This window comes from Talpa occidentalis, unplaced genomic scaffold (genome assembly GCF_014898055.3).
Source record: "Talpa occidentalis isolate TD23 unplaced genomic scaffold, MPIMG_talOcc4v2.1 talOcc4.17, whole genome shotgun sequence".
Lineage (NCBI taxonomy): Eukaryota > Metazoa > Chordata > Mammalia > Eulipotyphla > Talpidae > Talpa > Talpa occidentalis.
In genome coordinates this window covers 41,419,555-41,693,884 of record NW_023601754.1, presented here as the reverse complement: position 1 = coordinate 41,693,884, position 274,330 = coordinate 41,419,555, and the positions used below count along the sequence as shown (strand labels likewise).

The following is a 274,330-nucleotide window of genomic DNA, read 5'->3' as shown; positions in this document are numbered from 1 at the left end:
CAGGATGAGAGACTGCACAGTGCCAGCCTAGGGGAAAGTCTGTCCACCCTCCCCACGTCCAAATCCCACCATGATCTTGAACTGGCCCTACCACCCACTCCACCTGCCCCATGCTCCTCCTCATCCCTGTCTCTGTCCCAACCACATCATCAAAGTTCCATCTCAATCAAGTGGCCAAATGATCTGACCCCAGCCCTCATGGTCCACTTCAATCCAATCCCCTCAACCAACCTACCGAATTCCTCACTTCAACCTTCACTCCACCTCTATCAGCGACACTGGTTATGCCTCACCCTAACCTCCAGTTCCATTACAAACCCTGCCCCAATATCCACCCCATCCTATCCTTGAGTCAAGCTGAATTCCACAGCCTCATCTTCTATTGCAATCACCTGTTGAAGCTGGTAGCCCCCAATTCCATGTTCAATCCTAACCCCACCACCATCACCAAATCCAAATCTTATCACATATATACCCAAAGCCAAGCTCAATTTAACCCCAACCAACCAATCATTCTACCCAGCTCCACCCCATCACTGACCTCAAATCCAGTTTTCCATCAATCCCTAATCATCCCTAGCCCAACCCAGCCCACCCATCCAGCAGCTCACACCATGAACTCCATATCTCTCCTGACTCAACACCCTGTCCACTGCAGGTTTGGAAATCACCCAGTTTTGTGGATTTTTGTAACATAAATGTCTTACTGAAAGAGGAGGGAGGGAAGGAGAGAGATAGGAAAGAAAGGAAGGAAAGTTCTCTGATTACAAAGGGGGGTCCAAAGATTTGCTTGCTTCCTGGACTATTCTTCCTCAAAAGGATTCCTAGGGTTACCCCCTGGCCTGTACACTAGATGGGTCACAGACTACCCCCAGGATTTGGAATTGGAGAGATCATCTGGTTTTAAAAAAAAAAAAGTATATATTAAGTATAGTTTCTGCCTTCTTGTCCCCTTTCCTGGGCTTAATCTTATGATCACACCTGTCCAAATATAGCAGATGAAGCAAAGAGAAAAGATATAGTAGATGCCAGGAGGCGGAAACAGGGCAGTTGAGAAAGACACCTTGCTACTTTTGCACAGAGCACCACTGTGTGCTACATATATCATCTGTTATTAATACTAATTATTCAGTGCTGTGTATGAGGATAGCAGCACTTACTGGCTGTGTACCTTTGGGCAGCTAACCTCACCCCTCTGATCTTCAGTCTGTTATCATGAGAAGCTTGTTACAAAAAGCCAGTGAGATAATGCATACAATGCAACACATTATAGTTTTTTCATCATTAGCATCTAGTTCTCTGCTAGTTTCACAGGAATCAAAGATGAATACACTCGAGAGGTAATCCTGGTGTAGCTCCCAGTGACAGCCCAGAGTGGTCAGGGCTGGAAAGGGAAGGTCTGGGTTTCTATGGGGACCCAGAAGAAGCACCTGCCTGAGCCAGGAAGGGATGACCAGAAAGGCTTCCTGTAGGAAGGGACCTCTAAGTCAAGACCTAAACAATGAAGATGACCCATTAGGAACTAATATGGGGTGAAGAGTGTTCAGGAAGTAGGACCCCGTGTTCAGGGAGAAAAAAGAATAGGATCTGTCTCGTTCCCAGAGGAGCTCCCAGGGCCTGTTCTCACTTTTCTTGTTTCTCCCCCTTAATGTACATTCATAAACCAATAAGCAATCGCCAACACTTCCTGTGTGATAAGCCCTACAAGGGACAATACCAGGGACACAGTGTGGACCAAGACAAGTCCCCTCCCTGCCTTCGGGGTTTAGTGCTGGAGACAGACGCATGGCAGGAAACAAGGGCCCAAACTGACCAGGAAACAGGCAGAACTATCAGAATTGTGGTGAGAGGGGGCCTCCCTGGTGGCACAAGGGTTAATACAGCACTTTAAAGCTGTCTGCAGCTACTGCAGAACAAGTTCGATCCCCGGCCAGGAAGGTGACCCACATGGTGACCCACATGGCGCAGCAGACCTCTCCTGACTCGCCTGCTGCTCCCCTCAGCAGTGTATTTCAGTAGATCCTCCTGTTCTACTCCTCACTGTCTCTGGTGAGTCCTCTCACCCCGCACACCTCTGGCCTGTACCCCAGTTCTTGTATGCATAAATAAATAAATCTTTAAAAAAAAAAAAAAAGAATTGTGGCGAGGGAAGCCCTAGGCCCTACAAAAGCTGCAAGGAGACACCCATTCGGCCTGGAGAGTCAGGAAGGCTTGCGAGAATCACTGGGAGGGGAGAATGCAAACTCGCAGTCTCTCTCCCAGCAAACATCAGAAAAGGGGACCCAGATGGCAATCGTCTGGGGGACAAGGCACTGACTGAGTGAACCCTCCTCTCCTCCCCAGGCATCGCCTTCTCCAATGGGGAACGCTGGAAGGCCCTGAGAAGATTCTCTGTCCAAATTCTGCGAAATTTCGGAATGGGGAAAAGGACCATTGAGGAGCGGATCCTGGAGGAAGGCAGCTTCCTGCTGGCGGAGTTGCGGAAATTTGACGGTCGGTTCTGAATTCACCTCCATTCCTCTTAGGGGTCAAGACTGCCTGATACCATCGCCAGGGTGTAAACTCAAAATTCCTGGAGGCGCCTGGCTGAGCCCACCATGTGTGTGGCGCCCCCTGGAGGTGAATCCACTGGTGTGAGGCCTTGGCTCCAAGGAGCACAACTAGCGGAGGGGGAGGTGTGGGGGGAGTGAAATGCCAGCTGGTGAAGAAACAAAAGCTAGTAAGTGGAGGGGCCAAGAATTAAGCCCTTGTCTTAGTGACACCAAGGTCCACACTCAACACAGGAATGCCCACTGCATGAGTGCTTACTGGATACCAGCCACCGTATTTGTGTTAACAGATTTACCTTCCCAGAAGTTCTAGGGGGGTTACTACAGGCCATGAAGCTCAGGCCCCAAACGTTTAAGTCTGTGCCCAGTAAGTGGCAGCACTGGAATCTAAACCCATGTCAAAGCTGTCGACTCATGGGGGAAAAGTGAATGAAAAGAACCAACGTTTACACAGTGCTGTACAGAACTTTCTACAGAATATCAATCCTTGAAAAGTCACCCAGACCTAAGGTGTAGATTCCCATATAAGTCCCATTTTACAGAAGAAATTGAGGCAAAGAGAGGCAAACAGTCCTCTAGTCTGATCTCCTAATGTCGCTAGCCTGAGGGAGATAGGAATGAGGCAGGTAGTGCTACAGGGATTTAATGATGTGATATAAGTAAAAGAATAATATCTGCCTTTATGAGGTTCCTAGTGTTGCTGTAACAAATTACCACCATCTTAAGTAACTCAAATTTATTCTCCGACAGTTCTGAAAGTCAAAGGTTATACTGGGTCAGCAGGGCTGATTCCTTCTGGAAGCTCTAGGGGAAAGTCCATTTCCTTGTCTAGAGGCTACCCGCGACCGGCATTCCTTGCCTCGTAGTCCCTTCCTCTATCTCCGAAGCGCATGCTACCGCATCCTCCAATGCCCCTTTCTCTCCCTCCCTTTCTCCTCCCATCAACACCATTTCTTTACTCAGATCCTTCACTTACAAGGACCCCTGTAATTACATTAGGCCCACCCAGCTAATGCAGAATAATTCTTACCTCAAGATCCTTAATTCAGTCACAGATCCACAGGCTCTGGGAGATAGGGACTTAACATTTTGGGGGAGGAGAGGAGGCATTATCCAGCCTACCACACCACCCTGGTTTGCGCAGACTTTACCATGGGCCAGACCCTTAGCTAAGTACTTCCTACTCACACCAGATCCTCATAACAGTCCCATGGAAAGAACCCATTTTACAGAAGAGAAAACAGGCTGAGGAGGGAATTCAGTATCATTCCGGTCACATGGAGTCTAAATGGCCAAGCCAGGATCCAGGCTATGTCTATTAAATTCCAGACCTTGTTTCTGGGGTGTGCTATCATGTGGTGGCTAACCATATGGGGATGTGTGCTGTTTGGGGTATTGTTTTCTGGAGTTTGTTCCATGGTTGGCTCATTCACTGGGTGCTGGGCGTGTGGCCATGGTGGCAGTGTTGTCACGGAACACTGCGTTGATCCATGCTGACCCTATGAGGCCGGCTGATGTGCTGTGGTTATGACTAGCCTGTTCAGTGTTGGGTATTGTTACTGACGGGCTACAGGAAGTGCGGGTTCTGTGCTGCAAGTACTTTGGGGGTGCTGTTCTGCATGTTCTGTCACAGTTCCCTCGGGTGTGGTGCACGTTCATCCTCTATCACTGCATGAGATCTGATGTGTTGCACATGGTGTCCCATGAGCTGCACCCCTGACCCACCCGGCCCTCACCCTCAGGCAAGCCCTTCGACCCTACCTTTGTGCTGAGCCGCTCGGTATCCAACATCATCTGCTCAGTGCTCTTCGGCAGCCGCTTCGACTACGACGACCAGCGTCTGCTCACCATTATCCGCCTCATCAATGACAACTTCCAGATCATGAGCAGCCCCTGGGGAGAGGTCAGGAGGCCTAGTTAGGGGTAAGGGGAGGTCACAGGGTTTGAGGTTTCCACGGAGTCCAGGCACAAAGGAGGAAAGTGGGCTGGGGAAGGGGCTGCCATCCAACTGCCTGATGCTGCCCGGCTGAGTTACAGGGCATCGCCTAGCCACGCCCACTCCCTGCGTCTGCACGAGCACAGACCCTACCACCCCCCACCTCTCCAGAACCCAGATACCCCCTCAAGACCCCTTCCCTGCTATCTTATCCATCCCGACCCCACTGGCAACGCGCGCTTGCACGTACACACGGCGGCGTCTCCAAATTCCTCCAACTCTGCCCATGCCCAGATGTACAACATCTTCCCGGGCATTCTGGATTGGATCCCCGGGCCACACCGGCGCCTTTTCAAGAACTACGGGAAGATGAAGGAACTCATCGCCCGCATAGTCCGCGACCATCAGGCCTCCTTCGACCCCAACTCTCCCCGGGACTTCATCGATTGCTTTCTCACCAAGATAGCAGAGGTAAGCCCTGCCTGGAAGCCCCAGGTCCCACCTGGGACTGACCTGGGCTGTCTCTGGCCTGACCTGCCACCCTGACTCAAGCCAACAAGGATCCTGGTTTGAGCAGGCTGGGTAGGATCTCCCCACATGCAGAAAATGAAGCTGGCACACCTGGCTCCGGGGGACTGGAGCCGGGAGCCATTCCCGGGCCACGGCGAATTAACAGCTCGTTAAGAAATCGTTAAAGCTCTGTGCAAGACACATTACTTGTGGGCCCTGCGGTTGAGATTTTCCCTACCCCGCCCTCCCGCGCTCCCCCAGTTCCCTGGAGGAAAGGAAGTTAAACCAGAGGGACTTAACTGGCACCCAGGTGCAGTTGCGCAGGTTACAGGGAGCAGGTCACACGGGTTCACACAGGGTAATACCTGACTCCCCACTCCTCAAACCCCGCAGGAGAAGCAGGACCCGCTGAGTCACTTCTACCTCGATACCCTGCTGATAACCACACATAACCTGCTCTTTGGCGGCACCGAGACCGTGGGCACCACACTGCGTCACGCTTTCCTCATACTCATGAAGTACCCAAAAGTGCAAGGTGCGCGCACCCCAAGGCAGGTGGGGAGGCCCACTCGCCGCTAAGCCCCGCCCACAGGAGCCCTGGCTCCGCCCAGAGCCGCGCCCTCCAGCCTCCGCTAAGAGTCTGCCCAGCAAGCCCGGCCCTCCCACACAGCCTTGTCTGCTTCCCCCCATCTCCGCAAATCCTACTTCTGAGTCTTTCCGGGAACCCTGGCCTCCGGGACACTGCAGCGTCCGACCAGGATGCATACTGTCTGCTCTCACTGGAACCTGGTCTCCGGGGAGCTCCGTGGGGAGAGGTCAGGAGGGTTTCCACGGAGACCTCTAGAAGCCTCTAGAAGCCCCTGCCTAAATCAAACTTTCACCCCTCATCTACGTGTCAGAGCCCGCCCTCTCCCTCCGAGGCTCCCGCTCACCCTCATATGCACCCCTGCTGCAGCACCCGGGTCGAGTTGACTGGACCGCTCCCACACTTTGGCATGCACCTTGCGCCTTTTCCCTGCCCATCAGGCCACCTGATACCCTCCACTACGTTCCCCCTCCATCTCCAGCTCGCGTGCAGGAGGAGATCGACCGCGTGGTGGGACGAGCGCGGCAGCCAACGGTGGCGGACCGAGTGTCCATGCCTTATACCGATGCGGTGATACACGAGGTGCAGCGCTTCGCAGACGTCATCCCCATGAACTTGCCGCACCGCGTCATTCGGGACACGAACTTCCGCGGTTTCCTGATACCCAAGGTGCCCTGGGCATTGGCAAGCGACATCTGGCACCCTAGGAAGAGGCATCCCTTGCACCTGACATTCTGAAGCTCTAGCCAGGAGAATCCCGGGCCCCTAGCAATCAACACATCAAGCGTAGCTCCCGGCATCCTGAGCCCTAGCAACAGACATTCCAAAGCCCCTACATCCAGAAACACACACCCTTCCCAGACCCCATCCCATGCCACAATGGACTGGATCCATGTGGATGCTTCCCCATGACAGGTTCCCTTCCTAGGACCCCTCTCCGGAATCCCCAGGGTCTAGGACTTCACCCTGCGGATCTTCTGTACCTAAACTCTGTTTTCAGAGACCTCCTCGCCCTCTCTCCAGAAATTCCCAATCTGCTCCCACAAAAGGGTGGAGGTATCCCACATCTAGGCTTCAGACTCCAACAACAGTTTCCAGGGCCCATCACTGAGAACCGAGACACCCACACATGTCTCACCACCCCCACTCCCTCATCAGGTTTCCAGGACCTCCAGTCCTTTAGAGTGGAAACCCTACTTTGAGACCCTCCCAACCTTCTCAACCACTGATTCTGCCTCCCACCTACACAGGGCACAGATATCATCACCCTCCTTAACACAGTCCACAGTGACCCCAGCCAGTTCGTGAAGCCCCAGGAATTCAACCCTGAGCATTTTCTGGATGACAAGCAGTCCTTCAAGAAAAGCCCCGCCTACATGCCCTTCTCAGCAGGTGAGTGCAAAAGTCATATTCCTACCTACATCCTCCCAGTCTTAATTCCACTTTCCAAACCCTCTGGCTTCATCCTCCCTCTCAACTCTGCTCCTACAGGCAAAAGACTAAAATCCTGGCAGACAGGAAGAAAAATTTAATTCCTAACTGGTCACTATCAGTATCACCACTGGGTGGCGCAGTTGAGGCGATTCTAATATTTTGAGTCTTCACCTGACTTGGGAGAGGGGGGATCTATTTAACTAAGTGGGAGGCAGGTGGGCAGAGAAAGAAGAGTAGGTGCTGCCTCTGAGAAGAGCTATAAAAGGGGTGACCAAGAGCTGAGCTTTAGAGCCAGATCCCTATAACCTGTCATCTCCTAGTTCATAGCCTTGAATGTTACTTCACCCCTCTGTGCCTCAATGTCATCATGAAAAGGAGATAGTAGGGTCTCCCTGGTGGTGCAAGGCGTTAAGCGTCAGCACTATGAAGCAATCCGCAGCTACTACAGCACCAGTTTGATCCCCAGCCTGACCCACATGGTACAGCAGACCTCTCCTGATTCGCCCACTGCTCCCCTCAGCAGTGTATTTCAGTGGATCCACCTGTTCTGCTCCCCACTCTGTCTCTGGTGAATGCTCTCACCCCCCCCCCCCGCACCTCTGGCCTACATCCCAGCTCTTGTATGCATAAATTAATAAAATTTTAACAAATGAAAGGAGACAGTAATAAGGCCCACCTCTTGGAGTTGTTATGAGGACTAAATTTTTTTTTAAGATTTTATTTTTTTTTATTTTTGCATACAAGAACTGGAGTGTAGGTCAGAGGTGCGGGAGGTGAGAGGATTCACCAGAGACAGAGTGGGGAGCAGAACAGGCGGATCTAGTGACATACACTGCTGAGGGGAGCAGCGGGTGAGACAGGAGAGGTCTGCTGCCCATATGTGGGTAGGCTAACTGGCCGGGAATCGAACTCAAATCTCAGTGGCTGGCAACAGCTTGATAGTACTGAGACTTTAACCCCCGCGCCACCAGGGAGGCCCATGAGGATTAAATTAACAGTGGTGAAGCACTAGGGTATAACAGGCGGCATAATAAGTCCTGCATAAACATTGTATTGTCTCTGTTGTATCTGCATTTACCACTCACAACAACCTAATGAGGTACTATTAGCATCCCCATTTGAAATGCCCAGAAACGGGCGCCTTGCGCAAGATCACAAACGTACCAATCGAAGAGCTGGGAATCGAACCCACGTCTCGAATCAGCCAGGTTCTTCTGGTCCACAATTTACTTAAAACGTCTTTCCCAGACCTTTAGATGACCCTTAGGTCTGTGAGGCCCCCAACTATTATCTTTATATCTTTTCCTCTGGAAATTTGGGGAGGAAGCCATTTTAGCTCATGGCTCCACACCCCCGCCCCACGCCCTCCGCAGGACGCCGCTTGTGCCTGGGGGAGGCCTTGGCGCGCATGGAGCTCTTCCTCTACCTCACGACCATCCTGCAGAGCTTCACCCTGCATCCGCTGGTGGCGCCCGAGGACATCGACCTGACTCCGCTCAGCTCTGGTCTGGGCAATTTGCCAAGGCCCTTCCAGCTGTGCATGCGCGAGCGCTAACGCCCCGGGCGTCCTGATCCGCCCGGCAGCCCGACTGCACGCACCTCTCGCCGCTCCACTGTCTGCCCCCGTCCCAGTCACCTCGCTGCTCACCGCGCCCCGACCACATGACCGCCCCCTGTCGCTGTTGTCTTTATGGGGTCTGCGCCCCCAAAGACAGAGAAAGACATGGGAGAGGAAAAGTATGTGCTTGGTTTAATCTACAGAACTCCGTCTATTGCACGGTGGGGGGCGGGAGGAGGGCCCTTTTGTATCACGTCTTAATAAATTATCTTTAAAACAGATTCAAACCTGAGTGGGCTGAACTAAAGGGAGCAGGAGACAGAGACTTAGACCCGGGCCTCACAGACTTGGTCTCCTGTCCTTCCCAAGCCTCTCCCGCAACCATAATCGGTCAGATGCTCAGTCATGCCAAGAAGCATCTGAGCTCCATCCCCCTCTTTGCATTAATTGGAGCTGGAGGGGACGGCTATCCTCCATCTCAGAGATCAGAGACACAGAGTAAGGCAGAGAGCTAGAGATTAGGAAAGGGGGAGACGTTATACAGGAGAGAGATAAGGAAAGAAACAGTAATGTCCAGAGAAAGAGAGAGGAAGGGCAATGAATGGGGACACAGGACCCCAGAAGACTGAAACTCCCCATTTCTCACCCCTCTCCTTGGATAGTCCCTTAGTCTTGCGATCCCTCCCTTTGGGATGGGGCTAGCCGGGCCAGGCATTCAGCCTCCCAACCTGGTGCTGTGCTGAAAACCCTGACATTCTGCTGACGGTAACTTTTCTCAATGGCCAGTCATCTCCAGTTTCATTAAGCTAGGATCAGGCCAGAGTGAGGCTGCCCTGTAGGCCTGGGTGGAGGTGGCCTGGGAGCCCTACCCTGAGCAGGACATGCTCCAGAAGCTGGGACATGCTCTGCTGACATGGGGGCAACTGGGTGAGGCTTATAGGCGGTCCCCACTTGGGGCGTCAGCTCCTTAATCCCCACGCCATTCTCACCACAGGCTAACCGCAGTCTGCCCCAGGGCCCAGCCCGGGATGCAGAGATGGAGAGAGAAAGGAGAGACTCAGAAGTCCTAAGAAAGAAAGGGAAACACAAAAATTGGGATGAAGAAAGTCAAGCATGCAGTCAACAAACATTTACTGAGTGTCCATGTGCACCAAGCACTGTTTTAGGTGCTGGGGCTACAGCAGAAATGATCAAGACAAAATGCCTGCTCTTGGAGAGATCCTAATAAAAAGAGAACCTGACAGTGGGATGGGGTTGGGGGTGGGGTTCTCCAACACACACACACACACACACACACACACACACACCACTGTCTGTGGAGTCAACACCTCTAAGCAGGAGCTCTACCCATGACCCCCACCAGTCACCAGGTTGCCAGACAGGGAAAGGCTGACCCACAGGGAGACTGATGACAAAGCCAGAGAAAGATAGAAACAGGGAGAGAGAGAAACACAGGGAGATAGGGTAAAGACAAAGAGGAGAGATTTGGGGAGGAAAAAAACAGACATTGAAAAGAAAAAGGAAGACAGAAAACAATAAGAATAGAGGCAGACACAGAGTAAAACAGAGACAGAGGAGAAAAAATAAAACAAAGAAATGAGAAGAGGGCCTCCCCTGGTGGCGCAGCGGTTGAGTGCTGGGCTGCAAAGCTGCCCCAAGCCTCTGCAGCGCCGGTTCAATCCCCGGCCGCCGGCAAGGGTCCCTCATGGCGCACAGACCTCTCTTGCTGTGCCCGCTGCTCCCCTCAGCAGTGTATTTCGTCATTCTGCCTGTTCTGTTCCCCGCTCTGGCTCTGGTGAATCCTCTCACTCTCCCACACTTCTGACTGTACCCAGTGCTTGTATAAATAAATAAATCTTTAAAAAAAAAAAAAGGAAATGAGAAGAGACACAACAAAATAAACAGTGAAACGGAAGACAGAGAGGAGGTAAAGCTACAGAGAAACAGACACTCCCAGACACAAGCCCCATCCCAGACTCTGCAGAAGCCTCCCATCCTCTCCCCAGCTCAGGGACTTGGCAGAAGACTGGATCTGGCAAGGCAGGGGAGGGGAGGAAGGTGGCTGCATTCCTTAGCCTTCTGTTCCCAGCCCTGACCTACCCAAACCTCCTCCTGGGTCAGCCAGAGTGAGAGATGTTTGTCTGCCATCATGGCCTGGCCTCAGGTGGGGATGCCCTCCAATGGGCTTGAGGGACCGAGGCAAGGGAGCACGGCAGCATGGGCACAGTATATTTAGGGGTACGTGGGAGCAGAACTCTGGGGATAGAAATGGCAGATGTTCAGGCCATGGCAAAAGTTCGAGAAGTCAACATGTGGGGAGACACCCAGGAGTTATAAGAATAGGCATGGAGTGCCAGGAGGCCATTGGGGACACTGGTGACAGCATACAGGGCACCCAAAGCAGTGGCACAGATGTGCCCAGGGCTCGGGTATGAGCCCCAGGAACCACTGGCCTGGAGCATAGGTATACCTGCACGCGCCAGCGATGATTTTACAAGTGTATTTCGGAGTCAGAAGTACAGGGTACAGCATGCAGGAGTCCATGGGTCCAGAAATGTCCAGATCTATTGAAACAAAAATGCTGGTGCATGTAAGTTGCCAAATAGGTCAGGATGCAGCACGTAGAGAAAAGCCAGGGGGAGCCAGGAGGAGCCAGGTACAGCAGAGCTGGGCCTGAGGGGTGGGGTGGAGACCTTGGCTTGGGGAATCAGTGAAATGAGCAGCCACCCGCAGGTGACCACCCCTCCCACTTGGGTCTCCGCCCCTGCCCCACCCAAGACCCCAGGGAATCAAATAGAGGTGCCTGGGAGAGGCCTGGAAAATCCAGGGCATGATGATCACCGGAACCGTGGTGCTGCTGCTGCTGCTACTTCTGCTGCTGGCATTAGCCAAACGGCATTGGGGGATGCCGGGCTTGCCAATGCAGGGGACCCTACCCCCAGGACCCAAGCCACTCCCGCTGCTGGGGAACTTGCTGCAGCTGGTGTCTGGACGCCTGGACTGTGCACTCATGGAGGTAGTCTCCACAGCGGATGGGGGGCAGAATTATGGTTTTATAGAGATGGGTCTGGGGACTGCTACTCCTGGTTGTCCAAACGAAGACAGTGCTGAGGGCTTGGACCGCATGAGTCCTGAGGAAGACTGAGGGGCCAGGACCCCTGAGTTCCAGGAAGGAAGAAGACGGGGACACAGGAAGCCAGGGCTCTGGTGTGAGGAAAGAGGAGACTGGGGTGGGAAATAAGACCTCCAGGGAAGTGGGGCAGTGGGCCAGAGCTCCAGGTTCACCCAGGAATTGCGCCCCCACCCCCTCCCAATTCCTGAGTCCAGGCCGAGGAGGAGCCTGGGGTGGAGGCAGGGGAGGGGAGGGATTGCTCTCCTGGTGGGCAAGGTGAGTACTGAGGGCCCAGAACCCTAGTTCTGAGGGTGCAGGGGTCTGGGGGACCTGGACTTCTAGGTCCTGAGGGAAGAGGACTCCTGGGTCTGAGGGAGGAAAGAGCTGGGGACCTGATTGCTGGGCCTGGAATGAGGGCCCGGGGTCGCCTGGGTTGAAGGAGGGGCGTGAGGGGGTGCGCTGGGACCTCGGGGGCGGGCAGGAGGGGGCGGCAAGGGGCCCAGACCTGGACCCGCTGAGCTCGCCTCGCCCCGCAGCTCTCCGGCCGCTGGGGCCCGGTGTTCACGGTGTGGCTGGGCCCGCGGCCGGCTGTGGTGCTGTGCGGCTACGCGGCGCTGCGGGACGCCTTAGTGCTGCAGGCAGATAGCTTCTCCGGCCGCGGGGCCATGGCAGTCTTCGAACGCTTCACGCGCGGAAACGGTGAGGCTCGGCAGCGAGAGCCCCTGGGCCCGCCCGGTCTGGGCCCCAAGGGGCGGGGCCGGGGAAAAGGGGCGGGACCTATCCGAGAGGCCTCGTGACTGAGGCCCAATTAGGTGGGGAGGGTGGGGCGGAGCTAAGTGGAGGGCCTCGAGCAGCCAATGAAAGCGCAGAGCCTGTGAGTCAAAGCCTGCGGGAGCGCGCGCTGGTCAGAGATGCCGGCCGGGACCGCCGAGCGAGGGGCGGGGCGGCGAGGTGGGCGGCTCCGCCCCCGACGGCCCCGGGACGGGGCGTGGCCAACCCCGCCCCGCCCCCCTCTCTGGCCCGCCCCAGGCATCCTGTTTTCCAATGGACAGCGCTGGCGGACGCTGCGCAACTTTGCGCTTGGGGCGCTCAAGGAGTTCGAGTTGGGCACGCGGACCGTCGAGGAGCGCGTCCAGGAGGAGGCGGCTTGTCTGCTGGGCGAATTTGAAGCCACCTCTGGTGCGGCCTGGGGGGCGAGGAGCGGGACCTAGTGTGGGTGATCAATGGACAGGCAAGAAGGGGCGGGGAAGGCGCTCGGGTGGGAAGACGCCAGGAACGATGGAGCTGGCTGGGGGCCGTTATCATCTCGTCCTGTTTCCGCTGCCAGGAGCCCCGTTCGACCCCAGGCGGCTACTGGACAGCGCGGTCTCGAATGTCATCTGCTCCGTGGTCTTCGGGAAGCGCTATGGCTACGGGGACGCAGAGTTCCTGAGGCTCCTGGACCTCTTTCATGACAACTTCCGCATCATGAGCTCCAGGTGGGGCGAGGTGAGAAGGCAGGCCCAGTCACCCCTGTGCACCCAATGTATGACACCCCAAGTTCACAGGCCTGTCGCCACTGGATCATTGGAGTGATCTTACACTCTGGAATGGACGAGTTCCAGGACATGTAACATCGAAGTCCTGATCCACTCTTCCCTTGAGGAAACTGATGGTCTTATCGAGATCCTGTCCCCCCCCAGATGTACAACATTTTCCCCTCCCTCCTGGACTGGCTCCCCGGCCCGCACCACCGAATCTTCCGAAACTTTGCGGAGCTGCGGGTCTTCATCTCAGAGCAAATCCAGCAGCACCGACAGACCCGAAGGCCTGGGGAGCACAGGGACTTCATCGATTGCTTCCTCGACCAGATGGATAAGGTGCAGACCCTGCTGCTCTGAACTACGCACGCTGCCCATCAGCAGGCGCTCGACTTGCAGCAGCACCCGTGTCCCCTGCCTACAGGAGCAGAAGGACCCAGAGAGCCATTTCCAGGAGGAAACCTTGGTGATGACCACGCACAACCTTTTCTTCGGCGGCACTGAGACGACAAGCACCACCCTGCGCTACGGGCTTCTCATTCTGCTCAAGTATCCAGAGGTGGCAGGTCTGCGAGCTGGAGACCCCAGGGTGAGGTGGCTGGGGGCTGGGCTAGGCTCGGCTCACCCCTTCTGGTGCCCCCAGCCAAAATGCAGGCCGAGCTGGACACTGTGGTAGGGAGGACACATGCCCCAAGCCTGGAGGACCGTGCGCGCCTACCCTACACCAACGCCGTGCTACATGAGATCCAGCGTTTCATTAGCGTCGTGCCCCTGGGGCTGCCACGTGCCCTCACCCGCGACGCCAAGCTGCACTGCCACTTCCTGCCCAAGGTCCTGGCGGGTCCACAGAGCCTGTTTTCTGCATGGGAGGGTGTGGGGAGGGTGCAAGTTACCTTGCCCTTAACTGCTATCAGCAGGCATGAAGGAGTGTAGCAGGGATCAGAGGTTTGTAGTAGAGAAGGGAAAAGGCCCACCTCTGGGGCAGACGGGACAGGAGAGCGGGTGAGGTATTGGTGGCTGAAAGGCAGTCTTCTCAAGTCAGCGGGTAATCCTTGCCCATCTCCCCAGGGCACTGTCGTGATTCCTCTGCTTGTGTCAGCACACCACGACCCCACCCAATTTAAGAGCCCAGATTGCTTCAACCCCACCAACTTCCTGGATGACAAGGGCGAGTTCCAGAGCAATGATGCCTTCATGCCCTTTGCTCCAGGTCTGGGCCAGGGTGGGAAGGCACCAGCCCAGACAGGCCCTGGGGTGCCAGAGCTTCTTACCCTGCACTCTTACCCCCAGGAAAGCGGATGTGCCTGGGTGCAGGCCTGGCCCGATCGGAGATCTTCCTTTTCTTCACTGCCATCCTTCAGCGGTTCTGCCTGCTTCCGGTGGGGAGCCCTGCCCACATCGATCTCACCCCGCAGTGCACCGGCCTGGGCAATATCCCCCCGGCCTTCCAGCTCCGGATGGTGGCCCGTTGAGATCAGGCTTGGTCACTCTCCACCCACTAGTTCTCAGACCACCTTACCCACTTTGGTGAATAAAAGCCCCAGAACAGCAGCTGGAGGGGTCTACTTACCAAGAAGAGGGAGGGGGAGTCAGATGTGTATAGCTCTGAGGTACTTTTATTTCTTTCTTGGCTGACAGGACATCCACACCCATGCTCCTCCCAGCACCTTTTATCCACCCAAGTGCGGCAGCCCAGTCCGAAAGGTGCCGTGGCCAAAGGGTTTGGGGAGTCACTTCACATTCTAGGCTGGAGGAGTGGGAGGAAGACTCCCCACACAAACCTTTGCCAGCAAGAGGCCATGACTCACCCTAACCCCAAATCCTGCATCCTGGTGGGAGGTGGCAATGCCTCCTTCCAGCTCACCCCCCCTGACAGGGGCACGACCAGACAGGGCAGGACATAAGTCCCCAGCTCTGAGAATGACAGGCCCCAACGCTGGGACCTACCCAGGTCACGACCCCAGTCCCCACCACTGGGCAGCAGAGGTCTCTCTGTTCCTCCCTGGTCCTCGGTGATGGACAGCGCCCCCCACACCAGGCAGGACAGAGGCAAAGTCAGAAGCAGCAGTGGCGGTGGGGAAGGAGCAGGCACCGAGGCGGGCGGCTGGCGCGGGCCCAGGCTCTCCCGGTCAGGGCAAGCTGTCTGTCCATGCAGCAACGGGGCTGGCCTCTAGGTGGGCGTGGTGGGCTGTGACACAGGTACTTGGACACCCTTCTGTCCTGATGCTAAGGGGAAAGAGGGACAGAAGACAGTGAGTTATCAGGGAAGGGGCAAAGAGGCCAAGGAGAACCTTGGAGGCTGATGCTGGGGGCTCCAGCATAGTAGCAGGTGGGCAAAGAGAAGGGAAAATGAAGGGAAATTTTTTTTTTTTAATATCCAAAGAACCAGTCCTGTTATGTTAAAAAAGGAAAGAACACGACACCTGCAGACACAGGCAGGCAAGAAAGCTGCCGAGAGCAGGATTGGTGTGGCACTAGCGAGGTGGATGAGGCAGTGGAGAAGAAAGGGCTTGAGGGAGGGGACAGTGGTGGGGAAGTAGGTACCTAGCTGATACTTGTCTTTGGCTGCTGCTCGCTCCTTGGCATCAAAATACCAGACAGTGATGGCATACCTGGGGACCAGAGCAGCCCAGAGGGCAGTCAGAGATCACTCTCCTTCAATCCCATCCTCAGAGACCTAGCATCCACCCTTCAGCTCCCACCAGGGCCCCCCACCCTCCCCATCTTCCCCACCCTCCCCACCCCAGAGCATATCATCACTCCTTAGTGACGCTGGGTGGAGGCCCTGTCAAGACTTTTGTTGGCATCAGGGTAACACCGGGGCATAGGCTCAGAAGTCTGGGTCATACCTGGTGGCATAGGCTGGCTTCACCTCGTGGGGATTCCGCCGGTCAGACCAGAAAATGAGCAGCCGGTCAAAGAGTGGCTCGATATTGGCTACCACAGGCCGGCCCTCCGGGAAGATCTGCAGCAGGCCGCCGTGCACCTGGGCGGGGTGGGGCGGGGCACAGGGTGAGGCAGATGTGGCCCACTCTGGGGAGCCCACCAAGGGGCGTAGGCTGCAAACACCACTCCACCCCCTAACCACACGGGCTCTTAAACTGAATGACAGCCCAGAGTCCACATTACCATGGAGATGTCTTTAGCAGGAAGCTAAAGACAGGACACGGGAGTGTTCATCAGCCTAGGGGCTGGCCAGGCAGCACCAGTCCCCGAAGAGGGGGAGCCACCACGACAGCCAGGAGAGGAGGTGCCATTTCCCAGGAAGAGCCAGCTGGCACACCGTAGCCTCCACCCCCAGTGGGAGGAGAAGAGGACCCTGACAATGCCAGAGCTGAGCTGAGAGTGGGAAATGGAGTAGATGCGCCCCCCTGCCCACCCAACCCTACCTTGACGTCCCAGTTCTGATTCAGGTAATAGATACAGGTGATGCAGCGTCCATCGCCATGGGGATTGTCAACGTGCCTCACGTAGCCCAGCCCGTTGCCTGGGTAACAAGCCACCATGGCCTGGTAGAGAAGGAAGGAGGTTTGCCTTTGCCTAATTTTTCCTCCCCAACATCCCACCCGAATCCTCCAGTGTCCTGGGCTCCACGGGCTCAGTTTCCAGACTCTCCTTTCAACAAGGTCCCATCCACCAGAAACCTCAGCTTCTGTATCTGAAAAGTCCATTCCCCCACACACACACACCCAAAGCCTAGCACCCAGAGCCGGGCACCCAGTGGGGCTCAACGAATAACTGAGAGTTTTACTTTTTATAGGTAGCCCAACCCCGCCTTGGACATTTCAGCAGAATAAAGCCCATGTAAACAATGGCTGGCGTGCAGGGATGTGGCTTCATAGCCCTACACGGGGGTTCTCACCCTCGGCCACAGGGGGGACTCACCCAACGCAGATACCCAATGCCAATACCCCAGCGCACCAAGAGGTGCTGTGTGCTAGGTCTAAGACAAAGCCAGGAATTTTCAAAGGCTCCCCCAGGTGATTCTTCTGAGCAGGAGTGTCGAGAAGCACTGCCCCTGACTACAAAGAATCCCCACTAAATCCCCAACGTGTCTCACACACCCTGGAACAGGTACCAAAACCTACAGGTGGACAGACTTGAGTTCTAGTCCCCACGCCACGGACATGCTGTGAACGTAGCCTTGGGCAGTCCATCAGGTGCCAGTTTCAATGGGGCCAACAGACACCCGTGTTTATCTCAGAGAGGCATGAACCTCTCTGAGAACACAGCTCTGGGGGTTCCCATTAGTGACTCATTCCAGGTCTTGGCTTCTGGGTAGAGGTCTAACGCTAGGGCGCTCGCATCCTGTTCCAACAGCAGCAGTTCCCCAGGTCAGCCCTGACCACCAGGATGGTCGGCCCAGGCAGTCTTGCAGTCCACGCCCCAGGGCCATCTCAGTGCTATAACACAAGCCATGATGCCGGGCAGGTAACTGCTCTTCCCCATCCCAGGCCTCTCATCCATGAAATGGAACCTCACAACAGCTATTTCACAGGTGGCTGAGGGACCTGAACAAAACAGAGCATCTGGGAAGGCACGTGACAGTGTCGACCACATGACAGAGGCCTAAGCACTGGCTGAAATGGTGCCTGTCCTACCTGCTGTTCAAAGCACCTGGGAGTACCGGCATGAAGACCCCCCAGCTTCCCCCCAGCTGGGAACCATCTGTCTTGACCCCTTGACCCACACTGAGGCCAGACCGGACGCTGCTGGCCACCAAAGCCCAGCTGCATCTGCGCACAGCCTGGCAACATCAACATTCCGACCTCACATGAGCCTTTGCTGCCAAAGCAAGAGCCTTGCCGAGCACTCCAGGGCAGGCCAGGCAGACTCCTCACAACACATCATCTCCTGGCCTCACCCCACTGGTAAACTGCTCTGCATTAAACATGTGCACCTTGCACATGTTTTCCTGTGCAAGGTGCACACGCCCTTGTAGCACTGGCCCTGGGCAAGCAGCCAGGAGGGCAGCCACCAGATTAAGGCCGCCCAAAGGAGTCACACTTCTCTGTGGCAGCACAGGGCAAAGCCCTGGTCCTCGAAACTCCAAGAGCCAGAGGGAGAGAAGCTTCTCTGCAGTGCTCACTCCCTGCTGACAGGACAGCCTCTGAAGAAAAAATGTGACTGTGGGCTACTAACTAGGGACAGGGGAGGCCTCCCCAGCTAGGACCCAAGCAGAGACTTCACTGGTTCTGCATGAAGATGGGGGAGGAAGGGAGAAAGGGGTCCAGTGCTGCAAGCTCTTGCAACAGCGGCCAGACACTCATTTCTCCAGCTCTTGCGGCTCGGTTCCCATTGCATCCTGAGGAAATACAAGTGCCTGACTGCAGCCTCCAAGACCACTGACCTCATCCTGTGCCCATTACTCTGCTGCAGCCTCATAGGCTCCTGACTCTCCTAACAGGCCCTGCTCAGCCTCACCTCAAGGCCTTTGCACCTGCGGTGGTCATGCCCCCTGCAGGTCTCCAGTCAAGGGTGACTGTGCCAGCTGAAGCCACCTGAGCTGATTTCCAACTCCCACTTCTTTCAGGGAACTCAGCAAACAGCTGTTTACCAGCACTGGCCGGAGAAGCAGCACCACGGAAGCCCCTGGGGCCATCCTGTCACCCTAGCACCCAGGCAGCTGCTAACTGAAAGCAAGTCTCTGTGTCTCAAGGCCGCCTCTGCTCTGTTCTGTCCTGGGTACCCTCACACAGAGTGCCTCACTGTGCAGGCATGGAAAGGGACTTTGCATAAGGCCATTAAAGTCCCACTCATCCCCCTCCTACAAACACCTGGTTGGGGGTGGAGGAGAGTGTGTGTGGACTTCCTGTCCCAAGGGAGAGCCTCAGTGCTCAAGGACAACAAGCAGAGTGCCACAGAGAGTTGCTCCTCACCCTCCCACCTCAGGGAAGGGTAAGCTGGGATCAGAGCCAGGAGATTAAAGAGTTAAAGGCCATGGGTGACAATGTGCCAAAAACCCCATCAGTTCCCCAACCCCCCCCCCCCCAAGCACTAGCACTCTCCCAAGTCAGAAGCTGGGAACTAAGCCAATGACAGCAGGCCCCACCTCCAAACTGCTCTTAAAGGGGCAAACCAAGTCAGCCAGGCCCTCCCTGGGGTGCCCTGTGGTGGTCCATGATGCCAAGGGGAGAGGGCTCTCCCACCCGCAGGTCAATGAGCAGAGGGCTCAGGCACAGGAGAGAAGGCAGGACAGACGTGCGAGCTCAGGAACTATCAAGGGGCCAGTGTTGCTGGCCCAGGGCACACGGGTGATCCATGCCCCCACCACTGTGGCCACCCATCTCAGTATCCCACTCTTACTCCAGAGCCTTGGAAGGGAGCCCAGATGTCACCCTTTGAAGGCAGGGAAGCCTGGAGTTGCTGTCTCCCAGGAGCAGGGAATGGTCTGAGAGGAACTCCAGTGACTGGGCTGGCTCCTCCCCTCCCTTCTCTGTCCAGCTTGGCTTGTTCTTGCCTCTTAGGGCAACAGAGGTCACCCAGGGCTAGAAGATACCAATTACCCACCCCCCCCAATCCTAGCCAAAGCCCTGTCCCTAACCACATCCAAAGTGGAAGGCAGAGGCACCACAAGGGAAGAGATCTGCTCCTGCTACTTCTCCTCCTACAAGAGCCACAGACTAGCTGGAGACTTAAACCTGCTTTTCCTACTCTATGGCCAAGCAAATGTCCTGCCCCAGGCTACTCACCTGACCTCCACCAGCCTCTCTCCAGAGATGACAGGAGGTCCTGGGAGAAGGTGCTTAGCACCCTGTGGCCCGGGAAACTCCTACTGCTCTCCTGCCTGGGAAGGGACAGGAGGCAAGCCCTGAGGGACCAAGCCCAGGGAGAAGCTGCCTCTGCTCTCACTATCAAGGGAAGCAGGACAAGTTCCAGCTCGGGTGGGGAGGATACTGGCCTGGGCACCGGGGGAGCCCTGGTCCCCGAGCCAGCTCCAGGCTGAGGGAAGTTGCAAGAGGGCGAACCCAAGAAGGATCCAAGGCGGGGAGGAAGGGGATGAGGGAGCACAGCCTCCTGTCCACCGGACAGAACACAGCAGTCAGGCATCACTGGTGTTGAGCAGCGGCCACTCCCCACAGTTGTATCCAAGTGACACCAAGCCCTGGACTACAGATCAGGCCCTCACACCCGCCCTGAAGAGAATCCGTGTGTCAGCAGCTGGAAAGGCCCTGGGGACCATTGTCTTGTGCATGGCTCATGACCCCTGGTTCCTGAGGCCCTGACAACTGCCCATAAATTCCAATCCAGTGAGTGTTTTGCTTAAGAGGTCTATGATTTCTGGTTGATTCTCAAAAAGGCGCAGGTTCCAAGAAAAGATTAACGCCTAGTACTTTAAAACTAGAAAAAAATGACCAAGAGGAAGAAGGCAGCAGGTCAAGGGAGGAGACCAGAGACAGGCAGGGATGAAGTGATGGGACAGGAAGGATGGGGGGACAGGGACAAGGCCCGGAATTCCACCATGGTCAGCCAGACCCAGCATCAAGAAGCTGTCCTTGATGCAGACACCTCAGCTGCAAGCTGGGTACAAAGTGGTGCCGTGCACAACACAGCAGGCAGCAGCACCTCCTCCCTCAGCCTGGCACTGACCTCACTGCTGCCACTCTCCCCACAGCTACCCGGTTCTCCTGCCTGGGAGACAGAATGGAGACCAGAGGCAGATGCGGGACAGGAAGGGCCAGACACACAGGACAGCAGATGAGGATGGGGAAACAGGAAACGCCAAGATGGGGAAAGACAAGTGCCCGTGGACAGGAGGCGGCAAAAAACCTGGGGATGCCCACACGGATGGTTCTTGGTGTAGAGCCCATGAAGACACACTAGGGACCAGAAACCCCACCATGGCCAGTGCACAGGTGTTGGCACCTCTGCTCAGGTCCTTCCAAAGGGCCCCTGGCAAGACCAGAAACCACTGTGACTACAGGTTAAACCACTGATCCAGAGGTATACAAACGAAGGCCCACGGGGAGAAAGCACACTGGCCCCAAAGCCCCACAGGTGAGGGAGGGCCCAAAGTGCACCCCACACTGCCTCTACAGGTGCTGTCTAAACCCTTGGGTGACCCCACAAGTCTGTGTCCAAACTCTCTTATGCTGAGAGCACGAAGCAACCAGAAGTGCTGGCAGCTCTTCCCAGGTGCCCCCCACAAAGCCGTACCTTGGTGCGCCCGTTGATGACGTAGGCGCCCAGCCGGCCGGCGCAGTGCCGGATCACAGCGTCCACATGGGCCATGAGGGCACCGATGCTTCGGCAGCCTGGCTCGTGGCCTTCCACCCAGGCAATCTGGTCCCCGCGGATGCTGCGTGGCGGGATGGCCCTCTGGCTCACGAGCTGCCCATCCCGCAGCCGCCCATCCCGCTTCAGGGCCTCCACCTCGGCCAGCACGCGGCCACCCAGGGTGGCCCCCAGGAAGGTGTCCTTGACGCAGATGCCATAGTACCGCATGCAGGGCACAATATAGTCCAGGGCCAGGCGCTCAGGGGCGGAGGGCGGCATCTCCTCCCTCTGCCCGCTGCTGGCCTCGCCGCTGCAGCAGCCCATGCCACCCTCCCTCTCTGCCTCTGCCTCCTGGTTCTCCTGCCTGGCCCAGGGCCGCTTGCTGGGTGCAGGGGCATCCCCCCCATCCTCTGCCCATTTCCGTTTGGGGGCCTCAGGCCGGGCACCCTGAGCTGCCAGTCGCTGACACCCCTTGGTGACCAGTGCTGCGGCGCCCTCACTCTGCAGTGGCCACAGCTCACCACCATCCTGCCCACCGAAGCCTTCCCGAAGGGGGCTGGCTGTGGTAGAAGTGGCTGTGGCTCTGGGGGTCCCACTCCCAGCCGAGGCCTCACCGGGCACTCCTGGATGGTGGTAGGAGGGTAGCAGGGGACAGGGCAGGTAGCTCTCCACCCCCATCCCGGCCCGGCTAGTCTCCAAAGGCTCTGACACAGAACCCGGCAACTGAGGTTGAGCCTGACTCAGGGGCTGCGGCTGGCACGGGCTGTCCATGGCAGCAGCGTCTTCATCCCCCGGGCATGGAGGGCACGGCCCGGGCCCATGGTGCCACCCTCCTCCGCCTCCTCCTCCTCCACTTGATGCAGCCGGGGGCCGGGGCGGCTGAGCCTGGTGTGAGGCAGGGTGAGGCAGGGCAAGTGGCAGAGGCTCTTCTTGCGCCCTGGGGGTGCTCGCTGGTCCCCAAATCCTCTGCTGTCCCTAGAGGCTTGGACAGGGACACGTCAGGGTGGCTGGAGGAAGAGAGAGAAAAAGGGATGTGAGAGGAGCTTAGAGGCAGGCAGGATGGGTGGAAGGAGGGGAAGGTGCAGGGGCAGTAGAAAGGAACACAAACTAGGCTACAGAGAACTCCCAAAACCTGAGGTCAAGTGGGGGAGAAGACCCTGAGAATTAGGGGAAGAAATCAGTGACAGACAAGAGGTGGTGAAGGGGTCAGTTGGAGGAACAGGGCCAACAGAACGCAGAAGACCGCCATGGGGGCTGGGGAGGGGGTGAGGAGCATCCTCAGACAGAAAAGAAGGGGCCTGAAGCAGGAAAGGAACGGAGGAGGCGTGGGGAGCAGGAAACAAATAGAGGGGCTCTGCCTGGGGGTTCCAGAGACAGAGAAGCAAAGCATGGAGTCCACAGGCAGAGGAAACTGGGGGGGGGGTCCAAAGACAAAGAGAATGGGGGCCCCAGGGACAGGAAAACAGACCGAAGCGAAGCCGAGCGGGAGTGCCGGAGACACGGAACCGGGCGGAGGGGGTCGACCTGAGCAGAACCGGAGGAAGTCGGCTGGGGGCTGACACACACCCAGACGGAAGGGAGGTCCTCAGACAGACCGACAGACGGAAGGGAGCCGCAGGAGGAGGGTCCACAGCCACGGAGGGAAGGGCGGAGGAGGGTTCACGCACTCGGGGACAGGACGGAGGGGAAAAGCGCCTCCCAACTCCCTCCGGTGGGGGCCGGAGGCCCTCGCGGGACGCAGCAGACGACGGAGATAGGGCCTAGGGGCCGCGGGGACCCCGTGCCCCCTCCTTTCCCCGCCGTCCGGCGCGCGCTCCGGCTCCCCCCAGCCCCCCCACAGCCGGTACTCAACGCGCCCTGCGCGCCTTCCCCCCGCTCCCCGCCCCCACTCGCCCCTCCCCAGGGTCACCCCGCTCCGCCACGGCCTGCCCGGCGCGCCCCGGCTCCCAGGCCTCCCCCGCCCCGCGCCCTGCCCTCCCCGCGGCCCCCTCACCGAGCTTTTTCCTCCGACCCCGGCGCCGCCGTGTGTGCCAGCCGCCCAGCGCAGCACAGCGCGCCATACCCCGCCCCCACCGCCCGCGACGCCCCGCCCCCGCCTCGCCCGGGGGGCACGTGACCGCGCCCGGGCGGAGGAGAAGGTGCGCGCGCAGGCGCGAGCCGCGCAGGGCGGGGCGACGAAGTTAGAAGAGCCTGGTCTCGGGAAAGGGGAAGTGGGTCGGTCGCCCGTTGCGACGGTCATTTGCATTCTCCGCCCCGCCCCCTGTGCGCGAGAGGTGGAACGCAGGAGGGGCTGGATCGCAGAGGAGAGCGTTTCTGCGCAAATTATGCCCAGCGACGTGGGAGGGGTATGCAAATAAGTCTATTTCCATGGCGGTCCACCATGGAGGTCCACCCTCTCAGCACCAAGAACGCGGCAGATGGACCCGTCGCCAGACCGGGCCGTGGTATGCAAATTAACTCATTTGCATAGGAAGCCCCGCCCTCCCGCGGACCAAGACTAGGGTGAGATACCGAGAAATGACTGCGCAGTTAGTTGGGAAGTGTGTGCAAATTAGCAGGTCAGTAAGTAATTTACATAAGTTCTCTTTCTAACGGAGGAAAGGCGATCCTTGACGGGAGGGCGGGCTGGAAGGGAGGTGCAAACAATCGTAACCCCCTTCTTCCTGCCCCCTCGGGACATTTGTGGAGTCGGAATAAAGTAACCTAGGAAAGCTACCTAGGGAAGATATTTGCCTGACAGCCAGGTATCTGTATGAACATTTGGAGAAACATCTACCAGGACTGCACAGATGAGGTCATTTAGATGCCCCGCCCCCGCAGGGACTAAGGCTCCGGAGGGAGGTGCGTTAAGGCTGACTTGGGGGGTGGAGCATTGAGTGTCCTGAGAGGGCTGCACCAGTCCCTAGCAGACCTCGTGGGATGTCCGCAATTCACAAGGATTTCAAATATGCACGTGAGTCAGCGTTGCACCAAGGCCCACGGACATCCCCGGGTTCATGGCCATACATACAGGTGTCAAGAGAGCCAAATACACACCAAACACACAGGCCTCAGGGGCACACACCATCAGGCATCACACATGTATAGGTATCACCTACCCCAGGCTCACTTAGAGACCCAAATCCTCCCTATGATAGTCACCCAAGCACCAGCAGCCTCATGACATAGGCGTGGAAGACAGCAGTCATAAGCAAGTGTCACACACACGAGCAGCACACATTCTTACAGATGCCATCATTGAGGACATCTATTATTCATGTAGGTCTCTAGGACAATGTCACAAAATGTGCAGAATGACAAACTCCCTCCACAACAGACCTCACACCACATCCAACACAGAAACATGGCCCCTAATCATCATGACTTGTAATTCTCCCACTCCCTCCCCACCACCCCAGAATAACAGGTCAAGACAGAGGTGTAAACAATGCTTTATATGAGTGGGGTGTGGACAGTACAGGCCTCCAGGTAATAAATAACACGTACTCGCAATGGCAGGGCCAGGCAGGAAGCTGGGGCCAAATGGCCCTGGTCTCAGGCTTTGGAAACTCTTTGAGTATGTAGGGGTTCAGGGGGGACAGGGATTAGCCAAGACAGAGGAAGCAGCAGCAGGTATGGATTCCCCCTTCCCCCATGGCTCAGTCTTGCCCCTCAGCCAGGCCCCACCAGGCCAGGGAAGGGGGACAGATGGCGGGGCAGCTTCTCCGGGGCCAGGTTAGGTGAGGGGCATAGCCTTCCGAGGCCTGGGTCTGGCTCCCAGCTGGAAGGGCAGGGCTGGTCCTGGAGAACAGGTGAGCTGAAAGAGAAGTGTGTGGTGACTGCAGAGATCCTGGGTCTGTCCAGCAGGTATCTGTTTCATTTCTGAGTATCTTCCTCCCTCTGTCCATACCATCATTTTTCTCCCAGAGTTTCTACATGGTCTGTCTGATTTTCTATTTCTCATCTGCAGTTAATACCGGGTTCTCCCTGAGGGTACATACATTTCCCTGTTGGATTGCCCTGGAAAGCTGTCTTCTTGAGTCTGCAGAGAGGACACTCAATGCCTAAACATCCAATATCATGTTCCCACTTTTGCATCTCTGGATCGCTCTGTTCCTACATCACTGCATCTCTGGGTCTCATTCCAGTGTTTCCTTTTTTTTTATTATTATTTCTTTAATTTATTATTTATTTATTTATGTATGTATGTATGTATTTATTTTGTGGGACACTTGCCGGCGGCCGGGGAACGAACCGGCGCTGCAGAGGCTGTGGGCAGCCTCGCAGCCCAGCACTCAACCGCTGTGCCACCAGGGGAGGCCCTCCTTTTTAAAAAAAAGAAAAAATTTATTTATTTATGCATACAAGAACTGGGGTACAGGCCAGAGTTGTGGGGGGGTGGTGGTGAGAGGATTCACCAGAGATAGAGTGGGGAGTAGAACAGGCAGATGGACTGAAATACACTGCTGAGGGGAGCAGAGGGCAAGACAGGAGAGGTCTGCTGCACCATATGGGTAGCTCCCCGGTGGGCCGGGAATGTAGACAGCTTCACAGTGCTGTGCTTAACCCCTTGCGCCACCCGAGAGGTCCTCATTCCAGTTTTTCCAAAGTGAAGAGGCACACTCGGTTAACCGTGCTTGCTTTGGCTGCAGATAGCATTACCTGGTACCTTCTAGAAATCCCACCATCACTTCAAAATCTCTGGGTTCAGGCCCAGGGATCAATACCTTTACTCTGAAGCTCTCAAGGTGATTCCAATGTGCCATGCTGCATGACTGTGCTGGGAAATCATTATGTGGGGGCCTTAAACCATGTCTTATTAAAAATTAAGAAAAAAAATCTTAAAAAAAGTAAATTAAACAGAACAGAAAATATCAGCATGCATCACAGGTAATAAGAATATTGGTTCACAGGGGCCTCCCCGGTGGCGCAGCGGTTGAGCACTGGGTTGCGAAGCTGCCCGAAGCCTCCGTGGCACCGGTTCGATCCCCGGCTGCTCCCCAGCCACCAGAGGAGGGTCCCGCATGGCGCGCAGACCTCTCCTGCCGCCCGCTGCTCCCCTCAGCAGTGTGCTTCGGTCCTTCGGTCCTTCTGCCTGTTCTGCTCCCTGCTCTGGCTCTGGTGAATTCTCTCACCCTCCCGCGCTTCTGACTGTACCCAGTGCTTGTATAAATAAATAAATAAATCTTTAAAAAAAAAAAAAGAATATTGGTTCACAGAGTCAGAAAGCAGATCGGTGGGTATGAGGAGGCTGGGGTGGGTAGGTGGGACTGCTTCATGGATACAGGGTTTCCTTTTAGGATGATGAAAATGTTTTAGAACTAGAGAGAAAGGGTGATGGCATAACCTTCTGAGTATCCTAAATGCCACTGAAACACACTTTAATTCAGCTAGATTTATGTCATGTGACTTTCACCTTAGTTAAGGGGGAAAAAAAAGAATGTCTGTGCTGGGATAACCCGTCATGTTTCAGTTTTCCGTGTATCTGACTGTCAAAGTATAAAACAGGTTGCAGACCCAAAGTTTGAAAAAGCATGGTCTGTGCCTTTATTCACAGAGGGTGATCCTGGGCAAAGGCCTGAGGTAAAGGTGCATGCCCCTCCATCTCCACACAGCTCGGGGTCTTCCCAATGGGTAAGAAAAATGTAAAAAACAGTTTATTGAGTCTTTCCTAAGTGTTGGGCCCTGTCCTAAGCACTTGACGTGAATTAACTTAATCGGTCTGCTCAACACCCACGAGGCAAGTACTATTATTAGTCCCATTTTCCGGGTGAGGAAACTAAGGGGCACAGAGGTTAAATGATTTGCCCAGAGTCACGCAGCTCCAAAGTGACAGTCAGAGTTTAAACACAGGCAGTGTGACTCTGGAATCTGTGATCTTTCACCTCCTTCCCTGCTCAGATGGGGAGACAAACACTATACAAATAACAATGATCAAGTGTACAGAATTGAATGCTTTTAAAAAAGGAGGGGGCCGCCGAGATGAGACCACCCAGCGAGAGGGGGGGACTCCATCTGGGAAGCCAATAAAGGTTTCCTGCAGGAAGAGTCATTTTAGCAGAGACCAGATGATGAGTGGGAGCTGGCGTGAGAAAGGAGGCAGGATAGTGCCCCCAGCCAAGGTACAACAGATGGAAAGGTCTGGAAGGAAGAGAGTGCTGACTGAAGGATTCAGCCTTGACTCCTTCCCGATCTAGTCCACATCCACTCCATCAGGAAATCATGTTGGCTGTGCCTTCAAAGTATATCCAAAGTCTAACCACTTTTACCCCATTTTCCCCTGAAGCCACCAATGTTGGGGAGACGTACATCCCTCTCCCGCCTGAGAAGACGCTATAGAATCTAGCAGGCCTGTCATGGAATCTGACTCGAGCATAAAGAACAAGCAAGGCCTTCTGGGGAAAGGGAGGAGATTACCAGAGGAGAGAGAGAAGGAACCAGGTTCCTGCAGAGGGAATGGCATCAGCAAAGATTAGTATCCCAGCTAATGGAGAAAGAGAAAAAACTTCAGTGTGGCTGCAGGAGGGTAGAAGCTGAGGCAAGAAGGGCTGGCAGGAACCAGCTGAAGAGCTTCAGCTATGTCCCGGGAAACCTGGGAACATGGGTGGTTTTGAACAGGGGAATGACAGGATCAGATCTGTGCCATAGACCGGGTAGGCTCCGTGGTGAAGAAAGACAAGATGAGAGAGAGCAAGGAGGGTGCAGAAACGATTTACTTCTCAGCCCCTTTCTACCTCCCCCTGGTCCTGTCCACCAATATCTCTCGCCTTGACTTTGCAGTAACCTCCTCACTGGTCTCCCAGCAACCACCCCTGCCCACCCCACCCCCCAGTCACTTCCCTATATGTAGCCAGAGGGACCCTGTCAACAACAGATTCAGATCTGTCCTTCCTCTGCCCAGAGTCATCTTATAGCTCCCATCATGTCCAGGGTACAAGCCAGAGCTCTCCACATAGTTCACAACGCCCTAATTGATCTGCTTCCCCACACTGACCCCTCCCCAACACACACACACAAGGCCATTCCACACCAGTCCCTCTGACCTCCTTGGATTTCCTCACACTTGCTAGGCAGGACCCACCTTGGAGCCTTTGTACTGCCTGTTCCTTGCTTAGAACACTCTTCCCTCAGGAATCCAAATGATTGACTCCCTCACCTCCTTCAGGTCTGCTCAAATATTACCTTCTCAATGAAGCCTTCCCTCATCATCCTGTTTATAATTCCACTCCTCCACCTCACCACCCCTCTTTGCCCTGCTTTTTCTCCAGAGCTCTTATCTCCCTAGTTACCATAAAATTTATTATGAATCTTGTTTATTGTCTGTCTCCTCCCAAGAGAACATCAGGTCTACAAGGACAGGGATTTTTGTTTGTTACACATACTGCCGCATCCCCAGTTCCTTGAAGCATCAGGCCCCAGGGCCTGACACTCAGTAGGTACTCAATAAATATTTGAATTAAGAATAGGAGGGTCAGAGATCCAGGGCAGGGAGTTGGCAGTGGAGTGGAAAGGACTTCTGTGTGGCCGGGGTCATGGCTCCTTTAACTCCTTTAACTCTTTGGTTCTATTTCTCTTGTCATCCCTCCTTTTCTGTATCACTGTCTCTGCTGCATGCTCCCTCTTACCAGACCACCCCTGCAGTCCCCGAGGCCCCAGTATCCCACCTGACTCCACAGGTCTCAGCAGCCACAGGGCTGAGGGGCCACAGCCTGGGCACTCCGAGGCTGCCGCAGCTGGCGAAGGGACGCATCTCCGTACTGAATGCCTGAGCCCATCCTCTCGGGGTCTAGCTCACCTGTGTAGAGGGGAGAGGTCAGGACTGGCCCCTGGGAGACCTCTGGGTTCCAGGCTTCCAGTTCCCCCACAGGTGAGGGCCTCACCTGAGTCAATCTTGTTCAGGATGGTGCGGGCACACTTCAGGAAGGCTTCCTCCACATTCTCACCAGTAAGAGCACTCGTTTCCAGGAACATTAGCTCTGGGGGGGGGGGGGGCAGAGGGCAGAGGCTTGCAAGATCCCGCATCCTGCATCCAGGAGTCCCCATCCTGCACTCTGACTCTTCCCTGCTCCCTCTCATCCCTTTGGACATGCTGTTCCCTTCAAGAATTCAAAAAAAAAAAAAAAAAAAAAAAAGAATTCCCTCCCCCCAGGCAACCTCCCACTTCTTCAGAGCTCAGCTCACACATCAGTTCCTCCAGGAAGCCCTCCCTGCTCTCCCAGAATGGATCAGGTGGCTCCTCTGGGCTCCCACTGCTCCCTGGGCCTCTCCCACCCCAGCCCTAACTTCTCCGAGCTGTCACTGTCTGGAAAGGGGCCTGTCCCCTTCCCTCACTCATTAGAGTACAAGCCCATGAGAGCATGCCCAGGGCGATCTTCATCACTGTGGACCCAGCACCATCTGGCACAGGCTCAGGCCACCACAGTCTACCCATCAGCCATGTGCCAAGGCCTCACAGTAGGTAAGAAAGAGCCAGGATTTAAACCCAGCGCTCTCTGATGCTAAAACCTCCTCTGCCCCAGAGGTCACAAGCTGGACGAGCATGTGCAGACCCTAAGCTGGCAGGAGCTTCGTAAACACAGGATTTTCAAATGAGTTTACACTTGCACATCTTCTGGTGTGGCTGCGGGCCTGTCCACTCCCCTGATGCCAGTGCCTCCAGACCTGGGGTCTGACCTATCCCATCTCCCTTATTCATAAAATGTGGCCGTCCCCTGGGGCCAGGGAGTTTGCAGTGTCCACCTCACACCAACAGCCCAGTGCCTCTCCTTGGTGGCGGACACCTCCTTAGCAACCAGTGTTAATTAAGCACCCATGCCCTGCCAGGCAGAGCTGAGGGCTCTCCACAAACCATCTCCCTTAACTATCACCCAGATGTGAGGCAGAAATGTGGATTTCCGCTTTCTAAAAGAGGAAACGGAGGCTCAGGGTGGTCACACAGCCCCCAAGTGGCAAGCAGCACTGGAATCTGAACCCGGTCCTGTAAACCCCCACCATCCAGGGCTGGGCGCTGACAGAGAGCCAGTAGATCCACAGACCCTGTGCACCGCCCCCCAGTGCCTCTGCTGCCCACCAAAGGACCCTTACCATTCTCCTGGGCAAAGCGGGAGGCCTCCAGGAATGTGACCTCACGCTCGGGGTCCAGGTCCTTCTTGTTCCCACAGAGGATGACCACGATGTTAGGGCTGGCCAGCGTGCGGGCGTCCGTCAGCCAGGCAGCCAGTGAGTTGTAGGTCTCCCGGCTGTGGAGAGGAAGGAGGGAGGAAGAAGGGAGGCAGGGGCAGGAGAGGGACCGCCCGGACCCCGCCCACTCCGTGCACCCACCTGGTGATGTCATACACCAGCAGGGCTCCAGCTGCCCCTCGGTAATAACTTCGTGTCACCGACCTGTGGGGCCAGGGGGACCCAGTCACCCCCAAGGCTGGGGTCTGCCCCGAGACTGCCCCCCTCTGCGGAGAGAGACTGGTGGTTCGGAGACCCCCCTTCACTGCGGGCCCATCCCCCAAAGTGTGGTATGGTCTGGTCTCCCCAGTTTCCATCTCATGGTCTCTCTCTTTGTCTCCCGCAAACTCTGCCTCACTTAGCCAGCTGTGTGTGTGTCTGTCTGTCTCTCCCTGCCTGTGACTCTCTGTGTCCCTGTCTTTCTATATTTCTTCATTGATACTGCCCCGCCCCCGCCCCGTTGTCTCTTCAGTCCTCATTTCTATCTTTGTCTTTCTGTCTCTCGCTCTCATCCTCACTCTTGCCCTCCTACTCATTCATTCTGTCATCTCCCCATGGCCAGGCCTGGCCCAGTGCTATGCAAACACGTCTGCTCGTCCCTCTCCAGCTGTGTCTGGATGAGGGCCCCTCCTCAGTGGAGTGACTGTCCACATCTCCCTGTGTCACCAGTCTGGGTCCCTCTGGAACTCACTCAGTCATCCCACAAGCATTCCTTAAGCACCGCCTGCCACTCCAGCCCCTGCTGCCCCCCACCCCCCCATCTCTGTCTCCAGGCTCCATGCACCTCAAGCAGCAAACTAAACACAAGTATTAACTCAGCAGCTACTATGCGTGGGCCAAGGGACCACACTTTTCCATGGCCTGCACGCCCTGTCTCTCTCTATGCTTCTCAGACACAGGGTTTCGTTGTACCTGTCACCTCTTCTGCAGGCACTTCCTGAAGACATACTGTGTCCAGAGCCTGCACACTTGTCTTTCCCCCAGCACACCCAATTCTCCAGCTCTCTGGCTCCACCTGTCCCACACTCCCTGTCTTCTGGTTCTCTCTGGGGCTCTTATTTCCCTTTACTTGGGCTCTCTCTTTTTCTCTCCCTTTCTGAATGGATCTGTCTTTCAAGTTTCCCCTTGTGTCAGCATCTCTCAGCATCTACCCCGTGCCCTCACCCCCAGGCATGTCTTTCTCTTCAAAGCCCTGTGTCTCCCAGGCACAAGTGTCCATTCTTCCAGCCACACGTTTTTGTCCACCACAGTCTCTCTAGGCTCTGTCCATTTCTACCTGGCTCTCTTAACTCTTCCTTTCTTTCTCAGTCTCTTTTTCTCTGTCTGTCGTCCTCACTCCAGGATCTCACCTCTTTGGCTATCTCTACAAGCTGATCAACTCTTTCTAGCTCTTGTCCTCTGCCTTGCTGCCTTCTCAGTGTCTCCTTGCGCCTACCTGGTGTCTCCAAGTGTCTGCATGCCTCTCTCTCTCTCCCCTCTCCCCACTTCCCTTCCAGGGAGCCCAGCCCACCTACCTAAACCGCTCCTGGCCAGCTGTGTCCCAAATCTGTAGCTTCACAGTCTTCCCACCTACGTTGACCACCCGAGATCCAAACTCCACACCGATCGTGTGGTTGGAGTCCTGTTTGACTGGGAGTAGAAGGGGGAAGAGAGGCAGTGCAGAGGCTCAGAGGCGTCCCTGTCCTCCAAGGCCTCCCCAGCCTGCACAAACTCATTCTCACTGCCAGGGCGAGTGGGGGCCCAGAAGGTCCCAGCATAGCGCATAGGTGTAAACAAGGCAAGGCCAGGGACCAAGGCCAAGGCAAGAACCAGGCAGCCAGGGCCTGGGCTGTCCCTGCCCCTTCCCATGCCAAGAGCTGCCCAAGCCACACCCACAGTTCAGTGCTCCCAGGGCCACTCCCAGAAACTCACACTTATTCTCAATGAACTGATGAAGGAGACATGATTTGCCAGTTCCAGCACTGCCAATCACCAGAAATTTGAAGAGGAAGTCTGAGCAGATGGAACCAAAATGCAGGAAACCCATATGGAAAAATACACCGGGGAGCCGGGAGGGTGGGGGAGGCAGGTGGAAACCAAGAGACCATCACAGGTACCAGGAGAGAAAGAGACACAGAAACAGCAATGGGTAACAACCACAGATGCTAATTCTTACAGTGTGCTTACCACATACTGGGTACAGCTCTAAAGTTCTTTATTTACATCAACAGTTCATTTAACCCTCAGGGAAACTCTATGAGGGAGGTAGGTATAATCAGCCCCATTTTCCTCTTGAGGAAATGGAGCCACAAAGGTTAACTAACTTGCCCAAGGTCCCTTGAACCCAAAGTGTGGCTCTGGAGTCTGAGATCTTAAATATTACATGGATTAAAGACTCTTCACAGCCATTTTACCATCTCATCTTTGCCTCTCAACGACTTGCCCTCTACCTCTCTCTGACCCTCTCAGTCCACTCTAGCCTTCTCAGTGTATTCCCTACAAATGACAAACTGGTTCCCACCTCAGGGTCTTTGCATTTGCTCCCTCTCCTTTACTCTCTCTGTTGAGTAACTGATTAGAGCTCTTTCTACCGCACCCCATCCAAAGGCCTGGCGTCCATCCATCCTGATTTGCCAGCTCTCCCTCCTCCAAAGCCCTACCCCTAGTCTCGATCTTAAGTCCCACCCCTTGCCACTAGCCCCACCCCTAATTCAAGGACACCTCATCCCCAACTCTATCCCAGATCTCCAGAAACAGCAGCCCCAGGGTCCTGAGTATCCCTGGAGGGTCTCTGTCGTCCGTCAAGTCCGACCCCAACCTTCACAGAATCAGCCTCACCCCCATCCATCCAGGCTCCGCCCCGACACATGAAGACCCACCCTTTCCACTCAAGGCCTACCCGGATCCCTCCAGACTGGCTCCCTCAAATCCCGCCCCAGCATTATTAAACCCACACGCCGGCCCGTCAGGCTCCGCCCAAATCAATTAAGCTCAGCCCCAGACCCAGTAAGCCCCTCCCAGCACCCGCCAGGCCCGGCCCCATCCCGCCAGACCCCGCCCCCATCCGTGAAGCCCCGCCCCCATCCCCCAGCGGCATCCTCCTCGGCCCGCACCCCAGACCCCCGCCGGGGCCCACCCTCCTCACCGTAGGTCTCGGCCATGGCTCGGTCGCGGCCGTCTTGGGCCGCAATATGGCGCCGCGGCCGCGCCCGCTCCTCGGCTGGCAGCCGCTCCAGTCCGGCCGCAGCCCCGGCGCCTTCCTACTCCCGGGGCCCGGCGCCGCCACTTCCGCCTCCACCCCCTCCGGCGCGACCCGCTCGGCTGCGGGATACCTGGCCACGCCGTCCAAAGGCAGGGATTGGCGGACGGGACGGGCAGGGGGCGGGACAAAAGGCCCCGATTGGCCACAATGGACAAAAGAGGCGGGGCCAAGACGAGTGATTGGCCGAGCAGGTGGGAAGGGGCGGGGCAGAGGTGCTTCGCCGAGCGGAGGAACGGATTGTGCCAGGGGTCTGGGTCGAAGCGAGGCTCTGGATTGGATAGAGGCGGCCTGCGGGGCGGAGGCGCGGCTGCGACGGGGTTACAGAGGCAGCAGGGCAGCCCTGTGGAGAGGCGGATGCTGAGCTGCCGGGGCCAGGGAGGGTGAAAGCTGGGGAGATGCGCGCGGGCTCCCTCCCACCCCCCATTGTAGATCATCTTAAAACCTCTGCCCTGCGATCTGGCTTCCTCATGATCCGACTGGCTTCCTCCCACGAGTTCGGCTCCCTCTCGTTGGTCTAGAGAAGACACTACAATCCCCCCATTGGGCTGTTACGTTATTCCGTCTTCTCATTTGCTGTGTCCGACTTAGGCGCCCGCCTCCGGTACCCGGCTCCGCGCCGAGCCTTTGGTCAGTAAAACCTGCCTAGCAACCTCTGACGTTAGCACAGGCAGAGGTCCGATTGGCTAGATTCAGGAACCTGGGGGACTATTTCCTTTGTATCTTCCCACCCCACCACAGAAACCACCGACAGTTTGCACTTGGCTGGTGTATTTGCATAAAACCGGGGAGGGAAAACGGTTGGAACAGCGGTAGGCTGAGCTCACTGGCAGTAGAAATCCCATTTCTGAAAGAGAAAGGGGAAACAGTGAGGAAAAAAACCAGCAGTACCACCACAGAGAATCTAGTGGTTTTCGCAAAGGCTGTAGTTGCAGGAGCCAGATTTGGCAACACAAGTGCTATGCAAATTAACCTTGAGCCCTGGAATATTAGCAACTCAACGGGACTGGGCGAGACTTATAACTCACTCCCCATTTTACAGATGAGAAAACTGAGTTGGGGTTATTTCGCCACGTGCACACAGCTAGACCGCTGGGAGTCAAGGGATGAGGGACCTTGGCCATCATCAAAACCAAGGGTCCTGGGCACCCCCACCCCCACCCCCGCGGTGGCGCAGCGGGTTGAACGCCACGCTGTGAAGCTGTCCGCAGCCTCTGCAGTGCGGGTTCGATTCCCGGTCGGCCAGGGGCAAACCCACATGACGCAGCAGAGCTCTGCTGCCTCGCCCGCTGCTCACCTCAGCAGTGTCTTCCATCTGTCTGCCTGTTCTGCTCCCTGCTCTGTCTCTGGTGGGTTCACGCACCCTCCCGCGCCTCTGACTGTACCCCAGTGCTGGTATAAATAAATATATTTTTTTAAGATTTATTTATTTATTTATTTATACCAGCACTGGATACAGTCAGAAGCGCGGGAAGGTGAGAGAATTCATCAGAGCCAGAGCGGGGAGCAGAACAGACAGACTGACGAAATACACTGCTGAGGGGAGCAGCAGGCGGCAGGAGAGGTCTGCGCGCCATGTGGGACCCTCCTCTGGTGGCCGGGGAGCAGCCGGGGATCAAACCGGTGCTGCAGAGGCTGCGGGCAGCTTTGCAACCCAGCGCTCAACCGCTGCGCCACCGGGGAGGCCCTAAATAAATAAATCTTTAAAAAAAAAACCACCAAAACAAAACCAAGGGTCCTCCCTCCAGTTTCCTGCCGGCCCCAAGACACTCACATCTGTCTTCACCTGGATTTTTCCAGGTTTCAACGGCTGGTCCTCACGTACAATGCTACTGGGGAAATAGCCCAGGCGAGCAGCCAGGTCTCCATAGTAATCTCCTTGAACCTGAGGAAGAAGAGTTACAAGCCCAGCCCGGAAGAGGGTAACTCGTTCCTGCTAAAGGCAATCCTTGTCATTCAAATCTCAGCTTCCAGATGCCTGCTCAGAGCACTCGCTGGCCAACCCAATCACTCTCTCAAAGGAGCCCATATTTACTGATGTTTTTGATACTTTGTCTCCCCCCATTAGAATAAAAGGGACTATTCACTGTTGCATCTTCAGTGTCTAGATAAAGCTTGGCATCACCATAGGGGCCCTATAATTGCTAGGCAAAGTAAAAATAATCACAACAGCCCCCCAAAACCTCAATTACCATTCACACCCTCAGGTTTCCCCTTAGAATGTAAAATGAAGGTGTACCCCCACCCCAACCCCACACTCTTTCCTCTTCCACTCTCCCAAGACTCACGCTGCCTCCCCAGAAGAGCCGCCCTCGGCCCTTCAACTTGGAAAAGACATAGATGACTTGGCCCCTCTGTATGTTCAGGAAACGACAGTCAGGGGCCACGTAGTCCTGAATGGCCACAGCCATGGAGATGGGGTCTGGGGAAGCAACAGAAGGGAATGATAGCACCCCATGCACACCACAGGCTGGCAACCCCAACTCCCTCCTTCCCACTCTTACAGCTGCATTCCTCATCAGCACACAGCTTCCGATCAGCCAGCTTGGGCATGGGACGGCCTCCGACACTAGGCCCCGGGGAGGCAGACAGCAAGAGGAAGACAACGAGGAACTCCCAGGACTGAGCCATCACAGCCTTGGAGCGAGAGTGAGTGAGCCAAGGTGCGGAGGGGGACAGGGGAATGGGATCTCCAGTTTCTTCCTGCCCTCCCCTCCAGCAACACAAGGTAACCTGTGTTCTTATTCTTATCCCCGCCCTAAACCAGTCCCAAATTTCACCCACACCAGAGGCTGCTACCCAGCCAGAACCATTCCAAGGGCAGGGTGAGGGCAGCTAGGCCAAGAAAATGCCTAGATAGGCCCAAAACAGCTCAGGCCTCTCCAAGTGACAGCCACCCCCTCCCCCATCAACAATCAGAAAGGCCCAGGCAGGATGAGATATTCAATTCTATCTTCTGTGGACTAGTGAGTACCTGGGCCCCTCCCATCCCCTCCAGGGACAGAATCAGAGGAGCCACATGGAAAACCACCTTGGAATTTCCTGTGCTGAGGGGCCAGCAGAACAAGGCAGCCCTTTGATTACCAGGAATAGCCCCAGCTCTCCAGAACTGAGTGATTATATAGTGGGCCTTAAGCCAGGCAGTGCCCTCTCACCACTACACATCCTCACAAGGCACTTCCTGACTGGGTGACCTGGACTAAGCTATTTCTCCCCTCAAAGCTTCCCCTTTCTCATCCGTAAAACAGATTATAAAAGCTAACAGAGCGTTCACCAGGTCTACTTTTACTAACTCAAATAGATACTTTGCACCACCTCAACTGGGGCTGTTAGAACCCAATTTTACATGGAACTGGAAGGAGTGAAGCAACTTCGCGTAGGTGAAAGGCAGGGCAGCAAAAAGGCTAGGTTTGGCTCCAGGCCCACACCCTTTACTACTGAGCTTGGAGTTCTCAGTTGCCCAAGATCAGGCTGAAAAGAGGCAAAGGATCTGAACTAGTCTCAACTCCCCAGTCGTGCTTCAAAGATCCACATGCCAAGATCACTCTCCAGGACATCCTCCTCTCCCCCCAAGGCTCTCTCCCTTCTGGGCCAGCAAGTCCTTTTTCTGGAAAAAGGGTGGTGACACACAGGCTTGGCATGGGGAGAATCCTTCGAAGGCTTGACCTAAGTCATCTCTACATATCCAGTACCAGCTATTACAAGGAGGTAGTCTACTCAGATGCCACCTCAAAAGGAGCCTCCCAGATCACCCCCAAATAGTGTGCTCCAGCCCCACAACCCCAGGGCAGCAGCAGAAGAGGTGGGGACATTTTTCATTTGCCCATCCCATCATGTCTACAAAATGCTCATGTGTCTCCCGCTTCTGGTGAATTGCAATTCCTATTGGGATGAGACTCAAAATGAATTGCCCAACTGTTACTAATAGAAGTGTTCTGAGCACATCTAAGGAGAGTTAGTCTGAGCTATATATAGTCTTTGCTGCACTAACTTAGAATTTTCAACTTTGAATCAGGTTGATTTTATCAGGTGTGACCCCATTGTAAGTCAAGGGGCACCTGTAATTACAATGAGTTTAGCTGTCCCTTCTGTTCACCACTGCATTTCCTATGCCAAGAACAGTATTCATCACTCAAGTACTCAGTGCTTGTGACGTGCCTGGCAGGGGGTGTTGGGGGAAGTGGCAAGTACACATACTACCGCAGTATTAACATAGAAGGGATCGTTTATACACAGGAAAATGAAACTCGGAGTGGGGACTTCAATTGCCTGTGGGGGAACACCCAGGGAATTCCCCACCAGACAGTAGAAAGCAGGATCTGCCAACCACAAAATGTGTGGTTGCCATGTGGTGGGTGAGATGCTTCCGCTGGCTGGCTGCAAGTAGACCATGCCTTTGAGTGAAGACAGCGATCCCTCCTCCTCATCTTTCACATCCAACACAGAAAAAAAAGTCTACATCTGGTGCTACAAGTCTGATGTCCCTCCATTTAACAGGGGAGGCAGAGCAGGTAAAAACCACCCAGGAATTTAAGGTTGTCATGTATATTCTTGTTGTTGATGACTGTGGCACACGCTCTCACTTCCTATTTATATGCTGTGAGGGTCTTAGAAAACCTGTTGGTTTTTTTTTTAATTTTTTTTTTAAAGATTTATTTATTTATACAAGCACTGGGTATAGTCAAAAGCACGGGGGGATTAGAGAATTTACCAGAGCCAGAGCGGGGAACAGAACAGGCAGATAGACCGAAATACACTGCTGAGGGGAGCAGCGGGCGCAACAGGAGAGGTCTGCACGCCATGTGGGATCCTCGCCGGTGGCCAGGAATCAAACTGGCGCTGCAGAGGCTGCGGGCAGCTTTGGAGCCCAGCGCTCAACCGCTGCGACACCAGGGGAGGCCCGAAAACCTGTTTATTTTTGAGTCAGTTGTTAAAAATCTTCCAGCACAGGTGTGTAACAGACATCTAAGTGAGCTGCCACTTGGTCTTCCCTTATCTTTATCTTTAGCTGGGTACATGGTTGCCCAGTCAGAATCATTTCCCAGACTCCCCAGCAGCTCGGGCTCTGGTGGGGAATTTGGTTCAGCCACCTGCCTGAGGTTCCCGGCCGACTACTGGTCAGCAAGGCAGATGAGCTTTTGGAACTGGCCACACTCCTGTTCCAGCGCCTGGTCAGCAGCTGCCCACATATGACTGGGTCTATCTGGGAACTCCTGTGAGCAGCTGTGGCATCTTCCTGAACTTGAGATTGTAGGGGCTGTGTACTTGTTTGTACTCTCAAGTGTCTCAAATCCAGGCCGTCATCCCTATCCTTCCAATGATTTTATGAGCACCCACTCCCCCTCAGTGTGGATTCTGGGTTCTGTGGGACTCCGGCTACCACAGCAGGCACTTCGGTGAAGACTTTTGTGAAGAGAGGTGAAGAAAGCCCTTTAAGGTGGTCTCCTGGTGTAGCAGCGGACCCGTCCTAACTGGACAGCTGCCCCAAGTGCTGCCAAAGTACTAGCTTAGACACAATCACTACACAACATTGTGTTTTCCCAAGACTGCAAGCCCCAACATGAGAAGAGATCCAGAACATTCTGAAGTGCAGGAAAAGAAACACAGGACAAGGGAAAAAAACCAACAACAAATGATTGTGAAAAACCAAACCTCAAAAAACCACTTTAATTTCGGCCTAACAGCGCCAGGTGCAATGTCTGGGGACAGACTCTGGGTACAATGCTGTGTGACCACTCACTCACACACGCAGTTCCAGAAGGCCCCCCAAGGGGGACTTACCTTCAGGGGCTGAGCCAAGGTGGGGAAGGGGAGGCCCCAAAATAGGGGCCGGGAATAAGGGATGGGGCAGGCACGGGGTAAAGTTGCTACTTCTTGGCAAAGGAGATCTTCATGGCGTTGTTCTGGGTGATCTTGAAGCCCTGCAGGGCATCTCGGGCAGCCCCTGCCTGCACCTCATTGTCAAACTCCACGAAAGCGATGTCGTGGCGCCCGGGTACCAGCCGGACCTCCTTGAAGCCAGGGAACCTGAGAAAGTCATGACAGACCTCAGAAATTCAGACTCGGGCATTTCCCCCCAATATTCTGGCACCTGGTGGGATGTTTTTCAACCTCATACAACGCACAACACTGCCCGATAGACTTACCTAGCCACAAATGTGTAGATGCAAAGAAACCCTAACAGAATCCAGGAAGTGCACACACTAGGAACACATCTTAGCATGAACACCCGTGCCATCTTAACCCCCATCAAAAAGCAGGACACCTGTCCGTTGTGTGTCCCCAACCATAACTCACCCATCCAAGCGCCAGAAATAACCTCTTCCCATACCTTTCTTCCCGCCCCAGTAGGCAACACCCCCACATTTACTGAGTATCTTTTGTCCTGTCGGTTTTCTTAAAGGTACCCAGTGTTTCGTAGGTGTGGAAAGTACGTGCTGGTGCTTTTGATTTACCCAGTTTCTCCAAATGTCCTCAGGCACTGTCATGACGTACAGTGTACGCTGCAGTCACAGGTGGGCCATGGTGCGCATCTGCATGCAGCCTCCCAAACCCCCGCCACACAGAGCCCCTTTCCAGGGCCCCTTTGGGACTCAGGCGAAGGTTTTCCTTAAGACGTACAATCAAAAGCATGGCCCCCCCACTTCACTAAAAAGGGAAGTTACCCTACATGATAACGGCCCTGATCTATACCCCATTGGCAGGCACAACAGCCCATATGTCTCAAGCGCCTACGTAGTTTGAGTGTGACCGTGCCTGCCCAGGCAGTGTCCAAAGACACCATGCTGCTGCCTCACACGCGCCTTCCATCTCTCCCATTCAGACTAGAAAGGAGGCCCAGAGCCCGGACTCCCCACCCCTGGAGACCAGCATGGCCAGGCGGTCTTGGCCTTTCCCTTCGCACCTGCAAAGCCTGAGCAGGTTCAGGGGTCCACCCTGGTGTCCCTCTGCTCACCCCACTCAGCCATCACACTGCACTCTCACCCAGTCCCACTTACTGGTTGAAAAGCATGGACAGCATGAGCTCGTTAGTCTCCTCGGGCAGGTTGGTGAGGAACAAGATGTGATTTGGCGGATTTTCTGAAAGCTGCAGGGCATAGAGAGGTGATCCTGAGTCTGGTGGGGACCCCTCTTGTTCTCCTTCCCTCACCCCGCTGGAATTCCTTCTAGTGTACCCCAGCATACCCTACCCCGGCCATGTCACACGTGGCCCCGCCTTTGCCCCCTGAGCTGTGAGCCACAAGAGGGCATTACTATATTCACTGCAGGTGCTTAGCACAAGTTCACTGAATCAGCAGAATAGTCGAGGTGCTGACCACGGACCCAGCTTCACCCTGACCTTGCAAAGCTCCTCCAACCAACCCACCGGCTCCTCTCTGGCCCAGGGCCTGAACCCAGTGTACACCCTCAGCCTTATCACTCAACAGCACTCCCCAGGGAGGCCTGCCTGGACTTCACCCCAACTGAAACTGTACACCCCCACCAGTCCCTTGTTTTACTTTCATATGACCTGGAAGACTAGATACTTACAGGCTGGGCAGGTGGCATCTGCCCTGGCATAAGCTGCTGTGGGGGCATGGCCCCTGGTGGTATTTGACCAGGTGCGAGGCCAGGCGGTGGGATCATGCCTGGGGGCGGCATGTAGGGCGGCTGTCCTGGCATGTGGTGCATGATGCGGGGTGCCTGAGTCATCGGCGGCATGCCCTGCGGAGACAAGATGGCAGGATTGAGCTGGGCAGCAGCAGGTGGAAGATGTGATTTCAGTTTCAGTGGGAAACAGAAGAGCAGGTAAGATTATTAGAGGAAATGTGGGCCATGAGATACAAGGAGAAAGAACCAGACATGGGTAGAGACAGAAGGTGCCCAGAGAAGGGATGGATGAAGCAAAACTGGCTCAGGGTCAAGGGGGCGCATTTAATCAGAGTGAGTTAAAAAATCAACATGACCTACCTTTGTGTATAGAAGAGTAGGAAAAAAAAAAAACTAGGAAAGATCAAAACATAATGGTTGACTAAAGGGTTGGCAATAAATGCTACAATGAGCAAGCTGTATATCTGCTTCTAAAAATAAATGGGAGATGGGGGGGGGGAGAAACAGACCCAGCTGCAGAGAAAAGACAGTGGAGGGCAGAAATGGAGAGGGACTGTACAGAAGGAAAAGGGAGGGGTGGCAGGGAGACAGGCCATACCCCTCAGGGGAAGACTGGGGTGCTCGACCAGATGTGGACAGGCAGCTCAGTACAAACCAGAGGGCGGGAAACCGAGGCCCCACCACTGACAAGTGCTGGCAGGACAGACGTGGGGCGGAGCGCAGCAGCTGACATGGAGACTCGGAGGCCGGGAAAGGAGTGGGTCGAACCCACCCACCTGTTCTATAGTCTTTCGTTACTTTCCTCACTCCAAAAAACAGGATGCTTCCGCTGTTTGTGCCCCCACCACAATCATGAAGACATTTTCCTGTTTTCTTCTAGAACCTGTATTATCTTAGCTGTCACATTCAGGCCCACAATTCATCTCAAGGTAATTTACATGTTAGCTGAGGCAGGGCTAGTTTCATCCCATCGGCCCAGCTTCCTTCACCAGGACAACGGTCCTTTCACACCCGGGCCACGGGAACCTCGTGCGTGGAGCTGCCACACACGCAGACGTATCTGTGGCCCCTACCCTGCCCACTGGTCCATTTCCCTACCTTACGCCAACACCACCCCATCGCCATCACCACAGCCGCTCCCCCAGCTCTGCTCTGCCTTGCTTTTGCCTTTTCACTGACATTTAGAAATAGCCCCTCAGGCTTCCCAAGAACTGCAGCTGGGATTTTGCTCGGAACTGTGCTGAACCTTGAAAGAGAATTGACAGCTTAACAGCTTAACAACATGTCTCCCATCCGCCTGCAGAGACCATGTTTGTCTCAGCTATGTTCTGCACTGCTCACGTGCGTGGTCCGCACACCTCTGGTTGGGTTTCCTCCTTTTAACTGTTCTTCACCTTGACATCTACATGTTTACTGCGAGCGCTAGAAATAAAACCAATCATTCCCACATCGGCTTTCTAGCTAGTGACATTGCTTTATATTAAATTCACCTAGGCCTCCTGTTAGCGAGCAGGTTCTTCTGAACCGTCTATGAGAACAGAGTTAAAAGACTCAGATGATGAAACCAAGGTCAAGGAGAGAGTGAAACCAAGGAAAGATGCTGAGAAGCACCAGGACAGGCATTCTGGCAGAGACCCTATCAGCCTGGTGCTCAGCACCAAAGGAACAGCGCATGATCTATGAAGAAATGGAGGTGGTGGTCTGAATTCCCAGTGGGAGCACCTCCCTGTGCACAAGCCAGGTCAGTGGCAAAAAAAGGCCGGGGAAGGGAGATGGCATCCCCAGGCCCTGCTTACCGGGACAGGCCCTTGGACAGCTCCCACCACCGGGGCGGCTGCACCACCCTGCACGGCCTTCTTAGCAGCTGGGGTCTCCTGGCTCTTCGGCTTCCTCTTCTCCCGCTTGCGGTCCCGCTCCACAAAGGTGCCCTTCATCTTGGCAATGATATCTGAGTCGGTCTTAGCATACTGGATGCGCTGCCAACAGAGACGTAGGGGTTGAGGAGGAACTTCAGAGCCAAAGTAAGTCACAATTTGGACTCACTTGGCCTCAACAACCTCCTCTGTAAACTGGGGGTAGTGCTACTTCAAGGATTTTTTTGAGGAACAAAATGGGTAGGACCTGACATGTATGAAGAGCAATGGGCTGTTTTTGAAGCAAGGAGACCACCGTGAGCAGCTGTGGCCACAGTCCCAAGAAGGGAGGGGAGCGGCTGGGGCTGGTGAGAAGCAGGCCGCCAGTGGATATGTTTGGAAGCCAGAGTTGATGGCACACAACTCACCTGTGTTTGGTATGACCCAAGCAAATTATGTGGGAAGAGAAGAGGGGCAGGAGGACCAACATACAAAGATGATGGTTTTTACATCTCAAAAGCCAATTTCCAGCTATTCCAGAAAGGAAATCGGAGTATGTGGCAGCTCTGGGCTTGCACCCCCAGAGGTGACAACAAACACAGAGGGGAGAGGGTTTCTAGGTAGCCCTGCTGTACCTGGATGTCCACTGTCTCCCGCTTGCTTCCATCCTGTAGGGGTGACCTGCCTGGGGCCTCAGGCACTGAGACTTGCTATCACCTCCCCAAGGGGGTTGGTTCAGAGGCATTTTCAAAGTTTTTCATGCAGGTAAAAAACTTACAAAATGAGGGACAAAGGTAAAGACCCAAAGACGTCTGCCAGGAATTCTCATTCAGGGAAGGGGCTTTAAAGTTACTCTTGGCCTCCCAGGCTGCACCCCCCCTCACCCCACCCCACCATCCACTTGGCCCCCTTCCTTCCATCCCACAGTCAATGGTCATAGCCTGACCCTTGGCCTTGGGAGTCTGACACAGCCTCACCCTGGCCACTGGGCTCTCTAATCTACTCTACCTACTCTACAGCCAGTAGCACTTCCCTAAAGCCTTCTTCCATGGCTCCCGGAATCTGGAATCAAATTCACTTTGAGACAAACTCCAGCCCCTGACCTGACTTTGACAGGCTCTCCAGGCCAGGCCTACCCCCGCTCTCACAATTCCAGCCAAATGAACTTGATTCAATTCCTCCATTACCTGTGTTCTTGGTTATCTCCAGGCCTGATCCATAGGGTCCCTCTAAAGACATAACACTCTTTCTCCCTCTCCTCCCCCAGTCAATTCTCCTTCTTCAAGTCTCACCTGAACCACAAGACTTTCCCTGGTTGGATGAGGTGCCTTCCCCCAGGCTGGATGAGGTGCCCTCCATAAATATCCCCAAACCAGCTCTGACCCTTCTGAGCTGGGTGACAGGCTTGTCACTCCCAGCAGGGTGGGTCTGAGAAGGCAGGGCTGGGGCTCCCTTAATCACGGGGTGCCCACGCACCCCACCACAGTAGGGTATACTACGAATGCAAAGGACCAGCAAAAAAAGTCTCATTCTAAGGGACTAGGCTGTCAGCAACAGGAGAGCCAGGCCCATACCATCTCCCGCACGCCACACATTCGTCACACACCTCCTCCACCCAGTGCTCACCATGGGCTTGTCGTAGAAAGGGAAACCCTGCATGGAGCGCAGAGCATTGGTGGCACTGCTGACCTCCTTGAAGATGACAAAAGCCTGGCCTCTCATCTTCAGGCTCCGTGATACCAGGATGTCCAGGATCTGGCCAAACTGAGAGAAGATGGCGTACAAGGACTTCTTCAGCTCTGCAACAGAGGAGGAATGATCCATCCATCACTAGAGGTCTCATCACCGTCTCCTGAGGCTTCAGCCCCCTTTTCAGAGGCAAGTGCAGCCCAGAGGAAAACCATCAGCCAATGGACAGAAGACCCAGAATGCCTCAGGCCAGCAGTCCCTCAAGAGCCAGCATGTCTGTGCATTCGTGCCTCTGGGAGCTGGAGACACTGAGTCTCTCCCCACAGACTTGCCAGATGAGGAACATGAGTCATACACACGAAGGGCTCACAGTACATGCTCAATAAATGCAAATACTTATCACTAGCACCTTGGCACAGGCCTATGTGAAGTGGCGATGGCTGGCTCTTCCAACCTCGTTTTGCCCCACTCCACCCACTTGCATATCTCCATCCACAAAGGTCCCCCCAGTCTTTATTCAGGCTCAATGCAGTACTATGATTCATAAGATATATTTTAATCATTCAAGTTGGCAAAATACATTTCTCATATGTATTTGCCTTCATCTGGCTCTTGGCTCAGCTCCCAAAAGCCTAGAAATTTCCTCAGTGTTGTGGGTGTTAAAGGTATCTCTTGTTTTGTGATTGAGGGGACTTCTTGGGAAGCTCCTATGGATGAGACTGGTTGCCAGGGAACCCAAACATGAGATGAGAGGGTTGAAACAGGCAGTTCCACCCTGACCTCTGGCAGGGGAAAGGGGCTGGAGGTTGAACTGAATTGTCAACAGGTTAATCAGTCATGCCTCCATAAACACCCCAGAGCAGAAATTTCAGAGAGCTTCCAGGTTGGCGGATATCTGGTGATCTGGGGAGCATGGAGTGCCCAGAAAGGGCATGGGGATCTCCAAGCTTTCCCCCCATACCTGGTATGTCTTCCTCCTGCTGTTCCTAAGCCATTGGAGAAGATCGGTGATCCCGCGAGTAAAATGCGTTTCATTTTAGCAAATTAATGGACCTGAGGAGGGTGTCTTGGGAACTTCTTACCTACAGCCAGTTGGTCAGAAACAGGTAACCACTTGAGTTTGCAGCTGGCGTCTGAAGTGGAGGGCAGTTTGGGGAGACTGAGCTCTTTACCAGTGTAAATCTGATGCTATCTCCAGGTAGTCAGTGTTAGAAATAAGCTGAATTCTGCCCATCTCACTGGTGCCCAAGAATTGCTTATCAGTGTGGGGAATCCCCTCCACACACATCCCCACATAGAAATTGGGTTTAAGAACCCAACACACCTGTCAGAGTCTGCCTCAGGACCTTTGCACTGGGTGCTCCCTCTACCAGGACACCTTTCTTCTGATGTGTACATGGCTGCCTCCTAGCCACCCAGGTCTCAGCAGAAATGTTGCCACCTCCAAAACCTTCCCGGAGACCTAAAGAAATGCTTAGCACCCTCCCCCTCCTCATACCCTTCTTGCTTTTCCTTTCCAGCACTTCCCCCTCCTGACATGCGTACTCTGGAAGATAGGAGCCCATCCAATCTGTTACTACAGTATTCCCATGCTTAGCACTGACTCAGGCATTCATATTTCTCCACATTTGCAGAACAACATACTGTCAAGTGTCTTATAGAAGCAACACCACTAAATTTTCACAACCACCCAGTGAGAAGCAACTACTACCAGTTTTACTAACATAAAAAATGCTCTCAGAGCATTTGCCACTAGCCCAGGAGGAGCATCCTGAGGACACTAGAAGATCCTACAGAGCCAGATGAATCAAATTCATCTGAACCTTGCACCACACCTCACTAGCAAACTGCCTCACCTGAAACCTGGCAAAGGCACCAACCGTATGTTAAGAAAATAGCTGAGCTAAAAATGTTTGGTGAAGGAGAAACCAAGGGGGGAAGGGGGGGAGAGAAAACCAGGAGAAGAGGAGCAAAAGGGAAAAGAGCAAAGGTATTCTGAAGCAACTGGTCAAAAAAATCTCTGGGTGACATTTCTGGTTTGGTTTCCCACCCTCTGAACCCCTATGAACCCTGTAAGCCCTCAGCTATTCTATTGAACTCTGGGCCTCTCAGCTCCCCCTCTAGCCCACTCCAAGTTACCCTTCCACAACTGAAAGATCATTCACCACTGACTTCTGCCTGGTTCCCCGAAGTCCGTAGGATTAAGTCCAAGCCTCACCATGCCCACAAGGCCCCAGGCACCATCAGTGCATCACTCTCTGGAAGCTTCTTGAACCACAAGCCTCCAGAACCCCCAAATTCACTTGTTCTCAGAATGCCCAGGGCTCTTTGACCCCATGACATCTGCACATGAGTACAGGTTGGGACCATTTTTCTCCCTCACATCATAACACTCTTCCCCTACTGGAAAGATTTTCCAAAAATGTCTCCATTTTCAAGAAAACAGAAAGAATCTGCCCTAGGTTCCCATCCCCAGCCCTGCACACTCTGGGGTATCCCCACTGCACAGAGATGTCAGGACCAGGACGGTCCCCGCCATCAGTGTGTCCCAAACATGACATAACTGATTGGGTCTGATGCGCTAATGTCTATGAGAAACTTACATGCCTTTAGTTTTAAACAGCAACTTTACTGGTAACCTGAAACTTAAATCCCAGAAAGCTCCTCTGGGTCTTCTGACACTTTTTTTTTTAAGATTTATTTATACAAGAACCGGGGTACAGGCCAGAAGTGCAGGAGGGTGAGAGGATTCACCAGAGACAGAGCAGGAAGCAAAACAGGCAAATGAACCAAAGACACTGCTAAGGGAGCAGCAGGCAAGGCAGGAGGGGTCTGTCGCGCCATGTGGGTATCTCCCTAGCCGGCCGGGAATCGACCCTGCGCAGCAGAGGCTGTCGACAGCTTCACAGCACTGCGCTCAACCAGCTGTGCCACAGGGGAGGCCCTCTTCTGACACTTTTCCCGGGGCCCTAAGTGTTAACATTTGCTCCGTCGGGTACAATAAAAATTGCACTGCATGGAGGTCCAACTAATTTAAACTTGTTAACACGCCTGCAAAAAAAGATATTAAGCTTGCCCACTTTTTTCCCTCTTTTTAGTTATTTTGCTTTCTATTTCTACATATATACTTTTTCTCTGCCCAGTTTTCAAATACAGAACATCAGGTTTGATAAGAGTGATGACTTCCCGAAGAAAATGGACATCTTATACGGAACTCCAGCCCTGGCGGCCTCAGCTACTTCTCCATGTTGTGTGACCCTGGGCAAGTCACTGACTCCAGGGTCTCAGTTTCCGATCTGCGAATTGGGTGGAAGTCCTTCTTCCCAGGTAGCCACAGAAATTAAATGTCATCAAAATTTATATACCGGCGCCTGGTGTTATGATGGTGGCTGCCACTACTACTCATTTCATTTTCGTTTAGAAATGCAACATTTTCATTACGGATTGATCAATGAGAACATGACAGGGACCAAGGCAGTTTCCGTTCTTACCCTGACGGAAGTTCAAAGGTCAGTGCAGAATAACTTCCGGGCCACGGTATCCCGGAAGAATCTGGGCTTGAGGGGGCAAGTCCAGGGTTTACGGGAAGTCAGAGGCGGGCACTTGAAGGGGGGGGGAGGGAGGGGAGGGCTTCCTGGAGGAGGGGGTCCGGTGACGTGTAATCTTGCAAATAACCACTTTAATGCACAAAGAGTAAGGGCGACCGAGAGACTTCGTGGCACAGGAAGTTGCACGTGCAAAGGCCGAGGGGTTAACGCCAACAGTTCGCCTGGAGATGGCGGAGGAAAAGAGGCGGCTTGTGCGGAGGGGAGAGGGGGGCCAGCTCGTGCAGGAGAGTGTGGAATATGACCCAGCCCGAGAACTCACCATCCTTCTTGATCTTCTCGTTGAGGTTGTTGATATAAATCGTGTGGTTGGGGCGGGTTTCGGGAACCGCCATGGAGTAAGATGCTGAGGTAGGTCTGAAAGAAGGAAAATGCTAACTTCGGTCCCGGGTTTTTCCAACTCTTTTTTTGTCCCAACACGGGCTTCACGGGTTGTTCACCGACGTTCCTTCCAGGGGAAAGGCGGGAGAGGAAAGAGGAAAGAGGAAAGCACACCTTGGAGTAAAAGGCGAGCGCAGGGAACCTCCTCACCTCCCCGCGTGGTGCGGAAACTCGCGAGATGTTGACTACCACTCCCAGGATGCTCTGCGCGACCCGGTGGGCGGAACACTAAGCGGCGATTCCCATTGGCCCATGCGCTTAAAGGCCGGCCCAGGGGAAAAAACCCGGATGTAAGAGCCACTTAAGGAGAGACGATTAAGGGGGACCCCTACTTCAAGTAGAGGGGAGATCGTTTCCCCCACACGAGGCACGAAAAGCCCCGGTAATCAATTGCTCCCCCCCACCCTACATTGCTCACCGGCAGATCAAGGTAGTGGCGCTGGCTCGCTACGAACCACAAAGCTCCCTCTCTTAGCTCCGCCTCTGCCTTTCTGGCAGCCAATCCCCGCGCGGAAAGTGGGTGGTGTGACCAATTGGAGTTAAGTTTCGACCTGAGCACAGATCTTGCCAATCAAAAGAACACTTGGGTTCCCGCCTAAGCAGAAACGCTCTAGTGCACCCCTGCAAGCCCGCCCTCCTTCGGCGGCGCCGGGGCAACGGACCAATCAGGAAAGGCTTCGCCCCTCACGCGCGTCTTGCCAATCGGGACGCGACTCGCGCAGCCGTCCCTTGCGGAGGTGGTCCTTTGGAAGACCCGCCCCCCCACGACGGTAAGATCACGTGATCGATGAGGGGCGGGCCTTGTTGCCCTGCTATCACGTGACGGTAAAGGTTGGGTGCCGCCGCAGCCATTTTGCGGAATGGGAGGCGCGGTTTGCTGACTTCTGCGTCCCGGGGTGTCGCGGCGCCCATCGGCCTGAGATCTCTGCGCCTTCCCCAGCTCAGTCTTTTCCTGTGGCGCTCAGACTCCTGAACTTTCTCCGCAACTAGGCCACTTTCCCTGCGTGTTGTCCTTTTGACCTCCTAACCTCTGACTCAAAGGTCAGCTCAAAGGTTGCGAACTTCGGGCCTGGGATGTGAGGGCTGGACCAAGCCTGAATTTTACCCAGTGTTTAGCCCTGGGCTAAAGACGAAGCCATCTGAGGCTTCGTTTCCCAAATTGGCCCCTAAAATTCCATATGTGGCCCCGGATAATAAATTACTAATCTTTATACTTGAACCTGGTGATGCGATCTTATAGCACAAATCTGGTTCCGCATTGAAGAACCCCGTCTTGCTAACACTCGGATTCCTCCTTGAGTCAACTGCAATCCCGACCCCTGTGTCTATGTGTTAGCCCAGGTTCTTTCAGTCCTGATTACCCCCGTAATTTGGAACTCAGCTCTAAAACTTTCAAGATCTCCATCCCCCCAGACCAACTCATTTTGGAGAATCCTTCCCACTCTATTCGGTACCTTCCTGCCCATGCCCTAGATGCCAAAATGATTTCTCCTTGTTCCTCTCCTCCCCTAGAACCTACTCCAGAAACCCCTGCACCCCAGGGTCTCATGATTCCTCCTCCCGAACACCCAAATTTCCCAGACTTAGCTTTTCCAACCCCTCCCTCCAGTCTCCAGGCCCCTACTCCCCCACCACCCCCTCTGCCACCTCCTGCCCCTGTCCTAGGGGCTGCTCCCCCTCATGTCTTTGGCCTGGAGAAGAGTCGGCTCCTGAAGGAGGCCTTGGAGAAGGCTGGCCGAATCCCCAGTTGCAAAGAGGACGTGAAGAGGCTCCTGAAGCTACAGAAGGACCGGTAGGGTGTCCTGCCCAGGGTCTCACCTAACCACCTGTCCCTAGATCACTTCCACCATTTCCTCTTGAGGTCTCCCATTTCCTCATGGTCAAATAGCCCTACTGCTTAAATTCCCTACATAGATCCTTTCTGTGGCCTTGAACCTTCAGCAATGAAGGTCCTGTGCTCACTGGCACCTAATCCAGTGAGCCAGATCCCCCTTCTTTTAAGAAAGGGTGAAGCCAAAGTGAAATGAAGACATGTTCTTTTCAAGGACCTGCAAATATTTTAATGGGACTGGGGAAGTGGCAAAAATGGGGTTTGACATGTGGCCAGGAGCCAGATCACACAGGGTATGGGAAGCAAAGAACTTTCTCCTGAAGGCACTGGGGAGCTGCAGAAGCAGAGAGGGAGACTAGCTGCAGGGAGACTACCTGCAGGGAATGGAGGTGATTAGACAGGAGGAAGCCAGGGACCCAGGTGGGAGGGGGTGGGGTTAGACCTGCGCTGAAGCTGTGTGCTTAACAATTGCCTGACAGGGCAAGAGGTAGAAACGACTTGTCCAGATTCAGAAGAAACTTACAGCTTTCTAGACAAATATATAATCTGCTCTAAATGCCCCAACCAGAATCAAGGCAAATATAAGCTAAATAACAGCCCCCATCATTGCATGCCCAGCTTACGTCAGGCACTCTGTTCTGAGTGATTTTGAGTGTTGATTTATTGAATCTTAGCCACTCCTTGAGGTAAGAACTGAGATTATCCCATTATCCAGATGAGGAAACTGAAGCTCAGAGAGGTGTATCGGCTGGCACTGGGGTGCGAGCTCCACCCTCTTTCACCAGGGATCTCCCCCCCACATTGCCCTTCCTCTGACCTTGCCATTGCCCTACCCTTCCTGAGCCCTGGGGAGGGTAGGGATTTGGGTTACCAGAACTCTGAGCAGCCTTCCCAAGGGTAGGGCTGGGCAGGCCTGCAGGGACTCATTATCTAGATCATCTCTTGGGCCTTGAGCCTGTCTTCACCTGGTTTTCCTGCAGGCTAAGTTAAGGAATTTTCTTCCTGGTTAACAGCCTGAGAAAAACAGGCTTGGGGGGTAGGAGGGAGAATCCCAGTAGAGACACCCCTTCGAGAAATTTCCTCTAAGAAATAAATCTCTCTGGCTCTTGTGAGTTGCAAAGCTTTTACATATCTGTGCTTTGCCCCTTCTGTCAGGGAGCTGCAGACAGAAGGATGATTCACTCAGCAGATGAGGAAACTGAGGCTTGGGGAGGGGAGGTGCCTCAACAAGGGAGAAGGAGAAGTCAGTGACAGACACTGAGCCAGGAGAGACCTCAGGCCTCAGAGTGACCAGCCAGTGTTCCTCTCATTATCCCTCAAACCCTGCTCTCAGACCTTGAAGGGGGGACTCTAGGCCCCGTACCCTCCTTTGTTACCTCACTGTGGCTCCAATTCAGTTTCAGGAGTGACTTGCGGTGGATCCTCTTCTGTGCCGACCTGCCCTCCCTCATCCAAGAAGGCCCTCAGTATGTGCCTGACCCAGGAGCCCAGCCCTGCCTGCTGTGCTTTCTGAGCCTCTGTCCTTGCCAGAGTTTGTGAGGACCAGCATGGGAGGAGTGGGTTCACCTGTGTGGTCGTGGGAGGAGCTTAGATTGGGGTCCTGGTGCAGTCAACAGAGTTGAAAAGACTGTGCCAGTGAGAAAGTGTGAACCCAGGCCAGCGCCTCCAACTCCAAGTTGGCACCTCCTCCTGGAAGCCCAGGTGACCTCTCTTCCCACTCCCCCACTCCATTCCCTGCCTTGCAACCCAGACTCTGGCCTTTGGCTACCCTCCCTCCCATGAAGGGGAAGCAGGTCTCCCCACCAGGCCTGGGAGAGGGGGAGGAACTCCCCAGGGCATCCCACCTGTTCCCCATGCCAGGGTGCTTCTGGGAAAGACATGATTAGGAAGTAAGGGGCTGGCCCTCTTTCCTCAGATGCGGGCTTGTGGCGCTGTGCATGGCAGGCCCTCTCCTGTTGCCCCCCAATGGCGTCCCCCTGGAGAGAATCGTGCAGGTGGCGTTGGAGCAAGGCTACACGGCCCATGGGGAGATGTTCTCAGGTGAGTTGAGTGTTCGTCGCTGGGAGGAGGCTAGAGAGACTGCATGGGACACAGCTTTTCTCCAGCACCTTCCCCCCATGCAGCAGAACAGTGTTACCAGGAGGATTCTGGTACTCTGCCACCCCTGCTGTGTGGCCTTAGACAAACTGCTTTCCCTCTCTATGCCTCATGAGGTGATGGTTGTAGTGAGGGTTAGAGGCAGCGCCCCTGTGAGCTCGGGGCACCATGCAAACAGTGATCCCTCTCCGGTGTCTGCCATGTCCCTGCAGCAGCCAACATGGGCACGCTGGCCCAGGAGGTGCTGGGCTGCCATGCCGAGCTGCTCTGCGGCGGCCTGGGCAGTCCCAACAGAGACCGTGTCCTATGGCACCTGGTCGCCGGACATCCCCTGCTCATCCCGTATCCTAGACCCAAGAGGGGGCGGGGAGGGGTGGGGGAGGGTGAGTCCTAGGACCACACCATGGCTTTGGCCTTAACCTCAGCACCAGCTACGACGAGGACTTCAACCATGAGCCGTGTCAGAGGAGGGGCCACAAGGCCCACTGGGCAGTGTGTGCAGGTGGGTTCTGCCCCCCTCGCCCCTGAGCCCTTATCCGGCTCTCCCCGTCTCCCCTCCTCAGTGTCACTATGCCCTACACTCTGGAGGCAGGGACACCAGCTGGGCCCTCTCGCGCCCACACTGCACTCAGCAGGCCTGGCAGGCAGCAGGTGCTTTAGAATCTTCCCATCGGGGTTTCCACCAACAAGCTCGGGGCACAGACAATAGGACCAAACAGCCCAGGCTCCAGGCCCAGTCTGGCTACTTCCAGGTTCTGTGACTCTGGACCTTCATTTTCCTGTCTGAAAGTTGGGGTGACAGAACTACCCACCTCATTGGCCAACACACGCAGTACTCAGGAGGAGGGACTGGCATGCCTGGGTCCCTGGAAGTGTACCTGTGCTCAGCGTTGTCACGTCCCGCTGCCGGTGTGTCAGGTGGCCTGGATGGAGGTTCAGCTCTGCTCCCTGTGGCCTGGCAGGCCCCTCTTTTGGCAGGTGTCTCCTGGAGACCACCAAGCAAGGGTGTCTGCTCTGTTTAAAGCTTCCTCTCCACGTCCCCAAGCTGATGGGCTGCAGGTGGGCAGGATTTAAAATGGCCTGAAGCTGCAGCCAGACACCCTGGGCCACGGCCCAGCCAACAGCAGCCCCGGCCCCCGCTCATGTCTCTGTAAAATGGGGGTTGAGGCAGTGCCTGTCCTGAGGGTTGTGGGGGAGTAGTTAGCCCCAGCACCTATCAGAGTACAGCCCCTCCTCCACTCACTGCCACCCCCTCTACTCCCAGGGGTCCTGCTGGGTGTGCCAGATGTGCCAAGCCTTGGCTATGCTGAGGACCCTGAGCTCCCAGGCCTGTTCCACCCAGTGCCCAGCACAGCCCGCCAGCCACCATTGCTGCCAGAGGAGGGGTCCCTGGGAGCCACCTACCTCCTCTCCAAGCAGGGCATGAGCTGGCACTACCAGCTGTGGGACTACGACCAGGTCCGGGATAGCAACCTACAGCTGACAGACTTCTCGCCTTCCAGGGCTGCTGATGGCCGGGAGTATGTGGTGCCCGCCGGCGGGGTGAGGGCTGGCCTCTGCGGCCAGGTCCTGCTCCTCACACCACAGGCCCAGGCCATAGCCTGACTCTCACCATTTGAAAAGTGCTTTTCAGCAGCCTGCAGATTTGGCTGGATCGCAAAGGACCTCCAACCAGAGACTCTTCACAGAGGGCCCCCCACCCCAGCCCAGCCCGTCTCCACCAGGGCATCAGCTCTGTGCCGCCCACGTCCCTGTATTAAGCACCACTGTGTCAGGCTGGGGTTCTAGCAAGGAGACTGCCAGTAGTTCAGACCCCAAGTCGTGTCCATCATGGCCACCACCCTCTTCGAAACCACTGTGTTCTCTGGACATCTGCAAGAGCCCCCTCAGTGCAACCCTGCTGCCTGCCCGCCCCGCCCCCACCCCCGCAACTTCTGTTCACACGGGCAAACCACAAAGTTGTACACCCGAAACTTATGGGTCAAAATTTTTTTTGTATGGGGTTCTTTAAAAATGGAGAGAAGTCACATTCTACAATAGGAGCTATTGTCTGTCCAATTTAAGCAAATTAAAGACAATTTAGAAGACAAGCCTAGGTCTCACTACCCACCAGAGAAGCTTCCAGCAGCTGTCGCTGCTCTAAAATCAGGTCTGAACTCTTGGTCTCTTCCCCCACTTCACCACTCCTTACTCCCCCAGGATAGCCTTCCTCCTGCTTTCTGCCTGCCAGCCATCTGGCCTCCCAGGTCCCCCCTGGAGCCCTCTGCTGAGGAGAGTCCTAACTTTTCTTTTGGGGCATTATAACTTCCTGGAGATTCCCACAACCCCACACCGGGCGCCTCCCACACCTGTATTCTCTCCCTCAAAACAGAAAGTGAATGCACCTGAGAGGTGTGTGTCATGCCTTTCCACTTATTAACTCATCTGCCATATCTTGCATCTCTAAGGGAGGAACCAGATCCCATTTGACAGATGAAGAGACAGGCTGGGGACATGCAGTGACTAAGGTCACATGGTGGGCAAGTGACAGGGTCAGGATTCAAAATAGGCATTTAGTACCTACATGGTGGGGGGGGGTGCGTGTAGAGATGATTAGTGTCATGGACTACTGTTGTCTCCACTGACGGGAGGAGCAGCTGTGTCTGGGTTGTGGCTTTGTTCCCATTGTTCAAAAAGGGACTTATTTAAACAGACTTGTACAATGTAGTACTAATGAGAAGCGGATTGAGTCCCATTCTGGCCCTGACGCTCCACCGGCATCCCCCACCCCCGCCTGGACCCCTAGCCCAGCCCTGGCAATGTCTGGTGCACAATCCTGGAAGGCGCTAAGGGAGGGACTTGGAGTGGTGTTGGTCATTCATGTCCTCTGCACCGTCCAGCACAGAGTCAGGGACCAGAGCAGTAGCCTAGGATGAGGGAGGCAGCTGCCACAAGCCTGCATCTCTGCCCCAGACCCGTCATTATCCTGTCACCCCACCCAGCACTAGTGCTCAGGTGATGAGCTTTGAGCCTACACACCCCAGATGCAAAAGCAAAAACTCCATAAAGTTGACTTTGCTCTGTTTATTGGGGTGTGGTCACGGTGGAAGGCAGGCACTCTTGCTTCCTGTTCCCAGCATGCCCCTATCTGACCCCAACATAGACCTCACATAAATAAGTATAAAGATGGTCAGTAGAAAAGGACTCCTGGGGCCTGGAAGACAGCATTAGAGCTTCAACTTAGGGAAGAGTGAGGTGCCTGTCTCCAAGCCCACCCTGATGGGCCAGGAAGCCAGTTATGGGTACAGATGAAGATGGGGGTGTCGCCCACACCTCAGGGTGCTTAGGGTCTTTGGTTTGTACCTGGGCGAGCCCGGATTCACAGCCAGCAGCCCCCCTGTGCCTCTGACCTAAGCTGGTCGATTTTCACAGCACGGGTCGGGTGGGATGAGGGTGCTGCTGAGGAAGGCAGCCGATCCCCATGAGGACACCAGCTTCCTGGCCTTGGAAAGCCCTTCCTGCCACTAAAGTTAGCTGGGAAGAAAGAGATCAAAAAGTCCCAGGAGTAGGAGGCGGAAGGAGGAAGTTCCGAGGCTGCTGGCTGAGGGACGAGGTTGTCAGATCACAGCATTGCCTCGGATGCTCAGCTGTGGCTGTGGTTTTGGTCTGCAGGTCAGCAGAGTTTCCCCAGGTGCAGGGGGGACCGTGCAGGCCTCGGGGAGGGCAGGACAAAGGAGAGATGTATCCTGCCCAGCCCCAGGGCAGCACCAGCAGGCCACTCCAAGGTGTCACACCTTTCTCAGGGCCCATGTCCTTAGCACTCCAGAGACTCTCAGATGAAGAGATAGGGCAGAACCCTCCTAGGTGGACAAGACACTCCAGCTTGGTTCATGCAGGCTGTGCAGTCCTAGGCAGCAGAGGTGGACAGACCCAGTCACTGGCCTTGGGGGCAGTGACTAAAGTCATTCATACAGTGACAGGCAGCCTCTGAATTGTGACTTCAGGATGAGGTTAAGCTGTGGCCTCCAGGGGGCCATGCAGAATCCTTCCAGATGACCCGGTGACCCCTCTTCAGTCCTTACAACCCCTGTATCATGAAAGGGCCAGGTGCTACCTGGCCCCCAAGGCCCTTCAGATCTTCCACACTGGTCACACTTCTCCCACCTGAGAGGTCAGCTTCCCCCCACTAACCTCAGGCCCCAGCAAACTCGGGGCTTCCCCAGCCAGAAAGGCCCCACCTAATAAATAAGGCTATCGCCGGGCAAGAGGGTCAGCTATGGGCGAGCCCGTGCAGCAGACGGATCATGTTGTCCAGGCCCCAGAGGTAGCCGTCCTCGCGGTTGCCCTCAGCCCAGGGCAGCCGGTGGCTGAGCGTCTGGTGGCCAGGCAGGGCCACGGTCTTGCCAAAGTCGATCATCCAGACCTTGGCCAGGCCGGTGTGGTCGTGCACAAAGAGGAGGGAGCTGCCTACCACCTGCAGGGGGAGAGTAGCATGGTTAGGGAGTCAAGCAGGCCTTGGCCGAGACCTCCTCCCTGGGGGGCAGCTGAGCAGGATGCTTGACTGCAGAACTAGGGATCCAGGCTGCCTGCATTCCAACCAGGGCTCTGCTGCTTATTGGCTGTGTGGCCTTGGGCAGGTGACTTCACCTCTCTGGGCCTCTACTTCTTCTACACAAAGCAGGAATGATGGAGTAATAGCACCATTTACTTCAATAGGATGTTTGGATTAATCCACATAAGGCACTTAGAACAGCTGCTGGAACGTAACAAATGCACCATAAATAGAAACCAAATGTCAACTGTTCCCTCTTTTAAGCCTTAATGTCTGCGGTATCCTGAACAGGTCGAGAGAGCCTAGTAGGACTAATGAAATAGATAATCCCTCTCCGTGGAAAGAACAGTGGCTACTGAGCCCCAGCGGATTCCTGCTTGTGACCCCAGGCAAGAGGCTTCCTTTCTCCGGGCCTCAGTCTCCTCATCCGTGGAATAGGGGTGATGGTAACAGCCCTGAACTCCCGGGGTCTTTGGCACGCACTGCCAAGGCACAGTGCTCCTTCAGCAGACGCTGTGTTGTGTTTCGTTTTGTTTTTGAACTAGAGATAGTAGCTTCCTCCAGTCCAATTCCAGGAATGCGGGCCCCTTTTTCTAGCTGGCGTCAAACCCTACTGCTTCCAGAGAAACCAGATGACGGTGCAGGTGAGCAGGTGCCTGGCAGAAGAGGTGGCCACCGCCCTGCTCTGAACAGCTGTTGGCATATGGCAGGCTGCCCAGGGCTGCCATGTCTCCCCCATTTGCCTAGGGAAACTAGAAGTCCCGATGCTGGTATCGAGTCTTATGGTTGAAATGTTGGCAACTCGGTTTTTAGAATCTCCAGTCACCAGGCAGGTGAAACCAAGCACTAGGCCAGAGGACTGCGGGCCCCAGGCCTCCTCTGTGATTTGAAGGCCCCAAGGCAGTGGGTGTGATGACAGGGACAGCTGCACACACGAAGGGTTGACTATAGGCCGGACTGTCGCTCTGAATCCACATCACCTTTCCCATGCCCAGGAGCAGGTGCCACTCTCCCCCCATCCCACAGGAGAGAGGCCTGCAGAGCTGCCACCAGCCCCAGATTCCTACCCAGAGCTGTGCTCCTTAGAAGTGGGTGATGTCAGGAAAAAGTGGAGGGGGAAGAGCTTGGGGGGAGGAGGGAGAGGACACTGGCTGCCATAGGACTTTCTGGGACTTTCTGAGACAGCCTTAGAGAGAGGAACTTCCCAAGGAGAGTAGGCTATGGAAGGGGTTGCGGGTGGGGCAGTGAGGACATGCAGCTAAGATGAATTGCAAATAATTCTAAAGCAACTGTAAGAGCCCAGAGTTCCATGCTCTGAAGTGCACTCACTCACCAAGGGCACCTCTCCCACCTCAGCAGCCTTAGAAGGAAGGGACTTTGTCCCTTCTCTGACAGGCAGAAACCCAGGTGCCAGAGGGTAAGTCACAAGGTCACAGAGCAGCCAGCCCAGGGCCCAGGCCACCCAGCTCAAATGCTAACTAGCCCACCTCCCTAAAACCCTAAATAAGCAAACCCACAAAGGTGGGGCCTGTATTTTACAGCTTTGGCCTGTAAGTCTGTCAGTGCTTTCTCCTTAGTGCCATTGAGACAGTGTGTATGTGCGTGCGCACGCACACACACGCACACACACACGCACACGCACACACACACACACACACACACACCCCTTTGCTCTCAGGGTAGGTGGGGCTCGCACCTCGTGAGTCTTGAAGAAGGGGGAATTCTCCAGGGTGTCACGGAGTCCTTCCAGCCGGGCCACGTACTTTCTCTGAGGTGGGAGGGAGGTTCTTGGTTAGCACAGGGACCTGGTGGTTCCTCCCCACTCTGACCTCTGCCCTTGCCCAGATCTCTAAAGCTGTGTGCAGGAGGGAATAAGGGGAGGCACAGGGGAAAGAGCAGGGGGGAGGGGGAGCTGGATGCAGCAGGGTCAGGGTGTGCCAGACAAGGGTGTCTGCGGGAGATTACTTGAACACCCGTAATTCCTGGCAGCAATTCCCACCAGAGATGGACTGTTTGTTTCCCTTTAATCTCAGTTAGGCTCTGCGATTTGCTTTGGCCAACGCGCCATGGCAAAATAATGTGACCATTCAAGGGTGGCCATCAAGGGGCTTTGCCTTTTCACTTGTTCTCTTGGCCCCCAGCTTCCAGGGTGAGAACAAGCCCAGGCGAGCCGGCTGGGTCATGGAGACATGTGACCAACTCACAGAGCAAGACCATGAGCCAGCCCCAGCTGACCAGACATGTGAGCAATGCCAGCCTCCCCTATCAGCCAACCTCAGCCCAACGCAGAGGACCACACACCCACACGCTGCGCAATGTCAGCAGTGCTCTGAAGTTGCTACATTTGGGGCCGTGGGTGTCCTGCTCACCAGGATCTCATGGTTCCCGTCCACAAAGTCCTCCAACACCTTTGTCACCTGCTCCAGTTCCTGTGTCTTCTTAAAGTTGGTGTTGCAGGTTCCATCAGCTTTCTGCAGTTTAAAGGGGCAGGGGTTATGGCATGTCTTTTCCCACCCACCCCACGCCAAGGAGCCTTAGGCACCCCCAGAGCCACCTGCCTACCTCCACACCTGTTTGCTGTTCAGAGGAAGCCAGCCCATCTACCCAGCTCCAAGTTACCCTCCTGGGTAACAAATAGGTTCTTCCAAGCCTGACCTTGAACTCCTACCCTTCAAGTCTAGCCAAGTGGGCTTTGGAGGGGAATGGATCTGGTTTTTAATCATGACTCTGCTACTTCCTGGCTGGGCAATCTTAAGCAGGTCACTTCACCTGCCTGAGCCTGTTTCCTCATCTGGAAAATGGGAATTGTGATGGTATCTCCTTCCTAAAGCTGGCACAAGGACTAGAGGGGCCTGGGAGTGAGGATGCATGGCACAGTGCCTCGCATGTAGTAAGCATGCAATAAATGAGACTTACGTTATTTTTTTTGTTTCTGAGAGGAGTACAGAGAAGCCACGTGAGTCATCTGCCATGCTGTGCCTGGTGCCATGTGGGCAGTACGAGCACGAAGGTAACGAACAGTCAGAGGAGGGAGACAGATACAAATAATGAAGGGTATCAGGAGCTTTTGGGAGAGGACCCCACGATAATAGGATGGAAATCAAGGAGGGCTTTCTGGAAGAAGCAAAATTTGAAGAGTCAGGAAAATGACTGGGAGTCAATGAGGGGGACCAGTAGGAGAAAAGCAGTCCCAGCAGAGGGAACAGCATGTGCAGAGGCCCTGTGGCAGAAAAGGGCGGGGCCCTTTCAAGGAGATGAAGGTAGACAAGGAGAGCAGGGTGAGAGGAGAGGCTAGATCCTGGAGGGCCCTCTAGGCCAGGGGACTTTTCTTGAGGGTACTAGGGAACCATGGAAGGATTTTGAACAGGAGAATGACAGATTTGTAACTCAGATGAGGCTGAGGACACAGGCACGCTCAGATGCTGCTGGTGGGGTACACAATCATACACCCCTATGTCAGGAGTGAGGCAATCTCTAGCAAAATTCCCAGTGCATTTAATTTAACCTTTGACCGACAGTCCTGCTACTGGGAATCTAGTCTACAGCTAAACCTTCCTATTCATAAAATGTCTTATGTACAAAATGATTTTGTTTGTAATGCCAAGAAATGGGACACCCGGGTGGCCATCTGTAGGGCACCGTGGTATATCCACAAAGAAATATTATACACCTGGATAGGGACGGAGGGAGAGAGGGGCTCTAAGAAATAATACATGAATACCCTGTTAATTGAAAAAGCAAAATATCAATGATTATGCATACTATGCTACCTTTGTGTAAGAGAGGAAGGAAAACTTAAGATGTGCAATTGCATTTGACTGTATTTGAGGAAGAAATAAGAAACTAGTAAAGTGGTTCCCCATGAACAGGTGGGTGTGAAGGGACGAAATGGGAAGGACAGCAGGGTTGGGAGAGGGAATTTTTTCCCCTATTACACCCTTTTGTGATCATATTTGGCTCCTGAACTGTGTGAATACCTATTCAAACAGCTTTGACTTAGAAGAAAAAAGAAGCAAATGGAAAATCTTTCTTCCATAAGGGGGAGAAGATCCCTGCAGCTGCTGGAGGGTGCCCAAGAAGGGTGAGCCCAGGACACTGAGCCCAGGGAGGCTGGCGCAGAAGATGGGACCAGAAGAGGATGGGGCCTAGATCGGGGGAGGAGATGGACTAGAGAGACACTCAGGCCACCAGATAAACAAAACTTGGTCTCCTCTGGATGTGGGGGCGAGAGAGAAGGGGACCTTCCCTGACCCTGTCCTGTGGTCCTCTGTGGCCTTCAGGTCTCTGAGCACACCTGCTTCTTTCTAGCTTTCCCAGACCCCACGTTCCCTGGGAGCCCTTGCTCAGAACCGGCTCCCAATGCTCTGGAGCCAGCGCCAGGCCAGCAGCCCCTGGCCTCACCTTGATGCCTTCGATCCGGAAGCCCAGGGTGGAAGTCGAGCTCATGGTCTCTCTCCACTGCATGTAGCGGGGCTTGGTGACCGCACCCTGGGCATGCTCCTCGGGGGTGGGGGCCCCCGGGTCCACAGCTACCATCTTCTCATACATGTCTTTCCGGGGCCGGGGCCGTTCTCGTGCCTTCACCAGCTCCTCTTCCAGGTAGGTCCTGGGACCCAGAGAGCACAACAAAGGAAATTATGAAGGATAAAACTGACTTATCCTCCCTGATATTAAGGCAGACATAAAGCCACAGTGTGGCAAAGAATAAGCAAAGTGACTGAGAGCCCAGAACAGAGTCCACAGACAGACACTCGTATGTACATTGACTCAACATGGGACAAAGAAGGCCCGTGGTTCAGTGAGGGAAAGGGAAGTCTTTTCAACACATGGGGCCAGGTCAATAGGAATATCCTTCTGGAAAAAAATGAACTTTGATCCCTAGTTCACACCACAGATAAAAAAATAATTACAGGTGGATCACAGCTGTAAATATGAAAATTAAAACAATGTAGCTCATGGAAAGATCTTCATGACCTCAAAATAGGCAAAGATTTCTTAAACACAAAACAACTCACTGTGGTGAAAAAAAAAAGTCCAACTGGACAAAGTTCAAAGTACTTCTGTTTATCAAAGGACATTATTAAGACCATGAAATGGGAGTTGTGGGGCCTGTGTGTGTGTGTGTGTGTGTGTTAATGTGTGTATCTCCAACAAAGGAGTTGTACCTAGAATATGTAAAGAAATACCAGTCAAAAAGAAAAAGACAGGGCCCTCCCTGGTGGCACAAGGGGTTAAGATGTAGCACTATGAAGCTATCTGCAGCCACTGCAGCACAAGTTCGATCCCCAGCCAGGGAGGTGACCCACATAGCACAGTAGATCTCTCCTGTCTCACCTGCTGCTCCCCTCAGCAGTGTATTTCAATAGATCTACCTGTTCTATTCCCCATTCTGTCTCTGGTGAATCCTCCCTCACACACACACCCCTGCCCCCCGCATCTCTGGCCTGCACCCCAGCTCTTGCATGCATAAATCTTAAAAAAAAAAACAACCCAATAGAAAAGTGGGCAAAATTTCTACACTTTTTGAAAGATGATTTCCATATGGCCAAGCCACATAGAACATGCTCAATTTCTTTGGTCATCAGAGGAACATAAATTAAAATCATGATGAGACATGCACTATAGTAAAAATAGTAACAGGCAAGAGCAAGTGCTGATGAGAATACAGAACACAGGGAATCCACACACCCCAGTGGGAAAACCCGCTGGCATGACTACATTGGAGACTGACTAGACACTATCATCCAGAATGCCCACCCTCATGTCTCTACTCCTGCCCCATGGCTGCCTGACCCTACCTGCTGCCCATCTTGCAATCCATGATAGAGGGGCCCTCGAAGTCTGCCAGGAGATCTTCCATCTGGTTGAAGGCCTGGCCATCCCGCTGCACCACGCCATAGTAGGTTGGCACAAAAGGTCGCAGAATGTCATTCATTAGCTGCTCCAGACTGCGTTGCTCACACTGACAGAAGCGCTTTAGAATCCGACCATCCTCTCCTGCCTGGAAGTTCCCTATGGGCAGCAGAATCAATGAGAGGGGCAGAGATATCAGAGAGAGAATCCTCCCTCTCCCTGTATGCAGCAGATGCCGGCCACCATCATCTCCCTGACCCTCTACACATGATGCTTTCACTCCCTTCCTGCGACTCTTGAAATTTGGCTGGGGTACTGGGGCAAGGGCCTTCTGTTTAAAGTTATATTCACAGTCGATTGGGTCCTCATTTGTTTTGAAACTTTGGATTGTGAGCTCACAATCAGTGGTGGGAATTTTGTGAGATCTGAGAGGAGAGCAAGATGCTCCACAGCAGATTTGCATTTGCTTCTGCCTCGAGTCCCAGAGTGCTAATAATAACCCCAGGAGTGTACTTAAGTTAATTTACAGATCTGGCATTTCCTGGACCATGTAGTTAGTATACATTAAAATCACAAATTCTTATTGAGGCAAATTGTATTTTCAGATTATAGTGTCCAAAGATGGCTGCACCAATAGCTCACATTCCACATGTTCTTCAAGAATTTCGCCAATCCCCATCAAGAAGTGAAATCTTGAATTCATTTTTCTCCCATGAATCTGGAAAAAGCTTATGGCCTAAGTGACACTCTGTGACTTCAGTTTGAGTCATAAAAGGAGATGCACTTTCCACTTTGTTGACAGAGACCCTTGCATTTACGGTCCTGAGTTGTCACATAAGAAATCTAACTACTGTGAAGCCACCATACTATGAGGAAGCCCAAGCAGTTACAGGGAAAACATACAGCAGTATCCCACACTTTTCAAAAAGTTCATAATAGACCACTTCGCGCTTTTCATAAGACCTACATTAGTATCTGTTTACAATCAAAGGCAAAAATGTATTCTGCATTTGTTTTGCAGCAGCCATTATAAAGGCAGCGCAAACCCTCAGCAGCAAGAGGGACCCCACTAAACTCCTTCCCCACACTGCTGTGTATTTATCATAACATTCTTGCTTTTACTATGTGTAATTTTAAATTTTATGTGGTTTTCGGTATGATTTAATAGGTTAGTAAGTTAGTTTTTGTGTGTGGGAACACTCAAGAATTTGCCCAACTTAATGACAAGGGCCTACCTGGCGGCCTAGGGGTGAAGTCTCAGTGCTATAACCACTACAGCCTGAGTTAGATCCCCCATCAGGGAGATGACCCACATGGCACAGCAGACCTCTCCTGTCTCACCCGCTGCTCCCCTCAGCAATGTATTTCAGATCTGGCTATTCTGCTCCCCACTCTGTCTCTAGTGAATCCTCTCAGCCCCTGCACCTCTGGCCTCACTCCCCCACCAAAAAAAAGTCAATGATAATTGCTTCTTTGCTTTACAGCATTTTGAAAGGTTTTATAGGAATGCTGCCTTTTCAGACAGTGGGGAAAACCTGGCTGGGCTTTCCAGGCAGCAGTCCCAGCTGAGCCCCAGTCAATGAGCAGCATCAATCACCATGTGAGTCAATGATTCTCCAAAACTTTCTCTGAAAGCTCCCAGACCTTGAGCTGTCATCGCTGAGTTTCCAGATATGAAGCAGCAACAGGTCATCCCTGCCAGGACCTATGTGAATTCTGACTCAAAACCCATGAGTATGAGTATAATCAAAGGGTTGTTTTACTCCACTATTTGTTTGTTTTTTCTGAAATCACTAAATTTTTAGTTTTCTGGTGTTTGATTTTTTTTTTTTTTAACACTGAGCAATATTAACTAGAACACATAGAGATGGCAGACCTTTGTTTACAGTTTTAGGGGGGCCTTGTCTTTTCCCTGACTCAGATCTAAGGATAAACTGGCAGATAAGTTCCCGTCTTGCTGCAGGCAGTTTTTCTAACCTCCCCACTGCCTGTTTTTGTAAATAAAGTTTTATGAAAGACAGACATGTTCTTATGTTTATGGCTGCCTTCTTGTGGCAACAGCAAAGTTGCAACAGAGACGCTAGGCCCACAAATCCTAAGAGAGTTATCATCTAGCCCTTCACACACACAAAAAATGTTACATAATAGGCACTACACTGTCATGTGCGAGAGACACTCTGCTAAGTCCTGGGGGAAAAACATCCTAGCTGTTGCTTATTGAGGACCTACTACGCTCTGGCTCTGGACAGGGGAAGAGGACAGGAATAATGATTTCCAAACACAGATGAGAAAGTGGAGGCCCAGGGAGGGAAAGTGACTTTCCCAGGGTCACCTACTCATAAAGGGTAGAGCTAGCCCTGGAGCCCAGGATCACCTATCCCCAGGAGTGGCTTTCTCCCCAAACATCAGGATCATAAGGAATAGCCCTGATGTATGAATTGCCCAGCAGAGGCATAAACACTTCCCAGAAAGCCCCATGAGGTGAAGCCTATCCTGGAGTCCATTTTACAGATGGGGAAACTAAACTACACAGAGCAGCCCCGCCCAGCCCTACAAGTCCCTTGCTCTTACCGGCATGTCCAGAGAGCTGGACCCAAGGGTAGTGTTTGCGGAAGGAGACCACAAAGGGTGAGTACTTCAGAACTGTCTTCAGTTTCTTCCATGATTTGTTCTGTGAGGACAAAGCAGGATGCGGTCAGGATTGAGGGCAGGAGGGAGGGGAATGAGGGTACTGCCATGAGAGGGAACCAAGGAGGATGTGGGGCTCTCCAGGACCAGGGAGTTTCCTGGGGTGATTGACCTCTTGTTGGAATGAGCAAAGTCCAAGTACTTCAGCAATTACAAGATCCCCACAAAGGCCTCAGCTAAGGTGGGAAGAGTCTCTTGTCCATTTCTCTTCGTCTCCTTCATCACTTTCTTGCCTGTATCTCTCTGTCCTTCTCAAATGAGTAAGACTAGGTCAGGTTTGGTGGTAGTAACAAGTAACCCCAAATCTCCCTTCAATCCCTAACCTACACACACACCCCAAGAGCTTGAAAGCCTCATCTCTGTCCCTAAACCAAGCCAGACCTCCCAGAGAAAATGGCAGAGGCAGGAGTTGATGGGTGGAGCTGAACCGGACAGAAACAAAGACAGAAGACAAAGCACTGACACAAACAGAGACCAAGGCAATGACAGAGAACCCCGCAGTCATGAGAGCTGCTCACCTAACAGTCCCAATGCTTCCCCCTTCCAGGAACGTCCCAACCTCTTGAACTTGGGTTACTGACTTGCTCTGCCAATGAAATATGAGAGAAGGATCCCTTTTGGGTGAAACCCTTAAAACCTGAGCCTGACTCCCCATGTGGGAGGGTGTGTGTGTGTGTGTTTGTTTGTATTAAGAATTATAATTAAGTGGGCCTCCCTGGTGGCACAAGGGGTTAAGCACCGCACTACTCAGCAATCCACAGCCTCTGCAGCATGAGTTCGATTCCAAGCCTGCCAGGGAGCAACCCAGATGGCGCAGCAGACCTCTCCTGTCTCGCCTGCTGCTCCCCTCAGCAGTGTATTTCAGTCAGTCTGTCTGTTCTGTTCCCCACTCTGTCTCTGGTGAATCCTGTCACCCCCCGCATCTCTGGCCTGTACGCCAGCTCTTGCATGCATAAATAAATAAATCTTTTTTTAAAAAAGAATTATAATTAAGTAGAAAACATATTAAGTGAAATTAAGTGAAAAGAGAAATGGAAGCTTCCTCAGTCTAGGCCTTGAGTTTGGACAGCATGGAGTAGAGACCTTCATCCAACACTGACACAAGGTCAACATGAAGAATGAACAGAACAAGTCTTTGTTGTTCCAAGTCTCCAAGTATGGGGGTTGTGTTACTACAGCAAATCCTGACCTATACTGACTAATAAAGACAGACACAGAGTTACTAAAGGAGAAAGACCCACAGGGAGACACAGATATAAACTAAAGGCAGAGAAAGGAAAAAATAGTCCAGAAAGACCGGAGTGGGTAGGTAGGAAATCGGGGGATGGGGGACAGAACCCAACAGAAAAACAGAAGCAAAGAGAAAACAAGGATTTCATTGTATCATGTTGACTCAACCAAGTGCTTCTTGAGACCTGGTTAGTGTCCAATTTACGTGCCCCCACACATGCACATACACTTGAATACATGAATACATTCTCTGCTCCAAGTATACACAGGCTCTGAGCAAGTACAGGTCATCTCCCAAGAAGGAAGCTGTGTGTCTCAGGCCCGCTGCCTATCCCTAGCCCCAGGATCAAGGTCACGTTCTCTCCTACCCTAGCTATCTGGCAAACATCTAACAGACAGTGAGAAGGTCAAGCAGAGTCAGGGTGGGGGACGACCAGATTCAAAAAGGCCTATTCCCTCCCTGATCCAGCTGTCAGCATGGGGTGGAGGTGATTAATAAAGGTTCCTGTTTACTAAGCACCTGGAACATTCCAGGCACAATAACAAAGACTCAGTGTGCCATAAACTACTTAATTCTAAAAACATAGCCCCAGGAGAATTATTGACTGTGTCACGAGGAGGAAAACAGGCTCAGAGGGGTGAAGCCACTTGCCTAAATCACACAGCACATTGCTGGGGTTCCATCTCTGGTCTGACCCCACTGCCCTGGGCTTATCTGCTACAGCCTTGCTGGATACAAACAAATGAGGGCAGGGACTGTGGGTGTCATGATTATGACCATGTCCCTTGCACCTGGTCTGACTATTAAATAGATGCTCAAAAAAATGTTGCTTAGCTCTGAAGAGGCTAGTTGAAATTGATCTTTTTTAAATCATAAGCAGATTTTGTATCTTCTCTCTTTTTTCTTAGATCTGGGCTTCTTAGATCTTTAATCTGGGCTTTTCAAATGGCTTCATGGTGGTCTCAACGCACCCATGACGCCTCCCGCAGGAAGCCCTCTCTGAATCCCCCAGCCTGGCCAGTCACTTCCTCGGATTCCCACAATCATCTGGGCTTCCTTCCATCAACCCTGAGGGCCTCTGAGTTGTCTCTGCCTGGGGATGGGCCTATCCCCTCCACTGGCCTGGGAGCTCATGAGGTCAGCACCTTGTTCCCTGCCATGCCCCCATCAAAGTCAACTTGGGTTGGACACAGGGACTTGAGGTCCAGGGACTGTCTGCTGTCTGATCAGGAAGACAGGATGGAGATGAGAGGGAGAGCAGAGAGGGCAGGAAGAAAGGAGCCAAGTATCTTACAAGCCCCAGCTGAAGTCAGATGGAAGGCAAAGCGAGAAGGAAGCCAGGGCACCCTGGGCAGTGGCAAAAGCTATGTGTGGAGGCAGCTGTGGTAGCAGCACAGTGGAGGCGGCACCCTCCACAGTGGAGGCGGCTGGGTGTTGGAGAACAGTGTGTACAGGCTTCTCTGCACAGAGCAGGTCAGCAGGGGAGATGGGAGGCTGAACATGGGAGGGTGCCTGAAGACAGGAAGCTCTGAACCTAGGAATGGCCTCCTGATCACTATCAGGCAGACCCTGGGGAGCTATGGAAGGCACTGGAGCAGGAAAAGTGTCTGGTCAGAGCTGGGTCATGGGGGCAGTTCTGGAAGGAGAAGAGAAAAACATAGACAGGGAGTCCTGGGAGGAAAGCAAGCTAGAGTTGGATGCACACCCCAGAGGTTAAATTGACTGGGTTTTGAACTCAGTTGGAACTGAGTTCGAATCCTGATGCTCCCCAGACCTGGACAGCCCTAAGCAAGTGACCTCACCCCTTTATGCCTCAGTGTCCTCATCTGTCAAACGGAGATAATAACAATCCCAATCTCCCAGTGCTGTTATAAAGATTTCAAGAATCCTTTCTGGGTTCATTCTCCACAAAAATGAATGGGATGAAAGGGTGCTCAAGGTTCATGACCCCCAAAGGCAGCCAAAGCCACAGAGAAAGTTCATAGAAAAGTGTTTGGTATTCAGCAAGGGTGTGAATCTCGGCTCAGTGTCTTCCAAGGTGTGTAACCTTGGACTAGTGTCTTGACCCTTCTGTGCCTCCGTGTTCTCACAGAGAAATGGGAACACTACTAGTATCTACTGCATAGGACTGTTGTGAAGATGAAATGAGTTCATATCAGCAAGGAGCTTAGCACACACTGGTCATGAGTGTGTACTAGCTGCCATTATTACTACTATTGCTATTATTATTTTTATTATTTCCATCCACTTGGCAGCTCAGCTGTTCTGTGATGCCCAGGAGGTAAGAAGACAGCAGAGGAATCAGCAGCAATAGAAAGTGCCAGGGGTCAGCTCCTTGACTCAGGCACAGGCAAGTTGAGGCTGGTCTGTATCACATCTGTGGCCACATGTATGAACATGTTCCTAAGGGAGGCAGGTGGAGGTGGGGGGGTGTTCAAGGCAGACTCCCAGCCAGGGGCCCTAGGACAATGGGAGACCCAGCAAACAGACCCACCCATGTGAGGTTCCCCTGTTTCACACCTGCCTCCAAGATGATCTTCCCTCCCTGAACCTGCCCAGCCGGCCTCCTGATTCACCAGGGGAGAACCGCACCCAAGCTGAGGGTGAGGGTGGAAGCTATAAACAAAAGTATGCAGGCCACCCTCCCCTCCTTGCCCCCCCCGCCCCCCCCCTCGCACCTGCCATGAGCTGGGGAACAACAGAGAGACAGGAGAGTCTCTAGCTAGGCTGGAGGCAGGGGTGGGGGTGGGGGTGGTCTCTTGGTGTTTTGGGTTCACGAAACTTTTTGGAAATCTAATAAAACTGGTGGACTCACTCCCTATAAAGTGAATGTGGTGGTGGAGGTTCATGACCCCTGAAGGCAGTCACAGGCCCCAGACTAAGAAATCTGGTATAGAAAGTGCACATTTCTGCCCTACTATACCAGTGTGCTTTGGATTTTGGGGTCACAGACTTTCCCGAGGATCTGACAGAAGACATAGACTCTCGCTGCAAAAAATGTGTGTGTACACACACAGACTCACACGATCACACAATTTCAAGGGTTCCTGGGCACCACCCAGACATCAAGTACTGGCTAGTTTATACCTCAGGACTGGAGGCAGTGGATCAGGAGGAGAGGAGAATTAGGAGAAGTGTACTTAGGGTGGGTTAATAACCCACCTGCCAGAGGGAGAAGGTTGGTGAATAGAAGAAGTGGCTGGAGATGAAATTGCTGGGGGTGCTAGATAACTTCTCAAAGTAAAGGCAGAGGGATTCGGCATCTGGGGGGATATGGCTCAAAAGCAGGATGGGTCCCACTCACCCCAGACCTGTCCTCGGGGTCGCTGGCACCTCCGCCCCCGGCCACCACGTCATCCTCAGACTCGTCGAAAGAGGAGGCAGAGGAGAAGCCGCCACTGCCCCCATCAACCCTGGAATGGGGTACCACTGGCTGAGCCTCAGGCTCAGGGGTTTCAGGAGTGATGATGAGACGGGGCACAGGGGTCAGGGAGCTACTCTGCAGATGAGAGTACAGGTGAGTCACCGCCTCCCCAGGTTCTGGTTCCACTAATGGGCCATCTTGGTTAGGCTCCCCCAAAACGCAGTCTGTCCCAAGCTCCGTCTGGGGTCCATGAATATCTGGTGTCTGGGAACCATCATCGCCAGGCTGTGTCCAAGAATCATCAGAATCTTCTTGTGTTGGGAAACCATCAGCATCAGGCTGTGTCCAGGAGCCATCAGAATCTTGTGTAGTGAAACCATCAGCATCAGGCTGTTTCCAGGCAGTTTCCAAATCCTGTTGTGTCCTGGAGCCATCAGTGCACAGTTCTTCCCAGGAGCCATCGGCGCTTGGCTCTGTTGAGGGACAGGACTCCTCGGGCTGGGTCCGCAGGCTGGACCTGTTCTGGTGGGTCCAGAGGTTATCAGCCCAGGGCTCGCCCGCCTCTGGCTGGGTCTGTGACCCACGTATTTCTAGTCCTGTACAGGGCCCGTCCAGCCCGGGCTGTATCCGGAGACTGTCCGTCTCTGACTGAGCCTGGAGGTCGGACCTGTGGGGATCAGTCCCAAAGCCATCTGTCTCAGCCTCCGTGCAGGGCCCGGCTGCCTCCAGCTCGGGGCAGCGGCCGCTCTCCTCTGGACGTGCCGGGAGGCTGGACCTGCCTGGCTCCGTCTCCCCGCTGGGCCGCTCCGCCTCTGTCCCGAGGCCAGCTGCTTCAGGCTCAGCCTGTCCGTCTGTCCGCGGCTCAGGCCCGGGGCCGGTCCCCTCCGGCTCGGAGGGGAGGCTGGGCTCCTCGGTCCCGGCGCCGGGCCCGCCCCCCTCGGCCGGCCCCGCCGGGCCCCCGGCGCCGGGCCCAGGTCGCTGTTGCCCAGGTTGCCGCCGCCGCCCCCCTCGCGGTGCCTCCAGTCCCATGAGGGCCGCCTCGGGCAGCTCCCCGTCCTCCGCCTCGCTCAAGCTCCCCCGGCACGGGCAGCGCCTCATGCCCGCTCCCGAGGTTAGGGCTTCGGCCGACCCAGCCCCTCCTGCCCCTTTAAATCCTGCGAGGGGTGTGGCTGGGGAGCCCCGGGAGTTCCGGCCGCGGAGCGCCGGCCCGCCTGGCCACGCAGGGGTTAACCGATACTCCCTCCTCCCGGGAAAGCCCCGAAGCCCCGCCCCGCCGGACGTGACGTAAGAAGGCGGACCTAGACCGGCCCGCCCACCTACTGGGGAGGGGGTGGACGCCCAGCGCCTGGAGCGCGCGGGCACTGGGTTTGGGACGCTGGGGACCTTGTCGCCATCCAGTGGGTTCCGCTCCTTAGACCCTCGCTACCAACACAGCCTCCTTACGCCCCCCAGTGACCACTTCAGCCTCCCTGAAATCCCTGGTGATGAGACGAGCAGCGCGCCCACTACTCTGGCGGGATCGGAGCGCACTTTTAAAGACTTGGAAAGAGCGCAGACTTGGGTTCATGGGTTCGAGACCCGTCTCTGTCACCTCCTATGGGTTACCTTGAGCGAGTAACTTAAGTTCCCGTCCTCCTACACCAGCTCCAGGCTCAGTTTTCTCATCTATAAAGTGAGTGTACATAATACGATTTTATTGTTTCAGAAAAATGCGTGTCCAGTGCCACCAGACCCAAGCAGTTTTATAGAGAAATTAAGACCCAGGATTTGTTGAAAGGCCAATGTGAGGTCAGATGTGGGACAAACCCAGGACCTTACCCTTTGGTTTCCAATTCTGCTACAGTGCACTTCTGGGATGATCTCTCCCACCAGCCAACTTGTCATCACTAAGCTTGAGTTTCCTCATCTGTAAAAAGGGTTGCTATGGGGACTTTTATTTATTTACCACAGCATTGGCATGTGTGCACTTGCTTTGCACAGGGGTCAATGTTATATTGACTCCTTCATAACCTAAATCTTGTGAGCTAGGATAATCATCAGCCCCATTGGGCAGTCAAGAGAGTGGAGGCACAAAAGGCAAAGCAGCCAGTCCAAGAGCACATATTTAAGTTTCTCAGGCCTATCCAATCCAAAGTCTGAATGTTTGCCCTCTACTGGGTGATAACTTGCTTGTGAGGCTGGGAGTGTTGAATGAAAAGCCAGAAATAAGAGTATTTTCACTAAGTCAGCTCACGTTCTTCTCTGCTCAGAGCCATCCATGGTTCTCATCCCATTCAACACAAAGCCTGTCTTCACTGTGACTCACCATACCCTATGTGATCTGGCTCTGCCAACCTCCCAGATGTTATGTCCTCCCACTTTTCCCCTCACTCTCTGCCCGTTGGCTTCTTTGCTTATTTCTCTGAGAAATAACATCTGTCTTCACAGATGGAGACACTGAGACTCAGAGGCCTGCTGGTCACTGGCCTTTGTACTGGTTGTTCTCTCTGCCTGGAACGCTCTTTACTTGGTATTCTAAGAGCTCCGTCCCTCACCTCCTTCAGCTCTTGGCTCAAATGTCACCCACTGGGTGAGGCCTTCCCTGACTACCCGATTTAAACTCACAATCTTCTTTGCTTTCCCTGTCCCCCTTCCCTGGTTTTTCTCTTTAATACATGTCACCTCGTTAAATATTTATTATAGCCCTCACCAGAAGCCAATCAAGAAAGCAAAGTTTTTACCTGTGTTGTTCCTAGCTGTGTCCCCAGTGCTTAGAAAAGCACACGGTAAACTGGTGAAATCGTTAAGGAAAGCAACCCAAATATACCTTAAAAACTTAAAAGGGGCCTCCCTGGTGGCACAAGGGGTTAAGCACAGCACTGTGAAGCTATCTGCAGCCTCTGCAGCATGAATTCAATCGGCCGGCCAGGGAGCTACCCACATGGCGCAGCAGGCCTTTCCTGTCTCTCCCTCTGCTCCCCTCAGCAGTGTATTTCAGTCAGTCTGCCTCTTCTGCTCCCCACTCTGTCTCTGGTGAATCCTCTCACTCTCCACACCTCTGGCTTGAACCCCAGTTCTTGTATGCAAAAATAAATAAATCTTTAAAAAAAACACACAGGATATAAAACCATCAACAAACCCCCCATTGCATGTTTTACAATATTCAGAGCAGTATTGTTTACAATAGCTAGGACATGGAAGCAGCCTAAATTTCCTTCAATGGATGAATGGATCAAAAAGATACGGTGTGTGCAAAACATGGGATATTACATAGCCACAAAAAAGGATTGAATTAATATTCAATAAAATTAAAAGAATTTGAAAGACCTCTGTGCAGCAAAGCAAGTCAGAATGATAAGAACAAATACTTGACGTCCATACAACATACTATTTGACAATATAGAACATTTGCAAAAACTACCGGACTTCAAGGCTCTGAGATGAAGAGGGAGGGTGAGGGAAGGGGACACAAAGGATGCTGGGGGGAGTAAAATGTTTTGAAAAAGGTGAAGACTTCCAATTGTGGAATCAAAAAGGGTTAAGATTTGGCTGTCACCATTGTGCTGATGAGTTCATCTGGAACTTGCTTGTAATGTAAAGAAAAAAAATTTAAATAAAACATGGTAAATGCTTGAAAATTTGAAGGAAATAACTTTGCATGGGAGAAATTTCTTCTGGCAGAGTACTTTTTCTGCATCAGACTGTGTGTGAAACTCTTTACAAATATTCCACTGCTCCTCTTCATGTCTCCCCCTTCCGTATCACTGAACCATTTTACAAATGGAAAAACTGAGACACAGACATCTGCCAGCCTCTAGTATTTGCTTGCAGCCAACAGGCTATTTGATATGACCTCACGTATGTGACACATGTGACTGGGCAACCTCAACACAGCTCTGTAGCGATATTGTCGTAGGAACTTTTTATATACTTTGCCCCTAAGGGTAAGCTGTCACCCAGCTCCTGAGTCAGATCCTATGTCTGGAGGGGGACAGGGGTAGTTTCTGTCTTGAAACTGAATCACTTAAGAGAGGGCATTGGGCCAAAGCCCAGGGCTCTGAAATGAGTCATTTTTTCACAGACCAGGGATGCCCTAGCAAACCATACAGGCAGAGAAGCCAAGATCCTGAGAGGGTCAAGGCTCTTCTGAGATCACATAACACAGGGACAGGTTCTGGGAGGTCTGATTCCTGACAAAGGAGGTGGACGAGTTGCGCCAGGGGCAGGGGGGCTGTGTGGGGGAAGCATCTCATGCCTCCTTTCCCAGAGGTGGAGGAGATGCCCCAGCCAGCTGCTTCTATTCCAGACAGTGAGAAGAGGGGTGAGTCAGCCTGTTGTGGGGAGGAGCAGGCTTTAAAATTGCCCCCCTTCCCCCACCACACACACCCAGATGGGCTTGGAAGCTGGTTTTCTGGGATGCCAAGTCTCCTGACTCAGCACTGGGAATCTTGGCTGAGTGAGTTCTGGGAAATGTCAGGCCTACAGGAAACAGAGGGCTCCCACTCACACCATCCCGCAGGTGGGCGGAGCGGAGAGAAAGCAGGGTGCTTGAGGGAACAGGGGCCCAGAGCACAAGGGGCTGAAAGTGAGGGGGAGAGCATGAGACAGTTGGTAAGCAAGGCATGGCTTATACGTGCAAGGAAGGAGGCTGGTGCTAGGATTCTTTTAAGCAGAGAATGGGTGTGCAAAGTGGAGGGGCTTCGTGTGCAAGGGAAATGTTTGCGGTAAGATGTGTATTCAAAACAGAGATGTTGAACCTGCTCGAGTAAAAATAAGGAGAAGGGAAGCTGGCAAGATGTTCCCGCAGAGGAGAAATATGGAGTTTGTAAAGGAGAAGGATGTTGCCAAAAAAAAAAAAAAAAAAAAACCGCGCAGGGAGCAGAGAGGTCCGCGGAGTACGAGGCACTTGAGGTGACCGGAAGGGCATAAACCGGCACGTGTGCGTTCCCGCGGGGCCCAGCACGCTCGCAAGCCCCAACGCCCACCCCTAGGCCCCGCCCCCGGGCCCGCCTCCTCACGCACAGCGGGACGTGCTGCACGTCGGTCAGCGAGCCACTGATTCGCCATTGGCTGTCTGACCGGAGGGGGCGGGCATACGTTAACTGCCGGAAGCGCTTGAGGCCCCCACGCGTAGCGGACCCGGAGCCCAGGAGCTGTGGGTACTTAGCAACGGGGGGAGGGGCTCAGAGATGGGGGGACACAGGAGGAAATGTGGGTACCAAGCAACAGAGGGAAGGAGGTGCCTAGCAACGAGGGGGACTCAGAAGTGGAGAGGTAGTCCTGGAGGATCTGTGGGTGTCTGGCAACGGGGGAGGACCCTAGCAACGGGGGAGGACCCTAGCAACGATGGGAAGTGGGACAGGGAGAAAGTGGGTTTTGGGAGGCGCGCGGGAAGAGCTATGGCTTCCTAGCAACAAGAAAGGGAACCCGGAGAAACAGGGGAAGCTATTAACCGGGGGAGGAAGTCTTTGGTGGGTGAGAGTCTTAGAGTGGACACTGCAGGAATGTGAGGGCCTGGCAAAGCCGAGGTAAAAGCAGGAACGACAGTCCCACAACTACGGGAATAATCACTCCTCTCCCCCTACTAGGCTATGTGGCTGGAGGTGGGGGGCCTATTGCGGGGCGCCTGTGGACACCTTGGTCGGACTGTTCTGCTGTGTGGGGCCCTGGGGCCTGGGCCCCTCTGGTGGGTAAGAGCCTGGGTAGGGGTCTCCCAGGGGAAGAGGCTGAGGGAGGCTTCAGGGTTAAAAGGGCAGGGAGGGAGTCCAAAAGCACCAGCAAAGCCCATATCCTCCACCCTTACCAAAGTCCACCTCTCTTGCAGGGGCCATGTGGGCGTTCTCAGGCCCAAAAGTTTCATCAGGATGGCCCTGGCAGAGGCTTGGGTGAGGAGGACATTCGCAGGGCACGGGAGGCCCGGCTCAGGAAGTCACCCCGACCCCAGGTATCATTACCCACCCACCTAGCAACACCCCATGAACTCTGAGCTCCGGGAAGAGTGTGGCAGTAGTTTGGTGTACTCCCTGTGTCCTGTGCCCACCTTCCCACCCTCAAACTTTCTCCCATTTCCCAGCTGAGTGGACGCTCTCGAGAACGCAAGGTGCCAGCATCCCGTATCAGCCGCTTGGCCAACTTTGGGGGTAGGTGTGACTGGGGGAGATTGTGACCTAGATCAGAGGAGACAACGGTTACAAAATGAAACAAGGGAGAGGGTGAATCAGAGACAGACAGAAAGAGGATCAAGGTAAATACCTGCCAAAGGAAGAGAGAGAAATGGAACATTTGCCGAGAACTCAGAATGTGCGAGGGCCCATACCCTTCTGCTCTCTTTGCACCGAATCCATGAGCGTTTATTTCCATTCTATAGATGAGGAAATGGCAGCTACAGGAGGTGAAGTGACAGGATTGTTCAAACTTCAGGTCACACTTTGCATGAAATAAGTTAGTGGGTTTCATTGCATTAAGAAGACTGGAATGGAAAATTTGAGACTAGAAGGAAAATCTTGTTTATGAAACATTATATATATGTATATGTTGGTCTCTACTGGTTATAGTACAGATGTCTTTTTTCCTGTGGATCATGGTTCAAGGTTTAAAGATACCTATTCATAGCATGAAGAGGGAAACCAATGTACAGGCTCAAACTTTAACACCAGGCTGCCTAGGACTCAAGGGGTGATTCTACCCCGTCCTCACTTTGTGACTGTGGCGGCCACTTGTCTTGATTTTCTTTTCTGTAAAATGGAAGTTCTTCTATAAAACTTTCCTCACAAGGGTGTGAGGACAAAATGATTTCATGCCTGAGAGGCACGAATGGTTCCTGGTGTTTTGAAAATGCTCCAAAAATGCCATTCTGACTACTTACAGCAGTGGTCACAGTGAGAGAGACAGAGAGTAAGGGACACAGAGACAGAAGAGGCAGAGGAAATCAGAGTTAGGGAGATAACATCAAATAGAGTAACAGAAAGAGGCCTAGACAGATGTAGCAGGTAGAGGGAAGGGGAGAGGTAGAGAAAAGTTGCCTTAGAAAAAGGAGAGGTGAGCATGAAGACAAGGAGGTGAGGACAGAGAAAGAGGCATCATAGAGAGACAGAGAGCCCCAGGGGTGATCATTTCAGGGCCTCTTATCCTTAGCTGCATGCATACTAGAGTCATCTGGGGTACTTAAGAAATTCAGGTTTCCGGGCCTCATCTCAGGCCTGGAACCTCTGCATTCGGGCCTGAGCAATAATATATTTATAAAAGCTTCTCAAATGACTGCAGTGTGTAGCAGGAGAGAGGGATGCCTGGTGAGAGGGCTAGAGAAAGGGGGAGATCCCCCCTTTAAAGGAACCCCAAGCAAGGAGAGAACAAGTGAGAGGAGGCTGAGTTGGGAACAGAGAGAGTTGGCCTCAAAGAATTGGGAGACAGGTGTGTTTGGGTGGGGGTGGGGGGGTGCGGAGAGAGCCCAGGGCCGGAGGGTGCTCAGCCTCCTCTCTCACTCCAGGATTGGCCGTGGGCCTGGGGCTAGGAGCGCTGGCTGAGCTGGCCAAGAAGTCTCTGCCAGGAGGACGCCTACAGTCAGGTGAGTGAGCCACTCTGACTGCCTTCAAATCCAGCGTGGTGACCTGGGGCAAGTGGCAACACCTCTCAGAGCCCCAGTTTCTTTTGGTGGAAAATAGAGGTGATGATAATATACCTGCCTCTTAGAATCACTGTGAAAAGTTCAGAACAGGGCTGAGCAGGGATCAGGGTTGTGAGGGATGGAAGCATATCTTGGGAGAAATAAAAAAATTAAACGCTCAGAAGTTGAATTCCTAACTGAAAAGGAGAGGAAAACTGAAAATAGGTCTGTGTATACCAAAGATGGGCGAAAATGTGAGGAGATAAACATGTGGGTAAGATTCCTTACTAAGATAGTGTCTTGAAGCAATACTGGCTCTGAATATTCAGATTAAAGAGATGCAAGAGACATTAACTGACAAATGGGACAGTGTGCACTGTGTTGGATGTCAGTTTAAAAAAAAAGTGCGAAAGACCGGGGGACAATGGGGGGAATCTGAACGTGGGCTGGGTAGTAGATATTAGGGGGTGAGTGTTAATTTTCCTAGGTGTGATTACGATGCTGTGATTGTGTAGGGGAATATCCTTATTGGTAGCAGAGCTTGAGTGCAACTGCCTGCAAGTGGGTCAGCATAAAATAATAATAGTAAGTGTTTGGGTACAGACACAGATGAAGCCGATAAAGCAGAAGGTTACACTGTTGGATTGGGTGCGTGGGTGCTCATGGTATCACGCAGGCAACTTTTCTGTCTGTTTGGATTTTCTTCAAAATAGAAAGTTGGGGTTTGGAGGGTTAGACTTTAGGGTAAGATGAACCTAGATCTGTACCCTGCTCCGCTACTTTTATGCTGTGTGACCCAGGGCCAGGCACTAACCCTCTCTGAATCTCCTGCTTCCTCATTTGAAAGGTTAAAAAAAGCATCTAAGTTAATTGTGGGGATACAGCCAGAGGATCCCCAAAGGTTCCCAGCTCATGGTGAACCTTTAGTAAAGTGCTCAATAGGTTTTAAAGTAAAAGGTATAAAGGCTTTATTGAATATGAATGTAATTTGCATGTGGAACTATGTATGCCTCAGAAGCCAGCAGCTTGGTTCATTTGCACAAAGTAGACACGTCTGTGCACTCTGCTGAAGACCCCCTAGAACAGCAGTTCTTAAGCTTTTGGTGTTAGCATCCCTGGACACTCTTAAAACCAAGGAATGGATGGATGAAACATGTCCTAGCCCTGCAATGGGAGATCACTGGCCATAAACAGGAAGGAAGCGTTGATCCTTTCTGCAGTGCGGGGGAATGTTGAAACACGTTCCCGAGTGAAAGAAGCCAGGCCCAGATGGCCACATACTGTCTGATCTGTTTATTTGGATTGTCCAGCAGAGGGGAATGTATAGAGACAAAAAGTAGGTTAGTAGTGTCCAGACTGGGGGTGTGGGGGCAGAGGGGGGCAGGTTGGGGGGATGGGAGTGGCTGCTGATAGGCACAGAGTTTCTTTTGGGAGTGATGAAAACATTCTAAAGTTGGGGAGAGAGGCACACTCAGAGAGACTAAAGGCATTCAACCATCTACCTCAACAGGGTAAATTATATGGGATGTAAATTATATCTCACTAAAACTTAAAAAACAGGGATACATACATATATATATATATATACACATACATATATATATATATATATATATCCCACACAAACAAGCTCTTTGTCCATATACATATAATATATATATGGATATTTACTGTATTAGAGATGAAAACTGGGACTTTTTAAAACAGAAGAATACAAGTACACACAGGCTATCAGAGAAGTGACATCAACACGGACTAAGGAACTTCTGGAAAACTACTCTGAACATTTGTGGGAGAATGAGAATAAAAAAGAGGCAAATAATATTGATATTAATATGAAAATATTTTTGATCTCGTAGCCCCTCCTGAAAGGTCTCAGGGACCCTCAGGGGTCCCCCTGGCTGCCCTAGGTTTCTGCCTTCTCCAGAAGCTCTTCTCATGCCCTTTTCTGGTCACGCCTCTGTGCCCCCAAGGTGTCTCTGCTTCTGACACCCAAGATTGCTGTTTGTGCTTCACAGCAGTGTGGACAGTTTCTTTTGTATGTGTGGCTTCTTTTGTTCAATGTGATATTTGAGAGCTGCATCCACTTCGCTGTGCGTAGATAAAGGCTGTTTACTGGTGCTGCGGGAGTCACTGTGATGATTCCTTGGTGCCTTTGTTCATTCTCTTGGTGGCCATTTGGGTTGTTTATAGCTCGGGACTGGTATGAACAGGGTTCTGTGAACCTTCTTGGGATAACTGTGCTGGGCATATTTACGTGTTTCTTGTGGTACTTTACTGAGAAGCATTGCATTGAGTACAGGCATGTACTTTAGAGGCTTACTAGCTGCTCTCCAGAGAGCTTGGGGCTGGCATTCCAACTGCTCCATGTCCTTAGTCCTTGCCAACACTTGATATTGTCTTTTCCATCTTAGTCCTCTGGAGGGCATACAGTGGTGTTACAATGGCTATTTTTGTGGCTGCCACACTAATAGTTATTCTCTCCACCCCAGAGGGTGGCTCCCGCCCAGGTGCCAGCCCTTTCCTGTCAGAGGCCAACGCTGAGCGCATCGTGCAGACCTTGTGTACAGTTCGGGGGGCCGCCCTCAAGGTTGGCCAAATGCTCAGCATCCAGGGTATGGCAAAATCCTCGACTCATGACCCCTGACCTCACTTCCACCCCACCCCACACTTTAACCTCCCCCAACTGCAGATACGCCCATGGGGGTCCTTTCTCCCCTCCTCCCTCACTGCCTCCCTCACCCTGCTGTCTCCCAAGACAACAGCTTCATCAGCCCCCAGCTACAGCGCATCTTTGAGCGAGTGCGCCAGAGTGCCGACTTCATGCCCCGCTGGCAGATGCTGGTGAGTGCCCCTGGGTGTGGGCAGCGAGGGGCATGATCATGCCTGATCTGCCTGGCTCTCCTCCCTGCCTAACGCCACGCCTCAGTTCCCCTTCTGTAAAATGAGGAGCACCAGAACTCACCCTAGGTAGGACTGTGATGATTAACCAAATGGTGCAGGGCACTCAGCCCCACTGGCAGCTCAGGGCAGGTATAAATTAGTACATGTTATGCCCAGAGAACGGCCCCTGATATACTGTGAGTGACATGCAAGAGTTAGCTGTTATTATTACAGGTTTTTTTTAATTAACGGAGATCTTGCCTGTAAATAGGTTGGCACAGCGCCTGGCACTGAGTAAGTGCCCAAGACATGAGCTGTTCTTCTAATCAGTGGGTAAGGATATGGGATAGGGATCCAACCACCTGCTTTCCTTCTGGTGCTTCTGCCACGTAACCCTGTGCAGTTACTGCCCCTCTCTCAGTCACTCTGAACAGGACATGGCCCACCGGAAGCCTCTCTCAGTTTTAGCTCTTCTTCATCACATATTACTCACATTAATAATATGAGTATAATAAAGGCTTATTATTTATCTGTATATAATGGCAAACCCCAACAGCAGCCTGCACAGCCTCGGGAGTCCAGGCTTGGCAAGTGCAAGTTGGGAGGAGGGCTCAGAGTCCACCAGGGCCGGCCTGGTCATCATGGCCAAGAGACTTTCCTCTGAGCCTCCGTTTCCTCATCTGTAAAATGGGGTAGCAGCCAAGGGCATGGCCGGGCCTGGCGCTGGGTGAACACTGAGGTTAACATGTAGAACGCTCAGCACAGTAAATAAACTCAAGGCCCATGTCCTTGACAGTGATCATTACTTTCTCCCCAGAAAGTTCTCGAGGAGGAGCTGGGCAAGGACTGGCAGGCCAAGGTGGCCTCTTTGGAGGAGGTTCCCTTTGCTGCTGCCTCCATCGGGCAAGTGCACCAGGGCGTGCTGAGGGACGGGACAGAGGTGGCCGTGAAGATCCAGGTGAGAGGGAAGGAGGGCGGGCTGGGTGGGCACCCTGCTGTCCCGAAGGAGTGACGTCCATCCTTCCGCTGGCCCTCACAGTACCCAGGTGTTGCCCAGAGCATCCAGAGTGACGTGCAGAACCTGCTGGCAGTGCTCAAGATGAGTGTGGCCCTGCCAGAGGGTGAGGCCCCACTCATCCCTAAGGGAGGGAGGGAGGGGTGCCCTGAAGAAAGAAAGTGGGGCCCTTTGGAGGAGTAGGGGCAGAGCATGCCTCTGTGTGTGTATGTGGTGGGGGCGGCGGGGGTATAAGTCTATGTGTTTGAGACAGAGAGAAGGGATGCCTGGCCGGGAGAGCCAGAGAGTGCGAGCATCTGTGGAAAGATGAACTTAGAGGTGATGACAGAGACACTGAGAGATAGAAGCCCAGCTGGAAATCTAGAAACAGACATGGAGGGTATGCTAAAAAGAGCCAAGCAGGAAGGCAGTGGGAGTGGGACTGAGTCTGTTACAGCACATGAGACAGCACCTGAGAAGGGTGGACTGGGTGAGGTGGGTGGGGGGATGCCTGTGTGTGTGAAAGAGCCAGAGAGAGGGGCCTCCCTGGTGGCACAGGGATTAAAAGTCCCAGCACCATGAAGCTATCTGCAGCCAGTGCAGCCTGAGTTCCACCCCCGGCCAGGGAGCTGACCCACATGGCTCAGCAGACCTCTCCTGACTCACCCACTGCTCCTCTCAACAGTGTATTTCAGTAGATCTGCCTGTTCTGTTCCCTACTCTGTCTCTAGTGAATCCTCTCACACACACCCCACACCTCTGGCCTGTCCCCCAGTTCTTCTATGCATAAATAAGTAAAAAGGGCCTCCCCGGTGGCGCAGTGGTTGAGCGCTGGGTTGCGAAGCTGCCCACAACCTCTGCAGCGCCGGTTCGATCCCCGGCTGCTCCCCTGCCACCGAGGAGGGTCCCACATGGCGCGCAGACCTCTCCTGCCGCCCGCTGCTCCCTTCAGCAGTGTACTTCGGTCCTTCTGCCTGCTCTGCTCCCCGTTCTGGGCTCTGGTGAATTCTCTCACCCTCCCGCGCTTCTGACTATACCCAGTGCTTGTATAAATAAACAAATCTTAAAAAAAAAATAAAATAAGTAAAAATAAATCTTAAAAAAAATAAGTGAGAAAGAAAGCAAGGACAAAGGGGCAGTGGAAGGCAGCCCTAGAAGATTCAGAGACAGAAAACAGTGTGAATGAGTGTGGCAGAGCTAGGGTAGGTGGTGTGTGTGCCTGTGAAAGAGACAGACCCCCCAGGAGAGGCTGCAGACAGAGGAAGTGTCTGGACAGAGAGTGACAGACTAACGGGCAGGAGCAGGCATCATGTCTGAGGGGCCGGGGCGGGCAGCTGTGCTCTCCCTGCTGACATGGCTGCCCCCTCAGGCCTGTTTGCTGAGCAGAGCCTGCAGGCCTTGCAGCAGGAGCTGGCCTGGGAGTGTGACTACCTTCGCGAGGCAGCTTGTGCCCAGAACTTCAGGTAAGCTGAGCCCCCTGCAGGCCCCTGGAGAACCCTTTCTCCCCACCTTTTCTCCTTCCTCTCTCCCAGTCTGTGGGAAGTAGATGCCGCCTCAGCCTCTGACAGTTGGAGCCCTGGGCTGGCGCTGGCAACTCTTCTCTTTCTTCAGTTGCTCACCCTCCATTCGCTCATGGCTTCTTTTAGCCCCGTGAGCTTGGACAGATCACGTCCTCTCTTTAGGCATCAGTTATTGCATCTATGAAGTGGGTCCCCGTATGTAACCACAGCAGTGGGACATGTCAACAGGTATTTAATGACAGAAGATACTGTGACACCCACTGACAAAGACTAAGCTGTATGACAGTGTCAAGAGTTGGAGGCCCCGGTGGTCCAGGGCACCCCTTACACACTTTAGGCAGGAGGAGACTGACATAAGCATTTTGGGGAACAGTTTGGCATCACTGAATAAGCCTTGATATTCACGGGCAACCCAACAGTTATCCTCCTTGCTAAATACTCGAGGGACACTCATACCAGTATACACCTTTAGACTTTCCCAGAATGCGCAGAGAAGCAATAGCCCCAAACTGGAAACAACTGAAATCTATCAAATTCATCCAGGAGGGCGGATAACTAAATTCTGGTATATTCACAAGTGGAATATCATACAGCAGTGAAGATGAATGTGCAGCTCCATGGAATGATGTTGCTTCTGAGAAGCATCAAGACAGGAGCACTTACGTACACCCCAGTGAGATTCTTCACAGTGTGGCCCACGTGCTGCTTCTAGTATGCTTTGTAGATACAGAATGAGAGAAAGTGCAACTGATAGCAGTGGTTAGGGATATGGGCCCTGGACTCAGAGTGGGACCTTGCTGCACCTCCCCCTGCAGTGACCTTTAGGGTTAACCGTCCCTAGGTCCGGCTGGGCAACCAGCGCGCAGAGGGAGAACAGCAAAACCCTACATACCTGCTGCACCTCCCCCCGCAGTGACCTTTAGGAATGGCTTTTGCTATGGTCCCTAGGTCCGGCTGGGCAACCAGCGCGCAGGGGGAGAACAGCATAACACCCTGAAGCAGAGGAAGTACAGCGGAAGTTCCCTGAAAAGGCAGAAGCTTATCAAAAGATAACGACCACCAGGAACCACTACAAGAATGCTAAACTTATCCCATCTTTCTAGAACTACAAACTTTAATCCCTTATTGTCTTTCTAAACTTCCTTCTTTCTTCTATAAAAGTCATTGCTTGTTATGTAGATCACCTCCTTGATGGTGATAGACTGAGCCCATGAGCAAGCTGATTTCATTGATATTCATTGTCCCTGTGCTTTTGGAAAACATATATATATTGGTCACAAACTCAAAGAAAATTACACTCAGATTTTCACTCTTGAAGTGTGTCTGTTTGTCATTTCTTTCTCCGATGCCCTGACCACCCTGCACGCTTCTCTCAACCCTGAGGTGGCCTCATCGTCTACTGCTGTGCTGGTCCAAGGCAGGACCTTATCCCTGGTCAGCCCTTAACAGACAGTGTGGCCTCCCCTTCTGTAGGCCAATGAGAATTAAAGGGAACAAGGACAGAAATGCAAGCCCCAAGCTAGACCTTGGGGGACGGTGCAAGGTGGGATTTTCCTTCCTCCAGGATCTACCTTTACACTGAGAATAAAACCCATGTCATTCCCCAGCCCCTTCCCAGGTCCCTGCCCCCCCCTCACTACAGCTGTCCCAGATCCCCACCAAGCGGCCTCACTTAGGTTCTTTGCCTTCCGAATCTTGCATTGACACACTTATCTCTATCTAATACTTGTCTGCTTGTTTGGGGAGTGTGGTCTCTGGGGTGTGGGGGGCAGACCCAGGGCTCATCCACGGCTCTGTCCCCGGCATCATCCAGCAAGGGTACAGATGCTGAACATCTGTCCCTTTATTAGCCAGTGTTTTGAGTAATGCCCCCAGGGAGTGGCCAGTGAGAATTGCTGTGGACTCAGAAATCTTTATATTAGTGACTCTTTTTTGGATGTACTAATGAGTTGATGAAAAAGTTAATGCTCATCCAGCTGAATGTCTCCAGCTCCTCCTGGGGCAACCAGAAGCCACAGCTGTGTTTCAGATAAGGACGTGGTAACTAGGTCTCCAGCAGCAGTCAGTTTAGGAGCAGGCACAGAGTACGCGCTACAGAGATATTTGTTGAATAAATGAGTGAGTGAATGAATGAAATTTCTGAGTGAATGTCAGACCAGACAGGTATTGACCATCACTCAGGGCAGACAGACAAGAGGCTCTAGAGCCTCTCAGAGGAGGTCTGCAGCTGCGCCACAGGGTCCTGAGGCACCTCATCCTGTTCTTTCCCCTTCTGCCCTAGGCAGCTGTTAGCAGATGACCCCTTCTTCCGGGTGCCAGCTGTGATTACAGAGCTTTGCACAACCCGAGTGCTGGGCATGGAGCTGGCCGGAGGGGTCCCCTTGGACCAGTGCCAAGGCCTGAGCCAGGATATTCGGAACCAGGTATGTGGTCTTGTGAGGCAGTAGGAGGGAGCTGTACCGGGGTGGGACTGGCAGGACATGGTCCCTCTCAGACCAGAGAGGGCTTAACAGGGGCAGGTCACGTGGAGATGCCTGTTATTCCTTCTGTCCCCCTCAGATTTGCTTCCAGCTCCTGAGGCTGTGTCTGCGGGAACTGTTTGAGTTCCGATTCATGCAGACAGACCCCAACTGGGCCAACTTCCTGTATGATGCCTCCAGCCACCAGGTTGGTTTCTTGTGGTGCATGTCAGGTACATTAACTGCTGTAACAAATATCTCCCCATATTTCACATGCTCAACCCAACAATAGTTTAATACCCACACAGCAAACTGGTGGTTTTCTTCCAGGCAGTGATTCAGGGACTTGAGTGCTTTCCCCTAGACCCTGCTGTGTTCTGCTTCAAGTGGGAGGGGAGACTGAGATTGGGAGGATAACTCCTTGCCTAACTGCTTTGGCCAGAAGAGATATGTCATATTTACCAGCCCATCAATGAGAACAGGTCATGTGGCCTATCTAGCTGCAAAGGATGCTAGAAAATGGAGTCCTTGTCTAGACAGTGGCTTCCTGGTAGCAGTGTGACAGTATGAAGAGGAAGCACAACTTTTGGGGGGCAGTTAGTGATCACTACCACAGGTGCATTCATTTAAAACACACCCCCTAACAACAACGAAAAGACATCCCTGATCCTCACCTTCTCAGAGTTCCCAGTCCAGGGAGGGTGGGAAGGTTCCACCAGACAATGATGACCTAGAGCAGTTAGTCCAGGGAGTAGCACAGGCCACAGTGTTACTGATGGGGGAGGCACAGGCAGAGCGTCAGGCTGGCACAGGGCAGGAACAGGGGGCTGGAGGAAGCCAGGGGAAGGACTTACTCATTTTGGGGTAGGGCCAAGAAAGTCTCCTTGAAGGAAATACCATTAAAGATGAAACCAGGAAGATGAACCAGCAACTACATAGAAAGCAGCGAAGGGCATCCCAGCAGAGGACCCTCACCCCAAAGGCCTTGTCTAAGAATTTAGACTGAAAGACTAAATTGCCGAATGTCTCTCCAGAGTGGTCTGTGCCCATCTGTCCCTGGAGGATCTTTCTGAAACACAAGCCTGGCTAAGCTATCCCTTCCAAGCTGCCCACACCCTCTGGGTCAAGTGTGAGACCTATTTGGAGTTGGGATGGGTCTCCCCTGCATCTCCAGTTTCAGTCCCTTGCCACCCACAGCTCCCCAAATGTACACATACCCCACATCCCCTCTCAGGCTCACACCCCAGGGAGGTGTTTTTCTAACTCTAGAAGAGGGGGTATTGGTGGTGGTGATAGGGGTCCTGATATCAGTCTTTTGGGTCTCAGTAGCTTTTGTTTGTTTTAATGGCATAAAATACAAAATATCAGCATGTTGCTGATGGGAGGGATTCCTATTTTGGGACATGTTTGCTTGACACTTGACACTCAACATAATGTGTATTTCTCACCGTGGGTTGTGATTGATAGTTCAAGCTCCATGAATCTAGAGAAACTCTTCCTTGTTCATCAGCCCTGTTCTAAATAGCAAAACCTAGAAACAACCCCATGTCCGTCAAGCAGGTAAATGCACTGTGATGTATTTATGTAACCAAGTCCTTCCATCACAGTGAAGAAATGAAGGAATAAGCAAGTGCTTCACAGAGCGAGGGGGTAAACACAAAGCCATGTCAACCCCAAAGAGCCAGTTGGGGGATAATACCATAAATACCATAATACCGATAATACTGCAAATACCATTTATGTGGAATTTTAAAAGAAGCGAAATAGTACTATGTATTGTTTATGGTTGTGCACATATAGAAAGTATAGAAACACAGGGATCTCAGGAAGCAATAATGTAATAATAATTCGAGGGTAGTGGTGACCCTGGAATAGAAGATGGGGCTGCAATCTGGGTTGGCAAGGCTGGGTTGGCAATAGTATTTCATATTTTGTGCCAGTGGTTGGACCTGTGGGTGTTCATTTTACTTTTCCATATACTTTGTTATTGTCTGGAATTTTTTTCTGTGCCTAAAGCATGTTGTTATAAAAACAAGGACCAAAAAAATAAAAGCTCTGCAGTTTCATGTGGAGTGCGTTGGAAGTATGGAGGCTGGAGGCCAGGGAGGTCGCCAGCTGGAGACTCTGCAGGATGGGCAGGGTGTGGGGAGGGAGAGATGGCCCAGGCTGCCCCCACAGACAATGGGCACGTGGGTGAACTCCCAGCATTCCCTTCACCATGCCCCATTCCCAGGTGACCCTGCTGGACTTTGGTGCGAGCCGGGAATTTGGGACTGAATTCACAGATCATTACATTGAGGTGAGTCTCCTCTATTTGGGGGTCTCTGAAGGGCCAAGGCTCAAGCCAGATCCTGAGGCAAGGGTGAGAAGGAAAATACAGTATCTAGAACTAAGAAGCCATAGGCAATAGTAATAGCAACAGCCAGCAAATAGCAAGCACTTAATACAGTAATTCCTCACTTAACCTAAAGCTGCTGCTTGAAGTGAAACAGTGTAAGGGGGTTAACACCTGCTGTTGAACTTGACTGTCATCTGAGGTCCTGCCACACTCTGTTTTAAGAGCTGTACATGGGGTAGCTGATCTCAGCTACATAACTGTAAGGACTGTTTTTTGCCACATTTTACAGATGAAGCGTCTGGAGCTAGAGAAGTTAGGTAATTTGCTCAAGATCACAGCAGACCTGGGACTCAAACCCATAGTCTTGGTCCAGGGCTCACTCATGCTGCTAACCCCTCTTAAGAGAAAGACCCGCAGTGGCCATCGTGTCACATCCCCATGTCCCACCCTATCCAGGGTTTGGTGTCCAGGCTTGCACTCAGGTACTTCCTCGCAGCTTTTACCTTAGGAAGTGCTTCCTCACCAACATGGCCTGGCCATGCCTCCGGCCCCTGCCTCCCACCATCCCTCCTACCCAGCATGGTCAATTCCCCTCAGAGGCCATAGAGAACACTATCTTGTTAACTTGTTGAGATGGGTCCTTTGAGCTGGGGATAATTGTTAGTTCACACGTCAGGCCCCTCTTCTGTTCTGAGCAATTCCGGGACAACAGAGCTCTCAAATGGTGTGGGGGTGGCCAACAGTTGCCCAGAGTGGTCAGGAATGGGGTGGGGGAGGCGAAAGAGACCATGGACCCTCAAAGAGTCTGGCCCAGCCTAGGAGGTCAGGGAAGTCTTCCTGGAAGAGTCATCATCCGAGTTAAGACCGGAAGGATGAGACCAGTCAGAAGCAGCTCGAAGGGCAGTCCAGATAGACATGCGCAAAGTTGCTTCTTAAACTTTAATGTGCATGTGGTACCCACTTCCCCCACCCCATGGTCCTGTTAAAATGCAGATTCTGGTCCCGAGTTAGAGGCTGCATTTCTAACAGTCGCAGGTAAGGCCAGAGCTACTTGAGCAGGGATCACACTTTGGGTAATAAGGTCTTAGCAAGTCAAGAGGAAGTTCATGGGCTGACAGGGCAGGTGGGCGAAGTGGAGCAAGAGCCAGCAAGGAGGCAGAAGCCAAATCAGTCTGGGTCTTAGAAGCCACGTTGTGCAGCTTGGCTTTATTGGGGTACCCTGCGGAGCCACGGAAGGGAGTTGAGCAGGGGAGGGGTGCATTCAGAATTAGAGTTCCCTCTGAATGAGGAGTGGTCTTTAAGACCAGAGGCCTTTAAGACTGGGGGTTGGGAATCCCAGAATGCTGTGGGGTGTCAGCATTCTGATTTGGGGATTAGGGAGTAGTGGGGCTACTCCTAAGATGGAGACAGGAAGGAGGAGCTGGTAATTGCCACATCCCCCCTTCATACACACACAGGCCCCTTCAGGCAGAAAGCCCAAGCCTCTCTGGGTGGTTGGGACATCCGTGCCCCGCACACCCTCAGGCCTATTAAACGTGGTCCTCCTGCCCCCTCCCTAGCCTTTTCCAGTGTAAAAGAGCCCTGTCACATGGCCCCCCAAGGACCACAGGCCTGACAGATGGCCAGACAGGCGCAGGCAGGGGGAGGTGAGACAGAACACAACCGCCAGATTGCTTCTGTATTCCCCCTCCTCCCCAGAAAGGGCACCTCAGTGGCTAAGGGTCTGAGCCAGCTTCCCCGCCTCTCCTGGCTGCTTCCTAGCCTGAACCAGCTTCCTTTTCTGTGAAGCAAGGACCCTGATCTCCACCTCTGAAAGATAAGCTCATAATATTTATGAGCTTTTTCCTACATGCAGCCACCTTTGTCCTTAGGAGGAAGAGTTTCATCATCCCCAATTCACAGATGAGAAGTGGAGGCCAGAGAGGCAAAGCCTCCTGCTGGGTGTTAGCCAGCAAGGGACAGAACTGGGATGGAGCCCAGGCAGGCCAGCTTTGCCTTTGCTTGTCTGTGTGCCTGCAACCCCTGCCCTCCCTGTGCACTCATGTCTGGAGAGGTGCTTAGCTCTGCACGCTAATTTGCTAAACAAAGATTTATACCCAGGGCTTCCTGAGGGCCACATCCTGTGCCACATGGGACTCAGCCCAACCCAACAGGGATCCCAGCTCTCCCAGGGCCCAAGTCCAGAGTAGGAGGCGGACATCAACCAGGCAGTCGCAGAGGGCCCAGTGGCCACCCTAGAGGCAGTTCTGGGCCACGGTCACCTCCTGGTCCAGTGAGTGAGTGGACACAGGCAGCACTTGCCCTCTATTTTCCTCTGTGCTATTGCCCTCTGGTAGTTTCCTACAGGCTGTGCTTTCCCAACCAGGTCGGCAGAACCCCCGGCCCCACCCCCCCACCCCCAGGCTCCAGAGCAGGCTTGAGGGAGACAGGCGCCATAGTGAGAGAAAGGTTTCTAGTTAAGAGGGCTTGGGTAGGTGAGAATGGAAGTGGGTGGCAGCGAGGACAGGCTTGTCTCCAGTTCTCCCAACTGACTCCTCCTTGAACCTCACTTGGCCTTTGACCCTATGCTCCCCCCATCTCCCCAGGTTGTGATGGCTGCAGCCAATGGAGACCGTGACCGGGTCCTGCAGAAATCCCGGGACCTCAAATTCCTTACAGGCTTCGAAACCAAGGTTGGCAGACACTGGGGGAGCAGGGGGCTGGTAGCTGTTGGGGAGGCGTGGGGAGCTGTTTGCTTCTGCCTGGGCTATGTGGAGAAGTAGAGGGAGAGGGGCTGCTTGGCCACTCAGGAGCCCTGGAAGAATGGGCACCACTTATCTGTTCTGGGGGGAGGGAGTAGGGGGCTACTAGTAGGTACCGGGGCTGGGGCTGGAGGCTGCTTACCTGCTCTAGAGAGACTGGGAGCTGTTTGTCTATTGGAGGTTCTGGGAGAAAGCAAAGGGCCATTTGTTTTGGGGAGAGTCGGGGGGCTTGTGTCTCCTAGGGGCTTTGGAAAGCTTAGAGGCTCAGTCTGCTCTGCCAGGCTTTGAGGGCACGTGTTTATACTTGAGACTCTGAGGGAGCTGAGCGCCTCTGGTCTTTTCTGGGTTAAGTGGGGGCTGTGCTTCCATACTGGTGCCTCTGTTCTCCCCACCCCTAGGCCTTCTCTGATGCCCACGTGGAGGCTGTGATGATCCTGGGGGAGCCCTTTGCATCCAGGGGCCCCTATGACTTCGGGGCAGGTGACACTGCCCGCCGAGTGCAGGGCCTCATCCCTGTCCTGCTGCAGCACCGACTCCGCCCGCCCCCTGAGGAGACCTATGCCCTGCACCGCAAGCTGGCAGGGGCTTTCCTGGCCTGTGCCCGCCTCCAAGCCCGCATCGCCTGCCGGGACCTCTTCCAGGACACTTACCACCGCTACTGGGCCAGTCGCCAGGCATAGCCACTGCCCTCAGCCTCCAGATCAGAACGGAGTCCTGTCAGATCCTCGGCCAGCTCCATGGGGGGATTCCAGCAGCACAACGGACCATCCCGATAGGACGACCCTTCCCACCCTGCTCCAACGCTGGGGCACCCTTGGGCCTCCCAGTCTTCCTTTCTTGCCCAAGGGCTGGGGAACTTGGGGCTGGAAAACTCCCCAAAGCACACCCCCATGTCCTGCTCTCCCCATTCCAAAGTGTCGTTGGAACCAGTCACCTGTGACGGCCAACAGGGGAGGGGGCTGCAGGTCCTGATTCATGTGGAGGGGGAGCCCCTCACTTCTGCTCGGGTCTCCCGTGATCTGGCTAGTAAGAGGAGAGGGCGGTGGCTGGTGAAGCAGCCCTCACCTTTGCCTCTTTCACGCCTCCACCAGCTGCCTTCGCCCCTGGTTCCATCCTCGCTATGCGTCGGGGAGGGGTTGGGGGGTGCTCGAGCCTTCGGTCGGAATAAAAGCGGACCTCCCCTTTCCCCAGCTCTTTATTCAGCGAAGAGGGGGAGGGGACTGGCGCTCCGGTGGCCTCCAGGTGCAGATGGCCAGCCCCCTCCCACTCTCTTGTCTGGAAGCCCCAGCCCAGCCTGGGCCATCTGTTGCCGGGAACCCCCTTCTCCCCTCTCCCTGTCAGCGCCCCCATCCCCCGCACGTGCAGACCACCTGCTCTAAAGCCTGTGGCAGCTGAGAAGGCCTCCCCGCCCCCCACGCCACCTCCCCTCGGCTCCCAGCAACCTCGCCTTGCTAATGGGCCTTAATGCCTCCGCCAGCTGCTTTGCCAAAGCCACAGCATAGGGCGGGAGCGGGGGCGCTGCGGCGGCCAGAACCGCGCCCAGGTCCCAGCCCGGCGCTCCCGCCCCCGAGCCGAGCCGACCTCGCCCCGGGCCGCCGGGGTCTGTTCACTCCCCTCCCGTCCTCGGCAAAAGTGCCTCGTCACCGCTCCTGCCCGCCCCCGCTGGGCTAGGAGAACCGTGGGGTTAGTTGGAAGATTTGGGGGTGTGGGGACGCAAGGTGCCTCCGGAAGTAACTTTGGGACAAGGAGCAGAGGGGGAGCCGAGGCCGGGGGTCCGGAGGGCCGGCAGCGCTCGCGGGGCCGCCCCGGGGAGAAGGGCTCCGCGCGGCTCGCGTGCACGCCCGGCCGGCGCGGGCCAAGGGGCGTGGCGGGGCGGCGGCCGCGCCGGGGGGCGGGGCCTCATTTGCGTGTGGGCGGGGCCGCGGGCTGGGGGCGGGCGGCTTTTGCATATCCAGCAGGCGGCGGGCCAATGGGCGGGGCCGGGGCGGGGAGAGCCGCGGCGGGAGGGGCGCTCCCCGCCCCCGGAGCGGAATCCTCCCGAGGACGGAGCAGGCTCGCGCGCGTGCATCCCGCTCCGGCCCCGGCCCCGGCCCCGGCCCGCCTCAGACCGAGCTGCCGCCGCCGCCACAGCAGCAGCAGCAGCGCGCGGGGATCCGGGCCCAGCCGGGGCCGCGGGAGGCGGGGGCGCCCGGGCCCTGGATGTCCCGCAGCGCGGCGGCCAGCGTGAGAAGGGCGGGAGAGGGGGCTCGGGTGGGGGGCGGCGCCGCTGCTGATGTGGCGGAGGGTGGGAGGCGGCCGCGGCGCCCGGATGGAGAGAGGGTGCCCGGCTGGGAGGGTGGTCCTAGGTGGGGGGGTAGGAGCAGTCCCCCACCAAGCCTAAGCTTGGGAGACAGGGGTCTAGGGAACCGGCCCTCTCTTGCCAAGGCCCTGAAGACAGGGATCCCGGACACAGACCTCCCCCTCAAAAAAAAATCAAGGACAGGAGAATAAATTCAAGGTACAACTCCCTAAGCAATATTTTGGGGATGGGGTCCTGGACACAACCCCCATATCAAGCCAAGGCGTCCAGGAGGCAATTCCAGACCAGACGCAACCCCAACCCCTCCCTGTCTGAGGGAGCCTCAAGCCCCAAGCAAGGTCCTGAGGATGTGGGCTTTGAGCACAGCTTCCCCACCAAGGCAAGGCCTGGAGGGATTCCAGGCTCAGTCTGTCCCCAGACCTTAGAGGCTCGCTGGGCACAGACCGTCCCCCACTCATCCTTGGGCGGCGTCCCAGGAGCAGCCCCTTCTCCAAACAAGGTCCCTGTGCCTCGGGCTTCACACACCCCCATCCCCCACCCTGAATAAAATAAGAGAAATTTCAGGCAACCTCCTTCTCCCACAAAGGCTTAGTCAAGGGTCCTAGGGCAGAGGTCCCCAGGGCCACCCCCTTTGTCCCTGGGGTTGCCCAGCTGTCTGGGAGCAGCCCCACCTGCAGACAATGTGCCACCTCCCCCTCTGGTCTTGACCCCCCCCCCCCAGGCTCGGGATTCAGGCTGGGATGGGGGGCGGCTCCCCAGGGACTCAGTGCAGCCTTGTCTGTCTGCAGCATCTGTCTGTGATGACGGGGTGGCTTTGTGTGTGGTACCTGGGGGAAAGGAGGGAAGAAGCGATCGCGATGGCTAAGAGTGTGACCCCCGTGTTTGTGTGACTGTGGCTATGTGTGTGCTGCAGCTAGTGACTACGAGGAATCGCGTCTCTTTCTGTGTTCTGTGCTCGTGATTGTGTCTGGTAGTGTCGGTGATTGTGTCTCTGTGTGACCCCAGCATTTGTGCATCTGTGTATGTGTGTGACAGCCACTCACTATACAGAGCCCTGTACTTTTTTAGTCTGTCCGTGTTTGAGCGTGTACGTAGTTGTATAGCCGTGTCTGTGATTACGTCTTCGGTGACCCTGTGTGTGCCTCGCTAGCGGTAACTGGGTATGTGACAGTATCTGTGCTGAGTCTGGGGTTGGACATGTGTGTGGCTGACTGAGATGTGGGTGGAGTTGTGACTGTGTGTGCGTGGAGTTGTGTCTATGATTCTGTGTCCATGTGCAGTTCCCTCGATGTTTGGGTTGTGTCTATCACTGATTTTTATGTGTCACACATGTGTCTGTGACATACAACTGTCCCTGCAAGCTCTGGGTGGGTGAATGCCATTGTAGATGAAGTCACAGCGTGCCTGTGTGACAGTGTGACAGCACCGTGACTGGAATGTGTGGTGACTTGACGTGTGTATGACATTGGTTGTGTGTTCATACCTGTATCTGTGTGTATGTGACCAGGGCTGTATAAACGACTGTGTCGAGCTTGGGTGTTGATACTGATGGTGTGCATGTACATCAGGGCATGTGTGATTTGGGGTATATATTTGACTTGGGTTGAAAGCCAGGCTGACTATTAATGTTATTTCATTGTGTGGGACTTAAGCTATAGGTGTGTCTATGTGTGGTGGCACCAGGTAACTGTATGTGTTTGTGTGGGGGGGGGGTGTATGTGACTGTGATTTCTATATTTGTCTGACACCTGCATATCTATGACCCTGGGTCATATCTATGTCATGGTCTGTGACAGTCTGTGTGGCTGCTGGGTGTATGTGTGTCTGTCAGCATGCATGCTGCTCTACTTGTGTTTGAACTGGCGATTTGGTGATGGAGTGACTCTCTGGACTGCTGCATGACTCTGTCAGAGACCCGAGCCTTCTAGGTAAACAGCTTATCAGTGCTACGTCTTGCATTTCTCAGCATTCACCTGACTGTGTGCTTCTGATGTGAGATGTTGTGTGTCTGCCACACGGGGCTGTGATTGTATGATCGTATGTGGTCACCTACTTGTCCGGGTGACTTGTGTACTTGCTTGAAGAGAGACTCTCGGTGATCGGATGACATGGTATGGCTGTGCCTGGGACCCTGGGTATGGGTACCGTGACTGATAGATGGCAGGGTGGCGTGGACCCTAATGCTGTGTGACTTTGCATACACGACCACGCTGAAGTGTGTCTGGCAGTATCTGAGCACGGCTACCCGGGGGGACTGTTGTCTCTGGGTGGTTTTGCCTGTTTATTTCTCTGCTGCATGAGCCGAGGCCATCCCTGTCCCTTTGTGCGATTGGGTATGGAGGTCTGTCCAAGGAAGTGACTGAATGCCTGCCCTATGACTGCTTCTGTGCAACTGTGTGACTGACAGACTTGGGGTGGGGTGTCCATGTGCAGCCATGTGCTTGGGCCAGGGTGTGGCTAAGTGTGACCAAATGCGCATGCATCTGCCTGTCTCAGTGACCAGATGTCAGCATGCAGCAGTAGAGCTGTGCGTGACAAGTGTGTGTGGCTATGAGTGTGTCTGGGTGTGATTTGGGTTTAGGGGTGATCAAATAGGTGATCTCTGGCTGGGTGTGGTTCTTCATGGGTGGGTCCATGACAGGGGTCATTGGGTGGGAGTATAACTGTCACCGGGTGCGGTTGAGTATGTGCCACTGTGCTGGGTGCACCTGGGCCCAGCATTTTGTGTGTGGCTGAGAGAATAGGAGTGACCACATAGCAAGAGCTGATGTGATCAGATGTTGTGGCAGTGCCAAGGTAGGTTGGGACTCTGTGCACGAGGACAGATATCTGGAGACATTGTGGGTGAATGTGGCTAGGTGACACCAAGTGTTTATAGTAGCTGTGATTTTGTGTGGACCTGGGCTGTGTCGCTGTGGTTATGTCCGTGTGACAGTAAATGTGCAGAGACCTGTGACTGTGTTGTAGGGACAACGGCAGGCAGGACTTGCATGCACACATGTGACTGTGTGCTGTGTGTAGCTCTGGACGTGTGTTTAGAGGCCAGTCCCTCCTCACACAGTCCCCATCAGTCCAGAGGGCCTCCTGAGGCCAGGACATCCCCAACAGTTGCCCCCTGAGCACACCTACTCATTCCTGGGCCCTTGGAACCAGGTGGCTGAGCTCCCTAGTTACAGTTGCTATGACAACCAGGGCTCTCATCAGGGAGTCTAAAATGGAGGGGGGTTGGCTGATGTCCAAAGAGGGGGTGAGATAGGGGAGTGAACCCCACCCAAGGCAGCTCCTCACCTCTCTTCACTTCCTTGGGCAGGGTGGACCCAGGAGGCCTGAGCAGCATTTGCCCCCAGCCCCCTGTGGGGCCCCGGGGCTCCCTGAAACTTCCAGGACGGAGCCAGGTAAGCGACCAGCTTGGGACAGGGCAGTGGCTGAGTGGTATAGGGGTCTGCTTGGTAGAACCAGAGGGACTGTCCCTGCAGTCACACAAGCTTAATTGTGACACCCTCAAACATCTTTCCTGAATACTCAGTGACCATCAAAACCTGACTCACCCAGACCCACACCCAGACTGTGTTCCCCACCACACACTCAGACACTTGCACCCATAGGTACAGAGTCTCACATACAGGCACAGTGCCAGGCAGCACCCAGACTCCTTCACACAGGCCACTGCAGACACTCACCTCTGCAGACTGTTAGGTACACATTCTCAAGGGACGGAGCCTGCATAGTCTCCCAGACAACACGCACAGACCCAGACTTTTCACTGATAGCAGCCACACTTCCCTAGACAGACAGAGCCCACAGCTTCATGGACCCGGCTCTCACAAAGAGCCACATTTGTGCACGCGTGTTCACACAGATTCACATTTCTCAGCACTCTCGACAACAGCCACATCCTTGCACAGTCACACCCTCACAAATACCCCTGAACACACTCAAGGCCTACAACCCCACATTCTCAGACCCCTCACAGTTAAGTAGAGACACCCTCAGAACAGCCTCAGACTCACACTGTCTACCATAACAGTCACATGCTCTAATACACCCTTACAGACAACAGCTACAGACACACAGCCTCACCACCAACAGCTGCACTCGTGGATACAGACATGATCTTCTGGGTAACTCCCACAGATGCCCATTTTCATGGGCAACAGTCATCTAGACAATAGCCATACCCTCACAGCACAACTTCAAAGACAACAGTTACAAATACAGCTTTCCAAAGACAACAGCTTCCTGCTCCAAGAGACACCTCACAGGCAACACTCACTGACACATACAGCAGCCCTAAGAGACCTAGACTGTCAGACACCACCACTGTCTTGAACACAGACACTCACAGGCAGCATTCACAGACGCACATCCTCAGGCACACAGCCCATCTCAGGCTGTGCCCCAAATGGACCTTCAGAGTCCCCTGACCCACACACCCCACATCTGACTGCAGCTCCCAACCTTGTGCCCTCTGACCTCCTGATCCCGACTTGGCACCCTTAAAACCCCTCGCCTCGTCACCCTTAGCCCCTATGCCCACTCACCCCATGGCCTCCGATGCCTTGACTTCCCATTGCTTTGGATCCTCATTCTTCCTGACCATCATATCCCCAAGTCTTCAAATCCCTAAAAGCTGCCACACCCCCCAGATCTCCGAGCTCCTTAGCCCCATGTCCTCTGAGTCCACACTGCTGACTCTTTCACTCTCCTGCCTTCCGTGACCCCTCTCCGGTGTCGCCTGACCGATGCTGATCCATGCTACCTGAATGTCATGGCCTCGCACCCGGCGACCACCTCAGCCAGCAACCCTACTCCCAAGTCATCGGAGCCCAGGCTCCCCTGGAGCCCCATGCTACTTAGCGCTCTTTTCTCCCAGCCCTTGACCTGTGCCCCTCTTCTGTGTCACCAGACGGGGCGGGCACCATGAATAAGTTACGGCAGAGCCTACGCCGGCGGAAGCCAGCCTACGTGCCCGAGGCCTCGCGCCCGCACCAGTGGCAGGCGGACGAAGACGCTGTGCGCAAGGGCACGTGCAGCTTCCCAGTCAGGGTGAGTGGGCGGGGCGATAGGCGAGGCGATTGTGCGCATGCGCAGGGTACAGAGAGGGGCGGGGCTTCCTGGGACACCGGGGCCAATGAGACCCTGCCCTGTGCAGAAGGCTCTTCACATGCTTGAGAAAGGAGCGCTCACTCTCCTGGCTAGGAAGTTATTACCTGGGCTGTGGTGGTGTGCTATCTGGGGTCATTTTGGGGGAGCTCAAGATGTCCAAAGGGTACTGGAGGGTCACAAAAATCCTGCAGCATTTGCTCAGTCCTCCACAGTTCAGGGCACTAGCTGGCGTAGACAACCACGACCCTCGACAGCACACGCTACACTCTTCAAAGGGAGACAGCAGGACGCAGCACATGATGACGGAGCTCCAGGGCATGGGTTCAAAGCCCAACTCAGTCCCTCCCTGGCTGGTGACCACAAATGATGGTCAAAGGCCCTGCACCTTTGCCCAGAAGGAAACCTGGAGTGTGAAAGGTCCATTTGGGAGGTGGCACTCAGAAAGTGGCACTCAGACAGTGGCAGTCAGAAGGTGGCAGTGATGTGTTAAGGCCCAGGGATGAAGGCAGGATGGGAATGAACGCGGGTACTATGTTTAGGTTTTCTCATCTGGGTATCTGGGCTAGGAATGGGGTAACCCCCTTGAGGCACTGAGGTGCAGAGTAAATTAATTAAGCTGCTCAGTGAACATTAGGCGTTGCTGAGTCCTTACGCCTTGTCCTTCTGCCCTGTGCTCCCAGTACCTGGGCCATGTGGAGGTGGAAGAGTCCCGGGGCATGCATGTGTGTGAAGATGCTGTGAAGAAGCTGAAGGCGGTGAGTGAGGGGCTGCAGCAGGGAGGGGCACCGTCACATCGGAAGAGGTAGCCCTGACCAGTCCCTTCTCCTCCTCCTCCCCCAGATGGGCAGGAAATCCGTAAAGTCAGTCCTGTGGGTGTCAGCCGACGGACTCCGCGTGGTGGATGACAAGACCAAGGTAGGAGGTCCATGGACGCAGGTGGGGCCCAGGACATCTTCCCACCCACCTGTAAGATGTTCCTCCCTCAGGGACCTAGACTACACCAAGTGTAGTCTGCAGTGTCATTCTGCAAGTCACAGTTCAGCACAGGGTCCTGTGGTTATTTGTGATCTAGCATAGATGGTGGGCGAGAAACAGCACAGACTGTGGTGCATCCACCTCGGCTGGGAGCACAGCTCTCCCACTTGCCAGCTGGGTGACCTGGGCCTAGGTTGCCTCATCTGTGAAATGGGGATACATGTGGACCCTGCCATTAAATGAGAAAGTATATGCACATAGTTTCAAGACTGTGCCTAGTACAGTGTGAGCACTCAGATCAATGAGTGCTGGCTGTGGTGTGCTTATTGTCGAACTATTCAGCCAGATGGGAGCCAGGGAGCCAGGAGCTGGGATCTGTTTACTGAGCGCTGCATTCCCAGTCCCCAGCCTCTGCAGAGACGGCCCAAGGAGGCAGCCAGCAGACATGAGAGTTTGGTTACCGACCTGACAGCATTGACACCTTCGCACAGGCTGTTCTCTGGGCCTGAAATACCATTCCTTGCCTTTTTGCTTAGTTAACACCTCTTCCAGGAAGTCTTGCCTGACTGACTGCCCCCAAGCAGATCAGGCACCTCCTCTAGGTTCCTGCCTCCCCCACCTGGGCCCTGATCCCTCTGCGTCCCTCACTGCAACCTGGCTGTGACTCTATTCATGGGTCCAGTTCCACATGTGACTGGGTGCCCCATGCAGGCAGGGCCCCATGACTGTTTCAGCCACTGCTGAGTCCCCACCCTGCTCAGCATGGGCTATCGAGCAGACGCTCAGGCAGTATGGAATGACTACATCAAAGACAGTTCATGTTCCTTTCCTGACTTCCTGGCCCTGCCAGGACCTGCTAGTAGACCAGACCATCGAAAAAGTCTCCTTTTGTGCTCCTGACCGCAACCTGGACAAAGCGTTCTCCTATATCTGCCGGGACGGGACCACCCGCCGCTGGATCTGCCACTGTTTTCTGGCTCTCAAGGACTCTGTGAGTATCACCAAAGGCCGCTGCCTCTGCCTCTTTTCCCTGCCCATCCCCTGGCATCCCAGCTCCACGCCTGCCGGCTGCGTGGAGATGAGCATATCACTCGCCTCTCCTCAGCTGAAAAAGAGGGTGCGTTCCCAACCCTTAACTTAGAGGTTCATTGTGAAGCTTGGGTGGGTTAACGCCAAATGTTTAGGACAGGGTCTGCCACGCACTCAGGGAGACACTCATCCTCTTATTCACTAGCACTAGGTCTTCATGTTTGTTAGCTTCAAGGGTCGTGTACCCACAGCAGTATGTGGGTGCCTGACACAGCTCCGGGAGTGTTTGCTTATGTATAAATCCCACCAAGATCAAGTTGTAGAGGATTTCTTGCCCCCAGCAGGCTCCCTTTGGCCTTTCTCAAGTAACATCCCCCAGGGCAGTACCCACTAATCCTTCAGCCTTGATTTGGTTTGCTGCGGGTCTTTATATTTGTGGGTGGGAGACAAGATTCCCTCTGAGAATCTGACAAATGCAGCAATGGCCCCTCTTCTCAGAAGTGTTCTCATGTTAGGATTCTGCAGCTGTGGCAGAAAACCCCCAGAGAACAGTGATTTCAGTGAGGTAGAAGCTTATTTTGGAAAGTCACCCATAGATGCACCGTGTACACTACTGTGGCTCCTTGCCACTCATCAGGGGTGGCACCCCTTTTATCTAGTTGCTGTGCTTGAATATTCCCCTCCATGATCCAAGGTGGTTGCATATGCTCCAGCCTTCGCATCTTCACTCCACTGGCATAAACGACGAAGGCATGAAGAAGGGCATGCAGCCCTTAGATTTGGGGAGGCTTGTAAGACTGTCTTCCCATTGGCCAGAAACTAGTTACATGAACATTCCAGCAAAAGATGGTGGGAGACATGGCCTTTATGCTACCCTGGACCCTGACTTCAGACCCCACACAGCTCGTTAGGAAGCCTCAGTCTCCACTCCCTGCACTAGGTAGTGTTCCCTGGCGGTTGGCAACAGCACCCAGTCTGGCTAATTTGTGTCCAAAATAAAATTAATAGAAGGATGTACAGTTCTTGTAGAATCAAAGGGCTTTGAGGCATTGAGCATTAGATCAGGGCAGTATGGGGATGCTGTCCCAGGGGACAGCTCCCTCAAGGAACCACTGCAGAGATGAACCCATCTACCAGCACACCAGGTTCAAATTCTGGTGAGAGGACACGGGTGGGCTTGGGAAACTGTCATTGGCCAGAGGCGGTGGAGCACCAGGTTGACTTACAGTGTTGATGAAGAGTTCCCCAAAGGGAATTTGGGTATCTGTCTTCAAAAGCAGGGGAGGGGCCTCCCCAGTGGCGCAAGGGGTTAAGACGCAACCTATGAAGCAGTCCGCAGCCACTGCAGCATGAGTTCAATCCCTAGCCAGGGAGGTGACCCACATGGCGTAGCAGACCTCTCCTGTCTCACCCGCTGCTCCCCTCAACAGTGTATTTCAGTCAGTCTGCCCGTTCTGTTCCCCAATCTGTCTCTGGTGAATCCTCTCACCCCCCACACCTCTGGCCTGTACCCCAGTTCTTATATGCACACATAAATCTTTAAAAAAAAAAAAAAAAAGCAGGGGAAATGGATGCTGGGCAAATAAAATAATACATGTGCCCCACATTCCTAATGGTCTTCACATTCCAGAAATTCCCATTCCAGATGGCTCAGAGCCCCCAAAACTCTTCAATACCCACAGCTTCCTCACACACATTCATAATTTCAGACCTCAAACCAGAGGTTTGGAGAACAAAATTTGAGATTCATCTGTACTGACAAGTGTCTGCCAGGAGCCACGGTGGAGACATTTGACACCCAGTACCCATAGCAATGGCCATTCCCAGAGCCTGGCTTACAAGCTGTCCTAGTTACAACTCTGTCTATTGCTGTGTAACAAATTGCTCCAATGCCCAGGGGGTTAAAATTACAATTGTTAATTAACTCTCACGGCACATAATATTTACACCAGAAAATAAAGTGAATGACAAAGCCCCACACGAGAATCTCCGTGCAGAGAACCCAGCCTCCAGCCATGGCCACCATGTAATTTTTATACCAGAAAAGAAAGGAAATTATGATTACCTCATATGGTTCCTGCAAATTAGGAACTTGGGAAAGGCCCAGCCCGGGGCAGGGGTGGCCTGACTCCAGGGTCTCATGTGTAGCAGTAGGTAGTGTCTGCTGCCGTAACACCCAGACTGTCCAGCTGAACCGCTCTGTCTTCACAGTCTCAGCCCTTTCATGGGGTTCTGCAGCGTGGAGACTTCAGGAGAACTGGACTCCTTACGTGGGGGCAAACAGCTCTAAAGTGAGGCGAGAGAGTGCAAGCCTGTGCCAGGAAGACACTGTTGCCTTTTTGCATTTGGTCTTGGACCCTGCACGGCTCTGCTCCTGTGGTGTCCTACTCATCCAGACATTCACAAGGTCTTCCCAGGCCAAGGGGAGACACCATGAATTCCACGTTTGATGGAGGAGTGGAGCATGTGGAACCAGAAATTTCTTGCAACTGTTTTTGGAAAATAAACTGCTATAGGTCAGTGTAGATCTGCTGTCGAACCACCTGGCTGTGGGGTCTTAGGCATAGGTGGCTTCTCTACAGGACTCCATTTCCACCCCCATGAAACGAGGGTACTAGCAGCAGCTGCTCACAAGTTGGTTGGGGAGGCCTTTGTTATGGTCTCACTGAAAAGGTTCTAAGCAAAATCCTACAGGTGTCCAGTAAACAGGGACTGTTGCTATCATCTGAAAAGTTCTTGGGGGTGAAAATCAAAACAAGAAATGAGCTTGCTGTCTTAGGAAGTCTTCCAGTCCATGAACACAGGATCTATTTCCATTTATTAGAAATAATGGAATAAATTTTTTTCCAACAATTTTTTGTTTGGTTTTTATTTTTAGTTTTTAAATTTTATTTTTGTGTAGAAGAACTGGGGTGTAGGCCAGAGGTGTGGGGGGTGAGAGGACTCACCATAGACAGAGTGGGGCGCAGAACAGGCAGATCCACTGAAATATACTGCTGAGGGGAGCAGCGGGCGAGACAGGAGAGGTCTTCTGTGCCATGTGGGTAGCTCCTTGGCCAGGAATCGAACTCAGGCCATAGGGGTGATAGTGCTGAGACTTCACCCGTAGGCTACCAAGGAGGCGCCTCAACAATATTTTATAGTTTTCAGCATACATGTCCTCATTTCATCTTACTCCATTTTATTCTTTTTTAATTTTTTTATTTTTCCATTTTATTCCTATAGATGCTACCGTAAATGGAGCTGATGTCCTTGTTTCATATTTGGAGCATTCTCTGCTAGTGCATATAAGATACAACTGATTTTTGTATGTTGAGGTTATATCCTGCAACTTAGTAGTTTGTGGATTATTTAGATTTTCTACATGTAAAATCATGTCATCTGCAAATAGAGACCAGTTTACTTCTCCCATCCCAATTGGATGCCATTTTTTTCTTTTTCATGTCTAATTACGCTGGTTTGGACTTCCAATACAGTGTTAGGTAGAAGTGATGACAATGAGCAGCCTTGTCTTCCTCCTGGTCATTCTTTTGTCACTGAGTATGAAGTCAGCTGTGAATTTTTCATGAATGTCTTTCATCAGGTTCAGGAAGTTTCCTTCTATTCCAAGTCTGTTGCATATTCTTATCTAGAAAGGGTGTTGGATCATGTCAAATGCTTTTTCTGCATCAGATGAGATGATCTTGTTTCTTTCCTCCTTCATTCTGTGGTGGTTTGCTTCATGTGGTGTATTACATCAATTGATTTCCATATGTTGAGCCAACCTTCCATGCGTGGGGGTAAATCTCACTCGATCACAGTGCAAATTCTTTAAACATGTTGCAGGGTTCAGGTTGCTGGTATTTTGGGGGGAAAGTTTTGTCCCTCGGTTTAGCTTATTAAGAGGTGGCTGAGACAAGGTACCACGGTGAAGGATCATGGGAGCTGTGATGGTGGGAGAACCACGGGGATTACACCTACAGGAGAAATCAAGAGAGACATATGGAAAGGCATTAAGTCTATCCAACAATTAAAAAAAAAAAAAAAAAAAAAGAGGTGACTGAGCATCTTGGTTCGGAAAACAGAAGTCAGATTTCAGGAAACTCCCCTCTCTGCCCCTGGCTTGTTAGGATGTGTGTGTTGACTTAGCCTCAGTTTCTTCCTCTGTAAAACAGGCTCATAAGAATGTCCCCCAGCTAACACTGTTGTGAGGTTCTGTAAAAGGATGAATAGATTTATACTGCCATCTCGTGATGTTAGCCAGCGCCTGGCTCTGTGCTGCGTGCCTTGCATATTTTAATTCCCCTAAATCCTGCAACAATCCCGTGAAGTAGTTGCCATTAGGGCCCTCACTTTACAGCCTGAGGCTGGGGCACTGAGAGGTAAAATGCCTGTTTTCTTGAGGACACACAGTAAACAAGAGGGGAGCCGGCATCATTCCCAGGCTGTCTGGCCTTGGAGCCTTTCAAGAAATAGAGATAGTTATTATACACCCAGCATTTTATTAGGAAATGTTTGCAGCATGCAGCAGAGTTGAAGTGTGGTGGTGGACCAGCACCCAGATCCTGCCACTACTATTTGTCTGTGCTTACTCCATAGCTTAGCAGTCTGTCTCATTTTTGGACTCATTTCACAGCTGCAGCCATATGAATACCTCCCCTGATCTTCAGCGTGCATGCCATTAAGTAGGATCCATGTTGGTTTCTAGATCATTCTCTTTTGAAATGAAATCATGTGTGAGCCAACCTTAAGTAGACGTTTGCTGAGTTTGGATAACTGCATGTACCTGTCTCATACAAAGCCTCCCCCCGGGCCTGAGCATCACCCCTGCCCTGGAAGGTCCCTCCCCACCCCTTCCCAGACAGTACCTCCCCCCCACCCTATAGGGACCAACTGCTGTTCTGACTTTTCTCACCAGAGATTACTTTTGCACGTTCTGGAACTTATAGAAATGGAGCCATACGGGATTGTACTCTTGTCTGGAGCTTTTTTCACTCGAGGTTGTCATTTGCATCTCTCTTAGTACAGATGTGATGAACACGCCCAGATAGATGAACAGGCTCTTTCGGGGTCCCCCAGCATCTAGCTGCTGGAGCCCCTGGGCTCTGCCATTGCTAAGTCTGCTCCCCTTTCTCCCCCAGGGTGAGAGGCTGAGCCATGCCGTGGGCTGTGCCTTTGCTGCCTGCCTGGAGCGGAAACAGCGGCGGGAGAAGGAATGTGGGGTCACCGCTGCCTTTGACGCCAGCCGCACCAGCTTTGCCCGGGAGGGCTCCTTCCGTGGGCGGCCGGCTGAGCGCGAGGTCCCTGACAAAAAGAAAGGTGGGTGCCCTCTGGGTGGCCAGCGGATCCAGCTGGGGGAAAGAGCTGCACATATGCCAGTACTCTGCAGTTTACAAAGCAGAGCATCAGCCTTGGAGTCTGCTTCTAGTTTCTATCGCTTACTTCCATTTAGGTTCTCTGGACGAAATTCTGCAAGCCACAGATCCCAGCACACCCACCAGGCACTTTATTATCTGCTAACTCAGGGAGTCCCTGACTTCTCATACTCTCCAAGACCTGCTAATGGGCTGTGAAGTCAGCTTGCTGGATAGCGGCTGGCATTTAAAAAAATGAAATAGAAAAAATATCAGACTCATTGAATGTAGAAAGGTAGTGATTATTTCATGTTTTTACAGTTTTTGTAAATACATTTGTATAACAGGCTGCCTCATACAAGGAATTTCTTACACTGGATTACCATCAAGAAAGTTTGAAAATTGGGCCTCTCTGATGGCACAGGGGTTAAAGACACAGCACTTTCAAGCTATCACCAGCCATTGCAGCAGGAGTTTGATCCCTGGCCAAGGAGCTACCCACATGGTGCAGCAGACCTCTCCTGTCTCTCCCGCTGTGTTTCAGTACATCCACCTGTTCTGCTCCCCATTGTCTCTGGTGAATCCTCTCACCCCCTACACCTCTGGCCTACACCCCAGCTCTTGTATGCATAGATAAGTAAATCTTAAAAAAAAAAAAAGAAGTTTGAAAATTACCACTAAATGCTAACATACTACGTAGGTGACACTTTGTGTGTCCTAAAGCAGTGTGTTTTTAAAATGTTGGTGTATTAGACAAAAAATAATGTAATTTTTTTTTTTTTTTTTTTTTTTACTGTGGACTCTAGTTGTAAAATTTTTGGAAAACACTGCTTAGAATTTACAAGGACTTTGCCCTGGGGAACTGATGAAGATTGAAGGAAACGTAACAGACATGAGAAGTCTTAATAAATGCCATGTGTGGTCCTAAATTGGGTGCTGGAAATGTACATCAATGAAAATTTGAAATGTGAAAATTTCATGTATGTGAAAAAAGAACACCAATAAAGCTCATGATTGGGACAAGTTCAGGGAGCTGGAATAGGGACTGTAGATGAGCTAATGGGGTCACACCCATGTTAAATTTCCCAAGTGAGAAATCACACTGTGGTTCTGTAGGAGTCTGTCCTTGTCCTCAGGAGGTATGTGCTGAAGGCCTTGGGGCTGAATAGGTTGCAGACTTCAGTGGTACAGGAAAGACACTGTGGAAGGAGAGAGGTAGATACCGTGTCCCAGGACCCAGGGGTGTAAGAGAACAACATGCTCACTGTTCCGTTAGTACGTCTTTTCTGTAGGTGTTTAAATATTTTTAACTCAAAAGTTAGAGAAACAGCAGTTTTTATCACTCACTAGGCTATCAGTTCACAAAGTATGTTTTTCTTTTTTTTTTTCAAAGATTTTATTTATTTTTGCATAGAAGAACTAAGATGTAGGCCAGAGGTGCGGGGGATAAGAGGATTCACCAGAGACAGAGTGGGGAACAGAACAGGCAGATCTACTGAAATACACTGATGAGGGGAGCAGCAGGCGAGTCAGGAGAGGTCTGCCGCACTATGTGGGTAGCTCCCTGGCCGGGGATCGAACTCAGGCCATAGTGGTGATAGTGCTGAGACTTAATCCCTAGGTCAGGGAGGCCCCACAAAGACATTTTTCTTTTGTAAGTTACACTTAGGAACTTCTTTACACGAGTTATAAAGTATTTTACCGTTCTCATCCTCTGTTAGTACGTGCAAAAGATTTTATCATCAGCTAAATAGATTACAAAAGGACATTAATAGAGAGCCTGAGCGTATAGGATGTTTTTGCTGTTTACAAGAAACACAGTGGGTGCACCGCCCTTTACGGTTTATAAGTATCACTTTATTATACGCGATGAGAATTTTATAAAGAATGTGGTCATATGCTTTTGAGTTTGCAAAGGGTTTCGTTTTTCCCAGAGGACATTATCACTTCCAGGCACTTTGCAGGATGGAAAACCCTTCACCACTTCCCCAGCAAAAGGGACATTTCCAGAGTGCCTTCTGGTTTGCCAAACACCCCACTCCCTGTTTTGCCATTGCAACACTGATTTGCTGTCTGCAGGCGCTGCTGTCTTACAAATCGAGGTGGTAGACAGGGTTACTTTCCAATGCAGGAACTACTGGCTGGCCACAAAGCCCTTACCAAGCTTTTGTCAGATTCCAGACCTTCAACAGTCACCTCCTCCATGCAGCCTCCCAGGAGACCTTGGGAGGCAGCTTTGGGGGGTGTCCACCCCAGGTTTAGAGTCAGGAAACTGCAGCCCTGTGAGGGAGGAGACTTCCTGAAGTCTCCGGAGAGGTGGGAAGAGGGGATTTCCTGGTTCCAGCCTGCTCCTGGCTGTTTCCACTGCCCTGAGCCTGGCCTGGGTGAGAGCCCCCCTGCCTGACCTGGAAACAGGGAGATACAGTGCTGGGTGACCTCCCTGTCCTCTCTGAGCCTGAGTTAATTTCACCAGCATTTGGGCTGCAGCTGGGAGAACACAGCTTGGACAAAGGGCATGTATTTGTGAACTGGCGGGAGTCAGGGGTCCCTGCCATTGAAGACCTGCCTTTTGTGCTGAGTGGGGTGCCCAGGAACCCCCAGGGCACAGAGAGCAGTCCAGAAAAGAGGGAGCCCGGGCTGACAGACTGGAACAGTCAGGAAAACCTCCCAGAGGAAGTTTCCAAGCTGAGTCTAGAAGAGTGGGTAGCAACTGGAGGAAGGGAGGAGGGATTGGAGCTGAAAGAATGGTGGGGGATAGAGACAAAGACAAGAGCAGACAGAATGACAGGAAGACAACTGCCCCTTCCTACACTGCAGCTTGGGCAAGTCACTTACCATGCTGGGCCTCAGTTTGCACATCTGTAAAATGGGCAAAATGGTCATGTCGGCTTCCTAGGGTGGTTGTGAGGATTGAATGGGTTAATGATTGCAGAGCATTTGGAACGATACTTGTTGGCCATGAACCAAGTAAGTGTTCATTAAATTAGATTATTAAATCAGAAAAGGAGACAGAAGGTCTTAGAGGGAAAATTGCAGGAGCAGCAGAGGAAGACAGATCAGGGCAGAAAGCCAGAGGGTGTGTTTGGGGGTGATACCCTCTCTCCCAAGAACCTCCTGGGGTAGGTGGTCTTGTCTCGGGTGGGAGTGAGGCACGTTTTGGGGCTCTGAGCCTGTGTAAGGGGCAGGCTACATTGAGTGGGGATGGCAGCCTTGAACTTGAATGATCAAGAGGGCGGGGTGGGAGAGGCCTGGGTGCCAAGGTGAAGTTTCAACCCATTTCTCCCTTGTCTCCAGCAGAGGCAGCAGCTGCCCCCACTGCAACTCCTGGCCCTGCCCAGCCTGGGCATGTGTCCCCGACACCGGCCACCACATCCCCTGGTGAGAAGGGTGAGGCGGGCACGCCAGTGGCAGCGGGCACCACTGCAGCGGCCATCCCTCGGCGCCACGCCCCCCTGGAGCAGCTGGTTCGCCAGGGCTCCTTTCGTGGGTTCCCAGCGCTGAGCCAGAAGAACTCGCCTTTCAAACGGCAGCTGAGCCTGCGCCTGAATGAGCTGCCATCCACGCTGCAGCGCCGCACTGACTTCCAGGTGAAGGGCACAGGTGAGCCCGGGCTTTGTGGGGAGGAGCTCTGGGATCGCACAGCTGTGAGCAGAGCTATCAATAGGCACAGTGCGCAGATGGGACACATGACGATTGGTAGCCGTGTCCACGTGGGCGAGGGTCGCACAGTCAATCACTAGGATTTGCGGCAGGCAGGGACAGCAGGGAGGGGCTGATCACGACAGATCTGCAGAGTCTGCCTCGGGCAAGGGAGCGGAGGCGAGCTGCCAGATGCCTTGTTTTTTGCTCAGAAGAGTGGGAGGCACCACAGGCTAATGCCAATAGCTGAGATGTGCCCAGGTGAAGGCTGCAGGTATCCTCAAGTACAGGAGGAGGGAGGGTTGCAGCGGGTTAGGTGTCTGCCCAGGGAAGGGAGACTCGAGCAATGGCAGACGTGATCTCCTTACGGTGCCTGCCGAGAGCAAGGAAAGGGAGCGAGGTCGCACCAAGGGATTGATTAGCAGGGTTGGCCATGGGCTCGGGAGGAGAGAGAGGAGGAATGTCCTGTTTTGCTCCAAGGGACACTCCCGGGATTTGACCAGAGGAAACAGGAGGCGGACCGCACCAGGGAGCACAGGGATCCCCAGGTCGGGAGCAGAGTGATGGACTGGAGATGTTGCTTGTGGAAAGGACGGGGCAGAGACAGCACCCTCGTGGGTGATTAGCCATGAGTTCCCAGAACTATGACGAGGGAGGAGGTGGTGTGCCGTCATCTATTAGCGATGTCTGCCGGGGTGGCGGGGAGGCAGTACAGGCACTTATGGCTTAACAGTGTTCTGAAAAATGCTTCGTTCAGATGTCACTGTGAGAATGTGAAAGAGTGTGACCACGCAAGCCCAGACGGCATAGCCAACAACACACCTAGTGTAGCCTGCTGGTACCACTGTCATAGACGTGGTCTGTGAGCGGCCAGAATGCCATTAAGTCATGCTTGAATGCACAGCTGTCCTGTTTTGTGTGGAGGGAAAATAGAATTTCCAGGATAAATTCTTTCTTCCAGCATTTGGCCAGTGAGCTGTGAGATCTGGCCAAGTAAGGGGAATGGAAAGTTCAATGGGAAAAAAGCACCATGTTTGATTACTGATGTCTGCCTTGGGCCAGGAACAGGAGAGAGAAGCCATGTCATGGGCTAAAAGCAACACCTAACACGAGAAAGGCAGGAGAGGAGAGAGAGGCACTGTGTTTGGCCCGAGGGAGACAGGCAGGAGGGCCACCTTCCCTCCTGCTTACCGCCTACACCTGTGGCCTGGGAATGGGGTGGGAGGTGTTGAACTGTGTCCAGGAGGCTGGGCTCCTCCTTGGGTGATGGTTAAGCAGGGGTCAGGGCTTATGGAGAATGACACATACTCACTGAGGAGCCATCTGACCCCCTTCGGCTTGTGCACCCCATAATGCTCCCTGCAGGTGGCCAGCTCCCTAGGCTTTATTTGAAACCTCTTGCCTTGCTGCAGCCAGTGGTACCTTCGCCACACCCAAATCTCCCAGCCTCACACAGATGCCACCTCTCTGCCAGGGTCACCCATACTCAGCGGTCACACACTCTGAACCTTGTGCATTCAAAGATCACATGTGCACGGAAGTCGCACAACCCGCCATGACTGTTACACTACGGAAGCCACAACCCCAGATTTATACATATACACCCCACACCCAGATTCGCACACCATGGAAGTCACATGTGCAGACTGACATACGTTTGCAAACATTCAGACTTGGCACAGGCGGCTTGGCTTGCACCTGGGAATCACAGCCAGGACCCCCCCACACACACATTTCACGCCCCACACACCGTTTGGACACAGTCATTGGAAGTGACTGGGAGCCACTTGCCCGTCACACCTGTGGGTTCCTCAAGCCAGTCTCTGATGCTTGTCGGGGCGCCTCACACATGACCTCAGAGCAGCCGCCCACGGGGCCGTCAGAGGCCCAGTCACACACCACGCTTGGATATTGGTGTTTACGCGCTGCTGTCTCGGCCCAAGCACTCCCGAGGCCACCACACTCAGTGCCTCCCACCCTGCTGGCATGCGCGTGTCTCTGCCTTCACCGTGTGGGTTGCAGGCCCCACGTCACTGCCCAAGCAGGACACCGCCCCCGGCCAGTGAACCACTGTGCTGTTTCTTGTCCTGACCAGCTGACACTCCTGCCAGCTGTGGTCAAACATATGTTTTTTAATTAGTACATGACGATAAACATTTTAAATACTGCTCTTGGTTTGTGGCTTCACACAGACCTTGAAGTCCTTGGTTTTTAGTCCCGGTGACTGTTAGTGTCGCTACTTGGCCATTGTGCCACTTGGTGCCACACACACATGCATAGTCGGCATTTTTGCAGTCACAGTCATTTCGTGACTGCGGAGTGGACCCACACACCTTGTGAGATGGAGGACCCCAGGTCATGAGAGGGTCACCTGGGGGGACAGGGGTTAAGGGCTGGGCCTCTTCACTGACCTCGGCCTTTCCCCGATTTCGCAGTGCCTGAGATGGAGCCTCCCGGTGCCAGTGACAGTGACGGGATCAACGCCCTGTGCACGCAGATCAGCTCGTCTTTTGCCAGCGCCGGAGCCCCCGCACCGGGCCCAGCGCCAGCCTCAGCAGGTGAGCCAGGCCTGTACTGCGCCAGATACCCCGCAGCGCCCTACCGCGTCCTGGCTCTGTCAGGGCTGTCAATAACCAGGACTCTTGGGACCCTGTGACTTAGAACCGTGGACCAACTAAGAGCCATGGGGTCATTGCAAACCCAGACATGTCTAAGAGCTGCGACTCAAAACCTTGGTGTCAGCTTCAAACCTTTCTGTCTTGAAACCATAAACTTTAGAAACCTGCAGTCTTAGAATCTTAGGATTTTAGAACCTAACAGATCTGGAGCTGTGAAACCTTGGAATCTCAAGCTTTCGCAGAGTGCTCTCTGCACGCATGTGCCAGGGGATCCCCTGAGAGCCTCGCCCATCCTAGAATCTGGGAGCACCTTACGTCACAGGCAGTGGCAATTTAGGACCTTACAATCTCAGGAAACACAAACTTAAAACCCTTGACCCTTACTTGCTCCCTTCGAATAGTTCCCTGCAAGAAGATCCACACAGCCTTAGAATTTGAAACTCCTAAAACGAATGCATTCTCAAAATATTAGAACAAGGGTGATGTTCTAGAAATATTGCTTAACAGGTTGGGCCCTGACTGGCTGGAAGCAAAGTCACAGATTGGCAGTGATTGCCTGTACTGTCCCAGCTCAGGGCCCTAGACTCTCAGAACTGTATTTTCTCAGCACTGCGGAACCACCAGGTGGTCCAGAACAGCCAGACCGTCTGACTGAGCCGCTGTGGCTAGAAGGGGCAGAGTTCAAGGCAGGCAGCCTGGACCCAGGGTTTATCCCCAGCCTGGGGGTCTGACCCTCACCTGCCCCTTTCTTCTCTACAGGGACTTCTGCCTGGGGCGAACCCACCGTGCCCCCCGCAGCTGCCTTCCAGCCCGGGCACAAGCGGACCCCTTCAGAGGCCGAGAGATGGCTGGAAGAGGTGTCCCAGGTGGCCAAAGCACAGCAGCAGCAGCAGCAGCAGCAACAGCAGCAAGCGGCCTCAATGCCCACTGTGCCCCCTGTGCCCCCTGTGCCTCCAGCCCTGCAGCCCTTCCCCGCCCCCATGGGGCCCTTCGACGCCACACCTGCCCAGGTGGCTGTGTTCCTGCCACCCCCACACATGCAGCCCCCCTTTGTGCCCGCCTATCCGGGATTGGGCTACCCGCCCATGCCCCGGGTGCCCGTGGTGGGCATCACTCCCTCACAGATGGTAGCCAATGCCTTCTGCTCAGCCGCCCAGCTCCAGCCCCAGCCTGCTACCCTGCTCGGGAAAGCTGGGGCCTTCCCTCCTCCCATGGCACCCAGTGCCCCTGGGACACAGGCCCGCCCACGCCCCAATGGGGCTCCCTGGCCCCCAGAGCCGACACCTGCCCCAGCCCCTGAATTGGACCCCTTTGAGGCCCAGTGGGCAGCGCTAGAAGGCAAACCCGCTGCAGAGAAACCGCCCAACCCCTTCTCGGGGGACCTGCAGAAGACCTTCGAGATTGAACTGTAGCCCAAGCTGCCCCACCCACTCATCATCTCCTGGTGCCCCACGCCTGGGAGTGGAGGCCCAACCTCGTCCCTCATCCTGCTCCCGGGGGCTGTGCCCCCCAAATCCCCTCAGCCCCTGCTCTCAACCACCCCCCACAACCACTACAGAACCGACATGGTGACGCCCAGGCTGTGACAGGATGGAATTCAGGGACGGACTCAGCCTGGCTGAGGGACCCATTTCACCGCCAGACTTAAGCTGGCAGTGCCCCTTGCCACCCACACCCCAAACACAGGAGTGGCCACAACCCCACTCAGTACCCTCCACTCAAGCTTCATTCCCCAGTTTCTGTTGTTGACCTTCCACCTTCCAGTGTTGGGTGGGATGGAGGCGGGATGCCCACTTTGGGGCTCTCCTGGGCCCCACCCGAGTGCCCAAGTCTGGTCGTCCCCCCCATACTCAGCACAAGCAAAGGGCTTCCCTCTGCCCACCCGCTGCGTTCACTGCCAATGCTGTGCTCACCCTCCCCCCAACTTGGGGGCCCACCTCTTTCTCGGGCCTAGTTCTCATGGGGGCGGGGGCAGGAGGCGGGGTAGGGGGACAGAGAAGGAGACTGCTCAGTTACCTCACGTTGGTGCCCGTTTGGGAGATGTCCGGGATGAAGGGGGAGCGGTGCCTGGCGGGTACTTTTCTATCTTTTATTTCCAGATTTTTTTGTATCTAAACTTGCAGATTTGTATTATACAGGACAGCCAATAAAGGAAGACTATAACGGTGCCCCTTGGGAAAGTAGGGTATGTGTTGGGGGTGGAGGGAAGAAGTGTTGGTCACAGTCTTTCCTTGGGAGTCATCTAAGACAGGAGGGAGTAAAAAGGTGTCCCTGCACTTCAATCTCTGAGTCATCGTGGCAGGAAGTGACGCTGACCCAGCCCTTGACAGATGAGGACTAACGGGTATCCCAAATGAATCACCCCATTTCTAATTATAGATTGGGAGCCACGGAATTTATAAAATTATACATTTCTGCTAATAAGTTCAATATTGAAGTTTTAAATGCTCAGGTTTGGAAACCGTGTTGTGTGAGTCAGCAAATTCTGGTTTCATCGCTTGCATCTTCCATAACTTGGGCCCCAAGTGCCCTCTGACATGGCCAGTGTTGTAAGTCTGTCAATTGTTTTTCTGGAGTCCTTGGATAAAATTGATGAGTTGTATATTTTATTTATTTTTTTTTTGATGATTATGCAGGGCCTCCCTGGTGGCGTAAGCTGTTGAGCACACCGCTGTGAAGCTGTCTGCAGCCTCTGCAGTGCGGGTTCGATCCCGGCCAGCCAGGGAGATGCACACATGGCACGGCTGACCTTTCCTGTCTTGCGCACTGCTCCCCTCAGCAGTGTATTTCAGTCAGTCTGCCTGTTCTGTTCCTTGTTTTGTCTGTGGTGAATCCTGTCACCCTCCCACACATCTGGCCTGTACCCCAGTTCTGGTATGCATGAATAAATAAATCTTTAAAAAAAAGATTATGCATACAAGAGCTGGGGTGCAGGCCAGAGATGCGGGGGATTCACCAGAGACAGAGTGGGAGCAAAACAGGCGGATTCACTGAAATACACTGCTGAGGGGAGCAGCAGGGAGACAGGAGAGGTCTGCTGCGCCATGTGGATCACCTCCCTGGCCAGGGATCAAACTTGTGCTGCAGTGGCTATGGACGGCTTCATAGTGCTGAGATAGCCCCTTGTGCCACCAGGGAGGCCCCGAGTTGCATATTTTATTTTATTTTATTTTTTATTTTATTTTTTTTTTATAGAGGCATGCTTTATTTATTTATTTGTTTGTTTGTTTGTTTGTTTTGTTTATACATGCACTGGGTACAGTCAGAAGCGCGGGAGGGTGAGAGAATTCACCAGAGCCAGAGCGGGGAGCAGAGCAGGCAGAAGGACCGAAGTACACTGCTGAAGGGAGCAGCGGGCGGCAGGAGAGGTCTGCGCGCCATGTGGGACCCTCCTCCGGTGGCCAGGGAGCAGCCGGCGATCGAACCGGCGCCGCAGAGGCTGCGGGCAGCTTCGCAACCCAGCGCTCAACCGCTGCGCCACCGGGGAGGCCCCCGAGTTGCATATTTTAAAATATATATATATATAAATTACTCAAGCTAATTATTTGTGGTGCTTTAACGTGAGGGGATTGATTTTGTGAAGCCCAGTGTAATCTTGCTGCAAGGGGAGGTTGAGGCACCTGCCCCGCGTCACATGTAGTATCCATAGGGGAGCTAGGGTTCACATCAGCTTCACGCCCAATTGGGGGCCATCCACAGGCCCAACTTGCAGTGAGGGAACAAGCTAAGGGGCTGCCCTTGAGTGTACAGGTACCAGCTGTGGGTTCTGGACCAGGTGCTCCTCTGGGAGGAAGCAAAGGACTCTGGGGGAATGAATCACATGTTCCCATCTCCAAGATGCTACTCCCTCCACCAAGCACCCATTCTTGGCCCAGAAGAAAGCCCTGACCCATTCTGGGCTGTGACTGGTCCCCCACTGGAATATGAGCTACAGGTGGATGCAGAGTTACTTGGTTCCCATCAGTGACCCAGCCAGGCACAGAAGAGAACATCAGCAAATCATCTCTGCTGAATGCTGGAGAGAAGAGCAGAAAGGGCCTCTGATCGGACAGAGAAGATTCCCACTGCCGGACCCAAGCGGAAACAGGCCACACACACAGCAAATCAGAGACAAAGGCAAGCCCATCTTCCCCTCCAGAGGCTGATCTTTGCAGCAGGCGGCTCTTTCTGTCTTAGAGCAGCCCACCCCGGAGCTTCAACCACAGCAGGCCTGTCGGGGGTGTTCTGGCCCCGAGCAGCTCCCATGGCTTCCTCTTAATCTTCTCCCCCTCACCCCCTCCACCCACCAACTGGATAAGACTGTGGCTCTCATGGTGCTTCTCTCTCCATAGAGGCCCGAGATCTGGGGTTACCCTCCCACCTGCCACTCCCCAAGTTTCAGCCTTCTGAGAAGAGACCCAGCCACTTGGAGTTAACGCCCTCGCCCTAGCCAGCAACCTCGCCCCATGGGACGCCCAGGAGCCGCACCCTATTCCACGCCCACTCAGGTCTTTTGGTGGGGAGGCTGTCCAGATCAAGCTGCCCCCTTTCCAGCTTTTTGGCACCCCAGAAACTCCCCAAGTGGGGATCCAGCCACCCAAGATCACGCCCCCTCCCGCCCCTTTCCGCGCTCTTTGGGAAGTCCGACCTTGCGGAGCCCCCCTGGGGTGGCCTGCGCGGTCAGCCTGGGGGAGCGTGGGCTGTTCCCGAACTTTCCACGCGGGACAGCACTTGGCGCCCGCCCCCTTCCCGTGTGCCCTGGACGCCCCGCCCCCGCGGTCGCCCAGGCGCCCCGCCCCTCCAGACGGCGGTATCCGGGGCAACGGCTCCAGCAGGACCGGGAACCGAACCCTCCCCAACCCTCCCCTCCCTCTCCTCCCCTCCCCTCCCCTCCCCTCCCCTCCCCTCCCCATGGCGTAGTCTGGGGATGGGGCTGCCCCCACCGAGCGCGATGGAGTGCAGCGAGGTGGTTCCCCTCCACCCCGGTCCCCGATGCGTCCACCGCCCTATTCAGGGCCACACGCCGCCCCAGTTGCCACGGTCTTTTTGGAAACGTCCCCGCAGAAACAACCCCCATCCTCAAATCCCCCCAGGCCTCCGTTTCTGCCCAGGCCACGAGAACCGCTAGAGTCGCCCCCAGCGCGATGAAACAGCGCCCCCTTGTGACCAGGCCTCAGACACTCGCGTGGCTCTAAATGACCCCGCCAGACTCAAGTTAAGCAGAAGAGGTGTTTAAAACAGAAGAAAAACAGAAATTCTGCATCGCAGTCATGAATAACATCCTTCGAGCTCTAGCTCAGCGGTTCGGTCCCCGTGGAATCTTCCCTGAATCCCTCAATCTGGATCAGGAGCCTCCATGGGGCTCCTAGCACCCCTAACTTTGGCCTCAGCCCCCTCTGGACTGTCACTGTTGGTCTGTGAGGGCACAGACAAGGGCTGTCTTGTCACCAGCGTATTCCCATGATCGCCTAAGGTTGGCGAACAGAGGTTTTAGGGAGCATTCATTTACTCCCTCAACACGTATTTTGCTTTGTGTTGTTTCACAACACAAAGTTTTATTGAGGTATAACCTGCACATCATAAAATTCACCTGTTTTAAATGATTTAATGTGAGAGCTGCCTAGCTTCCCAAAAGCAGTGGGCCATGAGTGCTTTGGAGGGTGAGGCACCGCCCCAGCACACCGCCATTGTCAGCCCTGTTTCTATACACGGGATGTCCCCTCAAGTCACAGATAAAGGGTCACCAATCCATCCAGAGAGACACTTTCACATTTGAACTGCACTGTCCCCCAGGCTGCAGCACAAACTTTGGTCCAGGTTTCCTTGGGAGTCCCTGAGACCTTTATGCGAGTGCAAACTATATTCATAATAACACCAGGGTGTTTTATGCCCCTTTCATTTCTGTTCTCTCCTGAGGTGAGATGCAGCATGATGTATGGTGCCAGCAAGGCTGGCCAGCTAATGGAACTCTGCTTTCTCCTGAGTTCTTGTATTTAAAAATTATCAGTTTTAAGCAACTCTCTGCCTGCCTGTGACTATGCATGTGTTTCTTTTCACCAACCATTTTCCCTTTGCAAAGCGGCAGCAGCAGCTCTCCTGCCCTCTTGTGACTACATAGACACTTCTCTTTTTCTCCTTTTCCTAAGAAAACTGTCCTTTTAAAATGTAAAAATAGGGCCTCCCTGGTGGCGCAAGGGGTTAAGCACCCCACTATGAAGCAATCCGCAGCCTTTGCAGCATGAGTCCAATATTCAGCCAGCCAGGGAGAAACCCACATGGTGCAGCAGACCTCTCCTGACTCGCCCGCTGCTCCCCTCGACAATGTATTTCACTCAGTCTGCCTATTCTGCTCCCCACTCTGTCTCTGGTGAATCCTCTCACCCCTGCATCTCTGACCTGTACCCCAGCTCTTGTATGCATAAATAAATCAAGCTTAAAATAAAATGTAAAAATAAATAAATGACAATGGTCTATTTTAAGTTCTAAAGCAGTAACAGTAAATATCAATAGCTGGGGCTCATATCAGTGTCTTTGGGGCCCTCAAAAACAAAGAAAACTTTTGGGAATGTAAAAAGTTTCTGAGGTCAAAAAGTTTCAGAAAGGGGGGGCTTCCCTGGTGGCACAGGGGGTTAAGTTGCTGCACTGTGAAGCTATCCACAGCCACTGCAGCGCAAGTTCCATCTCCGGCTGGCCAGGGAGCTACACACATGGCACAGCAGACCTCTCCTGACTTACCTGCTGCTCCCCTCAGTAGTGTATGTCAGTAGATCTGCCTTTATGCTCCCCACTCTGTCTCTGGTGAATCTGCTCACCCCCTGCACCTCTGGCCTGTACCCCAGTTCTTGTATGCATAAAAAAATAAATCTTAAAAAAAAAGTTCCAGAAGGGCTGCCCAGGGCAACCCCTTCACAAGTCACCATGACATTCACAAAACATTTCCAAACATCCCACAGAATCGCAGCCATCAGCTGCTGAGAGTCAAGCAGAGTCTCTGTCTTTCAGATTTCTGTGATAGGATGTCGAACAGGATTTTCCAAAGACCTCTAGAATTTCTACTAAGGACCTGGGGATAAAAGGGGCCACTACCCCAGAGAGCTCACAGAGAGGACACAGGTCTACCCACCTTTCACCACCCTTCCCCAGAGAAAGATGCAGAGGAGAAAGGAAGTGCCAGAGGGGGTAAGGGTGGGGGTGGTGGAATGAGAGGGTAAAGGTCTCAAGAGAAGTTAGGGCTTCCTCACCCCATGAACTTTAAATTGGATTTCAAACAACGCTTTTGTTTTTCCCCTTTAAATATTTGTTCTAAAAAATTCAAACCTATGGAAAAGGTGAGTGATTAGTATCATAAACGATCCCACACCCTCCACCTAGAATCATTGTGACTTCTTGTTGGCTTCCTTTCTCTCACCAGGCTCGCTTGCTTGCTGGCTGTCTCTCTCTCTCTCTCTCTCTCTCTCTCTCTCTCTCTCTCTTTCACACACACACACACACACACACACACACACACGAATGTTTGCTGAACCATTCTAAGTCTTGGCTCTAAATATCCCTATATCCTTTAGGAATAACAGCCTGGTCTTGGCTCCTAAATATCCCTGTATCCTCTAAGAATATCAGCTTTCTCTTACAGCACCACAGTGTCATCACCGCATCTCAAAAACAGGAGCAGTCACAGTGAGTGATATTAGATTGACTTGTCTTAAGCCACTAAATCTTGGCGTGATCTGTTACCCTGCAACTGTAACAAGACAGAGAGGATGGAGTGCTGAAAATAAGGCGTGTGCTGAGAAAGCAGCCTGGAGCTCTGAGACGGATCATACAAAGACAATAACAGCCGCTAACACTTAAGTGCTTCCTGTGCATGAGCACCATTTTAAGTGCTTGGCTTTAATCAACTCATTTAATCCTCACAGGAGGATTAAATCAGATTTCAAAGTTTTTTTTTCCTTTAAATATTTAAGAGGTTAGTGTTACATATGATCTCCATTTAATTTATTTTTAAATAATTTTTATTTATAATTTTATTTATTTATTTTTTAATTTTTAAATAATTTTATTTATTTAGCCTAAAATAACTGGGGTGTAGGCCAGAGGTGTGGGGGCAGGGGTGAAAGGATTCACCAGGGACAGTGTGGAGAGCAGAATAGGCAGACAGGGGAGCAGCAGGTGAGATAGGAGAGGTCTGCTGCACCATGTGGGTAGCTCCCTGGCTGGGGATCAAACTCAGGATGGAACTCAGGCCCAGGGCAGTGATAGCCCTGAGACTTAACCTCTAGGTCACCAGGGAGGCCCTGATCTCCATTTTGTAGAGCAGTAACAGGGCAGAAAGCACAGCAGCAATTGACTAAGAACAGAATTTGAACAGAGTGTGACTTTAGCGCCCTTTGGCCAGTAAGGAACATGTGACTTAGCTCAGGCAATCTGGTCATTCTGGTCCCCAAGGGTCACTGTGATTGGCTCTAGCACGGATCATGTGACTTTAGCTAGCCATTCAGTGTCAGCCTCATTACTTGGTCAGGGGAAAAAATAAGCGGAAGGTAAATCTTTTATGTGGATGAGTGAGTTTTCGTGTGACCAGAGAAGGCTGGAACAGATGGGGCAAGAAGGATGAAAAGAAATGGTGTCCTTGGTGACATTGCGGAGCTGGTTGTGTCAACTTTAGCTGAAGCCCTTGCAAAAGCCCTTTACAGTGGAAGCTATTGTAATCAACTTTGCTGTTACTTGTCTGGAAGACTCATCATCAGAATATTTAACAACTAGTACTTTGGGCACTGAGCAATCAGAAGGGTTCAGTGCTGGCCAGATATTAACACCTTTCTTGCTGCGCTGTGGGGAGACTTGGGAAATCCTGGAGGAGGGACCAGGGGCTTGGAGTTGTCTTGATGGGGCAGGGGGACGCATGTGGATCTCCAGGCAGCATGTTTTACCAACCCCAATCAACAGAAATACTTTAGGATTTCCACAGCCGACATCACCAAGCTAGCCAGTCCAAGCTGAATATTAGCTCTACTTGCAGACTGAAACAATCCCCTTTTGACATGAGCTAGTGTGAATGGATTTCTGTTTCCTGTAACTGAACACATCCAGAAGATTAAGGAAAAAAAGGCATCCTCTCATGAACCTGAGTCATGAATCAAACCTTTAGGAAATAACAAAAGGCCGTGAAATCTCACTCTAACCATATGAGGTCATTGCCGCTTCGGGTCAAGCAGAAACTCGGCAGAGATTTTGACCGAGCTGCCAAAAGGTCCGCACCCTTTGGCCCAGGAATCCCGCCGTGGGCCGCACGAGGATGTGCATCGCCTTATTATTTATAATGGGAGGAAATTGGAAACAGCTTCAATGTCTGGCAACACTGCCCCGTTGAGTAAACACCGTGCAAACATTAGCGATTGTGTTTACACAAAGATGTTTTAACAGGGGAACAGCTTACATTTTAAGAAGGGAAAAAGCAGGACTGTATAAACAATTTGCTCACGCAGCTATGTAAAACACACACACTTCTAAAAGCCTGCATAAAATTGAAAAGACTGAATAGAAATACATCAAAATGTTAACAATGGTGGTGATGTGGGAATGGGGAGGGGAACGCAGAGATATCTTTGTCTCCCCTCCCCCCTTTTGAATATCTTAAAAAAAAAAATACAAGTGATGGACACCATGTTTATTCTTAAATACTGAAAAAATAAAAAGGGGGCAGTGCATTTCCTTACATAATAACAAAGCCTCATCGGAAATGGGGTTCTCCTCTCTCTGAGCCTCAGTTTCCTCATCTCTAAGGTGGGTGCTGTGGGGACCTAGCAGCCAGTTAGGGAAGGTGCTGGGTAGTTCTCAGTGACTGTGGTTATTCTGACCTGTCCTCTTTGCTGTTGTTGTTTTTCACAGCCCCCATCCCAGGCTGAGTCATCCCCTCGACTACACCCCAAGACAGAGTTCCGTGCTCCTCCCCCGACCCCCACAGCCAACTCTACACTAAGTTCAGAGGTTTCCACCGAATTCAGTGTGACTGAATTCCCCCTGTCCCCCAGGCCAGAGACCGCAGGAACTGTCCCACCCAGAGCCCTGCCTGGCCTCCAGCCGCCTCTGTGTCCCCTGGGACCCACGCAACCACCCAAGGAGTTTGCTGACTCTCCCCAGACCCTCCCATACTGCACAGGATGCCCCAGAGGTCTGCCTGGCACCTCCACTCCCTCCACGACACAATTATTTCCAGTAAAAATCAGGAAATGAAACGAACGATATTAATGGCCAGAAAAGAAATGCAAACAGCGAGTACTTTCTTTTCTCGAGCCTCATATGTATAAAAGCATGCCAGTAAAAAGGAATTTTAAAATAAACAGTACGGTACCAAAAGAGAAGGAAAAAAATGCACTAGTATTTATTCAAATTATTGAGAGCTTAAAATTTGAAGTTGGATTCAATCTCTGGTTACAGTCTGATGTAATAAAAGCTTTCTATAAATAATTGTGAATTTTTTTCTTCTTGAGGAGCAAGAGGTGGGGAAGGAAGCATGGGGGGCTGCAAGAGACAGGGACAGAGAACACGTGGAAGCCAGCGGGTGCCTTTCCAAAGACTGCAGGAAGAAGACTCCAAGCTAAGGCCCAACTCAGACACTTGGGGTGGGGGGAGGCAAAACCCCCCAACCCATTAGGATTGAGAGTAAGGGTTGCCCAGAAACATTTCCTCTCTCTGGCATGGTTCCAGGACCCAAAAGCCCTTGTCGGTGCAGGGGTGGGGGGTGCTTTGACCACAAATTTCTCTGCCGACTTCCTAACCTGGGGAAAGGAACTGAGGCAGCCAGCAGGGTGTGCACCTATAAAAGCACCTTGTGATGGGAGAGAGGAGCCTCAGGCCTGGAATGTCCTGTTTCTTAAACTAGAAGTGGGAACACAAAGATTTGTTTTATGTTATTATTTTTTTAACTGTTCACTGAAGTAGGCACACATGCAAAACTGTACAGTTAAGTGTACAGCAAATGAGGTGAATTTTCAGGTGAATTGACCACACCTGTGTCACCAGCACACAGCCAAGACCCATTTCCAGCACCCCCTCAGCCTCCTCCTGACTATTCAGTCTTTCCCTTCTCCCTCCAGGCCCCCAATATTCTGAATTCTGACTGCACAGACTGTTTTTTTCTGTGTTGATTTTATGTAAATGAGTCAGAAAATATATTTTCTTTAGCGTCTGGCTTTTTTCATGCAACACAGCTTACGATTCATTCTTGTTATTTTTGGTGATTATAGGTTATTCTCATGGTGGTGCAGGATTTCACTGTGTGACTGTATCCAGTGTGTTTCTCCATTTGCCCTTAAGAGAGTGAGCCAAATGGAAACAGTCCCCCAGGCAACAGGAGCAGTCGGTGCAAAGGTCCTGAGGTGAGAACATGTCTGGTATTTCTTGGAAACAAGGAGATGCATGTGGCAGAAGCAAGGAGGGGGGCAGATAAGTTCAGACAGAACAGGAAGCAGGTGGTGCTGAGTCTTATGGGTCACAGTGGGACCTTGGCTTTTACCTTATACTCTGAGGGAGGTGGAGCTTCTGGAAGGGGCTCCACAAGGGCGGGACCTGATGGGATTTGGGTATTCACACCCAAAGCATAGAAGCCTGCAGATGAGACTGAGGCAGGAGAAGAGGTGTAAGTGGCTAGAAGTGCTTAGACTGTGTGTGTGTGTGTGTGTGTGAGATTAGTTCTATATTCCTTTTTTTTTTTATATTTAAAGAACAGGATTATTAGAAAAGGGATAGGATAATAAAAGACACTTGCATAGACACAAGTGGGCAGGAAGAGCTGCCCCGAAAGAGACAGATTTGCTAAGAGAGGCCTGCATGGTTGCAGGTGGGCGGCCTTAAGGAGAGCTGCCTCCACTGAAGGAGGTCAGTGAAGAGAAGCCCGGGCATGGACAGGACATGGGCAGGCAGGAGGCTGCTGCCCTGTGGAGGGAGAGAGTTGGTGAAAAGAGACACCTGCATAGTCACAGGTGGGCAGTGGGAGTGCTGCCTAGTTCCATATTCTTTTTTTTTTTTTAAGGATTTTTAAATTTTATTTATGCAAACTGGGGTGCAGGCCAGAGATGCAGGGGAGTGAGGGGATTCGCCAGAGACAGAGTGGGGAACAGAACAGGCAGAGTGACTGAAATACACTGCTGAGGGGAGCAGAGGGCGAGACAGGAGAGGTCTGCTGTGCCAAGTGGGTCAGCTCCCTGGTCCTGGATCGAGCTCCTGCTGCAGTGGCTATTGATGGCGTCACAGTGCTGTGTTTAACCCCTGGAGACACCAGGGAGGCCCCTGATTAGTACTATATTCTATTTACTTCTGCTGTTTTACTTGATGGTTCTTTTGTCCCTATTTGTTCTAAGTATCTCCTCCCCGCCCCCACCTCACTTAGGCTTATTTGAAGTGGCCGCATTTTCTGTTTTGTCTTATATTCTCCTACCCTTTTTTCCCCCCTCTGCTAGTTTGGAATCTCTGCACCACTGCCAGTCTTTTAGTAGTAATCCTTAAAATTTGATCTGAACTTTCATCAAGTTTAATCTTCATCCCAAACACTACCTGGATCATAGTACACTTTCTTTTTAATCCCCCCAGTTCCACTTGTATTGATATAACTGGATTTTAGAGCTCTCATTTCTTAAAAAAAAAAAAATTAACTTTATATTTGAAGATAATTTCAAATTACCCCAAATTTGCAAGACTAAGAATACTACCAAAAAAAAAAATTACTTTCTTTTCATTCGCCAATTGTTAACATTTCCATCTAATTTGCTTTAGAATATGAAGGGAAGTGTCATTCTGAGGACTGGCTGGAGCCAGAGGTGCAGATGACATATGTAGGATACAAGTCTCTGTTCCTCTCCCAGCCCTATTTCTACCTGGTGGGCAATGGGAAGGATTCGCTCAATCCTCAGGCCTGGAGTTTTCCAGCGGGGTCAGCCTGATGGACAGAGCGAAGAAGGCATTTTCCCCAAAGACTGAGAATGCCTGCAGGACACACAGAACATCACACAGTAAGGACTTACATTTTGGAGGGCAGTGGTTCTCAGAGCATGGCCCCCAGACCATCAGCAGCAGCCACCGCAGACACTCCTGGGAACTTGTTTGCAGGCCAAATTTTTCTCCATGGCTACTCCAGACTTACTGAGAGTGAGGCCCAGCAGTTTGTGTTTTAACAAGTCCTCCAGGTGAGTCTAATGCCTTCATTTGGGGATGCAGAGCTAGCCTGCGAAAACAAAGTTCAAAGTACTTAAGTAAAAAAAGAAACATGCTGTCATACTCTGCTAGATAAAACTCCAGAGGAGAATGACCCAGACTTTGACACTCAGCTGTTTTGTAGGATTATTTGGAAGCAATCCCCAACCCTCCTATGATTTCACTTCATGATTATCTTTTGAAAGATTCAGAAAATAAACTCGCGAGCCAGCCTGTCTAGACTTGATTCAGGCTCTGCCACTCAGGAGCTGGTTGATCCTGGGTAAGTTTCCTTACCTCTCTGTGCTTCAAAAGAGAAAAATGCAGACGGTAATAGTATCCATTTCATAGGGTTGATGTGAGGATTAAGTGAGGTGATACAGCAGCACAGTGCCTGGCACATAGGAAGTGCCTTATTGGCTGTGATGATTGATGATGATGATGATGATGACGATGACGATTGTAGGGGCAGGAACACCACAGAGCAGGTTTTCTGATCCAGCAGACCGGGTAAAGGAGGAGTCAGAGTCCTCAGTAGGTTTTGCAGGTCTTGTATTTAGATTTACCAGGCATATGGCAGGCAGGGATGCTGGGGGGTGGGAGGCTGGCAGTCCTCCCAGCCCCCAGCAAATCTTCAGTCTATTTGGGCTCTCTCTGGCATTCTCTCTGCTTCTCCTCTTCTTCTGTCGGCTTCAGTTGGTTCTTGGCTTCTGCTGGCGCCCCGTGATGCCGCCCTTATAAACTCAGTCTCTCAGCCCAGGTGTACCCACTTCAGGTGCCTGCCATCAGGCATGCGTTCAGTCCACAGGGTTCCCTCATCTATCCTAATGGCGGGAGGGCAGAAAGGCCTGATACTTTTACCTTACCCTACAACGATTGCTGATGACAGGGAAGAAAATCCCAGTTTGCTGATCAAAGCCTGGCCCTGGAATCCTGGGCACCTGGTGACTACGAGCACTCGCCACCGGGAGGCTGGGGATGCGCTGACGCGCGGCGGCCGTCAGAGGGCGCCGTGGCGCTTGTCCCGGGAGAGGGTTACTCCCCGACTGCGGTCCTAGTAGACATTCCCGAGCAGAACACGTAGGCCCCTGCGGGTGCCAAGGGTCTCTCAGCGCCGGGTCTAGAGCTTTGTGCGGGGGATATAGACAGGATAAAAGCTGGAATCTTGAGGGTGGGTGTGGTTAAAAAAAAAAAAAGCTAGGATCTGGGTACATCTTCCAGAACCTGTGTGTATAGGGAGAGGGGGGAAGCGAGAGGAATGTGTGGGGTTCTCAAAACCTCACCCCACTTGCCTCTTAGGATGCTGAAATTTGACAGGCAAAGTTTCCTGCACTGTTGGTCACCCCATCCCCACTCCTGAGACGTTAATACAGCAAGGGGGGTGGGGTGGGATGTGTGTGTGTGTGTGTGTGTATGTGTGTGTGTTTGGAGAGGAGTTTCCTCCCACAGGGTTTCCCGAGGACAGGGTTTTGAGGGAATGGGAATACTGGAGAATTGCCTAGGTTTGTGTGCATTTTTTCTTCTGTGAAAGTCCGGAGATTTTACAGGTTTTCAAAGGGACATAGGGCCCCAGAGACTATTTGGGATTCTATCTCTTCTTCCAGGAAGACTTCCCTGATGTTCTCTCAGACTGAGTCAGTTGTCTTTGAGCACCCACAGCTTCTAATCCTTCCCATCCCTAACCTGACCCCCCCTCCCCCCAGCACAGATTGCCATGTGTGGCTATGTGTTTGTGCCTCTATGAGGGCAGGGACAGGGATTTCTTTCACACCAAAATGTGACCAGCATTGTCTAACACAAGGCTGACATACAGCAATAGGTATTTAGGGCCTCCCTGGTGGCGCAAGGGGCAAAGCCCAGCACTGTGAAGCTATCTGCAACCTCTGCAGCACGAGTTTGATCCCTGGCTGGCCAGGAAGCAACCCATGTGGCGCAGCAGACCTCTCCTGTCTCGCCCGCTGCTCCCCTCAGCAGTGTATCACAGTGGATCATCCTGTTCTGCTCCCCACTCTTCTCTGGTGAATCCTCTCACCGCCCCCTCCCACCCCGCACCTCTGGCCTGTACCCCAGTTCTTGTATGCATAAATAAATAAAGCTTAAAAAAAAGATACTCACCTTTCATACTTCCGGGCAGATGCCATGTGCCTGGAGCAATCTCCTCTACCTCCCCACATCATTCAGGTCTCAGCTCACAGGTCTCCAAATGCTCTCCCTAGAGCTGCTAAACCCCTAAGGATGAGTTAAGGTTCTGTTGCTGACACTCACACATGACAAAGTGGGTATTATATGGAAAATATTTGTAGAATAAATGGTCAGTGTTTGGATATATGCTTTCTTGTATCTGATGGGGTTACTTCCTGACCTCCTTTGTAAAGCTTTTTCTCTCTTTTTAACAGCTTCCTTGAGCTAATGCACACACCATATAACTCACCCTTTAAAAGCATACAATTCAATGGTTTTTAGAGCAGATCTGTGCAACCGTACCGTTGCGACACTTTGAGTCCCTTGTCATCTGACACCCTGCTCTGGCCTGGCCCCTGGTGCTAGGTGTTTCTCACTTCTTCTAAATTTTTTCTTTAATGCATACAAGGACTGGTTGTAGGCCAGAGGTGCAGGGGGTAAGAGGATTCACCAGAGACAGAGTGGGGAGCAGAACAGGTGGATCTACTAAAATACATGGCTGAGGGGAGCAGTGGGAGAGACAGGAGAGGTCTGCTGCGCCATGTGGGTAGCTCCCTAGCCGAGGATACAACTCATGCCACAGTGGCTGGCCACAGCTTGACAGTGTTGAGACTTTAACTCCTGCACCACCAGGGAGGCCCCTCACTGTCTTCTAGAAAGATCTGGTCTCCTCCTTCACCCTGGAAAGGAGAATGGGTAAAGAATAAGATAGCGCCATCTGCCTATACCATCTGTCATCCACAGGGCTCAGCATTTCCAGGGAGGCCTGGAGATATAACAGTCACTGAGCCCTTGCTATTGCCAGTTGCAAGTGGAAGCACATGGTGTCCATAACAATTCATTGAAACGCCACTCACACTCCCAGAGGGTGGGTACTATGTGTTTGATCCTCTCCTGCACCAGTGGCTCTTGGGAATTCTGTCCCTCCCGAGGGTCTGGTCAAGAAGGTGTTCCCAGCCCCCCCATCTACACACTTGAGCTGTACCCAAAAGATTAAGACTCGTGGCTCATGGTCCAGATATGAGGTTTTTAAAGTACATTTTTATTTAAAATAGGGAATATTTCCTTCTCTTTCCCACCCGCCCCAATCCTTAAGAATGCCTTGGTGGGCAGCCTCACCTCTGTACTTTGATTCTGTTATCACACTCCTACTTCCTGTTAACATCCTTTGCCTGGTCCCCGAAGCATCCTACTTTGAGACCCTAACACTAACAGTTGCCACAGGGTAGCTTTTGGGGGCCTCCCTGGTGGCGCAAGTGGTTAAGATGCAGCACTATGAAGCTATCGGCAGCCACTGCAGCACGAGCTCGATCCCCAGCCAGGGAGGTAACTCACATGGCACAGCAGACCTCTCCTGTCTTGCCCGATGCTCCCCTCAGCAGTGTATTTCAGTCAGTCTGCCTGTTCTGTTCCCCGCTCTGTCTCTGGTGAATCCTCTCACCCTCCTTGCATGCATAAATAAATAAAGCTTTAAAAAAAAGAATAGCTTTGACTTTTCTGGGGACTAAGGGAAATCCGGGATTCTGAGGACCCTGAGCCGGGCCAGAGACTACCCCCTCCTATCTTTTCCTGGAGCTGACATGGGGAAGAGGCACAGAATGACACAGACAGGGAATTAGGCAGAGAAAAAGAAGCAGAAAGATGGGAGAGGAGAGAAGAGAGAGACAAATTAAGTAAGGGAGGCTCGAACCTAAGAGACAGGGGTGAGTCAGTGAGAACAGGATATAATTTAGTGACTCAAAGAACAAACTGTGGTGCCAGACTTTGAGAAACAAAGGCAGACTGAGGCGAAAGGTACAAAATAGGTGTTTTTTATTGAAAAATTTTATAAAAAGGCACAGGAACGTGAAGGTGGGGGGGGGGCCTGGGCTAGGTCCCAGCCAGCGGCGTGGGTAGGAAGGGTTGGGATGGTGGGAGCAGTTAAGGGGTCCCTCCTTCCATCTAACGGGCCAAGAGGCCCGGCATCCAGATGTGCACTAGCCCCAGCGGGCGGCGCGTGCACAGGTAGAGCCCCATGTGCGCAGGCACGGGGAGGGAGCTGCTGGGGGATTCAGGCTCAGGCCCGGGGCCGGGCGGGCGTGCAGTGGTGGGGCTGGTGCGAGGGTGCGAATCCTGGGCGGCAGATGCAGCGGAAGGAGCCATCTGTGTTGACACAGCGCGCGTTGATGCAGAGCGGAGAGTCCACCTCAGCCTCATCACATTCGTTGATGTCTGGGGAGGTGGATGCAAGGAGTGTTGCTCAGGACTGGGGGATCTGGGGACCGTCCTGCCCTGAGAGTGTAGATGCTGAACCCCTGTTAGCAGGCGAATCCAACGCCACCAGAATCTGGAGCTACTACTAGCCGGCTGTGTGAGTCTGGGCAGGTGGTTCAACCTCTCTGTGCCTCAGCTTGTGCTCTGTAAGATGGAATCCCCTAGTGCCTAGGCTTTTGTTAGGAAAGAATACTGATGACAACATCAACAGCAACAGATGCTTGCTCTATGCCAGACATTGTTTGAAACACATAACTTGTGTAAACTTTCTTATCTTATGACCCTATGAGGCAGGTACTGTGATCCTGTTTCAAAGAGGCCCAGGGTAGGGAAGCCCCTGGCCATTCCATATCAACAGCCAGCCCCGTGGGTCCTCAGACAGTCTGCGTGCCCAGCCCCCTGCTGCTTGGTGGCTGTGAGACTTTGGGCAACTCAATTCTCTTTTCTGAGCCTCGGTTTACATGTAGGCTTCAGTATCATGATAAATCAGCTTTCACGGAGAGCAAAACGACTCTGAAATGGGTTCTATGACTATGCTCGTTTTTCAGACAAGAAAAATGAAGCAAGAGATGTTGACCTGTCTAGGGTCACACAGCAAGTGGCTGGACTGCGCCGAAGTCTCCCCAACTTCCCCAGAGTTCTTGATTCCTGCTTCAATACCGTTTAAACTAGGCAGACAGGATTAATATATCATTTTACAAACAGAAAGACAGAAGCTCTGCAAAGTGGTCAAGTAAAAATGCCCCAGGTGGCACTGGGAGTCCTTAAACTCACACCTGCAGGATTCTGCCTTTCTTTCTGCTTCCAGTCCTGTGGTCAAGCTTCGATTTCCTCACCCATGACCCGGCCTGGCGAGCCCCATCCCAGTGCCAGAATTTCTTCTTTCGCCCTCCTTGCAGGCCCATCCCCTTTAGTGAGCCTCTGCCCCGGGGGGTCGTGGACCCCCACCCCTAGTCAAGACTCCCACCCTCTCTCCCCACGCACGCGGGGCCCGCCCCTCACCAACGCAGGACATGCGGGTCATGTCCAGGCGGTAGCCGTCGAAACAGTCGCAGGTGAAGCCCTCGGGCACGCGCACGCAGCGCCCATGGGCGCAGCCGTCCAGGATCCCGCACTCCTCCGCCTCCAGACCTTCGTAGGGCCCAGCCAGGGCGCCTGGGGGAAATGCATTCCACAGTTAGGGTCTCGGTCTTCCGCGCTTATGGCCCTGAGATGCGGCCCCAAGCCCAGCTGAGCGCGTTCCCGTCCGAACTGTGCATCCCGCTGGGGCCCCAGGGGGCGCTGTGGAGCCCGGAGGCTCCCCGCTGCTCCCCCGGCTTTCCAGCTGGGGCCCAGGGTAAGTCTCTTCGGGGCTCTCGGTTGCTCCCTCGCTCCAAGCCTGCCTCTCCTCGGGCTTCTCCTTTTGTATCCCTCCCCCTGCCTCCCTGTCTCCATCTGCACACCTCTCCCCGCTCGTTTCCTTCACCGGGCCCACAGTGCTCACCAGCGTAGCCTCCACCTTCAGGGGACTCCTCAGGCTCTGGAAAGGAGCCCCGGGTTTCGCGGGGCCGATAGCGCCAGCGGGTGCCCGGGCCGGGTGGTACAGGAGCCTCAGAATCCCCATAGGGGCCTCCGTCATCCTCAAAGTCGGGCATGTCATAGGGGGGTGCTCCGTAAGGCGCCTCCCGGCGGGCGAAAGGCCCAGGGGGCGGTGGGTAGGGGTCGTAGGGTAGCACGGGTGGCGGGTACAGCTCAGGGCCATAGGGAAGGCCCTGGTAAGGCGGACCTAAGTCCGGGCCATACTCATAAGGGAGTCCAAAGCCACCTGGCCGCGGGGGACTGTAGGCAGGGGGGCGCAGCACGTTGCACAGAGCCTCAAAGTCATCTGCGAACAGGAGCCAAACCGGAGTCAGCCCCCACTTGCTTCAGCACCCACCATTCACGGTCTCCAGCCCCACCCCCAACACACAGGAGCGAGCCCCTAGGGACTTTGGCTGAGGCATGGGAGGGGGAGCAAAGGAAGAGGCTGGAATTGGAGGATGAGTCCAGGGGTTTCTGGAGCCATGAGTGAGGGTTTGAGGGCTCAGGCTGGGATTCCAAGGCCCTGGGGTCAAAAATACTAAGGATTACAGTTAGGAATCAGGGTCTAAGTGCTAGAATTGGGGAGGGGCATGGGAACTGGGACTGAGGGCCACAGAAATGGGATGGGGTAACTTTAGGAAGCAAGACTAGGCAATTCCAGGGACTGCTACTAAGAGTCTGAGCCCTCAGGATGCAGAAGAGGATGTGACTCGTCCAACTGGAGGTTGGGGACTGGGACTGTGTTCCCAAAGGCTGCAGATAGGGGAACTCGGGGATTTTAAAGGTCAAGATGTGAGGGCCTCTAGGGCTGTGTGTTGGGGTCTCAGGCACCTGAATGTGGGTGTCCCAGGCACTAGGACTTGTGTATCTGTGGGGCTATGAGTGGGACGTCTGTGAGCTAGGATGACTGGGTCTGAACAACAGGTATCTGAGGTCTGAGGACACAGGATTTGGAGGCCAGGATCTCATGAGTGGTGTCATGGGGTTTTAGAGACCAGGAGTTGAGTGAGGGACTGAGACCAGATCTCAGGGGCTTATGGGACCTGCCCAGTCAGGCTGTGGGGTTACTGTGGTTGAGACTTGGAGGAATTGGGGATGTGACTTGTTGGAGTGTGATCCAAGATCTATAGATGGGCTGGGTGTGGGGGCCTGAGTTCGGGGAGATCTGGGAGGTGAAGTCTGAGATCGGGTGTCTGAGGACCTGCATGCGGAGCCTGAGGGGCAGTACCTGAGTCCTGGGCAGGGCAGAGGGCGCAGTCCATGCCCCAGGCCTCGCCGTAGAGGCAGCAGCATTCTGTGTAGGTGGCCTGGCGGTCCAGCCGGGGACGGCTGCACACAAGGTCAGCCCCTACTTCCTGCCAGCACACTCCCAGATTGTCGTCTGAGGGAGGAGAAAGCATCTATCAGGGTGGGGCCTCCCAGATGCTTGGCCTCCTTCCCTGCTGAAGCAGCCCAACCAGCGGCTCCGCCTGTCACCCACTCCTTCTCAGCTTCTGTGCTCTGACTCCCAGGAGCCCTCGAGATAGCTCCAAGGATCTGGATCGAGTTCTGGATTGAGGACAGGGCTTGGTCTGGTGCGAGGCTATCAGATTCGAGAGAACAGGAGGGGCTGGTGGCTGGGAGAGGGGTCTGAGAGCATCCTGTGGAGCCTGGCCTCTGGAAGGCAGTGTGACCTGGGGCCATGCTCCTCCTCTCTGAGCATTGTTTAAAGGAAGACAGGGAGGGGGAGGATTTGGGTGACTGAGTGAAAAGAGGAAGAAAGGACCCAAAAGACAGGGCAAACATCCCAAGAGTCAGAGACTCTAAAGAAAAACAGGAAAGCAAAGATGCAGGGAGAAATGGAAAGACAAAGCCCTAGAACAAAGACAAATTCGGCATCATACATTCAGAGCAAAAACTTGAAGCCAGAAACTCAAGAGGCGGACAGAGATGGCTATGCAGGGAAATGACAGGAAGCACTCATTTGGCACTTAGTGAGACCAGGATGCATCCTGCCCTTAAAAATGAATTCCTCACAGTCACCCTATAAGGTAGGGGCTGCTGCCATAGCGCAGAAAGGAAGCTGGGCCCGAAGGGGCGATCAGCAACGTGCCCGTTGTTCACACGGGGCCAGTAAATGGCAGGCTTCTCTAAACCTTCTTTTCTGGAACCTTCGCCTTTAACCACCAGGCCAGCTGGTTTTTCAGAGTCTGATCTAGAGACACAGGCTAAATGAAGCTGGAGGGGACCTGGCGGAGTCAAGCGCGAGGGGCGGGGCCTGGAGAGGGAGGCGGGGCCTGGAGAGGGGGCGGGGCCTGGAGAGGGGAGGGGCGGGACCTCTGCGGGGGCGGGGCCTGGAGGGGCGGGGCGGGGTTACCGAGACTCTGGCTGTCGTTGGAGACGCAGCGGCGCCGCGAGCCGTCCAGCACCAGCGGGGGCTCGCACGTGCAGTGGTAAGAGCCCACGGTGTTGACGCAGCGGCCACCCTCGCACGCCGGCTCCTCGTCCGCACACTCGTCGTTATCTAGGGAGGCAGTGGAGGGAGCGCCATTTCCTCAGCGCACTGTGATAGGTGGGGTCTGGACGCCAGGAGGGACTTCCCGCAGGCAGACCGTGGCCACATTCCAGAGAGGAACTGGCAGCCCAGGTTTTGGGGGGAGACTGGGGGGTGGATCTGGAAGACGGAGGCCTCGTACCCACACACTCCAGTCGCTGGGCATGGTAGTAGTAGCCGTTGCTGCAGTAACAGGAGTAGCCCGGGGAGGTGTTCACGCACACGCCGCTCTTGCACACCTGGTCTCGGAAGAGCTGGCACTCGTCCACATCTGTGGGAAGGATAGTCAGAGACGTGCCCCCCAGGGAGGGGTGGGGGCAGGCCAGGGCGCAGGATGGGCTGCATTGGGGTATGACTTCAGGGCATGGCCAAGGAAGAGGAATAGCGATGGCAGCAGGGAGGCGAGGACAGACCGGAGTGAGGTGAGGAAGAAAAACAGAGAAACGGGGTGAGACAGATAAAGAAATCTGACAGACAGGTTGGAATGGGGGTTGTGAGTAGGTGGGGCTTGAAGTGTGGCCTCACCTCTCCGGAGGCTTGGGTCTCCACTGGGCACCAGGTAGCCCCGGCCATGGGGGCACAATGACTGGTACTCGGCTGCACACAGAGATGAGGCTGAATGCAGACACCCTGGACCGGTCCCATGCCCTCCCTTCACCACCCCAGTCTGCAGCCTCTGCCCACTTCTCTACCTCATGTCCACCTGCACCCACCTGGCTGGCAGCTCACTGTTGTTGCAGTACCAGCACTCAGCCTTGTGCCCAAATGTGTCCCCTGTCCCAGTCCCAGTCCCACCAATTCTAACCAAACCCTTGGCCCTGTGTCCATCGACCCCCCCACCATGCCCACCTGTCTCAGTGCTTGGGCACTGCTGGATGCGGCAGCCGCTGCCCCAGCCTTCACCCACAGTGCAGCAGCACTCCTGCCACGTCACGTTCCGCGCCAGGATGTTGTCGCAAGCATCCGGAGCCGCTGTGTCGAAGTAGCACTCCCGGCGCCCACTGCCCACAGGGCCTTGCCTGGAGGTGCTGGGCCGGCGGGGCGGGGGTGGTGGGGGCGGTGGGGGTGGTCTGGCTGGCAGACCAGGGCTGGCAGGTGCCTGGGGCTGCGAGCCTGGGAATGTACCTGGGGAGGCAAAGGACTTTAGCCCGTGTGGCCTGAGCTTCCAGCCCCCATGTTACAGATGGGGAAACTAAGGCCCAGAGGGCATCCAGGCATCGGAGGCCGAATCAGACTCCAAACTTCCAGCCCCTCTGTGTCTCTTCCCCTTCTCACCTGTCATTTCCGCATCTCTTGCCCCAACCTGACACCCTCCCAGCAGACTTCCCATCATCTCAGCTGAGGTCTGGGAGGGAGGGAGGGAGGGAGGGAGGGAGGGAGGGAGCGCGTTCCCCTGGTCTCTTGGGTCTCACATCTCACATGTCACACCCTGGCCTTCATCCCCAAACCGAGGCCTGATGCTGGACACCTTTTCCCTATCCAGGCAGCCTCACAACCTGGTCTTTTGAGTGTTCCTCCTTCTCCCTTCCATGGCCCCTGCCTCTCAGCCAGCAGTACCTGCCCCAGCCCCCTCAGATCCACCTTCACGTGGAAGAGAGAGGATGTTTCAAATTTTGACGCTACCCCTCAAAACCCTCCATGGTGCCAGAGTGCCCTCAGAAAAAGGCCAACCTCCTGACAAAGGTAAGTTGATATGACTTGGCTCGTGCCTCCTGGAAACTCTTCTCTCCCACCCCTTCCACTGCTTTGTAAATCATGCCTCCCTGAACTTAGTTCCGCAAACATGCCAGGCCTCTGCCCAGAATGCCCTCCCTCACCCCCTTTACCTCACTCATTTCTACCCATCCTACTGTTCTCAGTTCAGATATCACCTCCTGCAAGAAGCCCTCCCTAACTCTCCTCTCAGGCTGGGGCAGGATTCCCACCCCCTCCCTCTCTCCACCACAGCTTTGTTCTCTCTGTGTTTCATCTGTGCATCCCTGGTTTCTCTGGGTTGTTACCATCTGGTGATACATCTGTCTGCCCCCACTGGATTGTGAACCCCTTGAAGACTGACTGGTATTTCCTGATTAGTACTGTGTCCCTAGAACTTAGAATAGGGCCTAAACAGAGTAGATTCCTCATGAACATTGGTTGAATGCAGGTAAAGTAAGGGCCAGGATCTACTGTCATTCTCCTGACTCTGAGTCCCACTACCCAGGTTAACCCATGTGTTCTAAAGTTTTTTGCTCTTTCAAACAATAGCATTTAACTGAATATAGCTGTCCACATCAGGACTGGCTGGGCCACAGTATTTTTCTGCAGGGCCAGCAGCCATCAGTTAAATAGACACTGATATCCGTCTCACCAGCAGAAGTGCGTGGGGGAACACAGCGTCCAGTCATGGGGTCAAACTCCTCAGGGCTGGTGGGACAGACACAGAGGAAGGAGCCTTCGACATTCTCACACAGGGCAGCTCCACACACACCCTGTAGTGTTTCACACTCATTCACATCTGTGAGCAGGAGACAACAGGGAAGAGAGAGTCAATGATTGTAAGCTACTATTGATTGCAAAGTTCTAAAGGTCTGAGCTTTCAAATATAAATGGTATTTAAAAGGAAAAGAATATAATGGCTATTTGTAATGGCCCAGATCCCATCCTCCAATCTTCTGGTGACAGACACTCAATTTTCCTTGGAGGCCCTGTGCTCCTCCATTTCAACCTGTTTTGAGTAGGCCTCATCTACCCTACTGGATGGGCACACGCCTTTGTTCGGCCAACAACATTACTGCATTCTCTGGTTCAGAGTCAGGCAGTGCCCAAGCTGGGGCGATCAAAGCCAGTCCTGGGACTTTGCTGGAAGTAACAGGGAAAGCATTGCCAAGCTGAGGATAGACGTGCAGAGGTACTAGGGCCACCTTGGTCACTGGGAAAAGAGAGTCTGCCTGAAAATAACTACCACAGAGGAAAGCAGTGCTGAGGTTACAATTCTGGCATCAAGTCAGTTCAAACATATCCCAGCACTTCAAGTTCTAATTCTCAAAATAAAGCCTGTTGTGTTTGCATTTGTCAAAACTTAGAGAATGTATAATTAAGACCCTTGATTTCACTGTCTATAAATTAAACTTCAAATGAAAGTAACTTGTAAAGACCTGTAGAACTCTGGTTAATGATAAGGATTCTGAAGAATTTAGGGGGAAGTCTTGATGCCTGTAATTCAATTTTTTTTTTTTTAATTTTTTTTTTTATAGAGGCATGCTTTATTTATTTGTTTGCTGGTTTGTTTGTTTGTTTTGTTTATACATGCACTGGGTACAGTCAGAAGCGCGGGAGGGTGAGAGAATTCACCAGAGCCAGAGCGGAGAGCAGAGCAGGCAGAAGGACCGAAGTACACTGCTGAGGGGAGCAGCGGGTGGCAGGAGAGGTCTGCACGCCATGTGGGACCCTCCTCCGGTGGCCGGGGAGCAGCCGGGGATCGAACCGGCGCCGCAGAGGCCGCGGGCAGCTTCGCAACCCAGCGCTCAACCGCTGCGCCACCGGGGAGGCCCTGTAATTCAATTTTAAATCTATCCTTCAAATTAGGTAGAAAATAGATGGGAAAAAACAAGTATAATAAAATGTAAGTCTGGCCCCCTCCCCTGGTGAGGCAAGGGGCTAAGTCTCAGCACTATGAAGCTATCTGCAGCCTCTGCAGCACGAGTTTGATCCCCGGTCAGGAAGCTGACCCACATGGCACAGCAGACCTCTCCTGTCTCTCCCGCTGCTCCCCTCGGCAGTGTATTTCAGTCTCTGCCTGTTCTGCTCCCCACTCTGTCTCTGGCGAATTCTCTCCCCCCACCCCTTCCCTCCTCTGGCCTAAACCCCACCTCTTGTATGCATAAATAAATCTTTAAAAATAAATAAATAAAATATAAGTCTGGGGATGCAGGCATTCATTCTATACGTCTTTCTAAGTGCCGTATGGTTAGAAAGTTTCCTCATAAAATGTGGGGGGAAATGTTCATATATACTTAAGATTAGTGCATATTGCATCCTTTATGCATGTATTATTTAAGCCTTCCTTCTCATTAAATTGGATAGGGTTTCTGTTGCTTGCAACCAGGCAGTCCCGATTGATACGGAGATGAGCTGATATTCCAAGATCTAAACGGCCCAATTCTGAGGTTCACATTTGTTCAGGTCTCTGGAAAGGAGCAGGGCTTGGCCCACCTCTTCCCCACCCTCTGCCCCCCTTGCCCCGGGAGCCCCATACCCACGCAGTGACGCCCGTCCCTCGCCCCCTCGTAGCCCTGGTCACACAGGCACTGGAAGGAGCCAGGTAGGTTCTGGCATACGGCGTGGGCCCCACAGAAGGACCGGTTCCGGCATTCATCCACATCTGCAGGAGAGTCAGATGGTCAGGCTGTTGCTGGACCTTCTGCCCCTCCACATCTCCCACCCCCCTCCTCCCTCCGTGTCCAGTGGACACCCACCTTGGCATCCCCCCCCTGGCGTGGGCTGATAGCCAGGGTCACAGGCCGGTACACAGCGGTAGGAGCCAGGGGTGTTCTCACAGCGCTGAGCTCCACAGATCGCTGAGCCATATTCCTGGCACTCGTCCACATCTGCAGGAGGATGGGGCGGGGTGGAGGGAGGGAGTCACCGACCTGAATTCATCCCTGACACCGCTTCCAGCTCTTTGTGAATCTGGTATTCTAGGAGTCTGAGCGTCTAAAGACTGACAAGCACTGATAACACTGAAGGCCTTATTGCCATTTCTCAAGTAGCCCATGGCCACCCCCTTGGAATCTTTACACTTGCTATTCCCTCCATTTAGGGCACTCTTCCCTCAGCTATGACCAGGGTTCCTCCCTCCCTCCATTCAAGGATTTAGATCAAGCCCTCCTAGTGTCCCTTCCCCCACTACCCTGGCATCTCTGTCCATCTATCCTGCTTCATTTTCCTTCTTACCCTTGACATTGTATTATCCATGTATTCACTGGCATCCACCTCCCTCAGCTCCCCTCCTCCCCCCAGAGTGCAAACTCCACAGCAGCAGGGATATGTATCTTCCTTGGTGCTCATTATATCCCCAGGCTGTGGCCTAGGCCTGACACAAAGTAGGTGCCCAAACCTGTTTGCTGAATGAATCTTGATTTACACCTTCTGGTGTGTCCCCCCGCCTCCCCCCCGCCCCCCGAATCCATGCCCACAGTTCCATGAGGGCAGTTCTTTTTTTTTTTTTTTTAGTCACTATCTGTGGTATTTCAATGTATGGCACGCAACAGGAGCTTAATGAATTCTTGTGGAATTAATGAATAAGATCCCCTAAAACTAGGCTTACACAAAGAACCAGAGGTCTGGCAACCAGAGAGCCAAAGGCAGCCCATTATCATTTCATTTGTTCCACTAAATGCTGATCCACATACAATCCCCCCATCACAACCCAACTTAGCTTAACCCTAACCTCAGGTCTTGGTCAGTACCTGCTGGAGCTCAGTAGAGAAAGAAGTAGAAGGGGTGAGAGGTGAGGGACAGATAGGAGTGCAGAGGATGAAAAATAGGGACAGGCCTTGAAGGTAGAAAAGAGACTGGAAGGGGCAGGGCTCTACCTTCCTGGGGCTGGAGAAGTCTGGGGAACAGGAAAGGACAGAATCTGGAGAGATGGAAGGGAAGGCACTTCCCCAGGAAAGGGACTGAGGAAGGAGAAACTGTTTAATCCACAGGTGGATTAAAGGGGGTGGGGCATTATTCCTACCTTAGAGGGTGGGGAATGGCATGAGCTGCTTCTGGAAACCAGCTTTGGCCTGGCTCCTGACAGGCCTCTTCCTCCCATCCCTGGTGGCTTATTTCCACCACAGAGACAGGGAGCCCCTCCTGGGTCCCCATGGGAGCTGCCTCCAACAACTCGTGGGGGTGGTCTGGGGTGGAACAGGGGTCTTACCATCACAAGTGCCCTCTGGGCCAGCGTGGTAGCCAGGATCGCAGTCCCGGACACAGCGATAGGAACCGGGGGAATTCTCACAACGCTGGGACCCGCACAGGGCCGGGCCCCGCTCGCGACATTCGTCCACATCTGCAGGGTAAGGCAGGGCAGTCAGATGGGGGAAGCAGAAGACGCAGGGGGGCAAGGCAGACTGGGAGGAAGGGCAAGTCAGAAATGGAAGACTGGCCTCCCTGGTGGCCTAAGGGGTTAAGCACAGCACTATGAAGCAATCTGCAGCCTCTACAGCATGAGTTCGATTCCCAGCCCGGCCAGGGAACAACCCACATATAGCACAGCAGACCCCTCCTGTCTCGCCTTCTGCTCCCCTCAGCAGGGTATTTCAGTCAGTCTGCCTGTTCTGCTCCCCACTCTGTCTCTGGTGGATCATCTCACCCCCTGCATCTCTGGCCTGTACCCCAGCGCTTGTATGCATAAATAAATAAATCTAACAATAACAACAAAAAAGAAATGGAAGACGGGGGACTAAGAGAAAGAAAGGAAGGAGGCAGAGGAGGGGAGTCCCCGCAGAAAAGAGGGAGGCAGGAAAGCAAGCACCGGGGAAGAGCAGATGGGGGAGACCAGGAGGTAGAGAAGAACGGGATCAGGCCCGAGAGGGGTCTCTCACCCTGGCAGGAGGCGAGGTCTGGGCTGGCGCGGTGCCCCGGAGGACAGATGCACTCGAAGGACCCGTCGGTGTTGGTACAGAGGCCGCCCTGGCAGAGGTCCTCCTCGCTGCACTCGTCCACGTCTGCGCGACAGCGTTGGACACCCGGCCCACCTCTTCCTCTGCGGGCTATTCCGGGCCACGCCCCTCGGCCGCCCTTTGCCCGCCCCTGGCTCCAAGACCCTTTCCTGCGCCGCTCCCCACCTGCCTTAGGCGCCTCCCTTCTCTGCAAGCCCCACCCCTGTGACCCGCTAAGGTCCATTCTCGGTCCGACTCTCCAGACCCCGCCCCCCCCACCTCCGGACCCTCCAAGTCCTCCCCGCCGCCGACCCCTCCAAATCTCCCCCTCCCTGGTTGACGCCTGGAGGCTCTGCAACCCCCTCTCGCAGGAGATGCTTGAAGACACGGGTCTGAAATTCCGCCTCCCCATTCTGCCTTGTCGCGTCCTGCTTTATCCCGGTAAAAGCCCACCCTTGCCCGGCCCAGGCCCTGGATACCGACCGAGGCAAGAAGCTCCGCGAGGTCCGGGTCGGTAGCCGGGGGCACAAGTGCAGGCAAAGGAGCCGTCGGTGTTGAGGCACTCGCCGTGGGGGAAGCAAAAGTCGCCCTCCAGGCACTCGTTCACGTCTAGGGTATGCGAGAGACAGGCCAGTGGGGTCACAGCCCCGCACCCTGAGGCCTAAGGCAACAACCTGGTCCCGCGCCACAGCCTGGACGGCAGGTTTCTAAGCTCCACCCAGCCACCCACCCACAGCCCTTAGTCCAGCTGCCACCCCAACCCCCACCGCCCCTCAGCGGACTTGGCGCACAAACCCAGGCGCGCTCCCTGCCTCTCCCACCCGTCCCCGCGCTGCCCACCTGCGCAGGGCCCCGGCTGGCCGGCGGGCGCCCGGTAGCCCGGGGAGCAGCTGCAGCGGTAGGAGCCTTCCGTGTTACTGCAGTGGCCATGAGGGCCGCAGGAGGCGCCCGAACTGCATTCGTCCACATCTGTGGGAACCGGGGTTTCAGAAGGGCAAGTTTAGGCTAGGGGCTCAATGGACCATGAAATGGCCTCGGGGCAGAGAGCCTGAAGAAGGTGAGAAGTGTCTTAAGTTGGATCTGAGTTGAAGGCTCCATGGGAGAGGTGGGTAGGAGAGACCAAGATTCCCCCATTCTGGGGCAGTGACTGGGAGTTCTGGGGGTGTGGGTTTCTGGGAGCTGCCCTGTGCGCAGAACCTGGGGTCAGATGCAGTGACTGGGACAGGTCAGAAATGTATTAGGGTGAGGGGTCAGGTATTAGAAACTAGGGTGACATTGTGCTGAATCAGGGGTCAGAGTCAGTGACTAGGTTCTGAGACAAATGAGGGTCAGGGATGGGGATTTGGGATCATGAACTCAGTCAGGCCCTAGGGAAGGGTCTCATAGGTGAATATGAGAAATCACATTCAGGGTCAAGGGTCCTGGTCCAGATCAGGAATTGCACTCAGGGGCCCATATCGAGGCCAAGAGTCACTGTCAGTCTCTGTGGGATTGAGGTCCAGGGGAGGAGTTTATGGGCCAGGTCAGTAGTGTGGTCTAGCACAGGGCTCAGGATCTGGCTCAGGGAACGTGATGCAGGCCCTGGGGCACAGCCAGGGCCAGGTCTCACCAGCACACCGGCCACGCTGCAGGTGGTAGCCAGCAGGGCAGGCTCTGCACTGGAAGGAGCCCGGTGTGTTCATACACTCCTGCCCAGGACACGCCAGGTGGTTCTCACACTCATCCACATCTGGGGGGCAGGGGAGAGGGCGGCCTTGAAGGAGCAGTCCAGTGTCCCCCTCACCTATCTGCAATCCTCCTTCCCTCTCCGCCTCACCCTCGCACTGGGAGCCAGCAGCGTTGGGTTGGAAGCCCGTGGGGCAGACACACTGGAAGCTGCCTTCTGTGTTCTCACACCGGCCGTAGGAGCAAGGCGGGGGACTCCGGGCACACTCATCCACATCTGGGGCAGAGGGACAGAGAGACTGAAGAGGGGCTGGGACAATCCCCACTGCCATCACCACCCACCCGAGGATTCCAGTCTGCCTATTCCAGACACTTGTTCCCTTCCCCGGGGAGGACAAGCTCCTGCCCCATGTCCGCGGTTAATGTTCTCTCCCGTTGCCAGGCTGAGGCCAGGACACTGTCCTGCCTCAGAGTTGTCCCTCCTCAGGTCCCGCGAGCACCCTCCTATCTGAAGGGGAAATGACTCTGGAGTTGGACCGTCCCCAGCCTCTCAGTACCCCACTCCCTGCCCTTGTGCTCGTCAGTGAACCCCATCACCCTGACTCTGACCCGCAGCCATGCCGCTCTCCAGCCCGGGGTGAAGCTGGTTAGAGCTTGGTGCTCTCACCTTGGCAGGGGGCCCCCGGTCCTCGGGAGCGGAAGCCAGCAGGGCAGGCGCAGTGAAAGGAGCCCACCGTGTTGTCACAGCGGCCTGGCCCGCAGGGCGGCGGCTCCTGGGCACACTCATCCACATCCTCCTCACACGCTGAGCCCCGGAAGCCAGCCGGGCAGACACAGCGGAAAGAGCCGGGCAGGTTCTCACAGACGCCTCGGCCGCAGAGGCCTGGGCTCTGGGTGCACTCGTCCACGTCTGCGTGGGCAAGGGGCTGGAGTCACACCACGCTTACACCCCCTCCCCCACTCTGCTCCCCTGACGGTCGCTGTAACCTTCCATCCTCCATCACTTTGCCACCTCGGCATCAAGCTGCTTCCCATCCTCCGTCCCTCTGCCTTTCCAGCCTGCCTGCAGGAGCCCTGCCACCACTGAACCCCTTCCACCTCACTTGACACCTCCACGCCATCCTCTCCGTCTTCCCGACAGACTTTCTGTTTGCCATGGCGGAGCCCCTCTGCCCGTCTCTCAGCCACCACAGCCGTGTGGTTCTCAGCAGCTGGCCTCTCCCACTGCCAGCCTCCCTCCTCTGACTGCTCAGGCTCTCCATACCTCATCATTGCCACTCCACCCTCCACCCCGCGCCCCCATCCCTGTCCTCTCTGCTCCGCCCCTCCCAAGCCCTCACCCTGGCAGCTGCCTCCTTGGGGGGGAGCCTGGTACCCAGCAGGGCACACGCACAGGAAACTGCCCGGCGTGTTCTCGCAGCGGCCGCGGTCACACGGCGGCGGCACGCGGTGACACTCGTTCACGTCTGCGGGCGCAAAGCGGGCGGCTGACACTGGGAGAGACGTTCACCGGCCCCCTCCCACACCCCAGCGTGGAGGACCAGGCTGGGGCAGGTCGGGGGTGGGCAGGCCAGGACCCTGACGGGGTAGAAGCGGGGAGGGGACCTTGATCCAAGGGAACTTCGGAAGGGCAGGGCCTGAGCAGAGCAAGGGCGGGAAGGGACGTTCTGGCAACCCAGCAAAGGAAAAGCAGGAGCGAGGGAAGGGGTGATTTCGGGACAAGGCGCTGCTGCGGCAGGGTAGGAATCAGAGAATTAGGTTGCGGGAGTTGCAGGCCAGAGGAGGGAACTGGGGGGGCTGGGCAGGAATATGGGAGGCTCTGGACGGGGGTGGGGGTGGGGGGAGGGGATTGGTGGGGGAAAAAACGAAGAGCCAGGCCAGGGCATAGCAGAGCCGGGGTGGGGCCTGGGGCCGGAGGGGCCTGGGGCCAGGAGGGGCGATCTCTCACCCAGGCATTCCCCAGCCCTGGGCCCGGCTCTGTAACCCGGGCCACACACGCAGCGGAAACTGCCAGGCGTGTTTTCGCAGCGTCCAGGAACACAGGGCGCCGGCACGCGGCGACATTCGTCCACGTCTGAGGACACAGAGGGGGCTGGTAAGGAGGTGACTGGCAGAGCACCCCCATCCTGCTGCCGCCCACCCTGTCTGCCTGGCTCACCGATACAGTGTGTGCCCTGAGGACTGAGTCGGAAACCGGAGTCGCAGGCGCAGGTGTAGCCACTGGGCCGTGGGATGCACCGTCCTGAGCCGCAGACCTGGGGGTTGCGCTGACAGACACCCACGGAGGGACCTGGGGGGGTCCAGTCAACCAGGGTTCCCCCATCTCTGAATCCTCTGTCCCTTTTATCCCAGTACAATCCCCTCAGATTCTCTGCCTCAAACAGCCTTGTGGATGTCCCTCCCCAAGTCTTCTGCCTCTGACCCTCCTCTCCTTTATCATGGACAGTCTCATCAGATTCTCAGCCAGGATCATCCCATAATGCGACCCCAAAGTTTCCATTGTGGAATATTTTGCTTCCAATCCTCTGCCTGAACTATATTTCCAGTACCCTCTGAAAAACAATTATTTGCCTAACATTAACTGGGCACTTAGTGATCTCCACAGAGCTCACTGAGTCCTCACTATGATACCCACTTTACAGATGAGGAAGCTGAGGCTCATGGAGATTAAATGACTCATTCACTTGACAGGTCTGTCCAACTCCAGCTCCTGATGAAAGCACCAACCAACCCTCCAAGCCTTTATCTCTTTCCATTTCTTAATTCCTCTAGCTGTGATGTACCTATTTGTTCTATCCTGAAATCTTCACCTTGGACCCTCCCCTATGATCCTCACCTTTACTACCTCCCATTAACACCCTCATTTCCCTCTAGCACACCTGATTCGGGGGCCTCAGGACCAGTCCGGTCTGGGATGCTGGGCAGGGGAAGCTCAGGGCCTGGCCGGGTGTCTGGCCAACGATCAGGCCGGGTGTCAGGCCGACGATCAGGCCGTGTCTCTGGCCGACGATCAGGCCATGTCTCTGGCCGATGATCAGGCTGGGCGTCAGGCCGAAGACCAGGCCGTGTCTCTGGCCGATGATCAGGCCGGGCGTCAGGCCGACGATCAGGCCGTGTCTCTGGCCGATGATCAAGCCGGGTGTCGGGCCGACTTTCAGGTCGGGTCTCTGGTCGTCGTTCTGGTGGGATATCTGGCCGGCGTTCGGGTCTAGACTCTGGCCTTCGCTCAGGCCTGGTTTCAGGTCTGGGCTCTGAGAAATGGGTGGGCAGAAAGTCTAGTAAAGAATGGGTATCAGGGGCCTCCCTGGTAGAGCAAGGGGTTAAGCGTCAGCACTATGAAGCTATCTGCAGCTATTGCAGCATGAGTCGACCAGGGAGCTACCCACATGGCATGGCAGACCTCTCCTGTCTTGCCTGCTGTTCCCCTCAGCAGTATTTCAGTCACTCTGCCTGTTCCGTTCCCTGCTCTGTCTCTGGTGAATCCTCTCACCTTTCTGTGCCTCTGGCCTGTACCCCAGTTCTTATACGCATAAATAAATTTTTTTTTTAAAAAAGAGAATGGGTATCAACAGGTAGAGACTTGGATTTGAGCATCCCTACTCCTGGGCAGCCTCTTTTCCCTATGGCCTGGGCAACCCCTTGGAGATGACACCCCCTCCTCCAGAACCTAGTTCACCTGCAGGTGGCCGAGAGGTGGAGGATGGAGCACGGGGCTGGCTGAGGGACACTCGGGGTGGCTCCTGGCTCAGGGGTCTGGTGTTGTAGCGGAGGTCGGAGGCCGAGTAGTGGTAGCCAGGTCCAGCAGGGCAGATCTCCCGAAAACCCTCTGCGAACAGGAAAGGGAAGGAAAGAAAGAGAGAGGTGAGGGTTTTCTATTTGTGATGATGGGGGGAGGCTGAAGGTGGGGTCTGGGCCGAAGACTGGGTTGAAAGCCGGTAAACAGGTTGGTTGAAGGGGAAGGTGGTTTTGGTTTTTGGCATCAACTAAAATTGCCAAGGCTGTTGCCTGCAAGGGCGTGTCTGGGGCCGGCCCGTTGAGTGTAAGCTGTGGCAGAGTCTCAGGAGCTGAGGACTTGGAGAGGGCAGGCATCCTAACTTCAAGAGGGGTGTCTACTGGGTGGGTGTGGCCAGGGATAGCATGGGTTCCAGGATGGAGCGTGTCTCCGAGGATAGCCAGTGTCTGAGGCTGGGGAGAGACCAAGGCTAGGATCCAGCCTCGTCTGAAGACCTGGAGCTTCAACATCGGGGGGCAGAGTCTAGAGTGAGTCCTGTAACTAGATAGCAGGGCTGGAGGTGCTCACCTGAGCCGAAGGGTGGGCAGAGCTGACAGCCGTGCCCCCAGGCTTTGCCCACGCGGCTGCAGCAACAGATCTGTTTGGTGATGTTGCGGAGAATGGGCAGCGAGCAGCCGCCATCGCGGAGCACGCGGAAGCAAGGCCCCTTGGCTTCTGAGATCACGTGTTGGGCTGGGGGACCGGGAGGAAATTCTTCAGAGTAGGGCAGGGAGGGTAGAGGAACCAGGCAGTCCTCCAGGCAGGAGAATGATCCCCAGGAGGGTGTACTGGGTGTGAGAGGGTCCCAAGGAGAGCTGAGGGGTCTGATAAGGGTTTGGAGAATCTGAGGGGTGAATGAGAGAATCTGGGAAGGATCTCAGGATCTGAAGATCTGGTAGTTGAGGAAAGTGAAGGGATTTGAGAGCCTGAGAATTGCTGACGAAAATGGGGATCTGAAAGAATCTGGATCCAAAAGGTTTGAGGGGTTCTTGGTGGGGCTGAAGAAGATCCAGGGAATCTGAGTGTGCATGAGAATCATAGATGTTCTAAGGGCCATCTAAGAGTCAGGGGAGGGACTTGGGAGCCTGGGGGGGATATGATATGAGGGTGTCTAAAGGAATGAAAGGCCCAGGGGTGTTCTGGGATGGAGCCTGGGAAGGGGGGTCATAGCCATGGAATCCCCTCAGCTCCCTCGGGGTGGCTCACAGATGCAGCTGCTGCGGGATGAGTCGAGTAGGAAGCCATCCGGGCACACGCAGGTGTACCCTCCGCGCGTGTTCGCACACTCCCCGTGCTGGCAGCGCCCACCTGTGGCGCACTCGTCCACATCTGCGGGGTCGGGGTTGATAGCGCGGGCGTGGGAAGCTAGCTCCCTGCCATGCCCGCCCCTCAAGTCAAGCCCCTTCTTCATCTCACCTTCGCAGGACCCATTAATTCTTTCAAAACCGGTTGGACAAGGTCCATCAAGGGCGCCCACTCTGTTGGAGTTCCCTGTGAAGTGAGGAGGGTGTGGGCCAGGGGCCAGCGAACCCAAAATTGAATGCTGGGGACCAAATAGGTGGGAAGGATTAAAAGGTGCCGGGAGTGATTTGAATGCAAGGTCAGTCCCGGGCTGATGAGGAGGTTCCAGAAGTGCCCGAGTGGGGCCAGTGCAGGGTGAGGACTGAGCAGCCAAAGTCAGAAAGCGGACGGAGAAGGGGTTCCCAAATCGGAATGGTCTAGCCCGGAGATGATCCACGCACGGGGGGTGGGGGGTTCACCGCTCCCCAGCTCCGAGCTCCTCGGGGGCGTGGGGTGCCCTGGGCTTACCCTGGTACCCCGAACACGGCTGGCAGTCGTGAACGCCCCACGCCAAGCCGGCCCCTCGGCAGCAGACGTCCTGCGTCCGGAGCCCGGGGAGGGGCGACGCGCACTGCGGGGAGAGCTGGGTGAGCGCGCCCCCGCGCGGCCGCCGGCCCCGGCCCCTCCCCACCAGCCGCCTCTCACTTCGGCTCCGCGCAGCTCCCGAAAGCAGTAGCCGAAGCCCGAGGCATCCGAGTAGCCGTCCTCGCGGGGTGCGTTTTGGGCCAGCACCGTGTAGGGGGCTGCGGCCTCCGCCCGCGCGGCCGCCTCCGCGCGCGCCACAGCCTCGGCGGCCGACTCCTCCCAGGGCCCGGACACGCGCTCCACCTGGTGCACCACCACCGACGCCTCCTGCGGGTGCTCCACGTGCACGCTCACCATGGACGCCACGCCTGGCGGGGGGCACGGCGGGCAACAGGGTGTCCACAAAGATTCGTGCAGACGGGGACTAGGCACGGGGCGAAGGGCGAGCTGAGGAAAGGTACTCAGGGGGAGACAGGAAAGGTGGGGTCGGAGCAATGGCGAGGCGGCGGGACAGAGCAGGGGCGGGGCGGGGGGTTCCAGCCGCGCCCTCCTCACCGTGCTCGTCGTCGCGGTGGTTGGCCAGCGGCATGGTGTACACGGAGCGGGTGAGGCCTGGCGAGGCGGGGGCCGGGGGCCGGGCGCCCGAGGAATGCAACTGGCAGAACTTGCCCGCGAAGTCCGGGGGACAGAGGCAGCGGTCAGGCCTCATGCACACACCGCCGTTGTGACAGATCAAGGGACAAAGGACTGGGGGGGAGAACGAGGACGTTCAGGGTGGGCAAACCTCCTGGCAGGCACGCCTGGGGCCCGTACCCCCAAGCTAGCTCAGGCCCCGACGGGGCAACGATACCCTCAAAGGCATCTTGAGCTGTCTCGTGCCGCCCTCACCAACCCTGGCCCTCGGCGTGGACCACGGGGTACACCCCTCCGTCGGGGAGCGCCTCCGCCCGGCCGACTGGCCACGCCCTCTCCATTCATTTTCTCGCCCTGCCCCTCGCCGGCTGCGGGGCCCCCACCCCGCCCGCACCCTCTCCGTCCAGCTCCTTCCCCTCCGGCCGTCTGTCTGGGGCTTCTGCGGTCCCAGCCCCGCGGCTGCAGCGCTAGACCCTTCCACTGACCAAAACCACACAGTAGTCACTCCCGGCACCGCTCCCCCTTTTCCAGCCTGATCGCCCCACAATTCTAGGCACGCCCATACCCCGCCAGGCCGGGTCCGCGACGCCCAGGCCCCGCCCCCGGCCGTGGAGCCCCCACGCCCCGCCCCCGGCCCGGCCCGCGGGGCTCCAGGCCCCCGGCTGCGGGCGAGGGAGCTGCGGGGTCCCGCCCCGCCAGCACCTTTCCTCGCGCCGATTTGCCCAGACGCGCTCGCTCGCCAGCCTCCCGCCACACCCCGCGACGTTCAGGACTCAGCCCGCCGAGCTTTGTCTCCACCCACCTCCCCTCCGGCTCTGGCTCCCGAGTCCCAGCTCTGCCTTCCCGCCTCCGGTAGCCCCGGGGCGGCGCCACGAGCGGGAGCGCGCCTCTGCTCCCCTCCGCGCGCCCTCGCTGGGCCCCAGGCCACCTCGGGGCGGGGAACTGCCAGCTGTGTGGCGGGGTAAACAAAGAGAGGGGTGCGGCGGGGGTAGGGCGGTGGCTCCGCATTCCGGACCCTTGGGGAGCCCCGGACCCGCTGAGCCAAAGGAGGCCGGACGTGTCCTGCGAGGGCAACCCCCCTTTCTCCCCCGGGGCTGGCGAGAACAGCTGGAAACAGCTGTACTGAGGGGAGGACGGGGGCTGGCGGCCGGGGCCGTCCAGGAACGGGTGTGTGGGACCCTGAGCGACAAGTAGAAAGGGGAAAGCATAGAAGAAGCCCCCTCAGTTTAGAAAGGTAAAGAAACTGGGCTGCTGAGAGATCAGCTAGAGGACAGAACTCCGGGGCTCAAAGGTGGTTCACTGTGGAGTGGAAAGGAAGCCTCGCTGGGAGGAAACAGTGCCCTTAGGTCCTTTTGGGGAGAGTTAGCTACAAAATTGCTCTAAGGCCTTCTAGGGGATGGCCAATTTGAGATTGCTGAGAACAGGCTTTAAACAGAGAAGCAAAATTCTGGGGCGTTCCAGCACATGAAAGCCTCAGTTGTCTGGGAAGACCCTAAAATAAGAAATCCCTCTTCCCTCCCAGTGAAAGGATAGATGCCTTGTGTTTTGGTTAATGGCTACGTGGGGGGAGCACAGCACCTAGAGTCCTGCCAGCAGAATCAGCTGATCAAGACCAATGGGGGGGGGGGGCTCCCTGGTGGCACAAGAGGTTAAGACACAACCTATGAAGCTATCCGCAATCACTGCAGCACAAGTTCGATCCCCGGCCAGGGAGCTACCCACATGGTGCAGCAGACCACTCCTGCTCACCTCAGCAGTGCATTTCAGTCATGCTGCCTGTTCTGCTCCCCACTCTGTCTCTGGCGAATCCTCTCACCGCCACCTCTTGCCCCGGGCGCCTCTGGCCTGTACCCCAGTTCTTGTATTGATAAATGAATAAATCTTTTTTTTTTTTAAACACCAACTCAGGGGTTCTCTGAAGTTGATGGATCCAGAAGCTCCTGGTGAATTTGAAGAGCAGGAGTTAGACAGGAACTGGGACTCTCTAATGGGAATCAGTTGGAAACATAAGAAAATGGGAGTCTTGAGGAGAGAGGGCTAGACTTGGGCTCTGTCGCGGTGCTATGGTGATTGTAATCTGGGCTTTCTCCAGGAGATGGAGAGGAGTAGCTAAGGGACATTATTACAGAGTTCTCTGGTGAGGGGTACAGTTTTTTTTTGGGGGGGGAGTACATTAGAAGAATGGCAGGGAAACACAGGAGGGGCTGGTCTCTGAATTACGTTGATGGGGGGGGGGGCCTCAGGGTCTGAGAACAGAGACTCTGAGTTCCTCCAGTTAGGAGAGTCAGGCCAGGACTGCGGCGTGCACTAACAGAGGTTCTTGACTGAGTGGCAAGCCAAGGAGAGCCTTAACTAGGAATCAGGATTCCAAAATAGGAAAGATCTATGGGTGGAGGCAGGGTTGGTAATCCAACCTGGTCTGGGGGCATTTTCCAGCCTTCAAGGGTATTTCCCCTCCTTCTCTTGGCTTCAACGCAAGCCCCAGTCAAGCTCCCCAAGGACCCCGACGCCAGGCCTGGGCCACTGCTAGATAGGGCATGGCCAATTCCACACCCCACGCCCCTGGAGGAATGAGGAGCTGAGGACATCAGGGTCCTGCCGAGGTCAGCACCCCCCTTCACAGGCCCCTCCTGTGCCTCCAGGGGCTTGGCACCCGCCTGGGCACGGCGCCTGGCACGGTCGCTTTGGGGCTGGGCTGGGAGGGAGTGGAGGGCGGAGGGAGGAGGGGGGGAGAGGGAGTGGCAGCAGGCGGGTCTCAGGCGGGAGATGAGCTCACGCCGGCCAGGGCTGGGTTGGCTAGGAGCCAGGCCGGGCGAGTTCTAGGCGCCAGGGGCCCCCAATCCCCACTCCAGAGGGCTCCAGGGTTGGGGGGCAGGTAAGCCTGGACCCCAAGAACCTACCCACTGCTGCACTCGAGGGCCAACAGGTGGCCTGCTCTCTTCGCCTCACCTGAACTCCTCATCTCTGGGGTACCTGGGGTGCACCCTCCTCTGTCTCTCTGCCTCCAGGGGGCGCCCCTGCCCCTAAGCCTCCTGTCTGGATTTCGGTCCCACGTGGGACCCTTGCAACTCGGGGTCCAGCAAAGACCCTCCTTCCATTTCTCCCAACAACTTTCCTCACCCAGCCCTCCTCCTCACAGGCACTCTCATCCCGAACTCCGCTAATCCTTCCCATCCAAAGACGCAGAAACGGGGACACCCCCTCCACCCCCAGTTCTGAAGTGCTTCTTCAGTGTCTGGAAACCCCTCACTCATTGTCTCAAAATTTGGCCCGCTTCCCCAAAGTTCCCAGACCCCTCGGTTCTGGTACCCCCGTCGTTGGTACTCAAAAGCATGAAAGCCGGCCCCAGTCCCCTCACGTGGGACGCCACAGATCCCTGAGAACACTCAGTGCTTGCAAAATAATCTGGATCCTCAGGACCCAACCCCCCCAAACAAGGAGTTTGAGGTTCCCTTCCTCAAACACCTCCAGGGATTCCCCAGCACGACTGCAACCGGAATCTGGACTTCCTCTCCCTGGGGAACTATCTTCCCCCATCCCCGGGGATCCTCCTCCCCTTGGACACCCCTCCCTCGGGACCACCACCCCGCACTCACAGGCGCGGAAGCCGGATCCCCCAGGGGCCGCCCCGCCGGGCGCGCCGCTGTCCACGCTGGTGGCGTTGCGGGGCGCGCAGGTCGGGGTACAGCGGGGGCCGGTGGGCCCGTGGACGCAGCGCAGGCCGCACACGGCCGGGGTGAAGCGCACGCGGAGGCGCTCTCGGGGCCGGCCCAGCCCGGGCTGCGGCCGGAGCAGCGCCAGCAGCACCAATAGCGACACCCAGAGCAGCCGCGCGCCGCCCGCCATGGCTGCAGCGCCGCGCTCCGCCGCGCCGCCGCCCCAGCCCGCCGGAGGGGCCCGGCCGCGCCCGCCCGCCCGCCCGCGGGGGAGGGCGGCCGCGCCCCCGCTCAGGGCCCCCCCTCCCCACTACTCCCTCCCCGGCGGCCGCGCGGGGGCGCGTGGGGCTGGGCGCTCAGCCAGAGGCGCGCGGGCTGGGCGCTAGACTCGCAGGGGGGAGGGGGGCGCCCTCTCTGCCCCCTCCTCGCACGGACAAGTGAATGGGGCCCGCAGGGGAGTGGTGGGGAAGGGAACAGGTGGGGGCGGGAGGGTTTCTCCCCAGATAGGGCTGCGTCCACAAAGAGGAAAGAGCAGCGGGGGCCGTCTTTGGGGAGACGGCTAAAGGCTGATTCCCCGCCCTAGACACAACGAAAGAACTTCATCTGGATAGGGGGCTGTCCTGGCACATCTGGGCAGCCAGGTGATACATTTGGGAAGCAGGGAAGGGTCCGTGCACCTGGGCACAGGAAGGAATTGGGGGTCTGGATCCTGAGGCAGGACGCTGGGAGGGGCCAACTTTGAGGATGCAGCCACATCTGGTCAGGACCCCCCACACCTGGTAGGAGAAGTCAGAATGGATAAAGGGAAGTAGTGGATTAAGGCTGTGGGCGGGGGTCCTCACAGCTGGCCAGAGGCCCACATCTGGAAGACTTTAGGAAGGAGGGGACACATCTGGGCAGAAGGCCACAGCAGGAGGGGGACTTCTGAGGGTGATTTAGACTAGGTGTGCTAGCCCAGGGGGCTGCGCGTTGGGGCGGGAGGACGGCCGCAGGAGGGCTGGGGAAGCAGGGGAGGCCTTTGGACCCTAGCCGCCAAGAAATTTTGGGCATTCGGTGACTGGGCAGGCGCCAACGCGTACAATCGCTTTTGTTGTCTGGGCTAGTTCGACTGAGCTCTGCCGGGACAGCGCCCCCCTCTTTGGCCGCGGGGAGCCGGGACGCCTGGCTTCCCGGCCCCACCCCCGCGGGTCAGCGCCTCTGGCTGGCGTCTGGTTCTGTCCTGGGCTCACCTCTCCCGGCCGGACGCCGGGGTCCCTAGAGGGGGCTGCGTCCTGGTTGGGGTGGGGGGCCGAGCTACAATGAGGGGTGGCGAGGCGGCGGCCTGACCGTGGGAACCAGACGACTTTATCTGGCCCGGAACCCCCGCCCCCGGGGCGGAGGAAGGGCGGATGTTCTTACCCCGGGCCTGGCCGGCAGGGGCGTGCAGTGGGGGCCTCCTTCTCAGCAGTGATCGGCCCCCTGGCCCGCGGGGCCTGCGTCTCCTCAGTAGAGCTCGGGCCTCCTGCAGCCTGGGTGGGAGGTGGCAGAGAAGGAGCTGTCATCGCCATTAGGCTGACCCCCCCCTTCCCTCGAGGGGCCCTCCCACGCTAGGAGGTCACCCAGTAGCGGCTCTGCCCTCCCCACCCCCTATCCCTTTGGGGACCAGGACTTGGGCATTCTCTCGAGCCTGGGAGACAGAGAGGAAGCTGGTGAGAAAAACAGAATTGAAGGGAGTGAAGGAATAGAGGCAGAGACACCAGGAAAGAGACAGGTAGTATCGAGAGAACTGGAAGGAGACAGATGGAAAAGACAGAGAGAGGGGCTTGGAGACAGATAAAGGCTAAAAGCACAGAATATGACAGGCAGGAAAAGAGAAGGTAACAAGTGTGTGTTGGGGGGAGGAGAGAGAAAGGTGAGCCGGAAGCTCAGGGGCACAGTCATGGGGCAGGGATCACACACTCACGTCAGTGGTTGCCAGTTAAGGGACACCTGTCTCTTCTTCACGCTGGGGCTGGGGCTCGGAAGCGATGGGGGCACTGGGGTGGGGCACCGCTGAGAGCCTGCACACTTTTCTGGTGGACAGTTCTGGAGCCTGCAGGAGGCTTTGGAGACAGCCAGGGACTAAGTGGAGGAGGAAGAGGCCGAGTTCCTCTTGCCACCGAGTGCACCCAGCTCTCCAGCTGGCTTGAGGGGTGAAGAAGGGAGGTCTCAGTCCCTTCCCTCCTATGTCCTTTCACCCTTTTCCTGTAGCCCCCCTAGAGAAACCCACCTCTGAAGCAGCGGCTCCTCCTGGGCGGTCGGCCTGGACAACAGCGACAAGCAGTAACACTATAAATAGAGGTGGGGAGGTCACTCGGGCTGCTATGGCTCTAAACACCCCCAAAGAAGGGCAATGGAGGATAGGCGAGCTAAAGCCAAGATAAGGCTTGAGAGTGCTCCAAAGAGATGAGTGACGAATTGGAGGCATGACCCTCCATGCCTCAGTTTCCTGCTCTGTACAGAGGGAGGCAATTTTATTTCATTTCTCCAGGGATGAAGGTCACAGAGCAATCTTACTTTTATTTGCCTGCTGAAGTGTGTTGGCAGTAAGATCATATTGCAAAATACATTTTAAAGTCTTTTAATAATGATTTTTTTTTTTTTAAAGTTCAAAGAGGATTTCTAAGCGCCCTGCAAGCCCGCACTGTCTGGGCATTCTGAACCCCGCCTGCCCCGCACTTCCCAGGCCCGGACTCGGCCGTCATCCCGCACATGACCGGCAGGTGGCGCCACCTCCACGGGCCTCAGCCGCTGGGGTGGGGGCGGTCCTCCTCTGGCCGCGGGTCCCGCAGAGGGCTGAGCTGGAGGGGGCTTCGCAAGGAGCCGCAGTGCCAGACTAGGAAGCCCGCGGCCCAAGTCCTAGCCCCTTCTCGCCCTCGCACGCTGTGCATTCAGGAGTCAGCCTCTCCTGGTCTTAAGGCCTCAGTTTCCCGCCGAGGGGGCGGGGGGGAGGAACGGGGGATGGGGAAGAAGCCGTCCTTGGAGAAATCTCCGCGCCCAGAGGGTCCCCGATTCCGGGTAGCGCTTGGGCGCAAGTGCGTCCCAAGCAAGGGGCCCCCCAGACAAATCCATTATTGCCCAGCTAAGGGGGACGAAGAACGGGGACACGAGCGCAAGCCCCGAGAGAGGGGCATCTGGGGCTACCGTGAAGGGGCATCTGGCCCGTGGGCTCTTTCCAGAGGAGGGGGGCCCAGTGGAGGAAGACGGTGCCTGGGTGGGAGTCTCCGTGACTCCCCGAAATTTCCGTCCTCCCTCCCGCCTTTTCTCCGGGTTAACCCCTTCCCAGCCCCGCCCCCGGAGCAGCTCGGGTTACTAAACGCATTCGCAGAGACCGAGGCGGGAGCGAAGCCCGGGGCCTTTGTAACGCAGCCTGGGCCGCTGGGCCGCTGGGCGGGGGCTGGGGGTGTTGGGCGGGCTGTTTCCTTAGAACTCGTCGCCCTCAGACAGGAAAGGTGGCTGTGACCCCCAAGTCTATAAGAAATTTTGCATCTCTCACCCAGAAATCACTGGTTCTCCATTCAAGCCCCGAGCCCTCTAATTCTAGGACACAAGAGCATCCCCAATCCTACTGAAATATGAGGACACCCCCTCCCCGCACAACTCCCCACAAGCCCCTCCACTTCAACCAAAGCGCCCAGGCCTTCTTAAGCTCAGGAAAATCCAAGGGTCCCTTTTAGTTAATCCAGTCACCCCCAAAACCCCAGAACATCTCACTCGCGAATAAAACCTCTCCACCATCTTCCATACTCCTCCTCCTTAAGCACCCAAGAAACCTGGGAAACTCTAGGTGAGCGAGGGCTCCCCCCTACTTATCACCCTAAGAGAACTCAGAGTCCCATCCTTACATAAACGGGTGACCCTTCTCCAAATAAACCCTAGACTCGCCTGGAGCCCTCTCCAGCACACCCAAGGGGACTCCTGCCCCTCAAAACCTCAGATTCTAACCCACACAGAGCTGAGGGCCTTCACAAGTCAGTGGTTCTGGGCCTTTTCATTCCCCACCCGAGGCAGTGAGTTCTAATTCCCCTAATTCCGAAAGTCCTGGTACTCCCGGGCCACCAGACATCTTGGCTGGAGGCGGCGCGAGGCAGAGGGGTTCGCGCGGGGCTTACCCAGCCGGGCTGCCCGGTACCACCGCAGCCTCGACGGCCTGGCGAGGGCTGGGGCTGGCGGTGGACGCGGCGACGGCTGCGAGCATCGGTAGCAGCAGCACCAGCAGGAGGGGGGAGCCGCCGCTGGGGCCGGGCTGCCGCATCGTGTCAGGCGTGGAGTCCTGCTCGGGCGGACCGTCTGTCCGGCAGGTCCAGCTCCGAGCGGCCCCGCCCCCGCCCCCGCCCCCGCCCCAGACCGACTCAATTTCTCCGCCGTCCCAGCCGCGGGCTGCGAACTTCCCACCAATCCGAGCGCGGTGCCGGCAGGGGGCCCTGCCTGCGCGGCCAATCAGCAGGCGGCAGGGGAGGGGCTCGAGGCACAGGTGCCGGGAGGGGGGCGCTGGGGCCTGGAGTCCTCCGTGCTTTGGTGGGGCGCTCCAGTGAACACTTTCGAGGAGAGGCTCCAAGTGTGGAGGTACTGAGACCCCTCCCATGACTGGGGAGGGATGTGAAGGCGGTGGGCGGGGACCCCTAAACTAGATCCCACTCGCAGGCATCATCTCTGCTCACAGTTGAGCGACAACGCGATTAAAATTTGCTCCCTGACTGGTGCAGATGTCAAAACTCTCACAGGTGCCCATTTCTCACGGGAGAGACTCAGGATTCTGGGGGCAGTGCATAAATTTTACATTAGGGGGCCTCCCTGGTGGCGCAGGGATTAAGACGCAACCTATGAAGCAGTCCTCAGCCACTGCAGCGCGAGTTCGATCCCCCGGCCAGCCAGGGAGAAACCCACATGGCGGGACAGACCTCCCCTGTCTCTCCCGCTGCTCCCCTCAGCAGTGTAATTCGGTCCATCTGCTTGTTCTGTTCCCCACTCTGTCTCTGTCTCTCACCCCCCGTATCTCTGGCCTGTACCCCAGTTCTTGTATAAAAATAAATAAATTTAAAAAATTTACATTAGGTCTCCAGGTCCCGCCTCTCTGAGGGTCCCAGACTCACCCTACACCTTCCCATAGAAATTGCCCCCTCTCGAGGCTCTTTATTTCAGGGGGTCCGGGCTCAACAAGCAAATGTTTGTTCCTCAAAAGGCGGTAGCCTCTGCCCCTTAAGGATGTACATTTTGCTCTCGACCCACAAACTGTGCTTCCATAGGACTCCGGCTCTGCTCTCCTTATCTGTCTCTCCACCGGCTGCCTCTAGAGGACCAGAATGCCTTGCCTCCTCGAATAAAGGTTCTCAAGAGCACACACCCCCCCCCCCACACACACACACACTCTTGGAATTGCAGCTTCTATCCTTAGAGAATTCCAGCCTTCTCCCTTCCTAGGGACCTTTACAATTAAGAGCCCGAAGCCACAGGGGACCTTAGGACCCACCTGCACCCATTTTACTGGCTGGCAGACCCCCAGCCCTGCTCACAGCCTCCCAACTCAAAGGGTTGCAAGTTCAGGCCCTTTCCCTCATTATAAAGCCAAGGCCCCACCTTCTTTCTTTGGAATTAGAAACCCAGCCTCTTTTCCCAAAGGCACCGCCCCCAGAGCTTCAGACCCCGCCCCCTGGTTGTCACATTTTCCTGAATTTCAGACCACCCCCTTTTCCACACAGAATTTGGGCGCTGACCCACACTTAGTCCCACCCCTTCATGTTTGTCTTCAGGGGCTCCAGGCCCCACCTGACAGCAGCTTGATTCTGAAGATCCCCAGTGCGGTAGCGTTGGCCCCGCCCACAGCCGATCCTAAGCCCCGCCCACGCAGCCTGCTCCTCACCCCCGGCCGTCGGGTCCACCGGACTAAAAACAGCAACCGAGTCAGCTTCGACTTTATCTGCCATTCCCGCTCCTTCTTCCCGTGGAAGGTACGCATGGCAGAGGCAGACGGGAACCCCGTCACGCTCCCCCGCTGTTATCCAGGGAGGCACAGGCTGACTCACGCAGTCACGCTCAACCCGTTACTGCCACCTACGGCAATCCACCCCTCCATCCCACACCGACACCCAGAAATCTGGGCCCACCCATTGCCCAGGGACACGCAGCCCTCTGGATCAGTACCGACGGCACTCAGGCCCCACTCACAGGCATTCGAGGGCTGTCCCAGCGCGACGGTGGAGTGCCTGGCTCTGCCCGCTGCACGTGCCCCGCGTCCTTGTCTTGGTGTGGCCCCCAAGATTCCTGCTAACATGGCCCTGCAACCCGTTCCCCCACTACCCACCTCCTTCCCTTTGACAGGAGCATTTGCTGGGGGAGCTGCCGAAATTCCTCCCTTCTGTCTGAGATCCAGGGCATCTTCAATGCTCGTTGCTAGGCAACAGCCTTTGGCTCACCACTGCAACTTCCGGGGATGGCGTTGGCTTCCCCTCCCCCACAGAATTTGTAGTCCCCAGCTCCCAATCGCTCCCCTTCAGCGTTATGATCTCCCAGGATGGTTTCCATGTCACCCCTTGGATCCTGATCCGATCTCAACTCTTCGGAAACCCTCATTTCTAGAACCATGGCATTCCAGAAGCTTCCTCCCACTGTGTGCTCACACTCGGTTTTAAACCTGCTCTTAACAAACAAATTTCTTTCTTGTTCTAGATTTTTCCTGATATTCACTCATTCTTAGTTCGAAAATCACAAGTTTTCCAAAAACACAGTGTTCTGGATTCCCTGGCATGGGAAATTAATCACAATGTTGTAGATTACAAAATAGCTCCATATTCTAGATTCCCTGACATCCCCAATCCCCTTAAGTTCTAGACTTCCTAACGTTGAAACTTCCACCCCACCCCCCAAAAAACAAACTGCTGAATTTGAGAACCACAAGCATTCCAGAACATCCAGGATTTAGAACTACTTACCTTGCAGGTCTCCTATTTATTTTCTAGATTCTCTAACATTCCAGAATCCCTGCCATTATGGATTTCTTGGAATGCAAACAAATCCTCTAGTGATCTAGAAGGACAGACATTCCAGAACACCCCCTATGCTCTAGATAGCCTAGTAATCCAATTCCTTTCCATGCCCTCTAATTCTCAGCATTCTGGAATTTCAGATGTGAAGATATACCAATTGGTGGAGATTCATTGACATTCTAGAACACTCCTATGTTCCAGCACCAGTGACCTTTCAAGTCTTTTTGTGAGAAACTTCTGTCTGGAATCTCTGATATGCTAGAGAATTCATCCAGGAGCATTCTAGAAGATCTGTATTCCATATTCCCCATCATCAAACCCCTCTCCACTTACACCTCTGGCATTGAGAAACTCGGAGTTTCTAGAATTACTATATTCTAAAATCCCTTATTCCTAGTCTGGTCTACTTTGTCTCCTCTTCACTGACCCAAATAAAAGAGGAAGAAAATTTCCCTGAGGAGTTCCCCTAAGAAAAGGTGTTTTTTTTGGGGGGTGGGGTGGGGAAACACACCAACCAATATGCCAGGGTGAGCTGAAATGTCTCACATATCTTCTCTGGTGTGGGAAGGAAAGGGGTGAAAGACTGGCAGCCCAGGATGTGGGCAAGGTGTTTGTGGAGGCAAGTTTTGGGGTAGACATTTAGGACATGGAAATCATACGTTTCTATCAACCTGTACTGTATTCGCCCCTACAGGTGGTAACTCCTTTGATTCAGAGACATCTCTTCAATTCTGTCCACATGGACAGAATTCACCTCCTGACTTGTGGCACATGACCCAGAGTGGAACAACTGAAGCCCTCCACACCAGCCACAGTGACTAGGTCAGGGATGACCATGACTCAATTCAAGCAAAAGAGAATCATTGATTTTTGCTGCTACTAGAGAGGGGGAAAAATGCTAAGAAGCCACCTGGAGTCCTCTTGGCACAGAAAAGGGAAAAATTGAGAATGATGCATCCCAGAGGAAAATTAAGTCAAAGGATGGAAAGACATCTGGATGAGGGGTAGAGTCCTGGATCCAGCCCAACCTGAAGCCTGATGTCAACCCAGACATTCTCCTTTGTTAAAACCAGGAAAGACAGGTGTTCTTGAATCTACAGTCAGGGACCCCACTGGGCCCCCCATCTCTCCCACCCTTTCCTTGGGTGTCTCTGAACCCTCTAAGAACGTAAGCAAAGTGTTGGCAGTGAGAACTTTATTACGGAAGGGTAACTTTGGCTCCAGAAAAGGGAATAGCAAGGACCTAGTAACAATGACCACTCCAAGGACGCCCTGGTCCTGATTCCAGGGCTCAGACAGGAGGCAGGGAGGCACCTGAGTCTCCCAGGACCTCATATCCAAAGGCAGCTGTGTTCAGAAAGAAGTTTCATTGAGCTTCATCTTGGGGGGTACCAGAGGAACCCCAAGACTTGCAGAGGGCCTGGGAGCTGGTGTCGGTGGCCTTCGGGGTTCCGATCCACTCCGTGCTAGTTCCTGGCAGCGTTCCACAAAGCTGCCTCCCCCACGACGCCGGGGCTCAGCCTGCGGGGGGCTGGGGCTCCCACGGCGGCTAGACAGGCCGCTGTTGCTGGAAGCGGAGTAGAGACTGGAGAGAAGGGGTTGATTACTGCAGGTCATTACTGAGAAGCCGGGCCACACCCCCTTCCCCAGGCCACCATGCTGTCCCTTCTGCCCCACTGCACAGAAGGGTGAGTTATGCCTACCTGGTGAAGGAAGTTCGGGGGGACGGGTTGAGGGGGAAGCCCCGAGAGGAGGCCAGTGGGGCTAGCTCACACTGCTCCAGTTGCTCCATCAGCTCTGCTTCTGTCAGGCCGCCTGCTGGGGTCAGGGACGAGGGGTCAGGGGGGCAAGATAAGCATCACAGGGCAAAGGGCAAACGTCGAGGGTGGGGATAGAAGAAAAGTTGCAGAGGTCAAGGGCCAGGCGCATCCAAAGCTGAGAGGGGCTGAAGAGGGAGGGCCGGGAGGGGGCAGGGCAGAGCAGAGGTCAGAGGGCAAGAGTTTGGAGCGGAAGATCACAATGAAGGAGGTGGTGAGGGGGGTTCAGGGTGGATCTGCGGGGCACGTGGGGGTACCAGGGGCCTGGCCGAGGCTGTCCATGGCGGTGGTCAGGTCCCACATGGCCAGGCTGCCGTTGGCCTGGCCGGTGAGCAGGTAGCGCCGGGGCCGCGAGCCGAGGCGCCGGGAGCCCTCGCACTCCAGCACCGTGAAGGCGGTGGTGGGCGAGCCGTCCACGGAGCGCACGGAGCACACCCTGTGAGGGGGCAGGAGAGTCACCAGGCTGCGCCCGGTCACCTCTCATCTCATACCTTTCCTGGGCCACAGTTTCCACCTTTTCGGCTTCAGTTCCCACCTCTCCAGTGAGCACCCCAGCTTATCTTCCCCACTTCACTCAGCTTCCAGCAGTCTCCCAGGGCGCCCCTCGCCTCACCCCTGTGACTCCAGGTCTGCTGCTCCCTGCTGGCCCCGTCTCAGTCTCAGGGAAGGTTTGAGCCCAGTCCTGAGTGCTTCCTCCCCACCGATCAGTCCCCACATGGGCCCACTCAGCTTCCCACAGCCCCCCTCGGCCCTCCCCATCTGACCCTGGTCCAGCCTTCTCCCTGGGGCCCGGCCCCCTCCAACCTCCAGTCCATCCTCACCAGCGGTCTCAGCTCTTCTGTATTTGGACAAGGCCCTGCCCCAACAGCTCCATTTCTGGTTCTGTACTCTAGCCCCCCAAGACCACGTGTACTTTACGGGGACCCCATCTGCCCATTCCTAGCTTTACAACATGCTGCCCCCTCAGCCTGGCACACCCTCGCACTCCCTCCTTTCCACTGTCCTCATGCCTGCCTATTCTCAAGGTCTGTGCTCAGAGCCCCCTCTTCCAGCAAGCCCTCCCAGATGTCTACCTGGGCAGGAACAAGGTCCTCCTCTGGGCTCTTATGGCTCCCTGTGCTTCCAACCCCACCTGACCCTCTGCCTTAGCCCCCCACGCCACCCTGACCCCTCTGCCTGGCCCCCACCCCCCTTGACCCAATGTCCTATGTCCCCATCCCCACTGAGACCCCTCTGCCTAGTCTCCCCACGCCGCCTGGACCCCTTGCCCACGCCCACCCAATTATGTCACATCTTGAAATCTCCAATACCAGAGGTTCAGGCGTATCCTCCCCCAAGCCTTTGCTCCTTCAGGGCCCCTTGGCTGGGAACCCCTTCTGGCCTAAGGGACCCCACTTCCTCTTGCTTCTCCTCTGACTACGTCGCTATTAGATGCGAGGTCCTCACCTATGTCCAGTGGATGACAGTCTCACGAAGAGCTGGCTGGCACTTGGCACCACCTTCTGAATGAACACTTGCTGGTCGTCCCGCTCGCCATAGGGGCCTAAGCAGCGGGGAAGAGGAGTGTCAGGGTCAGATGGGGCCCTGGACCTCTAGTCCCCTAGATTCTGCCCGCCTCGCCCTGAGGAACTCCTGCCCAGGACTAGGTATCCCTCCCCAGGATACTGGAGCTGAGTGGGGTCACAGAGGGTTGGGGAGTCAGGCAATCAGGAATTGGGGGGTTCTGGGTTGAGTGGTAGTTGGCAGGAATCAGTGGGGGGTCCATACAATTCAACAGGGAGTAAAGGAGGTCAAGAGAGTTCAGGGAACAAAGGAGGCCCACGGGGGTCAGGCAGGGTCTGCGGGAAGGGGGCCAGAGGCCACTAGGCACCGATGTCATTGCCAGCGCTGCAGCCACCATGCCCATCAGCCGACTCCAGGGCGAGGATCTTGAAGGAGGCGAGCGGGGTGGAGCCCGGCTGGGTGGATATCATGCCCCGGAAGCGAGTCACTGACCACGTCCGCACGTGGTTGTTGTCGGCACAGACTGAGGAGCACAGGGCGACAGCAGGTCAGGCCCTACCTGGCCTTCCTGAGCCCCTGGATAACGCTTTTCCAAGCGGTCAGGATTCAGACCCCTCGAATCCTTCCCCTTCAGGTAACTCTCTCTTCCCCAGACTCCAATGGGTCAAAACTCCTTTCGTGTTGGCACTGCCTCCAAAATTGTTCCAGAGCCTGCTCTCACCTCCCCTTACACACTGTCCACCCCTCCTGTCCTCCTCTCCCTGGACACCCCACTCCCATCCCCATGGTGTGTCCCCACATGCAGCCAAGGGACTGTGAGCACCTGCATCAGGCCCCACGCCTCCACTCAGATGCTCCTGTGGCGCCATTTCACTCACGGTCAAGGACAAAGTCTGCTCTGGGCAACACTCCACTTTGGGCACAGAGGCTTGAGGCTCTCCCTCAGACACTTCAAACATCCTCCCAACTCCCAAGCATTTGCAAGGCCTGTTCCCTCTGCCTGGAATGCTTGTCCCAGACAATCTGTACTGCTCATGCCCTCATTTCTGCACAAAGCTCCTTCCTCAGGAAGGTCTTCCCGGTACTGCCCCTCACCAATCCTGAAACTCTCCAGCCATTTGCAGTTTTTTTTAAACCCATGGCCACTGCATCGCCTGATACTGAGTGACAGTTTTATTTATTCACTGTGTGCGGTCCCTACATGAAGGCCAACTCCATGAGGGTAGGGCTTTGGCCTGTCTGGTTCATCCTGTACCCCCTGTGCCTGGCACACAGTAAGTGATCAATAAATGCTTGCTGAACTTATGAATTCTCCCCTCTCTCCCACTAATTCACTCTCCCCCCTCACTGGTCTCCTTCATAGTCTAGGCGACTATGGGACCTCCAGATCAAAATCCTCCCCCCATAGAGGGTGCTACCTACACCACTCCCTCCCCAGGGGGACTCTCAGCCACCTGGCTTGGGGTCCCCACTAAGCCACCCCTCCTGCAGGCTGAGCCCACCTGAGATGAGGTGTTTCTCCGACAGCATGATCTTGGTGACGGGGCTGCGGTGCACGGTGAAGGTCTGGAAGAGCTGCGGCCCCGAGCCCACGGTCTCGGGGTGCTGTACGATGACGCGCACCCCCCCTGAGCTGGTGCCATAGGCAATCTCAATCCAGTTCCCACTGTCACCTGGGAGGACCACAGATGAAGAGCGGGGCAGGGTCACAGAGGCAGAAAACGAGGCAGACACAGACAGATGAAGAGCCTAGAGTCAGGACACGCGCGAGAGGGACAGAGACAGCAAGGTCTGGGCAGTGGAGACCAAGGGACAGATTGAGAAAGAGGCAACCAGAGAGAGGCAGAGACACACGGAGACAGAGCTAATAAGGGGAGAGATACAGGAAAATACAGAAACAAAAAGGAAAGGAAAATGGGGCCTCCCTGGTGGCGCAGCGGTTGAGCGCTGGGCTGCGAAGCTGCCTGCAGCCTCTGCAGCGCCAGTTCGATCCCTGGCTGCCAGCGAGGGTCCCACATGGTGCGCAGACCTCTCCTGCCGCCCGCTGCTCCCCTCAGCAGTGTACTTCGGTCCTTCTGCCTGCTCTGCTCCCCGCTCTGGCTCTGGTGAATTCTCTCACCCTCCCGCGCTTCTGACTGTACCCAGTGCTTGTATAAATACATAAATAAATCTTTAAAAAAAAGGAAAATGGAAGAACGGAGAGAGAGAGAGAGAGAGAAAGAGACAAAGAACCCAAGTCAAGGGAGGGATAATGAGCCAGAGGCAGATGGATACACAGAGAAACGGAATTAGAAAGACAGAAAAACACAGGTAGAGACACAGCCAGCAAGACAAGAAAACGCAGCCTAGTATTTCTAAGGGACTCTTCGATGAGGGAGTCAAGTATCCAGAGAAAAGGAAACCTTTTGGGGTGATAAAATCATTCCACAATTAAGTAGGGGTGATGGTTGTGAAAATGTGTTAATCTACCAAAAAAATCACTAAATTGTACACCTTAACATGGTGGAATTGATGGAATGTGAATTAATGAAAATTAATCTATTGCTCTGCATGTGAGGTCAGGGAACACAACAAAAAAGTCACCTTTGCCCACATTAAAGATGTGGCTGTTTGCTGTACTAGCACACAGCATCATGCCCGAGCTCAGACATGGGCGAGGAACACCCCTCAACCCCCACCCCATGGTCTGGAGTCTGAACAATGTTAATACACAAGCAGTGCTTGTTAAAAGTGTTTGTTGAATGACTAAACGAGAGTTGAATCTATGCCCTCTACCAATAAATCCCACTGGTCATGGTGCACATATAATGGGGAAACAGTGGCAGGGTGGGGCTGTGGCTGGCTGCTGATGGCAGAAGGGAGGCCGCGTCATAGCTTACTGGTCTTAGGGGTGAGGTAGACGCTGAGGGCGGTGACCCCGTCCTCTGCCGGGTCTCGGTAGAGCTCGCTGACAAGGAGGTCATTGTCCTTCATGCGTAGGGGGAACTTCTGCACATCTGGGTGGACATGAAGGGCATGATGTGTTTGCCCCAGGTGCCCTAGTCTTTCCCCACTCTCCCACTTCCCAGGGGAGGCTCTTGGCACCGGGGGGGGGGGGCGGGGGTGGTAGGCTACTGCTCACCCACGTAGTAGATGGAGCCGTTGTTGCAACCCAGGAGGAGGAAGGAGCCTGCCGCGTCGTAACTGGTGATGGGCTGCACCTCCTGGACCTGGGCAGGGCAGGACAGGCGGCGCTGCGGTGCCCCTCCCTGCCTTTGCCTCAGCAGTGGCCCTCCCAACCTGCCCTCTCCTCCCAGATCCAGTCTCCACCCCGGCTTGCAGGCCCACTTCTCCTAGGCCATCAGTGTCTCTCTATCTTAGAACGTCTCTTGGTTTGTGTTTCTGTCTCCTGACCTGGATCTTTCTGACATTAGTTACCCCATCCAGTCCACTGACCACCACGAGCCTGCACCGACCAGTCATTCAGTCCCAGTTCGTCTCCATCCACCCTTCTATTTTGGCTTTTTGACTCCTGTTTCCCTTTGTCTGGTTCTCTCCCTGACTCTGTCTCTTTCTCTCCCTTATCTGTCCCTCTCTCCCAAACACTCACACTTTAACAGGAAAGAACAGTACTGTAGATATTCTGTTGGGTTTTGTTTTATACTCTGGACATGCCTTGGGTGGGTGTGAAGAGAATAACACATGTGTACAACGCATCTCTCTGGGTTTCTGCCTTCCATACCACCTTCCCTTTCCTGCTCACCCATCCACTGCCTGGAGAATCCTCTCTGTTCCTTTCTAAAACCCACCCATCCTTCCTATCAGCTTGGCAGTCCTTCTTCCAGGAAGGCCTCCCTGATGCGCCTTATACCTTTAGCACATACATCCCAGTCTCTGAGTCACTGCTCTCTGACCCTCTGGTGCTTTCCAGGTTGGGTGGGGCCTGGAAGCCCGGCCTGAGTCCTTGTTGTCTGGGCCCCAGGTGGGCCAGCTCTCTAACCTGCCAGTGCTTGGTGACGGCATTCCACACCCCAATGCGTCCCGTGTGGCTTGTGGCGATAAGCTGATTTCCAACGAAGAATAAGGCCTCGACAGGCACCCCCAGGTAGAAGACTCCTGCAATGGGTGGGGATCCCTCAGCTGGCACCCGGCTTTGTGGGGATAAGGGGAGGGCAGGAAAAACTCCACATGCCAGAGGATTCAGCTGGGCCATGGAATCCTCACAGGATAGAGTTCAGCAGGAATTTCGGAGGATGACAGTGAGGGCGATGTCTGCGGTGTGTGGGACTCTAGTGGAATGGAGACACGATGAGCATTTTCTTTTTTTCTTTTCTTTTTTTTTTTTTTTTTGTGGGGCCCTTGCCGTTGGCCGGGGATCGAACTGGCGCTGCAGAGGCTGCGGGCAGCCTCGCAACCCAGCGCTCAACCGCTGCATCACCAGGGGAGGCCCACGATGAGAATTTTCAACAAGCAAAACATTTGAAGAACGCCAGAGGGGTCTCACAAGGACTGAGGTTTTAGGGAAGAATGAGTTGAACAAGTCAGAGACTTCTACAGGGACTGTAGATTCTAACTGGCTCAGGGTTTCTACTGGAGAATCCTAACCCAGCCCAGAGGTTAAAAGGGCAGTGAATTCTGATGGAGAAAAGAATTGTATGTGGGTGCATTTTTCTACCAAGCCAAAGAATTGTAGCAGGTTGGAGCATCTTAACAATGCAAACAATTCTTATGGGTTTGAGGATTTTAGAAGGTGGGTTCTTTTAATGGGTCACCGGTTACAGGAGGATTCTCAAGGGCAAGGGGTTCAGGCAAAAGTGTGGTGACATACCTATCTCAGAGCCACCGCCTTCTGCCTGCAGAGCCCACAGCAGGATCTCACTGCCTGTGGCGGCGGCCACCATCTTGTCATGCTCACCCAAAGCACCACCGAGCACACGGGCTGTGAGCGCCAGTCGCTCGATGGGCCAGTCCAGGCGGGGACTGGAGAACACCAGCTGCCAGCCAGAGGCTTCCTTCAACCTGCAGGAGACACCATCAGCCCTCACCCCCAAGCCCACCCCATCAATAGGGCTCAAAGTATCCAGCCCCTGTGTTCCTTGAGCACCTATAGCAGACAAGAAACTGGGTATAGGCCACGGCGATCCAGTTGTGGTGTCCGCATACCAGGCGCACCATCCCCGGCTCCTCCGGCAGCCCTTGGGGGGAAAAGCAGGAATCAGGGCAGGGTCATGGTGGGGGGGGGGGTGGCCTAGGTTCCCCAGCCTCCCAGGAGATGGAAACATACCTGAAGGGGAGGGAGGGGCTTTCTCATCCAGCATTCGGCCCAGCAGCCCCGCATTGCCCAGGTTGGGGGGCATCGTGTTGCTCCGGCGAACAGGGGCTGGGCGTCCCCCTGCTTGCTGGGGGCTCACCAGGCTATGACGGTTTCGCCGCTTCACTGGGAATACTGTGGGAAGGAGAAGGGACAGAGTGACAATTGTAATCATTCTAGTAACTGCCATAAAGCAAGCACTTAAAATATGCCAAGCACAGATTTGCCCAGAAGCTCAGTCTCCTGATAAAAAGACTTCAGGAGGTGTTGGAACCCACATCAAATGACACTGAATCACACTCGGTATGTTTCTCCCTTTTCCATTCCTTTGAGGCCATCACAGAAGAAAACTGCTATAATATCAATATCTCTTCGTATATGCTATTCTTTCCCCCTTTAATATATATATATATACATATATTTAAAAATATTTATTTTGCAAAAGAACTGGGGTAGGCCAGAAACACAGGGGTGAGAGGATTCACCAGAGACAGAGTGGGGACCAGAACAGGCAGATCTACTGAAATAAACTGCTGGGGGGAGCAGCGGGCAAGAGAGGAGAGGTCTGCTGTGCCATGTGGGTAGCTCCCTGGCCGGGGATCAAACTTAGGCTGTAGAGGTGAGAGTGCTGAGACTTAACTCCTTGCGCCACCAGGGAGGCCCTGATCTTTCCCTTTGAAGAAATGGAAGTCTGTGCCCTTGGCAGGCTCAACATCTAGCTAGAGTTTAATAATAGTTACCTCTGGGCTTTATTTTTGCATTTACTTTGTTTTTATGGTATAAAGGCAGTGATATAAAGCTTCTATTTGAAGTAATTTTTTTTAAATGAGATAAAACTTAAGTTAAAAATAACAGTAGTATAGCTCTTCATATTTGACAAATTTCATGAAGGCAGTAAGTACTGACCAGGGTTAAGGATATAAAGCCATTAACTGAATCTCCCCACACACATTTCCTCTACCAACTACAAAACCAAGTGGTCTACAGTCCCCAGTAACCACTGGGGACAACACGCTTGACTGTTCTAAGGTCTCATGGGGATTATAATCAATAAGTACACTTTAACATTTCTCCCCTCCAGCAAAGGACCCCAGTTCTTCACCAGCCTCCCCACAAGGAAACTAAACGTGGACTATACCTCCTATGGGGTTTGGGGGCATGCCTCCTGCCTTCAAGGGGTGTTCGCTGGCCCACTGCCTCATGGGAAATGCTGTTTCCAAGCATCAGGTTAAGCACGGGATATGGAACTACAACTTCCACAGTGTCTCAGGGTTCAAAGCCCTAAGGGATGCAGCCTTATGGGAAATGTCTTTAGCCGACCTTCCCCACACCCATGAGTAGTGCCAACCTGGTGGAGGTAGGTAACCATTGAAGAGGACGTTTCCGCAGGAAGACCGATCCAATTCTTCCCGCAGCTGCAGACGACGGACTGAGGCAGAAGAATAAGGCTGAAGCTTGGCGGGTACTAAGGTAAATTCTTTCCCCCTCTCCCCACCTCCTTCTCCAGGGAATAACACCACTTAGCTTCAGGACCAAATCCAGTGCTCTCAGCTCTAACCCAAGCTTCCTTCGGGAGGAAGAGGGGAGAGGGAGGATCACTAGACCACTTGTTTTCTCTACAGTGAAGATGCTGAGGGGTCCCCACTTACCCAGAGGAGTAAGCCCATAGAACTGGGCTTCGTGGAGGAGGCTGGAACCGTGGACACCCCTGCGTAGAATTGATTAGGGGTCAGGGTCTGGGGAGTGGGCGCGAGCAGAGAATTTTGAGGATAAAGTTTTCAAAACTGCCGTTTTCGATGAGTTAAGATTCTAAGGATGACATGGGGGTGGAAACGTGCGTGTGTGGGATTCTGGGACACGATTAAATATGACCAAGTTTCTCAAAGAGAACTGACAGAACGGAGCGTAAGTGAAGGGGGGAGAGAAGAGACTTCTCAAGGGACCAGCGCCCCTTTATCCTGCATGCCAACCTGGGGTCCAATTCTTTGGTGCGCAGGAAGTTGAGGATGGGGGCGAAGACGGTGGGGTCCCTGTCGATGAAGATCTGCAGGGGGACAGAGGATGGATGGGGCAAAGAGCAAGGCTGAGTGGGCTTCTGGCCCTCCTACCGGCCCCTCCCTTCCAGGTCTTGCCCCACTCACTGCTCCGGTCTCATCTTTCAGCGTGGAGATACGTCCGCTCAGAAGACTGCAGGGAGGGGACACAGAGCAGGTGTCACAGGCTGGGGTGTGGGTGGAGGAGGGGGTTAGGTCCCTCCCCGCCCGCCCCTCCCGCCCCTCCCGCCCCTCCAGCAGACCCCACCAATCACCTGGAGAAGAAGGAGTCTGGGATCCAGGTGAGCGTCTGGCGGGAGGTACTGAACCTGACCGGGGAAAGTGAGCGGGCGCGAGCTGATGAAGGGGAGGAACGCGGGCCCCGACCCCCGGCCGGTGGAAATCCTTTCTCCCGGGGATAGTCCGGGCTCGCGCCTCCGGCAGGGGGCGGAGCAATCTTTGATGGACAGGGATTTCCTCCCGGAGAGGCGGGGACGCCCAGCCCTCTCCCTGCCCCCAAGGGTGGGGTCTCCGGAATCTCATACACTCACCTCTTGCCCCCCACATTCAGATGAATTACTTCCCCGGGAGGTGCCCGTCCTGAGACCCCCTCAGCGGCAGGCACCGCAGCGGCCATGGCCCCCGGGCGAGCCTGCCGGCCCGCACCCGCTTCCGGGTGTGCAACCGGGACCCGCCCCCGCCGCGTGGTCATTGGGCCGGAGACTGCCGGAGCTTCGGACGATTGGGCAGAGTGCTCGTCCGTCGCAGCTAAATGCTCCACCTCTTTAAAGGGGCCCGCCTTTCCTGTCCTGGACGGGGCGGACTTGGTGGCTCCTTTGGGGAAGTTTAGTAAGGAGCAATAGCATTTCGTAAAGAATGACATTCCTCCATTCCTCTGGGGTTCCTGTTTTAGGAATGGCATCTTTGTCGGGGGGAACATGTTGAGGCCCCGAAATTAGGCCACACCGAGGGGCCCAATGTTCTCCGTAGCCACAGGCTCTCCACCTTGAGTCCTCCCAGGTACATCCCATGAAACGCGAACAAAGCAGCGTAGACCGTCAAAGCCAAAGGATTTATTATAGGTACATACAGTGTGCGCCTGCCACACCGCCCCACACCCCCGGGGCCCCAGCGGCTTCTCCAGGCGGCGATGGGGGCTGCCCGCAACCCGGTTCCCCCACTCCTCAGGGAGGTGCTCCAGCCAGAAGCATGCAGGGGGAGGGCTTCCCCTCGCCCCTCCCCTCAAGAAGAGGCTTTTACAACTGGAGGGGGGAGGAGAGAGGAAGACAGTTTTGAGCTTTGACGCCCCTCCCATTAAAAGCCTTCGCGGATGCGGGGCGGGGGAGGAGGAGGTCGACGTTTTGCAAAAATAAACTAAGTCAGGAATTAACCGCATGGCTCTGAGGCGGTGGAGTGCGGGGGGTTAGGGCCCCCTCACTCCCTCTTCCCAGACAGAGATCAAGGCAGCATTGGAAGTGAGGTAAAGGCGGGGAAGGGGCGTCCCCTCCCCACCCCCTAGCACCCTGGATGGTCCAGGGGACCTCACCAGCGCCCCCTTGCCCATCCTTAGGGCGGAGAGGGGGGCAGAATTGTCGCCCCCACCACCCCAGCTTCTTGGGGCGGGATCTGGGGATTGGGGCAGGGGGCTTGGCTCAACTGACCCCTTACCCGCCCCTCCACCAAGCTCAGTTATTGCATAAAAATAATGGAGCCCCAGCACCTGGGGTGGGGGTGGCGAGCGGGAAGGGGCCGAGATATGGCTATAGGGGCAGCAATCTCCCCACCACTTCTTGGGGTGCAGGAGAAGTCCCCTCCTTTCCAGTGCCCGTCATGGCGCATCCGCAGTGTTGCTGGAACAAGGGGCATCCGCCCCTGCGGAAGAGAAAGTGTCTTTGTGCCCACAGTGTGGAGAGGAGGGTCAGGGAGATGGATGTCTCACGCCCTGGGGATGGGAAGTCACTTCCGGCGCCCGCTGGCTCTGCGCTCCCCCGGCTCCCGCTTGGGGTTGCCCTCATCTGTGGACGACGTGGTGGGTAGTGTCTGTCCCCAGCGGGCAATCTCCGCGTGTTCCCCCACCGAGGCAGCCACAGCCTCTAGCCAGCCATTCATCTCCTCCTGGAGAGAGAAATGACACAGTCCATGTTTGCAAGACAGAAGGCTGAGAAACAGATGAGTCTGGGGCCTCAGTTTCCCCTCTGAACTGCCCTCGCTGAACCTCAGTTTCCTCATCTTTTAAGTGGGGCGGTGATGATGATGGTGATAATTCAGACTTACATAGAGCACGGATCAGGTCTATTCTAAGCACTTGGGTGGATTAAATTTTGGTTGATTTCAACCTATGCAACAGAATTAATCCCCACTACAGAAAACAATGATAATATCAGCGGACACTGACATTTAGTAGGCCTTATTTGGTAGGCCTTATTACTCTATGTGTATCCATTTATTAAATTTTCACATTAACCCTGTAATGGAAAACTTTCATTCTCCATTTTAAGGCTAAACAAAGGCAAGCAAGGAGAAAATAACAAGCCTATGTCACAGCCTCTTGTGAGGATGAACGAGATATCAAGCGTTGGGATTTTCAGTATCTTTTCAGTCACCTCCACACCTGCTCCTCCTCCCCTCAACTCTCCCCCTTGCCCCAGGCCCAGCGTCACATTCCCATCTCACCTACCTACCTCTTCCTCCACTCCCCACTGTTCTGCCCTGGTTCAGCCTATTGCTTCCCCATTTGGGTCTCTGCCCTGGCTGCCTCCAGGGTGCCATACTTCAACTCTGCCCTCTCCAATCTACCCTGCCCTGGAAAACAAAGGAATCTTTCTTATGCCTCACTGTTAGCCTGCAGTGGCTCCCCGGTGCCCTAGGACAGCCTCCAGCCTCCTCAGATGGGCCCACAAAGCCTGCTGAGATGCAGCATGCAGCCCCTGGTAACTTTCTCCCCCCCCTCAGTTAACCCTCAGCAATTCTGTGCCTTTGGAGCTTTGCACTGGGGTTCCCTCCTCCCTTTATTTTTTAAAGCGGATTCCCTCCTCTTTCCACTTTCACCTCAGAGGTCAAGGTAAGAAGGTTAGACTGTTCTGGCTTCCAGAGAGTTCTCTCACCCTCCACTCTCCCCTTCACCCCCTCTCCCCCCCACCCCAGAAAGGTTAGGAAGTTCCTCTGAACTCTCACTGCCCGTGGGCTTTCATTACAGCGCAGGAAACTCTGGTTTGTGCTTCCCCTCTCATCCACAGCCCCCCACTCCGGCAGAGGGGAGTCAAGCAGCTGGGTCATTCCAAAGGGCTACATGAAGAAGAGGAAGGACTATATCTCACCTCATCTTTAGCCTGGAGCAAAAATTCGCTGCCATCCTGGGTCCTGTGGGAGGGTGACACAAGACTTGAGGGATCTGGCGCAAGGGCCCAGCCCACCCATCCAATATCTGTCCTCTAGGGGAGCAGGGTATCACTGGGGAGGGGAAGAGGCCCCTTGGATCCCTCCCTCTAGACCATTGGGGGGCTCACTGGAGTTTGAAGACGTGCTTCTTTTTCTTGTAGTCACTAGCCACCTCGCTGGTGGCCTTGTGCAGGCTGAGCAGTGGCTCCCCGCCATGTGTGCCCCCAGATGCCGGGCCCTTGGAGTCCTTGTAGAAACCCAGCTCCCCCTTGCTGAGCACGCAGTAAAGGCTCACCCATGACCTGGGGCGACGAGAGGGGACTCAAGGCAGAGCCACAGAACTCTGCCTGGATATGCTTCATTAATACCCTCAAAGGCTGAACATGTCTGAGCCTTCCTACCTTTGGGCTTTGCCCTAACTGGGATATATGACTGATGTGCTCTTCCTTGTGGCTGTTCCCAAACTGGGGGAAGGCTCTAAGTCTCTCGACCTCAAGGCTGCCCGCTGCTGGGGTTGCCCTTCCCTATCCACTCTCATACAGAGTTTCCTGAAGGCAAGACTTAAGCTGTCTCCTCAGAACCCTTGCTTGTATATTTGTCCATCCCTAGCCCTTGGAAACCTCCTGAAGGAGATCTATTGGTCTACTGCCTACAATGAGGTATTCCCATCACCCCAATCAGCCAAACCCCAATTGAGGAGGAAGTCTCCCATGAGCAAAATACACCCAGGTGCCCCTGTTTATTCCTACCTTGCCCTAACACTTCCAGATCCCACAGGCAAAATCTCAACCTACTCTGCCACTTCACATCTTGGGGCTCGGCCTCAGTGCACGGGTACGCCAGCGTTTCCCCTTTTGGCTCTCTCCCCAGATTCGGCCTCCCCAGATTGGACAAAAAGGGGTTGGGCAACTAGGAGCTGGACTCCCAGAGAAGGCACATCACCACGAGGCCCCCTTTGGGAATGCAGGCGGTGGCCCCCGCCCCCGGCCTCACCCCGTCAGCGCCGGCGCCAAGTTTGGGTTCCCGCCCCCTGTTTGAAACATCAAGGTTGGCCCCACCGCGCGCATAGGCTGGAAGGTCTCTCCAGGCTCCACCTTACAAGCCACGGGAACCCTCTACACCAGCTCTAGTTAACTCCTAGGTGGCTGCTAGGAGACTGGATCGTCATCTCTTCAAGTCTCTAACATTTCCCTCAGGCTCCGCCCCCTTCGAAACGCCATCCGCTCACCCACCGCGCGCTCCGATCTGGGACCCCGCGCCGCCGTCGGTCCCAGAACGTAAGCCCCGCCCCCTCTCCAGGCCCCGCCTTCCCCGCCACCAGTTGGACGCCCTGACGCTTAACCCCGCCCCCTCCCCGCCGCCTCGGGCCCCACCTAGTCTCATTAGACACTGAGCTTGGGACCCGCCTTCCAAAGCCCCGCCCACGCGCTCACCGGTTGGACGACTTGCGGTTAGCGTCGAGCTCGCGCTTGCGCAGCAGGAAGCCCTCGTGCTGCACTGTGTGAGTGGGCGGAGCCGGAGGCGCGGGGGCGGAGCCGCCCTGGGCCGGGGCGGAGCGCGAGCGCCGGCTTCCCCCGCCCTCACCACCCTCTCGCGGCCGCGGCCGCCGTCGCGGCTTGGGCCGGTCCCGTGCCCGCGGCCGGTCCGGCCGAGGTGTCCGCTCGAGCGGCTCAAGCCCGTTGGGCAGGCGGCCGGGGGGAAGCTCGCGAGGCTGAGGCAGCGACGGCTGTGTGAAGGGAGGGGAGAGGGGTGCTGTCCAGAGGGGACGCGGGCCCTCTGCCTGGGGGACTCACGGGTGTGGGGCCCCACCTGTCTGCAGGGCCATCGATTTGGTTTGGGAGGCCTGGAGGCCCAAATCTTAGGGGCCCCACCGGCCTTGGGAGTGAGGCTTCCTAAATTTGGACTCCCTGTCATCTCGGGGAGGAGAGGCCGGACCTCTGGAGGTGGGGGCGCAGGCAGGTGGAGCTGTCTGGAGGAGGAATCCGCACTTCACTCTGTGTATGCGACTAAGAGGCTGTTTGAGACCCCACTGGGCTGGAGAAATAGAGCCCACGACAGATGTGGGGAGTCTAGAGTCTATGTGTGTGGAAGGGGAAGGTTTCTTAGGCCCTGTGGCCTCATATTTGTAAGGGACACATCTCCAGATTGTAGGGGATCAGCTGGTGGCCCTGTCTATCCCCTGAGAATGTCTGTCTGCAGGATTCATAATGGGGGGAGGGCTGAGGATTAGGCACCAGTGTTTCTGGGGTCCTGACTTCTGCTCTTCAGAAAGGGGTCTCCATACCCCCACCCATCCCCATCCCGAGGCTCAACTTACCCCAGCAGGGAGCCCTGGGCCTGCCTCTTTCTCCTGCAGCTGCTCCACAATGTCAGCCAGGGTTGCCTTCCTGGGGTGGGGGGGAAGGACAGAAAGACCAGGTGGAACTGGGGTGCTTTCTCCTGGCACCAGCCTGGCTGGCTGGAGGATCCTCCACTTCTTAGCTTGCGATGCCAGGCTGATATGTCCATCCCTGCAGCTGCCTCACTCAGGACTTTGCCTTACATGCCACAGGTGCTTGTTTCATGTCTGCTGGAGAGAGGACAGATCCTCTCTCCCCTTTGAGTTTGAGGCAGATTGCAAACTGGTGCCTTCAAGTCTCTGAACACAGTGTTGCCTTTTCCCACCCACCTCCTGAGCTCCAAAGCCCCCTGAAATTCCCCCAACCCCACCCTGATCATTCTGGGTTATCACTGTCTGCTGACATGTCTGTTTCCCCCACTAGACTGTAAGCAGGCTAGTCCCATGAAAGCAGGCTAAGGTTGGTTCCATCGCGCCTTGCATTTGTGGGCATTTGGCAAACATTCATGAAATAAATTTAAAACAGGTCAAGAAGTCACTGTCTATGAGGCCTATCTGGGGCCTCACCACACTGCTGAGCACCAAGTCCTGGTGTACCTGTCTCCTAAAGAGGGCTGGGATGGGGCTTCAGGAAGGGGGACTGGGGAAGGATCTGGGGTGCTAACTGTGGTCAGGCACCGCAGTATTTGACCTGGGCCTCCCTTGTGGCGCAAGGGGTTAAGCATCACACTATGAAGTAATCCGCAGCCTCTGCAGCACGAGTTCGATCCCTGGCAGCCAAGGAGCAACCCACATGGCGCAACAGACCTCTCCTGTCTCGTCTGCTGCTCCCCTCAGCAGTGTATTTCAGTAGATTGCTCCTCACCCCGTCTCTGGTGAATCCTCTCACCCCCCACATCTCTGGCCTGTACCCCACTTCTTGTATGCATAAATAAATAAATCCTTAAAAAAAAGAAAAGAAGGGAAAAAGGTATTTGACCAAAGACCTCTTTCTGGGGACACTGCTGACTGGATCCACCTGCCCAAAACACTATTTGTTACCTCTCATTCCGAAAGCCCGAGTTCTAGCCAGCTTCACGCAAACTGAATGACTTCCCCTCTCGCAGCTTCAGTGGCCCCATCCATGAGATGGAGATGACAACAGCCATCAGTTTATAAAGGTGAGACTGTGCTAAAGGGTTTGCTCTCTAATAGGGGAGGTGATGGTTCCAATATTAGCCCAGTGGAGACCTGGTGCCTATGGCCACCCATGGGGTTAATGCCAGGTCAGGACCCAGTGGCTGACACCCTGCCCTTTCTTCAACAGCCGCTCGGGGCGGTGGGCAGTCTCCTACCCTTCTTCAACCTCAGCTTACACCTCTGCAAAATGGGTGCACGGATCTTCCTTCAGCGCCGTGAAGCCCTCTGCACTGGGCCCGTGTGGGCTCTGGAGACCCACGGGCCCGCTTGCTTCCCTCGCTCCCTGGCCCCCAGGGACTCACCCCTTCACCGGGTCTCCTCTGGCGGGCGTCTCCTGCTCGCTGGACTCCTGCCGTTCCAGCCGCCGCTCGCGCCGCTCCCGCCGCCGCTCCATCTGCTCGTAGCGGCCCAGCGTCAGGCTGTGCGCCACGTCGTGCTCCGCCGACTCCTGCCGCTCTGACCTCCGCCTCCGCGCAGTCTCCTCGGGTTGATCAGCAGATTCCTGCCGATCTGGTCGCCGCCTCCTGGGCGGCTCCTCCGCGCGATCCGCTGACTCCTGGCGCTCCGACCGCGGCCGGACTTGCTCCGCCGCCGTGGGGGCCCCGGGGGCTCCGGGGTTATCCGCTGCGTCCTCCGGTGCGGGCGCGGCCGGCGGGGCCGTGGGCTCCACCCTCCCCGGGACCTCCGGCAGCCGATCGATACGCGGCTGGAGGCGCTCGGGCTTGAGCTCCTGGCGCACGTACCCCACCCGGGTCCGCACCTCGGCTGACAGCGTGTCCGAGGCCCGGCGGGCCAAGGGCTCCAGGCCCCTCTCGTAGCCCCCCGGCCGCAGCAGGGGCGCCGCCTTGGCCGCCAGTTCCGCGGGGTCTCCAAAGAACTTGCGCCCCAGCAGTGGGGTGGGCGGCTGCTTGCTCTGCTCCGCTTTGAGTTTCTCGATCTGGGGGTGAAGGGGTCAGGGTGAGAGAGAGGTCATTACGGCTTGGGGGCGTCTGGAAAGGCGGTTCTGGGTTGGTCTGCCTCAGCACCCAGCGTATTTTTAGTGAAAAAGCAAGGCTGGCCAGGCCTGTGTCCAGGGCAACTTTGCCCTCTGCTGGGAACTTAATTCTTTTTTTCTCTTGCCAACACCTAGTTGTTGTTGTTGTTGTTTTTCATGAAGTGTATAAATCGTCGCTTTCCCTTTCCTGATTTCCCTTTCTCCTTCCTCAGTGTCTCCTCCGCCTGGGACCTGAAGACTTTGTATTATGGGCTCTTCACCTCATTCTTCAAGTGTTAGCTCAGACTCCCTCAGGCCCAAGACAAGTACTTTTGGGCTCCTACAGCCACCTGAGCACCCCCCTCCAGTCCCCCATGTCCCTTCCCCACCCCTGGACTGGGAGCTCAATGAGGGCCTATCTGGGTGGGACCTCACCCCACTGCTGAGCACCAAGTCCTGGTGTACCTGTCTCCTACAGAGGGGTGGGATGGGGCTTCAGGAGGGGCTCTGGGGCAGGATCTGGGGTGCTAACCGTGGTCAGGCGCCGCAGAGAACTGAACCTCTCTTCCCAGGCTGCAGCAGCTTTGCGGAAGGCCTCATGTCGCCGGATTAGCTGCTCTACCTCGTCCACACTGCTGCCCAGCTCCCGGCTCTGCAGAAGCGGCTCCTGGGCCGTCAGCCAGGCGTCGGCCACCACTGCCTCTTGGGCAAATTGGTGCACCTCCAGCACTGAGGGGACATGCAGGAGAGGGTGCTGGGGCACCTGGGGCATCACTGTTTTCTCTGACACCACACACATACACATGCACACACACACCCCTGACTTCTCCCATCCCAGCCCTGCCCACTCTGGGCTCAGCTTCTCCCCTAGGTGAATGTTAGCAAGGATTCGACAGCAATTAGGCCCCTTGTTCATCCTTTTTGGCCTCATGTTTGCTGCTGGGGACACTCTGGGTCTTTGTGGACATGTTCGAGCACGTCCCTGTGCCCCTGAGCCCCGTGTCTGGGCCCTCACTCACTTTGCTGCAGCCACTCCCAATGGCGGTCCCACTTGTCCGACACCTCCTCCTTCCTGGTCCCCAGCTTGTCCAGCTGTGCCTGGATCTGGGAGTGGTGGGTGGGAGAGGTGTCAAGGGTAGCTCCTCTCCCAAGGCCAGGGAGGGTGGCGGAGGACCCCTGCCCCTCCGCACCTCGTCAGCCATGGCACTCTTGTTGAGCAGCAGAGAGCGCCCCAGCTCCTGGCAGGCTGTCAGCTCGGGCACCCGCGCCTCCAGCTCGGTCTTCAGGCCCTGGTGGTAGTTCATGAGCACCTCCACCGACGACACATCCCTAGGGCGGGCAGCGGGAGAGGAGCTGAGCCAGGGCAGCCCCCCTTGGCAGCTACTGACGAACCCCAATTCCTGAGGCTGAGGTTCATGGCAGCTCAGGACACCCACCTCCTATCGCCAAGTTCTGAATGCAAGGGCACCCCCTGATTTCAACTTTCTCCAAGGTGCTAAAATTTCACACTTCAGTGATTCTAATCTAGGATTTCAAAATCCAGTTCTCACTTTCTCCACTTATGCTTCTGAAGGTTCACTGGCCAAATTCTTCTAAGGCTGTGTTGTCTACTATGCTAGCAGCAGCTAGACCTGGGTGCCAAGTGAGTACTTAAAATGTGGCCAGACTGGACTGACATGTGTGGCAATGTATAGTGAACACCATATCCTGAGGGTTTAGTACAAAAAGGGAATGTAAAACAGCTCCTTATTTTTAACATTAAGTATATGTTGTTCATAGTTGGGGTACACTGGGCTCAATAAAATGAATTACTAAAATGAGTTTTCACTCGCTTCTTTTTCCCCTTTTAAGGTGGTTATAAGAAAATCTTCCCTTAGTTACGTACTTCGTATTTGTGGTTTGTGCTGCATCACTGTGGGACAGTGCTGTGCTCATCCGCCCACATGTCCAAAACAAACTCCACGTTCTGAAGGGCCCCCCAGCCAGCAAGTACAGCTTTGGAACACTTCACAGGTCCCAGCTGAAGGGCCCCGGTTGTGAGATTCCTACTAGGACGTGAGATATCTGGAACAATCTTACTGATCCTCTCCTCGCTCCACAGCGTGGCCTGCCCTGTAAGTCTCCATCTCGGTAAATTCACCCCTACTCATGGGTACGCTGCTGTCCTTCAAGCTAATCCATCAGTCGAGAAGGGACCTTTATAACTTCAAAACATACCCTGTGACATGATAGGAAACCTGAGATTTGTTTTAAAATAACTCAGCAAGGGACAGAGGGGGTTTTCAGGGAACGTATAGATGAAACGAGAGGGGTCCAAAGTGCTAGCCTCACGGGATGCTTGTTGGCTTTACGCACGTGTGTTCACCGTAATGCTGCCACTACTGTGCATTTTTGAAATTTTTCTTTAACAGAAAGATTTTTTTTTTAATTCCCAAAACCAATCACTTCTCCCCATCTCCATAACACTGCAGTGAACTAAGCTGCCATCACCTCTCACTTGTATTAGAGCAATAGTTTCCTAACCCGTCTACCTCTTCTTCCACCTTTGCCCGCTACAGACTATTTCCCACAAGGCCAGAGAAAAGGCAAACTCCCCACCAGGCATTCATGTCACCTCGCCAACCTCATTACCTACCATGCCCCTCACCCCCTCACTCACTCCATCCAGCCACAGTACTTGGCTAGCTCTTCCTCAAAGGAGCCCAACTACCACCTACCTCAGGGCCTTTGTACTTGCTGATCCCTCCACCTACAAAACCCTTCCCCCAAAACTTCACCCAACTCACCATCACTTCATTCAGGTCTCCACTCAAACGTCACATCCTCAGAGAGGCCTTGCCAGCTAGCACCTCGTCCCCTTACCTTGCTTTATTTTTCTTCAGAGCACTTATTACTATCTGAAATAATATTAGGTGTTTGTTTACTTATGTGTGCCCTCTCTCCAGCCTCAGAATGTAAGCTGCATCAGGGCTAGGGCTTGGCCTTGCTCACCATCTGACACACAGTAGGCATTCAGTATATTTTCCCTGAGTAAACGAACATAGGCTCCAGGCCTCACAGTCACAGAACAAGGCTATGTGAGTGCAGGTTTAATCCCTAAAAACACCCACACCATCCCTCCCACTCTATTGCCTCATCTGTGGTTAGGTGCCTAAGGTCTGGGAAGCAATTTTTGGGGCCAAGTGAGAGAGGACGTGGCTCCCAATCACCACACAGGCTTCTGCCAGACACGCGCCTCAAACCATCATGCGAGCAATAAATCAGCGCCTACTGGGTTAAGCCACCTATAAAGTCCTATGCCTCCCCGCACCTGCCCTGGCTTTGACCCATCCCATGCCCCACAGGAAGGGCAGTAGCGGGCACCTGGGAAGGACTGAAGCCCCGTGCTCTGAGCCCCCATGCATAGCATTTAGAACAGTGCCTGCCGCACAGAGGAGCACCGACCAGCACAGGCTCCTGTGATTTCTTAGGGGAAGGGGACTGCTGATGGGCGAGGGTGGCTGCCCAGAGGCAGGTAGGGAGCCGGAGGTGGGATGAGGGGCACCTGGGTTTGTCAGCTGCCCCAATCTGGCCAGCGATGCCATCCATCCAGGAGAGCAGATCCCGGGCCTGGCTGTGGAAGCGCAGGGCGTCGGCCGTGGAGCTGACGTGCAGGCGGGCGTCCTCACAGGCTGCCAGCAGTTCCTTCCAGCCCTGCAGCACCTCCTGCTCCCGGCTGGCAATGGCCTCTGCGTGCTCGCCTGCGTACACCGTCCGCAGCTGGGCTGCCCCCTCCTGCAGCTGCCGTACCTGAGGGGCATACCAGGTGGAGCACAGCCCTCCACGGGGGCCAGGCTCTGCTGGCTGGTGCAGGCTGAAGATGCAAGGAGCCTGCACCCTCCTGATCCCAACACAGGGTTCCCCACCTCTCCGCTGCCTGATTTCTTTTGGCCTCAGAGCTCTAGTGCTCCTGGGCCTGACACTTCATTTTCTCAGGCCCACCTCTACCTTGTTTCGGCCTTTCCGATAGCCTTCAGGAAGCTCCTTCCTCCCCAATGTCTATTAGACAGTTGTCCTGTGAGTTCTTACTCGATTTCTTTTCAGACCCGCTACCTACTGCCCAATTTCCTTTTGAATAAACTATTCGATTACCATCAAGGCTTCCGCCATTGGATCCCCAGACCCTCTGCTCACACTCTATGGCCTCAACCACCTGATTTCTGGCAGAGCCAGCAGCACATTTCTACATTCACCACTCAACCTCGTGATCTCTCCGCCTGATTTTGAAAGTCGTCTGTATGGTTTATGTCCATAGTCTACCATTAAACCCAAACCCAGTTTCCTTCCGCTGTCTGAGTTTTTTTGAGGCCCAGTTTCATTTCCATCGGATTTCTGGGGTCTGCCTCCCCACCCACCTCAGACCCACTATCTAATTTCTATGGACTCTTTAGCCATGTCCATTAAGTCCACACCCATCAATTTTCTTTATGAAAATCCCACAATTTCTAGCAAAGGCTATCTCCTTGCTACCTGCCCCACGGCCAAATTTCTCTTCGCCCTCTCAGTTCCCCTTAGGTGCTCCATCTAGGATTGAGAAAGATGCACTTGGTAGTTTCTAGAAGAACCCCTGCCCCACCTCCATGGAAAACAGGGTCAAATTTCTACAGCTCAACCATCCTGCTTTCTTCCGCCCATCTCCTTGCTGTGCATCATGCAGCTGGTGCATTTTCTCTGCCCAGCATCTAATTTCTCTGTTCTGTGCTGTTTCTATCTGTCCACTGGCTTATTTTGACCTGCTCTACAGCTTGATTGACCTGCTCTACTGCCCACATCCCTCGACCACCTTGTTCTCCCTCCCACCAGCCCCTCCTGGCCGCCGGCGCCCCACCTGGGACACAAGGAGCTGCAGGTCATGTTCAAAGGCACGCAGTGTCCGTTGCATGGAGCTGGCACTGGGTCTCGGCTCAGGTGGGGCGGTCAGGCGGGGCAGTCGCCTCCGCTTCTCCTCGATCTGTCCCTGAAGCTCCCGGGCATCGCTGAAGAACTTGTGCAGTTCCCGAGAGGCAGCCAGCAGCTGGGCGCGGGTGCCCATCAGCTCCAGCAGCTCGGCCCAGGCCTCGTTCAGTCCATCCTTCCACTCAGCCATGGTGGCCGCCGCTGTGTGGCCACACTCAATCAGCTCGTCCACCATCTGGTTCACAGCCGCCAGTCGCTCCCGCCCTGCGGTGCCCGTCTCACTGGCAAACTCTGAGAATTTCTCCTGCAGTACCTGCCACCAGGAAGCAGGGGGCACAGCATGGGCAAAGGTACCGTGTGCACAAGCCCCCACCAACCCAGGTGACAGATTAGCACCACGCTTTCCAATAGTGATATCGTGGCAGGTAAGAGAAATAGCAATGCTATTAATGCCAACCAACACAAAATAATATTGAGCACATTGAGCAATTACTCACTAGCAATAAGAGTAACAGCAATTATCAAAGAAAAGATAATAACAGGTCCTCCCTGGTGGCACAAGGGGTTAAGTCACAGCACTACGAAGCTGTCCGCAACCACTGCAACACGAGTTCGATCCCTGACCAGGGAGATACCCACATGGTAGCTAATTTGCCCACTGCTCCCCTCAGCAGTGTATTTCAGTAGATGGGCCTGTTCTGCTCCCCACTCTGTCTCTGGTGTATCCTCTCATCCCCCACACCCCTGGCCTGTATCCCAGTTCTTGTATACATAAATAAATCTTAAAAAAAAAAAGATAATAACAGCCTAACAGCTGACACCCACTGTGTCAGGCATCGTGGGCTGAGCACTATCCAAAGTGCTTTACAGGGCCACCCCTGGTGGCGCAGGTGGTTGAGCACAGCACTGTGGAGCTGTCCACAGCCTCTGCAGCGCCACAGCGCCGGTTCAATCCCAGCCGGCTGGCGAGGGTCCCACATGGCACAGCAGACCTCTCCTGTCTCGCCCGCTGCTCCCCTAAGCAGTGTATTTCTTCAGTCTGCCTGTTCAGTTCCCCACTCTGTCTCCAGTGAATCCTCTCATCCTCCCGCGAATCTGGCCTGCACCCCGGTTCTTGTGTAGATAAATAAATCTTCAAAAAAAAAAAAAAAAAAAAAAAAAAAAACCAAAGTGCTTTACATAGATTAATTCACCTCTCCTACAAAACGGCCATGGTGTGGGTACTATTATTATCCTCATATTATGGATGGGTAAACTGAGGCCCAGAGACCATTAGTTGCAGAGAGAGGTCGCTGATGCGCTGATGTTACTACTCAGACCAAGGATGCTCACCGTGACGTGCTCAAAGTCTTGGCCAAGTTCAGGTGAGCCAGCCACCACCTCCTTCTCGGCGATCCAGTGCTCCAGCTCGTCCACCTGGCGGCTGAGCTGGTACAGCCAGTACTGCTGTTCCAGACTCACCCTGCGCTCCTCGCCCAGCTCTTTCAGTGCCACGTAGAGCCGGTCCACCTGAGACTGCCGCCGGCTGATCTGCTCGCTGATGGGGACAGGGAGCGGCAGGGATGGGGACCCTGAGGCGTCGAGGACAGAGCTGCCCACCTCTCTCAGGGCAGGGCTGCACCTTCAGGCAGACTTGAGTCCTGTCAGGCCCCAGGTAGGACTGTGTTCCTCCAGACCCAAATTTGGTCAGCCCAGCACTTGCATCTCAGTGCCACATGCCCGGGGGAACGCTCAGCTTCCCTAGGCTTGACAAGCTCTCCCAGCCCTTCTCTCATGGCCCCGTGCCCTGCTCCTCCTGGAGGGGGCTCCAGGTTCCTGACTGGGGTCCCCAGCCAAGCTGCAGGCCCAGTCTTCAGGCCCCCAGGGATCTAGCTCTGGATCCCCTTTCAGAGCTTACCCCTGGCCCAAACTGCCCAGATGCGACCCCCACTCTTGACCCCAGAGCGGTAGTATATGATCTGTGGTGAAGAGGACCTCAGGCCAGGCCCCACATGGCACCCCAGGCTTTTCTGTCCTCCCCAACACTGGGTAGGAAGAGGAACGGCCCTGCCCTGCCCTGAGCTCTCACTTCTTGCCCCAGTCCTAGATATCATGCCGACACTCCTCTATGTGCAAACCCTAGGCTCCTGCCCCACCTGCTCTGGGCAGTGGTTCTCTATTTCAACAGTTTGTCGAAATCCTAGGGCTCCAGCAAGTGGAAAAGGGTGCCCCTCACATCCCAATCTCCAATTCTGACCCAGTCCCAATCCATCGGTGAAGCTTCAGATCCTGCTGGATCGATTCCTAAGAAATGACACGACTCTGTCCTCCACCTCCCCACCCTCTCCCTGCCTGCCTCTCCCAGGGTCCCCTGACAGCCCACCTGTCTGGGTGCCCCATTTCCAGCAGAGCCCGGCACTGGCGCGAGAGCTGGGCGATGCTCTCCTCATAATTCTCCACGCCCTGCTCCAACTGCAGGTGCTTCTTGAGCAGCTGCAGGGTGCTCTGTTCGTCCTGGAAGCACACAGTCGGCCATGAGGCTTCAGCGGCAGGACCCAGCTCTGGCGGGATCCCCCTCGGGCACCCCCAGGCCCTCCGCACCCGCAGCCCGGGCGCACCTTGCCCTTGTCCTCACTCATCATGAGCAGTTCCTGCTCGCCCAGCCAGGCCTCCACCTCAGCCACGTCGAAGTAGTACTGCTCCACCTGGAAGGCGGCGTCCAGCACCTGCTGCCGCCGCTCTGCCGCCTCGCGCAGACCTGTCCAGGCGCTCTGCAGCTGCTCCTGGCCGTGCCGCACGGCCTCCGCCTCGGGGCTGCGCAGTGAGGCCAGGGCGCCCGCGCGCTCCAGCACCTCCTCCAGGCGCGGCCCGTGCGCCTGAATTTCCCGCCGCAGGCCCTGCGGGCAGGAAAGAGGGGTGTGGGTGGGGAAACGGTGTTCACAAGCCTGGCAGGACCTCGTGCGCCTCCGCCGCTGGCAAGGCCCAGCGAGCAAATGAACACCGGCTAACAGCCGTCCACGTGCCAGGTACCACGTAAGTATTTTTCCATTACTCATTGTACCCCCACACTGCAGGGGGGTGGCGGGGGGCGGGGGAGCAGGCACAGAGAGGCAAGGTATTTGGCCCAACAACAAGCAGCTAGTAAGAGCAAGCAGCTAGCGAGGGGGGCGGGGCTCAGGATTTGAAGACCGCAGGCTGCGCCTCTGCTGTACCTCCATGGTTGCAACACAGGCCTGAGAACCTGGCTGCTCGGAGCAGCTGGGGTATGGTTTACACACAAGTGCACAAATCTTGGAAGTACACTCCTAAGGGATGCATTTTACACGTGTCCACCCCCGTGTCCACCTCCGGTCCCAGGGGTGAACCCTTAGCCAGAGGCGGCCAGTGAGAGCAGGCTGAAAACTTGGCCACTAGGAGCAGTTCAGTGAAGGCAGGGCGACACAAGGTAAGCAAATGTGACTTATTCTGTTACTCACTTACTCAAATTACTGAGAAAAACTGTGTTTGTTTTTGCTGCTGTGACAGAAACTTGAATCTGTTGGTGGTATCGTACCACCAGGAGAGAGTCAGCCTGAGATAAAGCTCACACAGGGAAGGGGCTGCGGGTTGGGTGGGGTGGGGAACAACAGTAACAGCTGTTGGAAGCACCTGGATGCATCTGTATCTGCTGTCCAGTGTTTTCAATTATAAGAGCCAATTCATTTCCTTCTTGGCTTTAACCACGTTGAGTTCTTTTCTGTCACTGGTATCAAAGGTGCCCTAACCCACTCCCTCATCCTGGTTCTGTTCACCTGGTTCCTTTTTAAATTTTTTGAAATTAAGATCTCATTGAATTAGTCCGAGGTACGTAACATAATGTCTTGCTGTCTGTATATATCACCTGGTTCTTTTTGATGTACTGCTGGACAGCCTGCAAACCATTGCCTCGCTCCGTCTGCATGGCCAATGGCAGCCGCTCCTGGACCCATGCCTGCAGAGGATACAGGGAGCAGGTCAAGGGGAGAATGCACCCCAGGACCCCAATCTGTAAGCCACCTGCATGGTATCCAAGGCTTTTTCTTGTTCACAGCTTTAGCCTCCTCTCTGGACATGCTCTGTCCTGCTCTCTACATCTGAGCCAGGCTCATGCTTGCATCTGGCCTTTGCACATGCAGGTCTTGCTTCCCGGGAATCCCTTACTGCTCCCTTAGCCTGCTCACTCGTACTCTTGCTTCGTGTCTCAGCTCAGACACCCCATCATCCAGGAAACCCTCCCTGACCTCAGACCTTGGTCAGCTGCCTCCCTGGGTTCCCACAGTCCCTTCATCTTCCTTATCACAGTCCCCAATTACCTGGGGTTGTCACTTTTTCCCTTTGGACTCTCTGGGCAGGAACAGGGTCTGCCATGGTCACCCTGTGACCCCAGTATTACCCAAGCACAGGGCTGGGCCCAGAATGATCAAGGGAATGAGCAAATAAATAAGTGAATTAAAGAATGAGCAAATCAGGGAGTGAACGATGAGGAAGTGAATGAATGAGAGCATGAGTGAATAAACGAGTAATCATTCCATGAAAGAGTGAAATAAGGCATAAAAGATGAGTCGATGAATAAATCAACAAATGAACGACTTCGTGAAGAATTCAGTGAGTGAGTGCAAGCGAGTGCATGAATACAAAAGTGAGTGAGTAAAGGACGTGGAGGATTGCATGACAGAGTCTGTCAGTGGGTAGGTTTTTCAGTCACCAGCCTTGGGTCCTGCCCGGGCTCCCAGTCCACCCTCTGGCCACCTCTGGCCCTGAAGGTCCCACTCCACAGCCCCCAACCCCACCCTGCCGGTTATCCTGGTCCTGCCCTCATGCCCCCCTCCCTGTCTCCTCACCAGCTCGTCGTCCAGGTCGTGCGCCACCTGGTGCAGCTCCTTGGAGGCGAGCAGCAGGCGGCGACGCTCCTGCAGCGGCTCGAGCAGGCGCACCAGGCGCTCGCCCACCGCGTTCTGCCGCTCGCCCACCAGCTCCTTGCTCGCCGGCTCCAGCGGCAGAGCCGCCGTCTGCGCCTGCAACTCGCCCACCTCGCGGTACCACTCCTCCACCTGCGACTCCATAGACTGCGGGAAAGCGGCAGGGTCAGGGGGCCCCGTTCTCCCTCCCCGCCCTGCTGTGGGTCTCCAGGACCGTCTGGTACAGCCACCCCGCCCTGCGGTCCGCCCAGCCACTCTTCCCTGGCTCAGGACCCTCCAGACGCGCTGCACGCCTCTCAGACTTGCAACTCACTAAACTAGTTTCTGCCTTAGGACCTTTGCTCTGGCTATTCCCGTGCTAGGCGTGCTCTTCAGATTTCAGCTCCAATATTACCTTCTCAAAGAGGTTTACCCCACCCCTTGGACTGAAGACGTCTATTCATTCCTTAATTCTCAGAGCAACTCTTCAAGATCAGTGGCATCCCTGATTAAAGAGGAAACTGAGGCCCAGAGAAGTTAGGACATTTTGTCCAGTGAGCCAACCGTGCCAAATGTCATCGATACAGGGCAACGGTGAGTTAAACAGTTGGTGTGCCACAGGGGCAGACAGAAAGTGCCAACACACACCCAATACACAAGAGAACTCATCTATTTCATAGATGCTGCTTCAATTCTCCAAGGGAAAAAAAGGATTTTTCAATGAATGGTCACGGGCCAACTAGCTAACCAATTTAGCTGGATCCCTCTGTTGTTCTTTATGCTGAAAACAATTCCAGATGGATGAAAGACTTAAATGGGATAAGTAAATCCACAAGGCCCTAGAAGAAGACCTGGGCAGAAGCTTTTATAATCTTAGAGAATCTTTCCATGCATAACAACCACATAGGAAAAGGTTTATAAATTTGACCACATTTTTTAAGAAATGGTGGCATCAACCAAAAGTTCTAGATGCAGTTAGAAGGCAAATGACAAGCTGAAAAAAAAAATACCAGTTAATATGAATTAAGGCAAGGAGCCAGTTCCTTTAATGAAGAATCCCCCTTTCTCCTGCTTGCTTTTACCACCATCACATAACTGTTTTTACATGTGTATTGACCAGTCTCCTGCTGCTAGAATATGAGCATCCTGAGGGCAGAGGCTGTGTCACTTCGTTGCTGTATTCCTGAGTGTGTACAACAGGGTATGGCATATAACAGGCCTTCAACTGTGCCGTGCTCAATGCACAAGTGAATCACATCAGCAAAGAAAAAAGCCTGTCCCCAAAAAGAAACGAACATCAGATGTGACCTGGCAAGAAAAAGCAGGCCTATAAAAGATACCCAGTGTCTATGATCACTAGGAAAATACCAGTTACAACAAAGTATCCTTTTCTGTTCATCAATTGGCAAAAATATAAAAGATCAATAAAACCTAGTGTTGGCAAAAATGCAGGGAGATGGGCATACACAGTCTCTCTGGATGATGGCATGAGTTGGCCAAGCCTTTTTGGAAGGCAGCTTGGCAGGTTCTATCAAAATGCAAATGTGCACACACATTGACCAGCATTTGCACTTTTTCTTCTAGGAATACATCTTAAAAATAGTGGCACATTTGCATGACATTGTTTGTCTAAGGATGTTTATTGTGGCAGAGATATTTGTCCAAACAGCTCATGGTACCTGAGTTTATATGCGAAAGCATTGGAGACAATCTCGAAACCCATCAAGAGTGAAATGGTTAAATAAATCCACATCAGTTTGGCATAATAGCCAAGACTTATTCTTAAAAGGAAAAAGCAATTTAGAACATACATATGAAAATATATTTTTGCACATGCATATAAATTCCCCGGAATACACAAGGAATTAGTAACAGATGGTACCTACCGGGGGGTATGAGAACTCAGTGGAGGAAGAGAGGGATGAAGAAGAGATTTTTCACATGGGATTTTTATGTTTTTGATGTCTGAACCATAAAATATGTTCATTCAAAAAATTAAATGAAACATGAAGAACAAATCAAATAAATGACACATAAAAATTCATGCTCGGTACATTTTAAAAAGCATAGGAAGCGGTCTAGAAGAATGCACACCAAGTAATAGCTGAGGTTCCCTTTGGGGTGTGGAATTGAGAGATGGGGGGACTTTATGTCTCATCGAAGACTTCTAGGTGGGTAAGATTGTTTACCAAAAGGATGCCTTCATGTATTATTTGCATGATTCTAAACAGATGAGGGAAAGCTAGAAAAGTAAACTAAACAATAAGAAATTAAATGGTAACAGATTACAGCGAAAGACTGCACCCCAGATTCAAGGACCAAGTCAAGACTTCTGTTCCAAGGTTTTTAGTGCTAACTTATTGGTTTGGCCAGCCAATGGCTGGCTTTTTCTTTGAAGCATCTCACTCAGGCCCCGAGCTTCCGGAGGGACTAATTAAACTTAGAGGTCCCGGGTCTCCCTGGTGGTGAAAGGGATTAAGCACTGCACTATGAAGCAATCCGCAACCTCTGCAGCATGAGTTCGATTCCTGGCCCACCAGGGAGCAATCCACATGGCGCAGCAGACCTCTCTTAACTCGCCTGCCTGCTGCTCCCCTCAGCAGTGTACTTCATTCAGTACATCTGCCTGTTATGTTCCGCTCTCTGTCTCTGGTGAATCCTCTCACCCCCTCATCTTTGGCCTCTACCCCATCTCGTGTATGTATAATAAATAAATCTAAAAAAAAAAAAAAGTAGAGGTCCAAGAGAGGTCACCTGACCCAAGTTGAGCAATCAGAACACTGAAATCACTCTGGCCATAGGGATTGACTCAAGGAGGTCATGTGACCTAAGCCGGTCCAATAAAAACTCTTCCCACTTCTTGAGGTGTTGATGAAACTCTGTGGTCCAAGAATGGCCATTCCCTCACAGCCCTGGTCAATGAAACACTTAATCACCCTGGCCACAAAGATTGGGTCAGAGATGGCATATGACCTAAGACAGCCAATAAAAACTCTTGCAAACCTTTGGTGAAAAAGTGTGTGAGCCCAGAAGGGATGTTCTCTTTTCCATGGGGTTCCTAAGAAGGTAGGTGTAGCTCTGGGGGTGCTGTGGGGCCATTTTGCCACCAGGAGGGAATAGGTTAATGGGACCAACACCAGAGAATGCAGGAGCCAGAAGTAGGAGGTTCCTAAAGACATTATTTGAGTAACCACTCCAGTCATGCCCCAAATAGGGTACCTCCTGGATTTTTAGCCATGTGAGACAATAATGCCCCCTTTAAGCTGAAGTCAACTTGAGTTGAAGTTCTATAAACTACACCCAAAGAGTCACATCTGATACAGTTCACAATCTGTAGGAATCATAAACAAAAATCAAACATGATAACAAGTCAAAACTGTGTAAGCTGGAACTTAAAAGGCACAATTACAAGCTGCAGAAATCAAATAAAAATGAAAGTCACCCCAAAACCCTTTCCGCCAAGAACACACTGTAGTGGTGTGTACAGAAAAATGCATTAGAATCGAGGAAACTCTTAAATATAGTCAGAAATGTCAAGGTTATAAGTTCCAGTTCCTGATCGATGAAAACCCCTCCACAACCTCTCCAGCAAGTGGCCGTGGGACCTGAGATGGAATAATCCCAGGGAAGGGCACTTTTCTACTTCTGCAAAAATGCCACGTATTTCCAACACCCCATTTTAACACGTGTCCTTTCCTGCAAACATGGGCAAAGGAGACAGGAATGAAAGGTGTTCAGTCTACTTCAGGAAGATTAAGGGAGATGCAAATTAAAACAACCACAAGACAGTATCCATCCCCTCGCAGATTAGCAGAGATAACAAAGCTTAGTAACATGCCATGTGGATGGTGTGAGGAGATGGGTGGGGGTGTGCACTGCCACCCCCAAGTATTCAGGAGCATACTTGGTGAGTCTATCAACAATTTCAATGCATAGACCTTTTGGCCCACAAGTTTCACTTTGAGGACCACTTTCTCTCTTTTTTAAAGATTGATTTATTTATGCAGACAAGAGCTGGGGTAGAGGCCAGAGGTGCAGGGCATAAGAGGATTCACCAAGATAGAGTAGGGAACAGAACAGGCAGACTGACTGAAATACACTGCAGAGGGGAGCAGCAGGCGAGACAGGAGAGTCTGCTGTGCCATATGGGTAGCTCCCTGGCAGGCCACGGATGGAACTTGTGCTGCAGAGGCTGAAGATAGCTTCACAGTGCTATGCTTAATCCCTTGCGCCATCAGGGAGGCCCTGAAGACCACTTTCTACAGAAACACTTGCACATGGGCTTGGATACCCAAGGATGTCCATCGAGACACCAGTTATAGTAGCAGAAGACTGGAAACAGCCCAAAGGTCTCTCAAGAGAAAGCTGGTTAAAGACAAGTTGTCAAAGCATCTCCTGGACATGCAACAGTTTGAAAGAACAGCGTATGTCCATATATGCAGAGGAGGAAGGATGCCTAGGATGTTCCGTCAAGTGAAAAAGAAAAGCTGCAGTCTGGTCTGCATGCGTGTGTGCCTGGGATATTTCTGGAAGGAAAGAGAAGCTGAGAGCGGTCACACCTCTGGGGAGTGGGACAGTGTGTGGAGGGGGAAACAAACTTTCACGATACCTTCTCTTCTAACTTCTGACCACAACTTAACAGCAGTAACAGACAAGGCAACCTGAAGTTGGCTTGGTGCTGGGCATTGCTCTGGGCACTTGACAAGATACTAAAAATTAACCTGGGGGGGGGCTCCCTGGTGGCGAAGGGGTTAAAGACAGCACTATCAAGCTATGGCCAGCCTTTGCAGCATGAGTTCGATTCCCTGGCCTGCCTGGGAGGTGACCCACATGGCACAGCAGACCTCTCTGTCTCGCCAGCTGCTCTCCTCAGCAGTGCATGTCAGTAGATCTGCCTGTTCTGCTCCCTACTCTGTCTTGGTGATTCCTCTCACCCCCTGCACCTCTGGCCTGAACCCCAGCTCTCATATGCATAAATAAATAAATCCTAAAAAAATTAACCTGTAAAAGATTAAACTAGCTTTAAATATTAAAGCCAGAGGGACCGTGAAGTTCGCATACATCTTACAACACAACACGGATGATTCTGGAAAACGTTATGTTTAAAGAGAGAAGCCAGACACAACGGGTCATCTAAGGTACAGCCCCTGTTTATATGAAATGTGGAAAACATTTCATATAAAAAACATGTCATATAAAAAAATCTATAGGGACAGAAAATAGGTTGTCAAGGGAGAGTGTTAGTAGAGGAAGCTAATAGGAACGAGATTTTTTGGGGGGTGCTGACAATGTTCTGGAATTAGATGGTGAATCATTCAGCTCTGCAAACATACTAAAAGCCACTGAATTATACATTTTAAAAGTGTGTATTGTATGGTATGAAATTATATATCAAAATTTTAAGACATTGAAGGTAAAAAAAAAAAGGAAAAAATTTTAATTAAAAAAAACACCCACAAAAACAGAGCCTGCTTCCCCAAAAAGTCTCAGGTGCTAGCGCCACGGTGCTGGCCCTGCTCCCCAGGTCAACCTGATTCTGACCCAGAGCTCCCTTGCTGGCCTCCCATTTTCCAGATGAGGAAACTGAGGCTCAGAGAGGCACAATCCCTGATCCAGACTAAAAATTTCCAGCGCCCAAATCAGAACCCAGGAGCACAGAACCCCAAAACCCCGTGCTTCTCTATAATTGGGGACAACAGGGGGCTTGGGAAGGTGGGGTCACTTGCCCTTGGTCACATGGTAGTGGAATAGGGATTCAAACCCTGGGTTGTGTAGCTCCCCAATCTGGGTTCACCCAGCCAAGATGGTTAAAGAAATGGGGGACAAAGAGTGAAAGGGGAAGCGGAGGCACTTCTTGGGCCAGAAGAGGAGCATGGATAGGGCGGGGGAGCTAAAGCGTCCGCAGGGACTCAGCCCAGCAGCTGCAAAGCTTCTGGTGTGTTCCCCCTCGCTAGTCTACCGCCGACGGCAGGAGACTAGACTCCCCCTCCCAAGCAGAAGCCAGTGGATGAGCTAGACCAGCTGGTCAGGCCCCAGAGGACTGGGAAAGTGGGGGCTCAGGACTCCACCATCTGCTCCCTCAGGCAGAAAAGACAGTTGGGCAGGAGGCCCCGGGAGAGGAGCCAGGGTCATATGGCTTAGACCTGGCAGGTGGGGTCCCGGGAAGCCTGTGGCGGGCGGCTGGGGCAGGGGTGGGGAAGGACCCCAGGAGGACAAGGGGAGAGATGCGGCCAAGGAAGGAAGCAGAGATGGAGAACGGAAATGACAAGAGACACACAGAGGGGAGAGAGAAAGAAATAAAGAGACACAAAGACAGAAGAAGAAGAACTGGGGGAAGAACTGGAGAGAGGCAGGGGGAGGGCACATCACATACGCCCACACCACCTCAAGCCCCGAGGTCAGCCGGGCTCCGGGGCACCCCAGAATGTGCTAGACTGGAGGCAGCTTCCCTCCCTCCTGCATGTGTTCAGGGTCTGGGCTCTCAGGCAGGCCCCACGGGACAGAGGGGCCTCCAGAGGCCCCTCCTCTCCCCAGCCACAGCTCCTGAGGCCCAGCTGGGCTCCATCTGGGGGCCCAATGAACCTCCCTGAGTCTCCCACGGAGTCTCTCCCTGCCTTGGGCTCCCTCTGCTGGGGAAAGGGCCCAGGTGTTCTCTGCTGGGCCTGCCACTGTCCCCCATCACCAACCAGAGCCAGTCCTGGCTCCTGTGGGCCTCAGTCTCCCTTCAACACCCTCATGGTCTCCTGGGCTTTGTGGAGATAACCCCCCACCCCCGAGGCAAGAGCAGGATGCCCCCCACCCCCCAATACTCCCTCTGAAATGCAAATGGCTCAAAAAGAAAGATAGGATGTTCAAGCCCACATTACCTGAGAAAACGCGAAGGCAAACCCCACAGCGAGATACCACTCCCATGCACCAGGAGAAAAATCTAAACATTCTGACAACAGCAAGTTGGCAACTACAGGAAGAAACAGGGACTTCTTGTTGCAACACATGAGCATTCATGGTCTTCAGGACTCCGGCAAGCAACTTGGCAAGATCAGGCGAACTGAAGCTGATTCTAACTCTGACCACCACAGTGGGCCCTTAAACTCCACCAGAGTCAGAGACGCTGACCCCGAAGTCAAACATCCCTGCATAACTTATAATCGGTCCTCCAGACTCACAGGCTCCAGACCCTCGGACTCAACCAACCGACATCCCAGATGGACTGAATCCATGAATGTGGAAGCCGTAGATAGAAAAAAAATCCACGTTTAAATGGATCTATGCAGCTCAAACCTGGGTCATCCAATGGTCAATTAATGTCTCCTTTATCACCCCCCTCCCAATACATTTTTAAAAAGCAGGGGGCGGGGTGCCTAAAATGGAATACAGATGAAACAATTATTTCACATAATAACATAATCAGACCCAAGATGAGGAAAAGCAAACTTAAGAATATAGTGGGCGATTGGGTGATTCAATTTAAAACCTGTGAACACAAGGCCTCCCTGGTGGCACAGGGGTTAAAAAACAGCGCTATCAAGCTATCACCAGCCACGGCAGCACAAGTTCGATCCCTGGCCGGCCAGGGAGCTACTCACATGGCTCAGTAGACGTCTCCTGTCTCACCCGCTGCTCCCCTCAGCAGTGTATTTCAGTCGATCTGCCTGTTCTGCACCCCACTCTGTCTCTGGTGAACCCTCTCACCCCCTGTACCTCTGGCTTACACCCCAGTTCTTGTATGCATAAATAAATAAATCTTAAAAAAAAATAATAAAACCTGTGAACACAAACCGAATCTTAGATTTATCAGATCAGCAATTCTGAAACTGCTTCATGCATTAGGACCCATCATCCCAACAATGTCCACAGGTCAGTACTACTATGAGGCCCACTTTACTGGAAAAGAAACTGAGGCAGAGAGAGAAATCAGTTCCAGGTCACCCAGGTGGTAGGTAGGTAAGTCACAGAGCCAGGCCTTGACCCCAGGCAGCCAGCCTCCAGCCTCCACGGCCTTGACCGCGAGGGGGCACTGCCTCCCAGCATCCCACTGTTAAAAGGTGGCTTAGTATTAGGGTCCCACCCACTGCACCAGGGAGGCACCTGAGGTTCAGAGTCAGAGGCAAGGCCACCTGGGCGGAGCTATGATGCATAACAAGCCCCCTTCAGCCCCCAATCTGTGCCATCACCCCTCCCACCACAAGCTGCAGGAGAGAGTCAGCAACTGCGCTAAAATGGTGAATAATCCCAGCGACAGTGGGAGCTGTCTTCGGATGCCCCATGGGGCAGAGGGTGATGCATCCACCAGCCTCCTGCCTTCAGGCTTCCGGGTCGGTTGGGCTCAGGACCAGATACCTAACTTGCAGGGCCGAGTGCAAAAAGGAAAATGCAGCACCCCTTGTTCAGAGTACTAAGCATTTCAAGAGAGCGATGGCAGAGCACCAAACCAAGTGTGAGATCCTGACAGTGCACAGAGCACACACCCACAGAGTCAGTCCTGGCTGGACTAAGGGGAGCCAGCAGAGACTGGGCCTGGACTGTGAGGAAGGGATGCGGGTCATTTCCTGGCTCCCCCTGAAGCCATGGTAGTTGGTGACTGAGGCTCTGGCTGCAGGCCCCACTCCACTGCGTGCCCCTGTGACTCCCCAACCCCTGCTCAGACCTTGGTCAACACTCTTGCTAAATTCTCCTCACACTGTGGGCCAAGCCTTCTGTTTCTGGGTGAGACCCTGGCAGTCACAGATCCCCATTTCTTTTTTTTTTTTAAAGATTTATTTATGCATACAGAGCTGGGGTACAGGACAGAGATGTTGGGGGGAGGGATGAGAGGATTTATTAGAGACAGAGTAGGGAGCAGAACAGGCAGACTGACTGAAATACACTGCTGAGGGGAGCAGCGGGCAAGTCAGGAGAGGTCTGCTGCGCCATGTGGGTTGCTCCTGGCCAGCTGGGGATCGAATTCGTGCTGCAGATGCTGCGGATTGCTTCATAGTGTGTTGCTTAATCCCTTGTGCCACCAGGGACAGATTTCCATTGTGCCACCAGATCCCCATTTCTTCCCAGTGCACATCTCACCTGGCCCTGGGAGACCCACACTGATGACTGCTGGAGAGGGGCTAGCCTTGTGACCTGGCTGGTATTTCAACCCAGGTCTGCCTGCCTCCACTGCCTGGGCCTGTCTCACTCCACCCTGGCTGCTCACACTGCCTTCTCCCTGCTGTGTCTGACCATCTGGGTGACCGCTTGTCTCTGCATGACGCCCCAGAGAAGGCTTGGGGCCAAGATAGGCCGTGCGTCCATAGCCTGCCTGGCCAATGGGGCCTGGACCTTAGGCACGATTAGTTTCTCAGAGGCCAGCGCAAGGGCCAGCTTTCCTACTGCGGTCTGGGGGCATCAAAGGAAGAGGGTGCACAGGAACCAAACATGGCCCTGAGTGGCTGTGTGGCAGCTGTGTGACCCTGGTGGAGCCACGGATCTTTTCTCGCTGTGGCTTCCTCTTGGGTACCGAGGACGACCACAGCAGCTCCTCCTAGGAGTTACCAGGGCCTGGCACAGAGCATATAACTGTGTTTCTCAAAGTGTGGTCTGGGGAGCTCTGGGGGGGGACCCCATAATCTTTTTTTAAAAGATTTATTTATGCATACAAAAGCTGGAGTGCAGGCCAGAGATGGGGCGGGGGGGGGGGCGAGAGGATTCACCAGACAGAGTAAGAAGCAGAACAGGTGGATCTACTGAAACACACTGCTGAGGGGAGCAGTAGGCGAGACAGGAGAGGTCTGCTGTGCCATGTGGGTAGCTCCCTGGCTGGGGATTGAACTTGTGCTACAGTGGTTGCAGATAGCTTCACAGCGCTGCGTCTTAACCTCTTGCGCCACCAGGGAGGCCTGACCCTATTATCTTTTTGGGGGGTCTGCAAAGTTACAATTATTTGAATAAAAATACTAAAGTGGTATTTGTCTTTATCACTCACATTCCTTCCCGAATGCACACGGGGTGTTGCGGGGCCACAGGACCAGCGCCACAGCCACAGACTGAAAGCAGAAGCAGGCATGAGGCCTCAGCCTCATGAAGAAGAGTCACGACACTGAAAAAAATGCCTGTCTCCCTCCCAATTACTTTTTTTTTTTTTTGTAAAATAATAATCCTTCTTCACAAAGGAGACTTTTGGGGTTAGTATGTGACGGGTTTATTTTTATGCTAACATGAAAAGTTCCTTCAAAAAATCTACTCAAGTTAATCGTTCACCATCTCATATCATCACATCATCACATCACCCTGACACTCCATGTGACCCACGTGGCACATGCAATAACCTTACAATGTAATATAATTCCATTTCTCAGTCCTGTCATGCATGCTACTGGTATCGTTGTTCTACTTCTATACGGGTGACAGAGCTGATTTTATACGTTCATTTGTCTTAAAACACAGAGTTGTCTTCTAAGGAAATGACAGAGAAAAAATTCCATTTTATAATACCAGCACTCTTCGACTCTTTCTCTAGAGCTGAAATATATCCAGACCATTTCCTTTCAGTCTCAAGACCAATTTTTAGCATTTCTTTTACTAAAGGTCAGTGGGTAACAAATCTTCATTTTTGTTTATCTGAAAAATACTTCTTTCCTCTTCCTTTTCTAAATGGTATTTTCATTTGATATGAAATTCTGGATGGATGTCTCCCCTTAATTTAAAGATGGCATACATTTGCTTTTGCCCTTTATTACTGTTAAAGACAAGAATGTCATAATCAACATCATGGTTTCCTTCATATGTAAAGCGTATATTTCCTCTAGCCTTTTTTTTGGTGGGGGTGTTCTTTTATGCTGCTTTTTAGCAGCTGGGCTCTGATAGGTGTAAGTGTGGTTGGCTTTACATTTATTCTGGTTGAGACTTGCTGAGAGTCTTTGACCTGAGAGGTGGTAGTGATTGATTTATTATTGTTGTTTTTAAATGAATCAATATTTTAAATATTTCTTGGTTTTAATTTTTAATATAGTAAATATGGACACGCACACTGCACACAAACCAAAGCTCTCTGGGGATCTCAATGATTTGTCAGGAAAGAATCCTGAAGGCCACAGCATTCGGGAACCAGTGGTGTGTATATATAGCAATGACCTCACCGGCATCATATTCAGGTCTGTTTGTCTTTCTGATCCTTTGTCTGTCTCCCGCGTGGTGTGAGCCCCATGAGGGTCGTGATTTGCTGTGTTGCCCACAGCTTTAATCCAGCACCAAGAAAAGCGCCTGGCACATAGTAGATTCTCAATAAAGATTTGCTGCTGAGATAAATGACTACTAGTTAGTGTGCTTATGCCTTTATCATTAGTCAACTGTTTTTCCCTGTTAGACACTATGCCAAGCATGTCAGCAGGATGACTACACAGGTATGCCAAGGAGCGGCGAAGCGGAGAAGGACATGGACTTGAACGCAGGCTCTCCATGTGCTACCCTGGGCCAGTAAGTTCACCTCAGAGAACCTGGGTTTCCAGTCAGTCAAGGTCAGGCAGGGTTCCTGGCACTAGAGGCAGAGCTGCCAGACCTTGGGAGGTAAGTAGCAAAGCCTACACTTGACTTGAGTCACTCACATCAGAGGCAGATGCTGAGCATCCACCGGCTGCCAAGCTAGGATTGGAGATAAAGCAGACAGCATGTCTGTTCTCTATGTACTCCAAAAGGAGACACCAACTAGCAATGTGTCCTTGGACCAGGCGCTTCACCATCTGTGCCTCAGTTTCCCCATTGGTAACATGGGATAATCTCCCATAGCTGCTTGGCGGGGGGGGGGCAGTGACAGCTCAGCAGAGAGGCTTCCTGATAGAGGAAGCCCTCCATAATTGTCCATTATTTAGGTCAAAGCTATTCCTCTATCTCTCTTCTGTGCCTTGGTTTCTCCAACCAGGAAACTAAAGTCAGGGCCCTCTAAAACCCTGGGTGTGCTCCTGCTTCTTGGCTCTAGATCCTTCCTCTCCCATATCCCTTGGCTCGCTGGCTGCTTCCAACAGTAACTATAGCTGGATGGCCTCTTTCTGCTCTTCCAGCCCTTCTAACACATAGGAATAAACCCTTGTGTTAAATCGCCTCTATATGAAACACCTTGAGTGGGGACTGACCCTGATTTGGGCTCCCCTCATCCCCTGGAGCACAGAAAGCCCCCACCTGGGTCAACTAGCCCATACCTGTAGCTTCTTGAGCTGGCTGTTGACGGTGGCAAGGTCCCCACCCGGGTCCACGTCTTGCAGCTGGCTTTCCATGTGAAGGAGCTTCTTGTCCAGCTCGGCGAAGCTCTGCACCAGCTGGTCGGCCTTGCTGGCCTCAAAGAGCTGCCGTGCCTTGGCCTGCGTGGTGCTCTCCAGCTCGGCCCAGCACTGCCGAATCTCACCCAGCTTTTTCCGTACCGAGGGTGCCAGCTCTGGCTTCTCCTGCATCAGTTGCTGGCCCTCCTGCCCCAGAAAGGTGGGAGGCAGAAAGCAAGGAGGGGGGCACAGAAATATATGGGGGCAACAGAGGGGTGGACAGAGAGACAGAGGTGAGACGTTGGAGACACACAGAGAGACAGAAACAAGATGAATGAAGGCAAAGAGATGGAAGGAACCAAGGCATGGGAAGAGAGAGAAACGAGACAGGCAGAGGTGTGGGGAAAGAGCCAGAAAGACACAAAAAGAGACGTGGGAAGAAGACAGGGAGAGACAGACCATCACAATGTGATGAACACAGAGATGTGCATACGAGTCAGAAGCATGAGAGAACCATAAACCAGACAAGGGAAAAGAGAGACGGAGAGCAAGAGAGGCAGAGAGAATGAACTTCCATTAAACTCAGTCAAGAATGTCTACCAGCCACCACGTAAGGGACAGCGATGGTCATTTAAGGGTTTAAAGTCCAGCTGGGTGGCTCTGTTTGAATTTGAAAGAATGGGGGTATCCAGGGTCACAGGTCTAGGGGTTCAGTCAGGATAGATAGGGGTTCAGTCAGCATAGGGAGTACTCCTGGGGGTTGAGGCTTAAAATGAAATCCGGGACCCTGGGTGGGTCCTGTCAAGACTAAAGTTAAGCTCCTAGGTGGCCTGAAGCCACAGCCGTTATGTCACATGTGAGAAATAACAGCACAGTAATTACCACTCACAGGTGCCCGGCCTTACATGAAGCACTTTTTGTGCACAAGAACCCAGGAAAGCAATTATGGTTATTATTTCCTTCATTTTAAAGCAGAGCCAACTGAGTCTTAGAGAGGCTAGTGTGATCCCCTAAGGGTCCACAGCTGGAACCAGGCAGAGTCACAGTTAGAACCCAGGGTTGCAGGAACCCAAAGTTCACTTGAAGCCTCACTTCCCCAGGGCTGAGCTGCCTGTCTACCTGACCTTCCCAATGAGATGCTCCAAATGGTGTGGAAAGAAGGCTCGTGGGGGAGTTTTCAGAAAAGGAAGAGATATTTAACAACCAGGAGGGTATGAGCGACGTTCAGAAGAGATGATGGCCATTTTACAGGTGAGCAAACTGAGGATCAAAGCAGCTACATGCATCGCCCTAGGCCACAGAGCTGGGAGATGTGGAAATGTGTTGAACCAGTTCAGAGGTGTGAGAACAGCAGGATAGCGTGGCGGTGGAGGAGGTAAATGTGGGATCCCTGGAGGCCTCGGGCACTGGCACAGACAGAGGGGCCTTCTGCATCCTCACCCTCTCGATCTTCTCCAGCCACTCCTTATTCTGAGCCAGCTCGGCCATAAATGCCTGGTGCCGGAGCCATCTCTTATGTAGCTTGTGGCCATCTTCCCGCGTGCCATCTCGCGCCATCAGCATCTTCTCATGGATCCAGCCATCCAGCTGTGCAGGACAGGGGGAGGAGCTCAGCCAGTTTCCCCTAGCCTGGCACAGCCCCCCATCTCCTTCAGAAGGGTCCACGTTCAGGGCTTAGGCGGCTAGGTTTTGGGAATGGAGGAAGGTAGGAATGGAAAACCTTTGCAAGTGATGTCTTTACGACTGGTGGAGGACAGCTCAAACTCTGCCCTAGGAGAGATGGGTGGATGGGCACCCCTGTCCTCAGGGCAGCCCTTCTCGACTCTCCATTGGCCCCCCAAGGCAGCATTCCTGGGCCAATCAGTCTCTTCTCACCCACAGTCAAATCAAATTTCTAAAACAAGCCCCCTCAACCTAATTTAGCTAATTTCCAATTGAGCCCCAGAACCCTCCCCTTTGATCCAGTCTCCAATAGGGCCAATTCAGGATCCCCCAGTCCATTCCTAAAGGTATCAATCAAGCCTCTATATCTAGGGCTAGTTCCCCTGATATGGCCAGATGAGCCCCTAAACAACCTCCCATGTAGTGCCAAGTTTAGTTCCCTCCAAACCAGTCCCCCAATCAGGGGTAGATATGACCCCCTCAACCCAGACCCAACTTTCTTGATGAGCCAACAGGACATCCCAAATCCAGATCTGGGACTCCAAGACCTTAATTCTCCAAACCATGACCAGTTCTAGCTCCCATTCAAAGCCATCCATCCCCCCAAACGGCAGCAACAGGGTTGCCTTCTAATTCTTTAAATGAACCTACCCCCAAATATAGCCCCAGGCTGCCTGACAGGTATCAGGAAGAACCTCCCTGGCTATCACCCCCTCCAAAACTAAAACCACTGCTAGTCCCCCAACCTAACTACAGAACCAGTTGTCCAAAATGTAAGCACCAAGAGCGGGCCTCTTTCATGGAACCGGACCAGTCACAAGGCTGCGATCCGAGCCCCCACACGCCCCAATAAGATTTGTCCCCTCCTCCCCTCCCTGCCAGAACTTCCTCCACTCATGACCAAACCTAGCACCTGGGACAGTTTGCTCCTCCTTTCCCTCCTCCCCGCTCAGTCACAAGATCCTCCTCCTCCCAACTAAAAAAAAAAAAAAAAAAACCCAACCCAGACTGTAGCCCAGCGGTCCCCGGAGGCAAATGCAGTCATAGCCAAGGACAAATCCGAAGCTAGTCAAACCCCACCCTGTGTCCCCTGAGCATGTGCTCCCAGGGGTCCAGAACAGCTTCAGATTCCCTTATACACGCACACACACACCAGCGCCCGGTCAGATGCCCAACGCACAGGGAAGAGTTCACCAGTGGCAACCACAGTCACAGTGAAGCAAGCCCCTAAAGGAGCCGGTAGCCCATCACCAAGGGAAAGGCCCCCCAAAGTGATGGACCCTTATCACTGACAGCAAAACCAGAGTTCCAAACAACCAAGGAAAAGTCCCTAAGTCAGAGTCCCCCAAACCCAGAGCAAGTCCAAGATCCGCACTGCCCGAAACAGGCGCCCCCAAAGTGGTTTGCCCCCACCATCTAAAACTAACACAGATTCCGCAAGAACCAAGGGGGGTAAATGCCAACACGCTGAAAGCAGGGCAAGTCTCAGAGCCCCATGATGCAGAGCGGAGCCCCCTAAAGAGGCCGCGACCCCTTCCAGCCCCCAGGGTAAATTCGCATTACTCCAGGAGCAGCCTCAGGGGTCCCCCCTCTGCGCTCCCCTCCCTGGGGACCCGGCCCCTGCGTCCCTCCCGCGGCAGCACCGTGGACAGCGCCCGGCACCGCGGCCCTTCCCCGGGGCTGGGGTCCCCGGCGGCGCCGCCCCGCCCCCGCGCCGCCCGCGCCCCTCCCTCCCGCGGCCCCGCCGGGCGAGCGCGCGCCCACGCCCCCTCCCCGCCCGCCCCGGCGGGGGCGCGCCAGCCCCCTCCCCCGGGCGCCCCCGAGACCTGAAGCGGCGGCGGCGGCGGCGGGGCGTCCCTGCGGCGGGCGGGCGGGCTCGCCCCTCCACTGCGACGGCGGCAGCGGCTGCGGTCGCGACGGCTGAGGCTCCGGCGGCCGCGCGCCCCCGCCCCCGCCCCCGCGCCGCGGCCGCGCGCCCGCCCGCGCGCGCGCGCCCCCCGCCGGCCTCCACGCCCGCCTCCTCGCCGCCCGCAGGAGCCGCCGCCCGCCGCAGGCCCGGGGTGGAAGCGGGCCCCGCGCCACCTGGGATGATGGCACTCGGTCCAGAGTCGTCCCAGGGAAGCGGGGAGGGACTCCTGGACCGGCTCCTGGAGGTGGACCCCGGGCCACCTCCAATTCCTGGAGGTGGGGCTGGCCCCTGAGCCATCTCTCCTGGAAGGGGGCCAGATTCCTGGATACCTCAGCTACAGAGGGCAGGAATGTGGGGGGCGCAGCGAGGCGGGCACATCTTTTATGAGACTTCCGTCCAGAATAATCTCCAGTGGGAAGATGGGGAGGGTGTCCCGGACGCATCTCTAATGCGCGTGAGTCTGGGGGAGGTGTGGGGGCTCCTGCTCATCTCAGGTGTGAGAGAACAGCCGCCTGTGGGGGCTCACGTGGAAGGGGTCACACTGTCTCTAGCTGAGGGGGCCGGAGCCAGGTCCCTCAACCCTCTTCGGCTGGGGAAACCCAGGGACTGGGTCGTCATGGAGGTGGGGCCAATAACCTTGGGTCAGGCAGACAGAGGAGGCCGGGAGCCTCTGCTTGGAGGTCTGGAAGATGTTTCTGGGCCATCTCTACTCGGGCCATCTCTAGGGAGCTCGAAGTCCAGCACCGATTCTGTGGAAGGCTGGGGGGGTGATGAGGCGGCGTGTCTCTGAAGATGAGGCAGCGGGAAAGGGGGCCTGAACCATCTCTGATTTGGGGGGTGTACTTCATCTCAAAGGGTCAGAGGTTAATTCCTGGACACCTTTGAAGGGGCAAGGCTCGGGTCTGGCCCATCTCTGGCAGAAGGGGAGCGGCAGGCCCTCACCCCCTCCCGCCGGTCCCCTGCAGGGCACTTCTCGCGACCCTCCCAAGAGCAAGGCGGGATCAGCGCGCGTCCCCGCGGGCCCGTCAGCGCGAGCGCGCGCCGTTGCCAGGGGCGCCCGGCCCCTCCCTCCCCGGCGCCCGTGTGGGCGGGGGAGGGCCCGCGGAGCATGCGCGCTGAGGCTGGGCTCATTGCGCCTCCTGGCGGCGAGGCGTGAACGTCTCTCCGCGACCCACTTAGTCCCCACCCCCTCCGGGCCCCAGACGGGGAGCACTGACTTCCCCACGAAGCGATTCGCGGCGCCCAGCCTACCTCGTGGCAGTCTCGGAAGAAGTGCTGCAGCTCGAGTTGGTCGTGGAGCTTCTGCATCCACTGATGGGCCCGTAGTTGGTTTTCTTGGCACCTGGGGATGGGGAGATAAGAGCTGGGGGAATTCTGGGCCCCGGGGTGCTGGCAGTGACAGTAAAGCTGTAAAGGCATTGGACATGGCAGGGCTGGGAACAGATGTAAGAGCTGGGGCAGATATAAGAGCGAGGAGGAGGAGAAAGCAAGATAGGGCTGGGTGGAGAGGCAAACAACATCAGCCGGGCAAAGCCAGCGACAGCTGGAAAGAGGAAGAGACAGACAGACAGACAGACTGACTGACCCAGACAGAGAAGACAGACAGCTACCAGAACAGAGACAAAGCGAACTCAAGGGGAGAGAGAAATCAGGGAAAGAAGTGACTCAGAGAGACAGGAAGCAGCAGGCATGGAGAGAGAAAGAGGCAGAGGGAGGGAGTGTGACGGAGAGGGTCAGGGCAGGAGCAACCCAGGGAAAGACAGGCAGAGACTGGCAAGATGCCAGAGAAGTCACAGCCAGAGGGTACAGGAGAGAAGGAAAGCGGGAAGGAAGCAGGGCAGCAGGGTGTGAGGGAAGATGGGGCTGGAACCACACGGAGGCTGGGTGAGCACTGGCCAGGAGAGCTAGGCCGCTGGCCTGAGTGCAGTGGCCAGGCTGGACCCAGGTGCCGCCGCACAGTGCAGGGCCAAGTGCCCTGGTGGAGAGGCAGGGGGCATCCCACTTCAGCTCAGGCGAGTGCCTCTCCTGATACTATCAGTCCCGCCCTGGGAGACAGAAAAGAGAGCCTGAGAGAAAAGACTATCCTCCCAAAGTCCTCCAGTTTCCTCAGAACCCTCCTATGGATTTCCAGACCCTGCACCTTTCCTAACTCTTCCCCCACTAGCTCTGTGACAGTCTCACCTGGCTGTGCCTTAGTCGGCCACTTCCACCCCCGGGCCCCCCACAGGCTGTTCTCTCTGGCAGGAATGCTCTTCTCCCCAGTGTTGTAGATTCTAAAGTCATCTTCTCGGCCCTCCTGACCTCTCCCCAGCACTTTCTGGCTTTCCTTCCTTCTTTAATTTTCTTGCTGGCACCAAACACCGTCCACTGCACTATCTATGTTACATCTTTGTCTTGTCTGTCTTCCCCGCCAGGGTGTTATTTCATGAAGAATATTTGTTTTGTTCCCAGCTATATTCCCAGTACCTAGGGGATCAAAAAGCCTGGCACACGGCAGGTGTTCAATACATTTTTGTTGAGTGTATGAATGCAAGAGAGACAGAGGGGGAGAGAGAGAGAAGGAAACACAGAGATCAGTGGAGGCAGAGACAGAGCAAGTGAAAGAGGGAGCCAGAGGCAGAGCTGGAAGGAGAACCAGAAGAGGCCAGGGAGAAACTCCTGATGGCCCTCCCCCCAAACCCCCCCCCCCCGCTACTCCCCCCACTCCTTACCCCCCACCCCCACCCCAGGCTTAGGAACCAGGAAATGGGAAATGCCTCTGGAACTGAACTGAAATCAGCCTCTCCAGTGAAGGAGATGGGGGTGGTGGGGAATGGACAACACCCTCTCTGGGAAGGTGAGAAAATGGCAGAGTTCAAATTCCTTCCAGGCTGTGATCTTGGTTAAGTCAGTGACCCTCTTTGAGTATCACTTGCAAAATGAAGATAAGAACACCCCACAAACAGGGCTGGGCCAGGCAGAGTAAGTGACTTGCCTGAATCTCACAGGTTGTTGGGTGAGACTGAGACTCGAACCTGGCCTTGTCCACCTCAGAGGGCCCAGCCCCCCACTCTGCATGGCCCTGTCCCTCTGAGGCATAGGAAAAGCCTTCCCCTCGGGATGTGGATATTGTCCCTGGACAAGTAAATAAGCGGAACTCCCAGGGCAGAGTCAGGGGTTGGGTCTGTCTCTGTTCTGCTGTGTTCCCAGCCTCGCCCAGCCCAAGCCTGGGGCAGATACCCCGTGGACCCCCACAGCCCCTGCACCACTCCCATCCCAGCCCTGCCTGTTCTGGGCTCTGGACCATCCTCGTCAGATAGTGATGAACCCTATGAGGGCAGGAATCATGTTCTGTTCTGCTGACTGCGTGTGCCCAACCCTGACCCCTTCAGCGCCTGGAGCAAGCACAGACTCAGTACCTGATGATCTGGCAGAGGCATTAATGACTAAGTAATAGAGTGAAAGCAGCAATGAATGATGGACAAGGGACGAAGGTGTGAGTTAGAAGGAAAAGTCCTCCAGGCCCCTCCTTCTCATCCGGTATTCAACAAAGACTCTAAAATGGGGGATAAAGGACAGAAGGGCCCAGGCCCTGAACTGGGGGGACCAGATCAGAAGTTTGTAGCCGCTGGGTCAGAATCCCCAGTGTTGCCCCAGATGAATTTAGGGGAAAGGCACACCTGAGTCTGGGACCAGAAAGGGGTTGTGGTCTCAAGGCTGTGGATGGTGTGGAGCATCCAGGGGTGCTCGCTGCCCTCCAAGAGATGGAATGACCTAGAAAGAGGGTCACAGATCTCTTCTGGACCTTGCCAGAGAGAAAGCTGGAGTCACTAGGAGGGGCAGCAACAGCGAACACCTCAGAGAAAGAAGTAGGCCTGGAGGAATCCCTACAAAGGACTCTCCTTGAGGATTGAACTTTTTTTTTTTTTTTTGGAGGGGGTGCTGTTTTGTTCTGGGCCTAGAATAGTGCCTGGCATATAGCAGCTGCTCAGTGTCTTTGCTTGGTTAGCGCAAGGACAAGCAAGAGACAGGGCAGTGGTAGGAGACAGATGGTCGCAGAAGCAGAGAATAATGAAGTGCAAGAGACCCATGAAAGCCATGTGCTCCCTTGTGCATGCACACATACGCGCGCGCACACACACACACACACACACACTTCCTGGAGCTCTGGGTGGTTGGGGTCAGGCAAAGGTGCTTATTCAAAATGTCCCACAGTCAGTATGGCAGGATATATGTCCATGGAAAGCTGGGACAGAACCCATGGCAGGCCTTCCCCTGCTGGAGTTGGGGATGTCCTTGGGTTTCCCAAGGAGAAGCCAGATCAGCAGGCAGATATGGGGGGTATCTAGGAAAATAGTGTGCCTTTTGGGTCTGCAAGTTACCTTTCTGCAAAAAAAAAAAAAAAAAAAAAAAACCATGCAATAAAATTCAAAACAATATGGAATTAAGCAGAAATCAGAAAGGGACCGAGAAGCAGATATTATGAAGGAAAGAAGCAGAACCCGGACCACCTCACCCCTCCCCCGTGCCTGACCCCCTATGTCCCTGGGGCCTGAGGGACCTACTTTTCCAGCATCCGGGTCACAGCCTCCTGGGCCTGCTCCCCATAGATGTTGCCCTGCCTCAGCAGGCCCTCTACAGCTTGCACGGCCACCTGCATCTTTTGCTGGTTCAGCTCCATCGTGGTGAGGAAATCCCGGTGCTGTTTCAACGCCTCCTCCACCGACTCCACTGTGCCTGGGAGCTCCAGACCCGACAGGGCCATCTCCTGTGAAGGGGGGCGGGGGAGAGGGGGCTCAGGTTAACCCATCCCTTCCAGGACCTGGGAGAGGCTGCCCCCCCTTGCCTCCCACCACTCCCTCCTCCCTTGCTCACTGAGTTCTAGCATCAAACATGCTGGGCATGGTCCCATCACAGGGCCTTTGCCTGCGCCGGCAGTCTGTCCCTCCAGATAGCCCCATGGCTGGCTCCTTCACTTTCAGGTCTCTGAGTTCCTCCACCCAGCCACATCTCTTCACCCCACTTTATTTTTCAAAGCAGTATCTGACATGATAACTTAAGTGCATTTACTGTTTATCATCTCTCACTAACACACAGATGCATGAGCGCGCACACACACAATTACCTTACTGGTAAAATGGTGGGTCAGAAAGGCACTCTCAAAGTCTCCATTTAGAAATATTCCAGGGACTCTCTGTCTATCCCCCTACCCAAAAAAATCTTCCATCTGGGTCAGCTTTCTCTAGTAACCAGCACAGGTGGTCACTCTTTTTAATGTTCCCCCATTATTGGACCCACTATCAGACAATCCAAAGACTGGATGTTCTGGGGGCCTCCCTAGTAGCACAAAGGGTTAAGCACAGCACTGTGAAGCTATCCACAGGCTCTATAGCACGAGTTCAATCCCTGGCTAGGGAGCTCACCCATGGCATAGCAGACCTCTCCTGTCTCACCCGCTGCTACCCTCAGTGTATTTCAGTCAGTCTGCCTGTTCTGCTCCCCACTCTGTCTCTGTGAGTCCTCTCACCCCCCACACCTCTGGCCTGCACTCCAGTTCTTGTATGCATAAATAAATAAATCGTTTGGGCCTCCCTGGTGGCGCAAGGGGTTAAGATGTAACCTGTGAAGCTATTTGCAGCCACTGCAGCAAGACTTCAATTCCTGGCCAGGGAGCTACCCACATGGCGCAGCAGACCCCTCCTGTCTTGCCCACTGCTCCCCTCAGCAGTGTACTTCAGTCAATCCACCTGTTCTGTTCCTCACTCTGTCTCTGCTGAATCCTCTCACCCCCTGCACCTCTGGCCTGCACCCCAGTTCTTATATGCATAAATAAATAAATCATTTTTAAAAATCTTTAAAAATAAAACAAAGACTAGCTGTTCTGTCTTGCCCAAATCCTCCAGTTTGGTTCTCACCCCAGGATGATGACCAGACCAAATCAGCTGGTCCCCACATAACCACTGCTCTTAACTCATGTCACAGACACAGTGACCCTCTGCAGAGAATCTGCAAATTGCCACTCCCATAAGAAAATTATCTACTAATTTAGGCACCCACAAGCACATAATCCACAGTCACCCCTCAGCCCTGGTCACCTGCTTCCATAATCTTTACCCTGTTCTCCACCCTCAAGATCCTCTGAATCCCATTAACCACCACCAGCCCACTTCGCCCTTATTCCCTTCCAAATAACCCACAAACCCAGGCAGCCACTCCAATAAATGCTCAGTGCACGAGTCACACCTAGCGTTGCCGGCACACTGTCAGTCATCTCAGATATGCCACCAACCCACAGTCACCATCAGATTCCCACGCTCACGCCCACTCTTGCTCACGCTGAATGATCCACACGCACTGACCTCGGATAAGCCAAGAACCCAGAGGCCCCGCACGCCTCCATCCATTTCCCTGCCCCGAAAACCCCCACGACGGCCCAAAGTGGGCACCTGGTTGCGCAGCACCGCGCACGCCTGGCGTAGGTCGCGCAGGAAGAGCTGGTAGACGTGAGCCTGCACCAGGGCCTCCCTGCGCGTCTCCCACAAGCCCAGCAGCTTGTGCCAGCCAAGTTCCAGGTGAGGCAGCCACTCGTCGAGCGCCAAACCCGGGCCCAGCTCGGCGCCGTCGCTGGCCAGCAGTGCCTCGCTGGCCGCCACGATGCGCGCATAGTCCTCCTCGCGCCGGTCCACTTCCTCCTTGAGCGCCGCATGGCGCGCCAGCAGCGCGTCCGCCTCTTCCAGGCTGCCGGGCAGGGGTCCCTCGCTGCCACCCGCCGCCTCCTGGGCGCGCACCAGCCAGTCCAGAAAAGCGTCGAGATCGTGCAGGAAGCGCTGCAGGCGCCCGGCCGCAGCCACCGCCTCTCCACAGGCCTGAGCGGAGTTGGCCAGCGCGCCCCACTCGGCGCCCAGTTCCTCCGCACCCTGGCGCAGCCGCGCCCCCTGTGCCGGGAAGCGCGCAGCCAGGAGGGCTGCCTCCTCCAGGAGGGCCGCCTGGCGCGGCTCCAGCGCTTGCAGAGCCGCCTCCAGGCCGCTTAGGCGCCACTGTAGGGCGCCGCCGGCTCTGGGCGCACCCTCCACAGCCCTCCGCTTCTCGCGCACTTGGGCGCGCACCTCTGCCACCTCCAGCACGTGGTTCTCCACAAGCAGTACCGCGCTCACCTCCTCTTTGCGCTGTTCCACCAGCTCCACGATGCGGTTCCACCTGCCCAGGAGAAGGAGGGCGGCTGGAGGAGGACAGGGACTCATCTTGGGCGTGGAGGACCCACCGACCCAGGTTAAGAACCCAGCCAGGAGTGACCTTGGAACGTTATTTGATCTCCCCGAGCCCCTTTCTCTCAGTGGAACCCGACCAGGCACTTTTGCTTAGGGCAGCTGATTCTCAAATGTACTGTAATCTGAGTGAGGTTAAAACTACATTTGCCTTTTCACTCTCGTTCTCCCCCCAGAGTAGAACAGAGTTTTCCTGAGATGCATGTCCAAGGCTGGATGCAGAAGCAAATCTGAGAACTCACTGGCTTTCCCTCACTAGCCAGAAGGTAAAGGGATTTGCAAAAACGCAAAATGTCCCTCTTCCCGCTGCATTTTTTGTTTTGAAAAGTTATTTTTCATTTAAAGTATTATGGTAACATTATAGGTTTATTATTGTTCATTTGAACTGACTTTAAAATTTTAACTTTCTCTATATTCATTTCTCATATAGTAAATATGGGTAGCTCTAACCCCCTAAACAAACTCTCGGAGTGCTTAGTAGCCTTTAAGAGCACAAAGGGGTTCTGAGACCAGAGTGTGAGGGCCCAGCAAATAGTAATTAAGCCTAATATGTGGGGTCCAGTGGAAAATAATTGAGCATATACTATGAGCCAGGTGCTGAGGTCCAAAAGCAAACCTGCTCTATGTCAAAATAAATTACTGGGGGGGGGGGTGGAATATATTGCTCTGTGCCCTCAGACAAGTGATGATGCTTCTCTGGGTTCAGAGGTAGTGTATTGTCCAGGTGACAAGCACAGAATCTGAGCCCAATGGCCTGGAGTCAAATCTGAGCTGCGCACTCTTTGGCTAGTAAACCCCTCTGTGCCTCGGTTTCCCTGCCAGTAAAATGGACACATTATAGCACAGCCCCTACCTCATAGGGGTTTGAAATGGCACCTTCTTAGTTTCCTTGAGTGAATAAGAGAAGCAATAATGAGGAGAACTGGTGGGAGATAGAACTGCCAGCCCCAGACCCTGCCTACCTGCTGTTGAGGTGGTCCTGGCAGGAGCGCACCTCATCGGAGCTGGGGTGGCCTCCTTCCACCAGTTCCTGGACTGTGTGGTTCACGTCTAGGACACGGCCCATCAGACTGTTCATCTCCTGGTCCAGACTCTCAAATCTGCAGAAGGAGGGATGTGCTCAGAAGCCTGGACCCTGAGGACCTGCCAGAGCTTCGATGTTATGAAACCGTCTTCTCCCGGTTCTCCCAAGTATCCGACATCACCTTCCTGCTAGTTTCTGTGTTAGATTCAGGGCTCTGTCCTAGGCATCCAAGCTTGCAATCACAGCATGCCTGGGTCACCTGACACATCCCCACGGTCTCTATCCTCACCCTTGAACTCATGGCCCCCAGATCTCAGTCTGCAGCCTCAACCTACAGGTTTCTTTTGAAACTGTTCCCAACCTGAAAGGCTGTTGTGGACTCAGGGCTCCCCACTCGCACCGTGACTCAAACTAGCTTCAGCTTCTCTCCCGATTTCTTCTTCTGGGTCCCCATCTCCTGAATAGCCCCACCATCCCTTCATCCAGAACCCTGGTCCCCATTCTGGACAACCCCCACCCCCTGCCTGTCTGCTCCCATATTCTATGCTTTGGGCCTCCTGGCCTGGTCCAGTCCTCTTCTCTCCCACCTGAGCAGCCCCCTTCCCTAGCTGCCTCTCCAGGCTCCCAATCACCACTCTCAGCCTCCAACCCACCCTCCACATGGCCACAGGGAGACCTTATTAAAGGGGGGCAGTCATTCCTTGTTTACAGCAATGCCCAAGGCTGTAACTTGGGTGACTCTGGGCACGGTAAGGGCAGGGACCAGGCCTGTGTTTTCAGCAATGCCCAGCACAAGACCTAGAGAGAGCAGGAGCTCAGTAAGCCCCGGTGAAGTGAATGGATGGGTGGATTAGATGCTCAGTGAGAGAGGGATCATCCACTCATTTAACAACTCACCACTAAGGCAGCCAACAGAAAAATCAGTATTTGGTGTGTCACAGGTAGTAAGTGCTATGAAGAAACAAGATCGGGCTGAGGGAACAGTAAGGGACAAGGTTTGGAGTTATATCACCAACGAGGGACGTGACATTTGTACAGGGGCAGTGGGAGTCCCAGGGGAGGGACAGAGCTGGGGTGCCCCTGGAGGAGCTCAGGTTTATTATCTGGGAACCTCAGTAGTAACAGTAAGGGCTCCCAGAAGTAAATGTTCCCAGGATATTTACTGGGTATTTTACACGTATTCACTCATTCACTGCTCACCACAGGCGTGTGAGATCAGGACTATTATTCCTATTTTCCTGGAACCCCGGCTTCCAGCTGAGCGACCACAGGAATTATTGGCCCGGTGGAGGGTGAGCCTGGTGAGAAGATACCTAGCCCCCCAAGAGCGCGCTCACCGGTGCTGCACCACCTCGACGTCATCCAGTGAATCAGGCACACGCATGGCGAGAAGCCATTGCTCCTTCTCCCCGATCCACAGCTCGCACGCGTGCACCTCGCCGAACATGCGGTAGACAGCGAGGGCATCCCGCAGCCACTGACGCCGCAGCGCTGCCACCTCGGTCACCTCTGCAAACAGCTGCTCGGCCTCCACCACGCGCACCTGCAGGGCCACCACCAGTGGCCCGGCCCCGCTGGCGCCTCCCAGGGTCGCCAGCTGACGCCGCAGGCCGCCCACAGGCCCGCGATGCGCCTCCACCTCCCCGGTGAGCGCTCGGTGCTGGCGCGCCAGGCGGCGGCTGGACGCTTCGTCGTGGCCGAAGTCGCCCGCGGCCGCCAGGCGGTAGGCGTCGCGGAGCCAGTCCAGGAGCCCGTCGAGGTCGGCGCCGAACTGGTGCAGCGCCCGCGCCTCCTGCAGCCGCCGCTCCCGCCGCGCGGCCGATTCCTCCAGCCGCTGCCAGCGCCGCCGTGCGCTCGCGGCGCGCTCCGCCAGGCCCGCCAGGTGCACCGTCTCGGCGCCCGGGCCCACCGCGCCGCCGGCCGCAGCCAGCTCCTCCCCGCGCCGCAGGGCTTGCTGCAGCAGCGCCCGCCGCCCGCCCAGCTCGCCCTGCAGGATCTTGTGCTGCGCCAAGAGGCGCGCGGTGCTGGACAGGTCGTGCGCGCCCGCCGCGGGGCCCGCCGGGCCAGCCGCGCACGCCGCACCGCCGCCGCTCGCCGCCTCTAGGAGGCGCTCCTTGTCGCGCGCCCAGCTCTCGGCCTCCTCCAGCTCCTGCAGCAGGGCCCACAGGCTGCGCGAGGCCTCCAGTTCCGCCCGCCGTCGCGCCGCCTGCTCCTGCAGCTCTGCGAGACAGCCATGCACGTGGTTCACGCGGTTGCAGATAACCTGAGGATCGCAGGGCTGGTAGCCTGTGTCGGAAGCGGAGGATCCCAGGTTGGACAGGGCTCAGGGGGCACCCAAGAGAGGGTGGTATAAGTTACCTGCCCAGTTCTTGGCCCATCTTCATCAGATGGCAGGGTAAAGAGTCCCCTCCTCCAGGCAGCCTCCCTGATATCCCACAGCACCTTTTCTGGTTCCCCCAGGCGTTCCCTTTATTCCCAACCTCATCACTCTACCACCGTGACTCCTTCAGCCCAGACGCCTCTGGGCCTGACCCCGCTTAGAGCTTATTTTGTCTCGTCCCTTCCTAACCCCCCAAATGGGAACCCCTTGAGGGCAGGGTCTGGGGCAGTGTATGTTACCATGTCCCCAATTCTTCCCAGCAGAGTGGAACCCAGAGCAGTAGCCTGGAGAAAATGGAGACTTACTGATTGATGATGGATAGAAATTGAGAACCAGAGAATCCTTGAATCTGTATATTTTAGTGTGAACTGTGTTTCCTTCGAAACTGTTGCCAAATGAAACCTCTGTGCTCTTAAGCCATTTTCTGGGTTCCCTCGCTCATCCTCTAGTGATGACCTGAACCCCCTATTTTCTTCCAACCATTTCTGGCTAGAGAACTGTGAAATTAATTGAATGAAATTAATTTCTTTGATGCAATAAAATAGAATGGTTAGAAAATATCAGAACACAACACTGGAGAGGTAAAGGAAAGCATTATTTTATAAAACCTTTGCGCCAGTGTGTGGGGCTGCGCATGACCATGAACTCTGGGTCATAAGATTAAGGTCAAAGCAGTGTGGGAGAAGCTGCCCTGGATGGATGGGGGATTTCTATAATTCTGGGCATTCACTGAAAATGACCCAAATACCAAGGCATCCAAGCGAATAATAAACAACCACAGCATCCACGTATCCTGCCCTTATTCTAACACAGTGTCACAGATTCCTCACAACCATCTTATGATGTCAATCTCCTTCCTAACCCTCCTGCAGATCAGGAAACTGAGGCTCAGGGAGGGATGCCGTTTGCTGGGCATCAGCAAAGAAGTGGCAGATCAGGAGGTCACACTCTGGACCACTTATCAGGCAGTGCTGCCTGCGTCACCATGGCAACACCCACCCACACCGGCCTCTTTACTGTGTTCTCAGAGGCGCTGGTTGTCACCAGGTATGGAGCGCTCACAAGGGGAGGACAGAGGGGGCCTTCCGGGACAAACACCCCTGGGGGGGAGGAGAGGGTCCCACCAACCTCTCCTTGGGTTGTGACATTCACCAGAGGGGCTGAGCCAGGATGAACAGCTCCACACTGGGGCTTGCAGGGAGACCTCAACATTTGTTCTTAGGACATGGGCCAGCGCCGCGAGGCTGAGACGCTCCCCCGCCAAATAGACTCTTCCTTTTCTAACAATACTCCCAGATTCCGCTGGGCCGTGGCTCGGGGTAAAGAAGCGAGACAGGCTAGCCTCCAAACCTCCCAATCAGTTTCATGGGTCTCGGCCTCCTTCCCAGTGAGAAAGGAAAATGCAGCCCTCCCACTTAGCGAAGAGATTCGCAGGACACCAGCTTGAGACAGGTCACTCTGCCACCGCGATGGAGCGTGACAAAAAATAAGAGCACTCTGCCATCTTGCCTGAGCACACACAAAACCAGGGCACCGTGCAAGCCGGAGAAACAGCCACTAAACCCCGCTCCTGACTAGTGCCAGGGATGGTGGCCAATTCCTGTTCTCCCCACCTGCCACGACAAAAATGAGAAAGATGGACAATCATCAAAATAAACCACCTTCCTGACAGCTCCACTCCACTGCAAGGCACACCCCAAATCACCCAACACAGTCCGCGGCAGATAACAAGTCGCCCATCATATTCTCTTACTGAAATGCCCTGTGGGTCCCTCACGAGTGCGCAGAGTCAATCACTTGGCTGGAGGACACTGGCATCAGTAAAATGAGAACCTCATTAGAGCTAGTCTGGGTTTCGCCCATCAGCATCCACACCCCACCTTCCTCTTTCTCGCTTCATGTCTTTGGATGGAACTGACCCCTCAGGGGCCAGGATGGGCATGTCACATAGATGTGGCCAATTAGGTATAGACTGGAGTCATGAGGTTTGGCCACACAGAGGGGATGGAACCCACAGTGGGCTAATGAAAGTTTTCCTTAGAACTTTGGTCAGATTATTGGGACAAAAGGGACTATATCCTGGGGCCTCCCCTGGTGGCGCAGCGGTTGAGCGCTGGGCTGTGAGGCTGCCCGTAGCCTCTGTAGCACCGGTTTGTTCCCTGTCCACCAGTGAGGGTCCCACAAAAAAGGGGGGACTATATCCTGAAGGGGTGCTAAGCTTTGGGAATGGAAACATGGAGCTGAATGATTCCACATTTACACCATGAGGAGAGAGAGAGAGCACCCAACAGTAACATAAACATAGAGACTAGAGTCAGCAAGACATGACGTTTCAAAAGCATCATTGAGCCATCATTCCTGGATCCAGCCATACCTGAAGCCAACATCAATCTGGACATTATGGTGACATTAGTCAATACACTCCCCTTTCCTCCTTCAGATAATCGGTTGACTTTCTATCACCTGCTACTGGGAACACGCTGAATATATATGGTATTCACTGAGATTTGGCCATGAAGGGCTAAACATATAACAAGTGCTCAATATATGTGAACTATTACTGCAGAACCTCAAAAAAGAAAGTTGTGTGGTCCAACCTCCCATTTAAGGCACTAACTTTCCCCACAAAATCCCTAGGAGTGTGATCCTAGTCTGTGCTTGGACACCTCCAAAGACAAGGAGCTCACTCCTTCTGATCTCAGGAGTCCATCTGCTCCATAAGTCTCCACCCCAAACCCAGACTCACCCTGCAGTTGAGAGAAACGCAGGGCAGCAGCGTTGAGTGCCTCCACCCGCTCACTCTGGGCAGCAATGTCCCCCTCCAGCAGTCCATGCTTCTGCAACAGGTCCTCTGCCTCCACCAGGTGCTGCCCACACTCCCGAGACAGCAGCTGAGCCTACCAGAGGGGGCAGCACTGAGCACATTTTGGGCCCTGGCCCTCAGACCACTTCCCTCTCCTCCCATAGTCCTTGCCAACAAGGCACAACATTCCCTTCTCAGCCCTCTTCCTTGTCTGTCACCATCTCTCCCCGCCGTCTCTCTGAATGTTCTGTCTCTCATGTCTCCACATTTCTCTGTCATAGCATCTCCCTCTCTAAGCCTCCATCTCTCTCTGCCTCCACCTCTTATTTAGTTTTCTGTCTCCTCCCCATGTCTCCTTCTGTGTCCAATGCTCTCTCTGCCTCTGCATTTCTTTTCCCCATGTCTCTCTGTATCTGTCTTTCATAGGTCTCTGTCTCAAATGGATTCCATCTGCCTATGTATCTTTGTAGTCATTTAGATTTCCATTGCTAACTTTGCCCTCTCTCTCTCTCTCTCTCTCTTGCTCTCTCTCTCTCAGCTCTTATCATTTTCCTCTGGCATCATCCCTCTGTCTCTGTCCCTAGATCTATCTCATCTATCAAGGTATGGCTTTCTCTGTCTCTTTTTCTTTAATTTTTTAATTTACTTTGTGAAAATAAAGTAGAACTGGGGTGTAGGCCAGAGGTGTGGGGGGTGAGAGGATTCACCAGAGGCAGAGTAGGGAGCAGAACAGGCAGATCTACTGAAATACACAGCTGAGGGGAGCAGTGGGCGAGTCAGGAGAGAGGTCCGCTGCACCATGTGGGTCACCTCCCAGGCCAGGGGTTGAACTCAGGCTGTAGCAGTGATACACTGCGATTAACCCCTAGGCCACCAGGGAGACCCATTTTCCTCTTTTTCTTTTTTGGTCTCTATATGTCTTCCTTTGTCTTTCTCTTTGTCCTTCTTTATCTCTTTCTTTCTCTCTCTCCCCTTTCCTCTGTATCTCTATGACAGCTCTATCAGTATCCCCTCCCCCTCCTGCAACCCAGGCCCATCCTTTTCCCTGGTTTGACCCCCACCTGCATCTCCTCCATCCAGTCCACCATGTACACCATCTCCTGGAAGACCTTCTGCAGGGCCAGGTTCTGCTCCAGCCGTGTACGTCGAGCACCTACCAGCCCAGTCAGCAGGGCCCACTGGCGCAGGACACTGTCTCGCTGGGCTGCCACCCGCCGGGCATCATAGTAGCCTTCAGCCGCCAGAGCCTGGGCCAACTCTGCCACGCCCTGCACCCGCTCCTCATAGGCTGCGATGTCGGCCTCAATCGCTTCATGCTTCTTCATGGCTGCCTCCACTGCTGGCAGCTCATACCCAAAGTTGTCCTGGGGCAGGGCAGGCCACAGACACTCACCCATGTTGCCTCAGCAGTCCACCTGGTACCTTGGCCCTGTGTGAGCCTGGAAACTGCCCGACCTGCTCCTGTTACCCTGGGGACCAGCCCCACCATCCCCAGTTACCCTGTGGACCAGTTCTATCCTCCCCTACTACATCTCTGATCCTAAACTTGTCACCCAGAAAGGGTCCCCATCTTTCCACTGCCCTAGAGATGGATGACCAGGCCTACTCTATCCTGCTACTTAGGAGACCAATTCTATCCTCCTTAGTTGCCCTGGACACCAGATACAACCTCTCTTGTCACTGAAGAGTCTAATTAAATGCTCCCTTATTTCTGAAAAGACTAATTCTGTCCTCATTAGTTACCCTGGAGATCAGTCTCACTCTCCTGTTACCCTGGAGATCAGGCCCACTCCCCTCCCCCACCAATCACTTCAGGAGACCAGTTTTCCCTTCCCACCCTTATTTGTCACCTAGGAGACTAACCAACACTTCTCTGTTGCTTAGGAGATCAAGTCTTCCTCTCTGGTCCCAGAGCCATCAGCCCTGTCTCCCTCCCTTTCCCCCAGAGCCAAGCCCTACACCTTGTACCTGGGAGACCAGGCGCTGGTTCTCATTCAGCCAGCTCTCCCTCATAGCTACTTTGTGGTCAAACCTCTGGGCCAGTAGTTCCAGCTTCTCCTGTCGAATCAACTCAGCCCGTAAGGCAGCCTCCCGCTCATGCTCTGCCTTCTCCAGCTGGCCCCATGCCTGGGGAAAGAGGAGGTGGCAATCAGACTCCAACAATGCCCCACCATCTTGGAGCCCTGACTTTGCTGGCTGAGGTCACTTCTAGCACTTGCAGCTCTTTTGGGCAAACTGGAAAAAAAAAATCTTATGACCCTTTCCTGCTGGAAAACTGTCAGAATGAATACTCAGTCCATGATGCCTACAATGTGAATGGCTGCCTTGAACAGTGCACAACATAGACAACTCCTCAGAGCAACCCCACCTCTCCCCCACATTCTCAACCTCACCTTGTCTATATCCCAGATGCCGCAGCCCTCCCGAGGCACAAAGAGGCGACGGTTGCAGGCGCGCAATTTGCTCTGGATGCTGAAGAGCAGCACCTCCAGGTTCCCCTTCTCCTGAAACCTGAAACGGTTTGAATTCAGGAGCCCTGCCTCCACACCTCCACCTGCTGTCCTCCCTCCTGAACGGGGCCTCACTTGACAGGCTTCTCCAGTGTGCAATAGGCCGTGAAAGCCTGAAGCTGCTGCTGCACCCCACTCAAGGAGTTGGCAAACTTCTGGTTGCTGATGAGGCCCACAGTGCGGTGGATCCAGGCCAGCAGTTCGGCTGCCAGCTCTTCATAACGTTCAATGATCTTGCCCACCTCCAACACCTGGTCTAGGACCTGACCCGGGAAAGGATGCTAGGGTCAGCCTCAGCCCAGATATGCCCCTAAGTTGCCATCCAACTCATTCCTGGATTCATCAGACCTTCCCAATCCGCTTCCCCTCCACAGCGAGAGCCTTCATCTTGGAGAAATAGTGATAGAAGGAGACCACGTAGGTGATGATGGACTTCTCATCCGGAGCCTCCATGTTCACATCTGGGGGGTAAAGGAGAGTAGGGGAGCATGATGGTGAGCACTCCAACAGAGGGACTGGAGGATTGGGAGGAGGGAAAAATTCCTAACTGTGTGACCTTAGGCAAGCTAACTAACCTCTCTGTTTCTCACTTTTGGGTTTCTTTCTCTCTTGATTTATTTTTAATTACTCACAAATACTTCATTTTTTAATTTAGCTTTCTGACACTGTGCTTTTGCTTTCAACACTTTCACAATGATTTTCTGCTCCTCGATAAGAAGTGTGTCCTGTCCTGCACACTTTTAGCACACATGGAGCCACAACAGACCTTGCAAACACATTGTTTGTTTGTTTGTTCAGGCAACCACTTAAGAACCATAGGCCTCATGCACAAACTTCTGGGAGCTGGTCTGGACACAAGATACATGCAGATGCTGATGCTTTCCCAACCTTCTTGCTATAAAGGTAAATAATTCTATTATCAGGGCTTCAGGATGGACTAGTTTTGTTTGAGGCTGTGCTGAAGCAGAGCCTGCAAAGGTATATCAAACACTAGACCACCTGAGTGCCCCTAGACATCATCTCCAGAAAGTGGGCTGGGGGTGGGTGCATGAAGGGGGTGGATGGACTGTTATTCAGTTTTTGTATCCGCCGTATGGAGATCTATCTCTGAGCCTCGGTTTACCCACTGTTATAATAAGGATGACCACGGTGCCAGCCAGGGAGGAGCACCGTAACATCAGACGGTATATCGTGGCACAGAGAAGAAAATCAACAAATTCTGGTTATTATTTTAATTTCCCCATTTACCCATTGATGGCACAGCAATATCCTTGGCCCTAGACTTCACCACCTCATGGAACGGATACCCTTCACACACCTATGACATGCCAGGCACAGAGCACAGCTTTAAGACCCTAAATTCTGCAGTCAGAAGTCTGGCCTATTGGTTTTCACTGTGTCTCTGGGCAAGAGATTTCACAGCTCTGCCCTTTGTTTCTGTTGCCTTAAAACAGCACAAATTCTATCCAAGCAGGTCAGTGTGAGGAGGAACGGGAACAGTTTTGATAAAATTCTCAGCCATGTACTTGGCACCCGGTTGATGCTAAGAAACAGGGAGCACAGAGGGAGGACTGGTGCTGGGTGTGACCCCGGATTGGGACTGAGGCTGAAGTTAGGAGTGCGTGTGGGGGTAGACTGAGAAGGAAAGGTGTCGGGGAGAGGACAGAGTGCTGGATGTGGGTGACCTGGGGTAGGGGAGGGACAGGCTGTGGCTGGAACCGGGATGGGATGGAGAAAGCAGGGAAGATGTGTGTGCGATGGGGATAGTGCTGGGATGGAGTGGCTGGTGTGGGATTGGTGTGAGGTTGGGGATGGCGTTGGCTTTGAGGCTGGGGCTGAAACTCAAACCCCATCCCCCCCGCCCCCACCCCCACACCCCGGACAGACAGGCCTGAGGGCCGGAAGCCGGGGCACCACTGGCATCGCCCACCCTGCTGCTTCACCACCCACCACCCCTTCTATGTGGTTCCAGGGCAAGCTCTGGTTGCTGGGAGCCCCCCATTAAGTGCCAAATTCCCTTTCATATTTGGCGCCTGGATCAAGACTGAACCAATCAGGTGTGAGCTATGAGCTGATTGGTGCTAAATGATCCAGTCAGCCATAGGATTGAAAAAATGGTCCATTCAGGCTTATAGGTGGGGGACATTGAAGGAGGATATAAGGCAGAGCAGAGGGGCCCTTGGGGCATTCTGTTCCTGGCTGCAAAGAAATGAGAAGCAGCAAGCAGCATGGGACAGCAGGCCAAGGAAGAAGCCCAAGGCCTTTCTGCAGATGTTGGGCGACCCTGTCTCCAGTCCTGCCTCTGACATAGCCTGAAAGGAGCACCAAAGGCACCAAGCCTGGTATTTGAAAGAGCTGTTTGTTGTTGGTGTAGTCTGACAACTCACAAAGAGTTGTTAAAACTTGGTGCTTCTTGGGCCTCCCCTGGTGGCGCAGCGGTTGAGCGTGGGGCTGTGAAGCTGCCCGCAGCCTCTGCAGCACCGGTTCGATCCCCGGCTGCTGGGTGAGGGTCCCACATGGCTCGTAGACCTCTCCTGCCACACCCGCTGCTCCCCTCAGCAGTGTATTTCGATCTATCTGCCTGTTCTGTTCCCCGCTCTGGCTCTGGTGAATCCTCTCACCCTCCCACGCTTCTGACTGTACCCAGTGCTTGTATAAATAAATAAATAAATCTTAAAAAAACAAAAACCAAAAAACCTTGGTGCTTCTGACACTGCCTCGTGGTGCCCGGCAGTGGCCAGTGCTGTCCAGCACTTTTGACAGGTGACCAGCACTGTGTCAGGGTCACCTCTGAGAGTGGGCCAGCTCTGAGAGCTGCTCACCGCTTACTTCTGAGCACTGTGGACACGACCTGGATTGAGATATTTGGCTACTTGTGTCTATAGGAAGCTTTTTGTTTCCCCTGTCTTCTTGTTCCCTGTTTTGTTGAATGCCATTTTTGTTGTTCCCTGAGCCTGAGGTACCTTATAATTGTGCTTGCGGGTGAGAAAACCCCATAGACAGCGACCTGTCCTCTACCTTGACACAATCCTTTGACTGATTATAGCCCCTTGTTATATATAGCTCCGGTTTTGGTCTCTCTTGTAGGGCTAGGGAGAAAGGGAGTTCAGTTGAGGAAAAGATGACTGAGGAGGGGTTTGGAGAAAAGGGTGGAGGTTAAACTGGAGATAAGAATGGAAATGGGGTTGGATTTGGGATGAGGATGGGGAAAATGAAGAATATGAGGATGAGAAGTGGGGAGACTGGATATGAGTAAGGAAGGGAGTTGAGCTTGGAATGACCTGGGGATTTAAGATTGTGGTTCAGTAAGATGCAGCTGAGTTTGGGAGGGCATTGGGGTTGGGGGCCCCCAAAGGAAGTGGAGGCTGGGGCCAGGTGGGGCTCACCCTCAGGGTCCAGCAGACGTGTCAGTCCCAGGTGCTGCTCAGCCGTGCGGAAGGCTCTCTGCAGGTTGTAGTTGGCATTGGACTTGGTGAGTTTGCTGAAGTCCACGAGATCAGGCCTGGGCAGGGGCACAGAGCAGGCAGGCAGCAGGCAGGCCCCAGAGCCATGGGCAAGCAGATGAGAAGACATGGTGGTCTGAGCCCCACCCAGGGTGAGGGGAGGAGGGGCACACCCAGCAGGGGGAAGACCAAGTGTGCATTTAACTGTGTACTTCTCACTTGGCATGTGAGTGTGTATTTGGGTGTGTTCCTATAATGTATTGGGTTGTAGTGTGAGGTCTAGAAACCACCCACCCCGGCTCAGCCATATCCTGGCGGTCACTCTGGTCGCCTCATCTCTCTATGCCTGTTTCCTCGCTTAGAAAATGGGGAGGTTAATGGCATCTGCCCCTTAGAATCACTGTGAAATGACTTGCTGGAAAGCAGTCAGCTATGCCAGCCACACAGGGAGTGCTCAGTGTGTCCACTGTTCGCACTATCCCTGTGGCAGCCTGTGGGCTTGTGTGACCAGCAGGGCTTGTGAGAGACCAAGTGTCCACATCAGAAAAAGTTGGGTTCTATAATACCAGTACAAGTCTTCCTACGGAGACTCCGGTTCAAGTCTCTCTAGGTCTCGGTTTCCCAAATCTGTCCTAGATGACCATGATGTAGGTGTAACTTGTCTGGGGGCCCACCCCTCAGTCACTTCAGTGCCAGGCCTTGGGGTGGAGGGAGCCAGGATACCCTGGGTGCTCGCCTTGAAGAAGGCCTTTCAGGTAGGAGAGGCCTTTGGTGGGTTATGGGGGAGGGGGTGGAGATGTCCTGCCCCAGGGGCATGCAAGCAGCAGCCCAGGCTGTGTATGTACACAAGCATTTGTGTGTGTGTTCACATCTGTATGAATGTGTTTCTGTGTGTGCAGAGGGTATGAGGCCTGGACAAGGGTACACAGGGGTGTGCACATATGTGTTGAAGTGGAAAGGGCAGGTCCGTGAAGGGCACTGTGTGTGTGTGTGTGTGTGTGTGTGTGTGTGCGCGCGCGCGCGCGCGCGCGCACGTGCGAACGTAGGGGTGAGGGTGGGTCCTTGTGTCTGTATACATGCACGTACATGTACAGGGTGGAGCTGAGAGATGTAAGGCAGGGTGCGGGGTAGGGCTGAGCTGCCCCAGGCCAGGTAGTACCTGTGCCGGTGAATGAGGGCATTGAAGGCCAAGCCGTCCCGCCAGCTGGTGGTGAAATTCTGGATGTTTACCTCAGGGTAACTGGCAGCATGGAAGGAAGAGATAGGCAGAGACGGAGAGAGTCAGGAGAGGGAGGAGGAGACAGACATGGATCGACAGACGGAAGGACGGCCGGATGGACAGAGCAAGCCAGGGAAATGAAGAGACAAGTGAGGAGCGAAAAGGAAAGAAGGGCAAAGAGAAAGGGGGGTGGAGGGGAGAGATACAAAGGGAGAGAGGCGTGAGAGAGCAGCGAGGGAAGAAAGCGTGACAGGAAGAGGAAAAGTAGACATGGAGGTAACGACACGCGTGGAGAAACAGGTGGCTTTGCAAGGCAGCGCAGAAGGGGGAGTCAGGAAGCCCATGTCTCCACCCTCACCCGCCGCCTCCCAGCTTCCTCCCCGAGGCTGCTCTCCAGAGGGCACTCTAGTTTCAGGCCAGGCTCTCCCCACAAGGCAGAGAGTTGGGGCCAGCAGTCTGTGCACCCCCCTTTTCAACCACAATGAAGGCAGCAGGCCCCTGAATCCCCCCCTGAGCTCCCCGAGTCCTCCTGTGTGTCCTCCTGAGCAGTGTCTGCTTGAGGGGGGGCTGTGGCCAGAGCTCAGAGATGGGCTGGGGGGTTCACTCAGGTGCATACAAGGCCTCTTGAGACACAGAATGAAGTGGGCAGAGAAGGGAGCACTACTTTCCACTACTTTCCAGAAGGGAGCAGAACTTTCCAGTTCTCAATTGTCATACAGGTTTATTCGTCCAAGTGGTTAGGTAGAGTGGATGCATTTCTTTCCACTCCGTTAGCTTCAGATATAACTTTTGACACCAAGGACATGGGCTGCCCTTTGCGCCACAGGTAGGGCCTCCCCCTATCCCTCCCACCCCCAGACAGGACTCACCCAGCTGTCTTCATCTGACACCACAAAAGCAGTGCGTCCTTGGCAGAGCGGGTCTCTCTGTTGTCCTCTGTCTCAATTTTGATGACTTGAATCTGTGAGGTTACAAAAAATGGCTGCTGGGTCCTGGAGGGCCTGAGCTTAGGAAATACCCTCTGACCCTGCTGCCTTTGGTGGACAGGGGAGATGGGGGAGGCAGATTCCAGCTCAGGTGGGGGGTTCAGGAGCGTGAAGGTGGGGTCTGGACAGGATGGGTCAGCCATAATTGTGGGAGGTGCTTGAGGACTAGGCTGTTTCCAGGGCCGGCTTCACTCTTGGCACCTGCGCTACTTCCTTGAACCAAGTCACCAGCATCTTCCACCTGGGCTCGTGCAGTGGCCTCCACTCTGGTGTCCCTGCTCCCACCCCCACAGTCTGCTGCCCATGCAGCTGAGAGAGGGACCGTGTGAACACCAAAATCTGCATAGAGATCCCTGATGTGGCAGCCAACTCGGGCGAGGTGCGAGTTCACCCACTTAGTGAAGGTTTTCTTCTGCACAGCCTCCCGCTCATCTGAAGGACAGACCTTGATGAGCCTTCCTCCCCTCTGCAAGCCAAGGCCTGTTTCCAGTTTCACCCCAGCCCTCCGCTGCCCTGACAAACTGCGGTAGCGCCTGCAACAGTGTCTGCACTCTCCTTGGCTCCTGCTTACTCAGGAGTCACTTGGAGCAGGGGTCACATGGGGATCACCTGGAAGCGAAGGATGATGGTCCAAACCAGCCCCAGTGTCAACCGGTGGTTCCCGTCCACGATGTCATGTGAGCCCACGTTCTCCAGGTGCACGCGCTGCTCCTTCAGGAACTGCAGCGCCTTGTCCACGTTTTCCAGCGAGTGGATCCTCATCCGACCGCGCGTGGGCCTCGGCTAGGGCAGCAGGGGCGTGGGAGATCCAGGGCCTGGCCAAAAGCACCGTGCCCTCGGCCCCCACCCCTTGCAAAGAAGCCCACCTGCGTCGCCACGCCCCTTGGATGGCCCAACCTAGGCCACGCCCCTTCAGTCTTACCCAACACCCAGGACCCAAGCCTTCAAAAGCTCTGCCCCTTCCCTCAGGTGGTCCCTTTCAAGAGTCACATCCTTTCAGGGCTAATGCCAGTCCTGGCCCCGCCCCTTCGCAGTTCCACCTTCCACTGATAACCCAGACTGTAACCCTAGCCCCGCCCCTTATTAGGATCCTTGGCCCAGGCCACCAATATCTGACCACTAATTCCGTGGCCACACCCCCTTCCTATCAAGCCCCGCCCCATTGCTGGCCGCTCCAGGCAGACAGCTGGAGCCCTTCCATTGGCCCTTGGGCCTGTTCTCTAGCTGTGCCCTCACTACTTCCTGCGCTCCAAGGTCTCAGTTCTTTTTTTTTTTTTTTTTAAGATCTCGGTTCTTAAATTAATCTCTGGATCCATCAGGACTCCACGCTTGGCGATGAAGCCCCACCCAAGCCCAGAAATACAACTGTACCCATCCAAGTCACACCCCATACAAGAGTTCCGCCCCCAATCCCACGACCCAGGTATCACCCTTCCCATGATAATGGACCCCGATTTAGAAAGCCACACCCTCTTCTGCTGACCCCCTGCAACAGCATTCGTTCTGTCCCTGTTAGATGGCCATGCCCCTTGCTACCGACTACCCAGGCCAGTCCCTTCTGATAGCTTCCTTCTCCCATCGCCCCATCCATTCCAACCCAAGTCCAGAGTCCCTTCACCTTCCACAAAATCCCCCTTGGTGTTGCACGCCCCGAAGCCAGGCTCCCCACAACTAAGCACCGCCCCTTGCTGTAGCCCCGCCTACCAGAATGGTGGGCTTCTCCCCGACCTGGGACGCTCCACTCATCCGTTAGCCTGGCCCGGTGGTAGCCTAGCCCGAGACCCCAGGGCCCACCCCGCTCTCCCCCCAGCCCCCACCCCTCGCAGCATTTCAAGCCCCCTCACCAGTTGCTCCCCAGATAGCACTTCCAGGAGCCTCGTGAGCACAAAGCCGTCGCGGAGGTCTGCATAGAGGTCCCCGATGTGGCAGCCAACTCGGGCGAGGTGCGAGTTCACCCACTTAGTGAAGGTTTTCTTCTGCACAGCCTCCCGCTCATCTGAAGGCAGACCTTGATGAGCCTTCCTCCCCTCTGCAAGCCAAGGCCCGTTCCCGTTTCACCCCAGCCCTCCGCTGCCCCAACAAACTGCAGTAGCGCCTGCAACAGCGGTCTGCAACAATCAGGTCTTTAGCGCTGGAATCCTCCTGTCTGGGGCAAACCTCCCCCACCACACACACACATATCCCACCCTTCGCAGCCCACCCGTCTCTAAGTTTTCCTGAGACAAAACGTCCCTGATTCCCACCGCGTTGGATTCTTTTCAATACATGAGTGCCTAGTAGGTACCCGGCACTGTTCTAGGCTCTGAAGATACACGAGCCATTCCATCGCAAAGCTCAGTTTAGTGCGGGTGCAGATAATAGGCTCCTCACCTAGGGAGCCATGGAGGGCTAAGGAGGGGGAGGGACAGGATGAGATTTGGGTCTCAAGAATATCTGTGGTGGGCATCCCTGGTGGAGCAGGCAGTTGAGCGCGGAGCTGTGAAGCTGTCTGCAGCCTCTGCAGCACCGGTTCGACCCCCGCTGGCCGTGGAGGTGCCCACATGGCGAAGCAGACCTGTTCTGTTTCACCCACTGCTCCCCTCAGCAGTGTATTTCAGTCAGTCTGCCTGTTCTGTTCCCCGGTCTGTCTCTGGTGACTCCTCTCACCCCCCACACCTCTGGCCTGCACCCCAGTTTTGTATGCATAAATAAATAAATAAATCTTTAAAAAAAGAAAGAAAGAAAAAGTCAAACTTGGCAACTGGCAGTGGGGGTACAGCGGGGAAGAGGGTTAAGTGCAGAGAGGAATATGCTCAGCTGAATGCTCCCTGAGAGCGGAAACCATGTCTCCTGCCCATACTGTACAAGAGAAGGCATGTGATTCCCAACTAGAGGGGTGGACAGGGCGACTTCAGTTTCAGTCCCTTACAAAGGAATTGTTTGGAACCTCTCTTACTAACTTTTTAAAAAACAACATGAGTTATAATTCACATACTATAAAACTCACCCTTTTAATGTCACTTCAGTAGCTATTAATGGACTCATAGAGTTATAAAACCATTACCTCTCTTTAAAACCAGAACATTTCCATCACCCCAATAGAATTGTACCCATTAGCAGTCACTCCTTATTCCCCATTCTCTTAGCCCCAGGCAACCACTAATCCATCTTCCCTCTCTGTGGGATTTCCCCACACTGGACATTTCCTCTATGGAATGGTACATTCTTTTGAGTGCTTGGATTCCTTCACTTAGCAAAGAAACACTTTCAGGCTTCATCCAGCCTATGGCTTATACTGGTACTTTATTCCTTGTATGGAAAATAATATTTCGTTATATGGATATACGATGTTTTACGTTTCTGTTCATCTGCTGATGGACATGTGTTTCTATCTTTTTAGCTGTTCTGAATCCTGCTGTTTTGTGTGGTCACATATTTTCAACCATCCTGAGTATATATCTGTGTATGGGGAATGGCTGCGTCATGGAGTAACTCCATGTTTAACTTCTTTTTTTAAGATTTATTTATTTATGCATACAAGAACTGGGGTATAGGCCAGAGGTGCAGCGGGTGAGAGGATTCACCAGAGACAGAGTGGGGAACAGAACAGGCAGATCCACTAAGATAGACTGCTGAGGGGAGTAGCAGGCGAGTCAGGAGAGGTCTGCTGTGCCATGTGGATCACCTCCCTGGCCGGGAATCAAACTCGCTGCAGTGGCTGCAGATAGCTTCATAGTGCTGCGTCTTAACCCCTTGCGCCACAGGGAAGCCCCTCCCTAATTAACTTTTTGAGGAATTGCTAAAATGTTTTCCAAAGTGACAGCATCATTTTGCACTCCCATCAGTCATGTATGAAGGTTCTGATTTCCCCACCTCTTCACCACTCATCATTTTCCTTTTTTTTTTTTTTAATTCTGGCTGTCCAGGTGGATGGGAAGACGCACCTCTATATGGTTTGGGTTTGCATTTCCCTAATGGTCAATGAAATTGAGCATCCTTTCACATGCTTACTGGCCATGTATATTGAACATTTCATCTTTGGAGAACTATTGATGCACTTCCTTTGCCCATTTTTCCAAATTGGGTTATTTTCTCTTTGTCATCTGTACTATATTTGTAACTTCCTGTGAATCTATGATTACTTCATAATTTAAAGTTTTACTAAAAAAGGAAAGTGGTGCTGGCTTTCTCCTCATCCCACAAATGTGAACGCCAAGGTTACAGGGCACAGGATGGGAGAGGGAGCCTGGCTGCACGGACTAAAGCCCCCATGCCAATGAGGCCACTTATGCCAGGACTACCCAGTGGAGGGAAATGAGCTCCTCTTTCCTGAAGCCACAGCATTGTGGGGTCTTTTTTGTTACAGCAGCTTAGCCTGTACAGTGAATGCTGAAGTTTCATTACTACATGACTTAGCAGCCACACCTATTAAGTTTCCTCCTAGTTCAGGAGCCATGATATGCATTGCTAGTCTCTTTCCCTTCTGAGTCACTTAAAACCTTCCAATAATTTCTTTTTTCATAAAAGTTACTTCTGTAACATTATTAAATAACCATTGCTAGAAAATAGCAACTGACTGGCCTGCATTTTTTTTTAACATCAGGAGACAGTTTGTATATTTGTTTATTTTTTATTTGAAAGTGAATATGCAGAGACCAATAGAAATCCAAATGTCAGGCCTCCCTGGTGGTTCAAGGGGTTAAGTTTCAGCACTATGAAGCTATCCACAGCCTCTGCAGCAGTTCAATCCCCAGCCAGGGAGCTGACCCACATGGCACAGCAGACCTCTCCTGTCTCGCCCCCTGCTCCCCTCAGCAGTGTATTTCAGTAGATCTGCCTGTTCTGCTCCCCACTCTGTCTCTGCTGAATCCTCTCACCCCCGGCACCCCTGGCCGGCACCCCAGCTCTTATATGCATAAATAAAATAAACCTTTAAAAATAAATAAAGCCAGTTTTTCACTGGCTTTCACCCTCCCCCACCCCGAGAAACCTGTCCCCCTTCTCTGTCCCTGAAGCTCCAGGCCCCTACCCCATGCCCTCGCTTTAAATATATGCCTTCCATTTTTCCTCACTGCCCTTGGGATCCTTATCTCTATGGAGATTCCTCACACATACGTAATGAAATTTGGTGGGGTTTTTTCCCTCTCCTATTAATCTGTCTGATGTTAACTTGATTAGTTGACTAGCCTGAGAAGAACCCAGAAGGATAGGGGGAAATTTCCTCTCCTCTGGGACAAGAATGTTTTCAAAAAATGAAGCTGAGTCCACTGCGTATCCTTGTGTGGGGAGTGGAATGAACCTTCAGCCACACTATACACCACAATAAATCTCAAAACTATCATTCACCTTATAAATCTAAATATGAAAGGAATACAGTAAGACTTTAAGAAGGAAACATCAAAGGCTATTTCTGTGACCTTGGGTTAGGCAAAGATTTCTTAAACAAGACACAAAGCGTCAGCTATCCAGGAAATAATGATTAAATCATTACCGAATTGGACTACATTTACATTAAGAAATGAAAGAATGAAAAGACACGTCATAGAGTGGGAGAAAATATTCACAGCACAGATTCCTGACAAAGGACTTGTACCCAGCATATATAAAACTCTTGCAAGATAATTAGGAATAGGCAGGAAAATGGGCAAACAGCTTGAATGGGCACTTGCAGGAGGCCATGTAAATGTACACATACTGGTTGCTATTCCTCATCAGACAATGCACTTAAAACGACAATTGAGGGCCTCCCTTAACCTAGGGGTTTAGTCTCAGCACTAAGAAGCTATCCCAGCCATTGCAGCATGAGTTCAATCCCTGGCCAGGGACCTGACCCACATGGCCCAGTAGACCTCAGCTGTCTCACCTGCTGCTCCCCTCAGCAGTGATCCACCTGTTCTGCTCCCCATTCCTTCTCTGGTGAATCCTCTCACCCCCTACACCCCTGTTCTGCACCACAGTTCTTGCGTGTAAATAAATCTTAAAACACATACACACACACACACAATTAGGCCCTCCCTGGTGGCACAGGCGGTTGAGCACCGCACTGTGAAGCTGTCCACAGCCTCTGCAGTGCAGGTTCAATCCTGGCCGGCTGGCAAGAATCCCACATGGTGCAGCAGACCATTCCTGTCTCGCCCGCTGCTCCCCTCAGCAGTGTATTTCGTCAGTCTGCCTGTTCTGTTCCCCACTTTGTCTCTGGTGAATCCTCTCACCCTTCCACACATCTAGCCTGTACCCCGGTTCTTACATAAAAAAATAAATCTTAAAAAAAAACACACAATTGAATGCACACCACCAGAATGACTAAACTCAGTAACACTGACCATACCAAGATGGATGTACAGCAAACGCACCCCTCAAACACAGCAGCATGAACAGAAAAGGATACAAACTGGCCAGTTCTACTAAAGTTAGATATACGTGTAGGCTTGACCCAACTATTGCACTCCTGGGTAGGTATAAGCCACTTAAGTACATCAAAACATGTGCGATGAGGTGGAGGTATTTTTTGGAGAGGAAAAAAAAATGAGGCTGCAGCAGAAAAAACAAACAAATATGTGCTAGAAAGTTTAGAGGAGCAACAGTATGTAACAGTTCTCTTAGCAATCTCTTAGAATACTAGGTATTACTGGTTGGTAATGTTGGGGGTAGAGGATGTCCAGAACAACTCCACAAACTCATATTTTATGGACCGCACCCCCACACCAGGCCAAAGAGAGCCAAGGCACCAAGGACTGCAAACCCCATAATGTCATCACCACCGAAGGCAGGGTTGCTGAGAATAGAGGGTGGAGTTAAGCAGCCAGGCTTGGTATATACCCAGACATGTGGGTCTTGCAGGGTGCTTGGTTTTTCACTGGTTTTCATTGTGCTATTGGGGTCCCAGCTCAGCAGAACTGGTAGGACACATTCACCAATATATCTCTCTCCCTTTCTCCCTGGGTTATTCATTTCTTCATTTCCCCTTTTATAAGTAAACCCTTTATTGACCTTTTTTGTGTATGCCTGTGGTTGAGTCTCATTTTAAGTCCCTTTAAGCACGCGGGTGAGGACCCACACTCAGGGCACCCCACTTCACATCGGGGTCGTCCTGTAATAGTTATGCTCCAGTTTGTGGTAGCCCTAAACTAGAAGCAACTCAATGCTGTGCCAGCAGGTGCATAGATAACCTTGGCTGTTTGCAGGGTGGAGTCCTGCAGGACAACACCATGGAATAACCTCCAAGTTCCAGTGGATATGATGAAGCTCACAGCAGCATTGAATGGCTGAAGTCAGATACTAAGGGTGTGCACTGCATAGCTCCACCTAGGTCAAGGTCAAACACTTGAGAAAGGAGTGTGCGCTGTGAGACAGTAGGACCACGATCACCCTTGGGTGCAGGGATGGGGAGGTGCCTAGAGGGATTCTACAGAGCTGCATATGATACAGTTTTCTCATCTGGTGCTAGTTACTAGAGGAAATTCATCTATGGAAATGCTGCGCACACGTGATTCACCTGACCTACTGTACTTTTGTCTGCTCTAAAGAGCCAAGATTTAAGTATAATGCACATGAATTAACAATGCACATTTTGGGGGCATCCCTGGTGAGAAAGGGGTTAAGTCTCAGCACTGTGAAGCTATCCACAGCCACTGCAGCACAAGTTCGATCCCTGGGCAGGGAGCTGACCCACCTGGCGCAGCAGACCTCTCCTGTTTCCCTCCTGCTCCCCTCAGCAGTGTATATCAGTCAGTCTGCCTGTTCTGCTCCCCACTCTGTCTCTGGTGAGTCCTCTCTTGTATGCATAAATAAATAAATCTTTTTTTAAAAAAATGCACATTTTAAGAAGTCAGCCTCATGCCAAGGAAAGGATTTGCATTACAGGAGGGTAGCCTCTGGGGGGAAGGCATTGATGTGAAAGAAGGGAATAAAAGACACAAAAAACGAAGAGATAAAGAGGAGGGGGCCTTTATAAGGACTGTAAGCCAGGAACTGTGGTGGGTGATAAAGGGATATTTCTTAGCCTGAGGTCCAGGCAACTTTTTAAAAACATCCTCACGCAAAATAAAGTAACCGAGAACTCGGCTCAAAGGTTTGGCCCTAGTTGGAACAGAGGAAAACCAAGAGATAAACGGGCAAAGGGATGAGAGAGAAATCGCCCCCTAGTGGTCGGGGCCACATTAGCACTGTGAGGCGCAAGGTGGTTTAGCTTCAGCATGAGGCTGCTGGTTTTGTGGTTTGGGTGTAGAGTCCAATTAAAGTGTTTTCCTTTTGAGAACTGTAGGCACAAGGGATATAAACAGAGCTGTGGGTTTGTGAACACTTAAGCAAACTATAGTTATAATAATTTAAGTAGATGCAGTAGGTGCATGAAGACGTCTGTTTTCTTAAAGGGGGGTCCCTGCATTCTTTGGGACTAGCTGCTATCTTAGGTATCCAGGACTGTTCTCAGAATCGCATTTCTAAAGCTTGAAGAGCTCCTCATCCTCATCTCACCTCTGCTTCAAATCTGACCATGGCTCCCTGGTGCCCTCACACCCTTTATGCTAGCCTGCAAGGCCCTTCAAGACGAGGCTTCCGTCAACACTTACCACCCAACTCAAGCCACTTCCTACTTCTGGAGGCCTTGCATATGCTGTTCCCTCTATCTGGAATAGTCTTCCACTCTTCACCCCAGGGTTCACTGCTATTCCTTTGGGTCTTGCCTTCAAACCTCCTCCTCCAGGAAGCCCACTAACTACCTGGACGGGGTCAGGTCCACAGCCTCTAGGCTTCCCCATCGCAGTCTTCTGCTGCGCCTCACCACTCCAAGCCTGCCCCCTGGGTCATCCTGATCTGGCTAGATGGAGCTCTCCGCTGGACTGGGAGCCCTGCAGGCACAGGGTCAGGGCTGGCTCAGTCACCACGATGTCTCTCATCTACCCAGCACAGGCCAGGCACTGGATAAATATTTGTGCATGAAATAATAAATTTGAGAATTCTAAATTGCTAGGATCTCAAGTTTGTTGGTTTTTTTTTTTTTTAAAGATTTATTTATTGGGCTTCCCCGGTAGCGCAGTGGTTGAGCGCTGGGTTGCGAAGCTGCCCACGGCCTCTGCAGCGCCGGTTCGATCCCTGGCTGCTCCCCGGCCACCGGAGGAGGGTCCCTCATGGCGCGCAGACCTCTCCTGCCGCCCGCTGTTCCCCTCAGCGGTGTACTTCGGTCCTTCTGCCTGCTCTGCTCCCCGCTCTGGCTCTGGTGAATTCTCTCACCCTCCTGCGCTTCTTACTGTACCCAGTGCTTGTATAAACAAATAATAAATAAATCTTTAAAAAAAAAAGATTTATTTATTTATACAGGCCAGATGCGTGGGAGGGTGCAAGGATTCACCAGAGATAGAGCGGGGAACAGAACAGGCAAACTGACTGAAATACACTGCTGAGGGGAGCAGCGGACAAGACAGGAGAGGTCTGCCATGCCATGTGGGATTCTCGCCGGCCGGCTGGGATCAAACCCGTGCTGCAGAGGCTGCAGACAGCTTCATAGTGCGGCGCTGAACTGCCTGCACCACCAGGGAGGCCCCGGATCTCAAGTTTTTGTTTTTGTTTTTGTTTTTTAACATTTATTTATTTATTATTTATACAAGCACTGGGTACAGTCAGATGCGCGGGGAGATGAGAGAATTCACCAGAGCCAGAGCAGGGAGCAGAGCAGGCAAAAGGACCGAAGTACACTGCTGAGGGGAGCAGCGGGCGGCAGGAGAGGTCTGCGTGCCATGTGGGACCCTCCTCTGGTGGCCGGGGAGCAGCCGGGGATTGAACCGGCACTGCAGAGGCTGCAGGCAGCTTCGCAACCCAGCGCTCAACCGCTGCACCACCGGGGAGGCCCTGGATCTCAAGTTTTTAAGGTTCTAAAAGTTTAAGACTCTAAAGGCTCAAATCCATTTTCTACAAATATGTATACATCATTCTAGTTTTCTGAACCAGCAACCCACGGGTTGGCTCTGACCCATACTTTGTGGCATTTGTAGATTTTTTTTTTTGAAAGATTTATTTTTATTTACTTATCATATAGGCCAGAGGTGCAGGGGATGAGAGGATTCACCGTAAGTTTGACACCCCTGTTTGACATCTTATAATGAAGTTCTAAAAATCTTAGTAACAAAGATCCCATGATTGTCAAATGCTTTAAGAACCTTAAAAACTTGAGATCCTAGTGACCTAGAATTCTCCAATTTATTATTTCATACACAAATATTTATCCAGTGCCTCGCCTGTGCTGGGCCAGATGAGGGACATTGTGGTGACTGAGCCAGCCCTGACCCTATCCCCACAGGACTCCCAGTCCAGTGGAGAGCTCCATCCAGCCAGATCAGGATGACCCAGAGGGGGCAGGCCCAGAGGGAATTACTAGAATCCTGAGATTCTCATAGAACCAATTCTGACTTTAGGGTTTGCTGATTTCATAATTATAACCATTTATATTTTATTATAATACTGCATTTTCCTAATACGTGACAGTGCCAGGGGTCCAAGGTGATAAGGGTCTAATGTTTTAAAAGCTTATGATTATGAAGGTTCTCCGGGTCTTGGCTTATAAAGTTTTAATGCTGATGGTTAAACACTACGGAGTTTTAAAGGCCTGTGAATATAAAGGCCTAAGGTTCAACTGTCTGTAATTGAAAAGGTCTAAGGTTCTAAGATTCTAAAACTATATACAGTCCCTTGGCCTTTTTTTTTTTTTAAGCAGTGAATTATTTTATTTTTTACAAAACCATCCTTTGGTAAATATTATGACATTCGGTAAATCATATTAAGTTTTAATCTCCTTTTCAATGGTAAGGTTTTCTAAGGAAACAAACAACTTGGAGCTCCCCACAGGTATCAGATGTCTTTTCATGATTCTTTTCCAGTTTTGCGATTCTGGATCCCAATTGCATGGACCCTTTCTTTCTTTTTTTAAAGATTTATTTATTTATGTATATAAGAATTGGGGTGGGGCCTCCCCGGTGGCGCAGCGGTTGAGCGCTGGGTTGCGAAGCTGCCCGCAGCCTCTGCAGCGCCTGTTCGATTCCCGGCTGCTCCCCGGCCACCAGAGGAGGGTCCCACATGGTGCGCAGACCTCTCCTGCCGCCCGCTGCTCCCCTCAGCAGTGTACTTCGGTCCTTCTGCCTGCTCTGCTCCCTGCTCTGGCTCTGGTGAATTCTCTCACCCTCCCGCGCTTCTGACTGTACCCAGTGCATGTATAAACGAAACAAACGAACAAACAAATAAATAAATAAAACATGCCTCTATAAAAAAAAAAAAAGAAGAATTGGGGTGTAGGCGAGAGGTGCAGGGGGTGGGGAGGTAAGAGGACTCACCAGAGACACAGCGGGGTGCAGAACAGGTGGATCCACTGAAATCCACTGCTGAGGGGAGCAGAGGGGAGACAGGAGAGGTCTGCTCCGCCATGCGGGTCAACTCCCTGGGCGGGGATCAAACTCATGCTGCAGATAGCTTCACAGTGCTGAGACTTAACCCATTGCGCCACAGGGAGGCCCTGCATGGGCCCTTTCAAAAGCAGAGCAGGGGCTGTCAAGCCAAGTTTCACCACTGCAACTGGTCTTGGCTTTCTTTGTTCTAAAATGTGAGAGTGCTCCGCCATCCTGAGCAGGCCTAAGATGGGCTATCAGTGCTAAAGGGAGGAAGGTTTGGTTCTTCTACTTTAACGTACTCAGGATCTACATTTCCAATCTGCAATCCGAAAAGTCTGGTATTATGAAGCTGTGAGGATATGTGTATGAGAGTACGGGTTTCTAAGGATCTAAGGTCACAGGGGCAAATGGATTAAAAATTTTTTTTTAAAGATTTATTTATTTATACAAGAACCGGAGTACAGGCCAGATGCACCGGAGGGTGAGAGAATTCACCAGAGACAAAGTGGGGAACAGAACAGGCAGACTGAAGAAATACACTGCTGAAGGGAGCAGCAGGCACGACAGGAGAGGTCTGCTGCACCATGTGGGATTCTCACCCGCCAGCGGGGATTGAACCCTCACTGCAGAGGCTGAGGACAGCCTCAGTGCGGCACTCAACTCCCTGCGCCACCAGGGAGCCCTGGATTAAAATTTCTTTTTTTTGGATTAAAATTTCTAAGGTCTGTGATTATGAAGTTCTGTTTCCAAGAACCTCTGCATCTAAAGGTCTCAGGCTGGAAGAATCTCTCTGCCACCCAAGGTCCTCAGACCTGACGTCCCAGCATTGGGGCCCCAAGGCTATATGCTTACAGAGCCTGCGCTCTGGGGTTGGGCATTTCTTTGGTACAAAAGTTGCCCCATAGCAGCCACATGTGGCTTTTCAAATTGAATTAATTACAACTGAATACTACTCAGTCCCCCTAGTAGCAATGGCCACATTTCAAGTGCTCACAGCCACACATGCTAGTGGTCAGAGTAGACAGAAGATTTTCCCATCATAGTGGCAAGTTCTACTGGACAGTGCTTTGCTAAAGAGCCCAGTTCTAAGTGTCTGGAGCTCTCCCCAATCTCCAGGGCATGGAGGTTCTCAGGCAGTGAGGTACACGGACATCACCCCAGCAACCCCTACACTTCCCTCTCTCCCCTCCTGCCCGCCCAGCCTCCTCTGAGTACCTGCCAAGGCCTTGATCCGGGAGCACTCAAAGAGCGAGGCGGCTGCAGTGGAGGCAGCGGGCTGCTCCCGCTCCCAGCCCCGATCAGGACTCTCCCAGCGGGTTGCAGGGTTGTTGTTGTTGGAGGCAGGTAGGCCCTCCATGTTGTCCACTTCCCCTGGTATCTGAGCCATCAGGGCAGGAGAGCCCTGAAGATGGGCAGAGGCAAATCAGGGCTGGAAACAACAGGAGGCTGTGAATCCTGTCCCCTCTCTCACCTCAGTTTCCCAATCGTTAAAGTGGACATAATAATGACAATAATAATGTTTGTCCTGACCACTTCATAAGGTTGTGATAAAGCACCTGCCTTAGTGCCTGGCACAGAGTAGGGACTCAGCAAATCGTCGTCATTGTTATTCTCGTTAGAACACTAATTCTAGAATGCAGCGATAACAATAATTAACATTTATTAGCACTTGCACTGTGCTCCGTACTTTATATGCATTTTCTAAGTTAATTCCCACCAAATTAATTCCCTAAGGATAGGCTGTGAATCAACCTATTTTACTGAGGAGGAAACTGAGGCACAGAGAGGTTAATTCACTTGCCCAAGATCACACAGCTAGTGAGTAGCCAAAATTCAAATGTGAAGTAATGATCGTATTAACTGGCCCAGTTCTTCACCCTTAAAGCCATGGCCTATGCCACATAGCTCTTCAGGGTTCCACTGTGGGGACGAGAAGGCAGAGGAGCGAGACTGGGGGACACATCCCACCCCTGATCCTGGGTGCAGACACATCATTTGCTTTGACCAACTGAATTAGATGGAAGTACTAATGAGTTGGGAGCCTATGAGTTGTGTATGTTTTTACTTGTGCTTGCCTGTGGCCCTAAGAAAAGCACTCCTGGGCTAATCCAGGCCCAAGGCCCCAGTCATTCCAGCCAAGGCCAGCTAGAGCAGCCAACAACCCATGGCCTCCCTTCCCGACTTGTGAGTCAGCCCAATCAAAATCAGAAAAACTGTCCAGCTGAGCCCAGCCTAAGTCGCTGACCTCAGACTCCATAGCTAAATAAATGCTCAGTGTTTTAAGACACTGATTTTGGGGTGGTGGTGGGGATATTCATGCAGCAGTATGGTGGCAATAGCTAACTGACATTGTCTGACACCAGAGTTATGTTCCAGAACACTGCCAGATAGTAAATATAAAATGTATGGGGGTGAGAGACATCAGATACATGTCCTCCACCCTTTGTTAGGGACCCCAAAGAAAGGAGGGAACTGAGAATTAATATACCCCCTTCTCAATTCAGCCAGTTGCTAACCCACCAGCTTCTAGAAAGGCAGGGTCTGGTTCTTGGTAGTTGTAGTAGAGATTGCCCCTCTCGGTGGATATGCCACAATCTATTGTTAGTCTTCCCTTCTTCCAAGGAAAGGCACCCACTACCTTCGTGACCTCCGTCAAGTCACTTCCCCTCTCCAGCCTCAGTTTGCTCATCTGTAAAGTGGTAAGGTAATCCCAAAGCCTTAAGGGTGTTTGAAGATGCAATGAGTTAATAATGCAGGGACTGTTGTATTTAGTACAGAGCAAGTCCTCAATACCTGGTCCTTGCTATTATTATTCATCCCGGGGTCACAGGGCTTAGCAAAGCAAGGCTCCTGTGCTGGAGGCAGACAGAAATGAGTTCAGTCCTGCTTCATTCTTGCTGCATCTTTAACCTAATATCTTTGTCTTGGTGGCTCTGTGCCTCAGTTTCCCTCTCTGCTAAATGTTGATCACAACTGTTTCCTCAATGGAGGATACTTGGGGGACAGGATGGCGCTGAGCACTTCGTGAGCGCTGGGTCAGGCAGGAGAACAGCCCCGGTCACTCCTTAAGAATGGGGTGGAAGGCTGTGGGGGAGGTGGAAGGGTGCTGTGTGGCCCCAGCAAAGGGTGGCCGGCAGGGCTGCGGGAGGGGGGTGGATCGGAGGCTTTAACCCTTCCAGGGCCGCGCCTGTCTCTCTGCAGTCTAGTCACGGCTGCCGAGGAGGGGGCCTGGGAAGGAAAAGACCTGGATGGGAGACACGCAAGGCGCGGAGCCGGGTCTGGGATGAGAGGTGGGGGCTCGCCGCATCCCCCGCCCTCCACCTCCCCACACCCCGGGAGTCCCCCCGGGCTCAGGCCGTGCTCGCCGCGCGCGCGCGGGGAGGGCCGCTGGGGCAGGTGGGGAGATGCTGGAGGGAGGGGCTGGGCGCCCCCCACGCCGCTCACCTGGGCCGCGGCCGCCGGTGCCGCTGTCCCCGCCGCTCGCCGCGCGGCCGCCCTCCCTGTCGGCGTCCGCGGCCCGGCCCGGCCCGGCCCGGCTCTGCTCGGCCCCGCCGGCCCCGCCGCTCGGCCAGATCCGCATGCGCCGCGGTGCCGCCGCGCCTCCCCCCAGCTCGCGCGGCCGCCGCGCTCGGCGCGCCCCCGGGACCCCCTCCCGGCCGCCGGCCGCGTCTCCCCGGCGCGGTCACACACCCGCCGCGGCCGCGAGCCGCAGCTGCACCTGCGGGGGCCGGAGGCAGCGTCACACTCAGTCACACACCCCCACGGAGCCGCACGCCCCCACACCGCCACACACGCGGGGTCACGCCGCTCCCGGGCAGGGCCGGGCCTCGGGCAGGGTCACGCGGGGTCACACATGCCAACTGTCACACGCAGTCTCATGCTCACGCGGGCCCCACACTGGAACACGCACGACAGCGTCACACACGGTGACACACGCAAGTAGCGCCCCCGCCATCCACGCGGAGTCACACCCAAGTACACATATGCCGTGGGCTGTCGCGCACTTCCATGGGGTTACAGAGCCACGTACTCACACCTCACAGCTTCAGCATCATACAACTGTCACGCCCTGTTACACACTCGAACCTGTCACACCCCAATCACACTCACACGGGGGTCACGAATCCCGCACTGTCACATACTCACACATCACCCAGGCACAAGAGGCCACAGAGAGCGTCAAAACAGCAGTCACACCCACCACTCAACCCTATCACAGTGGCACACTTCCCTGACACATGCCGTGTCACGCACCTCACCGTCCCCTGGGATCACACACTCCCATATAATCTATAGCTGGCCCATGTCCCACACTCACACCATATCCCCGTGTCACAGCATCACAGACTGACACACAGTGTCACCAGCTGTGTCACCAAGGTCACGCAAGAACAACCTGGACGCTGGTGTCACATGCAGTCTCCCCTGTAACCTGGTGCTCCCCAGCACGTGGCACGTGCAGTCCACCCTCGAGCTGTCCCTGCGGGCTGCCCACAGTCACCCAGATCACACGGGCACAGACACAGTGACACAGTGTCACAACCGCACACCCACGCGGTCCTCGCCCGCTGTCTCCCCTTGCAGCTTCCCGGAGGCCCAGGGGCACGATGCGAGGCCCAGGTGGACTCCGAGGCCCTGGGCGAGGGGCGTGAGCGAGGGGCGGGGGAGTGGTGGGCGTGTCTTGAGATCGCCCCGCCCCGCAGTGGCGGCCGCAGGAGGCGAGGTGCTGGTGACCGGCTCCCCTCACCCGGCTCACCCGGTCGGGCTAGATGGCCAGGTTCAAGCCCGCCTCCCAGGGCAGGCGGCGGGCGGGGGCCGTCCTGGTGGGAGGCGGAGCGAGCGGACTCCTGCCCACCCCTGTCCTCTAGCTGGGGGCGTGGCCTGTGGCCCCGCCCCTCGGCCCCAGCCAGCCAGCGAGAGGCGGGCGGGGGCGTGGCCCGCCGGGAGGCCCCGCCCCGCGCGTCCCGCTACAAGAGCCCGGGAGGGCGGCCCCGCGGCCAGTCGCTTCCCGCGCGCCCTGCGACTCCGCGGCCTCTCGCCCCGCGACCCAGCAGCATGGCCGTCAAGAAGATTGCGATCTTCGGCGCCACCGGCAGGACCGGGCTCACCACCCTGGCGCAGGCGGTGCAAGCAGGCATGAGCTGGGGCGGGTGGGCCGTGTCATGGCTGAGCTTGAGGGAGAAGAGGTGGGGCTGAGGCCCTGTGGGGCCCCCAGTGCCTGGGTGTGGGGGGGACTCAGGGGACCAAGCAGGTGACGGAAGTGGGGGACGGTGTGAGATCCCATTTTATGTCAGTCCAGAGAGTAAGAAATGGCCCTGGGGCCCTGAGGGACACTGGAGACAGGCCTAAATCCAGGGCACGTAGGGCATGCGGCCCTAGTGGTGATGGTGGTGTTGAGGGTGGGGGTGGTGGTGTTGAGGGTGGGGGTGGTGGTGTTGAGGGTGGGGGTGGTGGTGTTGAGCGCACCATCGGAGGGTTTGTTTACAGAGCCAGGGGTCAACTTGCTTCCCGCCCCTTATCCCCCAAGTATCGCCCTCTCTTCACGCGTGTTAAATCCTCACTGCACTGAGAACTATTCTCATCTCATTTGACGCTCGAGAAAACTGCAGCCCCTGAAGAGTGACTTGTCCAGTGTCACTCCGCTGGAGGAGACAGTGCTGGGATTTGAACCCACCCGGCGCTCTTAGCCGCCAAAGTCCGCTGGCTCTTGGCTGGGCCACCAAGGCTGGAAGTTGAAAAGGCTGGGACCAGTGGCAGTGAACGCCTAGTGTTGAGGATGACGGAGACGTGGGTGACGACTTGGGGACACACTAGCCCTGGGAGTCAATGTAGGTTAAAAGTTGTTACCCCAGGAAAGGAGATAAGTATCTCAGCATCCCCCGCCCCCAAGGCTTAGACTTCAACCCTCAGCAGGGCCTGGGACTGACAGATATAGGGCCCCACCCTTGCTGGCATTGGTGACTAAAGATATTGACTATCTGGGTGTCCCAAAAGGATGGGTCTCACCAGGACGCCACTTTCTGTCTCTTAGCTCAGTCCTCCCTTTGAGGGATCAGCCTGAAAGTCTCCTATTAAGCTCACTGCTCTTCCCATCCCCAGGAACACGAATGGGGATCTTGTGGGGGGAGGAGAAATAAATTTGCTCATAAGCACTTCTAGGGGAGGAAGTAAGAGGGAGAAGTGAGAGGTGCTGAGTCACCCTGAGGATCCAATTCCCTTGTTACCACCTTTCCCTTAGTCCTGAATTCCACTGACTTCCACTTATCCACCCTGCTGGTCACAGACAGAACTGCACCCCTGGAATTGAGATCTAGGGCCCCAGAGAGACCACTGCTTTCTGCCGTGGGTCTAACAAGTGTTCACAGCTCAAAGCCTCGCTGTCCCCATCAGAAAAAGGACTTGAATAAGTGGGACTTTTATTTACTTCCATGATTCTGTAGGGCTCAGAGTCCTGACGGGTATGGATTCTGGTGCCATTGTGTCCGCATTCAAGCTCCAGTCCTGCCACTTCACACCTGGCTTAAAGTACCTTGTCATCTGTGTACCTAGATGTAGGTAAAGTGGAAATGAGCGCCTGGTGGCGTAGGGATTAAGTCTCAGCGCTCTCACCACAACTGCCTGAGTTCTGTCCCAGCCAGGGAGTCCAATCCGATATGGCACAGCAGACCTCTCCTGTCTTCTTGCCCACTGCTCCTGCCACCAGTGTATCTCAGTAGATCCTCCTGGTCTGTTCCCCACTCTGTCTCTGGCGAATCCTCTCACCCCCTCGAACCTCTGGCCTGTACCCCAGTTCTTGTATACATAAATAAAAACATCTTTTAAAAAATCATCCACTTTAAAAAACAAACAGAAAAAGTTTAAAGGAGGCACAATTTCTGCAACTTACTCTCAAATAGCTTGGAAAAAAAACTATATATTTCTTTTTTTTTTTTTTAATATTTATTTATTTATTTATACAAGCACTGGGTACAGTCAGAAGCGCAGGAGGGTGAGAGGATTCACCAGAGACAGAGCGGGGAGCAGAGCAGGCAGAAGGACTGAAGTACACTGCTGAGGGGAGCAGCGGGCGGCAGGAGAGGTCTGCGCGCCATGTGGGACCCTCCTCAGGTGGCCGGGGAGCAGCCGGGGATCGAACCGGTGCTGCCGAGGCAGCGGGCAGCTTCGCAGCCCAACGCTCAACCGCTGCGCCACCAGGGGAGGCCCAAAAAACTATATATTTCTGTACACATTATATGGGTGTATGTATTCCATAGAAGGATAAAGCAAGAGCAAATATGAGAATCAAAGTCTCACAACTTTTCTAAGAAAAGTTTGTAAATAGCTTACAAACATTCTTAATCTTTTTTTATTTTTTAAAAGATTTATTTATTTTTATATAAGAACTGGGGTACAGGTCAGAGGCACAGGAGGGCGAGAGGTTTCACCAGAGATAGAGCAGGGAGCAGAACAGGCAGACAGATCAAAATACATTTCTTAGGGGAGCAGCTGGCGAGACAGGAGAGGTCTGTCACACCATGTGGGTATCTTCCTGTCTGGCAGGGAATCGAACCTACACTGCAGAGGCGCTGTGCTCAACCCACTGTACCACCGTGGAGGCCCCATTCTTTTTTTTTTTTTTAAACATTTATTTATTTTTATACAAGAACCGGGGTACAGGCCAGATGCACAGGAGGGTGAGAGGATTCACCAGAGACAGAGCGGGGAACAGAACAGGCAGACTGATGAAATCAACTGCTGAGGGGAGCAGTGGGCAAGGCAGGAGAGGTCTGCCTCGCTAGGTGGGATTCTCGCCGGCCTGCCAGGATCAAACCTGCACTGCAGAGGCTGCGGAGAGCTTCACAATGGGGAGCCCAACCGCCTGTGCCACCAGGGAGGCATGGAGGCCCCATTCTTAATCTTTGTAAAGGGTAAAATCTGTGAATTCTAAAGCAGAACTGTTGTATGGAGGTCACTAGCCACATGTGGCTTTTTAAATTTAAATGCAGGTTGTGTTAAAAATTTTCTGGAAGAAAAAGTCATCTGCGAAAGAGCCTGTATAGCACTTGTCACATCGTAAGTTCTCAGTAAATGTCACCAGTCACCAATAATGTGAGGCCAGTGGGCACCTTATGCTGGGCCTGTACCAGAGTTCTCACGATCTGAGAACATGTTTCTTCCCACTAAATACTCACAGTTTACAAGTGTCCATATTTTTTTTAATATTTATTTTTATTTATTTATTCATACAAGAACTGGGTGTAGGCCAGAAGTATGGGGTGGGGGGTGAAGTGAGAGGATTCACCAAAGACAGAGTGGGGAGCAGAACATGTGGATCTACCGAAATGCACTGCTGAGGGGAGCAGCGGGGAAGACAGGAGAGGTCTGCTGTGCCATGTGGGTAGCTCCCAGGCTGGGGATTGAACTCATGCACTCATGTAGCAGTGGCTGGCGATGGCTTGATAGTGCTGAGACAACCCCCTGCATCACCAGGGAGGTCCTGCGAGGGTCCTCTTAACCAATACAATGGCCATTCACTGATGGCAGGATTGGCAACCCACGGGCCCCTGCTGCCCCCTGGGGTGTGTGAGGGCAGCATTGGGTTGTGTCATTCTCTTATGAATGGGGATGTGCTGGTTATCGTGCTCTTTGCCTTAGAGTGAAGTTGGAGGCCCTGTCAGGGAAGGTGTTTCCTGAGGTTCCTCAGCCAGTAGGTGGCAGAACCTGAGTTTGAAACCAGGGCTATGGGGCGTGAAGCCTGCGCTTTCGTGTTTACAAAAAGTGAGGGAGAAGTGGCATAGGTGACACAGGGCCCCTGGTTTATTCCAGATCAGCAAAGTAGGGACCTGACATGGGAGACATAAGTGACTATGGATCTGGGAAAGGGTAAAATGTGCTCCAGCAGAGGTGACAGCACATGCAAAGGCCCAGAGTGGGAGACAGCACAGTGCATTTGAAGAACTAATAGACAAGCAGTGGCTGAGGGTGGTGGCTCCAGCTGCAGTGGAGAGGAGAGGCTAGATCCCTGAGGTCCTTGGAGGCTGGCCTGAGGAACTTGGACTTTATCTCAAGGCTTTGAGGGGCTCCCACATGGGATCTGAGCAGGAGGACATTCGCTGTAACTGTGGGAAGCAGTGGCTGGCTTCCGTGTGGAATATGAATTGGAGTGGGGTGAGACAGGGGCCAGAGCCCAGGCAGAACTGGACCAGGTCTGGAAATAAAATTGTGAGATGATTTAAAGGCATAGTCACTGTCAACTCCCATATAGGACCAGGCACCCCCCCCCCACCTAAATGTTGCATTTTTCTGTTTTAATTTTAGTTTTGCAGGCTTTTTTTAATTTTAAAATTTATTTTTAATTGTAGTTTTGCAGTTTTATAACAGCTTTGTTAAAATATAATTCACATTCCATACAGTCCACCCATTTCAAGCATACAGTTTGGTGAATCTTAACGTTTTTAGAGAGTTGTGCAAATATCATCCAATTAATTTGGAATATTTTCATCTCCCTCAAAGAGAAACTTCTAGAAGTCACCTCATTGTGTTTCCCTGCCAGCTCTTCCTCTCTCCCTAGGCAACCACTGGTATCTACTTCTGTTAGCATAGATTTGCCTTTTCTGGACATTTCACATAAATGGAGTCATACAATGTGTCATTCTTTGTGTTTCTTTTTTTAATATTTAAAGTCTCAGAAAGGCAAATTGTGTTTTTTTTTTAAAGATGTATTTATTTATGCATACAAGAACTGGGATGTAGGCCAGAGCTGAGGTGGTAGTGAGAGGATTCACCAGAGACAGAGTGAGGAGCAGAACAGCAGATCAAGTGAAATGCACTGCTGAGAGGTGCCACAGGCAAAACAGAAGAGGTCTGCGGTGCCATGTGGGTCAGCTCCCTGGCCGGAAATCGAACTCATGCAGCAGTGACTGGTCATAGCTTTAATGTACTGACTTAAACCCTTTGAGCTGCCAGGGAGGCCCCATTATATATTGTTCTTTTTAACTGGCTTCTTTCACCCAACACAAAAGCACTTTTTCAAAATTCATCTTTGTTGTAGCATGTGACATGTTATTTTTTATTATTATGAAATACCTTTAATGAACATACCACCTTTGATTTATCCATTCATCAACTAATGAACATTTGAATGATTTCCATTTTTTGGGTTATTATGAATACTGCCTCTGTGAACATGTTTTCATTTATGTCAAGCATGTACCTAGGAGTAGAATTGCTGAGTCATGTGGCAGCTGTATATTTAACCTTTTGAGGAACTGCCACTATTTTCCAAAGCAGCTGAGTCATTCAACTTTCCCATCAACAGTGTATAAATGTTCCAGTTTATACATGCACATCAACATTTATTGTCTATCTTTTTGGCTATGTCCTTCTTAGTGGCCATGAAGGGGTATTTCACTGTGATTTTGATTTGCGTTTCCCTGATATATAATGATACTAAACATATTTTTGTGTGTTCATTGGCCATTTGTATATTTTCTTTGGAGAAATGTCTATTCAGACCACTTTTTAATTGACTTAGTCATCTTTTTATGATCAAGTTATAGGAGTTCTTTCTATACTCTAAATACAGGTCTGCAAAAATTTCCTCCCATTCTGAGGTTTGCCTTTTCACTTTTTTGATGGTGTCCTTGGAAGCACAATAGTTTTACATTTTGATGATAATTAGTCTTTGTGTCTTTTCTTTTGTGGCTCATATCTTTGGTGTCATAGCTAGCAAACCAAAAATCACAAAGACTTATGACTATGTTTTCTTCTAGGAGTTCTATAATTTTATCTCTTATATCAGTTCTTTGGTAATTTTGAGTTCATTTTTTTTTAATATGATGTGAGGTAGGGATCCAACTTCATTATTTTACATATAGATATCCAGTTGCCCCAGCACCATTTATTGAAAAGATTGTTCTTTCTCCTAGTGTTTTATTATCCTTGTCAAAAATCAACTGATTACAGGGCCTCCCTGGTGGCTCAGTGGTTAGTTTCAGCACTATCAAGCTATCGCCAGCCACTGCAGCATGAGTTCGACCTCCCTGAGTTGATGGGGGTGTTGGGGTAGACCTCTACTGTCTCACCCGCTGCTCCCCTCAGCAGTGTGTTTCAGTAGATCTGCCTGTTCTACTCCCCACTCAGTCTCTGATGAATCCTTTCACCCCCACACCCCAGCTCAAAAAAATCAACTGTGGGGCCTCCCTGGTGGCACAAGGGGTTAAGACGCAACCTATGAAGCTATCCGCAGCCTCTGCAGCATGAGTTCAATCCCTGGCTGGTCAGGGAGTAACCCACTCCTCTCCTGTCTCACCCGCTGCTCCCCTCAGCAGTGTATTTCAGTCAGTCAGCCTGTTCTGTTCCCTATTCTCTCTCTGGTGAATCCTCTCAACACCCCCCACCCCCACATCTCTGGCCTGTACCCCAGTTCTTGTATGCATAAATAAATAAATCTTTAAAAATAAATCAACCTGTATAATTAAATGAATAAAAAAAAATGAATAAATAAATCTTTAAAAAATAAATAAATAAATCAACCTATTATTTTAAATTGTTAGACATATTATTTAACCCTACAGCAACCCTATAAGGTGGCAATATTATGTCACTTTACAAGTGAAGTCCCTTTGACTTATACAGGTTAAATGACTTGCCCAGTGTCCTATGGCTAGCTAGTGATAGGGTTATAATTCAAACCCAGGGTCTTTTGGGGGAGTAGAGGACTAATAATAATTAATAATAGTCAATAATACAGGCAAGGAACTTGGCACCTGATACATATTAAGTGCTCTTTAAAAAATATTTATTGTGGGGCCTCCCGGTGGCGCAGCGGTTGAGCGCTGGGTTGCGAAGCTGCCCGCAGCCTCTGCAGCGCCGGTTCGATCCCCGGCTGCTCCCCAGCCACTGGAGGAGGGTCCCACATGGCGCGCAGACCTCTCCTGCCGCCCACTGCTCCCCTCAGCAGTGTACTTAGGTCCTTCTGCCTGCTCTGCTCCCAGCTCTGGCTCTGGTGAATTCTCTCACCCTCCCGCGCTTCTGACTGTACCCAGTGCATGTATAAACAAACAAACAAACAAACAAATAAATAAGACATGCCTCTATAAAAAAAAAAAAAAAAAATATTTATTGTACTGATCATCATTGTTGCCCTCCCAGAGTGTAAGTCTCCCATTATTTGTTTTTGAAATTGATGATAGCTATCAAGAAAAATGGAACAATTTTATTATTTTTCTTTTTCTATAATCATGTTTTGAATAATGGATTAATCTGAAAGCTGCCAATGTTGACCAATATCAGGTTTCTTTGTTAATATCACAGCTTTTTATGTGTGTGTGCGTGAGAGATATGCTTCAATTCTTTGCTATCAGTATTCTTTATTTTTTTTTAAGAATTTTTTTTTTTATTTATGCATACAAGAACTGGGGTATAGGCCAGAGGTTAGGGAGTGAGAGGACTCACCAAGACAGAGCGGGGAGCAGAACAGGCAGACTGACTGAAATACACTGCTGAGGGATGCAGCAGGCGAGACAGGAGAGATCTGCTGATGCCATGTGGGTCAGATCCCTGGCCGGGGATCAAACTCCTGCTGTAGTGGCTGCTGATAGTTTGATAGCGCTGAGACTTTACCCCTTATACCATCAGGGAGGCCCTGATGTTCAAACTTTTAGCAACCTATAGGGCTGTTTGGGAAGTAAGGCTGGGGCAAGGATCTGGGATCAGTGCCAGGACTTGGCAAACTTTGAGCAACTCAGTCCTCTTCTGTACCTGTTTCCTCCAGGACCATGCTGGGGACACAGACCAACACACTGCCAGATAGTAACCCTTTAGTGACTGGCAAAAGAACTGGAAGGGTGAGAGTAAGGAGAGCAGGAAGCCCTTGGAGGTGTCCATGCAGATTATTTATGATCTGGCAGAGTATGGCCCTGTACCCATGGCATGAAGGTATAGCCTGGAATGATATTACTAAATATCAACTATGTGGATCAAATATTAGAAGACCAAAGCCTCAGGAGAGAGGACCTGGGAGATAGATTTGGGGGTTCATTTTGCCCTCCAGTACTTAGTCTGTGATGTTGGGGAGTCCCAGCACAAAAACCCACTGACCTGCCCCTCTGCCCCTTTTTGACCCCAGGTTACGAAGTGACAGTGCTGGTGCGGGACGCGTCCAGGCTGCCCTCGGAGGGGCCCCAGCCAGCCCACGTGGTTGTGGGGGATGTTCGGCAGGCGGCTGATGTGGACAAGACCGTGGCTGGGCAGGATGCCATCATCGTGCTGCTGGGCACCGGCAATGACCTCAGTACCGAGCCACCCCTCTGCCCACGGCCCCCCCCTGCACCTCGGCCCCCGGCACCACCCCCGCCCCCAGCCCCACCCCTGCCACCACCGCCACCGCCACCCTCCAGTGACAGCCACTCTCTGTCCCCTCTAAGGTCCTACCACAGTGATGTCCGAGGGTGCCCGGAACATTGTGGCAGCAATGAAGGCCCATGGCGTGGACAAGGTCGTGGCCTGCACCTCGGGTGGGTGGCGGGGCCGCAGAGGTGGGGCGACGGTGATGGAGGCTTCTGGATAGGCAGCCCAGGGGGCCTCCGCAGGGTTGTGGGGAGCCAGCTCTTGTCACTCTGTGCTTATCGAGTGCCGTATGAGTGCCTGACCTTGCTGGGTGAGGCCGGGGACATAGCAGTGACCGACACAGCCCTGGGAGCTGCACTCCCCGGTGGGAGGAAAGTGGTGAAGAGGTATCATCAAAGAATGACAGGCCGGAGTAATCAGACTGGGGGCTGCACAGGCAGAGGTGAGGGCTCAGGCAGAGGGGTCAGGGTTGGGATTGGAGGGCCAGAAAGAGGAATCAGGGCAGGCTATTGCTCTGAAAAATCCAGGCTGTTGCTCTGAAAAATCTACAGGATGTGTAACAGAGTTGTTAACTTGGACAGTGTCTATTGAGAATTTTCTGTGTACTTTGCACTAACTGAGCACCCTGGGGATGGTGCCCTTTCTGCACAAAACTCCTCCTGTACTCTTACTGGTGGTAGCGCATAATAGCCACTCACTAAACAAAGGCTGTTGTCTCCCTTGTATGGCTGAGGAGTGAAGGCACTTGGAGGCCCATTGGTGTCCTTGAGTTCACACAGCTTGTGATGGCAAGACGGCACTGTGAACCGGGCTGTCTGCCCCTGAGATCTCCACCCCTCACCTCCAAGTTTTATCACACCAGTGGCCTCCCCATGGAGGGAGGTGATGTGAGGGAGGCCTGCCTGATGGGAGCAGAGATTGCCACTTCCTGCTGTGGGATCCAAAGATGCTAAGGCTCTGAGAGGGAGGGAGGGAGTGAGGCCGAGCAGAGCAAGAAAAGGGGAGAGTGTTAGGCATCGAGGTGGGAGGGCTGATGGGACCCGGATGGGGACTTGGCTTTGACCCTGAGCAAGATGGAGACCCTGATGAGCTCTGACCCTGCTATGTTCACAGGGCCCCCTGACTGTGTGTTGGGGGTGGGGGAATGGAGACCAGGGAGGAGGCAACTGCTCTGGTCCAGGCAGGAGGTGACAGTGGGCAGGTGGGGTGAGACATCATCTGTCCCTGTGTGAGACAGGAGGCTGGGACAACCCCCACATTTTGTCCTGGAGCAACTGGAAGGCAGTGATGAGCCCCTGCTGGGGTTTGTCCTGCCACAAGATTGTCAGGCAGCAGGCCTGACCAGAACATCCTCAGGCTGGGACCAACCTTGTCCTGTGTCCCCCTCAGCCTTCCTGCTGTGGGACCCAGCAAAGGTTCCCCCAAGACTGCAGGATGTGACTGATGACCACATTCGGATGCACAAGGTACTACAGGAGTCGGGCCTGAAGTACGTGGCCGTGATGCCCCCGCACATAGGTGAGTAGGGCAGGGACCCGGCAGCACACCTACCTGCCCCCTCCCATGATGGAGGAGAAAACATCCCTGGCCAGCCTGCCATTGCCAGCCTCCCAGGGGACATGCACCCACTCCCAAGTACTTTGTTTCCTCTTTCCCTGCTTCATTGTATCTCCTTTCGAACTTTCAGTTTGGTTCTCTGGTGAACAAATGACACAAAGTTTAGAGATGTCAAAAGAGCTGCCTCCCTCCTGGGAGTTGACTCCTTGGTCCAGCTTCTTGCTGGTGCTCTCAACATGTGGTGGCTCAATAACTGGTTTTATTCCTTTTTTTTTTTTAATTTTTTTTAAGTTACTCTGGCATTTTTTTAAACATTTATTTATTTATGCATACAAGAACTGGGGTATAAGCCAGAGGTGGGGGGTGAGAGGATTCACCGGAGACAGAGTGGAGAGCAGAACAGGCAGACTGACTGAAATACACTGCTGAGGGGAGCAGCGGGCGAGACAGGAGAGGTCTGCTGTGCCATGTGGGTCAGCTCCCTGGCCGGGGATCAAACTCATGCTGCAGTGCCTGGTGATAGCTTGATAGCGCTGAGATTTTAATCCTTTGTCTCTTGTCACAAAGCCACCAGGGAGGCCCCAAAATGTATCTTTTAACCTCCCCTGACCCCTAAAACCAAAGCTCCCATCATGAATTTTGCTTTGTGTTCAGTTCCCATGTCAACTTTAATCTAGAACAATTCCCCATAACTTTTTGCTTTTTCAATGTCTCTCATAAGGCTAACTAGGCCAGGTATCTTTTTAAATCTAGATTTCCCTCATAGACTCAGTCTAAACATTTTTGGCCACATGTGAGGATGTGTCTTTCTTAGTGCACATGATTCCAGGTTGTCCCTGCACTGATGATGCTGCTTTGACCTGTATATTAAGTTGGTTGCGCTCAGATATTATTATTATTTTAATTTATACAAGTGCTGGGGTACAGGCCAGATGTGTGGGAGGGTGAGAGGATTCACCAGAGACAGAGCGGGGAACAGAACAGGCAGACTGATGAAATACACTGCTGAGGGGAGCAGAGGGTAAGACAAGAGAGGTCTGCTGTGCCATGTGGGATTCTTGCTGACTGGCCAGAATCAAACCTGTGCTGCAGAGGCTGCGGACACCTTCACAGTGCAGCTCTCAACCCGCTGCGCCACCAGGGAGGCCCATCTCAAATATTATTTTTAATTCTCATAATGCAGCCACTGGGTGGGGCTACCTCCCAAGAGCCAGGTCACGCATGTCCACTCTCCCCACTAAGAAAGGCCTAGTCGTTCCCCTGGCATCAGGACGTACCCACTTCTTGTCACAAAGTCAGAAAAACATGTCTGCTCTTCCACTGCCCTTCAATGCAGCCCCACCTCTGGGACGTGTCTCTCACTTACCCTCAGGGGCGGTCCAGAGACAGGAGAGAGCAAATCTAGCCTTTACCACTTGGAAAGTAACCCTTTGCAGCCCTGGGGAGCGACTTCCTCTCTCTGAGTCTCATTTGCCTGTTTGTAAAATAGAGTTAATAATAGTTCTTAGCTCACACACTGCTCTATTTCTCTCCTTCCGACATATTGTCTTTCTGAGCTCCCTGCCTACATGCTGCAGGCAGGGATTCTGGTCTGTTGTGTCCCTTGCTGGGTGCAGTCCCTGACACCTACTAGGTCTTCATAAGAATTTTTCCGATGAATAAAATAAGGGGTCTAGACTTGCCCCCTGCACACAGGAAGGGCCCCACATATCACTGGCTCTTCTACCATCTGAGCTGGGCACACTCAGAGCCCAGGCCTGGACTGATCATGTGCCAGAGAAGGGAAAGGACTTAGCTTGGCCCTTCTGTCTTTACCTCGCAGGGGATCAGCCGCTGACTGGAGCCTATACAGTGACCCTGGACGGACGAGGGCCTTCAAGAGTCATCTCCAAACATGACCTGGGCAACTTCATGCTGCGCTGCCTCACCACGGATGAGTACGATGGGCACAGCACCTACCCCTCCCACCAGTATGAATAGGGCTCTGGCCCATCCTGGGAAATGGAGAACAAAGGAAGGGAGCAATAAATCTTGAGCCAAGAGCTTCAAATTATTCTAGAAGATCGAGCTCTGGGACTCTTTTCTTCTTTCTGCCCATGTCTGCTTTGGTGCAAGATTTTCCTGATGATTCATTCATTCATTTCCTCTAAGTTTACTGAGTTCCTGTTCTGTGCCCGGGAGGGTGGTGAGGACCCGGGGTGACCATGGTAGCTGTGAGCCCTGCTTTCCTGGATCTCACAGCCCAGGGGGAAGACAGCCCTGCCCCTGCCAGTGATGACCCAGAGTGCCAGGGTGCTGATGGAGGCAGCACAGAGGACTGTGGAATTCCTGGGGGGCATCTGACTCCGTTGAGCAAACAAGTTCTTGTGGGGTGTCCCACTTGAAACCTGGCAGGATGGTGTCCTGGGCAGGAGACTGGAGAGCACACAGCTCCTTTAAAGAACTAAAATCCATTCACTACTCCATTAATACCTTTCTTGGAGGTGAGAATTGGTCAGACCCAAGAGGCTGCTCCATGGAAGCTAAATTGTACAGTCATTATAAAAAAGTTGGAGTGTTATGAAGTTTTGTGCAAGGAATGGAGCAGGGGAGAGGTGAGGGAGGGCACCGGCAGGTTTGTGTTTTATAGTTTTCCTTGGGTACCAGATGGAGGTGGATTGGAGGGAAGTCCAGAAACCCAGGGGGAGCAAAGCAGAGGCCTTGAGGAGGGGAAGAGAAAGGGGCAGGAGCCTGAGTGGACAGTCCATAGGGAAGGGAGGGGAGGCACCAGGAAAAAGTGTAGGACTGTAACCTACAGGGCCTTGGGCCACCCTGAGTTGGGGCAGGTTTGGAAGGGGGATGAAGACTTGCCCCTTCCTTGCCATTTGCTCAACTCTCAATAAACTATCCCCTGCCTTGTTCCCTAGAGACACCTGTTCCTGAGTGAGCCATCCCCTCTCCAGCTCCAGCCCACACCTCCCCCCCAAAAAATCCCTTCCAATAGCTAAATATTACTGCTTCTGCAAATATTTGTGTTGACAAATTCCGACCTGTGAGAACTGGTCTGAAGCATCTTAAAACTCCCTCCCAGCGGGTAGACTGGAGAAAACTGCCTTCTCCTCCCCTTCTGGAAAACTTGCTGGGAGGTGGGGGGAGGGAGGCACTACTGACTCAGGCCTTCCAGACTCTAGCGCTGTTTATTTCTGCCTATTTCTTACTGCCACACTGGAGCATTTAACAGACTCACGGGTGCCTGCTTTGTGTCCAGCCCTGTGTAGGTGATGCTTCAGACCAGGCAGTAGGTGACCTAGACAGCCCTGGTTCTTGTTCTAGGGGGCCCACAATCCAGACAATGGAGGAGGCTCAGGCAAAGCGGACGATTCTAGGAAGGCAGCACATGACCCCATGTGAGCTCAGAAAACGTTCTAACTCACCCTGGGAGGGCTGCTAGGAGGAGGAAACCTTTGAGGAGAATTCTGATGAGACAGGGAATTGAAGGTTTATATTTCCGGACGAGGAACCACATTTAAAGATTCAGAGACCTCTTATTCTCATCTCGAGTACTTGCCACGCATCTGGCATTGTTGTAGCCACTGGAGATGAGATACAGGAGAAACCCCACAAAATCTGCACTCGTGATGTGGAGGGCACTTGAAGCCATTTTAGACAAACAAAATGAATCGGTAAGACAGGCTCTTGGAGAGCAAGAAAGGCGCATCAGGTCCTTGAAGGACTTTGAGACAAATACAGAGTTTGAACTTTGTCCCCGGGGCAGGCGGGAGCTGTGAATGAGTTTCCAGCAGCAGAGGTGCCATCTCAACAGAAGAACCATGGCACGTCAGAAAGATGCAGGAGAGACCACCAGAGGCCACACTGAGGAAAATACCCAGGGGGTCAAGAAGGGGGGCACCGGTTGACGGGTCTGGGGGGGCGGGTTGGTTTGCGGGAGGACCGAGCAAAGAAGGGGCGGGACCGCGATCGCCCAGGCAACATGAACCGTGCCGATCAATTGGCTGGGCTTAAGCTGCGTCATGCTCCTCCGCTCCGCCGCTTCCACCTCGGGAACCCCAGGGGCGCGGCCTCCCGGAGTTGCCCAGCCCCGCCCGCCCGGGGCGCGTGCTGGCCGGCCTCGCCCCGCGACGGGATCCAGCCCTGACTTCGAGGGATCGCGGGGAGCAGTGCTGACAGCCCTGGAGCGAGGACAGCAGCTGAGCTGCAGGAAACAGTGGGATCCCCGCGTTCCCCTCCACCCTAAAGACGTGGCCCCGCCCCCGGACGGGTCGGAATCCTTTAAAAGGTCTCGGGCGCTAGGGAGGGGCAGGGCGGGGCGGGCGTCTCCTGGCGACGGGCCGTGGCTCCGCCCAGCCAATCGGCTCCCCGCGGCGGGCAGCCCCGCAGCCAATCGCGGCGCGCGGCTCGGCTCGGGGGCGGAGCCGGGTGGCCAGAGGCCAGACCGAGAGGCCCCGGGAGGCGAGCGAGGCCCCCGCCCGGCGCTGGAGGCTGGCGAGCTGTGCGGGCTGCGGGAGGTGGTCACTGCGAACCTGGCCGCGGAGGTGAGGACTGGCTGCCCAGGTCCGCCTGCCTTGCGCCGGGGAGGTGGGGGCGCGGCCCGAGAGTCGTGGAGGCGGGGTCTCCGCCGGCGGGAGGGGGAGCCGCGGATCCAGGGTGATAGGGCTTCGGGGGGCCGGAGACGGCGTCTGAGGTCCTGGACGGGCAGAGAAGTTGTTGGGGCAGGATATTCAAGTGGAGGGAGCTTAGAACTGGGGCTCGGGGGGTGGTTGAAGAAGTGAGAGAATCAGGGAAGGAACTTTTGGGGCAGGGAATCCGGAGATCAGGCCAGTGTGGGACGCGGGAGTGGGTTGAGGTCCCGGCCCTAGTGTCCTGGAAAGGGGTGCGGGGCTGGGGCTGCCGTCCCGGGCATTCGGAGGCGCGAGAGGACTCGGGGCAAGGGTCTCGGTCTCGCAGCCCCGGTGGCGGGGAGCGGATGCTGGGGCGAGTTGCAGTGTTCAGATCTTGCGATCGGCGGGGGCAGTCTGGGGTGCAGTCGACAGGCGTTTGAAAGACAGAATGTGGGAAAGTGGATGAGGTTAAGGTCTCAAAATTAAGACGCCGCGTCTCCCGAGCGGCGTGGGCTGGAGAGCGTGTGTAGCCTCTGAGCGATGTGCTAGGGCGTGGGTCTCCGCACCCGAGAGCAGTTTGGGGAAAGAATCGGGACCCTCTGAGTCCAAAGGACCAGGGGAAAGCAGTTTTGGAGCTGGAGTCTGGGGTGGGGGAGGGGTGTTCCGGGCGGGGAGCTCAGACCCGCCGCCCTGGAGGCAGTGGAGGGCGGGGCTGGCAGGCGCCCGGCAGCTGGACGTCCGGGTTCCCTTCCCCCACCCGCCCCGGGCCCCGTGCGCATGCTCCGAGTCAGGGCGGGAGGGCGCGTCCCTGTGGCCTGCGGAGCCCTCTGGGGATTGTAGTGCGCGCGGAACGTCCGTGCCTGTGCCTAGAGGCTATTGGCCCACCTTTCCCAGAAGGCCCTGAGCCAAGTGGGGCGTGCCTACGTGCCGAGTAGAGAGCCAGGGGGCGGGGCCTGTGGGTGCGGAGATATGATTGGTTCGGTCGGTAGGGGGCGGGGCTTGGCCTGAGTCGAGTTCTAGCTGGTTTTCCTTTGGGGCGCGCTTTGGGGGAAGCTGGAGGCGGGGCCGGAGGGCGTGAGCGCGGCCCCTGCCCTGCTCTTGGGGGTGCTCCCAGTCCGCTGGGCGGAGGCTTCGGCCAGAAATACCCTCCCTGCGTGAGACGGGTCGCGACAAATAGGTGTCCTAGCAGGGCTCCAGGTGGCTGGAGTAGAGTAGGCACTTACTGAATGAATAAATTTCCTGTGCTGTGGGACCTGTGCTTATTACATATGGGAGCTTGACAGTGCGGCGATGATGTTAACAATCCCCATTTTACAGATGAGGAAACTGAGGCCCAGAGAGGTGATGTTACATCACTTCCCAAGATTACACAGCTGAGCAATGTCAGAGACAGAATTCAAATCCAGACATCCTACCACCACTCCAGCTCTCTGTACTTCACACCTGTCTTGTGTAACTCTTTCGAAGAAAGGAGTGTTGTGGAAAGTACAGTTTTAAGACTCAGAGGGACCTGAGTTGGGATCTTTATCCTAACTTAGGATCTGCTTGCAGATGAGGAAATTCAGTCTCAATGAGGTAAATTCACTGTTCAAGGCCACACAGGCAAGTAAGTGCGGTTCAAACCCAGTTGTTTTAAATCCAGATCTTGATTTCTTAGAAACATGTTTACTCTCCTCCTTAGCCTTGTGGGACTCGTACTGTCACCACTTTAAGATGAGGAAACTAAGATTCAGATCATTACAAATCAACAACCACCATGCGGGAGATTTGGGGTTTGAACCGGCCGTGCTGTGCCTGACTTTCCTGTCTTCATTCCACAGGACATCATGGTCGGGGGCTTGAAGAGGAAGCACTCGGATTTGGAGGCAGAAGAGGAAGATGAGAAGTGGGACTGGGGTCCTGCAGGCCTTCGGAGCTACCAGCAAGCCCTGCTTCGAATCTCCCTAGACAAAGTCCAGCGGAGCCTGGGCCCCCGGGCACCCAGCCTCCGCAGGCACGTCCTCATCCACAACACCCTCCAGCAACTCCAGGCCGCACTTTGCCTGGCTCCTACACCTGCCTTGCCCCCCGAGCCCCTCTTCTTGGGTGAGGAGGACTTCTCCCTGTCTGCCACGATCGGCTCTATTCTCAGGGAGCTGGAGACCTCCATGGACGAAACTGAGCCCCCTCAGAATCCAATGGCTCCCCCAGCACCCCAGAATGAAGTGCTGCCCCAGCCTGACCCGGTATTCTTAGAAGCTCTGAGCTCCCGCTACCTGGGGGACTCTGGTCTAGATGACTTCTTTCTGGACATTGACACGTCTGCAGTGGAGAAGGAGCCAGCTCTGGCCCCTCAGGAGCCTCCACACAACCTCTTCTGTACCCCAGGATCCTGGGAGTGGAATGAACTAGATCACATCATGGAAATCATTCTGGGATCCTAAAGCTTTGATAAGGGGTTCCTTTCTCATCCCAGCCTCGGCGGGTTGGATCCCTGGATGCAGCTCTGTGTTTTAGTGGGGGCTCCAAGCACTGACCACAGCTCCTCGCCTCCCATTTCAGGGTTCCACAAACTGTCTGGCATGTGTGTGTGTGTCTGGTTACCCCAGCCTTCTGTGAAGGTGGGTCTTCTTTTCCTGAATTAATTTATCTTTTCCAAATGCCTTAACGAGACTGTTTCTGGGAATCTCATTTCCCACTTCCACATTTCTTCTGCCTTTCCGTCCAGTTCCTTCCTACTCCCCTTTTGACCACTGGGGCCTCAGGGAAGATAAAGCTGGGCCCGTGGAGGGATGACAGGGATGCGCGCTGGCTGTTGCTATGGAAACCCAGACTCTGCCTCTGGCACCTGGAGGGAGTAAAAGGGTCTTGCCTCCTCCCCCAGGCTGGCCCCCACCTCATTGCAGGACCCCAGTCCCAGCAGCCTCCTGATTCATAACCAGGCCGGACCACGTGCAATAGGGTGGGAACCAAACTGCCCCGCGCCACATTATTTAAAAGAAAGGCGGGTTTTATGGTGGGGTGTATTTTGTGCTTGCCTTTTGGGTTTTTGTTTTTTTTTTTTGATTGTTTGTAATTTTTTTCTAATAAAAGTATTTTGGAAGGGGTAGTGTTGCCTGAAGTTCCTAAATTTCACTGGGTCGATGGGAGGGATCTGGTAAGTTCCCTTCCCTGCCATAGCTGGGGCAGGTATATCATTAAACATAACACATATTGAGTGCTTGTTAAGAGCCCTGCTCTACCCACTTTATTTGAATTAAGTCATTTAACATTCCTGATTATATCGAAGTAGATATTCTTAGCACATTTCACAAAGGAGGAGCCTGAGGCTTACAGAGAAGCCACATCACTTGCTCATAGTCACAGCAAGGAAGAGAAGACCAAGGGAATTGGGAGTCAGAACTTCTCTGCCTCCAGAGTCTTGTTCTTACCTATTGTGTTTGCTGCTACATGGTGTTTAGATTCCCCAGTCACATGGAGACTGGGGCTAGAAGGTGAGTCGCGTGAATTGTGGGTCAAAATAAGGACTCTGGTACTTAAAAGTAAATTCATTGTGTGCAATGCGAGGCTCATAAAGGAAAAAGAAAATGCCCGATGACTCCAACCTCCAGTACAAAAATAATCTTTCTAGGGCCTCCCCGGTGGCGCAGCGGTTGAGCGCTGGGTTGCGAAGCTGCCCGCAGCCTCTGCAGCGCTGGTTCGATCCCCGGCTGCTCCCCGGCCACTGGAGGAGAGTCCCACATGGCGCGCAGACCTCTCCTGCCGCCCGCTGCTCCCCTCAGCAGTGTACTTCGGTCCTGCCTGCTCTGCTTCCCGCTCTGGCTCTGGTGAATTCTCTCACCCTCCCGCGCTTCTGACTATACCCAGTGCATGTATAAACAAAACAAACAAACAAATAAATAAAGCATGCCTCTATAAAAAAAAAAAATAATCTTTCTAGGAGACAGTAGGCTAGGAAGCAAGTCCAAGCTAAAGTTATGGTGCTAAGAGTTGATTTATTTGGGAGGTGCAAGCCCAGACTGGCAAGCATGAAGAGGGCAAGGGAAGGGAGTGCAGGGGAGATGCAATGTGATTCACACTGCACAGGTGAGTTTACATTAGGAACTTTTCTGGAAGGGTTGCAAAGGGAAACCACACCTGGGCATATTCTTCAGATAAGGAAAGGAGGAGGGGGTTGCTGATGCTTTCTGGCTCAAAGTCAGATTCTCACCCCACGAAGGGCATTGCATTAAATTCTGAAAGCAATGGGTGTCACTTGCACAGGTGGGTGCCAGTCCAGAAAGAGGGCCAGGTCAGGGGGAATCTCAGCACGTAAGATCTGCATCTCGATAGTCATGTCCATTGGATTATGTCTTCCGCTTAAAGTTTTCAGGGATTTTTATCCTCACAGAATAAAACCCCAACTTCACCCAGGTCTGTGAGACCTGACAATCTTGCTCCTCGCTTCCCCAGTCGAATCTCCTACTCTCTTCCCTCACTCAATTCCATTCACAATGGTCATTGGCCCTAAGTTCATTCCCCAGGGCCTTTGCACTTACTGTTAACTGCCCAGAAGACACTACCCTCACCCCCATAGCTTCATAGCTTCCCCAGTCTAAAGTCATCTCTCTCACAGGTCTTCCCCATTCCTCCAAACTGTACCACCATTAATCACATTCCACTTGGTTTTCTTTGTAGCACCGATCCAATCTCAAGATACTCATGAATGATTACAGTTCTCATCCTGGTCTATTGGGAATGCCAAGGAAGGGTTGTGGGGTCCAGCTGTATCCCCCAGGCATAGAACCATGCTTGGCACAGGTGGGCCCTCAAAAAGGTATTTTTTGCTGTTGTTCAAAAATGCACTTCCCAAGCAACCCTTTCTGCCTCCTCCCTGAACTCATCTCCCCCACACCCTTCACTCCTAAGCTGGAGGTACACTATTCTCTCCTGTTCCTCAAACACATTTCCATGTGTCCACCTCAAGACCTGAGTAATAACATCTGCCTCCCTGGTCAAGGATGCCAATAGTTGCTCGAATTTATTCATTGGGTGCCTGGTGTGGGCCAAGCACATGAATAAAATGGTGCCTGCTCTCATATAAAGCATCACAGTGGGGGAAGGCTGAAATAAGCACAAAAAAAATTTAGTAAAATATAATCTGTTGGGTGGTGATAAATGCTGTGGAGTAAAAGAAAACAAATGTGGGCCTCCCTGGTGGTGCAGAGGTTAAGTTTCAGCCTATCAAGCTATCCCTGGCCAGGGAGCTGACCCACATAGCACAGCAGACCTCTCCTGTCTCACCCGCTGCTCCCCTCAGCAGTGTATTTCAGTAGATCCACCTGTTCTGTTCCCCACTCTGTCTCTGGTGAATCCTCTCAGCCCCCACCCGCGACCTACACCCCAGTTCTTATACTCAAAAATCAATAGAATAAATCTTTGAAAAAAAGAAAGCAGATGCTTTTTTGGGATACTATTTAGGTGGGACGTAGTCTTCACTGACAGTAACATTTTAGTGGAGACCTGAAGGAGGGGAGAAGTGAGTCTTGTGAATCTGGGACAGGGAATGATCCTGGTGCAGGAACAGCCAGTGCAAAGGCCCTGAGGTCAGAGCAAGAGTGGGGGGTGTTTGGTCCGTGAGGTGGTCTTTGTGGCTGGAGCAAAGTGACCAAGGCCAAGAGTACTAGAAGAGGTGAAAGAGTCTATGGGGGCAAATCACAAGGGCGTTGTGGGAGTCCCAAAGTGAAGACTTGAGCTTTACCCTGAGTAAGATGGATGCCATTGGATACTAGAGAGAGGAGACCTGAAACATCTTTTTTTTTTAAAAGATTGATTTATATATTTATACAAGAACCGGGGTACAGACCAGATGTGCGGGAGGGCGAGAGGATTCACCAGAGACAGAGCAGGGAGCAGAACAGGCAGACTCACGAAATACACTGCTGAGGGGAGCAGTGGGCGAGACAGGAGAGGTCTGTTTCGCCATGTGGGACCCTTGTCAGCCGGCCAGGATCGAACTCTTGCTGCAGAGGCTGTGGACAGCTTCACAGCACTGCGCTCAACGGCCTCAGCCACCAGGGGAGGCCCTTAATAGGCTCTCTTTAATAGATTCTGTCCAAAGCGGGGTACCCGCAGGCCGTGGAGGCCCAGAGTCACATCCCTAAAAGATAACCGAGAGGAACCGTGTAGTTTGTCAGTACCACAGCCGAGCCTGTGTGCGCAGCAGCCCCACTCTCCAGGTGGACAAACCGAGGCTCAGAGAGGCCTAGCCCCTGCCTTGTTAAAGAACTGGCTAGAGAAGTGGAAAGGCTGGTCCAGCAAAGGGAACCAGGCCCCAGAGGGCAGAGTCCATCTTCTGGAACCTGCCCTCCCCGCGGTGGGGGATGGGCCGCGGCCCTCGGGGGCGTGGCCTGCAGCCTGGCCCCGCCCGGCCGCCTGCCCTCCGCGGAGCTGGCGGGCCCGCGGGGTATCCGGCCAGCAGGCGGCCGGAGCCCAGAGCCCTAGCCCGTCTGGCGCCTCCTCCCTCCCTCGGGGCTGGGTGGGGCGGCCGGGCGGGGCGGGGCGGGGCGGGGCGGGGCGGGGCGTTCCGCCTCAACCCCCTCCTTCCCTTGCTGGCGAGGCTCCTCCTCGAGCCTGCCGGGCCTGGTGGCTTCGTTTCTAGTTTCATTTCCCAAAGCCTGGTCTCGCTTCTCTCCCTTCCCCCAGCCCTTTGAATTCTTGGCTTCTCCTCTTTCTGGTCTCAGTTTCAGTGTCATCTCCTGGGGGAGGTACTCCTGGATCACAGACACACCTCTCCAGGCCCCTTTATTATCCCCTCCTATTTGTTTTCTTCAAGTCACTGGTCAGAAGCAGAAATCATCTTCATTTACTCATCCTCAGTGTTTTTCTCATCCCATAGAGTGCTGTAAAAGACCTAAAAATAACGACGTCCTCCCTGGCAGTCGACAGTCCAGCTGCACTGGCCTTGCTGCCTGGCGGACAGCTCACACACTTCCACCCCAGGGCCTTTGCACAGGCCCTTCCCTCTGGTTGGAGAACTCTTCCCCCAGAGCATTACTGCCTCTCCCATTCCACCAGGTGTCTAACCAGTGACCTCTGCGAACACCCCTCCACCAGCAGCAGGGTCCTGTTCACACTGCACACCCTCTCATTCCTCTTCGCCCATTCAGCATTATTCTTTTCCTTTCTACTTGTCACCTTCTCAGATACAAAAGAATCTTTTTAAAGTTTATTGTCCACCTCCTCCCATCAGAGATTTTTGTCTATAATTTTAACTGCCATATCTTCAGTGCCTAAAATGTCCTGGCACACAGAAAGTGCTCAATGCATGACTCTTTGCAAAGCAAAGAATGCATTTGTTTTCATATTTCTTTTCTGTTTCCACGGCCTGCTTTGAACCATGAGAGACCCTGTGAAGCTAGCCAGTGCTGTTCCCCCAACATCTGCAACAGTATCCACAACATAGCAAGTGTTTAGTAAATCCGTGTTACTTAAATGTCTTCTACTAGCTCCTCTTCAGGTATGACCCAGAGGGAAGATTCTAGGTCTCCTCTTCTTGCCAGCCCATAAAAATAGATTGCGGGAGACATGATGTGAACTTGCTTGGCAGGAACCTCTTTCCAGTTAGCATTTTACTCTCCTTTTATTATGAAAAATTTCAAGCACATTTAGAAAAGATGGGGGGATGGGAGGAGAATGTATTCTGATACTTGAATACCCTCCCACCTAATGTAATTGCTAACATTTAAAGCTGCCTTTCTCTACAAAGGTACATGTGTATATGTACATTTTTTCTTTTGCTGAAGCAAAGTAAATTTTACAGACATCTTGACATTCTACGCCTATTTGCTCAGCAGGCATCTCCTAAGATTAAGGTCACTCACTACAATCTACAATATTATTTTACATCTAAGAGAATTAAGAATTCCATAATGTCCTCTAATATCCAGACTATCCTCAAATTTCTCCTAGAATATCTTTGATGGCGTGGCTGCTTCCTACCTTCCACTCCCACAAATCAGGATCCAGTGAAGTTCTCATGCTTTTTTGGTTGTAATACACTTTATAGTACCTTTTATTTGGTAACATTCTCACAGTCCCATAAATTCCTTTTTGTGTTTTCCTGAAATTCAATTTTGGGTGTTTTGTGCTATGCATGTAACACATTCTATATTCGTCTAATTCTGTTCTGTCTGATCGTGTTCTGATTGTGCTTGTGTTAAATCTGTAACTGTTTCCTATAAGCTGGAGGTTGGCTCTAGAGACTTGAGATTCAGTTGATGCAATTTAAGGGGGAAGACTCCAGAGAATCTGGTGTTTCTAATGCATCATTTCTGGTGGCACCCAGTGTCCTGGTGTCTCACTATTGTGGCTGCAGTTTCATTACATGGTTAAGTTGGTGAGCCTACACCTCCACACCACAAAAGGACATTTCCTCCTTTGTCATTAGCAAGTAACTTGTAGGGTGATGTTTCAGAGACTGTAAAAGATCCTGTTCCCCACTAACCTCTCACCCTAAGGTTTGAGTATTCCTTGATAATCACTGCCTGAATCAACCAGTATAGTTAGCATTTTTGAGAACCTACTTTGGCCAGTTTTATTCACCACTTGTTCACAGTTCTTTCCACAGCTCCACAAAAGTTAGTAAATGAGCTACAGGAGAAGGTAAGTTACACTGTCAGTTTCTTGGATGTTTATTAAGCTTCTGGCTGCTGAAACCCCACCTCACTTGTCTCCACTTGAGCTAATTGCTTGTGCTGTGCTACTTGTACAAAGGCTATTACTACTAGCAAAAGGACAAGTTACACTTCTGAGCAATTGTTCCATTTAATCTCTATTTTATTATTTTTTTAAAGATTTATTTATTTTACACAAGAACTGGGGTACAGGCCACAGGCGTGGGACGGTGAGAGGATTCACCAGAGACAGCGGGGGAGCAGAACAGGCAGACGGACCAAAATACACTGCTGAGGGGAGCAGCGGACCAGACAGGAGAGGTCTGCCTCGCCATGTAGGTCAGCATCCTGGCCGGCCGGGAATCGAACCCGCTGCAGAGGCTGCGGACAGCTTCACAGCGCTGCGATCAACCCATTGCCCCACTGGGGAGGCCCACTATTTAATCTTTAAAACAACCCTCTGCCCGGACATAATTTCCCTCATTTTAAAGACAAGGAAACAGAGACCCTCAGGGATTAAAATACCTGCCCGCAGCCACACAGCTACTTAGGGAATCGAACCCAGGACGGGACTCCAGTGGCCTTCCCTCCCCAAATTTCCCTTCCTCACACCTCCTCCCTCTTTCTGCCTGTAACCACAATTGAATCCAACTGCCTGGCATTTGCTAAATCTGGGGCAGTGACTTACAACTGCGATCTTATTTAATTTTTCTAACTCTTGAGCGGTAGGCAAAAAAATTTCATTTAATAGTTTTTGTGGGGCTCAGAGAAGTCAAGCGTTTTTCCAAGGTCACACCTCAAATGAGTGGCAGGATTTGAACCCAGGTCTCTCCGGCCTGGAGTGTGGACCGCCGTTGGGGATGGGTGTGCAAGCAAGCCGACGGCAGGATCTGGCAGGTGCGTGGGTGAGCGCGAGAGGCCCACATCCTAGGAGGCACAATGCCCTCCCCGTCCAAGTCCCGCAGGGCAAGCAGACACCCCACCTCTCGCCCTCCCTCTGCACGCAAACCTCCCGGGCATGCGCCCTGAAGCCAACCCCCCTTCGACCCCGCCCCCTACGGGATCCGCCCATCACCGTGCAGGGCCAATCCCTGCGCTGGGGGCGGGGCCGCCACGGAGGGGCGGTAGCCAAGGGGAGTCTGGAGCCGGGAGTCGTGCGCTGGAGTCAGAGCTGCGTCTCGCGACCCAGGCGCCGGTTGCCGGAGGAGAGCGAGAGAACGAGCAATGCTGCCGCCGCCGCTTCCTGATTGGCTGCGGGTGGCTCCCTCTTCCTTCTGATTGGCAGCCGGTGGACTGGGTATGTAAATGAAACGAAGGGGCCTGGGGACCGAGGGGAACCGCGGCGGGGTCCGCGGATAGGTTCGATTCCCGGGTCCGGCAGGTGCGCGCCGGGGCTGCCCCGGACCGAGACGCGCGGGCCTCTACGTGCCGCCCTCCCCGGCCGGGTGAATCACGCCGCAGCCCGTGAAGGGGGCGGAGGCGCCGGCTCCCTGGCTCCGGCTGCGTGACTCACCCGCCTCCGCCGCTTGAGAGGAGCCGCCTCCACGGCCTTCCGGAAGCGAGCGGAGGCCGAGAGGCCCGAACGCGCACAGGGGATCCCGGGCCGCGCGCCCCCGGCGGCGGGCGGCACTGACAGCTGGACGCGGGCAGTGTCGAGGGTCCCGGGGGCTGAGGGATCGGAACCCCCGGGGGGAAGCCGACCTGGGGCCGCTAGGGGGCGCCAGCACCGAGGGGCGGAGTCAGGGGTGGGGGCTGAATTCCTGCGGTTCCGGGCTCCCGGGTCTTCGCGGAAAGAGGCGAGGGAGGACCTAGTTTTTAACACTGAGGGGGTCACTCTTGAGGGCCCGTTGGGCAAGAGCCCGGGGAGTGTACCCTGGAGGCTCCCTGGCTCCAAAAAGCGGATTGGACCGGGGGTCCAGAACTCCAGGGACCCCCACCCCGGGAAACTGGGGGGGCCTCAAAACTTCTCAGTGTCCGCGGTGCCCATCAGGATTCCCGGGCAAGCTCCGTCCACTCTGCCTCGCAAATAAATCTTGAAGCGACCAGCGCCTTCCATCCACCACCACCGTCAGCCCTGGGCCCGGCGAGCGCGGTGGTCTCCAAATGGACCTTACGGGCGGATCCCCTCCCCCCCCCCCCCCCCCCGCCTCCCTCCTGACACTACCTTTCTCCGAGCGGCCAAGGGGGATCTTTTGCCGATTTAATCAGTCCAGGAAACCGCTCTCGTCCCTGCCCCCAAACCCGTCGATGACTTCCCACCACACTCACAATGAAACTCAAACTCCCGGCCTCTGCCTACTCTCCACCCCCTCCGGCCCCCCACACCCCGTGTCACTCTCTGTGCTACAATCACGACAGTCTTCCCGGGCTTTTTTCAGTTAAAGCTCATTCAGCCTCCGTCCATGTCTTTGCTTTTGCTGTTGTTCTCTCTTCCTGGAATGCTTTTCTCCTGGTACTTCCATGAGTGACTGACTCCTCCTCACGCTTGAGGGCTCAGCAAGTGTCACCTCCTCGGAGGAGCCTTCTCTGACCACTCCCCGGAACCCTTTAGTACCTTGGCACCAGCTGTACATTTGCTGTGTTTACTTATTTATATGTGGTCTGATGCCAAGTAGACATCAATAAATCTAGTTACTACTATATGAGGGTTAAAAAAGATTGACTGTTGAGCATTTCACATGGTTCCTCGAAGATATAAATAATAATATTAGTAGTAGTTATTAATAAGAGTAGTTACTATATAATAGGCACTGTTGTGTATTTGCATATTATCTCACGGACTCCTTAAAGCAGCTCTACAAAGTAGAGACTTATTCACATCTTAAAGGTTCCCTAAGAAAACCTAGGCCCAGAGAGGTTCAGTGATTTGCCCAGTGTCACACAGCAGTCATCACAGCTTTTCAAAACTGAATGACATCTCCCTCTCCACAGATGATGCTGAGCAAGGGCCTGAAACGCAAGCGGGGGGAGGAGGAGGAGGAGGAAAAGGAATCCCTGGCAGTGGACACCTGGTGGCTGGAGTCCAGCCATCCTGCAGTCGCACAGGCACCCCTGGCTGGAGCCTCCAGTTCTCTCTTTGACCTCTCGGTGCTCAAACTCCACCACAGCCTGCGACAGAGTGAGCCGGACCTGCGGCACCTGGTCCTGGTGGTCAATACATTGCGGCGCATCCAGGCATCCATGGCACCCGCAGCTGCCCTGCCATCTGTGCCCAGCCCACCCACAGTCCCCAGCGTGGCCGACAGCCTGCTGGCCAGCTCGGACGCCGGCCTCTCAGCCTCCATGGCCAGCCTCCTGGAGGACCTCAGCCACATTGAGGGCTTGAGCCAGGCCCCGCAGCCTCAAGTAGATGAGGGGCCACCTGGCCGCCCCACTGGGGGAACCCCACCTGACCTGGGTACCTTGGACCTGCTAGGCCCAGGCACTGGCTGTCTGCTGGACGATGGGCTGGAAGGCCTGTTTGAGGACATTGACACCTCTATGTATGACAGTGAACTTTGGGCACCAACCTCTGAGGACCTCAAACCCAGCCCTGAGGATGGGCAAGGGAAGGAGGAGGCTCCTGAGCTGGATGAGACTGAGCTGGACTACCTCATGGACGTGCTGGTGAGCACACAGGCACTGGAGCGGCCACCAGAGCCCGGACGCTGACCCCCCCGGGTGAATGGGTGTCTGGTGTCCAAACTGAGCCTGGTGGCTCAACTGGCTCTCCTTGGAAGGAAACAACTGAGAGAGGGGCTTGGGAGAGACCGAATCTTGTCCTGGGCAACTTGACCTCCATCTCTAGTCTGGGGTTGATGGGGGATCCGCCCTCATGATAGAATGACAGGGTGATTGGACCAGGCCCTGCGCGGGACCGAATCCCCTGAGGTCATAGTTTGGGGTATTCCTACCCTGGTTGGGAGGAGACCCCGACCGTTTTTTTGACATTAAACAAATTCTGGGAAATGTCACGTCGTGTGCTTCTCTAAGGCGAGGGTAAGCGGACAGCATTGACATATTCTGAGTGGGACCAAGCCTCCAGCAGCTTCCACACAGTGCATGTGTGTGACCTCACTGAATCCTCATAACCACCCCACAGGATGAGCATTATTGTTATGATCACCCCCATTTTACAGGCTCCAAGAGATCACTTGAAGAAATGGGTTTCAATCCAGGCTTTATTGGCCTGAGGAGATCAATTATTACCTTTAACCTGCCCTGTAGACAAACTCTGGAATACGCTCAGCCAAGTTTCCCTGGTGTGAGTGTGAGTGTGTGAGAGAGTGTGTGTGTGGGGGGGGGTAATGGTGACAGCGGAGAAGCTCCCAGACCCCACCTGTACGTCTTCAAGGCTGGGGGTGGGGGCAAAAGGCAGCTCTCACAACGAGCCAGAAACCGAAGGCTGGATGGCGCCTCTCCCCGGTTCTCGAGGAAAATGGTGAAAAGGGACACTCCAGCAAGTCATACAAAAATAAATAAAACCGTCACCGGGCCTCGATCTCTCTTTGGCCTGGGGAGAGAGCAGTCGGGAGGCGGGCTCGCTCAGAGAGCCGCAGGGTTGACGGCTGGACGGAACGGCGGGCGGTCAGGTTTTCCCTCCAGAAGGCACCAGGCGCCGGCAGGCTGGAGCCACCTGCCCGGCGGCCCGTGTGATAGGGCCGGCCGAGCAGCGCCGGGTGTCTGCGCCGCCCCCGCGGTCCAGCCGCATTCCTGGCCGCTCTGGGCGGGGCCGCACACTCAGAGGCCTGGCACGGGACCCAGGCAGCGTCCTTCCTGGCGGCCGTGGGGGCAGGGCAGGGCAGCGCCCGGGGCGCAGGGCAGGGGAGGGGTGAGGGCTGGGGTGGGGGGTGGGGGCAGCTGGAGGCGAGGGCCGGAGGGTAACCTATGAGGCTGGGTGGGCCTCGAAGAGGGGGAACACTAGCCAGGGGGCACCCAAATCGCTGGGTCCCGGTGCCTCCCCTCCCGCCGGCCAGGCCGGAAGCTTCGGGGAGGCTGAAGCTGGGGTGGAACCGGGGGAGGAGGGCAGCTTGGGGCTGGCCCCTGGGGCCGGGAAGGGGCGGGCAGAGCAGAGCTTCCTGGAGCCGCGGAGGAAGTCATGCCCATTTCTGGAAGTGGCTGAGGTGGCCCAAGAAGGGAGTAGAAACGGCCTGACAGGAGCTGTGTCCATCTGAGGGTCTTCCAGCCCCCTGACTCTTGCACCTGCTGATGCCAACCCCTGGGCAGTGGCACACAGACTGTCTTGACCCAGACCCCGGGGATTTAGGCTGAGCTCAGCCATGCCCCCTGGTGCCCAGACTGGGGGTCTGTGTGATGCCACTGCCTTAGATTTCCTGAAGATCTGCCCTGTAATGAAGGAGTCACCCGGTGCAGAGTCAACAGTGCCCCTGTTGACAACAGCCCTGGGTATACTTGCTGATATCTCTAGGTGCCAAACTGGGGGGTAATCTGCGATCTGCACTGATGCAGGCAGCCTACCCAAGTGTGGATAATGCACCCATCTACCCCGTGCCTGCTGGACAATGTCCCAGGAGCCTCTGTGTACAGTTGCACAGGTTGTGCACTGCACGTGAACTCCATATTTAAGGGGCTACTGTGAATGTCGCTGGCGCCATGCGTTTGCACATTTATTAGGACAGTTTCCCAGCAGATGGAGGTCAAGTGCCAAGGGGAAGGGGACATGCCTTTTGCACAAAGGCAGCATATCCCAGCCCCAGCCCCCTGGTGTCCTCAGGTTTGTGAACAGCTCATGCCTGAGGACTTGGCCCTCTCTCCCCAAGTCTGACCCTCAGATGATTGTGCGGGCTTACTGGCGTGCCCCTCCGCCCTCAGGCTCAACCGCAGGAGGCCACTCTACCTCGGCCAGCAGATTCCAGGGCCCACACCATTCCTAGCTGAGCTGTAGCCCTGATGCTGCCGCTGCTGCTGCTTTTCACAGAGTCTCTTGTGTCCCCACCACGATAACCCCCCAGAAAACTCCTCCCCTCCATGGGCCTTCACAGGGACCCCCAACACACACAGACACACACTTCTTTCTGCCCACACCTAGGAAAGCTATGACCAGTTGTCCTCGGCTTTCTTCTTTGCACTCCCTCCTTCCTTCTTTCTTTCTCTCATCAGCAGAGATGTCTGAGTATCTACTCTGTGCCTGGCCCTAAGCAAATCTGCCCTGGATCCTCCGCATTGATCCCTGTCCTTTGGGATCTGAACCTTGTCACCTTCCAAGGCTCACCTTCACCCCTGCCCCAGTCACCATGCAGTGAACATTCACCTGGCACCTGAGGTGTGCAGTCAGGTGCGTACTGAGACTTGGTCACTGGGTATTGACTTCAAGAGCCTTGGAGCAGGGGCTGTGCTTGGAAAGCCAGACCTCCTGCTTTTCAAGCTCAGCATTGCCATTCTGAGGCTGTGTGACCCGAGGCACAGCACTTAACTTCTCTGAGCCTCACGGTCCTTGTCTGTAAGCGAGAATAGTAACAGTACCCACTTTAAAGGGCTGTTGTTCAGGGGGAAAAGCGCTCTGGGCAAGAGCTGGTTGTTGAGGAACCCTACAAAATTTTGAGGGATCTGTAAGCTCTGGGTTTGACCAAAGAGGGGCAAGAGAAAGGTAAGTGATGGGGCTGGCGGGTTGGCAGGGCACAAGGACCCTGCATGGGGGAATTTACTCTGGAGACACTGGGGATCAGGAAGTAAGGAGAGCCCTGGAGGTGGTGGTGGGAGGTGAGAGTGGGGGCCAGCTGTCTGGAGGGGAGGTTAGGGAGGGACAGAGCAGCCATGGGAGGGGAGAGAAAGGGACAGGCTGGGGCATTGATGATGTCCCCCCAGGCCAGGGGACTTGGGGATAGTGGGGCCCTCTGGGATGGTGACCAGGAGGGAAGAAGCAGATTTGAAGCCAGAGAGGGACACAGTGGGTGCAGGGGCTGGGGTGACACCCAGAGGAAGGCATCCAGGAGGCTGGGTCCCCAGGGCTGGATTCAGCAGCCAGAGCAGTGGGCAGTCACAGGCATGAAGGATGGGGGTCAGGGAGAGAGCGCACTGGGTGGGACCCAGCTCCTGCTTAGCTCAGACTGGGTCAGGAGAGGGTGGTCCCCGAGGAAAAGCTTCCACCTCCTTCCCCGGTCCTGCAGGATGTCCTGTGTTTACTGAGGTGGCCTTGGCCGGAACCAGGAGGCTGGTGCCACCCCCCCAAACTCAACTTCCTGTGGACACACCCCCGAGAGAGATACAGAGACAGAGGGAGACAGAGAAACAGAGACACAAGAGACAGAGATAAGAAATGAGGACAGGGCCAAAAGGGAGGGGCAGTGTGCTGGGGGACACATACACACACTCACACATGCACACACGCATACACACACAGGAACTGAGAGACCATGACAAATACAGCAAACTAGAAAAGGAAGCTTCCTTAACCTGCTAGCGGACACAAACCTTCCAGCCAACATCTTAATGGAACTAAGACTGAGTGTCCCCGAGACTGGGAACAAGCACAGATATCTGCCTTCTGCCCAGTGGACAGACACAGGATGGCATGTACCCACCTCTCTGTCTGCTCGGCCCTGAGCAGCAGAGAGGGTTGGATTTTCTTCCCAACTCAGCAAGACCTGTAGTCACACTAACCTCGAGTACTTAAAACTTCATTCTCAATTCACACCCCCTGTAGATACCCAGGGTCCTCGGGACAAAGTCTCAGCCCCTCCCTAAGGCCCAGCTGACCTTGAGGCTCCCCCCAGCTTCTTCTAACACGTTCACATTCACAGCTCCTCTCCCCTCCCATGGCTGCTCACATTCACAAAGGGGCACTTTGCACGGGCTGTTCCCTCTATCTGAAATGCACGCTCATTTACTCACCACCTGCAGCTACACATGAACTCCTGTGTATCCTTCAGGCACCAGCATAACTATTGCTTCCTCCAAGAAGTCCACTGGGACTTTTCTGAGAATGCCAGAGAGCCAGGTCCCTCTTATAAACCTGGATCCATTCCTCGCAGTGCTTAGCTTGGTTCATTCATCACTTCAATGTCTGTCCTCAACTTTGCCCTCAATTGTGAGTCCCATGAGGGCACAGTTATGGTCTCTGCTCTGTCTCCAGTAGCACCCAGCCCAGAGATAGAGACAGAGGAGGTGTCTGTGAATAGTTGGTAAGTAAATGTGTAAATGAGGAGATAAAAGGAAAGGGCATGTGTTTGGCCCTGGAGACACCCATGAACATGGACACAGTTTTCAGCTGTTGGTGACCCCCAGAGATTTCATATGAGCTGAACTGTCTCTGAATACCAGTCCTTAGCAAAGGCTATTTCCTCTGCCCATAAAACAGTTCCCTTCCCTCTTCTCTTGCCTGGTTCCTATGACTCATTCAAGTCTCAGCTCACAAGTCCCCTCCTCCAGGAAGCTTTCCCTGACTTCCCTTCCTAGGTTGGAGCAGGCATCTTCCCTGGGCTCCCTGATCCAAGCTCATCTGTCTCTGGTTCCCTCATCACCACCCTGACCATTTTGGATGTGTTTTCCTGCTGGATGGTGAGCTTGTGAAAGCCATCCCGGGCTACCTCAGAAAGACTGTGTTCCCAGCGGGGGGACTGGGCACCAGATAGGGCACCTGCTCACTGCTGACATAGGACAGGGAATTACTCCCTTTCTCAGCTCTGGTGTTTTGCCCATGTTCGTCCCTCTGCCTGGAACCCCCGCCCCCACTCCGACCTTTGTACTGGTTCCCTCCTCCTCCTGAGCTTTCCAGCTTAACTTCAGAAGTCACCTCCTCCAGGAAGCCTTTCCTGAGACTGTCCTCCAGGGTGAATTTAGGTCTGTTGCTCAGTGCCCAGCAGAGTCTGCCACCAAGCAAGGACTTGTTTGTTAAATGAACAAATGAACACATGAATATTTGAATGAATCAGTGAATGAGGCAGACACCGTAGTGGGATGAGGGTCCTGTCAGGCCCACCAACAGCCCTGGCCACATGGTCCCTTCCACCCCGTCTGGGAGGAGAGTTCTGGCTGGGATCTGGTCATACCCCAATCCTTGGTGGTTGCCAGTTCTGGAAGGCATTTCCCAGAGCTCAGCACATTCCTGCCTTCCCTGGCGGCTGAGAGTGGGCAGGGGGCATTTCAGAGAGAAGGGAGGAGGCCCCTAGCATTCTGGGATCTTGCCAATCCATTCCTGGTCCCCTATGCCCTTGGGATTAGGCCCTCCCTACCCCTCCTGTGGTATGGGGAAGAGGATGGGGCCAGCTAAGCTGGTATGAGGGGCAAGGGTGCCAACAGAGCCAAGGGCCTGGTGGTAGTGCCTGGCTGGACAATGGGGCAGAAGCTGCTGACCTGTATTTTGGGGGTAATCCCCAGCCTCATCCCAGCCCTGGCTTCAGACCAGGGTTCTGAGAGCCGAGAGCATCTGAGGCAGCAGCCTGGTGGGTGCAAGGGGCATGTGGGGGTACTTGTGTTCCCTGTGCTGCCCCCCGGAATCTGGTGAGTCAGGGCAGAGGGCGGGCCAGGGACCAGGGGTTCAGGGTGAGGCCTGATGGGCTGTTTTGGAGTTGGACACGGCTGGGTACAAGTCCCCAGGCTACCAGTTACCAGCTGTGGATGACCTTGGATGTCACTCACCCCCTCTGAGCTTCCTGTCTCTTAAATGAAGGGAACAGGGGAGTATATGAGGCTCCTTGTGGTACCCCAGAACTTTGGACTCCAATTGTACCACCTTCTGGCTGTGTAGCTAAAATTTAGGCACAACCTGCTCATCTTGGCCCTTGATTCCAGGAGCAGAGTTTTGAGTGCCTGGTATGGCCTCTAGCACATGAAAGGTTTCCCCCCAAATGCAAACTACCTGAAACAGAGGAGTTCCCCCAAGCCCTGATTCACTCAGGCCAAAAGCCCCCGACCAGTCAGCTGCCCCCTAGCCAGCTGCTTAATTTGTGTGTATAATAATGTAAAATACTTATAAGTAGCACTCGCTTGGTGCCATGAAGTCCATACCATCTTTTCATGAAAAAGTGAAAAGTTTTTAGCCTCTGTAAGAGCACCCTGAGGTGGGTGCTCTGACTAAGGCCCAGAGAGAGTCTGCAACTCACTCAAAGGCACAGTCTGGAAAAGGCTGAGCTGGGATTTGAACCCGAATTGATAGGGAGAGGGAAGGGAGGGATTTATT

At 53.9% G+C, this 274,330-nt stretch overlaps 17 protein-coding genes across 38 annotated transcripts in view; 8 read left to right on the top strand and 9 right to left on the bottom strand.

The window, feature by feature from the left end:
• The window catches only part of LOC119249340 (cytochrome P450 2F3), a 10,425-nt gene extending 1,855 nt beyond the window's left edge, over positions 1–8,570 (top strand). Inside the window, exons 4-10 of the mRNA XM_037516613.2 lie at positions 2,344–2,493; positions 4,292–4,452; positions 4,780–4,956; positions 5,389–5,530; positions 6,063–6,250; positions 6,832–6,973; positions 8,389–8,570. Coding sequence (XP_037372510.1) covers positions 2,344–2,493; positions 4,292–4,452; positions 4,780–4,956; positions 5,389–5,530; positions 6,063–6,250; positions 6,832–6,973; positions 8,389–8,570 — 1,142 coding nt within the window. The remainder of the gene's footprint in view (positions 1–2,343; positions 2,494–4,291; positions 4,453–4,779; positions 4,957–5,388; positions 5,531–6,062; positions 6,251–6,831; positions 6,974–8,388) is intronic.
• LOC119248645 (cytochrome P450 2G1-like) overlaps positions 1–11,199 on the bottom strand; it is a 343,966-nt gene extending 332,767 nt beyond the window's left edge. Inside the window, exons 1-2 of the mRNA XM_054697191.1 lie at positions 11,044–11,199; positions 4,311–4,442 (exon numbers count right to left, since the gene is read on the bottom strand). The gene's annotated coding sequence lies outside the window, so the exon portion shown is untranslated. The remainder of the gene's footprint in view (positions 1–4,310; positions 4,443–11,043) is intronic.
• A 207-nt stretch (positions 11,200–11,406) lies between these two features.
• LOC119248641 (cytochrome P450 2F2-like) lies at positions 11,407–14,715 on the top strand. Its single transcript, XM_037515514.1, has 9 exons — positions 11,407–11,589; positions 12,222–12,384; positions 12,715–12,864; positions 13,013–13,173; positions 13,368–13,544; positions 13,630–13,771; positions 13,849–14,036; positions 14,274–14,415; positions 14,496–14,715. The coding sequence occupies exons 1-9, from the start codon at positions 11,407–11,409 to the stop codon at positions 14,675–14,677; spliced, it is 1,488 nt and encodes a 495-aa protein (XP_037371411.1). The 3' UTR covers positions 14,678–14,715.
• Positions 14,716–14,806: 91 nt separating this feature from the next.
• Positions 14,807–23,487, bottom strand: EGLN2 (egl-9 family hypoxia inducible factor 2). 4 transcript variants are annotated; one of them, XM_037516610.2, is made up of 6 exons: positions 23,416–23,487; positions 21,363–22,429; positions 16,595–16,714; positions 16,055–16,191; positions 15,750–15,817; positions 14,807–15,431 (listed from the first exon to the last, which is right to left on the bottom strand). In XM_037516610.2, the coding sequence occupies exons 2-6, from the start codon at positions 22,191–22,193 to the stop codon at positions 15,376–15,378; spliced, it is 1,212 nt and encodes a 403-aa protein (XP_037372507.1). In that variant the 5' UTR covers positions 22,194–22,429; positions 23,416–23,487; the 3' UTR covers positions 14,807–15,375. The 4 variants fall into 4 exon arrangements, with proteins under 4 accessions (XP_037372507.1, XP_037372508.1, XP_054553163.1 ...); XM_037516611.2 differs by lacking the exon at positions 23,416–23,487 and adding an exon at positions 22,989–23,207; XM_054697188.1 differs by lacking the exon at positions 23,416–23,487 and adding an exon at positions 23,090–23,207.
• Positions 23,488–24,841: 1,354 nt separating this feature from the next.
• Positions 24,842–33,889, bottom strand: RAB4B (RAB4B, member RAS oncogene family). Its single transcript, XM_037516609.1, has 8 exons — positions 33,745–33,889; positions 32,532–32,612; positions 32,135–32,249; positions 30,723–30,785; positions 30,486–30,640; positions 29,282–29,377; positions 29,066–29,196; positions 24,842–25,218 (listed from the first exon to the last, which is right to left on the bottom strand). Exons 1-7 carry the CDS (start codon positions 33,758–33,760, stop codon positions 29,081–29,083), a joined length of 642 nt encoding a protein of 213 aa, XP_037372506.1. The 5' UTR covers positions 33,761–33,889; the 3' UTR covers positions 24,842–25,218; positions 29,066–29,080.
• Positions 33,890–34,612: 723 nt separating this feature from the next.
• On the bottom strand, positions 34,613–36,831 carry MIA (MIA SH3 domain containing). The gene is made up of 4 exons (XM_037516608.1): positions 36,363–36,831; positions 36,147–36,280; positions 35,633–35,743; positions 34,613–34,705 (listed from the first exon to the last, which is right to left on the bottom strand). Exons 1-4 carry the CDS (start codon positions 36,487–36,489, stop codon positions 34,682–34,684), a joined length of 396 nt encoding a protein of 131 aa, XP_037372505.1. The 5' UTR covers positions 36,490–36,831; the 3' UTR covers positions 34,613–34,681.
• A 2,663-nt stretch (positions 36,832–39,494) lies between these two features.
• SNRPA (small nuclear ribonucleoprotein polypeptide A) lies at positions 39,495–49,582 on the bottom strand. Of its 5 annotated transcripts, none has more exons than XM_037516604.1 (7): positions 49,395–49,582; positions 48,858–49,043; positions 44,928–45,100; positions 43,245–43,424; positions 41,389–41,562; positions 40,857–40,945; positions 39,495–39,885 (listed from the first exon to the last, which is right to left on the bottom strand). In XM_037516604.1, exons 2-7 carry the CDS (start codon positions 48,928–48,930, stop codon positions 39,726–39,728), a joined length of 849 nt encoding a protein of 282 aa, XP_037372501.1. In that variant the 5' UTR covers positions 48,931–49,043; positions 49,395–49,582; the 3' UTR covers positions 39,495–39,725. The 5 variants fall into 5 exon arrangements, with proteins under 5 accessions (XP_037372501.1, XP_037372503.1, XP_037372502.1 ...); XM_037516606.2 differs by having other exon boundaries at positions 48,858–48,952; XM_037516605.2 differs by lacking the exon at positions 49,395–49,582 and adding an exon at positions 49,091–49,315 and having other exon boundaries at positions 48,858–48,952.
• A 219-nt stretch (positions 49,583–49,801) lies between these two features.
• ACTMAP (actin maturation protease) lies at positions 49,802–60,471 on the top strand. Of its 5 annotated transcripts, none has more exons than XM_054697187.1 (7): positions 49,802–50,768; positions 52,205–52,273; positions 52,723–52,847; positions 53,117–53,246; positions 53,336–53,406; positions 59,577–59,677; positions 60,375–60,471. In XM_054697187.1, exons 1-7 carry the CDS (start codon positions 50,458–50,460, stop codon positions 60,393–60,395), a joined length of 828 nt encoding a protein of 275 aa, XP_054553162.1. In that variant the 5' UTR covers positions 49,802–50,457; the 3' UTR covers positions 60,396–60,471. The 5 variants fall into 5 exon arrangements, with proteins under 5 accessions (XP_054553162.1, XP_054553161.1, XP_037372498.1 ...); XM_054697186.1 differs by lacking the exons at positions 59,577–59,677; positions 60,375–60,471 and adding an exon at positions 54,169–57,127 and having other exon boundaries at positions 49,802–50,017; positions 50,489–50,768; XM_037516601.2 differs by lacking the exons at positions 59,577–59,677; positions 60,375–60,471 and adding exons at positions 53,867–53,963; positions 54,169–54,250.
• On the bottom strand, positions 55,669–71,747 carry ITPKC (inositol-trisphosphate 3-kinase C). 2 transcript variants are annotated; one of them, XM_037516599.2, is made up of 7 exons: positions 70,512–71,745; positions 65,860–65,959; positions 63,234–63,447; positions 61,837–62,041; positions 59,805–59,906; positions 59,132–59,203; positions 55,669–57,357 (listed from the first exon to the last, which is right to left on the bottom strand). In XM_037516599.2, exons 1-7 carry the CDS (start codon positions 71,667–71,669, stop codon positions 57,154–57,156), a joined length of 2,055 nt encoding a protein of 684 aa, XP_037372496.1. In that variant the 5' UTR covers positions 71,670–71,745; the 3' UTR covers positions 55,669–57,153. The 2 variants fall into 2 exon arrangements, with proteins under 2 accessions (XP_037372496.1, XP_054553160.1); XM_054697185.1 differs by lacking the exon at positions 55,669–57,357 and adding an exon at positions 57,364–58,360 and having other exon boundaries at positions 70,512–71,747.
• A 3,905-nt stretch (positions 71,748–75,652) lies between these two features.
• On the top strand, positions 75,653–92,298 carry COQ8B (coenzyme Q8B). Of its 2 annotated transcripts, none has more exons than XM_037516597.2 (15): positions 75,653–75,709; positions 76,139–76,240; positions 76,375–76,494; positions 76,624–76,690; positions 78,037–78,114; positions 80,646–80,768; positions 80,912–80,997; positions 81,854–81,994; positions 82,076–82,157; positions 83,400–83,493; positions 85,832–85,973; positions 86,110–86,217; positions 88,243–88,308; positions 90,933–91,019; positions 91,487–92,298. In XM_037516597.2, the coding sequence occupies exons 2-15, from the start codon at positions 76,142–76,144 to the stop codon at positions 91,766–91,768; spliced, it is 1,575 nt and encodes a 524-aa protein (XP_037372494.1). In that variant the 5' UTR covers positions 75,653–75,709; positions 76,139–76,141; the 3' UTR covers positions 91,769–92,298. The 2 variants fall into 2 exon arrangements, with proteins under 2 accessions (XP_037372494.1, XP_037372493.1); XM_037516596.2 differs by having other exon boundaries at positions 75,668–75,705.
• An 827-nt stretch (positions 92,299–93,125) lies between these two features.
• NUMBL (NUMB like endocytic adaptor protein) lies at positions 93,126–114,072 on the top strand. Of its 3 annotated transcripts, none has more exons than XM_037516593.1 (10): positions 93,126–93,311; positions 96,698–96,782; positions 98,294–98,433; positions 99,174–99,248; positions 99,334–99,408; positions 100,319–100,459; positions 105,618–105,795; positions 109,125–109,430; positions 111,905–112,027; positions 112,847–114,072. In XM_037516593.1, exons 1-10 carry the CDS (start codon positions 93,288–93,290, stop codon positions 113,497–113,499), a joined length of 1,800 nt encoding a protein of 599 aa, XP_037372490.1. In that variant the 5' UTR covers positions 93,126–93,287; the 3' UTR covers positions 113,500–114,072. The 3 variants fall into 3 exon arrangements, with proteins under 3 accessions (XP_037372490.1, XP_037372491.1, XP_037372492.1); XM_037516594.1 differs by having other exon boundaries at positions 93,282–93,311; positions 109,128–109,430; XM_037516595.2 differs by lacking the exon at positions 93,126–93,311 and adding an exon at positions 93,538–93,585.
• Positions 114,073–129,235: 15,163 nt separating this feature from the next.
• Positions 129,236–156,272, bottom strand: LTBP4 (latent transforming growth factor beta binding protein 4). Of its 2 annotated transcripts, XM_037516591.2 has the most exons (33): positions 156,130–156,272; positions 154,248–154,306; positions 153,942–154,080; positions 153,398–153,507; positions 148,266–148,457; positions 147,831–148,078; positions 147,654–147,756; positions 147,261–147,335; positions 147,051–147,173; positions 146,373–146,537; positions 145,749–145,898; positions 144,952–145,323; positions 144,231–144,362; positions 144,021–144,146; positions 143,413–143,538; positions 142,740–142,982; positions 142,224–142,349; positions 142,017–142,136; positions 141,248–141,376; positions 140,891–141,016; positions 140,351–140,473; positions 139,684–139,815; positions 138,233–138,364; positions 138,013–138,138; positions 136,126–136,272; positions 134,628–134,903; positions 134,304–134,375; positions 133,921–134,049; positions 133,602–133,748; positions 132,474–132,626; positions 131,169–131,549; positions 130,688–130,840; positions 129,236–129,643 (listed from the first exon to the last, which is right to left on the bottom strand). In XM_037516591.2, exons 1-33 carry the CDS (start codon positions 156,270–156,272, stop codon positions 129,489–129,491), a joined length of 5,133 nt encoding a protein of 1,710 aa, XP_037372488.1. In that variant the 3' UTR covers positions 129,236–129,488. The 2 variants fall into 2 exon arrangements, with proteins under 2 accessions (XP_037372488.1, XP_037372489.1); XM_037516592.2 differs by lacking the exons at positions 153,398–153,507; positions 153,942–154,080; positions 154,248–154,306; positions 156,130–156,272 and adding an exon at positions 151,940–152,189.
• A 3,894-nt stretch (positions 156,273–160,166) lies between these two features.
• On the bottom strand, positions 160,167–170,296 carry SHKBP1 (SH3KBP1 binding protein 1). 2 transcript variants are annotated; one of them, XM_037516589.1, is made up of 18 exons: positions 170,195–170,296; positions 169,919–169,972; positions 169,752–169,797; positions 169,581–169,654; positions 169,260–169,318; positions 168,959–169,039; positions 167,584–167,745; positions 167,404–167,494; positions 167,128–167,318; positions 166,300–166,415; positions 165,442–165,529; positions 165,200–165,316; positions 163,823–163,993; positions 162,688–162,843; positions 162,264–162,360; positions 161,075–161,253; positions 160,704–160,818; positions 160,167–160,585 (listed from the first exon to the last, which is right to left on the bottom strand). In XM_037516589.1, the coding sequence occupies exons 1-18, from the start codon at positions 170,278–170,280 to the stop codon at positions 160,354–160,356; spliced, it is 2,115 nt and encodes a 704-aa protein (XP_037372486.1). In that variant the 5' UTR covers positions 170,281–170,296; the 3' UTR covers positions 160,167–160,353. The 2 variants fall into 2 exon arrangements, with proteins under 2 accessions (XP_037372486.1, XP_037372487.1); XM_037516590.1 differs by having other exon boundaries at positions 160,704–160,815.
• Positions 170,297–170,706: 410 nt separating this feature from the next.
• On the bottom strand, positions 170,707–239,618 carry SPTBN4 (spectrin beta, non-erythrocytic 4). Its single transcript, XM_037516588.1, has 36 exons — positions 239,541–239,618; positions 237,312–237,498; positions 226,587–226,738; positions 225,352–225,525; positions 224,626–224,717; positions 223,697–223,777; positions 222,481–222,596; positions 219,443–219,555; positions 219,170–219,357; positions 218,978–219,095; positions 218,553–218,711; positions 217,646–217,948; positions 216,528–216,678; positions 212,739–213,687; positions 211,340–211,477; positions 209,559–210,309; positions 207,678–207,880; positions 204,385–204,475; positions 201,003–201,149; positions 199,506–199,769; positions 187,285–187,509; positions 186,306–186,395; positions 185,044–185,322; positions 184,809–184,939; positions 183,779–183,983; positions 182,379–182,759; positions 181,056–181,300; positions 178,702–178,840; positions 178,531–178,615; positions 178,044–178,240; positions 176,841–177,475; positions 175,339–175,408; positions 174,455–174,747; positions 173,150–173,323; positions 172,961–173,003; positions 170,707–171,758 (listed from the first exon to the last, which is right to left on the bottom strand). Exons 2-36 carry the CDS (start codon positions 237,481–237,483, stop codon positions 171,600–171,602), a joined length of 7,713 nt encoding a protein of 2,570 aa, XP_037372485.1. The 5' UTR covers positions 237,484–237,498; positions 239,541–239,618; the 3' UTR covers positions 170,707–171,599.
• Positions 239,619–241,088: 1,470 nt separating this feature from the next.
• BLVRB (biliverdin reductase B) lies at positions 241,089–253,043 on the top strand. The gene is made up of 5 exons (XM_037516587.1): positions 241,089–241,230; positions 249,205–249,369; positions 249,503–249,592; positions 250,815–250,943; positions 252,805–253,043. Exons 1-5 carry the CDS (start codon positions 241,152–241,154, stop codon positions 252,960–252,962), a joined length of 621 nt encoding a protein of 206 aa, XP_037372484.1. The 5' UTR covers positions 241,089–241,151; the 3' UTR covers positions 252,963–253,043.
• Positions 253,044–255,101: 2,058 nt separating this feature from the next.
• On the top strand, positions 255,102–259,182 carry SERTAD3 (SERTA domain containing 3). Of its 5 annotated transcripts, XM_054697603.1 has the most exons (3): positions 255,421–255,514; positions 256,898–257,155; positions 257,401–259,182. In XM_054697603.1, the coding sequence occupies exons 2-3, from the start codon at positions 257,132–257,134 to the stop codon at positions 258,001–258,003; spliced, it is 627 nt and encodes a 208-aa protein (XP_054553578.1). In that variant the 5' UTR covers positions 255,421–255,514; positions 256,898–257,131; the 3' UTR covers positions 258,004–259,182. The 5 variants fall into 5 exon arrangements, with proteins under 5 accessions (XP_037374054.1, XP_054553578.1, XP_037374051.1 ...); XM_037518157.2 differs by lacking the exons at positions 255,421–255,514; positions 256,898–257,155 and adding an exon at positions 255,102–255,258; XM_037518154.2 differs by lacking the exon at positions 256,898–257,155.
• Positions 259,183–265,377: 6,195 nt separating this feature from the next.
• SERTAD1 (SERTA domain containing 1) lies at positions 265,378–268,734 on the top strand. The gene is made up of 2 exons (XM_037518152.2): positions 265,378–265,510; positions 267,145–268,734. The coding sequence occupies exon 2, from the start codon at positions 267,145–267,147 to the stop codon at positions 267,862–267,864; it is 720 nt and encodes a 239-aa protein (XP_037374049.1). The 5' UTR covers positions 265,378–265,510; the 3' UTR covers positions 267,865–268,734.
• The last annotated feature ends 5,596 nt before the right edge of the window (positions 268,735–274,330 follow it).

Coding starts and splice junctions, on each gene's coding strand:
- SERTAD3 (XM_054697603.1), top strand. CDS start 257,132: ATGAGGAAATTCAGTCTCAATGAG. Junction 257,156..257,400: donor GGAAATTCAGTCTCAATGAG/GTAAATTCACTG, acceptor TTCATTCCACAG/GACATCATGGTCGGGGGCTT.
- RAB4B (XM_037516609.1), bottom strand. Junction 29,378..30,485: donor CCGCTTTGCCCAGGAGAATG/GTAAGGGTCCTT, acceptor CCCCCCCCCCAG/AGCTAATGTTCCTGGAAACG. Junction 29,197..29,281: donor CCTGAACAAGATTGACTCAG/GTGAGGCCCTCA, acceptor CCCTCTACACAG/GTGAGCTAGACCCCGAGAGG.
- MIA (XM_037516608.1), bottom strand. CDS start 36,489: ATGGCTCAGTCCTGGGAGTTCCTCGTTGTCTTCCTCTTGCTGTCTGCC. Junction 36,281..36,362: donor TGCTGATGAGGAATGCAGCT/GTAAGAGTGGGA, acceptor TTGCTTCCCCAG/ACCCCATCTCCATGGCTGTG. Junction 34,706..35,632: donor AAATCCAGGTGAAGACAGAT/GTGAGTGTCTTG, acceptor TTTCTCTTTCAG/AAATGGGATTTCTACTGCCA.
- EGLN2 (XM_037516610.2), bottom strand. CDS start 22,193: ATGGACAGCCCGTGCCAGCCGCAGCCCCTGAGTCAGGCTCAACCTCAG. Junction 16,192..16,594: donor ATCAGAACTGGGACGTCAAG/GTAGGGTTGGGT, acceptor CACCCCGCCCAG/GTGCACGGCGGCCTGCTGCA. Junction 15,432..15,749: donor CAAAGACAAGTATCAGCTAG/GTACCTACTTCC, acceptor CTTTCCCCTTAG/CATCAGGACAGAAGGGTGTC.
- BLVRB (XM_037516587.1), top strand. CDS start 241,152: ATGGCCGTCAAGAAGATTGCGATCTTCGGCGCCACCGGCAGGACCGGG. Junction 249,370..249,502: donor GGGCACCGGCAATGACCTCA/GTACCGAGCCAC, acceptor GTCCCCTCTAAG/GTCCTACCACAGTGATGTCC. Junction 249,593..250,814: donor GGTCGTGGCCTGCACCTCGG/GTGGGTGGCGGG, acceptor TGTCCCCCTCAG/CCTTCCTGCTGTGGGACCCA.
- SNRPA (XM_037516604.1), bottom strand. CDS start 48,930: ATGGCGGTTCCCGAAACCCGCCCCAACCACACGATTTATATCAACAAC. Junction 41,563..43,244: donor CTGTCCAAGGGCCTGTCCCG/GTAAGCAGGGCC, acceptor TTGTCTCCGCAG/GGCATGCCGCCGATGACTCA. Junction 39,886..40,856: donor CTGTCCATGCTTTTCAACCA/GTAAGTGGGACT, acceptor TGACTTTCTCAG/GTTCCCTGGCTTCAAGGAGG.
- SHKBP1 (XM_037516589.1), bottom strand. CDS start 170,280: ATGGCCGCTGCGGTGCCTGCCGCTGAGGGGGTCTCAGGACGGGCACCT. Junction 169,319..169,580: donor ACCAAAGAATTGGACCCCAG/GTTGGCATGCAG, acceptor AATTCTACGCAG/GGGTGTCCACGGTTCCAGCC. Junction 167,495..167,583: donor AGCCCCTCCCTCCCCTTCAG/GTATGTTTCCAT, acceptor TTTCCCCCCAAG/GGCTGCCGGAGGAGCCGGGG.
- SPTBN4 (XM_037516588.1), bottom strand. CDS start 237,483: ATGGCTCAGATACCAGGGGAAGTGGACAACATGGAGGGCCTACCTGCC. Junction 186,396..187,284: donor ACGACCTGGACGACGAGCTG/GTGAGGAGACAG, acceptor TATCCTCTGCAG/GCATGGGTCCAGGAGCGGCT. Junction 181,301..182,378: donor TGCAGCTCCTTGTGTCCCAG/GTGGGGCGCCGG, acceptor TATGCCCCTCAG/GTACGGCAGCTGCAGGAGGG.
- LTBP4 (XM_037516591.2), bottom strand. CDS start 156,272: ATGCGGCAGCCCGGCCCCAGCGGCGGCTCCCCCCTCCTGCTGGTGCTG. Junction 141,377..142,016: donor GCAGCGTGGCCGGTGTGCTG/GTGAGACCTGGC, acceptor CGGTTCCCACAG/ATGTGGACGAATGCAGTTCG. Junction 129,644..130,687: donor GACCCGCATGTCCTGCGTTG/GTGAGGGGCGGG, acceptor CCACCTCCCCAG/ACATCAACGAATGTGATGAG.
- NUMBL (XM_037516593.1), top strand. CDS start 93,288: ATGTCCCGCAGCGCGGCGGCCAGC. Junction 93,312..96,697: donor CCCGCAGCGCGGCGGCCAGC/GTGAGAAGGGCG, acceptor TTCCTTGGGCAG/GGTGGACCCAGGAGGCCTGA. Junction 96,783..98,293: donor AACTTCCAGGACGGAGCCAG/GTAAGCGACCAG, acceptor CTGTGTCACCAG/ACGGGGCGGGCACCATGAAT.
- ITPKC (XM_054697185.1), bottom strand. CDS start 71,669: ATGAGGCGCTGCCCGTGCCGGGGGAGCTTGAGCGAGGCGGAGGACGGG. Junction 62,042..63,233: donor GATTGCAAGATGGGCAGCAG/GTAGGGTCAGGC, acceptor TCTGGGTCCCAG/GACCTACCTGGAAGAGGAGC. Junction 59,907..61,836: donor TCCGGATCGAAGGCATCAAG/GTGAGGCCAGGG, acceptor TTTAAACTGCAG/AAAGCTGATGGAACCTGCAA.
- COQ8B (XM_037516597.2), top strand. CDS start 76,142: ATGTGGCTGGAGGTGGGGGGCCTATTGCGGGGCGCCTGTGGACACCTT. Junction 81,995..82,075: donor AGGTGGCCGTGAAGATCCAG/GTGAGAGGGAAG, acceptor TGGCCCTCACAG/TACCCAGGTGTTGCCCAGAG. Junction 91,020..91,486: donor TTACAGGCTTCGAAACCAAG/GTTGGCAGACAC, acceptor CCCCACCCCTAG/GCCTTCTCTGATGCCCACGT.
- SERTAD1 (XM_037518152.2), top strand. CDS start 267,145: ATGATGCTGAGCAAGGGCCTGAAACGCAAGCGGGGGGAGGAGGAGGAG.
- LOC119248641 (XM_037515514.1), top strand. CDS start 11,407: ATGATCACCGGAACCGTGGTGCTGCTGCTGCTGCTACTTCTGCTGCTG. Junction 13,545..13,629: donor TCCTCGACCAGATGGATAAG/GTGCAGACCCTG, acceptor CCCTGCCTACAG/GAGCAGAAGGACCCAGAGAG. Junction 13,772..13,848: donor CAAGTATCCAGAGGTGGCAG/GTCTGCGAGCTG, acceptor TGGTGCCCCCAG/CCAAAATGCAGGCCGAGCTG.
- ACTMAP (XM_037516600.2), top strand. CDS start 50,458: ATGATTTCTCCTTGTTCCTCTCCTCCCCTAGAACCTACTCCAGAAACC. Junction 52,848..53,116: donor CCATGGGGAGATGTTCTCAG/GTGAGTTGAGTG, acceptor ATGTCCCTGCAG/CAGCCAACATGGGCACGCTG. Junction 53,407..54,168: donor CCACTGGGCAGTGTGTGCAG/GTGGGTTCTGCC, acceptor CTCTACTCCCAG/GGGTCCTGCTGGGTGTGCCA.